The sequence below is a fragment of the Oncorhynchus nerka genome, linkage group LG24 (genome assembly GCF_034236695.1).
Source record: "Oncorhynchus nerka isolate Pitt River linkage group LG24, Oner_Uvic_2.0, whole genome shotgun sequence".
Taxonomy (NCBI): domain Eukaryota; kingdom Metazoa; phylum Chordata; class Actinopteri; order Salmoniformes; family Salmonidae; genus Oncorhynchus; species Oncorhynchus nerka.
Genome location: NC_088419.1, coordinates 29,781,882 through 30,050,603, shown reverse-complemented (window position 1 = coordinate 30,050,603; position 268,722 = coordinate 29,781,882). Strand labels below are relative to the sequence as shown.

Sequence of the window (268,722 nt, the reverse complement as noted above, 5' to 3'; positions counted from 1 at the left end):
CAACTGTAGTTATTTGTTCTGTAGTGCTGGTCTCAGGTGTTGTAGAGTCTAAATGAGAGAGAGAGAGAGAGAGAGAGAGAGAGAGAGAGAGAGAGAGAGAGGGAGGGAGGGCGGGAGGGAGGGAGGGAGGGAGGTGTGACAAACATGTGAAGACTTGCATTTAAGAACAAATTATTTTAACTAGGACTTGATTGTATTTACTGATAACTGTGGTCAGTTGTGTTGTGGGGTCAGCTGTAGGACTGTGTTCTGCTGTGGGTGCAGATGTTGTAGAGTCTACATTAGGGGAGAAACACACATTTTGTCCTCCAGAACTTGATGATACTTACTGGTAACTGTGATCAGTTGTGTTGTGTTATCAACTGTAGTTATTTGTTCTGTAGTGCTGGCCTCAGGTGTTGTAGAGTCTAAATTAGAGAGAGAGAGAGAGAGAGAGAGAGAGAGAGAGAGAGAGAGAGAGAGAGAGAGAGAGAGAGAGAGAGAAAGAGAGAGAGAGAGAGACACACACAGACAGACAGACAGACAGACAGACAGAGATATTGTCACAAACGTGTGAAGACCTGAATTTCAGAACAAATTATTTTCACTAGTACTGACTGTATTTACTGGTAACTGTGGTCAGTTGTGTTGTGTTATCAACTGTAGTAATTTGTTCTGTAGTGCTGGCCTCAGGTGTTGTAGAGTCTAAAGCAGAGAGAGAGAGTGACAGAGAGACAGACAGATTGTAACAAATGTGTGATGAGTTCAGAACAAACTCTATTCACAGGTACTTGATTGTATTTGCTGGTTATTGTGATGAGCTGTGTTGTGGGATGAACTGCTTTATCTCATTGGACAGCCCTCACTGGTTACTGTGATTAGTGCTTTTGTGGGGTCAGCTGTAAATGATAAAACTATGACTTGAATAGCATGAAATGTAGCCTACTGTAGGTTATCAATAGACATGACAACAGTACTATTCTAAGGATTGCAAAAACTATGTCATGTTTTTCACTAGGTATTTCTAAAGGTACCTGTTGTAGGAGAGGCTGTTGTTGTTGGACATGCTGTGAAGTCTTTAAGGTGAAGAAAATAGGATATTGGTTAGTTAAACATATTATAAAATGTTAACAAATGTCAAATGTGTGAGGATGTTGGTTCTTACTTTGGTGGTGAACCGACTGGCAGTACTGTCCATCTGGAGGAATGGCATTGATACATCCACACGTGTCAGATGTGATGTCATCACAATTCCCATAAGAGACACACTGGTCACATGACCAACGATACTGGTCCTCACATCTGCACTGGAATCCAGTACCATTTGGGAAGCAAACTGAGGACATGAGAGTAGATCAAGAAATCAAAATGACACTTAATCGGTGTGTAAGCAGTTGACAATATTAAATTGCACATTGAAGTCTTACCTGTAGACATGTTAACACCAGTGATTTGTGTCAGATTGTTGATTCTGACAGGGTAAATAGCATTTCTCAGAATTGCTCTCAGTTGATCTATCACTGTAACGTCTGTGGTGTTCAGTTCAATTTCAATCATGTACTCATAGAGAGTCGGTGGTACTGTTGGAACTGAAAATGAACAATGTCAGTCATTAACTTGCTAATATTAAATATATTTAGATCCATCAATATCCCAAAACAATTGTCATGTGTTTATTTTTTAGGTAATTCATCAGATAGGTTTGGTCCGACATTACCTGTTGTAGGAGAGATTGTTGTTGTTGTTGTAGGAGAGGCTGTTGTTGTTGGACATGCTGTGAAGTCTTTGAGGTGAAGAAAATAGGATATTGGTTAGTTACACATATTAGAAATGTGAACAAAAGTCGAATGTGTGAGGATGTTTGTTCTTACTTTGGTGGTGAACCGACTGGCAGTACTGTCCATCTGGAGGAATGGCATTGATACATCCACACGTTTCAGATGTGATGTCATCACAATTCCCATAAGAGACACACTGGTCACATGACCAACGGTACTGGTCCTCACATCTGCACTGGAATCCAGTACCATTTGGGAAGCAAACTGAGGACATGAGAGTAGATCAAGAAATCAAAATGACACTTAATCGGTGTGTAAGCAGTTGACAATATTAAATTGCACATTGAAGTCTTACCTGTAGACATGTTAACACCAGTGATTTGTGTCAGATTGTTGATTCTGACAGGGTAAATAGCATTTCTCAGAATTGCTCTCAGTTGATCTATCACTGTAACGTCTGTGGTGTTCAGTTCAATTTCAATCATGTACTCATAGAGAGTCGGTGGTACTGTTGGAACTGAAAATGAACAATGTCAGTCATTAACTTGCTAATATTAAATATATTTAGATCCATCAATATCCCAAAACAATTGTCATGTGTTTACTGGTAACTGTGGTCAGTTGTGTTGTGGGGTCAGCTGTAGTTATTCGTTCTGTTGTGGGTACAGATGTTGTAGAGTCTACAGCAGGGGTTTAACACACATTTTGTTCTCCAGAACATAATGATACTTACTGGTAACTGTGATCAGTTGTGTTGTGTTATCAACTGTAGTTATTTGTTCTGTAGTGCTGGCCTCAGGTGTTGTAGAGTCTAAATTAGAGAGAGAGAGAGAGAGAGAGAGAGAGAGAGAGAGAGAGAGAGAGAGAGAGAGAGAGAGAGATGTGACAAACATGTGAAGACCTGAATTTAAGAACAAATTATTTTAACTAGTACTTGATTGTATTTACTGATAACTGGTCAGTTGTGTTGTGGGGTCAGCTGTAGTACTGTATTCTGTTGTGGGTGCAGATGTTGTAGAGTCTACATTAGGGGAGAAACACACATTTTGTCTTCTAGAACTTGATGATACTTACTGGTAACTGTGGTCAGTTGTGTTGTGTTATCAACTGTAGTAATTTGTTCTGTAGTGCTGGCCTCAGGTGTTGTAGAGTCTAAAGCAGAAAGAGAGTGACAGAGAGACAGACAGATTGTGACAAATGTGTGATGAGTTCAGAACAAACTCTATTCACAGGTACTTGATTGTATTTGCTGGTTATTGTGATGAGCTGTGTTGTGGGATGAACTGCTTTATCTCATTGGACAGCCCTCACTGGGTACTGTGATTAGTGCTTTTGTGGGGTCAGCTGTAAATGATAAAACTATGACTTGAATAGCATGAAATGTAGCCTACTGTAGGTTATCAATAGACATGACAACAGTACTATTCTAAGGATTGCAAAAACTATGTCATGTTTTTCACTAGGTATTTCTAAAGGTACCTGTTGTAGGAGAGGCTGTTGTTGTTGGACATGCTGTGAAGTCTTTAAGGTGAAGAAAATAGGATATTGGTTAGTTAAACATATTATAAAATGTTAACAAATGTCAAATGTGTGAGGATGTTGGTTCTTACTTTGGTGGTGAACAGACTGGCAGTACTGTCCATCTGGAGGAATGGCATTGATACATCCACATGTGTCAGATGTGATGTCATCACATTTCCCATAAGAGACACACTGGTCACATGACCAACGATACTGGTCCTCACATCTGCACTGGAATCCAGTACCATTTGGGAAGCAAACTGAGGACATGAGAGTAGATCAAGAAATCAATATGACACTTAATCGATGTGTAAGCAATTACAAATATAAACTTGCACATTGAAGTCTTACCTGTAGACATGTTAACACCAGTGATTTGTGTCAGATTGTTGATTCTGACAGGGTAAATAGCATTTCTCAGAATGGCTCTCAGTTGATCTATCACTGTAACGTCTGTGGTGTTCAGTTCAATTTCAATCATGTACTCATAGAGAGTCGGTGGTACTGTTGGAACTGAAAATGAACAATGTCAGTCATTAACTTGCTAATATTAAATATATTTAGATCCATCAATATCCCAAAACAATTGTCATGTGTTTATTTTTTAGGTAATTCATCAGATAGGGTTTGGTCCGACATTACCTGTTGTAGGAGAGATTGTTGTTGTTGTAGGAGAGGCTGTTGTTGTTGGACATGCTGTGAAGTCTTTGAGGTGAAGAAAATAGGATATTGGTTAGTTACACATATTAGAAATGTTAACAAAAGTCGAATGTGTGAGGATGTTTGTTCTTACTTTGGTGGTGAACCGACTGGCAGTACTGTCCATCTGGAGGAATGGCATTGATACATCCACACGTTTCAGATGTGATGTCATCACAATTCCCATAAGAGACACACTGGTCACATGACCAACGGTACTGGTCCTCACATCTGCACTGGAATCCAGTACCATTTGGGAAGCAAACTGAGGACATGAGAGTAGATCAAAAAATCAAAATGTTGGCGGAAATTATAGTTGAAATGATTAATTGTGTATACATTTAAATTAGAACCATTTATTTTAATACTATTATGTTATGGTATGAAATGTATGGGTTCTTGATTAAGCTGTTACTGAAAATGTAAGTAAAACGAATCAATTGTCTGTACCTTGCGGGTTTAAGGGAGAGGGATGGCATATCTCTTTAGACAGATAAAAATGTTTGTTTTATGTTCCATTAGTAGAGGAGAGTATATCTTTTAGACAGATTGGAATGTTTGTTTTATGAGGGGAGTAGAAGACAGTCTCCAGACCTGAAGACACTGTGCTATTGTTTGGATCGGAGAGAGTGTGAGAAACTGATGACGTCATTTTATGTTCTCTCCTTAAAATGTAATGTTCTTTGTATTTGGAGTCAGTACTCTCTTGAATTAAACGCTGTAACCTGACTTTTAAGACTGGTCTCGATCTATTTCATGCATAAATGATAAACTTACAACTTATTATGAAATAGAGAGAGTGTGAATTTGGTTTTGGCTACAAAACATATAGGAATTTAGAATTCCTCTAACAATTGGTCCTTCGATCCCAGATCTAAATACCCCTCCCTGTTATCTGGAGGTAGTACGCTGAAAATCGTGCACGGACGGGAGACACCCATTTACAAAAAAAAAAGTAATGGCCTCCGAATTGAGGTTAAAATTCAGGCCTGCGTATTATCACAGAAATCAGGGAAGGTGACTAGATACAACGAACATTGCTTTTCCCAGTCGGCAGCAGGTATAGTAGCCTTTATTCTCGATTCTGGGGGGATTTGAGTTCTTTAATTGATGTTCTAAAATTTTCAGAATTCATCAATAATGGGAGCTTTGCTATTCCCACAGGGTTTTGTATGACCAACATACACTGGGTTTTGTATAACCGATATACACTGAAGCAGGTTCGAAAATAACCTGTGGCAATGTGCACTACCGTAAATAAACTAAACTTAATCATGAGAGGCACACCCGCCCGAGATTAAGACGGGATATTAAATAGGTACTGGGGGACAGGACGGTGATCTTGTACAAATACTGGGCGTGGGGAGACAGCAAGAATGCGCAAGATAACTGGATTGGTCATTTGAATTGTGGCAGTATTGATCATCGTTCCGATTCAACTAATACTACGGAAATATCCAAATAAGGAGGAGAGGGAACTTAAATCTAAAGAAATGAGATAAAAGCCAAATCTATAGACAGGATAGTTCCATACAAGAGGGGAGTCTAACAATTAGTGGCGTGAGATAACGATTATTAGCGTTCTTTAAAAGCCCTCTGACACAACCGGAAAATAAGATATTAACTAGGGATTTACAAACCCTGGGCTTATAGTTGTAAGGTAAGACCTAATATCTGATTCAAAAGTCAAAGCTATTGATAAGATTTCCATTAAAGAGACACACACATAGTCAGACAGAAAAGTAACAAAAGTGATTTAGTAACGGTAAATTGCAAATTTATAGAAGTACACGCACATAAAATTTAAAATTAAATATAGAAAGGCATAGATAAGTGATGAAATACCATAGCTAAGTAACGGTAAGGACTGTTTAGAAATTCCTCAAAAGAAGTGTCGGAAACTAGCGGGAGATTACCGTAATAGGAGAACAAAGAGAATGGAAGGGAGGCGTCCAAAATCTGACTCAGACAAAGAACCTGAATGGAAGCTGATATTACGAATATAGCCAGGAAGGGTTTTAAATTAGGACGATTTTCTAGGAATTACCGGTGTCGAAGTTTTGCTACTACGGACAATTATAATAATAATGTATTGAGAGGGGAGTCGTATTGAAAATAAATGTATCATAGGAGAAAAAGTCACCTAAAGTTAAATGTAGGGAATAATGGAGAGATACGATACAATTTCGTGCTATCCGGACGTTATAGCTATTTATGAATCGACTGACATATGATAAATTTAGCACAAAAAATGGTACGTTCAGATGTTAGGGTATAGTAAGTTGAGAAGCTGGGTTGGTTTTACTCTGATGATTAAAATTTAAAACTGAACGCAATCTGAATAGGGAATATATATTTTACAGAGGCAGGCAGATGTGTGGGGTCGTTTCACGTTGAACAACATCGTTCCTCAAATTTAAACAGAGAAAAGGGGTTGTGGCATTTAGAGGGAAAATGTGTGCATTATAGCTTAGAGTTACTTTTCAAAAGCGGCCAAAAGTTCCAAATACATTTATTTTAAAAAGGAGAAGTATCGTAAAGATACTCTGGAAAGATGCTACAGTTTGCAACGGAAGTGCTAGGCACTCAATGGGCTATATGGTGCAACGCTTTGGACTATAAAATAGGTAAGAATAGTTTCATTGTGAAAAATTGTTTGATTGATTTTTGGTTAGGTAACGCCAGGGAATTCGAACAAAAAGTAACGTATTCTAAACATGATCTGTTTTCCGTTTTCGTTGCGGGGAAAAAATAAAATGTCTTATCTTAAAGGGACAGTGCACGTCAATCACAGTGGTTTGAGTGTATGGCAGTGTATAAAATATTTTGGGACGACAATTTGAAGATAGACTGAATGAGTTACATGAAACATTGAGAGATTTAAAACAAATGATGTGAAGGGATTATCAGAATTATTAGGTTTCGTTGTAATAGTAAAAGTTTGGGTTAAGGGGATTTCCCTGTTCCCAGTGACAAGGTATTTTAAATGAGTACACTCACATATGGATTATTATGAGTTTTAATTAGATAAGTGAATAACGTATTGGGAATAGAGTAATTAAAATACTAAGTCAAAGACGAGACAGTTACTTAGATCAAAATGAATTCTAAACAATAACGAAGAGACAATTACGATCTATACCCATCGAAATGTTTTATAAAATTAGCGATGGGGTGATAAATTATAATTCAAGATTTTAACAGATGTGATAAATTAGGTTTGGTTTATCGAACAACAATTATTTACAATTCATTGAAAGTCGCTACGAATTAGGTTGAGCGCTTGATGATGACATCACTCGCGAGGCATTCGTCGCCATGGAAATGATGTCGTGACTGGGGGTAACGGAGAAAATGGTTTGTGTCTTTTAGAAGGAAAATGGGTGCATTATTGTTTTGAGTCACTTTTCAGAAGGTGATAAAAACGTCCGTATACCTACTTGTTTGGTTCCTATGAGACTGGTTATTCTAGGAGTTGATTTAACTTAATTAAGCATTTGTTCTGGTGTGTTTGAGTAGGATTCTTCATACCGGGACGGATGGAAGTTATCTAAAATATGTGAGTTGAAGGAGCCAAGGGAAAATGCGTTTACATTTTTAGTAAATATCTGGGATTAGGATTTCTTACACTGAGAAATGTACGACATTTGCGGCAGAGGGGAAAAAGTAATACAATAATGTTATCGGGTTAATTGTATCTAAGAGTAGCATGTTCATTTAAGTAAACATATACATTGACGTTGTTTAAAACTTATGATTAATGATTTGAGTTAAAGGGGAATCATCATTAGGTTTAGTTTATAGTTCACTTTTGAGTTTCTGAATCGGAAGTAGCATAGTGAATGCTAGTTAGGCGTGTTGTGTTCTTCTGGGAAAATTGATGTTTAGGTGTCTCAATTTGAGATGTTTCCTGGGATTATAATCTTGGGGAGAATGAGGCCATAAACGACCAAATTAAAACAGGTCTGCAAGTATATACACATAAAACAATTGTTAGGACTATTTGTTTTAGTGCAAAGGTATTTTAAAGAGGCACGCTCACATATGGAACTTTATGAGTTTTTAGTTTATGAGTTTTAATTATACAAGTTAATTTTTTGATTTTATGACCTATTGACCTTATCGTGACTGTCTTCTGAGGTCTGATCAGCCTCAGGGGAGAATCATTTGTATAATGAATGTGGTCATATTGAGTTACTAGTTTTAAGGTAAATTCATTATAATGGAGTTTTGGTTAGGGGTTTAGAATTATTGTTTGAATCACTGAAGAGAAAGTGGTTCAGGATTCTGTTTTACAACATTAGCTGTAAAGTTTTTGAATGGGCTATTAATGATTTGGTATTGTAACAGAGAAAAAGTCATATTTATCATTGAGGTTTGATTAGGAGATAGATTAAGCCAATAGGGCAGGGAATTACATAGAAAAATAAATTACTTTAGATAAGGTATTCCACACTTTGCAACACATATTAAATTCATGTTATTGTCAGATAGAATACTGAGGGTCCCTGAAGGAGAGGGCTTGTTAGTGTAGGAAGGATTTTGATATGGATTGCATTTATTAGACTTTGTTTGTTTATTAGAAGTTTTTAAATAGTATTAATTTAACAGGAATATAGGACATCTGTGATGATTTAGGATCATTGTTAGGATTAAGATAGATTGATTAAGGAAATGTAAGGACTTTAGAGAGAAGCCACTCATAGACATGTTTTTTCTAAAAATCAATGATTTTAGATAAAGTCAAACAGTTAGAAGCTTAGTGGTATTTGAGAGATATGAGAGAAATGGGTTACGGTTTAAATTAGTAAATATATATATATTTAAGAAAATATATAAGTAACACAGATAGTTCTTAAAGTAGATAAGAAACTTGACAGAGTATTGTTACAGGATTGACATGAATGGACGTCCAAGGGAGAATTGGACATGTGGAAAACTAAAAGGGGCTCCTACATGATGATGTCAGACATTAGTATAATTTACTAATCTTACCTAAGTCATTGTTTAAGAGTAGGCAAGGTTGTTACCTGGGCAGAGCCAGGTAACAAAGGGGGGATGGGTAAGTTGTGTTCTAGGATAGGATGTGACCTACGGGATAATTAACTAATATTTTTTTTTAAGCTAATAATCAGATAGAACAAATGAGAAACTGTTTGTTAACCAAACCTGTATGTCCAAGATTTTATGCACTACAGGTGAAGTCACTCAATCCAGTCCCAGAGGCTTGTTGGGGGGACCTACCAAGGACTCCTGGTGACAGCTAGCTGAAAGAGCTACCCGGATTCATATCGCACGGCGGGAGGGTAAGACACGTTAACGCTGTCGAACAATAAACAGTGTTCGAGAGGAGAACTGGAATTAACAGAATTCCGGGGGCCATCTCTCGAATGAAAAAACCCTCCCTGTCTTTTCATCCCTGTTGTTGTTCATAGAAGTGAAGATGTGTATGGCTCTTGCTAAGTGATGTGTTCTCGGGGAGAGGGTGGGGCTTCACATGGAAGCTGTTTGTCTGAGCTGTTTTATCGTGGGTGACATATTCCTGATACAGCATGTCCTACTTGAGTATGCGGAGAGTGGTAATTTGACCCATGGTTTAGACGATGAGGATTTTGTTCCAAAATAAGCATAAGAGATCCCTAGATCTGGGTAGACAGGAAGTTAGAGTAGAGGTTGGGAAGGATCTCTCAATGGAGTTTTATGTAGACCAAAATGGAGTCTCTAACTACATGACAGTCTAGGACTCTAAGCCATTATGGCATATATCGGTGCAGGTTCCCATATTGATCGTGGACACAGGTCATAGCTCATTTGGAGAGAGAGGGCTATATGAATCCACTCACCCAGTATGGAAGAAGGTAGAGTAGAGTGAAGATGAGAGTTTTTGATTGTAATCAGGAGAGAGGGATGTATTGCATAAAGATACGATTAACCCTTTAAACAGAAATGAAGGAGAATCTAGGGTTGTGGTATGGATATGACCAGGTCTTGGTCGACACCCTAGTACGGTTCTGGGTAGAGGACTTTGGGCCGGTATGGTAAAGCTGTTCACGAAAGCAGGAATGCCAGATAATGACAGTTGTATTGATTTGCAGTATTTAAATCCCCAGGTTCCTCCCTTTACAGTGACCGGAGGAGATTATTACCGTTTGGCCCGGTACAGTACTCTTGGGAAATGATGTCAGGGCGAGGTTTTACCAACAGATTGGACAGGATTATGCTCCATTGTAATGCTTTTGACACTCATTCAACACCAAGACATGAAGTATAGCCAAATGGGAGAAAAGAGCTATTCCATCCGGGTCTCTTATTGACTAAGTACACATTGATAACATTGGGGTTCCAAGGGGGGTGCCAGATGAGTCAAAGCAAGAAATCAGATCCTAGCAGGATTAGAGTTAAGCATTTCCGGGGGGGTCTACTCTCAATAAGAACGTGGACTGGATTAATTATATTTATAATAATCAACAGCGCTTTAACAAGTATACCAGAGATGCTATTAAAGGTTTTGCAGAACAGACTGAAGCAACCAGCTGGATGGCTTGGCAGAATAGAATTGCATTAGATATGTTAATGGCTGAAAAGGAAGAAGTATGCGTGATTATCAGGACCATGTTTGTGCTTACATCCCAAATAACACAGCTCCGGACGAATCAGTGCCTGAAGCCTCAGCTGGTTTGACCACCCTGGCTCACGGGTTGGCAGAAAACTCTGGGGTGGATACTTCTTTGACTGATTGGGTTTTGATAGTACGTTTGGAAAATGGAAAAATGTAATGATCACTGTGTTATGGGCTACATTCACCTGTGTGACTGTTTTAGTTTTAGGGGGCTGGTGTCTAATTCCCTGTGTATGAGGCCTTATTTCCAGGACTCTGGAGAAATCTATGACAATAGATGGTGCGGTATGGGCCGATTCCAGGTTCTGACCCGTGGAGGACTGAATGTATGACTACAGAACAAGTGGACGAATCTGGATCTTTTATTTGTGGGGAATTTATATTTGATGAGACCATTTTTGATGTTTAGGGAGGCTAGGTTGTATCCCATCTCAGGATTAGACCGTTTTTTAATAAAGATTGTAACGAAAATCCTGATAAGAAGAGTTATGATTCTGATGTAGGTTTAAAAACAGTTGGAGTTAAGGTTAGATTTGATTAATGATGGGTGAAGAGTGTGATAAACCTTCATAATAAGGTTAATTATAAGTCTATTCGTATGATAAGTCTGATAAGCCTCTATAATAAGGTTAGTTATAAGTTTGTTCATATTTTTGTTTTTTATGTTTGATAAAATTAGATGTAGATTTGAATGTATAATATTTAATCAAAGGGAGGATTGTTGGAGGAAATTATAGTTGAAATGATTAATTATGTATCCATTAAATTAGAACCATTTATTTTAATACTATTATGTTATGGTATGAAATGTATGGGTTCTTGGTTAAGCTGTTACTGAAAATGTAAGTAAAACGAATTAATTGTCTGTACCTTGCGGGTTTAAGGGAGAGGGATGGCATATCTCTTTAGAAAGATAAAAATGTTTGTTTTATGTTCCATTAGTAGAGGAGAGTATATATTTTAGACAGATTGGAATGTTTGTTTTATGAGGGGAGTAGAAGACAGTCTCCAGACCTGAAGACACTGCGCTATTGTGTGGATCGGAGAGAGTGTGAGAAACTGATGACGTCATTTTATGTTCTCTCCTTAAAATGTAATGTTCTTTGTATTTGGAATCAGTACTCTCTTGAATTAAACGCTGTTACCTGGCTTTTAAGACTGGTCTCGATCTATTTCATGCATAAATGATAAACTTACAACTTATTATGAAATAGAGAGAGTGTGAATTTGGTTTTGGCTACAAAACATATAGGAATTAAGAATTCCTCTAACACAAAATGACACTTAATCGGTGTGTAGGGTTAAAAATATTAACTTGCACATTGAAGTCTTACCTGTAGACATGTTAACACCAGTGATTTGTATCAGATTGTTGATTCTGACAGGGTAAATAGCATTTCTCAGAATTGCTCTCAGTTGATCTATCACTGTAACGTCTGTGGTGTTCAGTTCAATTTCAATCATGTACTCATAGAGAGTCGGTGGTACTGTTGGAACTGAAAATGAACAATGTCAGTCATTAACTTGCTAATATTAAATAGATTTAATCCATCAATATCCCAAAACAATTGTCATGCGTTTATTTTTTAGGTAATTCATCAGATATATTTTGGTCCTACATTACCTGTTGTAGGAGAGGCTGTTGTTGTTGGACATGCTGTAAAGTCTTTAAGGTGAAGAAAATAGGATATTGGTTAGTTACACATATTAGAAAATGTTAACAAAAGTCAAATGTGTGAGGATGTTTGTTCTTACTTTGGTGGTGAACCGACTGGCAGTACTGTCCATCTGGAGGAATGGCATTGATACATCCACACGTTTCAGATGTGATGTCATCACAATTCCCATAAGAGACACACTGGTCACATGACCAACGATACTGGTCCTCACATCTGCACTGGAATCCAGTACCATTTGGGAAGCAAACTGAGGACATGAGAGTAGATCAAAAAATCAATATGACACTTAATCGGTGTGTAAGCAGTTAAAAATATTAACTTGCACATTGAAGTCTTACCTGTAGACATGTTAACACCAGTGATTTCTGTCAGATTGTTGATTCTGACAGGGTAAATAGCATTTCTCAGAATTGCTCTCAGTTGATCTATCACTGTAACGTCTGTGGTGTTCAGTTCAATTTCAATCATGTACTCATAGAGAGTCGGTGGTACTGTTGGAACTGAAAATGAACAATGTCAGTCATTAACTTGCTAATATTAAATAGATTTAATCCATCAATATCCCAAAACAATTGTCATGCGTTTATTTCTTAGGTAATTCATCAGATATATTTTGGTCCCACATTACCTGTTGTAGGAGAGGCTGTTGTTGTTGGACATGCTGTAAAGTCTTTAAGGTGAAGAAAATAGGATATTGGTTAGTTACACATATTAGAAAATGTTAACAAAAGTCAAATGTGTGAGGATGTTTGTTCTTACTTTGGTGGTGAACCGACTGGCAGTACTGTCCATCTGGAGGAATGGCATTGATACATCCACACGTTTCAGATGTGATGTCATCACAATTCCCATAAGAGACACACTGGTCACATGACCAACGATACTGGTCCTCACATCTGCACTGGAATCCAGTACCATTTGGGAAGCAAACTGAGGACATGAGAGTAGATCAAAAAATCAATATGACACTTAATCGGTGTGTAAGCAGTTAAAAATATTAACTTGCACATTGAAGTCTTACCTGTAGACATGTTAACACCAGTGATTTCTGTCAGATTGTTGATTCTGACAGGGTAAATAGCATTTCTCAGAATTGCTCTCAGTTGATCTATCACTGTAACGTCTGTGGTGTTCAGTTCAATTTCAATCATGTACTCATAGAGAGTCGGTGGTACTGTTGGAACTGAAAATGAACAATGTCAGTCATTCATTTGCTAATATTAAATAGATTTAGATCCATCATAATGACAAAACATGACAAGACAATAGTAATGCCATGGCTCTTAGTACAATTCATCAGATATATCTTTCTCCATTATTACCTGTTGTAGGAGAGGCTGTTGTTGTTGGACATGCTGTAAAGTCTTTAAGGTGAAGAAAATAGGATATTGGTTAGTGACACATATTAGAAAATGTTAACAAAAGTCAAATGTGTGAGGATGTTTGTTCTTACTTTGGTGGTGAACCGACTGGCAGTACTGTCCATCTGGAGGAATGGCATTGATACATCCACACGTTTCAGATGTGATGTCATCACAATTCCCATAAGAGACACACTGGTCACATGACCAACGATACTGGTCCTCACATCTGCACTGGAATCCAGTACCATTTGGGAAGCAAACTGAGGACATGAGAGTAGATTAAGAAATCAAAATGACACTTAATCGGTGTGTACAGTTAAAAATATTAATTGCACATTGAAGTCTTACCTGTAGACATGTTAACACCAGTGATTTGTATCAGATTATTGATTCTGACAGGGTAAATAGCATTTCTCAGAATTGCTCTCAGTTGATCTATCACTGTAACGTCTGTGGTGTTCAGTTCAATTTCAATCATGTACTCATAGAGAGTCGGTGGTACTGTTGGAACTGAAAATGAACAATGTCAGTCATTCATTTGCTAATATTAAATAGATTTAGATCCATCATAATGACAAAACATGACAAGACAATAGTAATGCCATGGCTCTTAGTACAATTCATCAGATATATCTTTCTCCATTATTACCTGTTGTAGGAGAGGCTGTTGTTGTTGGACATGCTGTAAAGTCTTTAAGGTGAAGAAAATAGGATATTGGTTAGTTACACATATTAGAAAATGTTAACAAAAGTCAAATGTGTGAGGATGTTTGTTCTTACTTTGGTGGTGAACCGACTGGCAGTACTGTCCATCTGGAGGAATGGCATTGATACATCCACACGTTTCAGATGTGATGTCATCACAATTCCCATAAGAGACACACTGGTCACATGACCAACGATACTGGTCCTCACATCTGCACTGGAATCCAGTACCATTTGGGAAGCAAACTGAGGACATGAGAGTAGATTAAGAAATCAAAATGACACTTAATCGGTGTGTACAGTTAAAAATATTAATTGCACATTGAAGTCTTACCTGTAGACATGTTAACACCAGTGATTTGTATCAGATTATTGATTCTGACAGGGTAAATAGCATTTCTCAGAATTGCTCTCAGTTGATCTATCACTGTAACGTCTGTGGTGTTCAGTTCAATTTCAATCATGTACTCATAGAGAGTCGGTGGTACTGTTGGAACTGAAAATGAACAATGTCAGTCATTAACTTGCTAATATTAAATAGATTTAATCCATCAATATCCCAAAACAATTGTCATGCGTTTATTTCTTAGGTAATTCATCAGATATATTTTGGTCCTACATTACCTGTTGTAGGAGAGGCTGTTGTTGTTGGACATGCTGTAAAGTCTTTAAGGTGAAGAAAATAGGATATTGGTTAGTTACACATATTAGAAAATGTTAACAAAAGTCAAATGTGTGAGGATGTTTGTTCTTACTTTGGTGGTGAACCGACTGGCAGTACTGTCCATCTGGAGGAATGGCATTGATACATCCACACGTTTCAGATGTGATGTCATCACAATTCCCATAAGAGACACACTGGTCACATGACCAACGATACTGGTCCTCACATCTGCACTGGAATCCAGTACCATTTGGGAAGCAAACTGAGGACATGAGAGTAGATCAAAAAATCAATATGACACTTAATCGGTGTGTAAGCAGTTAAAAATATTAACTTGCACATTGAAGTCTTACCTGTAGACATGTTAACACCAGTGATTTCTGTCAGATTGTTGATTCTGACAGGGTAAATAGCATTTCTCAGAATTGCTCTCAGTTGATCTATCACTGTAACGTCTGTGGTGTTCAGTTCAATTTCAATCATGTACTCATAGAGAGTCGGTGGTACTGTTGGAACTGAAAATGAACAATGTCAGTCATTCATTTGCTAATATTAAATAGATTTAGATCCATCATAATGACAAAACATGACAAGACAATAGTAATGCCATGGCTCTTAGTACAATTCATCAGATATATCTTTCTCCATTATTACCTGTTGTAGGAGAGGCTGTTGTTGTTGGACATGCTGTAAAGTCTTTAAGGTGAAGAAAATAGGATATTGGTTAGTGACACATATTAGAAAATGTTAACAAAAGTCAAATGTGTGAGGATGTTTGTTCTTACTTTGGTGGTGAACCGACTGGCAGTACTGTCCATCTGGAGGAATGGCATTGATACATCCACACGTTTCAGATGTGATGTCATCACAATTCCCATAAGAGACACACTGGTCACATGACCAACGATACTGGTCCTCACATCTGCACTGGAATCCAGTACCATTTGGGAAGCAAACTGAGGACATGAGAGTAGATTAAGAAATCAAAATGACACTTAATCGGTGTGTACAGTTAAAAATATTAATTGCACATTGAAGTCTTACCTGTAGACATGTTAACACCAGTGATTTGTATCAGATTATTGATTCTGACAGGGTAAATAGCATTTCTCAGAATTGCTCTCAGTTGATCTATCACTGTAACGTCTGTGGTGTTCAGTTCAATTTCAATCATGTACTCATAGAGAGTCGGTGGTACTGTTGGAACTGAAAATGAACAATGTCAGTCATTAACTTGCTAATATTAAATAGATTTAATCCATCAATATCCCAAAACAATTGTCATGCGTTTATTTCTTAGGTAATTCATCAGATATATTTTGGTCCTACATTACCTGTTGTAGGAGAGGCTGTTGTTGTTGGACATGCTGTAAAGTCTTTAAGGTGAAGAAAATAGGATATTGGTTAGTTACACATATTAGAAAATGTTAACAAAAGTCAAATGTGTGAGGATGTTTGTTCTTACTTTGGTGGTGAACCGACTGGCAGTACTGTCCATCTGGAGGAATGGCATTGATACATCCACACGTTTCAGATGTGATGTCATCACAATTCCCATAAGAGACACACTGGTCACATGACCAACGATACTGGTCCTCACATCTGCACTGGAATCCAGTACCATTTGGGAAGCAAACTGAGGACATGAGAGTAGATTAAGAAATCAAAATGACACTTAATCGGTGTGTACAGTTAAAAATATTAATTGCACATTGAAGTCTTACCTGTAGACATGTTAACACCAGTGATTTGTATCAGATTATTGATTCTGACAGGGTAAATAGCATTTCTCAGAATTGCTCTCAGTTGATCTATCACTGTAACGTCTGTGGTGTTCAGTTCAATTTCAATCATGTACTCATAGAGAGTCGGTGGTACTGTTGGAACTGAAAATGAACAATGTCAGTCATTAACTTGCTAATATTAAATAGATTTAATCCATCAATATCCCAAAACAATTGTCATGCGTTTATTTCTTAGGTAATTCATCAGATATATTTTGGTCCTACATTACCTGTTGTAGGAGAGGCTGTTGTTGTTGGACATGCTGTAAAGTCTTTAAGGTGAAGAAAATAGGATATTGGTTAGTTACACATATTAGAAAATGTTAACAAAAGTCAAATGTGTGAGGATGTTTGTTCTTACTTTGGTGGTGAACCGACTGGCAGTACTGTCCATCTGGAGGAATGGCATTGATACATCCACACGTTTCAGATGTGATGTCATCACAATTCCCATAAGAGACACACTGGTCACATGACCAACGATACTGGTCCTCACATCTGCACTGGAATCCAGTACCATTTGGGAAGCAAACTGAGGACATGAGAGTAGATTAAGAAATCAAAATGACACTTAATCGGTGTGTACAGTTAAAAATATTAATTGCACATTGAAGTCTTACCTGTAGACATGTTAACACCAGTGATTTGTATCAGATTATTGATTCTGACAGGGTAAATAGCATTTCTCAGAATTGCTCTCAGTTGATCTATCACTGTAACGTCTGTGGTGTTCAGTTCAATTTCAATCATGTACTCATAGAGAGTCGGTGGTACTGTTGGAACTGAAAATGAACAATGTCAGTCATTAACTTGCTAATATTAAATAGATTTAATCCATCAATATCCCAAAACAATTGTCATGCGTTTATTTCTTAGGTAATTCATCAGATATATTTTGGTCCTACATTACCTGTTGTAGGAGAGGCTGTTGTTGTTGGACATGCTGTAAAGTCTTTAAGGTGAAGAAAATAGGATATTGGTTAGTTACACATATTAGAAAATGTTAACAAAAGTCAAATGTGTGAGGATGTTTGTTCTTACTTTGGTGGTGAACCGACTGGCAGTACTGTCCATCTGGAGGAATGGCATTGATACATCCACACGTTTCAGATGTGATGTCATCACAATTCCCATAAGAGACACACTGGTCACATGACCAACGATACTGGTCCTCACATCTGCACTGGAATCCAGTACCATTTGGGAAGCAAACTGAGGACATGAGAGTAGATTAAGAAATCAAAATGACACTTAATCGGTGTGTAACAGTTAAAAATATTAATTGCACATTGAAGTCTTACCTGTAGACATGTTAACACCAGTGATTTGTATCAGATTATTGATTCTGACAGGGTAAATAGCATTTCTCAGAATTGCTCTCAGTTGATCTATCACTGTAACGTCTGTGGTGTTCAGTTCAATTTCAATCATGTACTCATAGAGAGTCGGTGGTACTGTTGGAACTGAAAATGAACAATGTCAGTCATTAACTTGCTAATATTAAATAGATTTAATCCATCAATATCCCAAAACAATTGTCATGCCGTTTATTTCTTAGGTAATTCATCAGATATATTTTGGTCCTACATTACCTGTTGTAGGAGAGGCTGTTGTTGTTGGACATGCTGTAAAGTCTTTAAGGTGAAGAAAATAGGATATTGGTTAGTTACACATATTAGAAAATGTTAACAAAAGTCAAATGTGTGAGGATGTTTGTTCTTACTTTGGTGGTGAACCGACTGGCAGTACTGTCCATCTGGAGGAATGGCATTGATACATCCACACGTTTCAGATGTGATGTCATCACAATTCCCATAAGAGACACACTGGTCACATGACCAACGATACTGGTCCTCACATCTGCACTGGAATCCAGTACCATTTGGGAAGCAAACTGAGGACATGAGAGTAGATCAAAAAATCAATATGACACTTAATCGGTGTGTAAGCAGTTAAAAATATTAACTTGCACATTGAAGTCTTACCTGTAGACATGTTAACACCAGTGATTTCTGTCAGATTGTTGATTCTGACAGGGTAAATAGCATTTCTCAGAATTGCTCTCAGTTGATCTATCACTGTAACGTCTGTGGTGTTCAGTTCAATTTCAATCATGTACTCATAGAGAGTCGGTGGTACTGTTGGAACTGAAAATGAACAATGTCAGTCATTAACTTGCTAATATTAAATAGATTTAGATCCATCATAATGACAAAACATGACAAGACAATAGTAATGCCATGGCTCTTAGTACAATTCATCAGATATATCTTTCTCCATTATTACCTGTTGTAGGAGAGGCTGTTGTTGTTGGACATGCTGTGAAGTCTTTAAGGTGAAGAAAATAGGATATTGGTTAGTTACACATATTAGAAAATGTTAACAAATGTCAAATGTGTGAGGATGTTGGTTCTTACTTTGGTGGTGAACAGACTGGCAGTACTGTCCATCTGGAGGAATGGCATTGATACATCCACATGTGTCAGATGTGATGTCATCACAATTCCCAAAAGAGACACACTGGTCACATGACCAACGATACTGGTCCTCACATCTGCACTGGAATCCAGTACCATTTGGGAAGCAAACTGAGGACATGAGAGTAGATCAAGAAATCAATATGACACTTAATCAGTGTGTAAGCAATTCAAAATATAAACGTGTACATTGAAGTCTTACCTGTAGACATGTTAACACCAGTGATTTGTATCAGATTATTGATTCTGACAGGGTAAATAGCATTTCTCAGAATTGCTCTCAGTTGATCTATCACTGTAACGTCTGTGGTGTTCAGTTCAATTTCAATCATGTACTCATAGAGAGTCGGTGGTACTGTTGGAACTGAAAATGAACAATGTCAGTCATTAACTTGCTAATATTAAATAGATTTAATCCATCAATATCCCAAAACAATTGTCATGCGTTTATTTTTTAGGTAATTCATCAGATATATTTTGGTCCTACATTACCTGTTGTAGGAGAGGCTGTTGTTGTTGGACATGCTGTAAAGTCTGTAATGTGACGAAAATATAACATTGCTTCATTGGTTCAAGAGAAATAGGAAAAATATCATGACAATTAAATCTATAAAATACAAGACTTTGGCGTTTACTTGGGTTTTGCACCGACTGGCAGTACTCTCCATCAGAAGGAATTGCATTAATACAGCTACAGGGTTTATCTGTATTTTCTTCACATGCCCCATAGATGGCGCAATTGTTACACGACCAACGATACTGGTCCTCACATCTGCACTGGAATCCAGTACCATTTGTGTAGCACACTGAAAAACAAAATATCAGTATAAATCATCATTTTCTACGATTTAAATAAAATAATTCATCAAGAACTTAAATATTTCTTACCTGTAGTAATGTTGAGATCAGTGATGTTGATCGTGCTACTAAGTGCGAATGGTAAACTGAGGTTTTTCAGAAGGTTCTTCGGTTCGTCTATGGCTTTTAAGTCATTGACATTGACCTCAACTTCCACAAAGTACTCCAGAAGAGTTACAGGTTCTGTTGAATCAAATATATGGAACATGCATTTGCATTGTTATATCAAACCAGAGCAGTTATTTGTGTTATTAAATTGCAATTCGAATATCAAGTTTATTCAGTTTTTATATCAAGTTTATTCATTAATACAGATTCAAGTATTTTATAAACAAATAATAAGTTACTTGTGTATGGCTGGCAGTACTGTCCATCAGCTGGATTGGCATTGATACATCCACATGTGTCACCAGTGATGTCATCACAGGATCCATATGTGACACAGTTGTTATATGACCAACGATACTGGTCCTCACATCTGCACTGGAATCCAGTACCATTTGGGTAGCACACTGAAATGGAAATGGGTTTCAGGACATGTGCATGTAAAAAAAAATGTCAATCAATGATTTTTCTCCTACATAATTAGAAAAGCAATGCTTAGCACTAGCAAGCCCAACAGTATACCTACCAGTAGTGATGTGTACGTCAGAGATTTCAGTGGAGTTGTTGAGAGTGAGGGGAAGACTTGTTGAATTCACAGCTGACTTAATTTGCTCTATTGTTTTGATGTCTGACACGTTCACTTCAACATCAATGATGTAGTTCCATCGATTGGATAATACTGTAAGGGTTGAAATAGAGGAAAGGGTGACGTTCAGGAGAAGAGTTCCTATGCTCTTTTTAAATACATGGTTTGAATTGTCATTCAAGAGGACGATGTTTGGCTTTGCAAGATCATTTAAAGGTGTTCCATTGACTAAACTCACCTGCTCTTTTCCCCCGAACATGTGACAGATGTGGGTTGTACTCTGTGTTGAATGCCTTTACCAAGAGAATGAAAGTCAGTATCCATATTTACATTTGCTACAGAGAGTCCATATCATCTTAGAATATTTTCCACATTTAGAATATCCTGTTTGATAGGTTTTGGGGGGTTTCAAGGGTGGTTCAATACTGTATGATCATCTAATCACGAGACTCCACACTAACCAGTTCAACCATTAATATGTCCAAAGAAATCATGATAGTTATGGTGCAAGAACTTAACAGTAGACCACACAACTCTTACTAAGATCATCAAGACGCTAAGTTTCTCATCTTCTGTTACATTTGTTCCTAAATATTGTCGGAAGGTTTCTATTGGACAGCATGAGGTATCGTTAACATAATACCTGTGAAAAAAGGCTGGAAATCTCAATGAATTCCCGTGTTTCCAAAACAGAGCATGTCACCAGGAGAACAAGGACACTCAGCCCATTCTTTGTTATTGCCATTCCTGTTATGGGGAAACAAGGCAAAGGAGTTGAGAAAAAAAACAGGAAGAACTGTAAAAACCTACATTCACTATAATGTTTAAAGTACACAATAAAACCCCACAGGTAACTTTTCTGAAGCACCTATATCATGCACGCTTCATTTAAAAATGCCCATGGAAGTATCTATTGTTTCATTTCATGATTTGTAATTCTGAGATTAAAAAAAAAAAAAATCTGATTAAGCTGAATCAAGGGATTTGTGATATCGTCTTCATTATAACCTTATGTAATGTGCTAATTGAAATAATGAATCTCATCTGGACTTATTGTACAACAACACTGCTTCACAGTGTGAAGCCATTTATTTATAAGTAGGAAAGACACTGTTTGAAATGTGATCTGCTATTATTACAAAACATTTATGTTATGTTAAGTATAATAGCTGAAGTTCATTCCTCATTCCTAGAATGTCCCTGTCCCTGGTGAGTGGACAATTCCTCACATGTTCCAATGTCATGTCGAAATACATTATGTAAGACAATTCATTGTAAACAACATATAATAAAGGGGAAGGGAAAGGGGAGACCTAGTCAGCTGTACAACTGAATGCCTTCAACTGAAATGTGTCTTCCGCATTTAACCCAATCCCTCTGAATCAGAGAGGTGCGGGGCCTGCATTAATCAACATCCACGTCTTCGGCGCAAGGGGAACAGTGGGTTAACTGCCTTGCTCAGGGGCAGAACGACAGATTTTTACAGCTCGGGGATATTTTTTGTCAGCTCGGGGATTCGATCCAGCAACCTTTCGGTTACTGGCCCAACACTCTAACCGCTACAGAGTATTCCTCCAAAAAAGTGTCAAAATACATTTCTGAATGATGTGCGGACGGACGTACTGTAGGAAATTCATATAACATACATATTATTTCAAAGTGAAAATGTTACTGGATTTCTGAAAATATAAATAAATTCTGCTGCATATGGAAGTCGACATTCACTGAATGAAAAACAGATTCTGTATATCTCATCTAACATTATTGATACCCATATTATGACAAAAGTACAATCATAAAAATGGAAATGGGTTACAAATAGCATGGTAGGTCTATAGTCAAAGAAATGTACTTGACAACCACCAAATGTACCATGCCAAACAGATTCATCTTATATGTAATGACAACATGCTTTACTGGCATAATCTCAGTTCTTGTATGGCCATATTGGTCACATCTACGTCGTGGGCCGGGCCCCAAGCCCTGGTGTAAAAGACTAGGGCTCTGTTGTCCTTTTATAGGCCTGCTCTTCTGATTTAGATTAGTAGCCTTCTCTGCGTGAAGGTAGTTGACATTTGATTTAGACATTTCCAGTCCCTTTGTCTGTGCCAATCTGATGACTTCTTAGCCAGCTTCACTGTCAGTTCTGAATGGGGGATCCTACTGAACTGTCTAAATCAAGTGTCAACTCCATCCTTAGACACGTTGCTATGCAAATCAAACACACTTCTGAAAGTGCAGTGTGGGAAAAATGTATTTTATGTGCCATATTATTGTTCAGGTAGAATTAGATTTTCATAACTATTTAACTTTACCTTTATTGGCCACACTGCTCTTCCTATAAACATTAGCACGTTGATCACTGAAGTGCTGATGTCCAAATTGTTGCAGGTTTGTTCAAAAGCAGTTGACATCAGTCATCAATCATGTCATGTCTACCGCACAAATAACAAAAGGAACACAAGAAAAACAAGCTTGATGTTGAAAAATGTTTTATCGAATTATTTAGCTTTTCAGACAGGAAAGGATCTAATAGGCACCAACAACAGGCACCAGAAAAATATAGGCACCAGCATGCAACAGAAGAGGGAATTGAAAGACGCCAGAAAAATATAGGCACCAACAGGCTACAGAATATTTATATAAACACCAATAGGTAGCAGAGAAAACTTAATGGAGCTACTGCTACCACTACCAGAAAGTCTTACGTATAAAACTTGACAGCACAAAATATCTTTAACTAATAAACCAACTAAGGAAATCAATGTGACTACAGATAGTGTATTGTTGGGCCAGTCAGGGCAAATGAATCAGTTGAAAACATGGAAACTCAGATATTCAATCTGTGCTCCTGATATGCACTGTTATTTGATGTTGCTTATATCATGTCAGACCCTAAGTAATAATGAGTTACAGATACAACAGAAACATTTAGATTTGTATTTAAGCCTCAAGTCAGAAAGGAGGTTAGTCTCATTACCATCCAAGTGAAGATCCCATGTAGGCCAATTCCTGTCTCTCCCCCCCCTCCTTTTAACATTGACCTAAATTATTATTCAGTTCTTCACTATCATCCTCATCTATCATTTCACTGAAAAACAAACTAACAAAAATACCTTACCTTGCTTCTCCTTACTGTTCTGGTTGACAAGTGTAGTATTGTACGTTGCAGGGAGACTCAAAACCCACATCCAACACCGTTTACTGACTGTCACGCCCTTAATACCGTGAACTACGGGAACAATTCCTGAAATATGGTAAGGGACTGACTGACTGTGACAGAGCACCTGCTCAACAGGTTTCATTATTTATTCTGTTTCCTTGTGTCACTAAATGAAACTAAGTTAGTATTGAAGAGCAGCGCACAGACACACTTGAGCCATCAGTACAGCCATCGTTGTAAATTAGAAGTAAAAAGGTCATCATGTAAAAACACCAGTGCAGTGGGTCAGTGACTATACATTGTCTGAACTGTCATGAACATTGTGTCTCAACAAAACGAAAATGCACTTGATCGCTCTGGTCAAAGGACCGTCAGTTTAACAATAGAATACAAAGCAGTGAATACACACAACTTGAATTGAACAGTGACAGATGAATACACAGTGAAAAGGTAACTTATTATATTTATAACTAAATTGAAGTTGTTGGGTTATCAATATACTTCATGAAGATGATCCAACAGATGATTTTACCAGTATCCATTAGCCTTTACATGTGCTTAAATTAGTGATTCTGACTGTAAAATGTATAATTTTGTTATTTCAGGGGAGATTGACGATGAATAGACCCTTAAGCACAATTAGTGTGTTAATATTACAAATATATCATGTTAATAGTTTTGTTCATTGTCTCTCACAGGGGTATACCTGGTTTATGTGAGTTTTGGTAAATAGGGTTGTCAATGACTTCCGCCGAAGTCGGCTCCCCTCCTTGTTCGGGTGGCGTTCGGCGGTCGACGTCACCGGCCTTCTAGCCATCGGCGCTCCATTTTTCATTGTTCCATTTGTTTTGTCTTGTTCCCCGCACATATATATATATATATATATATATGCAGTGTGATTAGGGAATGTAAACCAGGTGTGCGGGGAACAAGACAAAACATATATATATATATATATATTCCTCTGTTCCCACCCATGTCTTTGTGTGGAATTGTTTTGTTTTGTGTTTGTTGCTTCGCGCCAGTCTGTACCCTATTTGGGGAATTATTGGTGAACCTTATTGTTATATTATTGACGGTATTTTGCGCTGGTCACTTTTGCCGGTTGGCTTGAGTTGTAGCTGTTTGCGCCCGTCTGTTTGTTTCTCTTGGCTAATAAAGTCGTCTGATCACCAATTCTCTGCTCTCTTGCACTTGACTCGAATGACCAGCAGGGAAAACCCTGACAAGGGTAGACCTGTTTTATTTAAAGTATTGAACATAGCAACAGGTGTAAATCTGGTTTGTATGGGTATATAAGGGCTGCAGTGCAGGTGTACATCTGTTGTTCTATGAATATTGAGGCTTGGGCACTGGGGTAGACCTGTTTTATATGAATATCGAGCTTTATGTCCATGATTTGACCTGGTTTACAATTATATATATTACATGTGTAACTCTGTGTTGTTGTATGTGTCGAATTGCTATGCTTTATCTTGGCCAGGTCACAGTTGCAAATGAGAACTTATTCTCAACTAGCCTACCTGGTTAAATAAAGGTTAAATAAAAAAAATATATATATATATACAGGTAACTTCTACAGGTAATGAGTCTGAATTTAAGTTTTACTGCCCTTTAACATCCTTTTTGGTAACACGTTTGTGTTAGACAAAAAGTGAAATAGGCTAATGTAATGTACTTTGAGTTTATACAGGAAATGGTTAGGGTATAACAGGTTAGTGGTCACAATACTAAGATATGCAAACAGGGTTGGGGTGTGGAGCGGATAGCTGCGTATACTGTAGGTACCTTTTGGTGACCTGGGGGAACACAGGCCTTGGCAAAGTGGGTAACAGGGCTATACTTTTTCAAAAAGCAATATGGATTACATGCAAGGGTTACTAATGGTATAAGACTTTCATAGTGGTATGTCGGAAAACAATTGAGAACAAATGGGTTAAGTAGGTTACTTGTGACATCACAACCAGGGCAGACTGCTTTTCATGAAACCCAATCATCAGGATGGGTAGAGAAGTCACATGGTATTTCAATAAGAATCTAAAGAATGCAGTAGGTTTCTCTTAGAGGTATAGCGATTGCTGTGCTGTGCTCTGCTAACATTGGTATTGTTATTGAAACTGAACATTTTATATGTTTTAATTGTCTTTTACCTACGGTTGCAAGGGGAGTGTATATTACTGGAATGTTGGTTTAAAAATAAATGTGGGTACAGTACTTCAGAATATCACAGGTGTCTGTAATTATCTCTGGCCCTCAGTGTGGCATTATCACATGTAAAATATATACAATCATCAAGTAAGAAGATTTTAAAATTTAAAAAAATGGACCAACAAAAGCTGTAACACATTATCCTAAATAAAACCATACATTTAGTTTAATTTAATGCCATTGAAGTTCAGCATGGAATCCATGATAATTCTTTTTTACACACTTTTATTTATTTTACTATGTCAGTATGTATTTTTTGTAAATGATTTGGCACCAAACCCATGGCAGTTGTGAAAAAAGTTAAATGTTGCATACAATCAAATCACATTTTATTTGTCATGTGCTTTGTAAACCACAGGTGTAGATTAACACTGAATGCTTACTTATGAGTCATTCTCCAGCAATACAGAGTTAAAGATAAAGATACAATACATATAGAAATAGTGACAAATGGAATAAATACACAGTGAATAACGAATAGCAATAACAAGTAAAAATAACATGGCTAGATACAGGGAGTACCAGTACTGAGTCAATGTGCAGGGGTGCAAGGTAATTGAGGTAGCTATGTACATATACAGTTCCTTCGGGAAGTATTCACACCCCTTGACTTTTCACCCATTTTGTTTTGTAACAACTGTCACACCCTGATCTTTTTCACCTGTCTTTGTGCTTGTCTCCACCCCCAACCAGGTGTCTCCCATCTCCCATCATTATCACCTATGTATGTATACGTGCGTTTTCTGTTTATCTGATGCCAGTTGTCTTGTCCCGTCAAGTCATTCCATCATGATCCTGCCTGCCTTCCTGTACCTGCCTGACTCTGATTTGGATCCTTGTACTATAAGAAACTCTGAGACTCGTACTATCAAATCCAAATAAAATAAAATAAAACGTTATTAGTGACGTGCGCCGAATACAACAGGTAGACCTTACATTGAAATGCATACTTACCCCTAACCAACAATGCAGTTAAAAAATATATATATTGTTTTAAACATACGAATAAGAAAAGGAAATAAAAGTAACAAGTAATTAAAGAGCAGCAGTAAAATAACAATAGCGAGCCTATATACAGGGGGTACCGGTAAAGAGTCAATGTGCGGGGGCACCGGTTAGTCGAGGTAATTGAGGTAATATGTACATGTAGGTAGAGTTATTAAAGTGACTATGCATAGATGATAACAACAGAGAGTAGAAGTGGTGTAAAAGGAGGGGGGGCAATGCAAATAGTCTGGGTAGCCATTTGATTAGATGTTTAGGAGTCTTATGGCTTGGGGGTAGAAGCTGTTTAGAAGAGTCTTGGACTTGGCGCTCCGGTACCGCATGCCGTTCGGTAGCAGGGAGAACAGTCTATGACTTGGGTGGCTGGAGTCTTTGACAATTTTTAGTGCCTTCCTCTGATACCGCCTGGTATAGAGATCCTGGATGGCAGGAAGCTTTGCCCCATTGATTTACTGGGCTGTACGCACTACCCTCTGTAATGCCTTGCGGTCGGAGGCCGAGCAGTTACCATACCAAGCGTTGATGCAACTAGTCAGGATGCTCTCGGTGGTGCAGCTGTAGAACCTTTTGAGGATCTGAGGACCCATGCCAAATCTTTTCAGTCTCCTGAGGGGAAACAGGTTTTGTCGTGCCCTCTTCACAACTGTCTTGGTGTGTTTGGACCATGTTAGTTTGTTGGTGATGTGGACACCAAGGAACTTGAAGCTCTCATCCTGCTCCACTACAGCCCCGTTGATGTGAATGGGGGCATGCTCTGTCCTCTTTTTCCTGTAGTCCACAATCATCTCCTTTGTCTTGATCACATTGAAGGGCTAGATTGTCTCCGGATGAATATTTATGCAGGTTGAGTACCAGAAGCTATCTGTATTGTAGGACTACAGGACATTATATTTCCACCTGTCCATTAAAAAGACCAGGCTCATCAGTAGGTATGAGTACTCTGGTGAACGGTACAGAGATTTTCCAATCTCCCATTATTCATACCCCTCTCCATGCCGCCCTGTTGTGGAGTGAACAGGCCAAATCTCCCCGGGTGCTCATTGACTCTGGGGCCGATGAGAGATTTATCGACGTTACCTTGGTTTTGGAGCTGGGAATCTTCACTTAACCCCTCTCCATTCACATGGACTTCAGAGCGCTGGATGGGTGCTCTATTGGCAGAGTCACCCGCAATACAGTTCCCATCAAACTACGAGTATCAGTTCCTGCTCATAGAATCTCCCCATGTATCCATGGTTTTGGGGTATTCATGGCTCTAGAAGCACAGCCCTTTCTGCCATGCACGGTGTCTTAAGTCAGCACAGCCTGCCCCGGGACATTTTCCTGCGGGCTTGGGAGAAGTCTCGGATCTCTCCGCCATTCCCGCGGAGTACCTAGACTTCCGGGAGATCTTCAACAAGGCCCGCGCTATGTCTCTCCCTCCTCATCGACCCTACGACTGCGCCATTGAACTTCTCCCGGGCACAACACCACCTCAGGGGCGGCTTTACTTCCTTTCGGGTCCGGAGACCAAGGCTATGGAGGAGTACATTGAGGACTCTTTCGCTGCAGGGAGTATTCGTCGTTCTGCCTCTCCCGATGGTGCAGGGTTCTTCTTTGTGGAGAAGGACAAAACCCTGCGTCCGTGTTTTGACTACCGGGGCCTTAATGACATCACAGTGGTGGATTGGCCTCAACCCATCCAGAGTGCAGCTGCAACATTTCCTGGGATTTGTTAACTTCTACATGGCTTCCCCCCTCTCAGCACTCACCTCTCCTAAGGTTCCATTCACGTAGTCTCCAGCAGCTGACCGGGCGTTCTCATACCTCAAACATCGATTCATTACAGCCCCCATCTTAATCCATCCGGACCCGTCCCATCAGTGTGTGGTGGATGTCGATGCCTCGGATCTCAGAGTGGGGCCCGTCCTGTCTCAGCATTCTGCCCAGGACCAAAAGCTGCACCCCTGCTCTTTTCTCTCCCATCGTCTTACCCCTGATGAGAGGAACTATGATGTGGGAAATCGAGAACTCCTCACCGTCAAGATGGTGTTGGAGGAGTGGAGGCACTGGTTGGAGGGGGCGAAACACCTATTCTTACTGTGGACTGACCATAAGAACCTGGAATATCTCCGCACCACCCGTGGGGGGGTCCGGCTAATCAGATGTTTGTCCCGGACTCGGCCCGTTCCCCGGTCCTGGAATGGGCACATTTCTCAAGATTGACCTGCCAACCAGGCTCCAGTCGGACACTGGCTTTCCTCTGTTAATGCTTTTTGTGGCCTTCCATGGTTCCTGATGTCTCCACATTCAACGCCGCCTGCATTGTGTGTGCACAAAATAAGACTGCGCGGCAAGCTCCGGCTGGCCTTCTTCAACCACTCCCTGTTCCTCACTGCCCCTGTTCCCATATATCCCTGGACTTTGTTACTGGTCTTCCTCCGTCAGATGGCAACACCACGATCCTGACGGTGGTGGATAGGTTTTATAAATCTGCCCATTTTATTCCCCTTCCCAAGTTACCCTCAGCCAAGTTACCCTCAGCCAAGGACTTCCGGTCGACATGATCTCTGATTGGGGTCCTCAGTTCTCGTCCCGGTTCTGGAAGGCGTTCTCCACTCTCATTTGATCGTCGGCCAGCCTGTCCTCTGGTTTTCACCCCCAATCTAATGGCCAGTTGGAGCGAGCCAATCAGGACCGCCAACCCCACCACCAGGAGTCAGCAACTCGTGTGGGTGGAATATGCCCGTTTCATCGGCCCTTTCCCCATCTCTTTTCATGTGTCTAGGATTAAACCTTGATAACAACTTGAACTTAAAATGGATTAAATTGGTATTTTGTGTCAGAGGCTGAGGTTTAATATGGGAGATCCCTCCCCTTTCCCCCTATGAGAGCCTTTCTTCACACACAGTGCCCTGAGTGCATGACACTTCACACCTCTGCACATACAGTCCCCAGGCTGTTCAATCATTTACAGTGGAAGAGCAGCCAGGAGACCCTCTCAAGATCCGTAGCCTAGCATCTACAGTATCTGAGTCAGGACTTTTTACAGTGGCTCTCCCAGCAACGCAATGTTGAACATAGTTCCATTTTGACTTAATGGTAAAGCTGGTTCATTGGGGAAACTTTCTGTCCAAAAATGATGCAGAAAAATGTATCCATGTTTTTGTTACTTCTAGGTTAGACTACTGCAATGCTCTACTTTCCGGCTACCTGGATAAAGCACTAAATAAACTTCATTTTGTGCTAAGTACGGCTGCTAGAATCCTGACTAGAACCCAAAAATGTGATCATATTTCTCCAGTGCTAGCCTCCCTACACTGGCTTCCTGTCAAGGCCAGGGCTGATTTCAAGGTTTTACTGCTAACCTACAAAGCATAACATGGGCTTGCTCCTACCTATCTCTCTGATTTGGTCCTGCCGTACATACCTACACGTACGCTATGGTCACAAGACGCAGGCCTCCTAATTGTCCCCAGAATTTCTAAGCAAACAGCTGGAGGCAGGGCTTTCTCCTATAGAGCTCCATTTTTATGGAATGGTCTGCCTACCCATGTGAGAGACGCAAACTCGGTCTCAACCTTTAAGTCTTTACTGAAGACTCATCTCTTCAGTGGGTCATATGATTGAATCTAGTCTGGCCCAGGAGTGTGAAGGTGAACGGAAAGGCTCTGGAGCAACTAACCACCCGTGATGTCTCTGCCTGGCCGGTTCCCCTCTTTCCACTGGGATTCTCTGCCTCTAACCCTATTACAGGGGCTGAGTCACTAGCTTACTGGTGCTCTTTCATGCCGTCCCTAGGAGGGGTGCGTCACTTGAGTGGGTTGAGTCACTGATGTGATCTTCCTGTCTGGGTTGGCGCCCCCCCTTGGGTTGTGCCGTGGCGGAGATCTTTGTGGGCTATACTCAGCCTTGTCTCAGGATGGTAAGTGGGTGGTTGAAGATATCCCTCTAGTGGTGTGGGGGCTGTGCTTTGGCAAAGTGGGTGGGGTTATATCCTTCCCGTTTGTCCCTGTCTGGGGGTATCATCGGATGGGGCCACAGTGTCTTCTGACCCCTCCTGTCTCAGCCTCCAGTATTTATGCTGCAGTAGTTCATGTGTCGGGGGGCTAGGGTCAGTTTGTTATATCTGGAGTACTTCTCCTGTCTTATCCAGTGTCCTGTGTGAATTTAAGTATGCTCTCTCTAATTCTCTCTTTCTTTCTCTCTCTCGGAGGACCTGAGCCCTAGGACCATGCCTCAGGACTACCTGGCATGATGACTCCTCGCTGTCCTCAGTCCACCTGGCCGTTCTGCTGCTCCAGTTTCAACTGTTCTGCCTGCGGCTATGGAATCCTGACCTGTTCACCGGATGTGCTACCTGTCCCAGACCTATTATTTGACCATGCTGGTCATTTATGAACATTTGAACATCTTGGCCATGTTCTGTTATAATCTCCACTCGGCATAGCCAGAAGAGGACTGGCCACCCCTCATAGCCTGGTTCCTCTCTAGGTTTCTTCCTAGGTTTTGGCCTTTCTAGGGAGTTTTTCCTAGCCAACGTGCTTCAACACCTGCATTGCTTGCTGTTTGGGGTTTTAGGCTGGGTTTCTGTACAGCACTTTGAGATATCAGCTGATGTACGAAGGGCTATATAAATGCATTTGATTTGATTTGTTTCCTGCACCGTGTCAAATGTCAGATAGCAGCTAGGCTATCGATGTAGGAGGGAAGGTCTCCCAGCTACAGAGTATTTGATGTTGGGAATTAAGATGTTTATCCCTGATATCAGGAAACTGTCACCCTGTAACCAACATTGGTCATTATTAGTAAGTACTAGTTTTGCTCACTTTATGACCACATTTAAAAGTAAACCACAGAAACTTCAACTGGTTTTGTTACTGGTGTACGGTAGGTTCTGCAGTATTCATGAATGCACAACCGTTGACTGCTGAATAAGTAGGAGAATTTGAGTATTGAGTTAAAGTGTACAAGTTAATTGTACCCAATTGTTTGTGTAACGGTTGTCGTCGGGAGAAAGAGAGGACCAAGGTGCAGCGTGGTAAGTTTTCATTGTAATTTAATAAAGAATGAATACTTAAACAAAAACAATACACGACAAACAAACAGTCCTGAACGGTGCAACAAAACACAGAACAGAAAATAAACACCCACGAAACCCAGGTGGAAAAAGGCTACCTAAGTATGATTCTCAATCAGAGACAACTAACGACACCTGCCTCTGATTGAGAACCATACCAGGCCAAACTCAAAAACCAACATAGAAAAACCAACATAGACTGCCCACCCCAACTCACGCCCTGACCAACTAAAACAACGACAAAACAAAGGAACTAAGGCCAGAATGTGACAGTACCCCCCCCCCCCCCCCAAAGATGCGGACTCCGGCCGCAAAACCTGAACCTATAGCGGAAGGTCTGGGTGGGCGTCTGTCCGTGGTGGCAGCTCTGGCGCGGGACGTGGACCCCACTTCACCATAGTTTTTCTCCGCCTCTTTATTCGCCTCCATGGCCTCTTAAGAGCGGCAACCCCTAGCCACGGGTCCCGAATGGACAGGAGACTCCGGCAGCTCCGGAGTGAAGGGCGATTCTGGCATCGCCGGCGTGACAGGCGATTCTGGCAGCTCCAGGCTGACTCACGGCTCTGGCAGCTCCTGGCTGACTGGCGGCTCTTTCAGCTTCTGGCTGACTGGCGACTCTGGCAGCTCCTGGCTGACTGGCGGCTCTGGCAGCTCCTGGCTGACTGGCGGCTCTGACAGGTCCTGGTTAACTGGCGGCTCTGGCAGCTCCTGACTGACCGGCGGCTCTGGCAGCTCCTGACAGACGGGCGGCTCTGGCAGCTCAGGACAGGTGGGAGATTCTGGCAGCTCAGGACAGACGGGAGACTCTGGCAGCTCAGGACAGACGGGAGACTCTGGCAGCTCAGGACAGACGGGAGACTCTGGCAGCGCTGGACAGGCGGGAGCACCTGTAGGGAGGAGACGGAGAGACAGCCTGGTGAGGGGGCTGCCACCGGGAGGGCTGGTGCGTGGAGGTGGCACCGGATAGACCGGACCGTGAAGGCGCACTGGAGCTCTCGAGCACAGAGCCTGCCCAACCTTACCTGGTTGAATGCTCCCCGTAGCCAGGCCAGTGCGGCGAGGTGGAATAGCTCGCACGGGGCTGTGCTGGCGAACCGGGGACACCATGCGTAAGGCTTGTGCCATGTACCCCGGCCCGAGGAGACGCACTGGAGACCAGATGCGCAGGGCCAGCTTCATGACACCTGGCTCGATGCCCACTCTAGCCCGGTCGATACGGGGAGCTGGGATGTAGCGCACCGGGCTAAGCATGCGTACTGGGGACACCGTGCGCTCCACCGCATAATACGGTGCCTGACCAGTACGACGCCCGCCACGGTAAGCACGGGGAGTTGGCTCAGGTCTCCTACCTGATTTAGCCATACAAATAATACAAATTTGGGGCTGCCTCGCGGGCTTCCAGCCGCGCTGCTGTGCTGCCTCTCGGGCTTCCAGCCCGCCTGCTGGGCTGCCTCCTCATACCGCCGCCTCTCAGCTTTCGTTGCCTCCAGCTCAGCCTTGGGGCGGCGATATTCTCCAGCCTGTGCCCAGGGTCCCTTGCCATCCAGAATCTCCTCCCAAGTCCAATTCTCCAAGTATCGCTGCCTCTCGTCACCACGCTGCTTGGTCCTTTGGTGGTGGGTGTTTCTGTAACGGTTGTCGTTGGGAGAAAGAGAGGACCAAGGTGCAGCGTGGTAAGTATTCATTGTAGTTTAATAAAGAATGAATACTGAAACAAAAACAATACATGACAAACGAACAGTCCTGAACGGTGCAACAAAACACAGAACAGAAAATAAACACCCACGAAACCCAGGTGGAAAAAGGCTACCCAAGTATGATTCTCAATTAGAGACAACTAACGACACCTGCCTCTGATTGAGAACCATACCAGGCCAAACTCAAAAACCAACATAGAAAAACCAACATAGACTGTCCACCCCAACTCACGCCCTGACCAACTAAAACAACGACAAAACAAAGGAACTAAGATCAGAACATGACAGTTTGTGATGGCATTAGCTGAGACAACAGTGATGTGACTTGATGAACGACATTCCTTTGGAAGACATTGACATCGCTTCAACATAAAATTTTTACTGAAATACCAGATCAGCCAGTCTGCCAAGGAGTCACCAGAAATCAGTGTTATCTTATCCTCTGCCATGTAACATCAGCATCAGGCTCTGGCAAGAACAATTCTTCTTAAATGTGCCAACTATTATTGAATAAATACAAAGACATTATTAGATATAGCAATATTGTGTGTAAGAATAAGTAAGAATAAGTGTTCTTGTTATGTAACGTGTGATGCCACAGATGCATAACCTAATCTATGGCAGTGGTGGAAAAAGTACTCAACTGTCATACTTGAGTAAAAGTGAAGATACCTTAATAGAAAATGACTCAAGTAAAAGTGAAAGTCACCCAGTAAAATACTACTTGAGTAAAAGTCTAAAAGTAGTTGGTTTTAAATATAGCTAAGTATCAAAAGTAAATGGGATTGCTAAAATGTACTTAAGTAGCAAAAGTAAAAGTTTAAATAATTTCAAATTCCTTATAAGCAAACCAGACGGAACCATTATTTTTTTTATTTGACGGATAACCAGGGGCACACTCCAACACTCAGACATAATTTACAAACAAAGCATTTGTGTTTAGTGAGTCCGCCAGATCAGGGGCAGTAGGGATGACCAGGGATGTTGTCTTGATAAGTGTGTGAATTGGACCATTTTCCTGTTAAAATGTAAGAAGTACTTTTGGGTGTCAGCAAAAATGTATGGAGTAAAAAGTACATTATTTTCTTTAGGAATGTAGCGAAGTAAAAGTTGGCAAAAATGTAAACAGTAGAGTACAGATACCCCAAAAAACTACTAAATACTTTAAAGTATTTTTTTTTACTTAAGTCATTTATATCACGATCTATGGAGATATTGTCCAAGACAGATATGTAGTGGTTATGACTGAACATTAAACTAGTATGTTGTTACTGAATCTTCTTTCCTTTTTGTGCTGTCATACTGTGCACATTTTGAAGCACGGAGACACCTACAGGATCAAATAGAGCAGGGATGTTTTGTCCTCTCTCCAATACGCTAGTGACTGGGTGGAGATGAAAGAAGCCTACCCCTCCCCAGACCCAGTTCCATCTCCCTTACCTATTATCATACACACAGACAACACCAGCCAGTCTTTTATGGAGACTAAATACATCTACTAAATACAGATTTTATGGAGACTAAATACAATAACAGCCTTTGCAGTAAAACGCCACCCCATTATATCCGTGTCACATTACAGGAAAGACTGCGCAGCTTCAATATCAACATTTAGCTCCTCACCTCCTTGAATTTGGAAAAGTACCAGCCCCACAATAGCACGAGAAGAATTTAGGAAACAGGAGTATTTTCTTATCAGGAAGAGAAAGTGTAACCAACACTACCTTCAGAAAACGGACATAATGAATATCAAAATCACACACTAGGGTTTGTGCTATATCATGAGCAACAGTATAAAACAAGTTACTGTAAAAAATTATTGCTGAAAGAGTAATGCAGTAAATATGGCATAAAAGTAAGACGCACACTCCACATTATGACAAATTCTGGAACTTTAATTGGTTTGATTTAAGAGGTTACATAATAGTAAACGTTACACGTGTTAAGTTTTAAAACAGCCACCAGAGTACATGTATTCAAACCTCAGCTTCAACGTTTCAGACTCATACTATACGCTCACAGTCGCACTCTTACATTAGACCCAACAGAGAAGTGGATAGCTCAAACAGCACTTTTCAATTCAGTCCAGCACAGTCCACAGCAGCTGCATCTTCTTTACCCTCCACAATGTCCAGAATACTTCAGTAGCCAATGTCCAGCAAGCCCCCCCCAATATCATCCTAGTATTATGCACAACCAGAGAATTTCAAGTCTAGCACCAGAGTAGCTTGATATTACTGGCCTGGCAAAAAGACAGTCTGTGTTCCTTTCATAGCATTTGTGAGTTGAATACTGACCCTTTTACAGCAACATGTTTTTTGGTGGTGCTTTTTTAAGATCTGGAAGGAACTATAGTTGTACATTATCTTCTGTTTTAATCAAGTTCCACATTCCAGGTGACAGTCAGATTCAAGTAGAATAACTATGCATGTCTTACATCCAGTAAGATGGTCTCATTACACGAAGCTGGGAAACAAACATAGTTGCTAAGAAATCTCAAATCTAAAAATGATAATACATTGTGAAATGTTAGTAAACAGCATTTCAAAGAGACATTGAAGCACATGTGGCAGAATGCATACCAATTAAATGGTTATGTTACTCAAAGAACAAGAATTAGTGCATCAATCATGTTACATACTATTAGTGTTAGACATTGCGCACCATGAGTGTGCGTCATAGTATGTTTTACATTGTTAGACATTGTGCATGAGTGTGTGTTGTTGAAGTTTGCTTGCATGAATGAGTGAATATTGGTTTATAGCACTGGCTGATACACCCACAATAAGCCCCAAAATGTCAAGAGAACACTGTTTTAACGCTACATTGACACGAGTGCAATAGCAAGGGTTTAATGAGCATAGTGGTGATGGTGGTGGTGGTATCGAGGTGTCTGTCTGTCCAGAACTCCAGGCTGGGGTACAGAGCCTGGCCCCTCTGTCCTGCCCTTCCTCCAGGCAGGCAGGCTTGCCACGTGGTGAGAGATGGGGACAGCCTGGTCCCCTTCCCTCAATATGGGGGGAGTGATGGAAGGAGACTTCCAGAGAGGGGAGGGAGGCTCCCTAATTATTGTAGGAGTGGGGGACTCAGTCAGGCTACTAGGAATGGAGGATCGCCAAGGGGAACCCATCGGAGGTCTCGAAGGCGAGTAGGTAACTGTAGCCAGAGTCAAGTAGTCTCTCACTACTTGGGGGGGGGGCAAGAGAGGAAGCCACACCCAGGTAGCCACACCCGGGAAGGAAGGGTTTGCAGTAGAAGGAAGTGGGGTGTCCCCTGACCACAGTAGAGGTCTATAGCACCACAGCAGCAGTCTATAGTAGGTCAGGCAAGTGGCTGTAGACCGAATCCAGCAGGGTCTGGCTGGCCTCCTGGCTCTTGACCCCGGCAATCTCAAAGAGGCGGTCCAGTTTGTCCTCGGCCATGGGGATCTCCTCGATGACGTGCAGCTCGTCAGGGTTTAGGATGTGCAGCATGTCGTCGAAGATGGGTTGCAGGTCGCACCGGTCCAGCCGGACCTGACGTAGCACCGTGTCTTTCTTCTCTGGATGTCACAAAGGAAGAGATGAGGGGAAAGAAAACAACGTCAGAATGAGGAGGAGGACAGACTACAACATAGTGTTGATGTTAGCTACAGCTTGTTGTTGCCCATATAATATGAAATTGGGAATGACTAACTGGGAATAAAAGCCCAGTCATCCTTATGTTGACTAAGATACATTTGATTCAGAAGGGTTTGGTTAACTGTGGAAGACACATTTCGGTTGAATACATTCAGTTGCGCAACTGACTAGGGTCATGACGTTGGCCTGGGGGTAGGTTTATGACCATCATAAATACCTCTTCCCCCCCTTTTTCCTCTCTCTACCCTACTGATGTTACATTTGCAAAACCCTTGGTTAACATAGAGATTCTAGGAACATCAGAAGGTGGGGGGAAATTAACTATATTCTGGTAATCCGACCAATTGAACATATGCGGTGGTACTTAATGAATATGATGTCAGTTCGGTTGTCATCTGAGACATTCTCATCAATGATAAGATGACAAACTCTACAGTGGAAAGTCTACACATCAGAGTTATCGGATTCACATGGAATTGTAGTTCAATTTAAATGGTTGAAAATGAAATGATTTGTGATGGGATGAAATGTGATTTTAGCTTCTAAAATGTGAGATTTGGGTTTTCATAAGATAGGGCTCTGCTCAATCAGTGGCCCGCCCCTGTGAAGGGACATAGGCTATAAAACTTTTCAAACACACCCTCCTCTCCCTTCCTATATAAAGCCTTGATGACAATATAACCTCCTGTTCCGAGGATGTGAGGACGACGGTCCGATGTCAGAATGGTTCAGATAATAACTACAGAACGAAGCCAACATCAGCGAGAGCTTTGGTTGCGAATGGTATGAATTTTGAACTCATATTCACTACAGAAGTGATACCTCCTAGCCGTTGAGTTAGCAAAAGCAGCTGCAAACACAGGTTAGGAAGGAACAGACAGAGTATCCCGTCTACCACACAACGACGTTACTACAACGTTTACCAGCAGAGACATTCTTCAAAAGACAAAGGACTCGGTTTGGCAACATGGCCTTCCATCTACCACCAACCTACTGAAGTGCAGCTCATTTATTGCATTTTCCTTTTCCAAATGGGCGGTAATTTAGAATGCATAAGATATTGTATTTACGATAGCACAGCTTCGCCCTTTGTTCCTCAGTCTTCCCGCTCTTTCACTCAAACAAAGACCATTTTCCTTTGTCTAACAAGCTGTCATATCTGTTCCGCCCGCTAGGGACGTTTTCCTTTATGACGTCATTTGTAATCAAGTTATGATTAATTATGTGTATGTGTAATTCTGTGTGATTAGTTAGGTATTTAGTAAATAAATAATTAAACCCAATTTTGTATTGCTGATTCAACTTATTAGCCAGGGTTCGTGCAGATAACCGAGAATTTACAACTTTCAGAAGAGACTGAATTAAAAATGACGATTAATATTGACTGCTATTGACGTAAAATATTACTAGGTCTTTAAGAGTTTATTCGGAAGATAACAGCTCTATAAATATTATTTCGTGGTGCTCCGACTCTCTAGTTAATTACATTTACATGATTAGCTCAATCAGGTAATATTAATTACGGAGAAATTATTTTATAGAATAGCACTTAATCCGGCCAAAGACACAACACTAGGTGTTTCCCTTTATTTCTCAAAGTTTTCATAGTTAAAAAAAAAAATGTTACTCTCCCCAATTTCGTGGTATCCAATTGTTGTAGTAGCTACTATCTTGTCTCATCGCTACAACTCCCGTACGGGCTCGGGAGAGACGAAGGTTGAAAGTCATGCGTCCTCCGATACACAACCCAGCCAGCCGTACTGCTTCTTAACACAGCGCGCATCCAACCCGGAAGCCAATGTGTCGGAGGCTACACCGTGCACATGGCAACCTTGGTTAGCGCGCACTGCGCCCGGCCCGCCACAGGATTCACTGGTGCGCAATGAGACAAGGACATCCACGCCCTCCCTAACCCGGACCTCCAGGTCGCGGCCGGTTACGACAGAGCCTGGGCACGAACCCAGGGACTCTGATGGCACAGCTGGCGCTGCAGTACAGCGCCCTTAACCACTGCGCCACCCGGGAGGCCCAAGTTTTCATAGTTGATGACTTCCTATAATGGAGTATAGAATCAGGTGCAATTGGTAACCAGAAGGGGGCAGTAAACGCAAATACATCACCTCTGTAAGAGACGTTGTCTAGCATAGTTCCTGAAACAGGACTGCGTCATATGTGCTCACCTTTGGTAATGAACGAGCCGGTCCTGCTGAGGGCGGAGTCTTTGCTGGAGGTGGAGTCACAGCGGAGAAGGGGCTCTGATTCATCGGGGAAGAAACCCTTGGTCCGGTGCACAGGAGACTGCTCCACCAGCACCCTAGGAGAATCCAAAGGCTTGTGGACAGGACTGTGGCTCGGGGTTACATTCACAGCGGTCATCAGCTGGTTCAGATCAAACTGCAGAGAGAGAGAAAGGAGGAAGAGAGATATATATAGAGAGAGGGGGGGGGGGCGAGAGAGAGACAGAGAGAAAGAGCGGGTCAGAGTCACTGTCGGGAAACAATGGCTGAGAAAGCAGTGTCCTGAGTCACTCTGGTGTCCGGACAGAGCACAGGGACAGGACAGGGAGCTCCTGTGTGCCAAGCCCCAGCCCCATGCAGCCCGGGTCGAGTGACACAGCGGGGCCAACCTCCCAGCCCCTAGACCACCCACACTCGCGCGCCTCTCTCTTCCTTGCCTCAGGGAGCGTACACAACCAGCCAGCCACGAAAGGGATTCTGTGGACTTGCACAGACCGGAATGTACTGCCCACGGACCACATGTGCCCAGTCACACACTAACAGGCATAGTACACCACTGTGTCTGCCCTGGGGCACAGGGAAGACATAAATAACAGTCTTATTTGGTATGGTAATGGTGTGAACTGGTTGTGACCAGACCGGATGAGCTCATGGTAGAATAATATTTGTCTTCGGTACTGTGGAAAGAAAGGCTTTGCTCTGTGATGTGAAGCACAAAGGACATGGTAGAGGGCGTTTCATACAGGTGATGGAAATGCAATGGAAAACCGTCAGTGTTAAAAATCCAATAAAACACAGTTCAATATGGCTTCACAGGAACGCAGTGGAAAACTTCTGATGCTAACATAAAATCTGATATAAAACAGCTCGATGTGGCATCAGACAGACTTCCCTTACTGTACATCTGTGTGTATGTATGACCCATATGCAGCCCCTGCTATCTCCCCTATTCAATAACAAGTTAGTCTGTGCACTAGGTGGTGGATGACACACATCTACTATGCTAAGAGCACTGCTCCCTCCCGCCTCCCACAGAGAACAGCCAAATTATGTTACAAACAAATGTTACAAAACCTACCAACTAACCCTCAAGAGAAACCCCTAGAGGCTACAAAGAAAAGACTCATCATGGAGAGTTAGGAGAAAACAGGGGAAATGGTGTCACTGTTCCAGAAGCTTCTCTGAGTTGTCAGTTAGTAGCCAGTGACTGAGTCATTAGATGAGAGAGTGTGATCTGGCCGAGTCACTGACATAGCATGTAACACAGAACCACTCAGCCCTGATAAAATCCCAGGTTAGGGACAGTGACATTCATCACACCAACATACAGGTGCATGCACGCACACACATACACACACTCAAACACACAATAAACACACTAGAGGGTCAGGCCCTGTGTAGGGAGGAACTACTGAGGCATCAGAGACTCAAAGAACATCTACGTTTTAATTAGATCAAAAACAACACTTTAGTGAATCTGCTTAATAATAATTCCCTGCAGAGTGGCTGTGAATAATTCAAGTGAGTAATTACTAATTGTGGAGAGATGTGTTGCATGTCTATTCATAAACCCTATTCAGCAGAAAAATACAGTAGGCTCTGAAAAAACTGCAATGTCGTAAGAGATTGTGAGTAAAGAGAGCCTTTACCATTGAAGTGAATCTTCATATGTTGCAGTTTCAAGACATAAGTGCTAATACTGAGACACCCTAGCATCACTTTGGTTATGTAGGACACTGGGTGTGTTGTTTATTTGTTGCAATCCCCATTACCAGCCTGTTCAACCTCTCTTTCGTATCGTCTGAGGTCCCCAAAGATTAGAAAGCTGCCGCGGTCATCCCCCTCTTCAAAGGGTAGACACTCTTGACCCAAACTGTTATAGACCTATATCCATCCTGCCCTGCCTTTCTAAAAATCTTCGCCAAGTTAACAAACAGATCACCGACCATTTCGAATCCCACCGTACCTTCTCCACTATGCAATCTGGTTTCCGAGCTGGTCATGGGTGCACCTCAGTCACGCTCAAGGTCCTAAGCGATATCACAGCCCCCATCGATAAAAGACAGTACTGTGCAGCCGTTCCTCATCGACCTGGCCAAGGCTTTCGACTGTCAATCACTGCATTCTTATCGGCAGACTCAATAGCCTTGGGTTCTTAAATTACTGCCTCGCCTGGTTCACAAACAACTTCTCTGACAGAGTTCAGTGTGTCAAATCAGAGGGCCTGTTGTACGGCCCTCTGGCAGTCTCTACGGCGGTGCCACAAGGTTCAATTCTAGGGCAGATCTTTTCAATGTATATATCAATGATGTCGTTCTTGCTGTTGGTGATTATCTGATCCACCTCTATGCAGACAACACCATTCTGTATACATCTGGCCCTTCTTTGGACACTGTGTTAACAAACCCCCAAACGAGCTTCAATGCCATAAAACACTCCTTCCGTGGCCTCCAACTGCTTTTAAATGCTAGTAAAACTAAATGCACGCTCCTCAACCGATTGCTGCCTGAACCCGCCCGCCTGCCTGACTAGCATCACTATTCTGGACGGTTCTGACTTAGAATATGTGGACAATTACAAATACATACAGTGGGGCAAAAAAGTATTTACTCAGACACCAATTGTGCAAGTTCTCCCACTTAAAAAGATGAGAGAGGCCTGTAATTTTCATCATAGGTACACTTCAACTATGACATACAAAATGAAAAAAAAATCCAGAAAATCACATTGTAGGATTTTTTATGAATTTATTTGCAAATTATGGTGGAAAATAAGTATTTGGTCACCTACAAACAAGCAAGATTTCTGGCTCTCACAGACCTGTAACTTCTTATTTAAGAGGCTCCTCTGTCCTCATTTACATTACATTTAAGTCATTTAGTCCTCCACTCGTTACCTGTATTAATGGCACCTGTGTGAACTAAATATAAAAGACACCTGTCCACAACCTCAAACAGTCACACTCCAAACTCCACTATGGCCAAGACCAAAGAGCTGTCAAAGGACACCAGAATCAAAATTGTAGACCTGCACCAGGCTGGGAAGACTGAATCTGCAATAGGTAAGCAGCTTGGTTTGAAGAAATCAACAGTGGGAGCAATTATTAGGAAATGGAAGACATACAAGACCACTGATAATCTCCTTCGATCTGGGGCTCCACGCAAGATCTCACCTCCTGGGGTCAAAATGATCACAAGAACGGGACCTAGTGAATGACCTGCAGAGAGCAGGGACCAAAGTAACAAAGCCTTACATCAGTAACACACTACGCCGCCAGGGACTCAAATCCTGCAGTGCCAGACGTGTCCCCCTGCTTAAACCAGTACATGTCCAGGCCCATCTGAAGTTTGCTAGAGAGCATTTGGATGATCCAGAAGAAGATTTGGAGAATATCAAATGGTCAGAGGAAACCAAAATATAACTTTTTGGTAAAAACTCAACTCGTCATGTTTGGAGGACAAAGAATGCTGAGTTGCATCCAAAGAACACCATACCTACTGTGAAGCATGGGGGTGGAAACATCATGCTTTGGGGCTGTTTTTCTGCAAAGGGACCAGGACGACTGATCCGTGTAAAGGAAAGAATGAATGGGGCCATGTATCGTGAGATTTTGAGTGAAAACCTCCTTCCATCAGCAAGGGCATTGAAGATTAAACGTGGCTGGGTCTTTCAGCATGACAAGGATTCCAAACACACCGCCCGGGCAACGAAGGAGTGACTTCGTAAGAAGCATTTCAAGGTCCTGGAGTTGCCTAGCCAGTCTCCAGATCTCAACCCCATAGAAAATCTTTGGAGGGAGTTGAAAGTCTGTGTTGCCCAGCAACAGCCCCAAAACATCACTGCTTTAGAGGAGATCTGCATGGAGGAATGGGCCAAAATACCAGCAACAGTGTGTGAAAACCTTGTGAAGACTTACAGAAAACATTTGACCTCTGTCATTGCCAACAAAGGGTATATAACAAAGTATTGAGATAAACTGTTGTTATTGACCAAATACTTATTTTCCACCATAATTTGCAAATAAATGAATAAAAAATCCTACAATGTGATTTTCTGGAATTTTTGTTCTCATTTTGTCTGTCATAGTTGAAGTGTACCTATGATGAAAATTACAGGCTTCTCATCTTTTTAAGTGGGAGAACTTGCACAATTGGTGGCTGACTAAATACTTTTTTGCCCCACTGTAGGTGTCATGTTAGACTGCAATCTCTCCTTCCAGACTCACATTAAGCATCTCCAATCCAAAATTGAATCTAGAATCGGCTTCCTATTTCGCAACAAAGCCTCCTTCACTCATGCTGCCAAACATACCCTCATAAAACTGACCATCCTGCCGATCCTTGACTTCGGCGATGTCATTTACAAAATAGCCTCCAACACTCTACTCAGCAAACTGGATGTAGTCTATCACAGTGCCATCCATTTTGTCACCAAGCCCCATATACTACCCACCGCTGCGACCTGTATGCACTCGTTGGCTGGCCCTCGCTACATATTCGTCACCAAACCCACTGGAACCAGGTCATCTATAAGTCTATGCTAGGTAAAGCCCCGTAGCACCATAGCAACACCCACGCGTAGCACGTGCTCCAGCAGGTATATTTCACTGGTCATCCCCAAAGCCAACACTTCCTTTGGCTGCCTTTCCTTCCAGTTCTCTGCTGCCAATGACTGGAATGAACTGCAAAAATCACTGAAGCTGCAGACTTATATCCCCCTCTCTAACTTCAAGCATTAGCTGTCAGAGCAGTTACCGATCACTGTACCTGTACACAGCCAATCTGTAAATAGCACACCCAACTACCTCATCCCCATATTGTTATTTATCTTCTTGCTCTTTTGCATCCCAGTATCTCTACTTGCACATCATCATCTGCACATCTATCACTATAGTGTTAATGCTTAATTGTAATTATTTTGCCTCTATGGCATATTTATTGCCTTACCTCCCTACTCTTCTACATTTGCACACACTGTACATACATTTGTCTCTATTGTGTTATTGACTGTACGTTTGTTTAGGTATAACTCTGTTGTTGGTTTTGTCGCACTGCTTTGATTTATCTTGGCCAGGTCCCAGTTGTAAATGAGAACTTGTTCTCAACTGGCTTACTTGGTTAAATAAAGGTGAAATAAAATAACAATATAAAAAAGGCATCTCTTATCTCTGCCTCTCTGTCATAGACAGGAGCCATGGGACACTGCAATCACTGATGTTACAGCTGACACTTAACATCTTCCCCAACAGAAGTGATGAAGGGGTTTCCTCCTACTTCTCCGCCTCCTCCCCCTGCTCACATAACATATTTACTGGCTGTCCTGAAACCAATTAGTTAGATAGATGCTATTGAGAGAAACCACACTGTCTTTCTGGTGTTCAAAGTAGTAGGGACCTTTGTCCCAACTGGGGATAAACCCAACAACCAATGAAGCACTAAACAATTTCTATTGCTATTCACACAGCCCTAACACTTCTGGACAAGAGGAACCCCTATGTGAGAATGCTGTTCATTGGCTAAAGTTCAGCATTCAACGTTATTGTTCCTTCCAAGCTCAACACCAAGCTCAGGGCCCTGGGATCTGGACACCACCCTCTGCAACTGGATCCTGGACTTCCTGAAGACTAGACCACAGGCTATGATGATTGGCAACAATACCTCCTTCACTCTGACTCTTAACAAAGGGGCCCCCCAGGGGTGTGTCCTGAGTCCTCTGCTGTACTCCCTGTTCACCCACGACTGTGTGGCTTTGCACGACACCAACTCCATCATCAGGTTTGCTGATGACACCACGGTTGTAGGCCTGATAACTACCAAGGACAAGTCAGCCTATAAGGGAGGAGGTATGTGAACTGGCATTGTGGTGCCAGTACAACCACCCCTCCCTCAACGTCAGCAAAACAAAGGAGTTGACTGTTGACTTCAGGAAGCAGAGGAGGGAACATGTCCCGATACACATCAACGGGACTGCAGTAGATAGAGTCAGTAGTTTTTAGTTCCTCGCCGTCACTGAGGACTTGACATGGACCAGCACCACCACTCTTGTCAAGGGGGTGCAACAGCGCCTCTACTTTCTAAGGCGGATGAAGAAATTAGGAATGCTACCCTGGGTCCTCTCCAAATACTACTACATCATTGAAAGCGTCCTAACTAGTTGCATCATGGCCTGGTACAGGAATTACTCAATCGATCTGCGACCGCAAGGCACTCCAGCAGGTGGTGAAGATGGTCCAGTACATCACTGGGACTGTGCTCCTATCCATCCAGGACATCTACTCGAAACGGTGCCTGAGGAAGTCCCGCAGCATCATCAAGGGTCCCACACACCCCAGTCACGAGCTGTTCACTCCCTTACCATCGGGCAGACGTATTGGAGCATGAGGTCTGACACCAACAGGCTCAGAGACAGTTTCAATCTACAAGCCATCAGACTGCTGAACACTTGAACTGGACTGACTCTCTGCACCTTAGCACACATACACTCATTCACGCACACTCCCACACAGACATACAATCATCCCCACAGACACACGTTGCATTGTCGAGAAGGAACCTGCAAATAAGCATTTCGTTGGACAGTATATACCATATGTATCCTGTACTTACGACTAATAAAACTCTAAACTCATTCTGTTAAAGCAGTTTATGGGAAGTTGACCTGAGGTCTTCCATGCCACAGAGAGCCAACGTTTGTTTAATCTCTGCGTCTATATGCCTCATTCAGATGCTTGAATGAACTGCAAAAATCACTGAAGCTGCAGACTTATATCCCCCTCTCTAACTTCAAGCATTAGCTGTCAGAGCAGTTACCGATCACTGTACCTGTACACAGCCAATCTGTAAATAGCACACCCAACTACCTCATCCCCATATTGTTATTTATCTTCTTGCTCTTTTGCATCCCAGTATCTCTACTTGCACATCATCATCTGCACATCTATCACTATAGTGTTAATGCTTAATTGTAATTATTTTGCCTCTATGGCATATTTATTGCCTTACCTCCCTACTCTTCTACATTTGCACACACTGTACATACATTTGTCTCTATTGTGTTATTGACTGTACGTTTGTTTAGGTATAACTCTGTTGTTGGTTTTGTCGCACTGCTTTGATTTATCTTGGCCAGGTCCCAGTTGTAAATGAGAACTTGTTCTCAACTGGCTTACTTGGTTAAATAAAGGTGAAATAAAATAACAATATAAAAAAGGCATCTCTTATCTCTGCCTCTCTGTCATAGACAGGAGCCATGGGACACTGCAATCACTGATGTTACAGCTGACACTTAACATCTTCCCCAACAGAAGTGATGAAGGGGTTTCCTCCTACTTCTCCGCCTCCTCCCCCTGCTCACATAACATATTTACTGGCTGTCCTGAAACCAATTAGTTAGATAGATGCTATTGAGAGAAACCACACTGTCTTTCTGGTGTTCAAAGTAGTAGGGACCTTTGTCCCAACTGGGGATAAACCCAACAACCAATGAAGCACTAAACAATTTCTATTGCTATTCACACAGCCCTAACACTTCTGGACAAGAGGAACCCCTATGTGAGAATGCTGTTCATTGGCTAAAGTTCAGCATTCAACGTTATTGTTCCTTCCAAGCTCAACACCAAGCTCAGGGCCCTGGGATCTGGACACCACCCTCTGCAACTGGATCCTGGACTTCCTGAAGACTAGACCACAGGCTATGATGATTGGCAACAATACCTCCTTCACTCTGACTCTTAACAAAGGGGCCCCCCAGGGGTGTGTCCTGAGTCCTCTGCTGTACTCCCTGTTCACCCACGACTGTGTGGCTTTGCACGACACCAACTCCATCATCAGGTTTGCTGATGACACCACGGTTGTAGGCCTGATAACTACCAAGGACAAGTCAGCCTATAAGGGAGGAGGTATGTGAACTGGCATTGTGGTGCCAGTACAACCACCCCTCCCTCAACGTCAGCAAAACAAAGGAGTTGACTGTTGACTTCAGGAAGCAGAGGAGGGAACATGTCCCGATACACATCAACGGGACTGCAGTAGATAGAGTCAGTAGTTTTTAGTTCCTCGCCGTCACTGAGGACTTGACATGGACCAGCACCACCACTCTTGTCAAGGGGGTGCAACAGCGCCTCTACTTTCTAAGGCGGATGAAGAAATTAGGAATGCTACCCTGGGTCCTCTCCAAATACTACTACATCATTGAAAGCGTCCTAACTAGTTGCATCATGGCCTGGTACAGGAATTACTCAATCGATCTGCGACCGCAAGGCACTCCAGCAGGTGGTGAAGATGGTCCAGTACATCACTGGGACTGTGCTCCTATCCATCCAGGACATCTACTCGAAACGGTGCCTGAGGAAGTCCCGCAGCATCATCAAGGGTCCCACACACCCCAGTCACGAGCTGTTCACTCCCTTACCATCGGGCAGACGTATTGGAGCATGAGGTCTGACACCAACAGGCTCAGAGACAGTTTCAATCTACAAGCCATCAGACTGCTGAACACTTGAACTGGACTGACTCTCTGCACCTTAGCACACATACACTCATTCACGCACACTCCCACACAGACATACAATCATCCCCACAGACACACGTTGCATTGTCGAGAAGGAACCTGCAAATAAGCATTTCGTTGGACAGTATATACCATATGTATCCTGTACTTACGACTAATAAAACTCTAAACTCATTCTGTTAAAGCAGTTTATGGGAAGTTGACCTGAGGTCTTCCATGCCACAGAGAGCCAACGTTTGTTTAATCTCTGCGTCTATATGCCTCATTCAGATGACTGAGTGCTTTTATAGCAGGTTTAAACGTGTCTATCTGGGGCACAGAGGAAAGAGGGAGACAGCCCCAGAAACACCTCCCATAGAAAACACATATCCTACTGCAACATAACATGCTGAGCAGATTGATGCTCCAACTTCAGCAGATTGGTTCTCATTTCACTTCTAGCTGCGGTGGCGAGGAGGGTGTTTTGTCTGCCGGCTCTTTTAAAATCACAACAAGTACATGTACTGTAAGTCAGGTTCCTTGCTGTCTAAATCATCGTAACACGTGCCCTAGACCTTATCAGCGGCAATGAAACAGACAGTGGAAAGAAAAAACACATTATTTGGTATTTTGAACATATGGTTGGGCAAAACTGTTTTTTCAGTGGCATTATCAGTAAAATGATCTCTGTGTCCTGGTGTGTAGTGCTACATTGTGCCAAGGCCCTTCAGCGTGAGTGGTTTATGGGTAGGACTCATTTAACACAAACAATGCAGTGACATCAGTCAGGCTGTAACCAGCTGAGACAGAGGGCTGGAGGAGAGACTCACTCAGCAGCTATGGCTCACCTCTCCCTGGGACTATGACTTGGAGGAGTGGGTCATCTGCAAACTAAAACATGAGGACATCATGCTCCACACTCATACCAACACACGCTGACACATGCAAGAGCTGCATGTTCTGAAAGAGCTGCAAAACCTGGACCTGTACAAATCAGCTGTGCTAGACAATCTGGACCCTCTCTTTCTAAAATTATCTGCCGCCATTGTTGCAAACCCTATTACCAGTCTGTTCAACCTCTCTTTTGTATTGTCTGAGATCCCTAAAGATTGGAAAGCTGCCGCGGTCATCCCCCTCTTCAAAGGGGGTGACACACTAGAAACAAACTGTTATAGACCTATATCCATCCTGCCCTGCCTTTCTAAAGTCTTTGAAAGCCAAGTTAATAAACAGATCACTGACCATTTCGAATCCCACCGTACCTTCTCCGCAATCCGGTTTCCGAGCTGGTCATGGGTGCACCTCAGTCAAGCTCAAGGTACTAAACGATATCGTAACCGCCATTGATAAAAGACAGTACTGTGCAGCAGTCTTCATTGACCTGGCCAAGGCTTTCGACTCTGTCAATCACCGTATTCTTATCGGCAGACGCAATAGCCTTGGTTTCTCAAATAACTGCCTCGCCAGGTTCACCAACTACTTCTCAGACAGAGTTCAGTGTGTCAAATCGGAGAGCCTGTTGTCAGGACCTCTGGCAGTCTCTATGGGGGTACCACAGGGTTCAATTCTCGGGCCGACTCTTTTCTCTGTATACATCAACGATGTCGCTCTTGCTGCAGGTGATTCCCTGATCCACGTCTATGCAGACGACACCATTCTGTATACATCTGGCCCTTCTTTGGACACTGTGTTAACTAACCTCCAAACGAGCTTCAATGCCATACAACACTCCTTCCGTGGCCTCCAACTGCTCTTAAAAGCTAGTAAAACCAAATGCATGCTCTTCAACCATTCGCTGCCCGCACCCGCCCGTCCGACTAGCATCACTACTCTGGACGGTTCTGACCTAGAATACGTGCACAACTACAAATACCTAGGTGTCTGGCTAGACTGTACACTCTCCTTCCAGACTCATATCAAACACCTCCAATCCAAAATGAAATCTAGAATGGGCTTTCTATTTCGCAACAAAGCCTCCTTCACTGACGCCAACAAACTTACCCTAGTAAAACTGACTATCCTACCGATCCTCGACTTCGGCGATGTCATCTACAAAATAGCTTCCAATACTCCACTCAGCAAATTCTGTTGCACTGCTTTGCTTCATCTTGGCCAGGTCGCAGTTGTAAATGAGAATTTGTTCTCAACTAGCTTACCTGGTGAAATAAAGGTGAAATACATGTTTTTTAAATTTTTTTAAATGCAGTATTACATGTACATGCTGACACACACATAACCTGGATCAGCCTCTGTCCTTTCCTCTTCAGGCTCCTTGCCTTAGAGCTATGATGAAATCACTCTATTGGAATGAGAGAGTATCAACTGGGGAGGCAGTGAGATTAGCAATGTTTGGGGCTCACCACCTGTGGTTTGTGTAAAAATAACCCAGTCACGGAGCTTAGCTCCAAACTGTGTCTTAATGAATAAACAAGACTGGGGTGGCAGCAGGAAAATGCATCCTCTCCCTCCCTACTTTCCTCCCTCTCTCCCTCCTTCCTTGGCTCCATTCCTCCCACACATAAGACAGCCAGCCCACTCTGGCGGAATCACCACACACAGACCTCCTTTATGACTCACACGGCTGGGGAAGTCTTATGTCAATGGAAGCACACAGTTGAACTTTATAGCTCTCTAAGGAGGAATACCATACGTGTAGACCTACAGTACACTCTGTCTGGTACCAATGAGGCACATGACAGATGTATGATCATTTCCTGGTGTTTTTTACTCTCACGTCACTTACGCCACATGACCCAGTGCTAATTTAATGGAATAAGGAGAAAACCTGTAGTAATGTCCAAAAGTTTACTGAGGGAACATGGGAGACGAGCGAGGGAGGAGCCTCCAGCACACTATGCTCCCTACTCCTGTGTTTCTGCTTCCCTATTCCCTCCCTCACCAAATGATGTATTACCTGCCATCTCATCCACCATGGATTGAGATAAACCACACCATATATTACCAACATTATTAAGTGGTGATGACAAGCAGAATTACAAAAGGCAGCCTGTAAGATATCGACGGGTCTCAATATATTTCCTAAGAGGACTATGACAAGTCCTTAACTGTAAGAATCTAACCTTGAGCAGACAAGGACACTGGACATGGGGATAATATGAAATGTATCTGACAGAGGGGAGAAAGAGAAGAAGAAAAGTGGACGGCGATGAACGATTAACTGTTCCCTCTGACCTCTATAGCGCTAGGAGGCCAAGCCGGGACAGTCAAAAGGGCAAGGCAGGAGGGTTGGCCACCCCGCTTGTGACTTCTTTAAAACTAACGTTGGCATCCCATATGTGATTTCTATGTTTGTGTGCATGTGAAGTGACTTGGTACACTGGAGATTTAATGAGATAATATGAGAGCCTGAAGACTCATAAATGAGGAGTGTCATTTAGTCCAAAGAGCCCACCTGTGATTCAAGATGGGTGAGTACACTGGGATACATAACATATTATTTATGACAGAGATTCAAGGTACTGTAGTAGAGCATACCTGAGGATTGTCTTCCATGACGCCCCGTATCTTCTCCACCACATCGATGCGGCGGTGGCGGTGCAGGGCGTTGATGAGCTTGGCCAGGTTAGCGTCCCCGTCGCGGATGGTCCAGTGTTGCAGGGCAGCGTATGCCCGGTCGTGGTCCGACTGGTAGCCATTGGAGAAGGCTGCCACCTCGCGCTCTGTGGCATTGGCCAGGGACTGGTACATGTCGATCCACTGGCTGCCAATCTGAGCTGCCACCAACTTCAGGATGTCCACACCTGGGTAAAGAGAGGAGACGACAGGTTATTGTTATGCAATGTGTGGAATGGACTGGAGCCATGGATGAACAATGGAAGTCCCTCTTGACTATTAAGTCACATGGATCCATTGTTGATCATGTGACATCATATGATCATTTAACCCATTTTGCCTTTGCAACCCTTTTGATTTATTTACAGTAATTATACCCATTAACTACTTAGAAGTCACATTAAAAAAGCATGCAATTAGATTACATGATTTCTACTTAATTTTAAGGTCAGAACAGTTCAACGCAACATCCAACTAAACAACCTACATTGCTAATAAGATACAACAACAAAATAATTGGGTCATCTTCAACCACACTAAGCCCTTGTTCCTTTCTTATAAAATGAAATTTAACAAATGATCTAACATTTGAGTTGTAGAGATGTAGAGAGTGAGTGTGTATGTGAGTGTGCACATGCGTGTGCGTGCTTGCACTTGTGCTCACATGCGAGTGTGTTACATAAGGGGTTACGACCTCTCCGTTACCATGAGCCTGAGGTCTCAGAAGGTAAACAGAACTGTTTTAGCTGGTTAGCGCTCATGAGGAATGAGCTAGTGGAATCCAGGAATTCACTCTCTGAAAGTGATCTGTCACAGAGCGTTACCTCAGCAGATGCATCTGAAGTTCACCACTACCCTCCACCTCTTCACAACCCAGATCAAATCAAATGGTATTGGTCACATACACATGGTTAGCAGATGTTAATGCAAGTGTGGCGAAATGCTTGTGCTTTTAGTTCCGACAGTGCAGCAATATCTAACATGTAATCTAACAATTCCACAACTACCTAATACACAAATATAAGAAAGGAATGGAATATATACATATCAATATATACGGATGAGCAATGACAGAGTGGCATGGGCAAGATGCAATAGATGGTATAAAATACAGTATATACAGTACATATGAGATGAGTAATGCAAGATATGTAGATCTGGACACCCTGTCCAAACAGACCAAGCGTGACTCCGTCCTAAGACATTGGCAGCTCATAAAGCTGAATTGGTCTCAATCAGATGGAGGAAGTGTTATTTTCAGTATGTGAAGACAACCTGCTGGGTTCAATGACCCTTGAGGAATCGCCTGCCTGTCCTCCTGTCCAGCCTTTTGTGCTTTAAATTGAAGAAGCATTTTTGGTTCCAGGTAGAACCTTTTTGGGTTCCATGTAGAACCCTTTCCACAGAGCATTCTACATGGAACCCAAAAGGGTTCTACCTGGAACCAAAAAGGCTTCTCCTATTGGGACAGCTGAAGAACCCTTTTGAACCCTTTTTTATATGAGTGTAGGCGTGTGTGAGAGTGGCTGGTGCTGACACAAAGGCCTCTCTCTTCTGTTCATGGCAGCTAGATGACATACAATGCATTTTTACTGATGATTGTGCTATGTAGGCTATGTGACAGGATTGAGAAAATGCTGACTCGCTTGGTTTTCATGTAAAAATAGTACTAAGCGACCTCAACTTGTTTAGTGTGAAATGATGCGAGCGGAAAAAGAGAACATGGGGTTCTCCTCCTCACCACAGCCTTGCTGAAGCTGATGGATCTTATCTGAAAGATATCATACACCGCGCCCTGCCTGGCTGTCTCACTTCTGAGGGACGCAGCAGAACATGTTGACTTGCATATACAATGATAGAAATATGTCTGGGGGAAAAACTGTCACTACAGGAAATTTACCAGGCGTGAATACTCTAATTTATATTCAGACTGCCAGGCAGACATATAACGTTACTAGGTGTTATAACTTCACTCAGTCAAAACAGAACATGATCGCTTCAAAACAGGTGTAGAAAAAAACCCATGCCTGTGCCATCCCTGCAGGCATAACCATATTCAATTGAAAGACAAGTCTGTGCATCATAATTCAACTTGAATTACAACCTGTCTTTGTGATTATCTCCAACCCCTCCAGGTGTCGCCCATCTTCACCATTATCCACTGTGTAGTTATACCTGTGTTCTCTGTCTGTCGCAAGTTCGTTTTGTTTGTTCAAACCTACCACCGTTTTCCCCCTTGCTCCTGTCTTTGCTATAGTTCTTGTTTCCTAGTACCCCGGTTTTGACCATTCCTGCCTGCCCTGACCCTGCTTGCCTGCCGTCCTGTACCTTTACCCTACCTATCTGGATTACTGACTTCTGTCTGACCTGACCCTGAGCCTGCCGTCCTGTACCTTTACCCCACCTTTCTGGATTACTGACCTCTGCCTGACCTGACCCTGAGCCTGCCGTCCTGTACCTTTGCCTCACCTTTCCGGATTACTGACCTCTGCCTGACCTGACCCTGCCTGCCGTCCTGTACCTTTACCCCACCTTTCTGGATTCTGACCTCTGCCTGACCTGACCCTGAGCCTGCCGTCCTGTACCTTTACCCCACCTTTCTGGATTCTGACCTCTGCCTGACCTGAACCTGAGCCTGCCGTCCTGTACCTTTACCCCACCTTTCTGGATTCTGACCTCTGCCTGACCTGACCCTGAGCCTGCCGTCCTGTACCTTTACCCCACCTTTCCGGATTACTGACCTCTGCCTGACCTGACCCTGAGCCTGCCGTCCTGTACCTTTACCCCACCTTTCTGGATTCTGACCTCTGCCTGCCCTTGACCTGTCCTTTTGCCTGCCCCTGTTTGAGTAATAAACGTTGTTACTTCGAACACTGTCTGCGCCTGGGTCTTACCTTAAACCTGCAGTTGTAGCTGGGAGATTGACTGTAAGCCAGCGGTGGTTGGCTTATGATCTGGAAGAGACCCAAGGCTCCACTACAGTTGTCCTGCCCGGAGGGTCAGTGTCATGCCACGAAATGACTTTGTGTTGAACGATGAGACCGACAGGCCCTATATACAGTTGAAGTCGGAGGTTTACATACGCTTAGGTTGGAGTCATTAAAACTAGTTTTTCAACCACTCCACAAACTTCATGTTAACAAACTATAGTTTTGGCAAGTCGGTTAGGACATCTACTTTGTGCATGACACAAGTAATTTTTCCAACAATTGTTTACAGACAGATTATTTCACTTATAATTCACTGTATCACAATTCCAGTGGGTCAGAAGTTTACATACACTAAGTTGACTGTGCCTTTAAACAGCTTGGAAAGTTCCAGGTAAGGATGTCATTTCTTTAGAAGCTTCTGATAGGCTTAATTGACATCATTTGAGTCAATTGGAGGTGTACCTGTGGATGTATTTCAAGGCCTACCTTCAAACTCAGTGCCTCTTTGCTTGACATCATGGGAAAATCAAAAGAAATCAGCCAAGACCTCAGAAAAGAAATTGTAGACCTCCACAAGCAATTTCCAAACGCCTGAAGGTACCACGTTCATCTGTACAAAGAATAGTACGCAAGTATAAACACCATGGGACCACACAGCCGTCATACCACTCAGGAAGGAGACGCGTTCTGTCTCCTAGAGATGAACGTACTTTGGTGCGAAAAGTGCAAATCAATCTCAGAACAACAGCAAAGGACCTTTGTGAAGATGCTGGAGGAAACAGGTACAAAAGTATCTATATCCACAGTAAAACGAGTCCTATATCGACATAACCTGAAAGGCTGGTCTGGTGTGAACTGTTTGGCAATCGCCGAAGAACACGGGGGTGGCAGCATCACGTTGTGGGGGTGCTTTGCTGCAGGAGGGACTGGTGCACTTCACAAAGTAGATGGCTTCATGAGGAAGGAAAATGATGTGGATATTTTGAAGCAACATCAAGACATCAGTCAGGAAGTTGAAGCTTGGTCGCAAACGGGTCTTCCAAATGGACAATGACCCCAAGCATACTTCTAAAGCATACTTCCAACGGCAAAATGGCTTAAGGACAACAAAGTAAAGTATTGGAGTGGCCATCAAAGCCCTGACCTCAATCCCATCGAAAATGTGTGGGCAGAACTGAAAAAGCGTGCGAGCAAGGAGGCCTACAAACCTGACTCAGTCACACCAGCTCTGATAGGAGGAATGGGCAGGAATTCACCCAACTTATTGTGGGAAGCTTGTGGAAGGCTACCCGAAAAGTTTGACCCAAGTTAAACAATTTAAAGGCAATGCTACCAAATACTAATTGATTGTATGTAAACTTCTGACCCACTGGGAATGTAATGAAAGTAACAAAAGCTTAAATAAATAATTCTCTACTATCATTCTAACATTTCACATTCTTAAAATAAAGTGGTGATCATAACTGACCTAAAACAGGGTATGTTTTACTAGTATTAAATGTCAGGAATTGTGAAAAACTGAGTTTAAATGTATTTGGCTAAGCTGTATGTAAACTTCCGACAGTTACTTTCAGTTCCTACCAAGCCTGCCTACTGTCATCTGCTTTAGGGGAAACATTTATTTTTTAAAGTGACAGAGCTTGGTTAGGGAGAAATTCCCTCTCTGTTTTAGTGGGATATAATAGATGACCTACATAAATCTAATCCTGATGATTCAGTATGTTAGTGGATGTGTTCAGCAGTGCTATGTCAGCTTCCTAAACCTCCAGGCATATGAACGCAGCGGTGGCAGATTGTTTATATTCAAACTACAGAATGCCTGACCTAAAATGACTGCTAGTAAGTAAATAGAGGGACAGGGTTGATTTATTTTAAACGCTTAAAAGTAAAAAATACTCCAAATGTAATCTGTTAGTTAGATGTAAAATAGTTTGAGTTCTCACAGTGACGATGGTACATAGATATGAAGCAACAATATAACGTTGCCTGCAGGGCAGAGAAAGCGAGCTACTGCATGTCAGATGTGTAAGGTAAAGGCGTCCGCATGCTTCCCAGCCGAAACGGGCGAGTTGGTGGATATATTATGATGACATTTTGCTACGTTTTTTGTTTGTTTTGGACTTCGGTAAGGTTTTTTTTCGGCTGTTCGGGCACACACATTTTTTCTTGAGGCAAGCCGAAGTTGGTAGACGAAGTCTATGACCCTTCGTTGGTGATTGGTCAACAGTTGGGATTCTTCAATAAAGCCTTGTCATTCAATGAGAGACGGCTCGTTTTCATGCGCATTTATTCACTGAGAAATAATGCACCAAACATCTTAGTTAGATGTCAAATTGAATGACAGATTTCTTGAGTTATCAAATTTTGAGGATTTTGAGGATACTGGCTATGGCGTCTCAAAATATAAAAACAGTACTATTGCTAATTTTTCAAGCAAAGGTTTTTTGAAGGGAGTATGCGACCACACTCGTTCAGCCAAACCGAAGCACGCTGACGCCTTTATTCAACGGGTTATTCAGAGAGTCACACAATACCAGTGGTGTCTATTCATGGACGCCAAGGGAAGCCAGGCTTCCCCAAAATAACAATAATAACATCAATTATTTTATCTTTCATCTCTCTGTGTTTCATAATATTCCTTCAATTCACAAGAGGCTGAATGTATCTCACAGGAGAAAGCAACTGAGCGAGTGAAACACCACCCCTCTGTCTCTCTACGTGTAAGCCATCTATCTATCTGATACTGTACGGTCCAAACGAGTATGACTTTGTTGCCGCGTGTGTCGTGGAAATACTTCTTAAAAATATCTCTTAGACACCGGAGCACGTGAATTCAATATAGACTTTATTACAAAGTAACAAGCCAAGCCTGTCCATGGAGCAAACTGCCGGTCCCAGAATCAGAGATCTCTTTACATACAGTTTCAGTATGACACCATATATAGTCACTCATCTTCATGTATATCATCCACATCTTTTGGTATTCTGACACTATTGTTCCCTATTCTTACTTCTAGTCTATCTACGTCCATCTTTCCTTGGTTTCTCCTCCCCTTCTTGGCACATATTCCAGGGAATAGATTATATTGGTGGCGTAAATGATACAAAAATGTATACAGACATACAAATATTGCAGGTGCATGTCCAAGGACATCCACAGGACTATGCAACTGCCTCCCTCAATCCCACACTGACCCTGACACACACACACACACACACACACACGCACACGCACACACACACACACACACACACACACACACACACACACACACACACACACACACAACTCCCCAAGCCCACATTGACTGTGCTCACCACTCTGAGACACACAACACATGCACCGGAAAATCCCCCATACCTGTAACATTGAATGCAAGTGAAGCCAGCGAGCATTTGGCCTCCCTTGACAAAAAAAAAATGATACAAAATTTGACAATCAGCTTTGAGCTAAACTCAGTGAACTCAACTGTGAGTGGGCCTGGCAACAACAACAACAAAAAAAAGCTTTGAGAGCATTAAGAGAAAATCGTCCCATTCCTAAATTAGCGATGGATGGAGTTAGGGATTTGGACTTGTGGTTTTACTTAATTCTCCATACTGGCCAATAATTATAACGGCAATTTTGATCCAACCACATTGTTATGCCCGAGGCCTGAGGGGATGGAAGTTCAATATTTACAGTAGCTAGATGTAGAAGGCTAATGTTAACTAGCTAACGTTGCTCATGAATGGAAGTTAGGCTAGCGAGCAAGCATTTTAGCCAGTCTAGGACAACAAAAAATAAAAGTGTGTACTGTATGACAGTGTGATAGACTGTTTCATCAACATGAGAGGAGGATGGTATTGGCGTTTCTCTACGAGTAGGGTGAGTCAGCATGTTTTTCTACACACACACACACACACACACACACACACACACACACACACACACACACACACACACACACACACACACACACACACACACACACACACACAATCAGAGATCAGAACTATGGACAGCCAAGTCATATCTAGCTGATGTTGATTGGACTAAATCGTTTTTGGTATCTTTTAGTTGTCACTGTATTAGACTAAGCAGAGGAGATTTGAGGATGTTGAAATGTTGAAGTTGAAATGGTGCTGGAAAAGTGGAGGAAGATCCTGTTTTCTTTGCGACTTGCGGTAAATCTCTGTGGTTCTAAATCAATAGTTGTTTAGTGGTCCGAAAATGTCGGAAACATTAACTTGCTTAACCATGTTGATGGTCATGTAACTGTTTGTTACATGCAACATGCGTTGTGGACAGAGGTTGCTATCCACTTTTGTGATTGAATTTATTCTGCCACTGTCTTCTTATTGTCTTGGCCTGTCACGGTCGCAAGGCATATCAATTAACAGCAAACAACGCAATTATTACAACACATACAGATTTTACCCAAGCATCGCTACTGCACAATACAAACATATTGTCACATAGTCTCCATCCATTTCAAGTAGAGGACCTGACGATTATCCAGTACCACAGACTATTATGGGAAGTGGTGGTGCTGTAATATTTCCATTAGAAAACTCCTTTGAGACAGCAAACCAGCCACAGCAGGTCTGAGCTGAGTGGGCTGGATGACCACGAGGACACAAACAGCCCACAATGGCAGCCATGCAGTTTTTCTCCTCCAGTCCCGTTTGCTCTGAGCCTCTCTGGGGATTGTCGCTGGTGACAAAGTAAGCTTGTCATTGTAATAGAAGAGACAAAGTGGTCACATAAGACCAGCTTGCTGCTTAGTCACTTTTCTTGTTTCAATCTCTTGATTGCCTAGTGCTGTGGTGTCTTGCTCAGTTTTGATCATTTTGTAGAAAATGTTGCTGCCATTCAAATAACACTAAACAACACAACATGAATGTAAGGTATCATATTCAAATCAATCTGCATTGAAAACAGTTATAATATGAAAGCCTGTTCAAATCCAGGCAGGAAATTACTTTGTCAGATCACAGAGTACACAATGATAGGGACATTTGACAGATTTCCCTATCAAATTGCCCTGATTCCAAAGGCACGTGAATGCAACAGAGCCCACACAGCAGGCCCAACCGACCCAGTCCTAGCCAAAGCCCAGGCCCATGTGGCCCACCCTGGAGCTGAGCAGCACGGCCACCTGGGTACTTCCCCACCTGTTTGGCGTTCGTAAACAGCAGGCCCACAGGGGGGATTCTTTTCACCCTGCTTGCCCTTCACGCCACTTTCTGGACTCGTATGAAATAATGAGCTATTTGTATGATCTTGCCTTTTTCTTATATATATATATGTTTCCCATTCCACTGTTTAGTGTGCCTTTTAACTACTCCAGTAAATAGACATTAAAGCCTTCAGGGTAGCCAATTACACACCTTGGAAGAATTAAGAAACTGTTTTGTTTTGTACTCGAGAGAGTAAATAGCTGTGTAATCACACACACACACGGTCTGAATGTAAAACTCTGCATCTACTTGATAAACATTCTGTAATCCTTTTTAGAACATGCCCTAAATTCTCTTGTTTTTTGAAGTTTCAAATACAATTAAATTCTCTTTTTTGGAACTGAATGTAGATAAACAACGCAGTAAAAGTGAAGATCATTTGTGTATCTGATCTGGACATGTATATAAAAATATTACTACTCTACTATTTATAACAGTAAAGAAAAGTATGGGAAACATTCCTAAATGCTGAAACTACTAACATAGCAGCCTGAATCCATGTGAATGCAAAAGCAGTTTATCATTGAGGACTTTCTTTGAGGAGTCAATTGTTAAATAAAAAAAGAACAGTCAGATTGCTAACTGAAATACTTTCAAAGGGTATTTTCATGAGTAACAAAAAAGGGAAGTTTAATGTAGTAAGACAATGTGAAGATTAGACTATTGATCATGTTTCAGTTGTACTTTTCTATCTTCGCAATGTCTACATCCCTACTATACATTCCTAGAACATTCTCACGTGGTGTGAGCAGACCGGTACAATGTACTAAGATCTTCAATTCACACGGTGGGAGCTCTGACCACCGACACTTTCAGCGACACATAACTTTGAAAGCCGCGGCCCACCCAGCGTTCCCCAGCCCTCACTCCACCCTTTCCCGGGGGCATGTGTCTGTGCAATGATAAAGTTGAGCTTCTCTCCAACCACAGAGAACTGGAATAATCTGGTTTGAACTGAACTGCACTGGGTTAGAGCTCTCCCTCTCTCTCGCTAACAAGCGGATGGATATCTGAGGCTGACATCAGGCTGCGGCTGGCGGTATCTTCCTCCTGCCCGCCTGCTGCGGTACTGGGGTTTCACTACTGTAACCTAGCAGCCCCATGTGGCCTCCTCGGCTCCCATGGCTACAGACAACCAGACACATCAGAGAGAGAGATACAGACACAGACAGAGAGATGCAGTCACAGAGCGAGAGAGATACAGACACAGACAGAGAAAGAGACAGACACAGAGCGAGAGAGATATGCAGACAGAAAGCGAGAGAGATAGAGACAGTGAGATACAGACAGAGAGCGAGCGAGCGAGCGAGACAAAGATAAAGACAGAGTGAGAATGAAAAGAGGAAGAGAAGGAGGAGGACTGAGGGGTGTGGGGGGTGTAAAGGTAGAGGGAGTAAGGCAGGAGGGGAGGGGGAGGGGGTAAAGAGAGAAGTAGAGAAAGAAAGCGAGACAACAGAGGAAGGGAGAGGTAGAGAAAGATAAAGGGAGATGCGTGTGGGGAGGTGGCAGTTACAGTCTGTTGCAGGCCATGCCCTTGCTTGTGTAACAGCTATACTGTTCTGCTATGTGTCATGTTCTCTTGGGCAGAATGGATTGGATTTAGGTTTCCCCACTGGTGCTATAACAGATGGTCGGTCTTCTCGGTTGAAAGTCTCGCCAATATATCGTTGTACCAAAAATGTATTTGTTTGTATGTTTTCTGTTATCTGTCTTTATAAAGTATGTGGCTATACTGTATGTAAAAAAGACTTGATAACAAAGTTGCATTTCTTTCTATAAACCTTTGAGAGGTAAAATAAAGCATCCACTCACCCTGTCCGTTGGAGTAGTAGATCCACTTCTCCTTGGTCTGTGTCGGGGGGCAGGTCTTCTTCTGGATAGCTTTCTCAATGATGCTGCTGGGGTCCTGAACCGGTCCCTTCTTCAGCACTCTGGAGCTCCTCTTCACGCTGCACACCACGATCACCACCAGCACCAGCAGCAGCAGCAGCACGATCATCCAGGGCAAGTGCTCGTTGATGTCAAAGTGTGTATGAGTGCTGGGCCTGGGGGAGCCCCTTCGCGTGGGCCTGTACCCTGATCTTTGCACACCCTGACCTACCCCTACCTCCGATCCATCCTCTACGCCGTCCATGGCCCGCTTGTTGGCTGCTGGGTGGGTGCGGCGGTGCTCACTGGGCACAGAGTGTTTGAGGTGTGGTGGAGTCTGTGTGGGGTCCTGGGCTCCGGCAGTAGTGGCCAGGTTCAGCACCTCTCCATCTTTGTGGCTGGCCTCGTAGGAGCCTGCTGCGGTGGAGTCCTGGCTGTTGCCGGAGCTGGGTAGAGTCGCCGTGGTACTCAGTAAGAGCTCTAAGACCTCAGAACCTGCTGTCAGGCTGAAGGCATCTAACCCACAGAGACACACGACCACAAATAGAAAGGGAAAGAGAGAAAGGGAGAGGAGAAAGAGCGAGATATAGGGGGAGGGAGATGCGGAGGAAGATAATAAAATTTAGTCAAAATTGTAAAACTTTAATCCCACAGGCAATCTGCTGGACATCCGAGGAGGGGGAGAGCCACGCCCTGGCCAGACCCCAGCAGTGCTCTCCAATCTAATGTGACACAAGAAGAGCACTAGATTGATCCTTCTACAGCCACCACATTTATACAGTACTCTACTAAAGATCGAGTGAATTCCATTACAGCTCCAGTCTCAGCAGGGGATGAATGGGAAATTGATTTTGAGTTGAAAAGAGGTCAACAAAATATGCCTGAACACATTCACGTCGCTGTTAGTCAATTGACATTGAACTAGATTGACCCTGATAAATTACTATTGCAGGTACAAACGTTGAAGCTACACTGCCTCTATAGGCTGGTGTTAAAACCAAAACAACCAATAAATAGGGGAGTTGTGTTAACTGCCACTGAACCAGAATCAATATACTGTAAAAATTCCCTTACCCTGAGCTGGAATACCCCTGTCTACGACTACAGTATTAAACAGATTAGCATTTCATTATGGCATCCTATAGGGGGATGCTTTTGGGATTGGCAACTGGATCACAGGCTATCCCTGTACACAGGTCATTCAGAAACAAGCTGTGTTACCAGCATCACTATCTCAACTACACTGATTTCAGTTCTTCACTGCATGGGGACACACTGTCCTGTCTTTGCGAATTTTGTGCAACAACCTCCTTCCCCTCCCCTCTCATTGATAGACACAGTTGAGACGGAGGCATTGCGATCTCTGTAATACGTGTGGAAGTAGAACACCACCTTCAGCTATTCTCACTGAACGAAGGTGCAACTTAGGTGAGAGGCTATTTATCTACACACAAGACAAAGAGCAGTGGCATTAATGGTCTGTTACAGTAGGTTGAAACGGTGAACAACTACTGACTAAACTGTGGACTAAAGCACCAGCAGAAGAAAACATGTAAGAGAGACTTATACAGTCCTGTGGCTGGAAATACTGTAGCTGCTTCCTTAAGTTCCAGACACCATAGGTTTATATTGACAGTCTCAAATGTCTATCAACTTGTAAACCATCAGCAACAACAACTAAATAGTTAGTTAGTCTCTGAGAACTGCACTACTATTCAAAAGTTTGGGGTCACATAGAAATGTCCTTGTTTTCAAAGAAGAGTTGCAAAATGAATAGGAAATATAGTCAAGACGTTGACAAGGTTATAAATATTGATTTTTAATTGAAATAATAATAATGTCCTTCAAACTTTGCTTTCGTCAAAGAATCATCCATTTGCAGCAATTACAGCCTTGCAGGCCTTTGGCATTCTAGTTGTCAATTTGTTGAGGTAATCTGAAGAGATTTCACCCCATGCTTCCTGAAGCATTTCCCACAAGTTGGATTGGCTTGATGGGCACTTCTTACGTACTATATGGTCAAGCTGCTCCCACAACAGCTCAATAGGGTTGAGATCCGGTGACTGTGCTGGCCACTCCATTATAGACAGGATACCAGCTGACTGCTTCTTCCATAAATAGTTATTGCATAGTTTGGAGCTGTGCTTTGGGTCATTGTCCTGTTGTAGGAGGAAATTGGCTCCAATTAAGCGCCGTCCACAGGGTATGGCATGGCGTTGCAAAATGGAGTGATAGCATTCATTCTTCAAGATGCCTTCTACCCTGTACAAATCTCCCACTTTACCACCACCAAAGCACTCCCAGACCAACACATTGCCTCCACTATGCTTGACAGATGGCGTCAAGCACTCCTCCAGCATATTTTCATTTTTTCTGCGTCTCACGATGTTCTTGTTTGTCATCTGAACACCTCCAAGGTAGATTCGTCTCTCCACAACACTTTTTTCCAATCTTCCTCTGTCCAGTGTCTATGTTATTTTGCCCATCTTAATCTTTTCTTTTTATTGGTCAGTCTGAGATATGGCTTTTTCTTTGCAACTCTGCCTAGAAGGCCAGCATCCTGGAGTCGCCTCTTCACTAATGACGTTGAGACTGGTGTTTTGCGGGTACTATTTAATCAAGCTGACAGTTGAGGACTTGTGAGGCATCGGTTTCTCAAACTAGACACTCTAATGTGCTTGTCCTCTTGCTCATTTGTGCACCGGGGCCTCCCACTCCTCTTTCTATTCTGGTTAGAGACAGTTTGCGCTGTTCTGTGAAGGGAGTGGTACACAGCGTTGTACAAGATCTTCAGTTTCTTGGCAGTTTCTCACATGGAATAGCCTTCATTTCTCAGAACAAGAATAGACTGATGAGTTTCAGAAGAAAGTCTTTGTTTCTGGCAATTTTCAACCTGTAATCAAACACACAAATGCTGATGCTCTAGATACTCAACTAGTCTAAAGAAGGCCAGTTGTATTGCTTCTTTAACCATTACAATAGTTTTCAGCTGTGCTAACATAACTGCAAAAGGCTTTTCTAATGATCAATTAGCCATTAAAAATTATAGACTTGGATTTGCTAGCACAACGTGCCATTGGAACACAGGAGTGATGGTTTCTGATAAATGGGACTCTGGCCCCCTATGTAGAATAGTCATTTACAACATTAACAATGTCTACACTGTATTTCTGATCAATTTGATGTTATTTTAATGGACAAAAAATGTGCTTTTCTTTCAAAAACAAGGACATTTCTACGTGACCCCAAACTTTTGAACGGTAGTGTATGTTGCCATAGTAACATTTTCAATGAGTAACTACTTTTGGGAATGAGTCTTCTCTGACCCCAAAAAAACTGTTTAACATTTTTCACATACAGTATGTGACTCACCACCTGGATTCGGTCTTACAATGTGTAGCAAAATCTGAAATTGTGTTTTTTACATTGGATAAAAGTAGAGACTCAGAGCTACAAAGGGACAATGGGAAAGTAATTCTGCATTGAAAGTTGATCAACTTGTAAACTCACTTTTGAGAAAATGGCCTTTGAATGTTTTGGTATCTAGTGAAGAGCTCTTTGTCTACACCCATTCAGCATCGTTCACACCTTCTTAAGCTTTAGCCCCACCCATCTCGCTTCGCTCTCGGAGCGCACACTTGACGCTCTGGCCGATGATTTGTTTACCTCTGGATAACATGAAAACAGCCTAACCAGCTTTGCTGGTAAGAATTTCCTTACACTTTTTGGCAGACTTTTCCTGACACTGGCCATATTCAACGTGTGTTGTACACACGTCACGTAAAGTTAGCTCAGGAGCCAGCCAGCTAACGTTAGCTAGTTAAACAACAATGAACAGTTCCAACAATGACACAGTGCTGGGAGCTAACCAACAAGGTTCAATGTTAGCTAGCTAACAATAGGCTCTAACTAGAAAAGCAAACGGCTCTGGAATACAAATAATAACGTCAGCTAGGGAGCCAGCTAGCTAACACTAATGTTAGCTAGCTAGCTAAGACATATACAGTGGGGCAAAAAAAATGTAGTCAGCCACCAATTGTGCAAGATCTCTCACTTAAAAAGATGAGAGGCCTGTAATTAAATAATTTGCAAATAAATAAATTAAAAATCCTACAATGTGATTTTCTGGATTTTTTTTCTTCTCATTTTGTCTGTCATAGTTGAAGTGTACCTATGATGAAAATTACAGGCCTCTCCCATATTTGTAAGTGGGAGAACTTACACAATCGGTGGCTGACTAAATACTTTTTTGCCCCACTGTAGTCTATATTATAGACAGCCTAATATTTGGTTAGTAGAAAAAAAGAGTAACGTTTCACTTCAATGCTTATATGTGTTTCCGATGAGATATTTTTCAATATGACCTGTTAGGCTACATAACACTTGGCTGTTGGGAAGAAAAAACAACAGCCACTACAAAGGAACCTATCTCTCTGTTGAATGTATAGCCTTAATGGCTTCCCCTGGTCTTCCTAAGCGTGTGATGTGTCTAAGTAAAAGGGCAGCCGTTTACCCAGTTTATTCCACTTTCCCCTCGATAAGCAATTACAGAACAAATGTACAGACATGACCTTTGTGGACAAGAGTGAGAACAAGCAAGTGAGGAGTTTGGGATTGAATGGAAACAACAACATGTTTTCCACCAAAGCAGTGTTGTCTGTGACAAGATCAAACATGTCACTTTATCACTGTACAGTACCTGTTGGCCAGGTCAATGTTTGATATGACGGACTACATAGGGAGAATAACAACCATGTGGGGACATTTTGTTGAGGAACACAAGCCTGTTCTACAGTCTGGGCTTCCCCTTGAGTTTCTACATGAAACAACCCACTTGAGGCGATGTCTAGAGTGATACTCAAATTAAACACATAGCAAAATAGCCTGGGTTGGGGGAGCAACAGATATATATTAGTTTAGGGAGTCGGGTCCACTGTCCCAGGGCACTGCCTTACCTTTGTGTACTGGGCCAGCTGAGGAATAGGAGGGCTCCTGGATGAAGGTAGACTGTGCAGGTCCCGGGAGGGTGGGGGAGTTGGGAGAAGCAGGTCCACAGATGTTGTCTGTCTCTCTGGTGCCTGCTGCCAGTAGGGGCAGACCCTGGGCCAGACAGTCTGTGTGTGTCCTGCACCTCAATACACTGGAAACCACATCCGAGAAGCTCCCTCGCGTGCACACCTTACAGCTCACATCCTCCACCTCGCTGCCCCTTTTCTTCATCCCTGAGCCCACAGGGCACAGGAAGTGGGGAGTGCAGGTGTCCCCCTTAGCGAAGGTGTCCGGGGGGCAGTTGCAGACCCGGTCCATGGTGGCCGTGCAGGGGAACTTCTCAATGAGGGGGGCGCGGCAGGGCCTCCTGCAGCGGTGGCATTGCTGAACCCCGTTCTCTCCGCGCGTGAATGTGCCCTCGCCACAGCGGCTGCACTCCCTCACATTGGTCTGGTTGCAGTGCCTGGACACGAAAGTTCCTGCGGGGCACTTGTCACAGACCAGTTGACTGCCCGTGCTTTGGTCTGTGTGGTAGTAGTGGCGGGCAGACAGGGCCACTATCTCAGTGCCAGGGCTGGGTATCAGAGGCTGGCTAGAGGCCTCACCAACCACACTGTACAGTAGCTGAGAACAGAAAGAAATGACAACAGAGACAGTGTTGAGCTTAGACAATGTACTGCCGAAAAGATGGCAACACATAGAGTCTCAGGTAGAGACCCAGGCCGCAGCTCATTTACCAAATAAATGGATGTGTGAAGTCACCCCACCTCATTGTCGATTTTTTGTTCTACAGAAATAACAAAAAATGCAGAAAAGCTGCTGGAGCAGCCAATGTTGAAAAGTAATCTTTAAACATCTTGTACTTTTCTTAAATTTAGTTTTGTAATACACTAAAACAAGTAGACAACAAGAAAATTGGGTTTGAAAAATGTCAAGTTTTTACTGTGGGTTAACCTATGTAACCACAGGTTGTTTTTCCCAGAGGCGGGCAGGTACACGATGTTCTATCTAATACCGACTTGGACTATGGATAAATATATTATGTCTACAATCAATATAATTCCATTAGTACTAATAGAATGTTAAGTTTTTCTGTTGTCATCAGTCTTTTGGTGTTGTTGCTACAACCTATAATAGTCCCAAAAAATGAATTTGAAATAACTTTGTAAAGAGACAACTTTGTAAAGAGACATCATGCTGTGGGGATGTTTTTCATTGGCAGGGACTGAGAGACTAATCAGGATCGAGGGAAAGATGAACGGAGCAAAGTACAGAGAGATCCTTGATGAAAACCTGCTGCAGAGCGCTCAGGACCTCAGACTGGGGTGAAGTTTGACCTTCCAATAGGACAACCACCCTAAGCACACAGCCAAGACAACGCAGGAGTGGCTTTGGGACAAGTCTCTGAATGTCCTTGAGTTGCCCAGCCAGAGCCCGGATTTGAACCCGATCTAACATCTATGGAGAGACCTAAAAATAGCTGTGCAGTGACGCTTCCCATCCAACCTGACAAAGCTTGAGAGGATCTGCAGAGAAGAATGGGAGAAACTCCTCAAATACAGGTGTTCCAAGCTTGTAGCGCCATACCCAAGAAGACTCAAGGTTGTAATTGCTGCCAAAGGTGCTTCAACAAAGTACTGAGTAAAGGGTCTGAATACTTATGTAAATGTGATATTTTCATTTTTGGGCAAACATTTTGAAAAAACAGTTTTTGCTTTGTCATTATGGGGTATTGTGGGTAGATTGATGAGGGGGGAAAACAATATAATCAATTTTAGAATAAGACTGTAACATAACAAAATGTGGAAAAAGTCAAGGAGTCTGAATACTTTCTGAATTCACCGTATGGTAAGGACATCCATCCAAGGGACATGAAAATATGTTAGATTCTCAATAGCAAGCACTTGAAAATCCATGCAAATTACAGGTACCACAACTTGGCTGATGTTCTAAACAGCACATTGAGGAACTTCCTTAACATGTTATCTGGTGAAAAAACAGAGTAGCCAATGTTCTGTTGATGTGTGATGACCTTCTGTTTGACTTTCGCTGAAGGGAATTCTTTCAGGACCAGTAAACGCTGCCATTCTGAAGTGATTATGGCTTGAATGTGTTCCATGGCAGTGAAATGCCATCCGCATCCACAACAGCCCTCCTACAATCCTTTCACTGCATTTACAGTACATCCAGTCTAGACCTAATGCATGTTTTATTTCCTCTTAAATGTGGAGCTGGCTGGGATGTGACTCTTTTTTTTCTAAATTCTTTGGCCAGGGTGCCAATTTGTCACAGAAATATGATGTTGGAGGCAATAACCGCTGATAGGCAGGGAGAGCAAGGGATGCTGCATCATCACTTTCCTTACGTGCAGGACCCTATTAAAAGTTGGGAGGCAAATCCAGAGTGCTTTTAATGGTTTACACACTGCAGTAGACCTCACAGAGAAATGAGAATGCCCTAATTCAGGCGTTTTCAAAGTCTGGGCCTCCCTTCAGAAACAACCATTTGTTGCGCAATTGCACCTAACCATGGGCACATTCTTTTACCCAGGCGTTGCTGACGCATGGCAGATCATACCATGCCTGGATAGGTCATTTATGTATCAGCTAACCACATCAAGGTTGCGTTTCCTTGCTCAGACGTTGCATGAATTGACCAATGGTTGCATGCCACACAATCTACTGTGCCGTTTGGCACAAGATAGCTGCTAACCACATCAAATATTATAGCAATCTGATAAGTAAAATACCTATCCAGGCGTTTTAAGATCTGGCCTGCGTCAGCAATGCCTGGGCAGAGCAACACGCCCCATGTGTTATAGCAATCTGGTGCCTGATGGCACTGTCAATGATGTGGCATGCAACCATTGGTTGCATCCTGTCGGGCTGTATCACCGCCTGGTACAGCAACTGCTCAACCCACAACCGTAAGGCTCTCCAGAGGGTAGTGAGGTCTGCACAACGCATCACTGGGGGCAGACTACCTGCCCTCCAGGACACCTAGACCACCCGATGTCACAGGAAGGCCATAAAGATCATCAAAGACAACAACCACCCGAGCCACTGCCTGTTCACCCCGCTATCATCCAGAAGGCGAGGTCAGTACAGGTGCATTAAAGCAGGGACCGAGAGACTGAAAAACAGCTTCTATCTCAATTCCATCACACTGTTAAACAGCCACCACTAACATTGAGTGGCTGCTTCCAACATACTGCCTCAACTCCAGCTCACTTTAATAATGGAAATTGATGTCAAAAATGAATCACTAGCCACATTAAACAATGCTACTTAATATAATGTTTACATACCCTACATTACACATCTCATATGTACATGTATATACTGTACTCTATATCATCTACTGCATCTTGCCATCTTTATGTAATACATGTATCACTAGCCACTTTAAACTATGCCACTTTTATGTTTACATACCCTACATTACTCATCTCATATGTACAGTGCCTTGCGAAAGTATTCGGCCCCCTTGAACTTTGCGACCTTTTACCACATTTCAGGCTTCAAACATAAAGATATAAAACTGTATTGTTTTTGTGAAGAATCAACAACAAGTGGGACACAATCATGAAGTGGAACGACATTTATTGGATATTTAAAACTTTTTTAACAAATCAAAAACTGAAAAATTGGGCGTGCAAAATTATTCAGCCCCTTTACTTTCAGTGCAGCAAACTCTCTCCAGAAGTTCAGTGAGGATCTCTGAATGATCCAATGTTGACCTAAATGACTAATGATGATAAATACAATCCACCTGTGTGTAATCAAGTCTCCGTATAAATGCACCTGCACTGTGATAGTCTCAGAGGTCCGTTAAAAGCGCAGAGAGCATCATGAAGAACAAGGAACACACCAGGCAGGTCCGAGATACTGTTGTGAAGAAGATTAAAGCCGGATTTGGATACAAAAAGATTTCCCAAGCTTTAAACATCCCAAGGAGCACTGTGCAAGCGATAATATTGAAATGGAAGGTGTATCAGACCACTGCAAATCTACCAAGACCTAGCCGTCCCTCTAAACTTTCAGCTCATACAAGGAGAAGACTGATCAGAGATGCAGCCAAGAGGCCCATGATCACTCTGGATGAACTGCAGAGATCTACAGCTGAGGTGGGAGACTCTGTCCATAGGACAACAATCAGTCGTATATTGCACAAATCTGGCCTTTATGGAAGAGTGGCAAGAAGAAAGACATTTCTTAAAGATATCCATAAAAAGTGTTGTTTAAAGTTTGCCACAAGCCACCTGGGAGACACACCGAACATGTGGAAGAAGGTGCTCTGGTCAGATGAAACCAAAATTGAACATTTTGGCAACAATGCAAAACGTTATGTTTGGCGTAAAAGCAACACAGCTCATCACCCTGAACACACCATCCCCACTGTCAAACATGGTGGTGGCAGCATCATGGTTTGGGCCTGCTTTTCTTCAGCAGGGACAGGGAAGATGGTTAAAATTGATGGGAAGATGGATGGATCCAAATACAGGACCATTCTGGAAGAAAACCTGATGGAGTCTGCAAAAGACCTGAGACTGGGACGGAGATTTGTCTTCCAACAAGACAATGATCCAAAACATAAAGCAAAATCTACAATGGAATGGTTCAAAAATAAACATATCCAGGTGTTAGAATGGCCAAGTCAAAGTCCAGACCTGAATCCAATCGAGAATCTGTGGAAAGAACTGAAAACTGCTGTTCACAAATGCTCTCCATCCAACCTCACTGAGCTCGAGCTGTTTTGCAAGGAGGAATGGGAAAAAATTTCAGTCTCTCAATGTGCAAAACTGATAGAGACATACCCCAAGCGACTTACAGCTGTAAACGCAGCAAAAGGTGGCGCTACAAAGTATTAACTTCAGGGGGCTGAATAATTTTGCACGCCCAATTTTTCAGTATTTGATTTGTTAAAAAAGTTTGAAATATCCAATAAATGTCGTTCCACTTCATGATTGTGTCCCACTTGTTGTTGATTCTTCACAAGAAAATACAGTTTTATATCTTTATGTTTGAAGCCTGAAATGTGGCAAAAGGTCGCAAAGTTCAAGGGGGCCGAATACTTTCGCAAGGTACTGTATATACAGTGGGGCAAAAAAGTATTTAGTCAGCCACCAATTGTGCAAGTTCTTCCACTTAAAAAGATGAGAGGCCTGTAATTTTCATCATAGGTACACTTCAACTATGACAGACAAAATAAGAAAAAAAAATCCAGAAAATCACATTAGGATTTTTAATGAATTTATTTGCAAATTATGGAGGAAAATAAGTATGTGGTCAGTAACAAAAGTTTATCTCAATACTTTGTTATATACCCTTTGTTGGCAATGACAGAGGTCAAACGTTTTCTGTAAGTCTTCACAAGGTTTTCACACACTGTTGCTGGTATTTTGGCCCATTCCTCCATGCAGATCTCCTCTAGAGCAGTGATGTTTTGGGGCTGTTGCTGGGCAACACGGACTTTCAACTCCCTCCAAAGATTTTCTATGGGTTGAAATCTGGAGACTGGCTAGGCCACTTCAGGACCTTGAAATGCTTCTTACGAAGCCACTCCTTCATTGCCCGGGTGGTGTGTTTGGGATCATTGTCATGCTGAAAGACCCAGCCACGTTTCATCTTCAATGCCCTTGTTGATGGAAGGAGGTACTGACCTCGCCTTCTGGATGATAGCGGGGTGAACAGGCAGTGGCTCGGGTGGATGTTGTCCTTGATGATCTTTATGGCCTTCCTGTGACATCGGGTGGTCTAGGTGTCCTGGAGGGCAGGTAGTTTGACCCCAGTGATGCGTTGTGCAGACCTCACTACCCTCTGGAGAGCCTTACGGTTGTGGGTTGAGCAGCTGCTGTACCAGGCGGTGATACAGCCTGACAGGATGCAACCAATGGTCGCATGCCACATCATTGACTGTGCCATCAGGCACCAGATTGCTATAACACATGGGGCGTGTTGCTTTGCCCAGGCATTGCTGACGCAGGCCAGATCTTAAAACGCCTGGATAGGTATTTTACTTATCAGATAGCTGCTAACCACATCAAATATTGTCTGTCATAGTTGAAGTGTACCTATGATGAAAATTACAGGCCTCTCTCATATTTTTAAGTTGGAGAACTTGCACAATTGGTGGCTGACTAAATACTCCCCCCCCCCACTGTACTGTACTCAATACCATCTACTGCATCTTGCCTATGCCATTCTGTACCATCACTCATTCATATATCTTTATGTACATATTCTTTATCCCTTTACACTTCTGTGTATAAGGTAGTAGTTGTGGAATTGTTAGGTTGGATTACTCGTTGGTTATTACTGCATTGTCGGAACTAGAAGCACAAGCATTTCGCTACACTCGCATTAAAATCTGCTAATCATGTGTATGTGACAAATCAAATTTGATTTGATTTGATGCATGCAACGTCTGTGCTGGGGTACGCAACCACCTCTACAAACCCTGGTCTTAATTGCATTTTTAAAACAATGCCATGCATATTTGAAGTCAGGCACTGGAGGAGACAGTCATCAAATTCTGCTGATGACTGGACAAATTCCCCTCTACAGACCAGGTGCCCTAAGGAGCCTGTCCACTTCCCAGGAATCATTACTAAACAGTAACAGTGGTCCCAGGACTACATTTTTTGTAGAATCTTCTGAGATTCATTCGGTTATGTAAAATCATCATGTGAAAATCGACCCCTTGAGAAGGAAAGCACATTTGAAGATGAGGGGTAATTAAGGGCAACATCATTACTCAAACCATCTAATTTTTAGCCGACACACTCTCCCTGTTGATGATGATCATGAGGAACAAAATGTTCCAGCTCCAGCCACATCACATATTTACCCAATAAAAAGCAAGTGTGCAACTGGTAATATTCAACATGTGACACAATGAAGGTACATTGGTTTGGTGGCCTGAACAGCGGTGTGTGTGTGTGTGCGAGAGAGAGAGAGGGAGAGCATGCGAGGTAAGCGAGTGAATGTCCCTCCCTTCTAGCTCAGATAAGAGAGCAGGCTCGTGTCCCTGCATCTCCTGTTTGAAAAAAACGCACTGCTGGCATCCTGTCAGGAGACTGCTGCTGTCGGAGAGAGACTGCCCATCAACACCACACCTCACCGCATGTGAGTGGCCATGAATCACTGATAACTACCTCTATCACTCTGAATCTACCTCAAGCCTCTTCAGCATTTCATACCTGCCATGCAGGATACAAAGAGAAGGGGGATACATACTGTAGTATAATCTTGTTTGTAGATATCTATTCAATCGTATCCTCTAAATCTAATACATTTGATACATGATGGATGTGTATAGGCTACACAGCTGTTGATATGACATTATTAATACTGAAGGGAAAAGCTAAAACCATAGCATCACTAGTTCTATGACTCATATGTTTCGAGCTGAACTCCAGGAGTTTAGTGATAGTGATATCAGGATGCTACCTCCCTGGCTGGAGGACAGAGGGGAGAGAGGAGAGGAAAGGATGGGCCAGCCCGTTTATGCCGTGTCACTGCAGTGCTGCTGCTGGTCGCAGGGCTGGTTCCTGGAGACAGCCAGACTCAGCTAATTCTGCACTGCCTGCCTGAACACTCTGTAATTCAACCTCCAACAACAACACGCCTGCCCCAAGATGCACACAACACCTTTGTACAGGGCCTCTTTGCACATCATGCACACAACAGTAACACAAAGAAAATGCTTAGGCGTTTGGGCAATGGTTTTCAATCAGCATGGTTCAGTGACATATTGAACCAGAACCATCTATCGGTTTCAACAATTTCTCATCCTTACTGTGAGAGGATGATGTGATCAATCTTCACATTTTCTGCATGAGACATCTGTGACAAGATGGCACACCCAGATCCCTAAGTATACTGTCAGTTATGTGCCTAAGGTCTAGGGGTCGAGTGCACATGATGACAACCCCTGTGATTGTGAGTGTGTGTGTGTGTGTGTGTATATGCCTGTCCACGTATTAGGTAACACCTCAAAATTTTGCCAACTGCATAGGCAAGCATATCTCTGAGCACACACAAAGGGAAAGTGAAAGCATTCATCAGAAATCTTTCACTGAGAAACGGGAAATGGACAGACACACTGCCATTTGGCAGGTGTATTTTTTAAATTGATTTTACATTTCCTGACATTATCTTAAAATAACCGCATATACAGTACATACATGTGCCGCAACATGCTGCATTCCAGTGTTGTTGTCAGAGCCTCTAGTATCATCCACAACATCTAGCTCACAGCCTAACTGTGCTGTTGTACATGGAAGATATGGATGTTTGCCACAACAGTGCAAAAGTAACTATGTGTGTATCTTGAACATCATTGAGATTTCCATAATCCATTACAATAACAGATAACACACAACCAACGCAGCACCTGTTGCAACATCATCATGCAACTAAACTTAGAGGAAAAGTGAGTCTGTTAGGATGCAGTCATGCCTCATTTATCACTGACAAAAGCCAGTGGAGCCTCCTCCTTCATGGGCCAGTGAAGAATATTCTTCCTAATGTCACAATGTACTGCCAACAACGCATCACAAACAACCAGTGGACTTCGCCTGAGAGAAGATGCACAGAGGGGCCCAAACACAGAACTGACTGACATGCATTGTAATATTTGAATGGAAAATATAATTTTGTTAAAATATCTGTTCCATGGTGATGCTAGGAGATAAGGACACCCCATTTACTGCTTAAATGTTAATTATTGATTGTAGTGGATGATGGACTACATTATCTGTAAAGAAGGTTAGATACCACCCTACTATCAGGATTTGGCCAGATAATACAAATAAATAAAAAATAAATAAATTGATAACTAAACATGCATAGATTTCTATTTGGTATGTTCTCTCTGGCTGATATGTTGGTATAGTGCTCATATAAACATTGCCCTGCACTGTAAGTTCTAAGTCCATTCCGAAATGTCAATAAGGCCAAAATACATGGATCTATGTATAAATGAAAACATTACTTAAATATACATGTTAAATTGGATGGAGGCAGGGTGGGTCAACATCCACTACAGTATTTCAAATGTAGTCAATGTTTTCCCTATGTTTTTCTCCAGCATGGAGAAACAAAGCTTGAAGTCTTTGTATGTGAACCTGAAGTCTTTGTATGGGATGTTTTCAGTACATATATGATCTCATAGGGGTAGAGTCCCACGATAGCTGTTTGAATACAGGGCTTCTTAAGATGATATTATATATCATAAATATTTTACAGTAAATTAGTATACAATGAATTCATGCTAGCTAATAACAAGAAATGATTCCCATTTACAGGTAACCTGCAATATGATGAATATTTGTGCCATTCTCATTGGGCAAACAATAGAGTCATATTTGTGCTATTGTTCTCCATCCTTCCATTCTGCTCTGACAATATATATGTTTATATATATATATATATATATATATATATATATATATATATATATAGTAGCCTATTATATAAGATTACCTGTACAATACATGAATTATAGAATAATCAAAGTTAACAATATATTAACTTGACTAATTGCACATACCGGCAAGTTTAAATCCGGACAAACGCAAAAATAGGCGATGTCTCTTTAAATCGAGAACCTGCCGGGGAGTAACGTTACTCCTATAATAAGAATAAAATAATAGACAAAGGTGCCTTGTACTTACCGCCACAGACATACAGAGCACTGACATTTTCCAGTTCTGAGCAAATGTTTGGCTACTTCTCATCGCACAGGGTGGTACATCATTCCTGCATGAGCAGGACACATATTCTAGAAACACTACTGGCAATGAAGCAATACCAACAATCTACTGCTGGTGTTCCTTCAACCGGCAGTTTTTTATAGTCTGTGTGGCGAGGGTGGACTAGCTTCAAATAGTATGAGATGAGAGATTGGTTTTGAAAGAATTGTATAATTCCCATAGCGATAATGGATAAGAAACTGAAATTCTGCCTCCTTTGGTCCAGGTTCCTGTGCGGTCTATGCAGCAAAGCCAGGGCGATGACTGAATAGGGCGGGTACTGGCGACAGACGTCACCAACGAAACTCGGTACTGGCGCTCCGCTCGCCCAAACCAAACGCAGTTGACTCGGTTTCCAGGAAGAAATTGCATTTACATTGGGAGACAAATGGAAATACAGTATGTCGGCTTTATATGTCTGGTGTCCTTTACTTTCAAATACACCAGCATGAAAAATAACTCTGAGGCTCAAACTGAGGTTACATTTCATGTTGATGAAGCTATGTAGATTATAGGTAATACAATAGACAAATCTTGACTGATCTAACGTTAGCACAATGACTGGATGTCAATGGTAACAGCTGTTAAAGTATAGTTAGCAAGTCATTGTGCTAACGATAGTTAGCAATTGAGCTAACACTAGTTAGCAACTTCAAACTGCAGGAAGAGACCTAAAAATGGTATCCACAAGTTAATCTGACTCTGGGGAAGTAAATAAAGGGTAGATTGCCAAAATCCCGAGGTATACCTTTAAATATGTCCAGTGGGCTTTAAAGGCCCAGTGCAGTCAAAAACGTGATATTTTCTGTGTTTTATATATATTTCCACACTGTGAGGTTGGAATAATGCTGTGAATTTGTGAAAATTATGATAATACCCTTTTAGTGTAAGAGCTGTTTGAAAAGACCGCCTGAAATTTCAGCCTGTTTTGATGGGATGGAGTTTTGGCCTGCCTGATGACATCACCAGGCAGAAAATTAGTTAATAGACCAATAAGAAAGAGTTCCAAACCTCTCTGCCAATAACAGCTAGTTTTCAGTTTCCCCCTCCCTACACAGACCACTCTGTTGCTTGAGAAATTGCTCTTTGCTAATATGTTATTTATTTTGTACCATTTTAATTGAAAACACAGTAAGGTGCTTAATTGTTACCCATAAATTATTTGAAATTGAGATAAAAAGAGCTGCATTGGACCTTTAACTCTGCCACCCCAAGCCCTATTTAAACTAGGGCAAATCACATACAATTTCCCTATGTTTTACTCCTCGCTCACAATGTCAATTAATGGACAATTAGTCCATTGTCGAGCACAGGGATGGGATGTTACCCTATTTTAGCATGCTGTTCTGTGATTTTTACAAAGCTAAAAGATCCACTACCGAATGGTAGCCTTCACCCATACTTTCTGTTTTGTGATAGGGAATTTGCATATATTTTTGCATATCACACAAACAGTGGGATTGGGTTCATATTGGCACAATCATGCGGACTCTGCACATTTTAAGAATGGGAATTCTCTGTTTAATCCCCAAACCATTATTACCATGAGACTACTACACAGCTGAATGAGCTGTTCAATTCATGTGTGTCAGTGGAAAAGCAATGGTCCAGCATCAGTGATGCAGGATATTGTGCTTTGCCTTCAGACAGTGACTCCAAATAGAGCCAGCGGATCGAGGAGCACAACACTATATCTGACGTGCACGTGGAGGGAGAGGCAAAGGGATGAAATGGGAAAAAGCCCTCACATGCCACTATGTAAGTGGGATAGTGACTCAGCAGATGGATAGAAAGCAGATATAGTGCCAGAGACTGTCTGGGGATTCGCCTGCCTGGCCAACATTCCTGTGCAATCAAGCTGTGACGTGACATTCAACATGGATTTCCTTCCCTTCGCCTTAGGGGCATCTCTGTTGCCCTCAGATTAAATGTCACTAGATTGCTTTAAATATAACCAGGTATAGGAAGGTGAGAAGTGTCTCCAAGATCTGCGCCCAAATCAAATGTTTTAATCAAGTATAAAATAATGTTATGGGGACTGCTGGGTGCTCAGTATCTGTTGAAATGTGACCAGGAAGTAGGGAAAATATCTAGTGAAAAATGCTAGTTGGCAGGTTTTAACAGAGTCCGCTTAATTCACTCATCTGGTACATGTGGGATAAAAATATGTTTGACATTCACTGGGGATTTAGGCTACACCAGAAGGGCATGGGATGTGGTTGAATCAACTGGTTGAATCAACGTTGTTTCCACATAATTTCAATGAAATTACATGGAATGTAGAATCGACTTTGAATTGACGTCTGTGCCCAGTGGGTACCTTATATTAATAATATATTGCAGTCCGAGACTTTTAAATATATTGTTTTTATATTTGTTACTAATGTTTTAGAATTAAATGAACGTGCGGCCTTGATGTTTTGGGCGAGAATGCATGCCAATTTTAGGAATTGAAATGATAGGCTGATCTTCATCAACCTTCTTGATATTGATAACATAATATATTCAAGTATTTGACCATTTGTCCACTAGCTACAAAACAATTAGACATTTTGAAATGCCTTATAGATATCTAATATAAATTGCCTACTAATCTTAGAGGCAGTTCTATTCAGCATAGGTCTACTGCACTGTTTGTGTCTATCTTTCTGAGACTGTTTCACAAGCCAACTGCTGCAATAGGAACGTTAAGTTGGACCTCTGCTGGTCATCTTGGTCTGTTACAACCTTGATGTGTGTTGACTGTCTTCTGAAGTAAAAAAAAAAACTTTATTTAGCCTATTGTAACTGCTCTATCATCTATAATCAAGCTCTGTGTATTCTATGTTTATTTAAGTAGTCTATTGTTGGCTATTGTATTGTCTTGTGTGATATGTTTCTAAAATAAATTGAGTATAGGCCTTTATGAATTTGTGATAAATAGGCCTACTAAAGGCAAGGGGGGCAAGGGGCAAGGTCTAAAATTAGTGTGACATTTGCCTCACTTGGCACCAAACTCCACACTCTAGACGCCGCATTCACGTGCTAATCGGACCTAGGAAACTCTGCAATATCTGACTTTCTAACTGGTTGTAGTTTCACAGTTCTGATTTGGCAATTTAGATTATTGTTTGTAATTTTGTAAGTATACCTCTATGTCAAGGTTTGGCAACATCCAATAGTCTATACATTTTTTAAATCTAGTTTTATTCACCTTCTCAGTTTTGCACCTGAATCCTGCTTGACTCCTGATGCTTTGCACCCCCCTGACAAGACAGTAGGGTTGAATATTTTACAATTAGCTTAAATACACTGAACAAAAATATAAACACAACATGTAACAATTTCAAAGATTTTACTAGGTTACAGTTCAAATAAAGAAATCAGTCATTTGAAATAAATGCATTAATTCCACTAGCCTCTGCAAAAAAAAAAATCTATGGATTTCACATGACTAGGAATACAGATATGCATCTGTTGGTCACAGATACCTTACAAAATAAGGTAGGGGTGTGGATCAGAAAACCCGTCAGTATCTGGTGTGACCACCATTTTTCTCATGCAGCGTAACACATCTCTTTGCATAGAGTTGATCAGGCTGTTGATTGTGGCCTGTGGAATGTTGTCCCACTCCTCTTCAATGACTGTGCGAAGTTGCTGGATATTGAAGGGAATTGGAACACGCTGTCATACACGTCGATCTAGAGCATCCCAAACATGTTCAATGGGTGACATGAGTATACAGGCCATGGAAGAACCGGGACATTTTCAGCTTCTGGGAATTGTGTACAGATCCTTGTGACATGGGGCCCTGCATTATCATGCTGAAACATGAAGTCATGACGGCGGATGAATGGCAAGTCAATGGGCCTCAGGATCTCATCATGGTATCTGAATTCAAATTGCCATCGATAAAATGCAATTTTGCTCGGTGTCCGTAGCTTATGCCTGCCTGCCCATACCATAGCCCCACTACCACCATGGGGCACTCTGTTCACAACATTGACATCAGAAAACCACTCGCTGACACAACGCCATGCACACTGTCTGCCAACTTCCCGGTACAGTTGAAACCAGGATTCATCCGTGAAGAGTACACTTCTCCAGATGTGGAGGTCCTGGGCTGGCGTGGTTACACGTGGTCTCCGGTTGTGAGGCCGGTTGGACATACTGCAAAATGATGTAAAACAACGGAGGCGACTTATGGTAGAGAAATTAACATTACATTCTCTGGCAACAACTCTGGTAGACAATTCTGCAGTCAGCATGCCAATAGCATGCACCCTCAAAACTTTAGACATCTGTGGCATTGTGTTGTGTGACGAAATTGCACATTTTATGGTGGCCTTTTATTGTCCCCAGCACAAGGTGCACCTGTGTAATGTTCATGCTATTTAATCAGCTTCTTGATATGCCACACCTGTCAGGTGGATGGATTATCTTGGCAAAGGATACATGCTCACTAACAGGGATTTAAACAAATTTGTGTACAACATTTGAGAGAAATAAGCTTTTTATTCATATGGAACCTTTCTGGAATCTTTTATTTCAGCTCATGAAACATTGGACCAACACATTACATGTTGCGTTTAAACTGTATTTTTGTTCAGTATACGTACCATAGTTTTCAAAAAGGATTTCAGATTACACTCTGTGTCAATGTTAGGATTTTCAACACAAGGTGGCAGCACATCTCACCAAGTGTCAATGTTCACTGATCAGAGACATAGGCTATAGTATAAAAGCCAGCAACCAGCAAATTAAAGTCCATTGTTTTCTGACAGTGGTTGCATTAATAATATAACATATATATTCCCAGTATACAGTTTCAATATACAGTAACTGAAAATAGTTGGTACTTTGCTTGCCATTGCAGTATTACTGTAAAAGTTTAGTGTGTGTATTTATTTGACTGAATGAACCATAAAACATACCAATAAGAGATCAAAGTGACGGTACTGAATCTTCATTCTCTACTCTACTATAAACTAAATCTCTATTCCCCAGTCTGAGCCGGCCCTGGTGTCCCTCCATGTTTAGCATTTCTGTGGTTAGATTCATTTGAATAGAATTTGTGTTTACGCTGCTTTCTATAGGATGTTGATACTCTTCTCAAATGGACCCACTCAAGCGAATTTGCACTCTGTACTTCCTTTTAAAGTAGACTGCATGTAGTACAGATAGGCCAAACATGGATTTCTCTGCTAAGAGGGGACAGGGGGAGACTCACTGGGCCAACTCTTCATCGGAATTTAGGACCAGCATGTTTTCCTGAGCATATGAACTGACAAGGAGAAACCTGGGCCCTAGTCATAGCCTATCAGCAGAGGTATACAATTTATATAGTTATTATAACAATTTGCTATAGTATAGGTCCCCAACTTTTTCCTCGTCAAGTAATGTGGTCAGGAAAAAACCCAAGCCCTAATCATAATGCAGCCAATGTAACAGTATAACTTTAGACCGTCCCCTCGCCCATACCCGGGCGCGAACCAGGGACCCTCTGCACACATCAACAACAGTAACCCCCACGAACCATCGTTACCCATCGCTCCACACTTGCTCAAGGTCTCAGAGCAAGTGACGTCAGCGCGCACCACCGCTAACTAGCTAACCGTTTCACATCCGTTACACTTATAGAGGAAAACTGTGAGCTTTAGCAGTTCAAATGATATCAACAAAATAGATGTTTGAAAAGCATAAACTCTGCATGTATCAGTATATTGATAGTAGGCTGATACATCTGCTCCCCTGCACAGTATATGATGCAAAGATATTGTGCATTTAATGTGAAAATTAAATTTTGTCAGAACAGCTGGGGAGAACCCTACTGAGTTTGATGTAGAACAAACACACACTAACAATGATTCATGGCATGTAGGATGCACATACACACAGAGAGAGTCAGTTCTGCGAATTGGCCACAAAAACAACTCTTATCATAAGCCTCGCATGCCATTATCTGGTCAATTAAACAGGGGAATTATGAAATGGGACATATTGGCTTTTTGGCCAGAGCACCAAGGTGTGTACCCCCCACAACACACACCTCTCTCTTACTCAAAACGTGGTATGGGACACTACGTGGATATGTAGGTTTATCACACAGTGCCATTCACAAGCTCAAATATTTATTTATAAGAAACAAATATTATACAATAAAATATCTTAGTTACCTATTTAATACAATGAAAGCGTGGAATGACCATTATATTCGCTGGGCTCTGGTCCGGTCAGGGCTACCCCCGAATTCCCTACAATATGATCAAGATAGGCTCCATGGTCCCATGTCGCCCCCATTGACCGATTGTCGTCTGATGATGCAAATGTCAAAACGAATGTTCACCAGGAAACTAATGGCCACCGTTGACGCTCAACACTGATTCAAGAGATGGACTTCTTTGATCCCCAAACCATTACACTGTTCATGCTCTCGGCTAATGAACGAATGGCAGTCCAACTTCCTCTCGCGGGACTCTCCTTTCTAAATATCGCGGAGTTTCCTTCTGTTTTGTATGTGTTTGGCAGGCGTAGTTTCGGGCAAGTCTAAGAAAGGTGGAGACTTTCGGGATAACTTCCTGTACAGTAATCTTGATATCATTAGCTACAAAGATAGGTTTGGTTGGCTATTCAAGCAAAGACGAATGGCTTAAGTAACGGTGTGCTAAACTTGATTATCGGTATTGAATTAAATACACATACAGTAGCTAGCATTCAAGCTGCTATATAACTCAAGCAACCGGATAGCAGATTCCAAACATCTCATATAGCGAGACGGTCCTGGCCACATTGAAGGACAGTATGGGTGAGTATTTTCGTTGTGTGGTTTTTGTTTATCGTTATGCTTATCCGATGTTCCCCGCTTCAAATTGCCTTGTTTTAACCAATAAGAGGGATACATTGACATCATCAATCGTGACTGGATTTGGAGTAAAGTTATGCTCCTTGTGAGATGGATCAATCCACAAACGTTAAGTTAGCTAGCTAGTTACAATAAGTTAGCTACCATCAAGACGTGATAATGTCAGCTAGCTAGCTAAATCCATAGCTTCCATGCTGTCATTAGCTGCATCTTGCCAGCAAGTTAACTCAATTATCTAACTACATAGCTGGCGCTAAACAGGCAATTCAATGGCCATGTTTTTGCGCCAGGAGTAATGGCTGCTGTATGCATGTACAGTGGTTAGCTAGCACAAACTAATAATTTCACTGTTTTAATAGCTCCAGTGGAAAAGCAAATGGGATGCCATCTTCTCCACCCTCGCCTTTGTACTTGTTTGTTTACTTAGCTACAAGGGTTGTGCTTTTAGACTAAAGCAACGTTGGCTAAGAAGCAACATTTCCCTCCTGCTTGTTATTTTTGTACAGCATTCCAAGCTAGGTTTGCCATTGGATCGCTTTCTTGCAAATATTGTGTCAAATAGGTTTTCCTTGACTTTCGACAGTCTGTTCCACACCCAAAGTATGGAGGAGATGATCTTGACACATTGAAAATGCGAATCTGCATTTCATGAAGCCAGTTAGCTGAAAGCATAATGTTGGATGTGTAACATTCAGAGTGAAGTTGTTCAACACTTCGCTATGTTGTGGAACTGGTTCAGGTTAAGACTTATTTTTAAACATACTGTTCACACGACAAGATGGTGTCTTCTGTTTATTACTGTGGTGTATTTTCTTCTAGAGTTCAGTAACTAACTTGCTTTGCAGTAGCTGATCTGTTTAAACATGTCAGAGACAGTTGTGAGCCCCTCACATTCTCTCTATGTGGCAATGCTCTCAAACTTTCCATCTCATACTTTGCACATCTGCAGTGTGGTTTGTCTTAAAGGGTAGTTAGCATAAACATAACATATGGATTTTCATCACAATCCGTATCAAAGTCCCAATGTAAAGTTACACCTCAATTATTTTTTCGAGTTATTACATAAAACTGATCAGAATACCAAAGAATGCTGACGTCATGCCTGAAATAACATGTGCAGGGTGTGACGCAATATGGAGGACCTTGCAAGCCAGCCTATTCCCCACAATGTCAACTCCAACAGAAATAACGTAAAATGTATAACTTTAAATTAAACCAAATCGTAGGTACTCATGACTATTGGTTTCAGTACAATGTTCTGCCAACTTACAAGCAAATACTTTATGAATTTATATTTACAAATCAGCTTGCATGGTTGCTAGCCTGCTAACGTTAGCCCTACTATCCTGTTAACGTTACATTATCACTGAGTGAGTTAACTAATTGCTATTAACACCAAGCTTACAGCTACATTAAAGTAAACCAACATTTTGGAAATGCATAACGCCATCTAACACATTTTCAAATAATGTGTCCGATAAATTTGTTCATATGGCTGAAGGTTAAAAACAGACAATATCTTGTTTCTACAGTGTGTTTTAGTTTGAAATAATTTATTTTCCGCTTTTATCAAATGTGTACATCACCCATTAACACCAACCATTCACTATAAAACCTTTATCAACCGAAAAAGCTTAGAACAATACCCCAAATTATGGGGAAAAAATAAGTATGCCTAAAACATTTATTTAAAATAACAAAAAAATAAGAACAAATAAGAGTAGGCTACATGACAATGCAGTGCCATAAAAACAAATTCAGAACAAATCGTCCAAGAATATGCTGAATGTTCTGGATGTTCTTATAAGGATTTTGGAGTTATTGAAATTGAAGAATTGTCCAAGTAGGCTAGGTGCAAAGATTTCTCAGATAAATTTAGGAGAATTCCCAACTGCAACTTGAAAGTGTAGGCAACGCTCTTCAGGTAAGACTCCAGCTGTTTAGTTGTGGTGTACTTCTGAACCAGTGACTTCAGATCCTTCTTCCGGCGCCGACAGAGATGGCTGCTTCGCTTCGCGTTCCTAGGAAACTATGCAGTATTTTGTTTCTTTTACGTGTTATTTCTTACATTGGTACCAGGTAATCTTAGGTTTCATTACATACAGTCGGGAAGAACTACTGAACATAAGAGCAACGTCAACTCACCATCAGTACGACCAGGAATATGACTTTCCCGAAGCGAATCCTATGTTCTGCCTTCCACCCAGGACAACGGAATGGATCCCAGCCTGCGACCCAAAACAACAACATCGTAAAAGAGGCAAACGAAGCGGTCTTCTGATCAGGCTCCGGAGACGGGCACATTGCGCACCACTCCCTAGCATAGTACTCGCCAATGTCCAGACTCTTGACAACAAGGTTGATGAAATCCGAGCAAGGGTAGCATTCCAGAGAGACATCAGGGACTGTAACATTCTTTGCTTCACGGAAACATGGCTCACTCGAGAGACGCTAACGGAATCGGTGCAGCCAGCTGGTTTCTTCACGCATCGTGCCGACAGAAACAAACATCTTTCTGGTAAGAAGAGGGGCGGGGGCGTATGCCTTATGATTAACGAGACCTGGTGTGATCACAACAACATACAGGAACTCAAGTCCTTCTGTTCACCTGACTTAGAATGCCTCACAATCAAATGTCGACCGCATTATCTACCAAGGGAATTCTCTTCAATTTATAATCACAGCCGTATATATTGCCCCCCCAAACAGACACATCGATGGCCCTGAACCAACTTTATTTCACTCTTTTCAAACTGGAAACCACATATCCTGAGGCTGCATTCATTGTAGCTGGGGATTTTAACAAGGCTAATCTGAAAACAAGACTCCCTAAATTGTATCAGCATATCGATTGCGCAACCAGGGCTGGTAAAACCTTGGATCATTGCTATTCTAACTTCGAGACACATATAAGGCCCTCCCCCGCCCTCCTTTTGGAAAAGCTGACAACGACTCCATTTTGTTGCTCCCTGCCTACAGACAGAAACTACAACAAGAAGCTCCCGCGCTCAGGTCTGTTCAACGCTGGTCCGACCAATCTGATTCCACGCTTCAAGACTGCTTTGGTCACGTGGACTGGGATATGTTCCGCATTGCTTCCAACAACAACATTGACGAATACGCTGATTCGGTGAGTGAGTTCATTAGAAAGTGCATTGACAATGTCGTTCCCATAGCAACGATTAAAACATTCCCAAACCAGAAACTGTGGATTGATGGCAGCATTCGCGTGAAACTGAAAGAGCGAACCACTGCTTTTAACCAGGGAAAGGTGACCGAATACAAACAGTGTAGCTATTCACTCCGCAAGGCAATCAAACATGCTAAGTGTCAGTATAGAGACAGTAGAGTCACAATTTAACGGCTCTGACACGAGGTATGTGGCAGGGTCGACAGTCAATCACGGATTTCAAAAAGAAAACCAGCCCAGTCACGGACCAGGATGTCTTGCTCCCAGGCAGACTAAATAACTTTTTTGCCAGCTTTGAGGACAATACAGTGCCACTGACACGGCCCACAACCAAAACCTGCGGACTCTCCTTCACTGCAGCTGACGCGAGTAAAACATTTAAACGTGCTAACCTTCGCAAGGCTGCAGGCCCAGACGGCATCCCCAGCTGCGTCCTCCGAGCATGCGCAGACCAGCTGGCTGGTGTGTTTACGGACATACTGTATTCAATCAATCCTTATCCCAGTCTGCTGTTCCCACATGCTTCAAGAGGCCCACCATTGTCCCTGTTCCCAAGAAAGCTAAGGTAACTGAGGTAAACGACTACCGCCCCGTAGCACTACCGCCCCGACTAGTCAAGGACCATATCACCTCCACCCTACCTGACACCCTAGACCCACTCCAATTTGCTTACCGCCCAAATAGGTACAAAGACGATGCAGTCTCAACCACACTGCACACTGCCCTAACCCATCTGTACAAGAGGAATACCTATGTGAGAATGCTGTTAAACGAGATGGCCTACAGGGAGGAGGTTGAGGGCCCTCGGAGTGTGGTGTCAGGAAAATAACCTCACTCAACGTCAACAAAACATAGGAGATGATTGTGGACTTCAGGAAACAGCAGAGGGAGCACCCCCCTATCCACATCGATGGGACAGTAGTGGAGAGGGTAGTAAGTTTTAAGTTCCTCGGCGTACACATCACGGACAAACTGAATTGGTCCACCCACACAGACAGCGTCATGAAGAAGGCGCAGCAGAGCCTCTTCAACCTCAGGAGGCTGAAGAAATTTGCCTTGTCACCAAAAGCACTCACAAACTTCTACAGATGCACAATCGAGAGCATCCTGTCAGGCTGTCACACTGACTCAACTCCAGCCACTTTAATAATGTGAATTGATGGAAATTGATGTAAAGATATATCACTAGCCACTTTAAACAATGCTACTTAATATAATTTTACATACCCTACATTACTCATCTCATATGTATATGTATATAGTGTACTCTATCATCTACTTCATCTTTATTCATCAGGGCTCTGTTCTAGGCCCTCTCCTATTCTCGCTATACACCAAGTCACTTGGCTCTGTCATAACCTCACATGGTCTCTCCTATCATTGCTATGCAGACGACACACAATTAATCTTCTCCTTTCCCCCTTCTGATGACCAGGTGGCAAATCGCATCTCTGCATGTCTGGCAGACATATCAGTGTGGATGACGGATCACCACCTCAAGCTGAACCTCGGCAAGACGGAGCTGCTCTTCCTCCCGGGGAAGGACTGCCCATTCCATGATCTCGCCATCACGGTTGACAACTCCATTGTGTCCTCCTCCCAGAGCGCTAAGAACCTTGGCGTGATCCTGGACAACACCCTGTCGTTCTCAACTAACATCAAGGCGGTGGCCCGTTCTTGTAGGTTCATGCTCTACAACATCCGCAGAGTACGACCCTGCCTCACACAGGAAGCAGCGCAGGTCCTAATCCAGGCACTTGTCATCTCCCGTCTGGATTACTGCAACTCGCTGTTGGCTGGGCTCCCTGCCTGTGCCATTAAACCCCTACAACTCATCCAGAACGCCGCAGCCCGTCTGGTGTTCAACCTTCCCAAGTTCTCTCACGTCACCCCGCTCCTCCGCTCTCTCCACTGGCTTCCAGTTGAAGCTCGCATCCGCTACAAGACCATGGTGCTTGCCTACGGAGCTGTGAGGGGAACGGCACCTCAGTACCTCCAGGCTCTGATCAGGCCCTACACCCAAACAAGGGCACTGCGTTCATCCACCTCTGGCCTGCTCGCCTCCCTACCACTGAGGAAGTACAGTTCCCGCGCAGCCCAGTCAAAACTGTTCGCTGCTCTGGCCCCCCAATGGTGGAACAAACTCCCTCACGACGCCAGGACAGCGGAGTCAATCACCACCTTCCGGAGACACCTGAAACCCCACCTCTTTCAGGAATACCTAGGATAGGATAAAGTAATCCTTCTCACCCCCCCCCTTAAAAGATTTAGATGCACTATTGTAAAGTGGCTGTTCCACTGGATGTCTTAAGGTGAACGCACCAATTTGTAAGTCGCTCTGGATAAGAGCGTCTGCTAAATGACTTAAATGTTAAATGTTATGTTTATGTAATACATGGATCACTAGCCACTTTAAACTATGCCACTTTGTTTACATACTCTACATTACTCATCACATCTGTATATACTGTACTCGATATCATCTACTGCATCTTGCTTATGCCGTTCTGTACCATCACTCATTCATATACAGTTTTTTTGCACGCCTAATTTTTCAGTTTTTGATTTGTTAAAGTTTGAAATATCCAATAAATGTCGTTCCACTTCATGATTGTGTCCCACTTGTTGTTGATTCTTCACAAAAAAATACAGTTTTATATCTTTATGTTTGAAGCCTGAAATGTGGCAAAAGGTCGCAAAGTTCAAGGGGGCCGAATACTTTCGCAAGGCACTGTATCTTTATGTACATATTCTTTATCCCTTTACACTTGTGTGTGTATAAGGTAGTAGTTTTGGAATTGTTAGGTTAGATTACTCGTTGGTTATTATTGCTTTGTCGGAACTAGAAGCACAAGCATTTTGCTACACACGCATTAACATCTGCTAACCATGTGTATGTGACAAATCAATTTGATTTGATTTATTATTATTTTTTAATTCTGTTGCTTGCGGTGGAAAGTTGCTGCTCCATTCTCATTTCACTTCTGATGCTGTCGTTGCAATGCCTCGATGAACTTTCAAATGGTGGGGTGAGATAGCGCCAAGTAAATGTTATGCCAGTCCTCCTCGCCGTTGTTGGTCTTCGCCAAGTCTTGCAGCCAGCATCATAGCAGTTCTATAATTCTGAAAATATAAAATAGAGAAGCAGATTATCAACCGTGTTATTGGCCTTGGGCATGCTGTCATTAAGAATAATAAAGCCATTGTTATGGTAAACAAGACATACCTTTTGGTAACATTGGCTTTCTTCCAAATTCGGGTTCCATTACTTGTCAGGGATGTCACTGGGACCTTGGATAAGTGAGTGCCACTGGAAATTTGGTGGACTATAATTTCCTCTTCATGTTGTAAGCCTACACTCAGTGTATCCACTCTTTGCTGGCTGAATACTGACTTGTGTCATTGGTGACCTGGTAGCTTTTCATTGGCCTATGCTATTGATTGTGTTTAAGACATAGGTCTTTAGTTTTATCTTGTAATTTGTGGTATTAAAAAATGCGAATGTAATTTTACATGAATGAAGACATTATGTAGAATTGCAGGAAATTATTTTAGAAAACGTAAACATTTTTCAGACCCGCAAATAGGATCTCTGTCAGCCCATGGTCTTCAGGGATGATTTTGTGATGTCTTATATTAAATGGACTTATTAGACTGTTAAAATGTTGGAGGATATATAAACATTGGATTTCAGTAGCTCTAATTTCATAATTTTCGTTCGTAGGCCTACCCATGTCTCTCCTCACTCCTGCTCACTGATGTCAGTACCAAAGCTGATAATTGTGACTTGATTAAATTGTAATGATGTGAATAATAATAATGAATGGTGAGAGCCCAGTAGAGCCCTTTAATCATAGGCTATTGCTATGCATTATTTTAATCAAAAGAATCAAACGTTGTTTCACGTTCTTTAATAAAAGACTCATAAACAGAAACTGCCAGTAAGCTATACAGCTGGCTTCAGTTTCTCCGCCAAATAGGCCTACAAGGAAACTTGACGACGTTGAGTGCGCAAGGGGGGTCTGTACGCTGCGTAGTACCTTCCACAAAACAATTTGCTCTACAAAGACACACGTGGAACACAACAACAAAAAATCCAGCAAATATAAAGTAGAGAGAGTGGAGACCCATTTGATGGCAGAGTTTAGCTACCAAAATGAAAGAAGAGCAGAGGAGAGGCATTCGGAGGGAGAGTCTGCTAGCTCATCCAATAGCAATATAGTGAAGTAAATCCACATTGAATTTACACTCGTGTTGTACTGGTAGATCGGTAGGAAATATAGGTTGCAGGGTTCACATTCACGCTTGGCACAGCACCTGGTTTTGAGCACCTTGTACAGTAGACGTGCTCACGGTTCCCATACTCCAATATGCCCACTTCAACCAGACAAACCATTCCAATTTCAAAGCTTGCTTATCGTTTTTGGGCCACAAATGAGTCGTCCTTGTGGGTATTACCTCACTAGCTACAAATGACAAACTACTACAACTCACTCGTTCGACTACCAAACGTAGGAACATTTTTGCAGTTTTTTGCACAAATGTAAAGGGTTTCTGCTTCGTGGATGTACAGTTGAAGTCAGAAGTTTACATACGCTTAGGTTGGAGTCATTAAAACTGTTTTTTCAACCATTCCACAAATTTATTGTTAACAAACTATAGTTTTGGCAAGTTGGTTAGGACATCTACTTTGTGCATGACACAAGTAATTTTTCCAACAATTGTTTACAGACAGATTATTTAACTTATAATTTACTGTATTACAATTCCAGTGGGTCAGAAGTTCAAGTCAAATCAAATTTGTCACATACACATGGTTAGCATGTTAATGCGAGTGTAGCGAAATGCTTGTGCTTCTAGTTCCGACAATGCAGTAATAACCAACGAGTGATCTAACCTAACAATTCCAAAATTACTACCTTATACACACAAGTGTAAAGGGATAAAGAATATGTACATAAATATATATGAATGAGTGATGGTACAGAACGGCATAGGCAAGATGCAGTAAATGGTATCGAGTACAGTACATACCCTACATTACTCATCTCATATGTGTGTAAACAAAGTGGCATAGTTTAAAGTGGCTAGTGATACATGTATTACATAAAGATGCAGTAGATGATATAGAGTACAGTATATACATATACATATGAGATGAGTAATGTAGGGTATGTAAACATTATATTACATTATGTTTTAAAGTGGCTAGTGATATATCTTTACATCAATTCACATTATTAAAGTGGCTGGAGTTGAGTCAGTGTGTTTGCAGCAGTCACTCAATGTTAGTGATGGCTGATTAACAGTCTGATGGTCTTGAGATAGAAGCTGTTTTTCAGTCTCTCGGTCCCTGCTTTGATGCACCTGTACTGACCTCGCCTTCTGGATGATAGCGGGGTGAACAGGCAGTGGCTCGGGTGGTTGTTGTCCTTGATGATCTTTATGCCCTTCCTGTGACATCGGGTGGTGTAGGTGTCCTGGAGGGCAGGTAGTTTGCCCCCGGTGATGCGTTGTGCAGACCTCACTACCCTCTGGAGAGCCTTACGGTTGTGGGCGGAGCAGTTGCCGTACCAGGCGGTGATACAGCCTGACAGGATGCTCTCGATTGTGCATCTGTAGAAGTTTGTGAGTGCTTTTGGTGACAAGTCGAATTTCTTCAGCCTCCTGAGGTTGAAGAGGCCTTGCTGCGCCTTCTTCACGACGCTGTCTGTGGGTGGACCAATTCAGTTTGTCCGTGATGTGTATGCCGAGGAACTTACTACTGTCCCGTGGATGTGGATAGGGGCGTGCTCCCTCTGCTGTTTCCTGAAGTCCACAATCATCTCTTTTGTTTTGTTGACGTTGAGTGTGAGGTTAGTTTCCTGACACCACACTCCGAGGGCCGTCACCTCCTCCCTGTAGGCCGTCTCATCACTGTTTGTAATCAAGCCTACCACTGTACTATCGTCTGCAAACTTGATGATTGAGTTGGAGGCGTGCATGGCCACGCAGTCGTGGGTGAACAGGGAGTACAGGAGAGGGCTCAGAACGCACCCTTGTGGGGCCCCAGTGTTGAGGATCAGCGGGGTGGAGATGTTGTTACCTACCCTCACCACCTGGGGGAGGCCCGTCAGGAAGTCCAGTACCCAGTTGCACAGGGCGGCGTCGAGACCCTGAATGACGAGTTTGGAGGGTACTATGGTGTTAAATGCTGAGCTGTAGTCGATGAACAGCATTCTCACATAGGTATTCCTCTTGTCCAGATGGGTTAGGGCAGTGTGCGTTTACATACACTAAGTTGACTGTGCCTTCTAAACAGCTTGGAAAATTCCAGAAAATTATGTTATGGCTTTAGAAGCTTCTGATAGGCTAATTGACATCATTTGAGACAATTGGAAGTGTACCTGTGGATATAGGTACAGGCCTACCTTCAAACTCAGTGCCTCTTTGCTTGACATCATGGTAAAATCAAAAGAAATCAGCCTCAGAAAAAAACTGTAGACCTCCACAAGTCTGGTCCATCCTTGGGAGCAATTTCCAAACGCCTGAAGGTACCACGTTCATCTGTACAAACAATAGTACGCAAGTATAAACACCGTGGGACCACGCAGCTGTCACACCACTCAGAAAGGAGACATGTTCTGTCTCCTAGAGATTAATGTACTTTGGTGCAAATCAATCCCAGAATAACAGCAAAGGACCTTGTGAAGATGCTGGAGGAAACGGGTACAAAAGTCTTTATGTCCACAGTAAAACAAGTCCTATATTGACATATCCTGAAAGGCCGCTCAGCAAGGCAGAGGCCACTGCTCCAAAACCGCCATAGAAAAGCCAGACTGCGGTTTGCAACTGCACATTGGGACAAAGATTGTACCTTTTGGAGAAATGTCCTCTGGTCTGATGAAACAAAAATAGAACTGTTTGGCCAAAACGACCATTGTTATGTTTGGAGGAAAAAGGGGGATGCTTGCAAGCCGAAGAACACCATCCCAACCGTGAATCACGGGGTTGGCAGCATCATGTTGTGGGGTGCTTTGCTGCAGGAGGGACTGGTGCACTTCACAAAATAGGTCATGAGGAAGGAAATTTGTGGATATATTGAAGCAACATCTCAAGACGTCAGTCAGGAAGTTGAAGCTTGGTTGCAAATGGGTCTTGACCTCAAGCATACTTCCTAAGTTGTGGCAAAATGGCTTAAGGACAACAAAGTCAAGGTACTGGAGTGGCCATCACAAAGCCCTGGTCTCAATCCTATAGAAAATTTGTGGGCAGAACTGAAAAAGCATGTGTGCGAGCAAGGGGGCCTACAAACCGGACTCCGTTACACCAGCTCTGTCAGGAGGAATGGGCCAAAATTCACCCAATTTATTGTGTGAAGCGTGTGGTAGGCTACCCGCAACATTTCACCCAAGTTAAACAATTTAAAGGCAATGCTACTAAATACTAATTGAGTGTATGTAAACTTCTGACCCACTGGGAATGTGATGAAAGAAATAAAAGCTGAAATAGTTTTCTCTGCTATTATTCTGACAATTCACTTTCTTAAAATAAAGTGGTGACCCTAACTGACCGAAGACGGGGAATTTTTACTAGGATTACATGTCAGGAATTGTGAGAAACTGAGTTTATATGTACTTGGCTTAGGTGTATGTAAACTTCCGACTTCAACTGTACATAGTAGAGGTCGACCGATTTATGATTTTTCAACGCCGATACCGATTTATTGGAGGACCAAAAAAAAAAGAATTATTATTATTTATTTTTTTTATATATTTTTTTTATATATATATATTTTTTTTAAATTATTTGTAATAATTACAATTACAACAATACTGAATGAACACTTATTTTAACTTAATATAATACATAAATAAAATGAATTTAGCCTCAAGTAGATAATGAAACATGTTCAATTTGGTTTAAATAATGCAAAAACAAAGTGTTGGAGAAGAAAGTAAAAGTGCAATATGTGCTATGTAAGAAAGCTAACGTTTCAGTTCCTTGCTCAGAACATGAGAACATATGAAAGCTGGGGGTTCCTTTTAACATGAGTCTTCAATATTCCCAGGTAAGAAGTTTTAGGTTGTAGTTATTATAGGAATTATAGGACTATTTCCCTCTATACCATTTGTATTTCATTAACCTTTGACTATTGGATGTTCTTATAGGCACTTTAGTATTCCCAGTGAAACCGTATAGCTTCCGTCCCTCTAGTTAGCGCGCGCTAACTAGCTAACCATTTCACTTCGGTTACACCAGCCTCCTCTCGGGAGTTGATAGGCTTGAAGTCATAAACAGCGCATTGCTTGACACACAACGAAGAGCTGCTGGCAAAACGCACGAAAGTGCTGTTTGAATGAATGTTTACGCGCCTGCTTCTGCCTACCATCGCTCAGTCAGATATTTGTATGCTTGTATGCTCAGTCAGATTATATGCAACGCAGGACACGCTAGATAATATCTAATAATATAATCAACCATGTGTAGTTAACTAGTGATTTATGATTGATTGTTTTTTATGAGATAATTTTAATGCTAGCTAGCAACTTACCTTGGCTTACTGCATTTGCGTAACAAGCAGTCTCCTTGTGGAGTGCAACGAGAGAGGGGCAGGTCGTTATTGCGTTGGACTAGTTAACTGTAAGGTTGCAAGATTGGATCCCTGAGCTGACAAGGTGAAAATCTGTCGTTCTGCCCCTGAACAAGGCAGTTAACCCACCATTCCTAGGCCGTCATTGAAAATAAGAATGTGTTCTTAACTGACTTGCCTAGTTAAATAAAGGTAAAACATTTTTGGGGCAAATCGGCACCCAAAAATACCGATTTCCGATTGTTATGAAAACTTGAAATCGGCCCTAATTAATCGGCCATTCCGATTAATCGGTCGACCTCTAGTACATAGTAGCTCAGTAGCACCAACATTTGGTTTGGACTAGCTAACGTTAGTCAGTTGGAATTCAACTGAACAAAAATATAAACGCAATATGTAAAGTCTTGGTCCCATTTTTCATGAGCTAAAATAAAAGATCCCAGAAATGTTCCATTTGCACAAATAGCTTTTTGATCTATAATTTGTGTACATTCCTGTTAATGAGGAGTTCTCCTTTGCCAAGATAATCCATCCCTGACAGGTGTAGCATATCAAGAAGCTGATTAAGCGGCATGATCATTACACAGGTGTGCCTTGTGCCGGGGACAATAAAAAGCCACTCTAAAATGTGCAGTTTTGTCACACAACCTATGTCTTCCCAGGTATGTGATATCCATAGATTAGGGCCTAATTCATTCATTTCAATTGATTGATTTCCTTATAAACTGTTGCATTTTATATTTTTGTTTGGTATCATTGGTTCTCCATATGACGTTGACAAATAGCGACATTGTACGTGTGGGTGCCCCGAGAATCGAGCCCATGACCCTGATGGTGCAAGCACCATGCTCTACCTACTGAGCCATACAGGCATTGTAGGTAGTTCCGCAGATATTTGGAAATCAATTATTCAGTATTTAAAAACACTAAAATATAACTAAGTCTTTGATCCCACTGTGTTTTTACTTTGAGTAAAAACTCATCGCTTCCTACCCTTTAAGCGTTTAGGTGTAGTTAACCTCGTACCTTGTGCTAAGTCAAAGTATCAGGCCTCCAACTTTAACTTTGCTATTTAACTACCACCACACACACACACACACACATCAGCAGCTTTTCCGATCAGTGGGAAAGTATGAAGTTATGAGTTTCCTCTCTGCTGATATGGTGGATAGCAGTTAGTCAGTCAATGTGTGTGTGCATACTGTGTGAGCGTGTACTACATTCTAGAGGAGCCTGGGTCGAGCTGCTCAGAATGCGGCTGGCATGCAGGTCGCCTTCGTGGCCTTGACTGTTTCTCCCTCTCCAATTTTATACATCACTGGGTTACGTAAGCCACACATTGAAACAGAGCCCGACCAGGAAGTACTGTAGTGAGGGAAACAATCATCTGGATCTGGAGGTCTTTTCTATCCAGCTGTCTCTGGCTCAGACTTGAGAAAATGTCCTTCTTGAGTAATTTCACTTCTACACTAGGCCAGGGTAGGCCCTGGGGCAGTTGTACATTCTGTCTCAAGCAGCATGTAAATTCTAAATTGAAACTCTAAAGGGAAAAAAAAAAACTATATATATATATATAGGAAGGATACAGTGTGTCAGACTAGCTAGACTGGACGTGGAAGTATGTGTGCGTGTGCACCTATTTGTGTAAACACAATGGTCCGACTCAAAATGGTCTGGATGTAACAGCTTCTAATAAAGTAGGTAAAGGTGCCAATGTTTAGACCTAGGTATTGGCTAGATAGTAATGAGACTAGATCATTGTCTGGCTCTCTACACTTCTCTTTTATAAGGTGTTAAAAATCAGAAATCCCAGTCACAGAAGCTTTATGATCAACTAGGTTACATGTTTAATGCCCAACTTATGACAAGTTTAGTTGAGCTTGACCTTACGACCCCCTCCCCGATGTTGACTAGTTCATCCCTAATGTGTTCTGTAACTGCACCACTGGTCATTGATTGAACAGCAGTCTCAGATGGGATAACGACAGCTTTTACATCAATATAGGACTAAGATTGTTTTCTACTACACCGGCTCTGACGCTCTTCAGATGTGGCAGGGCTTGCAAATGACCTACATGCCTTCTATGCTTGCTTCGAGATGAGCAACACCGAACCATGTGTATGAGCACCAGCTGATCCAGACGACTGTGAACACGTGCTCCGTAGCCGATGTGAGTAAGACATTTAAACAGGTTAACATTCACAGGGCCAGATGGATTACCAGGACATGTACTCAGAACAAACACTGACCAGCTGGCAAGTAGTGTTTCCCTGACCCAGTCTGTAATACCTACATGTTTCAAGCAGGCCACCATAGTCCCTGTACCCGTAGCACTCACATCTGTAGCCATGAAATGCTGTGAAAGGCTAGTCATGGCTAACATCAACAACACCATCCCAGACATCCTGAATCCACTCCATTTCGCAGAATGCACCATAGTGCCCTCAAAGCTCATCCCTAAGCTAAGGTCCCTGGGACTGAACATCTCCCTCTGCAACTGGATCCTGGACTTCCTGACGGACTGCTCACAGGTGGTGAGGGTAGGCAACAACACATCTGCCATGCTGAACCTCAACTCGGGGCCCCTCAGGTTAGTCTCCTCCTGTACTCCCTGTTCACTCACGACTGCGTGGCCGCACATGACTTCAATACCATCAAGTTTGCCGACGCCACAACATTTGAAGGCCTGATCGACAATGAAATGGCCTATAGGGAGGACAGCCTCTCCCTCAGTGTCGGTAAGAAAAAAGAGCTGATCGCGAACTATAGGAAAGGGGGGACTGGGGACGCACCTCATTCACAATGAGGGGGCTGTAGTGGAGCACGTTGAGATCTTCAAGTTCCGTGGTGTCCCCATCACTAAGGATCTATCATGGTCCAAACACACCACCACAGTCGTCAAGAGGGGACGACAATGCCTTTTGGAGACAGATTTGGCAAGGGCCCTCAGATCCTCAAAGTTCTAAAGCTACACCATTGAGAGCTTCTTGACTGGCTTCATCACCACTTGGTATGACAATTGCTTGTCATCCGACCAAGGCACTACAGAGGGTAGTGCGTACGGCCCAGTACATCACTGGGGCCGAGCTCCCTGCCATCCAGGACCTCTATACCAGGCGGTGTCAAGAGGAAAGCCCTAAACATTGTCCGACTCCAGCCACAGACTGTTCTCTCTGGTACCTTATTCTAAAATGGATGAAATAATATCCCATAACGACAAAGCAAAAAAAGGTTTGTAGACATTTTTGCCAATGTAAAACTTTTTTACTGTGAAATACCACATTTAGACCCTTTACTCAGTACTTTGTTGAAGTACTGAGTAAAGCGATTACAGCCTCGAGTCTTCTTGGGTATGACACTACAAGCTTGGCACACCTGTATTTGGGGAGTTTCTCCCATTCTTCTCTGCAGATCCTCGCAAGCTTTGTCAGGTTGGATGGGGAGCATCGCTGCACAGCTAATTTCAGGTCTCCAGAGATGTTCGATCGGGTGAAGTCCGGGCTCTGACTGGGCCACTCAAGGACATTGAGACTCCTGTGGTGTCTTGGCTGTGTGTTTAGGGTCATTGTCCTGTTGGAAGGTGAACCTTTGCTCCCAGTCTCAGGTCCTGAGAGCTTTTCATCAAGGATCTCTCTGTACTTTGCTCTGTTATTCTTTCCCTCGATCCTGACGACTAGTCTTCCAGTAAGTGCTGCTGAAAGACATCCACACAGCATGATGCTGCCACCACCATGCTTCACCATAGGGATGGTATTTGCCAGGTGATGAACGGTGCCTGGTTTCCTCCAGACGTGACACTTGGCATTCAGGCCAGAGAGTTCAATCTTGGTTTCATCAGACCTGAGAATCTTTTTTCTCATGGTCAGAGTCCTTTAGGTGCCTTTTGGGAAAACTCCAAGCGGGCTGTCATGTGCCTTTTTACTGAGGAGTGGCTTCTGTCTGGTCACTACCATAAAGACCTGATTGGTGGATCGCTACAGAGTGATTGAGAGTGCTGCAGAGATGGTTGTCCTTCTGGAAGGTTCTCCCATCTCCACAGAGGAACTCGGGAGCTCTGTCAGAGTGACCATAACGTAACAAAATGTGGAAAAGTCTAGTGGTCTGAATACTATCCGAATGCGCTGTATACAGCTATTGTATTTTCTACTCCCTATATATAGCCATGTTATTTTTACTCTTTTAATTTTTTTTGTTATTCAGTGTCACTTTCATTTCATGTTTTTCTTTTCTTTTTTTACTCTGCATTGTTGAAGGACCCGTAAGCAAGCATTTCACTGCTAGTCTACACCTGTTGTATACGAAGCATGTGACCGTTAAATATTGTATCTGATTGTACCTACTTTTTCCATTACTATGATTTCAGCCCCCTTGGTAATTCATTGCTTTGTGTTTCAAAAACGTCCCGCTCTTGAAAGCAAACGCGGTCTTTATGAACCGGGTCCCATTCTGCTCTGTCGGCCACTGGCAGACGCATCATAAAAGAAGCTTCTCAATCAGTATTACTGGACAGCAGCTAAACATTGGGATTGGTCCAGGGGGAAAAAACCCTTGTCACTAGCAATCAATTGAATCTGAAATTGCAGGTCATGGCATTTGCCTAGCCTACAACATCCACCAATGACCCAGCCTGCATGGCTGGCTGTCTTGGATGATGTTTTATCCCATTGTCTGATAAACATCTCCTTTCTCAAATAGCACTTTTTTAAAAAGCATTTTCTCAGGCTAGTTCCCAAGACATACACAGACAGACAAGCAGAGAGAACTGGAGGATATTGAGCAATGGGAGAGAGAAACTCTAAGTGCCTCCCTTATGAAACTGCTGTGGAACGAATCCCAAAGCTTTTGATCATCTCTATTGCTGACTCTCCCCTAAGTGTTGTTGTGACACAGTGTGTTTCTGTTGCCAAAGGGCCTGAGTGAGTTACTGAGCCCAGTCTCTCCCCTTAGTCTCCACTTCATTTAGCATTAGCATATAGCCTAGTCCTACCCTCCCTATTATGTTAGTTAGATCTATTCCTATGCTTGCCAATAATGGTGACTCACAAGAATGTGTACACTTGGGGTTATTAATAGTGTTGTATGTTGAGTTGTCTTGGAATGTGCTCTGAGTTTAAGGCTTTTCCCCCACCCCCTTCTACTTACGGAGAAACAAACCTGTGTTTATTTGGTGACCTTGTATGGAGCAGAATGCTTCAGGCTTGACTTTCAGAATGTGTTGTTTTGGTTTTATAGTGGGGCCCTTGGAATCAACACCCAGTTGCAAATGGTGTAGACTACATTCAGCCTAACTGAAGCAAACCAATGCTTTACATGGCACGCCTTTATTATTGTGCTAATGTATGAAAGCAACTGAAATGTTTAATCAAAAAAACGTTTCAGTCATCTTTTGTATCCAAAGATAGGCTATATGATGCTAGTAGTATTCAAGATTGTTCCTCTTTCACTTCTATTTCAACGGGTATGCTCTTAGGTCAGTTTGTTACAATGCCACCACCTGTGGGGTGCTGTGTGTGTGTCGCCTGCCTGTCTCCCCCTGAGCGGGAGAGGATGCTGATTAGAGAGTGGAAGCCATGGTCCTGTTCTAATGACACAGTAATCTAGCAGCAGAGATATGGCTCTCATAAAGTCAACCCAACATGAAAGCTTTCTCTGCTTTAAGTCTGTCCGGCCCTCTTCGTTTAGACATTTTAACTAGCCTTCTGCAGGACTGACTTTCCATCAAAAACACAAGTACCGTACACTGTAGGATAAAGAACATTTTAAGACATGTTTGTGTAGACAACCGTTGGTTAGCGAGGCAAGCCAGGCTATGTGACCTCAGTCATCTGAATCATGGCAGCTCACTATCATGACAGAACACTATTTATGTAAAGCCATGCTTTCAGACATTTGTCTCAATATAATTTATGTCTATAATGATGGCCACTTCAGCAGAAAAGCCTATTGGTAATTTGAAGCACAGTCAGTCGAAGCCTTTCCCCTGCTGATCCTCAATGACCGCGGACCAATAGCCATCCCATGGTACTGTATGTGTTCTGACTAAGGCATTGTCAGCCTGGCAGCCCCGCTGACCTAAATCCTCAATAGTATGCCATTTAATGCACATGTCAGAAAGGCAGACAGGCCAGCAACGGGAAGCATAGCACGACATTGAATGGATATCTGAATCACAAATTAATCTAAGGGTTGTCATGTGTAGCCTGTGTGTCTGTGAGGGATGCTGGCATGCTCACACGACTTGCAAGTGTTCCATGAAAAAAAATATCACTTTCCAATGTTGCAGTTGGTTTAGTACTTGGCCTGGCTGTTTGGCGGTTCATTGGTTTTGTGCTTTGGTAGATCCAGGCTTGGAGCAGTGGGAGTAGTCGACAGGACATTGGTTGCATGGCCTCAAGCTACATTGGGACTCTACTGTACTGAAGCCCCCCCCATCGTCTGTTCAACAACATGGGCTGCTCTCACTATTGTGTCTTGGCGTCATAGTATTGATTGGTGTGATCTTTCCCTGTATATATTTGTCTACAGTGTTTCTTCCTGTCTTGGACGTGCCAGTGGTGTTTTTTCATTAATCAGCGGACCCACTTTGTTCCAGTAGCACGCAGGGCACAGCTAGTCTGGGCCTCTCACTGTGAGCATGTGCTTTAAATCCAGCCGGGTGTGTGCAGTCCTAGGCCTACAGCAACTAAGATGTTTTGAGCAGGTTGAAGTATTCCATATTGTTTGTAAAGTAGACCTATGCTCCTGGACCTGTTTTATCAGCCCAGGTCTCCTTCAAATCTCATGAAAGAGACCTGGAAGGAAGTTTCACCCACTGGTCAACATGGCACCTGAATGGAAGTATTCAGAAAGCCCCCAGCCTACTGTACTGGAATAGATGGCCATGCTGTTGTACTAACAACCTATGTGCTGTGATGTTTTTAGGAAGAGATTTCATCCTGAGGAAAAACCAAGAGTGCTTTCTTTATCTCATTACTCTGGCAGAAAAAGAACGAGTCAACACAGGACGATCTAAGACAAAACGGAGATGATTTAGCCCCTTTTATAGGTCAACGAGGATGCCTTTGGTAAAGGACACTTGGAGGCAAAACATGGTGGTATGAAAGCAGCTTGTGTCCCCATTCGGTGGATCTCCATTTACCCACCACTTATCTATATTAGCAGTGGTGTAGCCTACATTGAAAAGGCTCAGCAGGCCATGAAGCTGGGTTCAGACTAGAGGTTGACCGATTATGATTTTTCAACGCCAATACCGATTATTGGAGGACCAAAAAAAGCCGATGCCGATTAATCGGCCGATTCAAAAATAAAACATTTTTTTAAAATTTGTAATAATGATAATTACAGCAATACTGAATGAACACTTATTTTAACTTAATACATCAATACAAATAAATTTTGCCTCAAATAAATAATGAAACATGTTCAATTTGGTTTAAATAATGCAAAAACAAAGTGTTGGAGAAGAAAGTAAAAGTGCAATATGTGCCATGTAAAAAAGCTAACGTTTAACTTCCTTGCTCAGAACATGAGAACATATGAAAGCTGGTGGTTCCTTTTAACTTGAGTCTTCAATATTCCCAGGTTTAGGTTGTAGTTGTTATAGAGAGAAATAGTCATATAATTCCTATTATACCATTTGTATTTCATATACCTTTGACTATTGGATGTTCTTATAGGCACTTTAGTATTGCCTGTGTAATAGTATAGCTTCCGTCCCTCTCCTCGCTCCTACCTGGGCTCGAACCAGGAAAACACGACAATAGCCACCCTCGAAGCATCGTTACCCATCGCTCCACAAAAGCCGCGGACCTTGCAGAGCAAGGGGAACAACTACCAAGTCTCAGACCGAGTGACGTCACTGATTGAAACGCTATTAGCGCGCACCCCACTAACTAGCTAGCCATTTCACATCGGTTACACCAGTCTATTCTCGGGATTTGATAGGCTTGAAGTCATAAACAGCTCAATGCTTGAAGCACAGCGAAGAGCTGCTGTCAAACGCACAAAAGTGTTTGAATGAATGCTTACGAGCCTGCTGCTGCCTACCATCGCTCAGTCAGACTGCTCTATCAAATCATAGACTGAATTATAACATAATAAGCCTTTGGTCATGGATATGGTCGAATCCGGAAACTATCATTTCAAAAACAAAACGTTTATTCTTTCATTGAAATACGGAACTGTTCCGTATTTTATCTAACGGGTGGCATCCCTAAGTCAGAAATGATAGTTTCCGGATTCGACCATATCAATGACCAAAGGCTCGTATTTCTGTGTGTTATTATTATTATTATTGCTGTTACATTGTACAACTTTCAATGTTATGTCATGATTATGTACAATTCTGGCAAATTAATTACGGTCTTTGTTAGGAATAAATGGACTTCACACAGTTCGCAACGCGCAAGGTGGCCCAAACTGCTGCATATACCCTGACAATTTCCCTAATTATAAGAAATTCATGTTAGCAGGCAGTATTAACTAAATATGCAGGTTTAAAAATATATACTTGTGTACTGATTTTAAAGAAAGCCATTGATGTTTATGGTTAGGTTTGGTGCAACGACAGTGCTAAATCATCACCCGTTTGGCGAAGTAGGCTGTGATTCGATGAGAAATTAACAGGCACCGCATCGATTTATATGCAATGCAGGACACGCTAGATAACTACACATGGTTGATGATATTACTAGTTTAACTAGTGATTATATTAAGATTGATTGTTTTTTTTATAAGATAAGTTTAATGCTAGCTAGCAACTTACCTTGGCTTCTTGCTGCCCTCGCGTAACAGGTAGTCAGCCTGCCATGCAGGCTCCTCGTGGAGTGCAATGTAAGGCAGGTGGTTAGAGCGTTGGACTAGTAACCGGAAGGTTGCAAAAACGAAAAAATCTGTTGTTCTGCCCCTGAACAAGGCAGTTAACCTGTTGCGACGAGCAATCCCGTATCCGGGAGTGTAATTATAGCCTCAAGCTCATTACCATAACGCAACGTTAACTATTCATGAAAATCGCAAATGAAATGAAATAAATATATTGGCTCACAAGCTTAGCCTTTTGTTAACAACACTGTCATCTCAGATTTTCAAAAAATGCTTTTCAACCATAGCTACACAAGCATTTGTGTAAGAGTATTGATAGCTAGCATAGCATTAAGCCTAGCATTCAGCAGGCAACATTTTCACAAAAACAAGAAAAGCGTTCAAATAAAATAATTTACCTTTGAAGAACTTCGGATGTTTTCAATGACGAGACTCAGTTAGATAGCAAATGTTCAGTTTTTCCCAAAAGATTATTTGTGTAGGAGAAATCGCTCCGTTTTGTTCATCACGTTTAGCAAAAAACAACAACAAATTCAGTCATTACAACGGTAAACTTTTTTCCAAATTAACTCCATAATATCGACAGAACCATGGCAAACGTTGTTTAGAATCAATCCTCAAGGTGTTTTTCACATATCTATTCAATGATAAATCACTCGTGGCAGTTTGGTTTCTCCTCTGAACAAAATGGAAAAATGCACGCGCCTGGAGATTACGCAATAGTTTCGACGGAGGACACCGAGCGGACACCTGGTAAATGTAGTCTCTTATGGTCAATTTTCCAATGATATGCCTACAAATACATCACAATGCTGCAGACACCTTGGGGAAACGACAGAAACTGTAGGCTCATTCCTTGCGCATTCACAGCCATATAAGGAGACATTGGAACACAGCGCATTCAAAATCTGGCTCACTTCCTGTATGAAATTTAATCTTGGTTTCGCCTGTAGCATTAGTTCTGTGGCACTCTCAGACAATATCTTTGTAGTTTTGGAAATGTCAGAGTGTTTTCTTTCCAAAGCTGTCAAATATATGCTTATTTTTTTATTTTATTTATTTTATTTTTTATTTCACCTTTATTTAACCAGGTAGGCTAGTTGAGAACAGGTTCTCATTTGCAACTGCGACCTGGCCAAGATAAAGCATAGCAGAGAGAACAGACAACACAGAGTTACACATGGAGTAAACAATTAACAAGTCAATAACACAGTAGAGAGAAAAAAAAAAAGGGGGTCTATATACAATGTGTGCAAAAGGCATGAGGTAGGCGAATAATTACAATATTGCAGATTAACACTGGAGTGATAAATTATCAGATGATCATGTACAGGTAGAGATATTTGTGTGCAAAAGAGCAGAAAAGTAAATAAATAAAAACTGTGGGGATGAGGTAGGTGAAAATGGGTGGGCTATTTACCAATAGATTATGTACAGCTGCAGCGATCGGTTAGCTGCTCAGATAGCTGATGTTTGAAGTTGGTGAGGGAGATAAGTCTCCAACTTCAGCGATTTTTGCAATTCGTTCCAGTCACAGGCAGCAGAGTACTGGAACGAAAGGCGGCCGAATGAGGTGTTGGCTTTGGGGATGCTCAATGAGATACACCTGCTGGAGCGCGTGCTACGGATGGGTGTTGCCATCGTGACCAGTGAGCTGAGATAAGGCGGAGCTTTGCCTAGCATGGCCTTGTAGATGACCTGGAGCCAGTGGGTCTGGCGACGAATATGTAGCGAGGGCCAGCCGACTAGAGCATACAAGTCGCAGTGGTGGGTAGTATAAGGTGCTTTAGTGACAAAACGGATGGCACTGTGATAAACTGCATCCAGTTTGCTGAGAAGAGTGTTGGAAGCCATTTTGTAGATGACATCGCCGAAGTCGAGGATCGGTAGGATAGTCAGTTTTACTAGGGTAAGCTTGGCAGCGTGAGTGAAGGAGGCTTTGTTGCGGAATAGAAAGCCGACTCTTGATTTGATTTTCGATTGGAGATGTTTGATATGGGTCTAGTCGGGCATCTTTTCGTGACAAAATATCTTGTTTAAAACGGGAACGTTTTTCATCCAAAAATGAAATCCAAAAATGATGTTCAAGAGGTTAACCCACCATACTAGGCCGTCATTGAAAATAAGAATGTGTTCTTAACTGATTTGCCTAGTTAAATAAAGGTGGGTGTAGGTGTAAAAAATAATAATAATAATCGGCCAAATCGGTGTCCAAAAATACAGATTTCCAATTGTTATGAAAACTTGAAATCGACCCTAATTATTCGGCCATTCCGATTAATTGGTCGACCTCTCGTTCAGACCAGCAGTCTGTCTGCAGGGCATTGTTTACCACTGGCCACAGTCAGACGGTATCTCATCCTGTTGTTACACGGACAGAAATTAGGGGCTCATCCCTCCCGTCAGGGGACCTCCATAAATGTGTTGTGGTGAAGCGAGGCGCAGTGCTTACAGAGATTAGCTTAAGGAGAAGTAAATAGCCTTATCTGTTGTGCCTGGGCAAATGATCGACGCTAGGGGAATAGATGGCATGCATCATTTAAGGAGCGAGAGTTTCTCTCTCTCTCTCTCTCTCTCTCTCTCTCTCTCTTTCTCTCTCTGTCTCTCTGTGTGTCAGTGAAGTAGCAGAGTGTCCTTGCCAGGCCTGAGTGAGGATGAGGATCTATCGGAGTGTCTGGTGGCAGCCTAAGGAAAAGAGGCTGTTGCCTGGCTCCCCAAACTCCTTGCTCTGGCCAAACGCTACGCCACGCCCACAGACATTAGTTTCTTCTCCTGTCTGGATCTGAGTACCACCCCTACGATATCTAGAATGGATTGGTTAGAAATGATCCAATCGCTGAGTACCACCCCTACGATATCTAGAATGGATTGGTTAGAGATGATCCAATCGCTGAGTACCACCCCTACGATATCTAGAATGGATTGGTTAGAAATGATCCAATCGCTGAGTACCACCCCTACGATATCTAGAATGGATTGGTTAGAGATGATCCAATCGCTGAGTACCACCCCTACGATATCTAGAATAGATTGGTTCGAGATGATCCAATCGCTGAGTAACACCCTTCCATTTTGACGTCCCCACAAACTACTTCAACAATGGCAGTCTCAGACTGAAGTATGTAGCAAACAGAGCTACGGAAGAATTCCGTTTGCGTCGTCAGGCAAAAGAGGCTGAGGGATCTTTCTGGCATCTTTCTGTCGTTCCGTTCCCACAGACTGGTCCCAGTCCAGCCTGGTGTTTTCAAGTCGTAATGGTTGAGGGTTTGGATCCGGGTAGGGAAATCTTGGATCTGCGATTAGGGTTAATTTCTCCCTGGCGCAGGCCCAGGCTGCTGGGCCAACACCGAGGATGATAGAGGAGCAGAGCCACAGAGCAAGCCTCTGCTGCAGTAAGCTTGGTTGGTGTGTGTGTGTGCTGCTGCTCAGTGTGTGTGGTTTAGTGCTAAACTACGCCTCAGCTGGCACCGAGGCTCAGCCAAAGACGTTGCCAGCTACACTGCTGTGTGTGCGCGTGCATATTCTCACAGCCTTTCGCGACTGTGTGCACCATTGACTCATTGATGTGTGTGTGTGCTGGAATGGTGTTTCTTTGTTCTTCTGGTTCTGCTTGTCTGTGTTGTCTAATGGTCCCATGTGTGTTGGCTAGGTTAGCACAACACTGCTCCTGACTAACATGGCACGCTGGATGCTCATTGGGCTACAAACTGTTGCGTAGTCCTATATTTATAGAAGCGGCCTGCCCTGACTAGCCAGCTGTTCCTCCTCCACATCATCATGGCCTCCGACACTGAGAGGGCAGGACACATCAGACAGAACAGCAGTGGCTGACTGGGCTAACACACTAGCTATCATTCTAATGCGAACAACAGTGGGCCAGATGACAGAATAGGGTCACAGGAGAGGATTTCACTCTTGAGTTAACAGCTCTTGTTTATGATGGAGAACAGATAGTTTGGTCCCATTGATCCAGACGTGGTGTCCTCTGAGAGGAAGCAATAAATAGTAGGCTGTTATGAGATTCTCATCGGTCTCTTATACAATTCCATTTGTAAGATTTTCATCTGTAGCTCTACTTCTTTATATTTTCTCAACTTCCAGTTATAGGATTTCGTCTCTGCTTATTGTAGGGTTTTAGTCAGAGTTTAAGCATATCTTTCAAATGGCTCTTTTTCTCCGATAGTTTAAGACTAAGTCTAACAATCTCTCTCTGACTGTAACCTTATTTCCTTTGTTGCCACAAGGAGACTGGCTAGTACACTGTACCGCACTGTATCGCTGTGGCTTGCTTATCTCCCACATCGCTATGTAAATAACCGTGGTCAACAGAGATTGCGTCTGTGTGTGAGCGAACAACCAATCGGATTGGTTTCAGGCGTGTGAATGACTGAGTCGCTAGATATAGTCCATTCCCAGGGCACTGTAGACAAAATGACATGGCTAGGATCTACAAGTCTGTCATCTAGCAGATGACTGTCTTCTCTTTCTCAAGGCTTGTTTTGGTGTGCTGTGGTCGGCTGACGATGATCACTGGATGGAGAAGTGGCAGACAGTCTAAAGGCCGGTTACTCGTTTTGAGAGCGTGGTCAATGTATTGACTGAGCCTCACTGAGTCACAAGGTGGTCTAGACTGGATTGGTTTAGCAGAAAGTAGCAGATACCTAAAGAGTTCATACCATAGTAGGTTATGTGGTTTGAAGCATCTGTGTTTTCCCAAACATTTGCTTTGCTTTGTTGACTCTCCTAAATGCAAAAACATTCTTCATCCGCATCATGTTCAAACATGCAGGGATGATCGGCGTCAATATTGAGTGAAGAGCTAGGATGATTGTTACGAATCCCTTTTGGCCCGACAGTCTAGGGGGGATGGTAATGAGACCCGTAACATAACTCATGCAAATTATTATTGTGACAAAGTAAAAGTGTGAACGAAATAACCACGACAACAGAAATCTACCGTCAAACTCCAGGTTTATTTATAAACACACGGTAATGGGGGGAGCAGGAAAAGGGGCTGAGCTGGACCCAAGAAAAGAAACAATAAGTATTCAAAAACACCCCTAAGCTAGACTAGCCTACTTTAACAACAGCTAACTAACTAACCAAAAATACAGTGGGTGGTCCGCCCAGTTCTAACTAGTGTATTTAACAAAGTTCACCTACGGGTAGTGTATGCCCATGGGCGACTTGTCTTGGTTTCCCCCTTTTCCCACCAGCAACAAACAAACACCATAACCAAAAACAATACTCACAGGTGATGACAAAGTGCTATGGAGGTGCTTTAACTAGTTGCTCCTACCCTCTACTTTTTTGAACATTTTGTTAAAAATCGCGCAACATTTCAGCGCCCTGCTACTCATGCCAGGAATATAGTACGTTCATATGGTTAGAATGTGTGTATAGGAAACCCTCGGACGTTTTTAAAACTGGTTAAATCACGACTGTGGCTATTACATAACGTGCGTTACATCGGAAAGCGCAGGAAAACCTGATCACAGAAAATGGAAATAAATATCCTTGCGCCACTTCCAGCAATTGTTAACAGTGAGCCGAATTAGATAAGACCGAGCATTCAACTCCCACAGCATCCCCATGTAGTCGAGTATCTTGTGAATTTAATCATCTTTGATTCTTGGTTGAACCGAAAGAGGGGCACCGCTTACCTCCGGTCTCCGCCCAGATCATTCCGGAAGAGCTCTCTCCTGAAATTTTTCCAAGACGACAGCTAATGATATATACATCGCCTACGGATGATTTTTATCGCTTATTAACGTTTACTAATACCTAAAGTAGCATTACAAACGTATTTCGAAGTGTTTTGTGAAAGTTTATCGTCTACTTTTTGAATTTTAAAAAATGACGTTACGTTGTGAAATCGCTGTTTTTTTCGTTTATCACACAGTCTACATATAACGATATCTTGGCTTTATATGGCCCGATTTAATCGAAATAAAGACCCAATAGTGTTTATGGGACATCTAGGAGTGCCAACAAAGAAGATGGTGAAAGGTAATGACTGTTTTCTATTTTATTGTGCGGTTTGTGTAACGCCGAAATGCTAATTATTTTGTTTACGTCCCCTGCTGTGCTTTTCTGTTGTAGTGTATTGGTGCATGCTATCAGATAATAGCTTCTCATGCTGTTGCCGAAAAGCATTTTAAAAATCTGACTTGTTGCCTGGATTCACAACGAGTGTAGCTTTAATTTGATACCCTGCATGTGTATTTTAATGAACTTTTGAGTTTTAACTAATACTATTAGCATTTAGCGTAGCGCATTTGCATTTTCAGAGCTCTAGTTGGGACGCAAGCGTCCCAGGTAGAGGTAAGAGGTTAAACAAAAGAGAGGTTAACCTCTTGCTTCTACCTACGCATTTCGGCGTTACACAAACCGCACAATAAAATAGAAAACAGTCATTACCTTTCACCATCTTTTTTGTTGGCACTCCTAGATGTGCCATAAACACTATTGGGTCTTTATTTCGATTAAATCGGTCCATATAAAGCCAAGATATCGTTATATGTAGACTGTGTGATAAACGAAAAAAACAGCGTTTTCAAAACGTAACGTCATTTTTTAAAATTCAAAAAGTCGACGATAAACTTTCACAAAACACTTCGAAATACGTTTGTAATGCAACTTTAGGTATTAGTAAACGTTAATAAGCGATAAAATTCATCAGGAGGCGATGTAAAGATCATTAGCTGTCCGTCTGGAAAAATGTCCGGCTAGAAACTCAACGAAAATATCCGGTCCTAGACCTGAAGAAATACGGTGCCCTGCATGTGTTTGACCAAGAAAAAACTCGAAGGGAAATGACAAGACTCTAGACACCGTGTGGAAGCTGTAGGTACTGCAACCTCAGTCAATTAATTGTGGTTCACCTTTATCAATGGGTTCAAGTAGCGCATGGATATATTTTCCCATTTTCAGTGATCAGTTTTTCCTGTGCTTTTCGATGTAAATGCCGTTCTGGTAAAGCCACAGCAGTGATTTAACCAGTTTTATAAACGTCTGAGTGTTTTCTATCCACACAGACTAAGCAAATGCATATACTATATTCCTGGCATGAGTAGCAGGGCGCTGAAATGTTGCGCGATTTTTAACAGAATGTTCAAAAAAGTAGAGGGTAGAAGCAACAGGTTAAGACACAAAGCGAGAGTGAAACACAGAGACCTACAGACATGGCATTTACAGAGAGATTGAGCTAGAGATTGCTCCAGAGCAAACAAATGATGGGGTTTTTAAACCATGGGGAAGGAACTGTGATAGGGTAGGAAATAGGAGGAGGTGTGTCTTCTGATTGTTGATTGATTGGGGAGTGATGATTTTCACCTGTGAGGGGAGAAGGAGAGAAAAGAAACACACACACAGGATATACACACACACAGGATAACTGTATCCGTAACAATGATCAATTGCAATCATGAGTTGTGTGCAGTGATGCCCCCATATAGGCTAGCTGTTGCAAGGCTTAAATCTTAAGGACCAGACTTCTATTGACATCAGCACAGTCCTGCCTCTACATGTCAAAACAATGTGTCTCGCAATCTCTATTGTTCTAATGGTAAGTCTTTCCATCACTCTCTCCATTTCTCCAGTAGAGGTTGTGGTGGAGTATGAGTACGAAGCCCTCCATGAAGATGAGCTGACCCTGAGGCTGGGAGAAGTGATCAGGAACGTCCGCAGGATCGAGGAGGAGGGATGGATGGAGGGAGACCTCAACGGGAAGAGAGGACTCTTCCCTGACAACTTCGTCAAGGTGAGCAGAGCCACTCCCTATTTAGACAATGTTATGAGAATTCCAGTTGACAGGTACAGTAACGAAAAGGCCCATATAGGAATCAAGCTGACAACTCTGGCGTTGCAACATGAACCGTGTTCCCGGTTTTAACAAACAATCATGACTGCTGGTTGCAGACTTGGGACTCATAAACCCTGGTGCACCAGGAAATCTTGCATTCCAGTTGAAGACATGCACACAATTCTATTTCTAATGTACCGTGAAATGGAGTTGTCATAGTACTCATTGCAACTTTTACATCAAGCTAGTTTTTACCATTGAGGACCACTTTGGAAACAAGTGTTTTTTTAAATGAATACCTTAACCCTTTGCTCTCGTGGGTTTTGGCCAGTATGGATAGGGCTAACTTCAAATGTTTCTTACAAAATACATATGTAAAGCCTATGCATAACCATGGTAACAATTGAGAAGAGAACAGTTAGGCGATTATGGGAACATTATTAGACCAAAGGTGAGGGCACAACAGTTCACTTGACACAACACTGAATTCAAATGTTACTGTTGATTTTATGTACATTTTACATTTACTGTATTTTTTTGCCGCATTTGTTTAACGAAATCTGAAAATAATCTCAATACATTCAGTACCATGATAATAATATTCCTGAAAAAGGTGTGTTAGAGACAAAAATAAGACCAAAAAAAATGACAAGGGTTTGAGTGAGAGGACTAATTAGTGTCTCCACGTGTGCACAGTTCCTAAGTCATTTCAATGCACTTTTATGACTGAAAGAAGAGTCTCCGACCAAAAGGTGTTTTTCGTTTTTTTGCTCCTAGCTGTGCCGTTGAGGAGCAAGCACACTTGTCGTTGTTTTGTTTGGAACACAACCCTGCATCCCGGCATCACACAATTACCGTTTACACAATCCCAAAAATGTCAATTTTGTCAAGCGCTGTCTGTGTCAGATTTGCATCATTTGAAAGCCTGTTCTATTGCCAACATGACTAGCTAAGTTCTAAAATAGAATATTACAGTGTTAGGCTTTAACAATGCAATTCAGGTAAACAGATCATCGTTTTGGTGCGTATAGAAACTAGTGCATGGTTCATTCTGTTCAGAACAACCCATGAAATGACGCCATGTCATCTTGTAACTGTACATCAAACATAGTGATTATAAACATTGACACCGTATACGACATGAGTTTCATGATATGGACATTTGAAGTGCACATTTGGTGTTTTGGCTTGCTTGTATGACATCAAAGCAGTATTTTATGTAATCCTCAATGCCTCATCTTTCAAAATAGATTGAGTCCTCTTAATTTTCAGCATTTCTCTCACTCCGACAACAAAACATTTGCCCAGTTACTGTGAGGGCTGGGGGCAACTTCTTGTCGCACACGGTGCTCAAGTTCAGAATGGCTGTCAGTCAAAACCCATACAGCGCTGTGAAGCGTAGAGCCAGAGCTCTGATGTCATTTATAGCATGTTACTGTGTTGCCCTTTTGGCGTTTATCAGTGCCTTAATCTGCCATTTTCAACCCATATACGGGTACGAGTGTAAATGGCTACGTATGTGCTCTGTGCGATCCTCTGGGAATACATTGTACATCTTTTATTTATATAAAAAATAAATATATATCAATTCTATTAAAGTTTTGTAATGAAGTCACAGAGGACGGCTGCTCTTCCCTCTTCCATCCCTCCTGACTGTAATCCAGAGTAGTGAGATAGATAATTCACTAAGGAGTCTGGAAGCTGTGAGGAAGGATATATTGCTGTACTGAACTTTGCCCCCGGAAGCTGTTAGAAAAAGTTTCGTCACAGAGGCACTTATAAAGGAATTGGTCTTTACTCAACGCCAATATGACAGGGTTCTTTGAGCTGTTGCTGAAGTGCATTATAATCAACAACTCTGCTCTGTGCAGGTGGAGGTGTTACTGTTTTGGGTGTTGGCAGTGCTGTCACACGTCTTCATCTTGTTTGCAATTTTGTCACCTCAGAGTCTTACTGAAATCAGTTTGTTTGGCCCTCCAAGGAGAAAATGGATGAAACTCCCTTCCTCAATATGTGATTGTTCTCAGTTTGTTGGAAATAGTAGCCAATTATGCAATAAAAGTTAGGTGTTTTCTGTATCTGCTACATTTGCTGTTTGTTCAGCTTCAACAGCGTGAGCTATGCAAGTCAGCAGTAAACTCCTATAAGGTGTTATTGTTCTAAGAATGGCCGTCAGTTTCCCTTGGGACAGAGCTTCGAGTCGGCCATAGGAGGATGTCTCTCTTTCCCTCTTCCCTTTCAGCAGTCTGGCTCCTCCCAAGGTCTCAACTCCTTGCCCCCCGGCTGTCTCTCTTGGCTTGCTTTCCTTTTAATTTTTTTAAATGGATTGAATGAATGCATTGAAATAGTTTAATAATTTATAATTCAGGAGTTGCTTGAGTCAGGACACTGGTTGAGTCGGGAAGCTGGTCTCCAGTTGGCACAGGAATATAGACTCGCTGACCTGCGTGAGAGAAGCAACACACAAACACACAGTGTTGCTGTCTGTCTCCTCTGCTGTGGAAATGCCCAGTCAGCATGTGTAAACCAGGAAGCGGATGGAGTGGGGTCAGTCTCCGGCTAGCCCTCTCACCCATACTGGTTTATCCCTTCACTGGCAGGACAGGGGCAGAGCCAGGGAGTGTGAGGAGTGGACAGAGCCAGCGGCCTAGCCCTGTAATACTTCACATACCCCAATCATATGTGAGTGGGACTTTGCTGACGTTGGCTGCTTCCCCCTCTAGACACACAGTTAAACTCTTGATACACAGTTAAACTCTTGATATGGATAGACTATGTAGGGCCCTCCCTGTAAAATCTGCAATGCGGAGAATGTGAATGGAATCAGAGTCCAGACATTAAAACTGATTACTTATTTGATTTATTTTAAAAATGTATCGAACTCAGTAGGGAATCAACTAAATGTATTGAACATGTTTTAATTTGCCCAAGTTTATCATAAGACATGAACAGAATGCATCAGTGATTCGTGTTTCCTACAACTTCCTGAAGAGGCAACAAGAATTCCCCCGCCTGTGTCTGTAGGTGTGGTGCGCGCTCCCACTTAGTGTAGCCGTTAGCGACGATGCTTATGAAAAATCTTCTGGTGACATTCTCAATTAACTACAAAGTAGCCTATTCATCATACCTGGCAGAATGATATGATTATTTGCATCAATCCAGTAGGTATTTGTTTAGCATACTCTACCATCACATGTGCACCACAAAAGCACCACGAAATAACAGCCTTTTGCTTGGTGCACATTGGAATTAAAGGATAACTACACCCAAAATCTATATTCTGAAAACATTTCCGAGACCTCAAGTGGTCTCCTGATGTGGTTTAAGCATTGTTGTGGATTTAGAACATCCAATTTAATTGTTTTTCCATTTAAAATATTTTATTTTTGAGAGCGAATACCTGAAAGAACTGTGGAAAATGTAAACAAAACAAAAAAAGGAGAAAAAAAAACTATCGGTCAAATAATAATAAAACCTTCTATATGGCTGTAACTTTTGCCCCTTGAACTCAGGATCTATTCAGGAAATTAATCTAATAGTCAGGGTGCGATACTGAGACCACAGTCACATTTGCGACCATTTGACCAATTGGTCACAACAGTGCCAGTGATTCATTTTTTTCCCTTCCCTTGGTCATGTTAGTTTCACGTTTTGTTATGATCTTGAATTTGCATATTCAAAAAGTAATGTGCAATTGACCAAAAATAAACCAACTTTCTGAAGAGGCAACAACGGCACGGGAATAAAGGGCGGCAGGTATCCTAGCGGTTAAGCGCATTGGGCCAGTAGCCGAAAGGTTGCTAGTTCGAATCCCTGAGCCGACTAGGTGAAAAATCGGTCGACGTGCCTTTTGAGCAAACACTTAACCCTAATTGCTCTGGATAAGAGCTTCTGATAAATGTCTAAAATGTAAATGTGATCAGGGTTAGACATACAGGGCTGTCTGCTGGCCCGGGGAGGTTTTGGAAACACTCCAGGCCAGTTGATCATCCCCAAGTAGTCCGCTTGGGCCAGTGAAAAGAATATTGGGGTAATTCTTTTGTTTAAATCCGAAGGATTCCCGAAGCTGTTCGTAAAGTTTTTTGTTATCATGCACGCTGCACACGTACAGTGTAGCCTATAGATAATCTGTCGGGCAGAAAGAGTGCGCAGCTCTCAAACAGCTGGTTGTTGCTCAGATTATTATTTGGGCCAGTAGCTTTTTTTGCACTGGCCTGGTGTGCCACTGGCAAATTTACCTGAATGTCGAGCACTGTGTGTGCAGTGCACATAGTGCTTATATGTCTACCACTTTGTGTAGGCCTTAGCGATGCCAATGATAGCCTACCTGTCTTTAGGTAGATTGTAAGGCAATTAATTAAAATTTAATTCAGGCACATTATGAGGCACGGGCCAGGTCATTATAAATTGTGACCCAATTCAGGAAACTAGGTGTACGTCACAACTTCACAGGAGAGCCGTTTGAATGTAAAAAAATATGGCAGAAATGCCTTCTCGAACATGTGAACTTATACAAACAAATTTGTATGCTATCTGTAAATATGATTAAAATTGGAAAATGATGAGCCTTGTTGGTTAAGCCACAGAAAAAGTGAGCAACCTTCCCACTAGCCATGATTGGCTGAGTTAATGAGTGGGATGGACATACCTATAGAGGAGTTCACATTGGTCTGCCATATGCAAGGCTTCTGTCTATTTGAGCTCGTCAGTCTGTGTTGGTAATCCTGTCGAACACAACTTTTTTTTAAACGTGTAGTGGAGCTCTCTTTTCTGGACAATCAAGTTTTGAAAACATTGGAATTAATGTATGATAGCTAAAGAGATGGAGAAAACACCTGTCTCCGGATTACATCTTCAAACTAAGGGCAACAGTGGTATGGCATTCCTGACAGGGAGACGCATCCATCATGCTTGATGATGTGTTCAGTTAAGATGGTCTTGTTTTCCAGAGCCGTTTGCTTTTCTAGTTATACCATAATGTTAGCTAGCTAACATTGGACCTGGTTGGTTAGCTTCCAGCACTGTGGCATTGCTGGCACGTTGTTCATTGTTGCTTACCTAGCTAGCTATATGTCTTATGCTAGTCAGTAAATATCTGCAAAAAGGTGAGCTGAGCTGGTTAGACCGTTTTCATGTTATCCAGAGGTAAACAAATCATCAGCCAAAGCGTCAAGTGTGCGCTCCGAGAGCGAAGCGAGATGGGTGGGGCTAAAGCTTAAGATAGCGTGAACAATGTAGAATGGTTGTAGACAAAGAAGAGCTCTTCACTAGATACCAAAACATTCAAAGGTTTTCTCAAAAGTGAATTTACAAGTTAATCAACTTTCAAAGCAGAATGACTTTCCCGTTCCTCATGCAGTGTATAAAATACCATTTTGTAGCTCTTTTTATACCATTTTGAATCTCTACTTTTATCCAATGTAAAAAAGACACCATTTCACATGTTGCTATATAAGACCAAATCCAGGTGGTGAGTCACAATTATGCAATATATACAATTATATAAAAAAAAAAAAAAAAAAAAATATATATATATATATACTCTGCTTCAAAAAAATAAAGGGAACACTTAAACAACACAATGTAACTCCAAGTCAATCACACTTCTGTGAAATCAAACTGTCCACTTAGGAAGCAACACTGATTGACAATACATTTCACATGCTCTTGTGCAAATGGAATAGACAACATGTAGAAATTATAGGCAATTAGCAAGACACCCTCAATAAAGGAGTGGTTCTGCAGGTGGTGACCACAGACTACTTCTCAGTTCCTATGCTTCCTGGCTGATGTTTTGGTCACTTTTGAATGCTGGCGGTGCTTTCACTCTAGTGGTAGCATAAGACTGAGTCTACAACCCACACAAGTGGCTCAGGTAGTGCAGCTCATCCAGGATGGATCATCAATGCGAGTTGTGGCAAGAAGGTTTGCTGTGTCTTTCAGCATAGTGTCCAGAGCATGGAGGCGCTACCAGGAGACAGGCCAGTGCATCAGGAGACGTGGAGGAGGCCGTAGGAGGGCATCAACCCAGCAGCAGGACCGCTACCTCCGCCTTTGTGCAAGGTGGAGCAGGAGGAGCACTGGCAGAGCCCTGCAAAATGACCTCCAGCAGGCCAAAAATGTGCATGTGTCTGCTCAAACGGTCAGAAACAGACTCCATGGGGGTGGTATGAGGGCCCGACGTTTGGCTTTTGCCAGAGAACACCAAGATTGGCAAATTCGCCACTGGCACCCTGTGCTCTTCACAGATGAAAGCAGGTTCACACTGAGCATATGTTACAGACGTGACAGAGTCTGGAGACGCCGTGGAGAACGTTCTGCTGCCTGCAACATCCTCCAGCATGACCAGTTTGGCGGTGGGTCAGTCATGGTGTGGGGTGGCATTTCTTTGGGGGGTCGCACAGCCCTCCATGTGCTCTCCAGAGGTAGCCTGACTGCCATTAGGTACCGAGATGAGATCCTCAGACCCCTTGTGAGACCATATGCTGGTGCGGTTGGCCCTGGGTTCCTCCTAATGCAAGACAATGCTAGACCTCATGTGGCTGGAGTGTGTCAGCAGTTCCTGCAAGAGGAAGGCATTGATGCTATGGACTGGTCCGCCCGTTCCCCAGACCTGAATCCAATTGAGCACATCTGGGACATCATGTCTCTCTCCATCCACCAATGCCACGTTGCACCACAAACTGTCCAGGAGTTGGCGGATGCTTTAGTCCAGGTCTGGGAGGAGATCCCTCAGGAGACCATCCGCCACCTCATCAGGAGCATGCCCAGGCGTTGTAGGGAGGTCATACAGGCATGTGGAGGCCACACACACTACTGAGCCTCATTTTGACTTGTTTTAAGGACATTACATCAAAGTTGGATCAGCCTGTAGTGTGGTTTTCCACTTTAATTTTGAGTGTGACTCCAAATCCAGACCTCCATGGGTTGCTAAATTTGATTTCCATTGATAATTTTTGAGTGATTTTGTTGTCAGCACATTCAACTATGTAAAGAAAAAAGTATTTAATAAGAATATTTCATTCATTCAGATCTAGGATGTTATTTTAGTGTTCCCTTTATTTTTTTGAGCAGTGTATTAACAAATGTGTGCTGGTGCCACGAACTGAAAAAGTTACTATCACCAGTGGAAAGAGTTGGTGTCGAACTCCTGATATTAGTTGTTTTTTACAACCTTGCAAGTGGAACAGTAGTAGTCTATATTATGATCGTTTTCTGTGGAATCAGCATGTGAAGGCTCTGCAAAGCAGGTTCAAAAGCAGGTTGCCATTAGCTCTTACTTGTTTAGCGAGGCGGACTCCACTGGAGACAGAGATTTCAGAGTGCTTTTTCGAGCATTCCTGAGAGATTCCGGCAGAGTGAGTAGAGCGGGCTGTGGCTGGCTGGCTGCTGTCCTAGCCTTTTTCTATGGTCTGAGCTGGAAAAGGGGCAGGTCTCAACATGAGCAGACACAGGCCCATAGAGTAGTAAAGTAAACGTTTACATATACACTCAGAGCGTACTGTATTCTATCAGTTGTTAGTGGTTCATTTTGTGGAAAGGTTCAAGCACACAAGGTGAGAAACCTGTGTCAGAGGAGAACTTTGAGTATAGTTGCTCAATAGTGTGTGCTTATGAGGAGTCTAAGGGCCTGTTAAAGCACTTTGAGGAGGAATGTCCCCGTGTAGTTGCTGCAGCACAGCTCAGTGAATAATGGCATTTCTGAGGAGGGTGTGGACATAGGTCTACAAAATGGTTGATTCCACTTCCACAGTTAAAGGGAAAGCCTTGTCCTACATGAGCTTAAACGTTAGCGCTAAATAAAGTGAGTGACTACACATGAAATGATAGAGGTTTGGCCTGTGAAAGTTACCTTGGAAGTTCAATATGAAGGCATCATATCTCTATGCTATCAGTTCATGATTTGTAGGTTTTGTGTTCCCATTTACCATTCAAATCAGGGATACACGATATATCGGAAAGCATATCGGAACCGGCCGACATTAGCTAAAAATGCCAACGTCGGTATCGGCTGTCTAGTTTAACGCCGATGTTAAAAACCGATGTCAAAGGTAACGTGCATACCTATAAAATGTAGGTATGACGTAATAACACCACTTAAAATTTTGCGTTACTCATGCAACACTGCATTCCTAACCTAGCCCACACAATGTCTGATGTGTGGATCGAGCAGTCATTTGAAAGAGTAAGACAATTCCAGCAAGACAACTCTAGGGTGAAATCCATTAAAGCCAAGATCATGGTTTTCATTGTCCTTGACAATCAACTGTTCTCTGTCATGGGTGATGTTGGCTTTCGCCGACTGGTCGAGCACCGGTGCACACTACCAAGTGCGCAATTTTTCAGATGTTGCCCTACCGGAGTTACACAGTAATGGCGTCACTGCTATTAGCTTCACGACATGCATACTATGGAATGCCGTTTGGGTCTTTGCGTGTCAAAAAAGATACAGTAGCACTGTCAAAGCTGTACAAAAAACTCTGCAAACACTGGCCACAAACGATGTGTTTACAGTACCGCGTTGGTAATAAAGCATAATTTCTTCGACCGCAACTTCTGGGGTAACTAGCTTTATCTTGGTACCTAGCTATTACCAATACAACCAGCCTGAAAATGATGCCCAGTAGAAACTGCAGTCATTTCATTATTCTTAGCAATGATTTAGGAATCTTTGTGAGTAAGTATTAGCTAGGTTGCCACTTGTTGTTCGCCTATTGAAATTGACCTTCAGTTCATGAAAATATATAGCTAGCCAGCTACTTAACCCTGTTGCCCAAAGCTAAAGTCATAAGCAGCCAGCTAGCCTCATCTGGCTAGTGAGGCTCTACCGTACCGGGTTATGTGTTGTGAAACTAGCTACAATAAAGATTAGGCACAATAGTGGAATTTGTGGTTTGTCTTCAAAATAAAAGTGTCATTGACAGTGATGCAAATTAATACAAATAGTACAATTTGGAGGTCCACCGATTTATCAGAATGGCCGATTTAATTAGGGCCGATTTTTCAAGTTTTCATAACAATCGGAAACCGGTATTTTTGGACACCGATTTCGCCTATTATTTTTCGTTTTTACACCTTTATTCAAGTCCGTTAAGAACACGTTCTTAGTTTCAATGACGGCCTAGGAACGGTGGCTTTAACTGCCTTGTTCAGAGGCTGAACGACGGATTTTTACCTTGTCAGCTCGGGGATTCAATCTTGCAACCTTAGTTAACTAGTCCAACGCTCTAACCACCTGCCTCTCATTGCACTCCACGAGGTGCCTACCTGTTACGCGAATGCAGTAAGAAGCCAAGGTAAGTTGCTAGCTAGCATTAAACGTATCTTATAAAAAACAATCAATCAATCATAATCACTAGTTAACTACACATGGTTGATGATATTACTAGTTTATTTAGCGTGTCCTGCGTTGCATATAATCGATGCGGTGTGCATTCGCGGAAAAAGGACTGTCGTTGCTCAGTGTACCTAACCATAAACATCAATGCCTTTCTTAAAATCAATACACAGAAGTAATATTTTTAAACCTGCATATTTAGCTAAAAAAATCCAGGTTAGCAGGCAATATTAACCAGGTGAAATTGTGTCCCTTCTTTTGCGTTCATTGCCCGCAAAGTCAGGGTATATGCGATAATAATAAACGTTTTGTTTTCGAGATGGTAGTTTCCGGATTCGACCATATTAATGACCAAAGGCTCGTATTTCTGTGTGTTATTATGTTATAATTAAGTCTATGATTTGATATTTGATAGAGCAGTCTGAGCGATGGTAGGCAGCAGCAGGCTCGTAGGCATTCATCCAAACTGTGCTTTCGTGCGTTTTGCCAGCAGCTCTTCACTGTGCTTCAAGCATTGCGCTGTTAATTACTTCAAGTCTTTCAACTCCCGAGATTAGGCTGGTGTAACCGATGTGAAATGGCTAGCTAGTTAGCGGGGTGAGCGCTAATAGCGTTTCAAACGTCACTCGCTCTGAGACTTGGAGTGGTTGTTCCCCTTGCTCTGCATTGGTAACGTTGCTTCGAGGATGGCTGTTGTCGATGTGTTCCTCGTTTGAGCCCAGGTAGGAGCGAGGAGAGGGACGGAAGCTATACTGTTACACTGGCAATAATAAAGTGCCTTTAAGAACATCCAATAGTCAATGGTATATGTAATATAAATGGTATAGTGAGAAATAGTCCTATAAATACTATATGAACTACAACCTAAAACCTCTTACCTTGGAATATTGAAGTCTCATGTTAAAAGGAACCACCAGCTTTCATATGTTCTCGTGTTCTGAGCAAGGAACTTAAACGTTCTCTTTTTACATGGCACATATTGCACTTTTACCTTCTTCTCCAACACTTTGTTTTTGCATTATTTAAACCAAATTGAACATGTTTCATTATTTATTTGAGGCTAAATTGATTTTTGTTGATGTATTATATTAAGTTAAAGTAAGCGTTCATTCAGTATTGTTGTAATTGTCATTATTACAAATACATTTTAAAAATCGTCCGATTTAATCGGCATCTGCTTTTTTTGGTCCTCCAATAATCGGTATCGGCGTTGAATAATCAAAATCAGTCGACCTCTAGAATTATTCCATACTTTTATTTTGAATGCTAACCACAGTCCACTATTGTGGGTAATCCTTCTTTTGGCTAGCTTCACATAGATATGTAAAATAAGTTAATAAATTAGGGTTATTTTAGATGACACCTAGCTATGCTACTGAAACAGATTATGTCGTGTTATTTGACACTTCAAATGGCGTTCCATAGAAATCCTGGTTCAGAATGGAACAAATTAACAACAAAACAAAACAGCACAGCAAGTAAGTGAAAGAAATAGGTTTTGATTATGTTTAGCTGGTAATGGGGACATACGTAAATGCCAACAAAATGACTTTTTGTTTGCGTGTAACCTTTTATTTAACTAGCCATGTCAATTAACAACAAATTCTTATTTACAATGACGGCCCGCACGACGCTGGGCCAATTGTGCACCGCTCTATGGGACTCCCAATTACGGCCGGATGTGATACAGCCTGGATTCGAACCAGGGACTGTAGTGATGCCTCTTGCACTGAGATGCAGTGCCTTAGACCGCTGCGTCCGTGTGTGTGTGTGTGTGTTTACTATTTAACTGTACTGGAATACTTAAAAGGCCGTAAAAAACATTAATACCGGTTATCAGTATCGTTTTGTTTTTTTTTGCAAGAAAATATTGATTATCGGTATTGGCCAAAAAATGTCATATCGGTTCATCACTAATTCAAATAGTGCCCTGCAGTTTCTATTCCCATATGAAACTATGGACGTATTGAACATCTCAAGGGAATATTGAGAATACACACTGTGTCAAATAGAATCTCCCGAACTGAACTCAATACAGTAGGCCTACCTCTCGTGCCCACCTCCTCACAATATCATTGAGTTTACGCTGAAACTGCAGCCTCGCGAACCTTACCTAAATGCAGCCCCAGGAGGAGTTGGCTAGCTAGCTCACAGCACACAGCAAATCAGCAGACATCATCATGACATGGGAATTTCATTATGTGATTGATACTACATTCACATTTTAGTCAATTAAACTACAGTGCATTTTACAAAATTTGTTTAAGAAAAACACAGATCACAATCATTGCTAGCAAAACCTTCTTCAAAACAGCCACTATCAGCAAGATCAGTGTAGGCTAAATGTAAGTGATCCTTTTTATAATTAGCCTAAATTAATCATTGTGTGTGGTGTCTCTGGTGGCAGGAGATGAAGAAGGAGCCCAAGGAGGTGAATGTGACAAAAGAGGAGGCCAAGGAGGAGGCGCAGCCCCAGCGGAGAGAGAAGAGTGCAGGGAATGTGGCCAACCTGGTCCAGCGGATGAGCACCTACGGCATCCCAGCTGGGGGCTTCCAGCCACACTCACAGCCCCGCGGTCTCAAGAAGAGTAAGTCAGTTTTGTGTGTTAACAGTTGGCTGTGCTTTTATTGTTTAGGAACACTTGTAGATGTCTCTACTCAAGCACTACCTAAAAAAACTTGGAGGAATGCCTAGGGTCCCCCCCCCCCCCATTCATTTCTGTGGACTTCAAGGGATATTTATGGTTTTGTCAAAAACACTTTATCGTCTTCCCCAGAGTCAGATTAACTCACAGAAGCTGCTAACTTGCGTTGCCGCAATTGCTAACTAGCGTTGCCGCAATTGCTAACTAGCGTTGCCGCAATTGCTAACTAGCGTTGCCGCAATTGCTAACTAGCGTTGCCGCATTAATTGGAAGTCTATGGGAACGGCTAGCATGCAGACATAAAAATGGTATCTAAGAGTTCATCTGACTCTGGGGAAGTAGATAAAGGGCTTAATTTACAAAATCCCAAAGTATCCCTTTAATCTACCATAGACTAAAGCCTACTGCACACAGATGGAACCCACACATTAAAATATGTAATGCCAATACTGAATGACTCTTGAGTTGTGGCTCTAACTATATTTCCCAGTAATGATAGCATTAAGACAAGTGGATGTATTCATTTAAATAGTTTGTTGTTCATATTTAGACATGCATGTACTGTTTTGTCTCTGAATTGGTTCCTAAGCTTATTCCTGGACTAAAAAGCACTTTCAATGAAGATTCTCTCATTGGGCCCTTGAAGCAGGACTTTAAGGTATTGAAGTATCTTAGTTGTTCATTTTTCCTTTACTACCCACAACAAACAAGGGAAGGTGTCAAGAAGACTAGAGAATGCTTATTTGTTTAATATTGTAAACCAACAGAGGTTATGTTCCTCTCTTGAGTATCGCTACTTCAATATAACACTCAGAATAAACTACTTTCATTTCATGTTTTCCATCTCACTGTGGGAGGAAATAAATCAGTTTTCTCTTCTCTGAAGTGTGTCATAGATTCTAGGTGGATACTGGATATTGGCTATATATCACCTGCTACTGTATTTGCTAGTCTTTTGTATAGCCTACACAACCATTCTCTTGTGACATTTGTCAATATAACTTGATTTAAAGTGTCAACAGCAGGGTAACGTGAATGCCAAGTAGTCCCTATTGAAATGCAGCATTAAAGTGATCGTCTGTCTCTGCAGAGGTGTGTGTGTGTGTGATGGTATTAACAGCAGCACTTGGTCTGACAGTGATGCACACTGACTGTAGTGGCGCTCTTGCCACCTGTTGTTAAACGTTTTCAGAGAACAGTATATTGGAATGAATAAAAACACTCTGGAGCCTGAAATTAGTATTCGACCACCAGTCAAATGCTGGTAAAATGTCTGAGGGGGGGGGGGTGAATTTCGTCATTGGCTGGTGGTGGGCCAAAAAGTTAGTTTCAGGCTCTATACACATGGGTCCTAGTGTTAGTGCAGTTCTAGGTAGCAGCCGTTAGGTCTCCTCTGTGAGGTGACTTCTTGCAGTCTAGTTTACCTTGGCTAAGTCCCAATTATCTCTCCTTCCTCCCAAAATGTGCACTTGTTCACTTCCATTCACTGATTTGAAAGGAACTGATTTGTGGGAAGTGGTGAATGAGAGTACACTTCAGGAGTAAGGAGATATTATTGGGACACATCCCCTCTGTGCAGCTTTGAACTGCCACAGGAACACCTTGCTGACAGTCGCATAGTGCTTCTTGCAGGAGGGGAGTATTCTCATCCACTTCTTAGATTCAGACACCCTCTAGGGCTGGGAATTGCCAAGGACCCCGGGAGACTATACTTAAATGGCAATTCTATATGTATTGCAATTCAATACTGTGATTTTATTGCGATTCCATGGTCAAAACCTATTGCTCACCATATGTCTGCTGCAGAGGGACAAGAGAGCCATGAGAACTAGTTTTGATCAGTCATGGAAGTAAAAGTGCTGAAAACTAATTGGCTCCCTATTTAAAAAGATGGAGAACAAGCTGTGAAGGAAAAATATTGGGAGTTTTTGTGCAGTTACAGCCAACTAGCTCAAAAAGAATATTGCGATATTGTCAAAACGATACGATAGCATCAAAAATAATATCCCGAACTGTATAGATGTTTTCCCCCATCACTACTGCCCTCCTCAGGACACCAGGGTACACACACGTGCGTCCAGGAAGTTGAAGCCTTGAGGCGGCCCATTGAGCAGACTGGTGTAACTGGTGTTCCCAGTCTTCTCAGACTCCTGTCTTTTGTGGTTGCAGAACCTAAGAAGCGGCAGTGCAGGGCTCTGTTTGAATACGTGCCCCAGAACGAGGATGAGCTGGAGCTGAAGATAGGGGATATCATCGACATCAATGAGGAGGTAAGGCTAGTGCTTCGTTACACTGCCCTGCATTGAGCTATTTCCGCTGCTCGTAATGACTTTCCTGCATTGGGTTTCCTTACCTGTGCTTTATTTCATGTCTCCTTGTTACACTCATTGTTCTGTTGAGAGTTGATTTGTAGTTTTTTTTTTTTTTTATTTTAGGTTAAGTTTTGCATTGGAGAATAAAAGAGAATTGCCATGATCTCTAACTCTCTGATAATTTTAATTCTGTTTACATATTACCATTACATTGGATGCAAATTGTGACAGCTAATAGTATCTTAGGCTGTTGTGATTTATGATAAGGTCTATTATATTATCATAAGGTGATTATGAAGCATTTATTCTAAGGTGATCAGGTATTCATTGGCTTCTGGTTGGTTGTTCCAGGTGGAGGAAGGCTGGTGGAGTGGAACCATGAATGGCAAATCAGGACTGTTTCCCTCCAACTTCGTCAAAGAGATGGAGACAAACGCAGACGGACAGACAAATGACTTAACAGATGAAGCCGGTAATTGTGGAGCTGGCAGAGCTTCAGTAATGAAGGCGTGACTCATGTTTAAGCAGAGCGTGTCATAACAAGTTAGTGCTGCTAAAGAATGTAGCTTCTTGGCTGAATCTCCAGGCCTTTGTGTTTAAATGATTGTGTCTACATGAGAGACGGCGACAGCCTACCTGTTGAGATGAGTGCATTCGGAAACTATTCCGACCCCTTGACTTTTAACCAAATTTTGTTACGTTACAGCCTTATTTCAAAAATGGATTAAATCATTACCCCCCCCCCCCATCAATCTACACACAATACCCCATATTCACAAAGCAAACACAGGTTTTTAGACATGTTTGAAAATGTATAAAAAATACTGAAATATCACATTTCCATAAGTATTCAGTACCTTTACTCAGTTGTTGAAGCACCTTTGGCAATGATTACAGCCTCCAGTCTTCTTGGGTATGACGCCACAAGCTTGCCACACCTGTTTTTGGGGCGTTTCTCCCATTCTCCTCTGCAGATCCTCTCAAGCGCTGTCAGGCACAGCTATTTTCAGGTCTCTCCAGAGATGTTCGAGTCAGGGCTGGACCACTCAAGGACATTCGGAGACTTGTCCCGAAGCCACTCCTGCGTTGTCTTTGCTGTGTGCTTAGGTTTTGTTGTCCTGTTAGACTGGAGCACCTTCCGAGATCCTGAGCGCTCTGGAGCAGGTTTTCATCAAGGATCTCTCTGTACTTTGCTCTGTTTTTCTTTCACTCGATCTGTCTCTCAGTCCATGCCACTGGAAAAACAACCCCACCACTTGATGCTGCCACCGTAGGGATGGTGCCAGGTTTCCTCCAGATGTGACTCTTGTCATTCAGTTCAATCTTTGTTTCACCTGACCAGAGAATCTTGTTTTTCATGGTCTGAGAGTCCTTTGACATTTGCCTTTTACTGAGGAGTGGGTTCCGTCTGGCCACTCTACCATTTAAAAGCCTGATTGGTGGAGTGCTGCAGAGATGGTTGTCCTTTTGGAAGATTCTCCCATCTCCACAGAGGAACTCTGGAGCTCTGTCAGTGACCATTGGGATCTTGGTCACATCCCTGACAAAGGCCCTTCTCCCCTGATTGTTCAGTTTGGTCGGGCTGCCAGCTCTAGAAAGAGTCTTGGTGGCCCAAACTTCTTCCATTTAAGAATGATGGAGGCCACTGTGTTCTTGGGAACATTCAATGCCACTGAAATCTATTGGTACCCTTCCCCAGATCTGTGCCTTGACACAATTCTGTCTCGGAGCTCTACGGACAATTCCTTCAACCTCATGACATGCATTGTCAACTGTGGGACCTTTATATAGACAGGTGTGTGTGCCTTTCCAAATCATGTCCAATCAATTGGGTTTACCACAGGTAAATGTTTGGAAAATATTTGGTGACGTGGTAAAAGAGGACATCAGTGCCAGCTATGTTATGTGGTGATTGTGAGGCGCAATACAAATTCGACAGTCACAAGACAGGACATCAAATAGGCTTATTGCATGTCAAGGGAACTGTAGCCCACAGTTTCGATAGGTTAAATGGAAATCTGGACACTGACTATAGGTCTATAATCTCTCATAGCCCTAATATTAACTCCTGCAGAGTTAAGCATTTCTGGCAGTAAAATGATACACAGGTGTGGAGAAATATGATGTATTTCTTTCTGCATCTTGAGAGAATGCAATGCTCAGTTAGATACCATCTGTAGAGGTGTCGCCTTCATCATAAGAGTGGATAGTATTTCGACCACATAAAATATGCATCAAAGCCAAACTGAAATCTTATCAGAAACACGTCATTTTCACAGCTTTCTTTTTTCTTAAAACCTGTCAAACTGATGACATTTTGCACAGAGAATCTTTCCTGAATTATTTTTATTTTGTATTATATATATTTTTTTTTCTTCATTTTATTTTTAAATGTTTTTGGGGGGGGGTTTATTGTATTTTCTCCCCAGTACCTAAGCTTCTTTGCTCCACGAAAGGTGACAGAACATTACCAATGTCAACTGGATTAAAGCATTCATTCTATCCATCTATTATATTATTCTGTTGAGCAAGGCTTTATTTAGTCTTCTAGGGCTACATATGATGACAAAAGACAAGCTACTTGTATCTAGTTATAGACAAGTTCACTAACACAGCCTACCAAAATGGCGGAGATTATAAGCAGAAACGTATCTAAATCAGGCCCCCCAAAAAAATCCTGGACCCTCCCCTTTCTATATTTGTAGGTTATGGTTGACTGAGGGCCTCAGATTATCACTTTATTACATATAGTCAGGCGGTTTCAGATGGGTTATTAGCAGGTGTGGGTGAACAAACAGCTGACCTGCACACCATTAGTGTGTGTGTGTGTGGTGGGGGGGGGCCTAGCTTGTGTATTTTTCTCATGCACAAGTGTGTACATACACAAATGCACGTGTTTCTGCACGTTTTGCTTTGTTCTCTTCGCCTCACGCATTGTGTCCTTCCCACAGACGCCAGTGGTAAAGAAGCTCTGCTCCCCCCCTCCCCCACCCACCCCTCTCCAGGCAATGGAGTGATCACCCAGCCCAAGAAGATCCGGGGGGTGGGCTTTGGGGACATCTTCAGGGAAGGCTCGGTCAAGCTAAGGGCCCGCCTGCCCAGCACAGAGGGAGAGGAGAAGAAAGACAAAGTAAGTGAGCTGAGCCGGTGCTCAGAGATGTCTGTCTGAGATGTTACTCACGAGGTGTCGTGCACCTCAACAGGTTCCGATAAGGCTCAAATACGCGCTTCCCCTTCAAATAGACTGAAGTCCTCTGAGAACCAATTCACAGTTGCGAGGAAGACGGGAATGTTTTTTTAAGTTTCCAAAGGTTCCCAACCGTCTGTTGCATAACAGTATAACAATAGGAAGAATGTTTATGGTTGGCGTGTTGACTTACTCAGGGTCATATGACTGAAGTCAGAAATGTATTTAAACTGGAATGCAATTGAAACCAATGCTGGTGAAAGTAATATGGTAGGTTTACATTGGATATTATTGGTTTATGAGCTTGTTTTACATTAACTAACATTCTGAGTTCAGCCTAAAGCTGGGTGACATGAACAAAAATACATTTCAAGATAAACTGACTGCACAGTTAAGATAAATTGAACGATAAGTTTATAGCAATGTGTACCAGTTATTTTTATTTTTATATATTACCCTTAAAACTACTAAGACTTTGAATTTTGTAGTTATCAATTGTCCCATTAACTATCACCCGTCTTAGCAAACTTATTTCATTTCTAACTTCACATTTCTCTAGTAGGGCCCTGTAAGTTATTTCTTGTAATGAACTATATTAGCAAAATGTCCACGATAAATGGTCGGTGTCGATCATTTCAGGTTTATCGTCCCAGCGCTAGTTCAGCCACCATTACACATGCTCCTGTATGGGGACCACCAGTCAGCATTGTTTAGTGTTGTGGTGACTGTTTAAGTCCTGGTTGGAAGTGATGCAGCGTGGGCTGGGTATCTTTATCAACCTTTCCTCCTCCCCAGCTGATAGCCTTTATTTTTTATTTTGGTTGGATGGCAGGCAGGCATTTTCCCTGCTCCCTCTGACTGACCTAGTTTCCTGGCGTTGTATCTGAGGGCGATATTTCAGCGTATCTGAGGGAGACCAACTACAGCAGCACACTCGGATAATTAGTCACATTAATTTGCATGGATAGTGATAACTTAATAGTCCCGCTAATAGCACACTCTAGGTTTAGTTGACAATTTCTAGCTTCCATTCAACCCCCTCTGAAACTTTTCTCTCACCCCCCCTCCTTCTCCCTGTTCTCTCTTTCATGGCAGCGTTGGTTCAGTCTTTGTCCCACAGCTTACAACATGGCATATTCCATTACGCTGTCGTTCACACAGTCAATCCATCAGTAGCAGCATTTCTGGCACTTTCCACTCAAGCGCTCCCCCTCTGCTCTCTCGCTCCCCCTCTGCTCTCTCGCTCCCCCTCTGCTCTCTCGCTCCCCCTCTGCTCTCTCGCTCCCCCTCTGCGCTCTCTCGCTCCCCCTCTGCTCTGCTCTCTGCTCGCTCGCTCGCTGCTCTTTCGCTCGCTCGCTGCTCTTTCGCTCGCTCGCTCTCTGCTCTTTCGCTCACTCTGACTGACCTAGTTTCCTGGCATCGTATCTGAGGGCAATATTTATTTTTCGCTCGCGCTCTCTTTTTTGCTCGCTCGTGCTCGCTCTCTTTTTTGCTCGCTCGTGCTCGCTCTCTTTTTTGCTCGCTCGTGCTCGCTCTCTTTTTTGCTCGCTCGTGCTCGCTCTCTTTTTTGCTCGCTCGTGCTCGCTCTCTTTTTTGCTCGCTCATGCTCGCTCTTTTTTGCTCGCTCGTGCTCGCTCTTTTTTGCTCGCTCTTTTTTTTGCTCGCTCGTGCTCGCTCTCTTTTTCGCTCTCTTTCGCTCGCGTTCGCTCACGCTCGCTCTCTTTTTCGCGCTCTTTTTCGCTCGCGCTCGCTCTTTTTCGCGCTCTTTTTCGTTCGAGCTCTTTTTCGCTCGCGCTCGCTCTCTTTTTCGCACTCTCTTTCGCTTGCGTTTGCTCTCTTGCTCTCTCGTGACTCAACAGCTTGTTACTCATAATCTAGAGGACATTCACCTTAGCTGAGACAAAACACCGAATAAGCGTAGGCCTGCCTGACTCTACCACTTATCTGTCTGCTCACTCAGTAACTAACAAAGGCTTCCTGATGTTGGTCTATGTTTTAGCTTAAGTCATATAACCCATATGACATACTCTGTAGCAGACTGGCATACTCTTCACAAACACTGACCTGCACGCTGACTAACACACTGTCTTTTGACCAATCGGTGAGTCCGCTGATGACCCTGTGCTCAGTGTTCATTCCGGTCAGGCATGCCTAGTCTCTCATTGGTGGGGACCATCTGAGCATTGTACTGTGCATCCAATCATGTCGGTAAATCCATCTGTGGTTTGCTTCATTTTAGCCAATCCCATTATTACCATCTGCCGCAAAGCCCGCCCATTCCAACGTGACAGACTCACAGAAAGCAGAGGGGGACAGCAAAGCAAAAGGTAAGGGGGAGGGTAAAGGTCCCAGGGTGTATGATTAGAAGTGACTTAAACACAAACTGACATCTCGTGTTATGTTCTCAGAGAGTACAATAGGTGTGTTTTGTCATGCCCGTAAGGACCATTGTCCAACACTTGATAATCATAGCACAACATTTATGGTGTTTTTTAAAATTGTGATTGTAAAATGTTGTTCTTACATTGAGGTTCAAGTGGGATATATTGTCATGTGGTGTGGGATGTTGTGCTTCCTAAGTGTTCAACTTTTAAAGCCAATGGTAGGTTTAGGGTTAGCCAATCGTAACGGTATCACTAGGAATAAACTTAACACATCCATCACTTTAAAATTTTATTTTATTTATTTAACCTTTATTTAACTAGACAAGTCTGTTAAGAACAAATTCTTATTTACAATGATGGCCTACCCCGGACGACGCTGGGCCAATTGTGCGCCGCCCTATGGGACTCCCAATCACGGCTGAATGTGATGCTGCCTGGATTTGAACCAGGGACTACAGTGACGCCTCTTGCACTGAGATTAAGTGCCTTAGACCGCTGCGCCACTCGGGAGAACTTGACTCTTATTGGATGTGTTTGTTTATTCTGTCGGTTTTGTTGGTGAATGACTGCATTTCTCAAGAACAGTATTGTTCCTCTCCACCCCCCCCACAGTAAAAGAATACTGCAAGGCCACATTTGCGTTTGAAGCCACAAACCAAGATGAGCTGACACTGAAAGAGGGCGACGTCATACAGATTTTGAGTAAGGTAAGTAAAGCCACCCGGACCAGCACCAGCTGCTGGCCTGTGGCCCAGCCAATACTCCGTTGAAAAGCTTAAAGCTACTACTACTCCAAACAGCTTTTAAAACAGTCTACGTAACTGTCCCACTTGTAAGGGAGAGGGTTTACTAGAGGATGTATAGGCTTGTTCCCAGCCACATGTTTACACTATACACCTGGAAAATGTGCCTGTTTGCGTATAGCTACAACACATCTAAACACAGGGAGTTATCTATTTGATCCTGGTCAACATGGTCCATCCCAGTGCGTTCTCCTCAGTGTGTTCATCTCACTTCCCGGACCGGACCCAAGTATAGTGGTACTGATTGTCCTCATCCATCTTACTGCACATTCTCCAGCCCTGCTTGTCTATTCTTCCCTAGTGAAGTACAGTTGAAGTTGGAAGTTTGCATACACCTTAGCCAAATACATTTAAACTCAGTTTTTCACAATTCCTGACATTTAATCATAGTAAAGAGCCTGTCTTAGGTCAGTTAGGATTACCACTTTATTTTAAGAATGTCAGAATAATAGTAGAGTGATTTATTTCAGCTTTTATTTCTTTCATCACATTCCCAATGGGTCAGAAGTTTACATACACTAAATTTGCATTTGGTAGCATTACCTTTTAAATTGTTTAACTTGGGTCAAACGTTTTGGGTAGCTTCCCACAATAAGTTCCTCCTGACAGAGCATGTGTAACTGAGTCAGGTTTGTAGGCCTCCTTGCTCGCACACGCCTTTTCAGTTCTGCCCACAAATGTTCTATAGGATTGAGGCCAGGGCTTTGTGATGCCACTCCAATACCTTGACTTTGTTGTCCTTAAGCCATTTTGCCACAACTTAGGAAGTATGCTTGGGGTCATTGTCCATTTGGAAGACCCATTTGCAACCAAGCTTTAACTTCCTGACTGATGTCTTGAGATGTTGCTTCTCCTGCCTCATGATGCCATCTATTTTGTAAAGTGCACCAGTCCCTCCTGCAGCAAAATACCCTCACAACATGATGCTGCCACCCCTGTGCTTCATGGTTGGGATGGTGTTCTTCGGCTTGCAAGCTTCCCCCCTTTTCCTCCAAACATAACGATGGTCATTATGGCCAAACAATTATATTTTTGTTTCATCAGACCAGAGGACATTTCTCCAATAAGTACGATCTTTGTCCCCATGTGCAGTTGCAAACCGTAGTCTGGCTTTTTTTATGGCTGTTTTAGAGCAGTGGCTTCTTCCTTGCGGAGTGGCCTTTCAGGTTATGTCGATATAGGACTCGTTTTACTGTGGATAGACACTTTTGTACCCGTTTCCTCCAGCATCTTCACAAGGTCCTTTTTCTGTTCTGGGATTTGCACTTTTCGCACCAAAGTACATTAATCTCTAGGAGACGGAACACGTCTCCTTCCTGAGCGGTATGACAGCTGCGTTGTCCCACGGTGTTTATACTTGCCAACTGTTGTTTGTACAGATGAACGTGGTACCTTCAGGCATTTGGAAATTTCTCCCAAGAATGAGCCAGACTTGTGGAGGTCTACAATTTTTTTTTCTGAGTTCTTGGCTGATTTTATTTGGATTTTCCCATGATGTCAAGCAAAGAGGCACTGAGTTTGAAGGTAGGCCTCGAAATACATTCACAGGTACACCTCCAATTGACTTAGGCTGATTGACATAATTTATCAGAAGCTTCTAAAGCCATGACATAATTTTCTGGAATTTTCCAAGCTGTTTAAAGGTACATACAACATAATGTATGAAAACTTCTGACCCACTGGAATTGTGATACCGTGAATTATAAATTAAGTAATCTGTCTGTAAACAATTGTTGGATGAATTACTTGTTATGCACAAAGTAGATGTCCTAACCAACTTGCCAAAACTATAGTTTGTTAACAATACATTTGTGGAGTGGTTGAAAAACAAGTTTTAATGACTCCAACCTAAGTGTATGTAAACTTCTGACTTCATCTGTAGGTGAATGCTGTGAGCAAGAAGCAGCGGGATGGTAGGAAGCTGTCACGGTAGCAAATAAGTGATCTATTGCAGTTAGCTTCCCTTGACATTGGCCAGAGACTTGGGTCCCTGTTGAATTTTACACCCTGAAGAAGAGCATGAGTGCCATGACTGGGAACGTGGCCAAGACAGTGCTAGGCCATATGGTAGAGGTTGAGTTACCGTTACGAGGTGGCTCTTGAGTCATGTTTTGTTATTTAAGGCAGACACATTATGACAGATCACGTTTCGCTGTGGATTAATCATGTTTAAGTGCCATCTAGTGTCCATTAAGCAGACTTACATGTGATGTCTAATATGAAGTGAGGTTGTAGGAATCTCCACAGATGCCTTTTATCAGTTTTGAAGCTGATTTTGAATTTGATGATATTGAATCAAATACATAATTGTTTATTCAGAGAATTTGTTTTGATTACCAAATGGCCTGATGCAGATATTTGGAAACTTTCTCAGACTCCTGTTTCTTTTATTTGTATTTTATTTAACTAAGTCCGTTAAGAACACATTCTTACTTACAATTATGGCCTACCCCAGCTAAACCCCCTAACCCGGACGACACTCAGCAGATTGTGCACCGCCCTATGGGATTCCCGATCATGGCCGGTTGTGATACAGCCCGGGATCGAACCAGGGTCTGTAGTGACACCTCTAGCACTGAGATGCAGTGCCTTAGACCGCTGCGCCACTTGGGACTCCCTTAGGAGTCTTTGCTATGTTATTTTATCCTAGCCTTTTCATGGTAATATTTGAAAAATGCTTGACCAGTAAAGTGGTTATGTTTCAGGACACAGGGGAGCCGGGGTGGTGGAGAGGGGAGATCGGAGGTAAAGAGGGAGTTTTTCCTGACAACTTTGTGGCTGTGATGTCAGACGCAGACAAAGAGGTATGATGAAAGAAATAGTGAACTCCAGATCACATACAGTATGTGTTCCCTAGTGGTCTTATCCCTAGATAGCCTATATGTAAAGTCAGTCATTTGTGTAATGATCATACATGTTTCATTATTAAAACGTAAAGTATTTCCTTTTATTTTGCAGCCGGCTCCCACATCAAGAGGATCAGTCAAACTGTCTCCCAAGCAGGAAGCAGAAGAGGTAGGCTGGGCTTTCCACATGCTTGTGTTAGAGTACATGGTGTTGGTGTATGCTCACGGAAATCATGTGGTACTCTTCCCTTGATATGGAGAGCAAGTCTAGTGAGAGTGGTAGCCTGGGAATGTTCTGTTGACTGGTCAGATTGGGGTCTCTGTCAGGAGTCTCCTATGTCATCATACACTTTAGACGGGAAATGATGCTTTCTCTAGATATTTCTACGCATTCTAGTTACTGAGCTCTCAGTGTTGATCTTGTCTCTAGCTAAGCCCCCTCACAGCTGTTCTGTTTAAAGATAAGTGCAAAATATCACTTTTGTGAGTATCCTCCAGCTAAATTATTTGAATATGTTAAGGTTGAATTTCAGGGAAGTTCTTTTAAGAGCAGACTAAAATACTCCTTTTAATTGTAAGTAAAGTTCCTGGTACTTGAACTTCAATGTCCCTGTTTATTAACTCTGTCGCCTCCCCGGCCCACACAGTGGCTGCTGTTGTTGTCACGGCCCGGTGGAGAGACCATAGTGCTCTGCCTCACCATATGGAGGTCAAGCAGCAGTGGTGGTGAACAGCCTTCTGGTCCAGAGCATTAGGAAGTTCTTGCGCCATAATGGATCTCCCTGTTGCCCTTTATGTTCTCGGTTCTGCTAGATGCTCAGTAGAGGGCAGACATGAACAATTCTCCATTAAGAGAGGCGGTCAGGCCAGTCTCTCACTTTCTCTTCTCTCTTTATTTCTAGGTTGTTATTGTGAGCATGTTATAAAGAAGCCCCAGTTTTTGGATTGTTACAGGATACATCCTAGTAAAATAGAGTGAAGATTGTTTTTATTATTTAAATATTTTCCCAGTTTCACACTCTTTTTAATGTGTAGAAAATGTAAAGTCCCACATTCCCTGTGATTCTTCATGCTGCGGCCCTCGTGACCACAGCATGTAAAACACATCACTTATAGCTCTCAGATTAGATACTGGTGGTAGCTACCACAGTTTGGCTCTCAGATATAGCCTTAATGAGGACAGTTGCCATGGAAGTTGTCATCAAACAACAAAGCAGAGCAAATAGAGGATGTGCTGCGATTATTTGATTATTCTTGGCTGGACACTCGTCTCCTTTTCAAAAAGAAAAGCAAAACAATAAATGCATGAGCCTGGGGAGACCAAGTGGCGTTGTTTCAACCTTCGCAGATCTCGACTTTAAGATCATTGTAGAACGGAAAATGAATTGCTTGTTATTTTCATTTGGAGCACGTGCTTCTCTTCTGACTGATGCTCTTGCCTCAGCAGCATTAGAGGCCCGGTGTCACTCCTCAGCCCTCCGTACTCTCACACACTGATGGGCCTGATTCTTTCTAACTCAGGATCAAAGTGTTAGTTGATTTGTAGATCAGTGATTCGGCACAGTGCGTTGCTCAGGCTGACTACATGGAACAGCTGCAGCGTTATCTGCATCTGTGGCACTCGAAGCCTTGTGTTTCGATTGATGTACTGTTTTAAATTGGAGATGTATCAGGTAAGAATAAAGTCGAAACATGTTTGTATGTATTACAGAAGCCAGGCAGAAAGGAATAACAAGAATTAGGAAGAATTTTAAGAAACTGATGAACAAGAACCAACAATGATTGAACCAACCCTGACATTCTTCTTTGTTAAACGTGATGCACCTGAGCCAAAGTAAAGAAATGTAGTTGGGTCACTGAAAAAACATGAACACATTGTCCCTTTGAACAAACCGTTAAACCCAGGGCACCTTTCTTTGTTGCCATAGCGCCTATTCAAGTAGCTAGATGCAGAGAGACTCTCCGACGTCTTAATAAAAAAATGTTATCTATGCTTAAATAAGCCTATTGGCTGTCCTTATTATTGTCCTGTCAGTACATTATGACTTGTCAGCTTGTGTAACTCCAGGTATTTTGGGTTGCTTTTCTTTAGAAAGAGGCTTGACCTGTTACCTCACTACGTACTCTCATTTTGAACATATTCCCTGAATGTTAAACCGAATACAGTGGAGCATTAAAGTGCTCTTTCACTCTCTGCTTGTTGGCCATCATGGTGCATCTGCTGGGAGTCTGATGATATTTAAACTAACGAGTGCTACTGTAGCTGATTGAGAAGTCCTCTGTCACATTGACCTACTTTCTGTTTTTCAGAGACCCAAGAAGCCACCCCCACCATCAAAAAGCATAGGTAAGGCCTGCTTATAATGAACGTGTGACTGTCGTCAACCTCCTTTTTAGATGATCATGTCAACGATTGTAAAAGTCAGGGGCGTAACTTTCACTGGGAACTGGGGGGGGGGGGACCACATGTCCGTATCACATTCTGAAATGGCATTTTTGCCCCCCCAGTTTTTATAATTGGAGTGTGACACACAACAAGGTACGGGTGTGCTTTAGAACCATGCAGGCACCTCCAAGCGGTCGGGTAAGCAGTTTGGAGTGTTTATCCGACTGGATTAAAAATAATAATGTCAACCCCCCACTTCTTAAACAAAGTTGCGCCCTTGGTAAAAGTAGATCACTATCAATTAACAGAGAGGAACAGCAGGAACCTGTGGTTTTGCATGCGACTCTTCACTACGTTTTCAAACTTCCCCACTGGTGTCGTCTCTTGCCGAGTGTTAGTACATTATCAATCAATATGGGCAGAAGAACACAAACATGTGCCTCTGCTTGTCTATCGGTGCACCCTGTCACCTAATATCATAATCTCTAGTTATGAATGCTCCAGAGGTGATCATGATTGTAATTAGTCGTTCACGTCTCCATCGGTTTGGTTGACAAGGCAGCCGGTCTTGAGGGTAATGGCCAGAAAGAATGCGATGGAGAGGTGGCGTGTTCTAATCGCTTCCTCGCAATGATTTATAGATTGGAACGATTTTCTCAGAAGTGGTGACGGCGAAAGCTGTGAAGCTCCGGGAGGGGGGGGGGCTAAATTGTCACGTTATTAATTAATAACGTTATTAATTAAGGCACTTCCTGCCTTGAACTGAGAGGGCTGTGTTGCACTTTGACCCTGAGTGGTTTGGGATTCAGGGAAAATAAACATCTATGAATTACCCAACTTTGTCTTGTACCATATTGTAAATTCAGTCCAGATCTGAATCCTTGATTGTCTACTAAGGCGAACAGAGACATGACGCATGTAGATATTTAGGAGCCTTTGACTCCTGTCTAATGGCCCACTGTAGTTTCATGTAGCAGACTTCTAGGGCCCTCATCCTGGCTGTTAATGCGATAAAACCCACTATACCCGGAGGTCTTAACTTTGCCATAGATCTACATCTCTAGAGCGGTGGTTTTCAATCAGGTGTGCCGCAAAACTTTTCCTAATCTTGATTTTTTTTTAATTTAACACTCACTTAAAAAAAAAACATGACCTGTGGAATTAACATGGCATTTTGATTTGGGAGCATGGTAACATCTGTGTCGTTGTTTCAAGTCCGGTGCGCTCATGCTGATGTAAAATTTGTATAGTTTAATACAGGATCGGTGTCCCGACCTCGGGACGGTTGAGCTAACGGCTAATGTGATTAGCATGAGCTTGTAAGAAACAAAATCCCAGGACATAGACGTATCTGATATGGGCAGAAAGCTTAAATCTAACTGTACTGTCCAATTTACAGTAGCTACTAGAGTGAAAGAATACCATGCTATTGTTTGAGGAGAGGGCACAATTATGAACTTTAAAATGTATGAATAAACCTTGATACAGTCTTGATACAACATTTTGAATAGTTATGCAATAGTTCATTGGATCTGTCTAAAACATTGCACATACACTGCTGCCATCTAGTGGCCAGAGTCTTAATTGTGCCTATGCTAGAATAATTAATTATGGCCTTTCTCTTGCATTTCAAAGATGATGGTACAAAAAAACGCATCTAATGTTTTATATACTCCTACATTAAATTCACATTTCCACAGACTTCAAAGTGTTTCCTTTCAAATTTCAATCATTAATATGCATGTCCTGAGCTACAGGCACTTAGATTTAGGTATTAGATTTGGGTCATTTTAAATTAAAATTGAAAAGGGTTGCATCTTTAATTAAAGGGGCGCGCATCACAAGCCAAGTTATTTTATCATTTTACTTAGTCTCTGAGAACCATTGGCGCAGGCAAGTCTGATTTAGGCTTAGCTCTAGCCTCTGCCATAGAAACAAACAGAGCATTGCTTTGTGTCTGTGGTTGCACTATTACAATGCTGAAAACCACTCGTCTCTAGCCCAAACCATTCCAAAGTCAAGACCCATTTCATGGGGCCTTCATTTTTTTCCTTCTACTGATCATGGGATGCTCTTAAAGGGGTACACACAAATTAATCATCATGAGTAAGGAACTATGAAAATGGTACAATTAAATCTTATTTAATTTTTTAAACCATGTCACAGAAAATTGAGGATTTACAGTTGTTGGTTGACATGATACAGTGCCTTTAAAGTATTCCTACCCCTTGACTTTTTCCACATTTTGTTAAGTTACAGCCTTATTCTTAAATTGATTAAATAGAAACAAAACAGGTTTTTAGAAATGTTTGCTAATTTTTTTAAATTAAAAAAACAAATGCCTTATTTACATAAGTATTCAGCTCCTTTGCTATTAGACTTGAAATTGAGCTCGGGTGCATCCTGTTTCCATTGATCATCCTTGGAATGTTTCTACAACTTGATTGGAGTCTGTGGTAAATTCAATTCATTGGACATAATTTGGAAAGGTGCACACCTGTCTATATAAGGTCCCACAGTTGACAGTGCATGTCAGAGCAAAAACCAAGCTGTGAGGTCGAAGGAATTGTCTGTAGAACTCCGAGACAGGATTGTGTCGAGGCACAGATCTGGGGATGGGTTATAAACAAAACCTTTCTGCAGCATTGAAGGTCCCCAAGAACACAGTGGCTTCCATCATTCTTACATGGAAGATGTTTTGAACCACCAAAACTCATCCTAGAGCAATCGGGGGAGAAGGGCCTTGGTCACGGAGGTGACCAAGAACCTGATGGTCACTCTGACAGAGTTCCTCTGTGGAGATGGGAGAACCTTCCAGAAAGACAACCATTTCTGCAGCACTCCTCCAGTCAGGCCTTTATGGTAGAGTGGCCAGACGGAAGCCATCCTCAGTAAAAGGCACATGACATCCCCCTTGGAGTTTGCCAAAAAACACCTAAAGACTTTCAGACCATGAGAATAAGATTCTCTGGTCTGATGAAACCAAGATTGATCTCTTTGACCTGAATTCCAAGCGTCACGTCTGGAGAAAACATGGCACGTGAAGCATGGTGGTGGCAGCATCATGCTGTGGGGATGTTTTTCAACTGCAGGGACTGGGAGACTAGTCAGGATCGAGACAAAGATGAACGGAGCAAAGTACAAAGACCCTTGATGAAAACCTGCTCCAAAGTGCTCAGGACCTCAGACTGGGGCAATGGTTTACCTTCCAACAGGACAACAACCCTAAGCACGCAGCCAAGACAATGCAGGAGTGGCTTCGGGACAAGTCTCTGAATTTCCTTGAGTAGCCCAGCCAGAGCCTGGACTTGAACCCAATCGAACATCTCTGGAGAGACCTCAAAATAGCTGCCCAGCCAACATGGCAGATCTTGACAGGATCTGCAGAGAAGAATGGGAGAAACTTCACAAATACAGGTGTGCCAAGCTTGTAGTGTCATACCAAAGAAAATTCAATGCTGTAATTGCTGCCTAATTTATAAATTAACTAACATTTCTCAACCTGTTTTTGCTTTGTCATTATGAAGTATTGTATGTAGATTGACTTGGCTTTTCTATTAAGCACCTTTCACCTAGATATCTGTCTTTATTTTAATTTTAAAAAATTGTTTAACCAGGTAGGCTAGTTGAGAACAAGTTCTCATTTGCAACTGCGACCTGGCCAAGATAAAGCAAAGCAGTTCGACACATACAACAACACACAGTTAAACGTGGAGTAAACAAACATACAATCAATAATACAGTAGAAAAATCTATATACAGCATGTGCAAATGAAGTAGGATAAGAGAGGTAAGGCAATAAATAGGCCATGGTGGCGAAGGAATTACAATATAGCAATTAAACACTGGAGTGATAGATGTGCAGAAGATGAGTGTGGAGAGATACTGGGGTGCAAAGGAGCAAAATAAATAACAGTATGGGGGATGAGGTTGGATGGGCTATGTACAGATGGGCTATGTACAGGTGCAGCGATCTGTGAGCTGCTCTGACAGTTGGTGCTAAAAGCTAGTGAGTGAGATTTTTGCAGTTCGTTCCAGTCATTGGTGGCAGAGAACTGGAAGGAGAGGCGGCCAAAGGAAGAATTGGCTTTGGGGGTGACCAGTGAGATATACCTACTGGAGCTTATGCTACAGGTGGGTGCTGCTATAGTGACCAGTGAGCTGGGCTTTACCTAGCAGAGACTTGTAGATGATCTGGAGCCAGTGGGTTTGGCGATGAATATGAAGCGAGGGCCAGCCAACGAGAGCATACAGGTCGCAGTGGTGGGTAGTATATGGGGCTTTGGTGACCAAACGGATGGCACTGTGATAGACTGCATCCAATTTGTTGAGTAGAGTGTTGGAGGCTATTTTGTAAATGACATCGCTGAGGTCGAGGATCGGTAGGATGGTCAGTTTTACGAGGGTACGTTTGGCAGCATGAGTGAAGGATGCTTTGTTGCGAAATAGGAAGCCGTTTCTAGATTTAATTAGTGGATTGGCGACGTTTTAATGTGACGCTGGAAGGAGAGTTTACAGTCTAACCAGACATAGGTATTTGCAGTTGTCCACGTATTCTAAGTTAGAACCGTCCAGAGTAGTGATGCTGGATGGGCGGGCAGGTGCGGGCAGCAACGGTTGAAGAGCATGCATTTAATTTTTACTTGCATTTAAGAGCAGTTGGAGGCCACGGAAGGAGAGTATGGCATAGAAGCTCGTCTGGCATAGAATGGCATAGAAGCTCGTCTGGAGGTTAGTTAACACAGTGTCCAAAGAAGGGCCAGCGGTATACAGAATGGTGTCATCTGCTTAGAGGTGGGTCAAAGAATCACCAGCAGCGAGAGCGACATCATTGATGTGTCCCTGTGTTGATTGGAAAAAATCTGAGTTTTCTCTTCTTTTAGGTTCATGTTTCCAAATGGTGTTAATACTTATTGCAAGAACGCCTCCTATCTGAAGTTTCAGGTGCTTGCAGAGCACAGCAAAGATTTCTGTACTCTCCCTTTTAGTCTGCACAGGAAACACTTGAGTGTCTCACATCCTCCTCCTGCTTGCAGAATGTCTGTTCAGTTTGCTCTGTGTACGAGTGGCTGTCCTCAGACTCGTAGAGCGATTGTTAAGAGAGGAGGACGTTACTAACCAACAGGAACATGTTTCTCTTTTCAGCTCGCAAACCCGAGGTCCCGTTGGCTGACAAGAAGCCCCTGCATCCGTATCCTGAGGACCGAGGTAAAGTTCGCCCTCTTCCCCATCCTTCCACCTACCTGCCCTTTCCCATTAAGGGATGAGAAACCTTTCCCCTCTCCTCTCTGGGTGCTGCCAACACTTCCCACCTTCCAATCAGCTCCAAGGGACGTGGCTCTCCAGAGGAGGTCAATAGGCTCACACCGGTCACATTCTCTCAGATATCACATACATTTTTATATTAGTGTTACTACACAACCTGGCCCTGTTGTGGTTGTGTGTGTAGTTACGAAAAAGCGATATTGCGACACTGCTACGTGCCAAACCTTTAGTCTCCGTATAGTATAAATTAGTCTTTTCACACCAATGACGAGTTTGCTCTGGCTTGAGCATTTGCACCTGGAAGATGTAAGCTGTCATTTTGACATTTGCCTTTGTGTTTGGGCCCCTCTTAAAATCACACGAATAACTTCATGACTAACTAACTGTATATGCTCACTAAAGCTGATCCCAAGGGTCTAGACTCAAGACAGACACCTGTCATACAGATCAAGAGAAACACAGGGATTCACATCCTTGTAGTGTTTGTGTTGACAGTTGATCCACTTGTAGGGAAATGATGATGCCAATATCCTTTTGGTCTCCTCACTTAGTCAGTGAGCAGCAGCTGCACCAGTCCTGCTATGCCTACCTGACCATAGAATATCCTACCACAGGTTATTAGAGGAGAACAGTCATCTTTTCACTTCACACGTTGTGTCGTCTTGGATAAAAACAACACTCGTGTCCTCTTCAGCCTTCTCTTTATTAAGATGTGGTTTACACAGTTATTGGACAATCAGATGTACAGTGAATTGCAATCAGAAAATTGAGGGCACTTTGGCCTCTACTTCACATATAATATGGATGGTTTTAATAATTGATCCTATAGAAATTCTATGATAGGAGACATTATGCATCTCTTTGGAGGTGTGTGGTCCTGTCTCCTTCGCTCCTTCTGTTCTGTGTGCACTGCGCACCTTCCCACTCAGACACAGACATCAAGCCCCACCCCCTGCCACTCGCAACAAAGACGAAAGATCGTCTTCCTCTCTGACAACAAGCAACTTCAACTTGCTATTTACATTTGAGGTTTTGTCCAACATAATCGGTCGTATGGACAACGAAACGCATTGAGACATGATTTGTTCTGTGAGAACTTAACCTTTTGTGATGATACCCTTTTTATGTATCAAATTATGTACCAAAATTTGAAACAGAGCAGACCCTACTAAGACAAGAGTATCAATGAATAACATTGTCGAACATTTTTGGTCACTTTCTGTCGTGCACAGCATTGTGGTACCACATACCGCTAGCAGCATTTTATCCACTGTCTTACAGTGCCTTTGGAAAGTATTCAGACCCCTTGACTTTTTACACATTTTGTTACGTTATAGCCTTATTCATTTTTTTTTATAATCCTCATCAATCTACACACAATACCCCATAATGATAAAGCAAAATGTGTTTTTGCTAATTTAACTGAAATATTCAGACCCTTTACTTAGTACTTTGTTGAAGCACCTTTGGCAGCAATTACAGCATCGAATCTTCTTGGGGATGATGCTACATGCTTGGCACCTGTATTTGGGTTTCTCCCATTCTCTGCAGATCCTGTCAACTTCTGTCAGGTTAGATAGGGAGCGTCGCTGCAGAGCTATTTTGAGGTCTCCAGAGATGTTCGATTGGGTTCAAGTCTGGGCTCTGGCTGGCCCACTCAAGGACATTCAGAGACTTGTCCCGAAGCCACTCCTACATTGTCTTGGCTGTGTGATTAGGGTCGTTGTCCTGTCGGTAGGTGAACCTTCGCCCCAGTCTGAGGTCCTGAGAACTCTGGAGCAGGTTTTCATCAAGGATCGCTCTGTACTATGCTCCGTTCATCTTTGCCTCGATCATGACTAGTCTCCCAGTCCCTGCCTTTGAAAAACATCCCCACAGCATGATGCTGCCACCGCCATGCTTCACAGTAGGGATGTTGCCAGGTTTCCTCCAGGTGTGACTTTTGGCATTCAGGCCAAAGATTTCAATCTTGCTTTCATCTGACCAGAGAATCTTGTTTCTCATGGTCTGAGAGTCTTTAGGTGTCTTTTGTCCAATCAATTGAATTTACCACAGGTGGACTCTAATAAAGTTGGAGAAACATCAAGGATGATCAATGGAAACAGGATGCATCTGAGCTGCGTTTCGCGTCTCATAGCAAAGGATCTGAATACTTATGTAAATAAGGCATTTCAATTTATTTATTTTTATTACATTTGCAGAAATTTCCTACCTGTTTTCACTTTGTCATTATGGGGTATTTTGTGTAGATTGCTGAGGATTTGTATTTATTTATTTAATCCATTTTAGAATAAGACTGTAACGTAACAAAATGTGGGAAAAGTAAAGGGGTCTGAATACTTTCCGAAGTAGTCTGTTTTATAAATGTACAATGAGCATATAAATGTGTGTGTGTGTATAAGGAATTGGCAACTTGTTCTCATTCTGAGAAATAAGCACCGTATCCAGGTAGGCCGCTGATTTCAACATCTTAACAAAGTGAACAGACTGTTGTTCAAACAGTTGGAGACTGACAGGAGGGTGTATTCATTGTTAGCAAGCAAATAGATCCTAGTGGGCAGACTTTAAATATAACAATTAGCTGGTTACTCACTACCAGGTGGGCTTGTTTTCTAAATTGCCTGCTACCAGATGTTGGTCATTTAGTGCATTGTGCATATTTCTGGTTAAATTTGTAACAAATGTTGTTTTTACCTTTTAATTGTGCAACTGAGCTTATTTAGAGAGAATGTTTAAAAAAAATCTAGATAGATTTTGTGAATTGCCCATAAGTTTGAAAAGAATCATGATGTGATTTTTAGGCCATATCGCCCAGCCATAATCCCTGTTGGTTTCAGAACATTCAGCTGCAGCCCATTGTCTGGTATTTTAATGTGAATTGTGTCACTGAGACGCTGTTGCTCGACAGCAATGTGCTACTTTTTCAGCATGTTTTATGAACAGGCAGTCAGCTTCCTGACCAACGTCTCTGGGATGTTCATGTTTACAGTTAACACACTCTAATGCCAGGGAACTAATCAAATAAGTCAACTGGATTGGGCCTCATCTATGATTTGAGAGAGGGGAAGCGAAGGGGAACACTGATTTGCGTAAGAAGGCTGGAGAGGTTGTTAACAATTGTCAGACGTAAGGTTGGACAAAGTGTTTGTTGTGAGTGTGCCGTTAACACGGTGATTAAGTTGTCTCTGTAATTAGTCACTTATTATAAGAAACAAGGAGGTGGATCTATCTGCTGAAGACATATCACAGGCCTGTCTTCTGACTTACTTTTGTGTGTGTGTGTGTGTGTGTTTTGTTTTCAGGCCCTTTTTGTATACTCAGTCTCTGCAACACTTTTACGTAATTCAATGGTGAATCAATCAATTGTGAATCAATCGTGATTCAATATTACTTCCATCATTTTTGTGGACAAGCAAACTTCCATCATATGTTAAAGAAGTCTCGAGTTTCTGCTCACCTGAGTTAGAATACTTCATGATAAGATGTAGACCACACTATTTCTGTAGTGTGATATAGAGCATCCCCAATCAATTGGATGAGTCACTATTATGTAGGTGGATGGAAATGATCCAAACATTTAGTTTGAATATAGTAATAATAAACTACACATCAATCTGACTCCATTATCCTGTGACTGCTTTAGGTCCATAATCGTATCCAGGGGGTATAGTCAAGGTTGCTAGCCTTTGCGCCGCCACTCGGAATACTATAAAATGCACGTGTCTAGGTTTACCGTTTTGCAATTATTAAGAGGCCAAGCAACAAGGAGCTAATATCTTGCAATCGATGTCTTCGCATTCAATTATTGCGTAAACCTTAGCTCAGAGATACACAGAGACCAAGCATATATGCTATGTAAATTGTGAATCAAATTTACCATTAGACATTTCACCAAATAATTCAAGGAATATTATTCAAATGTGAGGACTACAGTTCGTATCCATTTAAAAGTAATCTGATGTTTTACAGTTACACAATACCAATACGAAAAAAGTATATACCAGAAATCTTCACTGTAAAAAGAAGGAAAAACTATTTCACCTGTATGACATACAAACGATCATAGCGTCATTGGTAAACCGTTCTCCTGATGTTTAAACCCAGCTTTTATTCTTCCTAAAGCGCCAAATCCCAGTATCTCCCATCGTCTAATTAACATCACTTTGCATGACCAAAAACATTCAAACAAACGTCACATGCATTCTCTAATCTAATCACCACACCTCAACACTGTATGATACAGTAAGAACACAACCCTCTTTGAACTATCTGCCTTCCGACGAACAGAATAACACCATTTCTCTGTATCACTAAACCCGTAGCACTTGCAGTACAATGAAACATATCAACATTCATAACTCTTTCTGAACTCTTGAAACAATCCAAACATGGCAATTAAATTCACACAGTAACATTCATTTTTCCAATTAAAGTCTGGAACCAACAAGACCATGCACAGCTTCTACCCCCACGCCATAAGACCGCTAAACAGTTAGTTCTAGTAGCTATTGGTTAACTATCTGCATTGACCCTTTTTACACTTATTTTTTTACTCATTGCACACGCTGCTCTTACTCTTCATTATCTATCCTGTTGCCTAGTCACTTTATCCCAACCTAATATTGTACATGTCTACCTCCAATTACTTCATACCCCTGCACATCGACTCGGTACTGGTACCCTGTGTTTTTAGCCAAGTTATCATTACTCATTGTGTATTTATTCCTTGTATCATTATTTTTCTATTATGTCTCTATTTTCTTTCTCTCTGCTTTGTTGGGATGTGCCCTAAGTAAGCATTTCACTGTTAATCTACACCTGTTGTTTACGAAGCATGTGACAAATAAGAGTTACATAAAATGTCATTGTATTTGAGTACTTAGTGTTATAATCAGTCATGCAGTGTTTAAGTACCCATCAATAGGAACATTTCATAGCTCACGGGGTTAAGGTGATATCAATGAATTAGTTCCGGAACCAGCAGCTTGTGTGTGCAGATGTATCTCAACCTCGAGACAGGCTTGAATCATGTTGGACCGCCGTGCTAACGGCACATTATGTGAGTCCAGAAAACCAGAAGCCTAATATACACTGAACAAAAATATAAACGCAACCTATAACATTTTGGTCCCATGTTTCATGAGCTGAAATATCCCAAAAATGTTCCATATGCACAAAACGTGCACAGTCCAACACTCAAACTTTTGTGCACAAATTTGTTTTGCAACTTTGCCAAGTTGTGGCATATATCTAGAAGCTGATTTTAAACAGCATGATCATTACACACGTGCACCTTGTGCTTGGGACAATATAAAGGCCTCTCTAAAATGTGCAGTTTTGTCACACAACATAATTCCATGGATGTCTCAAGTTTTAAGGGAGTGCGCATTTGGCATGCTGACTGCAGGAATGTCCACCAGAGCTGTTACCAGATAATGAATGTTAATTTCTCTAACATAAGCCGCCTCCAACGGTGTTTTAGAGAATGAATTTTGCAGTACTTCCAACCGGCCTCACAACGCCGGAACACATGTATGATTTGCTGATGTCAACGTGAACAATGTGCCCCATGGTGGGGTTATGGTATGGGCAGGCATAAGCTACGAACACAATTGCATTTTATCGATGGCAATTTGAATGCACATAGATATCGTGATGAAATCCTGAGGCCCATTGTCGTGCCAATAATCCGCCACCATCACCTCATGTTTCAGCATTATAATGCACAGCCCAATGTCGCAAGGACCTGTACACATTTCCTGGAAGCTGAAAATGTCTCGCCTGCACACTTACCAGACATGTCACCCATTGAGCATGTTCCAGCAACTTCGCACAGCCATTGAAGAGCAGTAGGACAACATTCTACAGGCCACAATCAACAGCCTGATCAACTCTGTTAAGATGTGTCGCGCTGCATGAGGCAAATGGTCACACCAGAATCTGACGGGTTTTCTGATCCAAGCCCCTACTTTTTTTTTTAAGGTACAGTATCTGTGACCAACAGATGCATTTCTGTATTCCCAGTCATGTGAAATCCATAGATTAGGGCCTAATGAATTTATTTCAATTGATTTGATTTCCTTATTTGAACTGAAACTCTTTGAAATTGTAGCATGTTGTGTTTATTTTTGTTCAGCATATATTTATTAATTCACTTCTAATTTATATGTCCTGTACTTTATTTTTACTTAGTAACTCTGGATAAAAGTGTCAGGTAATTAACAAAAATATACATTTAGCCTAAGTGTTTAGCTTTTCATGAGTTTAATGTAAGTTTTCTTTTAGATTCAGCCTAAAATTCCCTTTGCTTTTTATATCTATCGTAGCACCAGGGTTTAAGTCTGAGTCTCATTGGGCCGCTCACTATTGGCCCAGCGTCATCCGGGTTTGGCCGGGGTAGGCCGTCATTGTAAATAAGAATGTGTTCTTAACTGACTTGCCTAGTTAAAAATGTTATTTGCATGTAGCGTTATGATGTCATCAGGGTAAATGGAGGGACAATGTGACAGTGAGCGGACGGCTACTGCATGTTTTTTCTTCCAGGCAATCTATTGTGACAGGCCTTTATTAGCAGTCCTTTAGCCTAGATTATGTGTCTGTTTTTGGCTTACATCTGGGCTTCTTGCACATTTGCCCATTTCATGCACGAAGGCGCTTTGGTATTAACGTGAAGTGCTACACTTACACACATTCACTGTACGCTACAGAAGTGATGTCACTGGCAGTCCTCAGGGTGGCTGAAAATCTTTCCTTCGCCCTGGCACTAACCCCGTTCAAAGGATGACTTCAGGGACACGGTGACACTTCCCTTCTCTCTAGGCCTCGATTAGCTAAAAGAAACACGTTGCTGTTTTACACTTGTTCGTGCTTTGCATATCTTATCGCCCTCTATGCATATGAATAATTTGTCACAGCGTTGTTTGTTTGTTTATTTCTCTGTCAGGAATGAAGCATTTCCCTAATGAGAGTAGGGGTTGTCTATTTTAATATTTCAGTGGAATATCCCTGGGAATAGTTGATGCTTACATGTCCTGGCAGCTGAGAATGAAGAATGAATGTGCCTAAAACAACCAGGACCTCGTGCAACCTCCATGATCTTGAAATGTATACAGTACTGTGCATACAATGTGAAATATTTTATCACAATGATCATTCTGTCTCTCTGTCTCTCTCTCTGTCTCTCTCTGTGTGTGAAGGTGACAAGACCGATCAAAAACTGTCAAAGCCTACTGCCCCTCTGGTCCCACCCAAGAAACCTGTCCCCCCGCCAGGCAAGAGTAAACCAGGCGTCCTCCCCCCAAAACGTCCAGACAAGCCTCTCGCACCCTCCCTAGGGGCCAAGTAAGCCTCCCATCCTTCTACCCGTCCCCCTGTTCTTCCAGCTTTCCCTTTGTTCATATTGGATATTCACTTGAGGAAGGACAACATTGTGCAGTAGTAGGTTTTATTGGCAAATTCGCAGTCATAGACTAAGTTGTACACCAATTTACAATCCTAATAGTACAATAGTAAAATCCTAAACTAGCATAAATGTTTAATATGGTACCATTTAAAATATGCAATGTATACAAAGCAACAATAGCAAGGTGACCACTTTATAAAATACAAGAGTTGTTATGTAGGCATTTCTTAGGCATCTGGGCTGTATGGTGTGTGTTGATCAGTTTAGGGAAGTATGGGATGGGAGAGTTCTGATAGCAGCTTGTCTGTCATGGGAGTGTTCAGTTTATGGCTGTTGTGGGTTACGTCCAGTGACCTGCTGTCTCGTTGGGGGGAGCCAGTGTGCAAACTGGGAGCTCTGCCGAGATTTGGCAAATGTCAGGCAGATCTGCTTCCATCAGTTCTCCCGGGACATGATTCCTAAGGTTTCATGGGCTTCCTCATAGCTGGTGTACGACTCGCCCAGAATTGTTCTGCACGCTCCCTTCTGGACCCGCTCCAGCTGAGCAGTCCAGGTTTGAGTGAGGCCAAGGTGCCAGGCAGGTACTGTATACTCTAGAAACTAGTCGAACGTATACGATGTAGATGGATCGTCTGCTGAGGTGGTATAGATGCATTTGAGGACGAACAGCTTCAAACTACAACAATATTAATAACCAGTATATTTAGTTTCAGGCATTTGTTTATGGCTTCGAAATGATTGCATTCACGCTGAAAATTATCTTTCCTGTTTTGCTATTTAAGTCTCAACGTGTAGCACAAAGGCCTTTTTGAAATCCAGTTGCATTCCTAACGTAATGTACCTATAACTCCAGCCATCAGGATTGTATTACTGCCACTACTGTTCACAGCTCTAGTAATGTTTTGCTGCTGTTATTGTTGTTATCCCCCTCCTCTACAGGCACAATGGAGAGGTGCCTTCCACACTTCCAAAGTCTGATTTTGAGCCAACGTTACCCAGCAAACCAAAAACACTGTCGGGTGACTGGGGGGACAAAGCCCTTGACATGGGTATGTAATGGCTCCACTTTTTATTTAGAAGAAATTCCTAGCAGTAAAACATTTTTAACAAGGCATGCAATGATATATATATATATATATAGAAGGCCGGTGACATCAACCGCCGAGCACCGGCGGTATATATATATATACTTCACGATTATACAGCTCCGTGACATCATTATTAGTTATGCACAGCTTGCTCCAAACACAGGGTCACATTTCATCTATAAAACCATATATGCACTTCCAGCTTCTTAGGTTGAATGTTTCTTTATGCGTATAACCTCCTGAGTGGCGCAGCAGTCTGACGAGGCAACAGACACCCTCGTTCGAATCCAGGCTGTATCACAACCGGCCATTATTGGGCGTCACGCAATGGGCCCAGCGTCGTCCGGGTTTGGCCGGTCGGTGTAGGCCGTTATTGTAAATAAGAATTTGCCTGTTGTCACGACTTCTGCCAAAGTCGTTGCCTCTCCTTGTTCGGGCGGTGCTCGGCGGTTGACGTCACCGGCCTTCTAGCCATCATTGATCCATTTGTTTTGTCTTGTCTTCCCACACACCTGTTTTCAATCCCATTCATTACCTGTTGTGTATTTAACCCTCTGTTTCCCCTCATGTCTTTGTCAGAGATTGTTTTATGTCAAGTGTTGTTTTATGTTGTATAGGTGCGCAACGGGTCCTCGTACCCATGTTTGTTTATGTATGTACGTATTTAGTGTTTGGAGCATGTTAAGTGGACTTATATTAAGAGACTCCGTTTGACTCTCCTGCGCTTGACTTCCCTGCCACCTATACACACGACTCTGACACCTGTTTAAATAAAAATGTTAATGAAATGCATAAAACCAGTTAAGTCTATATAGCTGTGGTAAAATAAAGTTCCTTTACACTTGTGGGATTTGGCCTATATTGATAGGGCTGCATTTAAATGTTTCTTACAGAAGAAATATGAAAATGCATAAGCATGGTGGCAATTAAAAGAGCACAGTTTGGAGGTTTCAATGACTCAAAGAAGAGTCACAAGGTGTTTTTTTTTAAACTCTCCTAGCTGCGCTGTTGAGGAACTAGAACAAGCTCACTTGTAGTTTTGTTTGGAACACAAGCCTGCATCCCCGCCATCCACACAATTGCTGTTGTTGTTTACGCAATCCTAGAACGGTCCATTTTAAATGGTGATCTGGGTCAGGAGGGCATAATTTGAAAGCTTGTCACAATAGACACACACAAGCTCATTGTGTTCAGAACATCCCAGGGTATGACACGATGCCATCTTTTAACTATACATCGAACACAGTGATCATAAATGTTGACACTGTATATGACATGATATGGAGAATGGGATGTGCATATTTGGACTCACGGGTGTTTGGCTTGCTTGTATGACATCAAATCGGTATTTATTTTAATCCTAAATGTCATCTTTCAACATAGATTGAGTCCTCTTAATTTACAGCATTTCCCTCACCCAGACAACACTTCTTCTTTCACAATTAATGGGAGGGAGGGGGGCAACTTTTCTTCAGTGTGTGCAGACCTTATTGTTTTTGCATCCATTAGCAGTACCTACCTACAGTTATGACCCCCACTAGTTGTTTATGGCCCTCCACTGTGTCCCATTTAAAGTGTCTGTGTGCCTGTCCATGTGGAGTACCACCAATGACTGAATATCAATGGACAAAGCCATCGACCACGTGACACCATTCATTCTTATGTGAAGACTCAATAGTGCATTGAAGCCGAATGAAGTCGGTTAAGATGGCGTCTCATGGAGGCATAACATGTGCGGTTAGAGCTACTCTGGGGAGTGATGTTGCAGGCTAGCTCAGTGCTGCTCCCTCTCATTGAGTAACTGAGGCAGATCGAGGTACCGTAGGCTGCCATTAGCAACTAAATCAGTTCAAGGACATCTGGTGTATTAGAAGCAATTATTGGTACCATGATTGTCTTCTAAACATTTTTTTATTTGCACGGAGATTGACCATAAAGATTGCCATTTTTCCAATCACTAGAATGGGGGATGCTAACTGCCTGCAGTACCAGGGTCAGCCTTTAACCTCTGTGGCTTCAATGAGAGGTGGCAGTCGTTCTCTCCTGCGTACCACCAGCACCAGTTGTGTGTGTGTGTAGCATTCTGCAATAGGTCCCTCTGTGTTTTTAATTGAGTTTTGGGATGAGTTGCTACTGGCTGATGGTGTTCTATCTAAACTGAGGATTAGTGCAGTAGATCCATATTGGAGTTGTGGATTACTCCTCCTGCCACAACAGGCTGTTGGAGTAATGTTCCCAAGAACAGGAAACACTGACCTAAAAAGAGGGGGATGAGCTGAAACCCCTTTTTAATCATTCAGATATTCATTTGTGGGCGACGACATGTTTACTGTTGCCTTTGTTCTTTTTTCTTTAAAGGTTGATTCGGGGACATTCTTTTCCATTTTTCCTTCCAACATTTAAAAAGTCCAGTACCCTTTATGTGCCCATTAAGAGCTTAGTTTTTTACTAACATTCTGCATATTCTGTGTGTTTGGTTTGCCCTTTGACACGTACCGGTAGATTCACACCTCATCACAGATGCAAAATGAGACATCCGTAAACTCTGAAACGCATTCAAAGTCGACTGGTTTAATTTCAGCATCACGATTTCCTCTCTGAAGCAATTCAAGCTTACTGTAACACATGATCAAATGCTGTAAGATATATTGACAGCTCCGTAAAATCCCAAATTACTAAAATACTTTGTTTTTATTTTTAGAGTTTGTGTCGCTAATGTGTTGATTTAATCCTCTAAACCCATGGGTGAATAGGTTTTTGGATAATAGAGGGAGAGAGGAGGAGGATGAAGGGATAAAAGAGGATGAGAAAGAGGGAGGGAGGTTGGCTATGTTTACATCACCTCTCATTTCATGCCAAGGACAATCACAAACAGGAATACACAAGAGAAAAGCTTTTAGGAAGAGATAAAGGCATGGAGATCGAGCTAAGGGAAGACCAGGGAGTTTAGGCGAGGTGAGTTCTTAGAATCATGTCATCATGGGAGGTAGAAGTTTCCTGGGGAGTCGTGTCTGTGACCCACTTCACTAAAAGCATCAAAAGAGCTGCTAAAACCATAGGTCATTAGCCCCGTGGGATTAGGGTGTGAAAACAAGCAGGGGAAAACACTCCTCATTCTCCTTTATGTCAACTTCACTCCCCTGGGAGTTCTGTAATGTTACTAAAAGTCCTGCCTATAGTCTTTATATAGAACGTTAACACGTCATTTGAAGGGTACCTAATAATCCATTTTTAAGGCAATGAAAAAAAAAAGTATGAATTATTACTCCCGCATTTGTTATTGTTACTAAGCTAGTTATTCTCACATTTGTGTATCTTTCCTTAAACGTTCTGCTTATTCCTTTACCGGGTATTGCTGGAATGTCTACCAATGGCATGCCCATTTTTTTGTGAGAAATTGCAGGTCACTCAAAACATGAAGTATTTATATAAATCGTGCTCACTTTAGGGACTGCAAAAACTACTACTTTACTAATGATTACTAAATGGTTTGTAAGTGTGGGAGTAATGCTTACTAAATGGTTTGTAAGTGTGGGAGTAATGATTAATAAATGGTGATCACACAATTTTATAAATGGTTTATTACGTGTTACCCGTAGGACTATATAGTGCTTACTTGCATGTTTTTCTCAAAGATTGTCATACATACGGTTTCAGTGTGTACAATTCTCAATGAAATGTGATTACAGCCCCATTCCTTAGTTGGTCTTCTTCCCAGAACTGTGTCTCTTCAGATGAAAAACCTGTGTGTTATTCTATTTCTCATTGAAAGCAAAACACAAGGCGATAGAATAACAACTACTGTTCAGTGGTTTTGGTTGCAGCGTCTTATTTCTGTCCAGTTCTTTGTTCCATTTCATGAAAAGCCTAGGATCTTTCTGCTGTCTGCATTTGTAAAGAAAAGTTTTGTTATTTACTTTTCTCTATACTCCTCTCCCTCTGTATCTGTCTCGGTCTGTTTCTTGAAGACCTGATGAGCTTTGATGATCTGTCATCTACCTCGGAGAAGCTGTCTCACCCCACCGCTAACAGACCAAAGATGGCTGGCAAGAGGCTTCCCGCTCAGTTTGGAGGAGGCCACTCTGTGAGTACACTGACATACCAACACGCTACTGAGGACACAACTCTGCACACAGACTTGTAAAACCACACACGTTAGTCTCGCTCCATACATTACGTTTGCACATCAAATTCCTCTCAAAAACACATTTGGCTGGCGGGCCCTATCTGAACAGCAAATGTACATCACCGCATTTCATACACAGATATCGCACCTTATCTGAACCTCATGATGGGTCAGGGGAGTTGATGTGAGATTGGGAATAGGTTGCTACATGTCCACTTGAAAAGACATCAGACATTTGAGTTACATGAAAAGAATAGCAGACATTTGAGTTACATGAAAAGAATAGCAGACATTTGAGTTACATGAAAAGAATAGCAGACATTTGAGTTACATGAAAAGAATAGCAGACATTTGAGTTACATGAAGGGCTGAGAGGAGAGCTGTCAGGTCGCTCCGATTTGTCTGAGATTGACTGAGTTCCCTGAAGAGTAATGTGAAAGCTTTCCTTTAGAAACAGCCTGTGTCTGTGAGTGTGTCTGTGAGTCTGTCTGTTTGAGGATGTCTGGCAAGGTGTGTCAACTACTGAGCAGACCTGTTTTGTATTTTTGTCTTCTCAGCCAAACAAGGACATCAGCGTGGAGAAAACCTTCATGTTTGACGAAGAGGACCGCCCCAAGCCAAAGTTGATAGACGCAAGAAAGGTAACAATGACATTGACGTGTCTGATTGCATTGGTTAGTGTCTAACCTGTATTGAACTTGTATGTGTGTTACACCAACCTCATTCCAGAACAACTGTTTTGTATGTATGGCAATAAAGTTTTCTGAGTCTGAATCAGTGGCCCAAATGCACATTAGATCTATCTCTATTCCAATACAAATCATCCCAAATGGATGCTATTGCTGCAAATTAGTCACTTCAGCCAATATTTGCACTCAGCAAGGAATTAATATAGAGGATACAACACTCCAAAAAGAACAGCAAAATATATGTCTCCGTTCAGAAACTGAGTCAGGTTTGTCTATAGATATTAACTAATACATCCTCGGAAAACTGCAACCGTCTTGTGATCTTCTGTTAAATCATTGAGACCTCTCTCAGTTCCTCTGGGCAATCCCTCACTAATAGGCGCTGTCCTCCTGCCAGGTCGTTTTCCTCCTGGCATCCCTCTCGCCGTCCCTCCCTCCCTCCCTCTGTATGTAAGCCACCCTGTTGCTGTATGAAAGTCCTCTTATCTTGAACCCTGATCCCACCGGCTCCAGTACAACACAGTCGCAAGCCTCTGGCATTAAGCTCCCTGAGGTCACACAAGATGTACGTACACATACGTCCAGTTAATCATTTACACGCATGCAGTCACACGCACTCACGCAGATATTCACATGCATTCACAAAATAATGCTCTTTTGCGATCCAACAAATCCACCTAGGCCCAATGTAAGGCCGATTTTTAGTCATACTGGGAGACGGTGCTAGTTGTCCTACAGAGGCCAAAGGGGGGCATCCTCATGTTTCTAATGAAAGCTTCATGTCCATCCTCGTGTGTGTCTTGTTAGCGTTTCCTCAGATGCCCAGTGGCGGAGTAAAGCGGACATGCACCTCACGCTGACTCTGTGTGGGCAGGCCAGTGCCACTGGAGGCCCTCTCAAAGCACCCACCAGACTCTGGGGGCACCAGCTGTTTATCTGTACCACTTAAATCGAGTGTCTAATCCCTGCGCATCAAGCCCCATAACTGTGGGCTACAAACTTCTATAGGTTGAACTAAAGATACCCTTTGGCTCCTTGGACATTTAAATCCTTTAAAATTAGATGTTGACCCTCTCGGCAGAGGAAAATAAGGAAATGAATGAAAACGATATCCTGAGGTGATGGGAGGCAGGAGAACACAATATTAAAGCACCCCTGACATAACTTCAGAGGGAGAAACAGGGGATCAGTTGTGTTCAATCCAAATGAAATGGCCTTCTGCAGCTACAGTACAAACTGAATGCTCTGCAACAGTGTTTCAAATGGCTACTGTAGCTCCCTCCTAGCAATCATGGCTGGTTGCTGAAGACAACTTACGGTATGTTATGACCAGAAGAATTGACTTGATTCATTTTGAGCAAGAAACACTGACATCATTCATTAGTCAAATGCATTCAGAATGGAGGTCTCAGCCAGGGGCAAAAATATTTTTAGAACACCTCTCTCCTCCTTCCGCAGCCATCCATGGCCAGCTCACACTCCCAGTCTCCCGTCCTCAAGCCCAGCCCATCCCCGTCAGAGGGGCTCAAGGCCAGTGCGGCTTCAGCCCCTGGCCGCAGAAGTCCCAGCCCAGGCCCCTGCGCGGAGACCAAGCCCAAGGCAGAGCCAGAGGAGCGGAAGTCTGAGCTGCAGGACCTCAGAGGCCAAATGAAAGAACTGCTGCTGTCTGTGGAGCTCCTCAAGACCCAGCAAATGTAACTAACTGCCACTTTCCTTAGATCTGGCATTGTTCAGTTCCTGCTATTTACTCTGTACTCTTCTAATGAAGCATTATGTCTTTGTTAAGATGTCCAAACAAATGTTGCCTTGTTTAGATGATAAAGCTTCATTATAAAGCTAGCTACATAAATCAGTCAAAATTGTTCTTTGTGTACCTTTTTCAGAGCAGTATTTTAGCTACTGTCCTATTTTTTTTTTTTTTGCCCTACGGCTTGTATATAGGCGAGTCACTGTTGGAACTTGCGAGTGGAGCCTGTTCAGGCAGAGTAATGGTGATGTGATCTTATTGTTGATCAGATACTAGCCTGTCATGTGTTCAAGCTCTGAGGAGCCTTGTAAACATTCAGGATTTGCTTTGCAGGAGAGAGATGGCAGAGCTGAGAAGCGAGCTGGACGAGGAGAGGTTGAAACGAGTGGCCCTGCAGGTAAGTTGATGACGGTATCTGTCTTTACATCGCAGCTTGTCAGAGTGTGTAAGCTTGACAGGTCCAGTCAGCGGGTGCGAGGTGGGCTGGAAAGACAGAGGTTCATACACATGGTGGAATGCTTCATGTCCCTACTCAGCACTAGTAGGGCTGTGGGTGTCATGACATTTTGTCAGCCGGTGATTGACAAGCAAATAACTGCCAGTCTCACAGTAATTGACCGTTAATTAACAAACACATTTAGCATCTCCACGCACAGCTTACAAGCCACTGATGCAGACCTTTTGGAACATCTACATTTCAAAAAGTCTAATAAATCCATGTAATACAGCCTACACCTTCACAATAAATCCATGTAATACAGCCTACACCTTCACAATAAATCCATGTAATACAGCCTACACCTTCACAATAAATCCATATAATACAGCCTACACCTTCACAATAAATCCATGTAATACAGCCTACACCTTCACAATAAATCCATGTAATACAGCCTACACCTTCACAATAAATCCATATAATACAGCCTACACCTTCACAATAAATCCATATAATACAGCCTACACCTTCACAATAAATCCATCACAATAAAATACAGCCTACACCTTCACAATAAATCCATATAATACAGCCTACACCTTCACAATAAATCCATGTAATACAGCCTACACCATCACAATAAATCCATGTAATACAGCCTACACCTTCACAATAAATCCATATAATACAGCCTACACCTTCACAATAAATCCATGTAATACAGCCTACACCTTCACAATAAATCCATATAATACAGCCTACACCTTCACAATAAATCCATGTAATACAGCCTACACCTTCACAATAAATCCATGTAATACAGCCTACACCTTCACAATAAATCCATGTAATACAGCCTACACCTTCACAATAAATCCATATAATACAGCCTACACCTTCACAATAAATCCATGTAATACAGCCTACACCTTCACAATAAATCCATGTAATACAGCCTACACTTTTACAATAAATTAATGTAGTACAGCCTACACCATCACAATAAATCCATGTAATACAGCCTACACCATCACAATAAATCCATGTAATACAGCCTACACCATCACAATAAATCCATGTAATACAGCCTACACTTTTACAATACATTAATGTAGTACAGCCTACACATCACAATAAATCCATGTAATACAGCCTACACCATCACAATAAATCCATGTAATACAGCCTACACCATCACAATAAATCCATGTAATACAGCCTACACCATCACAATAAATCCATGTAATACAGCCTACACCATCACAATAAATCCATGTAATACAGCCTACACCATCACAATAAATCCATGTAATACAGCCTACACCATCACAATAAATCCATGTAATACAGCCTACACCATCACAATAAATCCATATAATACAGCCTACACCATCACAATAAATCCATGTAATACAGCCTACACCATCACAATAAATCCATGTAGTACAGCCTACACCATCACAATAAATCCATGTAATACAGCCTACACCATCACAATAGATCCATGTAATACAGCCTACACCATCACAATAAATCCAGGATTCATTTTTGTCAGGTTTAAGGAAACATGATATGAAGAAAATGTAGTATATTTCAGAAGAACAGAATAGCATACTCTGAGTTGTCCTTATGTTAGGCCCTGATCTGGTAATGCCATACGGCTGTGGGCTACACTAGTTCATTTAACGGACATTTGCTTTGAATTCCGTTGCATTATTTTATAGTTTTTTTTATAGTATGAAGAATACAATTGAACATAGCTGAATAAAATCTAAATTATAATTTCTCCAAACAATTTCTGAGTGAGTGTGCACATGCGATTAACCTAGAAACAGGTCCTCCTATTTGCTTAATTTGGAGTTATTTATGCAACTTTATTTGTGATACAAAGTTGGGCTATATGTTAAGATGTATGATACATTCTAAGGCTGCATGTTGTGACTCTAATGATGATGATTTGAGATCTGTATTGTTTCTTGCACAGGCTGCACACTCTTCATCAGTCTCTCATTCACAATTTGACAAGCACATGATAATTAGCACATGATAATGAGCACATGATAATACCTAGAATTTCCACGGCAGCAATGCACACAAAAAAATCCATGCCTTTTGGGGGCAATGGCCGTTGTGCCCTTGAGCTGAATATAATAATTATAATTCCCTTCTTCCGGCAGCCAATTGCCGTGCTCTGAAGCACCTCTCACTCACAACTCTTATTAGCCAATGCCTGTCACATGATCGGGTCCTTCTCACAGGCATCTCAGCTCTGAAGCAGGCTACAAGAGAAGACAGACACATCGGGGACGCAACTGCGTGCTTCCTTACCTAATTCTGAGGCGCATATTGAAAATGTTAGAAGAAATGTCAATCTTTTTGTCAGCCAACAAGATGAGTAGGTCTAACGAACAGCAAACGCAATAGCCTGTCAATCTACTATCCCCCATAGTACAGAAGTTGACATCCTATTGTCCTTCTGTGTGAGATAAATATTCCAAACATAGTCTGGGACAGTTGTGGGATGCGATAGATCCCATATTAATACAACCACTTGCATCAAAAAAATGTTTAAAAGCAACAAAGCAGAACGTTTAGTTGAAAATGTTGGTAAACTATGAGGCTGTTTCTTCACATTATAAGCGCAGCAATGCGCACACGGCAGTAGGCTATAAGCAGGATACGCCAGTTAGGCTCTACATCGGTTGTAAATTGGATGAATCTGCTTATTTTTAAGAAGTTATTTGGCCACTTTAGTTGGGATGCAAACCTTATCAAAACATATAGGCCTCTGGGCTAGGCTTCATGAGGTGTGCGACTATATGAAAAAGTCGCAAATAAAATATATGATCTGTTTCTTGCCTTATTGCACGCAAGCTGGGCATCATTCACAAGTGATCGGCTAATGTTGTCCCCCATCAGACTATTCTTAATTTAATCTTGCCTTTACATATACTAAATAATATATTTGTGAAATTAGTTTTGATTTAGAATGGACTGTTATCACACACCTGTCTCAGAACAGGGGCAGGGGGAAAAAATACATCTCATCTATGCACTTAAATAGCAAATTGAGGAGCTTTTTCATTTGAATGCTGCCAGGAATACAATACGCCTGTTGCAAAGCAATGTGCTTAATATTAGGAAAGTTGATAAATATATATAGTAGGCCTAACCTGTTTTCTCACTCAATTGCATAGCTAGCCTATAGAAATGTTGTGCCACATGAGCTCATGGGCTCTCATTAATTGTTTTATTTAATTTTGATTAGATTTGCATTGTCATAGTGATTAGATTGACAAGAGTGCTGACTACTAGGCAGTTAGCAGGTTTGGTAGGCTACTAATGACTATCATCAGCACTTGGAGAAGCCTAGTTTCCGTGACTAAACGGTCACGTGGAATTTGACTCGTGACTGCCGGTGTTGCGGTAATACAGTCCAATCAAAAGCCCTTCGTACATCAGCTGATATCTCAAAGTGCTGTACAGAAACCCAGCCTAAAACCCCAAACAGCAAGCAATGCAGGTGTAGAAGCACGGTGGCTAGGAAAAACTCCCTAGAAAGACCAAAACCTAGGAAGAAACCTAGAGAGGAACCAGGCTATATGGGGTGGCCAGTCCTCTTCTGGCTGTGCTGGGTGGAGATAATAACAGAACATGGCCAAGATGTTCAAATGTTCATAAATGACCAGCATGGTCAAATAATAATAAGTCACCGCAACAACCCTAAGCACTACCCACGGAGTCGGACCCAGTATATCCCAACCTTGTCCATCCTCCCCAGGAGCAATGAGGGGAGGTAGGCCTGTGCATACTCTCTCCCTCTCTCTCCTTTGAATTCCATTTAGGTCAGAGCTTTTCTCTGATGAATGCAATACATTTTCATATGGTGGCTTATTTCTGCCGTTGTCAGTCAACCTGTATATTAGTATTCAAATGACACTGAGCATGAAATGGCAGTGTGTTTTGCACAAATATTGTAAATGGAATGGATGGGTTAAATTGGACCGCAAGTGGAAATAAGACTTTAATTTCATTCAAGATCTGATACCCGCGTACCTCCCTGTGAGACTGTTAGCTATGATGTTATCATCAGAATTGCATCCGGTGCTGGTTTCCCATGAGAAATTAGTTAAAATGGCGTCTGTGTGTGTGTGTGTGTGTGTGTGTGTGTGTGTGTGTGTGTGTGTGTGTGTGTGTGTGTCTGTCTGTCTTGTCTCTTTCAGATGGAGATAGAGAAATTAAAGAAGATGGTTCATTCGACGTGAACTCTGACCCAATCAGCCTGGAACATCAGTCACCTATCGGTCTGTCTCTAAGTAGAAACAGGAAGGGGATGATGGATGGCATTCCTATAATACTTTTAGTTATCATCAACCTATTCCACATTTGTAAGATTTACATTTTTGCACATATTAAGGTTTTCTAGTTCTAGAAAGGTGATAAATACAGATGTATATGTTTTTTGTTACTTTGTTTTTTTTGTTTTTTTTTGCCAACACAAACGATCGAGGCCTTACTAACTACTGCGCTGGACTGGCAGTCTCTGCATTCTCTATGGGAATGTGTGAGGGTTGCTCTCAATACTACTGATTCTGTACAAAGCGTTAGGGGATTCCTTTTTGTTTTATTTTTTTTATGACTTGCAGGTAGTTGATTTTAAAGATGATTCTGATTTTCAGTTAAAGTATCCATATTAGCCTCCTTTAGATCATAATGAATTATATTGTGATCTGTTGCTATAGCAACAGTGTTGTACTCCATTGCTATGGCATAAGGGATCATTTTCTATGGGTTTTTTCTTCTAACATTCCTATCCAGGGTAACACTGTTGTGCCTGTTAAACACATATTAAAGTGTTAATATTGGGAGATTACATTTATCAAACTGTTTAGACTTGCTGATGATATATATATTTGTAAGTTCTGACAATGTGCTTAGACATATAGAGGGTCCTTTTTTTCTTTTTCATGTTCTTCTTGTAAAGGTCACATGGAACGGTTCTCTCAGAAAGAGAGTGACAGGTGTGTTCTATCGATCATGTATTTGGTACCATCAAATACAGCCAATTATAGCGCTACTTGAAAAGAGCACCAGTGGTTTATAAGATGAACCTCCATTTTATTTCAAGCCACGGTCGAAGTTGTGGCTTTACTCATTGATTGTTGTCATCTTGCACCAACTCCTGTACGCCAAATTGCTCTCACCCCTCTTTTATGAAGCATATGCAGCTCTGTCCTAAATCTCTCTCTGTAAACAAAATCACGTGTGCTTTGAAGAGTGAGCAATCTCTTTCTAACCTCCCAGATGAGACCTGAAGTCCTGTATAACAGTGACCTTTGTGTGTTTCCATGTTGTCCTGAATGTGTCTGGTTCACATGTCTTTATACTTGGACCAAGTAGAAACGTGGAGCATGGAGGCCAACTGAGCACATAGTCCAGTACACAGTATCTCTGCCATTTCTCATTACTGTAAGTGAGAGGCTGAATGGAAATGCATTGGGGAAGAGATCTACTTGATACAGAAGGGTTAAGCTCTGCACTGTACCAATGCACAGCCAGCACCACTTTGTCAATGAAAAGTACGTGATTGAACTCAACGAAGGACAAAGTGTTTTTTGATGGGATGCGTTCAGTGTACCGGACAGACAACAAATCATGAAAGAAATTGCCTTTGATGAAAAGCATCTTTGAGGTTGTCGCTAGATTATGCAGCATTTTGTTGATTCCCAATGTGTTACTTTACCCATCATGACCAGAAGGATGTTTGCCTCGACTCCAGATCATCCTGAACACTGTGGATGGCCTTCTTTCTCTGCATCCTTCTTCATATTCTATTTTAGCAAGCTAATTATTTACATTTTTATATATATATATAATGTGTGTGTGTACCAGTCAAAAGTTTGGACACACAGAGTCATTCAAGGGTTTTTCTTTCTTTTTTAATTTTCTACATTGTAGAATAATAGTGAATACATCAAAACTATGAAATAACACATGGAATCATGTAGTAACCAAAAAAGTGTTAAACAAATCTAAATATATTTTATATTTGAGATTCTTCAAAGTAGCCACCCTTTGCCTTGATGACAGCTTTGCACACTCTTGCCATTCTCTCAACCAGCTTCACCTGGTGTTGGCTGCTTTTCCTTCACGCTGCAGTCCAACTCATCCCAATCAATCTCAATTGGGTTGAGGTTGGGGGATTGTGGAGGCCAGGTCATCTGATGCAGCACTGGGGCATTGTCCTGTTGAAAACCAAATGATAGGCCCCTAAGCTCAAACCAGATGGGATGGCGTATCACTGCAGAATGCTGTGGTAGCCATTCTGGTTAAGTGTGCCTTGAATTCTAAATAAATCAGACTGTGTCACCAAGCACCATCACACCACCACCTCCATGCTTCACGGTAGGAGCCACACATGCAGAGATCATCTGTTCACCTACTCTGCGTCTCACAAAGACACGGCGGTTGGAACCAAAAATCTCAAATTTGGACTCATCAGACCAAAGGACAGATTTCTACCGGTCTAATGTCCATTGCTCGTGTTTCTTGGCCCAAGCAAGTCTCTTCTTCTTATTGGTGTCCTTATTGGTGTCCTTTAGTAGTGGTTTCTTTGCAGCAATTCGACCATGGATGCCTGATTCACTCGGTCTCCTCTGCACAGTTGATGTTGAAATGTGTCTGTTCTTGAACTCTGTGTTGCATTTATTTGGGCTGCAATTTCTGAGGCTGGTAACTCTCACGAACCCATCCTCTGCAGCAGAGGTAACTCTGGATCTTCCTTTCCTGTGGTGGTCCTCATGAAAGCCAGTTTCATCATAGCGCTTGATGGTTTTTGAGACTGCACATTTTTCAAAGTTCTTGAAATGTTCTGTATTGACTGACCTTCATGTCTTAAAGTAATGATGGACTTCTGTTTCTCTTTCCTTATTTGAGCTGTTCTTGCCATAATATGGACTTAGCCCTATTTGGTAAAAGACCATCTTCGGTTTACCACCCATACCTTGTCACAACACAACTGATTGGCTCAAACGCATTAAGAAGGAAAGAAATTCCACAAATTAACTTTTCACAGGGCATGCCTGTTAATTGAAATGCATTCCAGGTGACTACCTCTTGAAGCTGGTTGAGAGAATGCCAAGAGTGTGCAAAGCTGTCAAGGCAAAGGTTGGCTACTTTGAAGAATCACAAATATAAAATAGATTTGGAGTTTTTTAACACTTTTTTGGGTTACTACATGATTCCATATGTTATTTTATCATTTTGATGTCTTCACTATTATTCGACAATGTTGAAAATAGTAAAAGTAACGAAAAACCATTCAATGGGTAGGTGGTGTCCAAACCTTTTGATTGGTACTATATATATATTATATATATATATATATCTCACACACACACACTGATCTCACAAAATGGGAAATTATTCCTTCTTCACATGAGTACACCAAGTCGTGTACTATCCTCAGGCTTAGAATCTTATTCCTTAAAAGAAAGCATTCCTGATCAGGGACTGTGCTTGCACGTGTTTGTGTGTATGCATGAAAGGAAACCTGAAAGCCTGTGTATGTATCTGTAATTTTGGGTTTGTCTTAAGTGTGTCTGGCCTTGTTGACTGGTCCGGGTAAAATAAAGGGCACGATTACACATTGATCCCTAAAGCAATAATATCTTTCTCTTTTCCATCTATCAATGTTTCTCATGGCTACATTCTAAGTTGAGCTTGAGCAAAGAGTTAATCATGCAAATATATATATGAAAAAGCTATCCATATAACAGTCATTCAGCTTATTACTGTACACTCAATTATTTGATGCAAAGAAAATAGGAAATATGTGCACATTTAACATCTGTTCAAGTTATCTTGTTTACATGTGCTGTAAAATTGCATGAACTGAGATTCTTCCAAAATGAATAAATATAATCTTTATTTACACTCATGAGTACCAGGTTATTTTATGTGATATTGTCCACTATTTTGGATCTAACTTGTCTTTTCTCTCCAACACTAGAGATGGGTACACTATACCCTCATGGGGAGTCATTTTCATGGCTTGGTAAGCTAGAGAAAATACACTGCTCAAAAAAATAAAGGGAACATCCTAGATCTGAATGAATGAAATATTCTAATTAAATACTTTTTTCTTTACATAGTTGAATGTGCTGACAACAATCACACACAAATTATCAATTGAAATCAAATTTAGCAACCCATGGAGGTCTGGATTTGGAGTCACACTCAAAATTAAAGTGGAAAACCACACTACAGGCTGATCTAAATTTGATGTAATGTCCTTAAAACAAGTCAAAATGAGGCTCAGTAGTGTGTGTGGCCTCCACGTGTCTGTATGACCTCCCTACAACGCCTGGGCATGCTCCTGATGAGGTGGCGGATGGTCTCCTGAGGGATCTCCTCCCAGACCTGGACTAAAGCATCCGCCAACTCCTGGACAGTCTGTGGTGCAATGTGGCGTTGGTGGATGGAGCGAGACATGATGTCCCAGTTGTGCTCAATTGGATTCAGGTCTGGGGAACGGGCGGGCCAGTCCATAGCATCAAAGCCTTCCTCTTGCAGGAACTGCTGACACACTCCAGCCACATGAGGTCTAGCATTGTCTTGCATTAGGAGGAACCCAGGGCCAACCGCACAGGGCGCCAGTGGCGAATTTGCCAATCTTGGTGTTCTCTGGCAAATGCCAAACGTCCTGCACGGTGTTGGGCTGTATAAGCACAACCCCCACCTGTGGACTTCGGGCCCTCATACCACCCTCATGGAGTCTGTTTCTGACCGTTTGAGCAGACACATGCACATTTGTGGCCTGCTGGAGGTCATTTTGCAGGGCAGAAGTTTACATACACTTAGGTTGGAGACATTAAAACAAGTTTTTCAACCACTCCACAAATGTCTTGTTACAAAACTATAGTTTTGACAAGTCGGTTAAGACATCTACTTTGTGCAAAGTAATTTTTCAACAATTGTTTACAGACATTATTTAATTTATAATTCAATGTATCACAATTCCAGTGGGTCAGAAGTTTACATACATTAAGTTGACTGTGCCTTTAAACAGCTTGGGAAATTCCAGAAAATGTCATGGCTTTAGAAGCGTCTGATAAGCTAATTGACATCATTTGAGTCAGCTGGATGTATACCTGTGGATGTATTTGAAGGCCTAGCTTCTAACTCAGTGCCTCTTTGCTTGACATCATGGGAAATTCTAAAGTAATCATCCAAGACCTGGTTTACTTGGGAGCAATTTCCAAATGCCTGAAGTTACCACGTTCATCTGTACAAACAATAGTACGCAAGTATGAACAGCATGGGACCACGCAGCTGTCATACCGCTCAGGAAGGAGATGTGTTCTGTCTCCTAGAGATGAACGTACTTTGGTGCGAAAAGTGCAAATCAATCCTAGAACAACAGCAAAGGACCTTGTGAAGATGCTGGAGGAAACAGGTACAAAAGTATCTATATCCACAGTAAAACGAGTCCTATATCGACATAACCTGAAAGGTTGCTCAGCAAGGAAGGAGCAACTGCTCCAAAACCGCCATAAATAAAAGCCAGACTACGGTTTGCAACTGCACATGGGGACAAAGATCGTACTTTTTGGAGAAATGTCCTCTGGACTGGTGAAACAAAAATAGAACCATTTGGCCATAATGACATCAGTCAGGAAGTTAGAGCTTGGTCGCAAATGAGTCTTCCAAATGGACAATGACCCCAAGCATACTTCAAAAGTTGTGGCAAAATGGCTTAAGGACAACAAAGTTAAGGTATTGGAGGGGCCATCACAAAGCCCTGACCTCAATCCCAAATTCACCCAACTTATTGTGGGAAGCTTGTGGAAGGCTACCCGAAACGTTTGACCCAAGTTAAACAATTTAAAGGCAATGATACCAAATACTAATATAGTGTATGTAAACTTCTGACCCACTGGGAATGTGATGATAGAAATAAAAGTTGAAATAAATCATTCTCTCTACTATTATTCTGATATTTCACATTCTTAAAATAAAGTGGTGATCCTAACTGACTTAAGACAGGGTCTTTACTATGATTAAATGTCAGGAACTGTGAAAAACTGAGTTTAAATGTATTTGGCTAAGGTGTATGCAAACTTCCGACTTCAACTGTATTACTCCGATATTTCGATGAAAAATACAGCCCAAAAAATTGGAAAGCAATGTCTGCCAGAACACGAACATCATAAGATATTTGCAATTGACTGTGACATTTGACAGGTTTTTCACCGAATACAATAATACCATGTTTGGTCGCTCTCACCACTCAATAGATTGACATGGTAGTTCATTGAACAGACTTGTTTAATTTTCTAAGGTGCCCATAGAAGTGTTGCCAGCCTTAACCATCTGTGTTATTGATATTTCATAACAAGCAGCCTGTTTCATAACCGGTAGCTAATGCTCTATGGAAGAGGAGGCTATTATGATAATTGTCAGCCAGGATTACGCTGGGTGCAATTTCTTTCATTCTGAACACGGTTGTGGGGATTCATTTAGAGAAAGAGGTTCTAAACGTGTGTGACAGTGTGCGAGATCTAACATGACACGTTAGGTTGAATTACTAAGAAAAACGTTGAATAAGTCATTGTAAATAATAAGAATCTTCTTATCAGGTTTTGTTTTGCGTTGTTTCTCCTTTCTAGCTTATAAACAGTTGAGTATCATTTAATTTTCTTTTTGATGTTTACAGTAGAAGCTGAGCCGAATGCTTTCCACATGTTCCATGTTGTTCCTGTGAGAATCAGCTGACATTACATTTGATAGACCCTCTGGTTCAAAGCGTGTCGCTCCACTGTTCTCAGCAGCATGGTCACTGCACACACTGACTCAGAGCACCACCCCGCTGCTTGGAGATTGCATGCTGCTACCTCTCAGGATTGAGTTATTGGATTTTGAAGCTTTTGTCCATAAACAGAATAACTCTTTACTCCGCCTGGACTGCAGTTCACTGAATCTCAGCCCGGTCATCTGGAACAGCTGTGGAGGAGTTTGTATTATGTTCATGCCAACTGTTGTTCACTTGGTTTGCCTCCGTTTGACAGTTTCCGATGAAGTGTTTGGGTGTACAGGGTTCACAAACAGAGGGCTGATTGGTCTCTAGCCAAGGGACACCGTTGCCTTTCAAGGCCAACCCATTCTGTTATAAAATGTTTGGATTGCCTGTCACTTCTCATTAGTTCAAGTTCATGCAGACAGATATAAAATATGAAATTCTACTTTTAGCTCTCACAAAGAATGTAATGTTTCTGTCTAACTGTAATGATAGAGTAGCTCGATGTTATAGTGATGTATGTAGGCCGCATTGTGTATGTGTGTAATCTGTTCACTACCATATTGTCTTGTTCTAGTTCTCCTTTGAAACATTTTATTCAAATTTGTGTTTATCTCATGTATGTCATTTGTTTTCTAACATACAGTCTCACATTATAGTTCTCCCTTTTGCTCTAATTACCCCTCTGGCCTAGTGTGAGTCTGGACATCATTGTTTCCTATCTGGACAGACTAAATATGTCATCCCCTTGGGGCCATTTCAGTCAACCCCCTTTTCTTCAGTCTTTTCAACCCAGTTCCAGCATTTCGAAAAGGATGACAAGAAGATTGAGGATATTTATACAGTATATTTATTTCCGGCATCCTTTGCTAAGTCATATATTCATAGCTGTATGGAGAGCTCGAAGGTTAGTTAGATTGAGCAGAGAGTTGACGAGAGGTGTGTTACTTGTAGCAGGCAGTTTACAAAGTGCATATGATGGATGTTGTCCACTCCATATGTTCAAGGGAATAGAACAATGTTTGACATATGTAATGTTTGACTTATGCATGTGTCTATTTCTTGATAGTTTCTTTGGATTTGTAGAAGGCAATCTCTTGGAGTAAAATGTTTGATTCCACCCTCTCGCCATCCGCTCCACCCACCTGGGCCCAAGGTCCGACTCCACAATGTCATTCATGTTTTGTATCCAGTCCTTGAAGTCACAGCAAATACTTGTCTGTGTATGTTCGTTACTTTATTTCAGCTTTAAATAAATAATCAAGCATAAATGCAACCCCCGAAAGGATCGCGTTTGAATCCATCACTTTTGCAATGTGTTCCATTATGTGACATAATTGAGAGATTCATTGATTTTGTGACAGACGTGTTGGAAGTTATTTATTGAATGATTGCTTTTATTTTTTTATTTTATTTATTTTATTTCACCTTTATTTAACCAGGTAGGCTAGTTGAGAACAAGTTCTCATTTGCAACTGCGACCTGGCCAAGATAAAGCATAGCAGTGTGAACAGACAACACAGAGTTACACATGGAATAAACAATTAACAAGTCAATAACACAGTAGAAAAAAAATGGGCAGTCTATATACAATGTGTGCAAAAGGCATGAGGAGGTAGGCGAATAATACAATTTTGCAGATTAACACTGGGGTGATAAATGATCAGATGGTCATGTACAGGTAGAGATATTGGTGTGCAAAAGAGCAGAAAGGTAAATAAATAAATAAAATAAAAAAAACAGTATAAAAACAGTATGGGGATGAGGTAGGTGAAAATGGGTGGGCTATTTACCAATAGACTATGTACAGCTGCAGCGATCGGTTAGCTGCTCGGATAGCTGATGTTTGAAGTTGGTGAGGGAGATAAAAGTCTCCAACTTCAGCGATTTTTGCAGTTCATTCCAGTCACAGGCAGCAGAGTACTGGAACGAAAGGCGGCCAAATGAGGTGTTGGCTTTGGGGATGATCAGTGAGATACACCTGCTGGAGCGTGTGCTACGGATGGGTGTTGCCATCGTGACCAGTGAACTGAGATAAGGCGGAGCTTTACCTAACATGGACTTGTAGATGACCTGGAGCCAGTGGGTCTGGCGACGAATATGTAGCGAGGGCCAGCCGACTAGAGCATACAAGTCGCAGTGGTGGGTGGTATAAGGTGCTTTGGTGACAAAACGGATGGCACTATGATAGACTGCATCCAGTTTGCTGAGTAGAGTGTTGGAAGCCATTTTGTAGATGACATCGCCGAAATCGAGGATCGGTAGGATAGTCAGTTTTACTAGGGTAAGCTTGGCGGCGTGAGTGAAGGAGGCTTTGTTGCGGAATAGAAAGCCGACTCTTGATTTGATTTTCGATTGGAGATGTTTGATGTGAGTCTGGAAGGAGAGTTTGCAGTCTAGCCAGACACCTAGGTACTTATAGATGTCCACATATTCAAGGTCGGAACCATCCAGGGTGGTGATGCTAGTCGGGCATGCGGGTGCAGGCAGCGATCGGTTGAAAAGCATGCATTTGGTTTTACTCACGTTTAAGAGCAGTTGGAGGCCACGGAAGGAGTGCTGTATGGCATTGAAGCTCGTTTGGAGGTTAGATAGCACAGTGTCCAATGACGGGCCGAAAGTATATAGAATGGTGTCGTCTGCGTAGAGGTGGATCAGGGAATCGCCCGCAGCAAGAGCAACATCATTGATATATACAGAGAAAAGAGTCGGCCCGAGAATTGAACCCTGTGGCACCCCATAGAGACTGCCAGAGGACCGGACAGCATGCCCTCCGATTTGACACACTGAACTCTGTCTGCAAAGTAATTGGTGAACCAGGCAAGGCAGTCATCCGAGAAACCGAGGCTATTGAGTCTGCCGATAAGAATATGGTGATTGACAGAGTCGAAAGCCTTGGCGAGGTCGATGAAGACGGCTGCACAGTACTGTCTTTTATCGATGGCGGTTATGATATCGTTTAGTACCTTGAGCGTGGCTGAGGTGCACCCGTGACCGGCTCGGAAACCAGATTGCACAGCGGAGAAGGTACGGTGGGATTCGAGATGGTCAGTGACCTGTTTGTTAACTTGGCTTTCGAAGACCTTAGATAGGCAGGGCAGGATGGATATAGGTCTATAGCAGTTTGGGTCCAGGGTGTCTCTCCCTTTGAAGAGGGGGATGACTGCGGCAGCTTTCCAATCCTTGGGGATCTCAGACGATATGAAAGAGAGGTTGAACAGGCTGGTAATAGGGGTTGTGACAATGGCGGCAGATAGTTTCAGAAATAGAGGGTCCAGATTGTCAAGCCCAGCTGATTTGTACGGGTCTAGGTTTTGCAGCTCTTTCAGAACATCTGCTATCTGGATTTGGGTAAAGGAGAACCTGGAGAGGCTTGGGCGAGGAGCTGCGGGGGCGGAGCTGTTGGCCGAGGTTGGAGTAGCCAGGCGGAAGGCATGGCCAGCCGTTGAGAAGTGCTTATTGAAGCTTTCGATAATCGTGGATTTATCGGTGGAGACCGTGTTACCTAGCCTCAGTGCAGTGGGCAGCTGGGAGGAGGTACTCTTGTTCTCCATGGACTTCACAGTGTCCCAGAACTTTTTGGAGTTGGAGCTACAGGATGCAAACTTCTGCCTGAAGAAGCTGGCCTTAGCTTTCCTGACTGACTGCGTGTATTGGTTCCTGACTTCCCTGAACAGTTGCATATCACGGGGCTATTCGATGCTATTGCAGTCCGCCACAGGATGTTTTTGTGCTGGTCGAGGGCAGTCAGGTCTGGAGTGAACCAAGGGCTGTATCTGTTCTTGGTTCTGCATTTTTGAACGGAGCATGCTTATCTAAAATGGTGAGGAAGTTACTTTTAAAGAATGACCAGGCATCCTCAACTGACGGGATGAGGTCAATGTCCTTCCAGGATACCCGGGCCAGGTCGATTAGAAAGGCCTGCTCACAGAAGTGTTTTAGGGAGCGTTTGACAGTGATGAGGGGTGGTCCTTTGACTGCGGCTCCGTGGCGGATACAGGCAATGAGGCAGTGATCGCTGAGATCCTGGTTGAAGACAGCGGAGGTGTATTTGGAGGGCCAGTTGGTCAGGATGACGTCTATGAGGGTGCCCTTGTTTACAGAGTTAGGGTTGTACCTGGTGGGTTCCTTGATGATTTGAGTGAGATTGAGGGCATCTAGCTTACATTGTAGGACTGCCGGGGTGTTAAGCATATCCCAGTTTAGGTCACCTAACAGAACAAACTCTGAAGCTAGATGGGGGCGATCAATTCACAAATGGTGTCCAGGGCACAGCTGGGAGCTGAGGGTGGCCGGTAGCAGGCGGCAACAGTGAGAGACTTATTTCTGGAGAGGGTAATTTTCAAAATTAGTAGTTCGAACTGTTTGGGTATGGACCTGGAAAGTATGACATTACTTTGCAGGCTATCTCTGCAGTAGACTGCAACTCCGCCCCCTTTGGTAGTTCTATCTTGACGGAAGATGTTATAGTTGGGTATGGAAATCTCTGAATTTTTGGTGACCTTCCTGAGCCAGGATTCAGACACGGCAAGGACATCAGGGTTAGCAGAGTGTGCTAAAGCAGTGAGTAAAACAAACTTAGGGAGGAGGCTTCTGATGTTGACATGCATAAAACCAAGGCTTTTTCGATCACAGAAGTCAACAAATGAGGGTACCTGGGGACATGCAGGGCCTGGGTTTACCTCCACATCACCCGCGGAACAGAGAAGGAGTAGTATGAGGGTGCGGCTAAAGGCTATCAAAACTGGTCGCCTAGAGCGTTGGGGGCAGAGGATAAGAGGAGCAGGTTTCTGGGCATGGTAGAATATATTCAGGGCATAATGCACAGACAGGGGTATGGTGGGGTGCGGGTACAGCGGAGGTAAGCCCAGGCACTGGGTGATGATGAGACAGGTTGTATCTCTGGACATGCTGGTTGTAATGGGTGAGGTCACCGCATGTGTGGGAGGTGGGACAAAGGAGGTAACAGGGGTATGCAGAGTGGGTCTAGGGGCTCCATTGTGAACTAAAACAATTATAACTAACCTGAACAACAGTATACAAGGCATATTGACATCTGAGAGAGACATACAGCGAGGCATACAGTAATCACAGGTGTTGAATTTGGAAAGCTAGCTAAAAACAGTAGGCGAGGCTAATCCGCTAGCACAACAAACAGCAGGTAAAATGGCGTTGACTAGGCAACGGGGCCGACAGGTAAGACAAACAAGCAGAAAGGAGTACCGTGATTAATGGACAGTCCAGCGTGCGTCAGCTATGTAGCCAAGAGATCAGTGTCCAGGGGGCAGCGGTGGATGGGCAGGGGGGCTGGCGAGTGTTATCCAGGTTTTTTTTTTTATTATTATTTTTTTTTTAACTAACAATGACTAACTAGCTTGTAGCTAGTTAGCTGGTTAGCGTCTGGAGGTTCTTGAGTGTGTCATAAAAATAAAAATAAGAGTAAAAGTAATAGCGATTCCGTATCACATTGGGTGAGGCAGGTTTCCGGAAGGTATAAACAAATTAAAAATCAAAAAGAGATAGAAAGTAAATGGGGTCAGAGAGTGATTGGGACGCGGTGGTACAGACGGTTAGCAGGCCTGTGCTAACAAGCTAACAGTTCGTAGGCCCGAGCTAGACAAGGTAGCAGTTAGCGGACCGGAGCTTGACAAGCTAGCCGTTAGCAGGCCGAGTTAGCAAGCAGGGAGATAGCGAGGGCTAGAGAGTTAACCTTTGGGGGACGTCGCGATGGGGTGAGTCTGTTTATTTATTCCTCTTCATGCGGTGAGCTGGAGATACAGCGATTCAGAAAGCTCGCGGGCCTTGGCCAGCAGATGGATCTTTGGCGATGTCGCAGCGGAAAAGCCTGTTGAAACCCCTCGGACGATTATGTCGGCGGACCAGTCGTGATGGATCGGCGGGGCTCCGTGTCGGCAGTAGAGGGTCAGTAGAGGGTCCAGGCCAATTGGCAAATTAGGTATTTTTGGACCTCTTCGGGTAGTCGGGAGATGGGCTTAGCTCGAGGCTAGCTCCAGGCTAACTGGTGCTTGCTCTGGGACAGAGACGTTAGCCAGGAGTAGCCACTCGGATTGCAGCTAGCTATTTACGATGATCCGGTATAAAGCTTCAGAGCTTGTAGGAATCCGGAGATGTGGTAGAGAAAAAGCAGTCTGATATGCTTTGGGTAGATGTCGCGCTGGTGTCCTAGTTAGCGTTGAAGACCGCTAGCAGTGGCTAGCTAGTAGCTAGTTAGCGGCTAGCTTCTGATGAGGGTTCCGATTCTAAAGCATAGAAAAAGCAGATCCGTACCACATTGGGTGATGCGGGTTGCAGGAGAGTATATTCAGCCTGTGGTTGGGAAGTGAGATTAAAATATGTACGAAATATATACGGAAAAAAAGAGGAAAAAAACTATATTTACACTATACAGGACGGGACAAGACAAAACACACGTCCGACTGCTACGCCATCTTGGATGACTTGTATAAAGACAGAGGAGTCCTGGGATACAGTCCACTGTAAATCTAAACGCATGATATTGGATTCAGAGCTGGTGAGATAGCAGAGAAGTTTGAATAGACTCAAGTCATTAACCCCTGAAGGACACAGAGATATGTTTACACTCTTACTCTGGTGATGATGATGATGATGATGATGATGGGGAGTTTAGGGCATCCGACCTCCATGTTGTATGGATGTACAATACCAGTCAAAAGTTTAGACACACCTCCTCATTCAAGGTTTTATTTTCTACATTGTATAATGATATGAAAACATCAAAACGATGAACTAACACATAGAATCATGTAGTAACCAACAATTGGAACAGAAAAGTGTTAAACAACTCCAAATATATTTTATATTTGAGCTTCTTCAAAGTAGACACTCTTTGCCTTAATGACAGCTTTGCATACTCTTGGCATTCTCTCAAACAGCTTCACAAGGTAGTCACCTGGAATGCATTTCAATTAACAGGTGTGCCTTATTTAAAGTTCATTTGTGGAATTTATTTCCTTCTTAATGTGTTTGAGCCAATCAGTTGTGTTGTGACAAGATACGGGTGGTATACAGAAGATAGCCCTATTTGGTAAAAGACCAAGTCCATATTATGGCAAGAACAGCTCAAATAAGCAAATAGGCACAAGCAAAGAGCAAATAAACAAAGATAAACATAAATAAGCAAAGAGAAACATGAAGGTCATTAAATCTGGAACATTTCAAAAACGTTGAAAGTTTTTTCAAGTGCAGTCTCAAAAACCATCAAGCGCTATGATGAAACTGGCTCTCATGAGGACCGCCACAGGAAGGAAGACCCAGAGTTACCTCTGCCGCAGAGGATACGTTCATTAGAGTTACCAGCCTCAGGAATTGCAGCCCAAATGAATGCTTCACAGAGTTCAAGTAACAGACACATCTCAACATCAACTATTGAGGAGACTACACTACTGAAGAACACCAATAAGAAGAAGAGACTTGCTTGGGCCAAGAAACACGAGAAATGGACATTAGACCGGTGGAATTCTGTCCTTTGGTCTGATGAGATTTTTGGTTCCAACTGCCATGTCTTTGTGAGACGCAGAGTAGGTGAACAGATGGCCCAAGATGGAACCAAGGCAAGGCATGCAGAAATATGCAAGGTGTCTTTGTCTGTTTAGGGACGGCCCCAGGCTGCTTATCAACATGAAGGATTGTAGTAAGAGGATGATATGTAGAACAACACTCAACATATTGCGTACAATATTATGCTCCACTTCCTAGTTGAGTAGCTATTTGTAGACAACAATATATAATACATAGACTACACAGGACAAGATATTGGTAAGGGAGGAAACATGTCCCATTAATTAACTAGCTGGTATGACATTTGCCCCAGCTCCTCCTCTGATTCCAATGGTCTCTTGATGCAGTCTAGTTAGTTTGGCTCTGTTCTGTACCATCATGCCATGTGTTGTTTTGAAAAGGAAATGCTCATCACAAGTCCATAAACACATTTTGAAGGACCCTTATGGTACAGTATGTAATAGGTCAGGGTTCCCCAACTGGCGGCCCACGGGTGATTATATTTGGCCCTCAAGTTTTCTGAGCATTTTCACTGTTGTACATAAAATACTGTAAAAACTCCAGGAAATGAGCTCCAAGTGATTTTAAAATAGGAAATCTGGTCCCAAATATTCCCACACATGATAGACACGTGATCGTATACCAATGTAAGCAAGGTTTGAAATGATTATGTTTTAGTCAAACGTATCTGCTTGGGCTTCTTGCAGTCAGTATGCAGTCTACAAATGATTTGTAATTATTAACTGGGTGGATCAAGCTCTGAACGCTGATTGGCTGACAGCCGTGGTATATCAGACCGTATACCACGGGTATGACAAAACATGTATTTTTACTGCTCTAATTATGTTGGTAACCAGTTTATAATAGCAATAAGTCACCTTGGGATTTGTGGTATATGGCCAATATACCACGGCTAAGATCTGTATCCCGGCACTTCGCATTGCGTCGTGCATAAGAACTGCCCTTAGCCGTGGTATACTGGCCATATACCACACCCCCTCAGGCCTTATTGACCATCCGCTCAAGAAAAACATCGGCCCGTGGCTGAATCCCTGTAATACACATATGTCAGAGTCAAGGCCCGCGGGCCACATCCGGCCCGCAAGAAGGTTTTTTACGGCCCCTGGGATGATCTTGATTTATTATTAGAACCGGCCCGCAGCAAGCCGGCAGCCCGCAGATCTTTTACACGCACCAATACTACATTTCCCACAATGCAAAGGTGACGCACCGAGCAGTAGGCTGCTTCATTTCAATATTTATTGGCACAGCAGTCGTCAGCATCACAGTAAAATTAACTTTCAGATACCCATCAAAAATGGCAAAACGGAAGGTGGATACTGAGAACCGGGGGTTTCAAACAAGGTGGGAGTCGGAGTATATGTTCACGAAGGTAGCTGGAAAACCTGTGTGTCTTCTGTGTGGAGAAAGTGTGGCGGTACTGAAAGAGTATAATCTGAGACGACATTATGAAACGAAACACGCGGACAAAAACAAGAATATGGACATGGAACAAAGGCTACAAAAGGCAGAGGAATTAAAACGAGGCCTCAAATCTCGACAGGCTCTGTTCAAAAAAGCCAAATCACAAGGCCAGGCTGCTGTCAAGGCCAGTTTTATTTTGGCAGAAGAGATCGCTAAATCAGCCCGGCCATTTACGGAGGGGGATTTCATCAAAAACTGCATGATTAAAGTTTGTGACGAAGTTTGCCCAGAAAAAGGCAACTCTTTTTAAATGTGAGTCTGAGCAGAAACACCATTGCCGAGAGAGTAGACCAGTTGTCCATCAATCTAAAAGAGCAGCTTGTGAAAAAGGGAAAAGATTTTATTGCATATTCCTTGGCTGTGGATGAGAGCACCGACATTTCTGACATTGCCCAGTTGTCAATTTTCATCCGCGGAGTGGACTCCAACCTAAGCGTGACAGAGGAGTTTTTGGCTTTACGTCCTATGCATGGCACAACTACGGGCATGATTTGTATGAAGAGGTGTCAAGATGTGTAAATGAGATGGAGCTGCCTTGGGAAAAACTCGTGGGTTTGACAACCGACGGAGCACCTGCGATGTGTGGACACAGGAGCGGACTGGTGGCGAAGATACGGGAAAAGATGCAAGAGGAAAACGCGACAGGTGAGCTGACAGCTTATCATTGTATCATACACCAGGAAGCGTTGTGCGGTAAAGCCTTGAAAATGGAGCATGTAATGAGCATCATCACGCGCACAGTTAACTTTATCAGAGCCAAAGGTTTGAATCACCGCCAGTTCAAGGCATTTCTGACGGAGTTAGAAACGGAGCATGGTGATTTGCCTTATCACACAGAGGTGCGATGGCTAAGCCAGGGAAAGGTGCTTCAAAGATGTTTCGAGCTTCGTGAGGAGATTTGTCTGTTCTTGGACAGCAAAGGGAAAGACACAACACAACTCCGAGACGAAATGTTTCTGTGTGAAATGGCTTTTCTGTGTGACATTACGAGTCATCTGAATGCAATAAACTTGCAGCTGCAGGGTCGGGATCGTGTCATCTCTGATATGTACAGTACAGTGAAGGCATTTAAAACCAAACTGACTCTGTGGGAGACGCAGATGCGGAAAGAAAATTTGAGCCACTTTCCCAGCTGCCAGACCATGAAAGAGAAGCTCTCTACCAGTGCGTTCCCGAGCACACAGTTGGCTGATAAAATAGGTATGCTTGCCGCTGACTTTCGACGCCGATTTGCTGACTTTGAAGCACAAAAAGCAGGTTGGAACTGCTCGGTAACCCATTTGCTGTTGACGTGGAAAGCTCACCACCAAACCTCCAAATGGAGTTGATTGACCTCCAATGCAATGATGCACTGAGGGCAAAATATGCGGCAGTGGGTGCTGCGGAGTTCGCCCGTTTCCTCCCGGTACAATGCCCCAGCTGCGCATCCAGGCTGCTCAAACGTTGTCTATGTTTGGCAGCACATACCTGTGTGAACAACTGTTTTCTTTGATGAACCTGAACAAAACATCACACAGAAGTCGACTTACTGCTGAACACCTCCACTCAATTCTGAGGATTTCTTCAGCTCAGAGCCTTACCCCGAACATTGATGAACTTGTGGAAAAGATGGGACACCACCAAGTATCACCTCAACCTCAAACAAGTGAACATTACTGTGCAATCACATATTTAGAGTTTTTACTCAGTTCAAGTTTAAAAGTTAAAATTTAATATTTGTTTTCACTGCATGTTACTTCTCCTTAAACAAAGTGTTGTTTTTGATTAATAGATTTTTGCACTTTATTTTTTTGTATTTCAATCCAATTATATTTTAAAAATATTTCAGTTGAGTGGATGATAGAAAATTGCTATTATTGTTTTTTCTTTGAAGTAAATTTAGCCCACTTTTGCTAAAATAGAAAATATAGTCTACTGATGGTGCCTTGAATACCGGTTTCTTTCATTTAATGTTCATGTTATGGGGATATTTATATAAAGGAAATTTGTCTTTTGTGTCTGTTGAAAATTAAAGATTACTGACAGAGCCATAAGAAAATATTGCTTTATTTATCTGATCATATTGTAATATATTTGTTAGGTTTTCAGTAGGTTCAATTAGGTTCACTAGACTATATGCGTCATTTAAAATTTTTCAATGAACATTCGAACAGTCCGGCCCTCGTCTTGTAGCTGATTTTTTTATTTGGCCCTCCGTCCATTTGACTTTGACACCCCTGCTGTAATAGGTCCACTTCTGACCTCTGGCAGTCTATTGCTTGAGCTGTTTGCCTGTGGCTGATCTTTGACCTCTATACTTATATGTAGTGAATGAGGAGGAATATCCAGGAATGGAGTCTGGAACCAGTGACACTATGTTTGGATTACAGGTCAAGCCCACCATGCACCACAAAGGTCAAGATCCCTTGGCAAAGGTGATGTTTATTATTCCCATGGTTTACTGCCATCCCCTAACCTTCGCTATGGAAACCCTTGAAAATAAGATACGGTTGGTGGGTGATTAGTCTCCCACTCTCAGAAAAAGCATTGCACCGCTTTAATCTCAAGACTCCTGTGGTCTGTTGGTAGTTGGCGGCAGGTTCCCCAGAGGTTAGAGTGTTGGGCCAGCAAGGTAGCTACCTGTAGTTTCAATCCCTAATGCAACAAGGTGAAAAATCTGTCAATCTGCCCGAAGAGCAAGGCACTTAACCTTAACTGCGTCAAAAACATACTTCAATTTCATACCTCATAAATCTACAGGTTACACACGGGTACATGCAGTAAAACAGGACAAATATAAGCACCCACAATTTGAGTTAAGGAGCAAGATGTCAGAGCAATATGTTTAGGAAATACCTTTTTGTGTAAGAAAGCCATGAATAGTTGCCAATTTACTATGTTTTTGTGTTCGTCTTACGTAAGGAAATAGCACCTTGTTTTTCTTTGTTGCATTTGTTCCTCTCTTGTTTTTTGAAGCAGGACACGTCCGACGGTACTGAGAGAGGAGAGTATATCTCTGTGGCATGAATACTATTCTGCACCACCAGGAGTTGTTTACTGAAGGAAATTGGTCCTCACAAGTCTATTCATTATTTTGGTTGTACCCTTATTTCATGGTCCACCTCTGACCTCTGACAGTGTGTTGCTTGAGCGGTTTGACTCATTATTATCTAATACACTGTTATTAGATAATACATTATTGTTGTTGTTATTATTATTATTACACTGGGTGCATTTAGTAAAATACAGATGAATCTTCAATTGTGATTTAATTGAACTCGCCATCTGCCTCTAGTGTGTGTGTGTGTGTGTGTGTGTGTGTGTGTGTACGTGTGTGTGTGTGTGTGTGTGTGTGCGTGTACGCTTTTGTGCTGATTTTGAAGGCCAACACTTTGGATATGCTGTTAACAAACAGTCATTAAAAATGCAAATGCGGCTGGCACCACATATGCTTGCTTTGTCTCTTTCCTTAGTGTAATTATCATTTCAGAATAGTTCATGTTATCTGGCCAAATGCTTTCTACTGTAGCGCTGCCAAGGCTGGACTTAAGGGGATTGTGTTTAGCTACCATGAAACATATCAGTCAGCCAGTATTCATACGCCTGAGTAAATGGCATGTAACTGAATTCCTCCATGGGTATGCACTTCATCCCCTTGAATGCTTTATAATCCTGTCCAGTGTTTTGGCATATAATGTATTTTACAAGGGCCTCCAGGCAGCTCACCTCTAGCTTTGATGTTGAGGAAATGTAGGTGATATGTAAATACCCTTCGCCAATTACAGGGTAGATATGAAAAGTTTGAAAGACATTTTTATGGAAACTATGAACAAGTGTGACAGAAATCTACTCTAGCATTCTAGCATGATGAGAGAAATGGACATTTTAATGTTTCATGTCTGTTTTCATCGTGAATCATTGGTATTCATATTGTTAATGGATATTGTTATGTTGAGACCTCTGTGTTCTTTCCTCTCTTTCTCTTTGCCCTTAAATGTTATTTTTGAATCAATCCCGACATCGCTGGTGAGAGCAACCGGAAATCCAAACTGATGAAATAATACTTTACCTGATAACTACAATAATTTATTGCTTGCACCAGAAGACGAAGACTATCATTGCCATATCGACCTTTCATATCCATACTGAGGAACCTGCTAATGTTCCTCCTGCTGGAAGAGAAACCTGCAAAGCCATATGCATGTGATGAATGCATGTCAACCACACACCATACCCTTATCTCCGACACTTTAACTTTCTCTCTCTCTCTTCCACTGCACACACACCTTCAAATATGATGTGTTTGTTTCTTTTAACCTTAAAGTGACTGTTATGTGGATGATGTTAACAATATTTGTTGGTCTGATGTGATTAATACGGAGCATCCAGATGCTGCACTTGATGAATTTATGAAATTGCTTCTTCCAATTATTGATAAACATGAACCTGTTAAGAAACGGACTGTTAGAACTGTTAAGGCTCAATGGATTGATGAGGAATTGAAAAACGGTATGGTTGAAAGAGATGGGGGAAAAGGAGTGGGTAATAAGTCTGGCTGTACATCTGACTTGCTGCAAATTGAGAAATTATGTGACTAAACTCAACAACAACGAAAAATAAGAAACTGTATTATGAAGCCAAGATCAATGATATAAAGTTTGAGGTGATTTAAATTAAATTATGGGCAGAAAGACATTCAAACTCTATCTTTTGTCGAATCAGATGGCTTATTCATCACAAAACCATTTGATTTCGGCAATTATTTGAATGATTACTTCTTTGGCAAATTGGGCAAGAAATGACAACAACGAAGAGTGAACCATCGTATTCATGCATATAAAAACAAATATTGAAAGGAAAGCATTGCAAGTTTGAATGTTGTAAAGTTATTTTGGGAGAGGTGGAAAAAGTATTGTTAAAGATCAATAATGACAAACCTCCTGGCATTGACAACTTAGATGGAAAGCTACGGAAGATGGTGGCTGACTATAGCCACTCCTATCTGTCATATCTTCAATCTGAGCCTAGAGGAAAGTATTTGTCCTCAGGCCTGGAGGAAAGTCAAAGTAATTCTGCTACCCAAGAATGGTAAAGCGGAATTTACTGGTTCTAACAGCAGACCCCTAAGCTTGCCGCCAGCTCTTAGCAAACTGTTTGAAAGAATTGTTCGACCAAATGCAATGCTATTTCTCTGTAAACAAATTAACAACAGACTTTCAACATGCTTATAGAGAAGGGCACTCAACATGTACTGCACTGACACAAATGACTGATGATTGGTTGAAAGAAATTGATAAGAAGATTGTGGGAGCTCTATTGTTAGATTTCAGTGCAGCCTTTGATATTATTGACCAAAACCAGTTGTTGAAAAAACATACACTACCGATCAAAAGTTTAGAACACCTACTTATTCAAGGGTTTTTCTTTATTTTTTACTATTTTCTACATTGTAGAATAATAGTGAAGACATAAACTATGAAATAACACATATGCAATCATGTAGTAACCAAAAACTGTTTAACATAGACACTCTAATGTACTTGTCCTCTTGCTCAGTTGTGCACCGGGGCCTCACACTCCTCTTTCTATTCTGGTTAGGGCCAGTTTGCGCTGTTCTGTGAACATGAAGTAGTTCACAGCGTTGTACGAGATCTTCAGTTTCTTAGCAATTTCTCGCATGGAATAGCCTTATTTCTCAGAACAAGAGTAGACTGACAAGTTTTAGTAGAAAGGTCTTTGTTTCTGGCCATGTTGAGCCTGTAATCGAACCCACAAATGCTGATTTACCTTTATTTTACCTTTATGTTAACCTTAACCTTTATTTAACCAGGCAAGTCAGTGGGTTAACTGCCTGTTCAGGGGCAGAACGACAGATTTGTACCTTGTCAGCTCGGGGGTTTGAACTCGCAACCTTCCGGTTACTAGTCCAACGCTCTAACCACTAGGCTACGCTGCCGCCCCTGATGCTCCAGATACTCAACTAGTCTAAAGAAGGCCACTTTTATTGCTTCTTTAATCAGGACAACAGTTTTCAGTTGTGCTAACATAATTGCAAAAGGCTTTTCTAATGATCAATTAGCCTTTTAAAATTATAAACTTGGATTGGCCAACACAATGTGCCATTGGAATACAGGAGTGATGGTTGCTGATAATGGGCCTCTGTACGCCTATGTAGATATTCCATTAAAAAATCAGCCATTTCCAGATATAATAGTCATTTACAACATTAAAAATGTCTACATATTTCTGATAAATTTGATTTATTTTAATGGACACAAAATGTGCTTTTCTTTAAAAAACAAGGACATTTCTAAGTGACCCCAAACTTTTGTATACTTGCATTGAAAAGTGAAAGTCTACATACACGTTGCACAGTCTTCACATTTTGCTGCTTTAAAATCAACTATATTTTTCTCCCTACAGATCTACACAACGTACTCCACATTTGTGAAGTGAAAGAAAATTATAGAAAATGTTCTCAGGGGGGGATCACGTGACCCTTGAACGAGATGGCCGCGTGAACTAAGAGCTCCGCACAAGTAGTTTCCAATTCCTAATCTTACCTCCATTCCAAGTTCACACTCATTTAGCTTTAGTAAGAAAAAGTCATGGCGGCTACAAAAGGCGACACTACAGGTGACATTTTTACCCGGACTCGAGTATTAGCGACGGAAAAAGCCTCCAAGAAGAAGCTAGCTTCAGAAAAAACTAGCGCCATTAGCCAGGAGTAAGAGAACCCGCTCCCCCACGAGGCACAATGAATGCCAACCTCGCACTCTGTCGAAGACATCCTCTCTGAGTTGAGATCCCAACGTACAGAACTAAACACCAAATTAGATGCCATTAACTCTCAGCTCAGTGCGATAGGGGGCAAGGTGACAATCCTGGAAAATGCATTGCCTGACATCAACAACAAGATAACCATAAACGCGGGGCGCCTGGACGAGGCAGAGGGGCGAATCCTATCCATGGAAAACTTATTGACAGATGCCATGGAAACAATAGCATATGCTAAAAAGAAAATCGAGCATCTGGAAGAGAAAACAGAGGACCTGGAAAACAGGGGGCGAAGGAATAATTGTGTTCTATTCAATCTGGGCGAAAAAGAAGAGGGAAACATGCCACTGATCCGCTACCTGCAAGACAAACTTCCCGAGTGGCTCCACCTGCCCACCGACAGGCCCATAGAACTCGAGAGAGCTCACCGAGCACTGAGGCCCCCACCAGCAGCCAGACAACCACCGCGCCCAATCACCATACGTTTCCTGAGATTCACCGACAAGGAACGAGTCCTACAGGCGGCGAAAAACAACACCATCACAGTGGGAAACGCCAAACTCGCTTTACACCAGGACCTGTCAGCTGGAATACGCCGAAAGCGCCAAGAATTTGACGAAGTGAAGAAATACTCCATTGACCGAGGCATCTTCAGGGGATTCAAATACCCAAACGAGCTCAGGATTCTTCACCAAGGAGCCTTGCGACACTTCAAAACTCCCGAAGAGGCAAAACGTTTTTTGAAAGACAATCCTGGCCAATGAGAAACAGACCAATGACTAAATGCGATTAATGCCATTACTAAAGGAGGTAAGACGACATATAGCCGATATCCAGAGACCCACCCCCTAAATGTCATTACAGCCGTCCAATTTATATTTATTTTCCTTTAACTGAGAGGGATGGGCTGTATAGCCTAACCTAGGCCTACTAATGTTTCAGCCTACTTTTATTTCCCTGTTTTTTTTTTGTTGTTGCTATTATTACCTGGGGTTCCCTATGTCCCTTGGGGGAGGTATATGTAGGCTGGGCTATTGATTTTATTTTTCTCCCCTCTTTTACTGAGGTCTGGACGAGGGCAACTGTGTTACTTACTCAATGCGGGGTGGAGAGGATGAGGCATTTCTTTGGTGGGGCGAGGGAGACGTTGTGCGTTGCTAACTGTTCCCGGTTTTTGTTTTATTCGGAAGTGTCGAGTTGTTTGGGAACTCGGCTGGGGTGTTCAGAGATTATTATTTTATGTACACCATTTATTTTCCTTTTATGTGAACGCAGCTGTAATTACTATCCACTTTTACCCAGCGATGACTTGCACTAAAGTTCGATTACTGCTCGATGACGATGACTAGTACCTTAAATCTATTGACATGGAACTGCCATGGTCTAGGGCATGCAATAAAACGGAAAAAGATACTATGTGCTCTAAAAAAGGAAAAAGCAGACATTGCGCTATTACAAGAGACACACCTCTGTGATGCTGAACATGCCAAACTCTGCAGAGCTTGGGTGGGACAGGTGTATTTCTCATCTTTCAAATCAAACAGTAGAGGCACAGCCATACTTATCCATAAAAATGTTCCATTCATAATAGACAAAAACATATCTGATCCGGAGGGGAGATTTATTTTGATAACTGGGTCACTATATGGTCAACCAATTACTATATTAAACATATACGCCCCTAACACAGATACTCCTGCCTTCATGTCAAAAATTATAACCCTGTTCAATGAGCATTGTGTCTCCTTTGGTGTGGTGGCCGGAGATTTTAATTGTACCCTTAACCCAACCCTAGACAAATCATCTCAAGTCCCCACCACAAATCCTAGATCTGCAAAGATGTTGAACTCTCTTACTAAAGAGATGGGGCTGATAGATATCTGGAGAGAGAATAATAGCTCATCTATGGACTATACATACTACTCTAATGTCCATAACACCTACTCCCGTATAGATTACATTTTTATCCCAAAGAGTTTCATAAATTCAGCCACTTGTACAATCGGACCCATAGCACTTTCAGATCACGCCTTTGTCCACCTCCGCTTTGACCTCTGCAAAAACATCCCGAGGTCAAAGAGCTGGAAATTCAACACCTCCATGCTATCAAATGACGAGTTCCATACATTAGTAACTACATGGATAGACAACTACACACAAGACAATAAAGATTCCCCTGTTTCTCCGGCCACAATGTGGGACGCTGCTAAAGCCACACTAAGAGGTCATCTAATTGCATATGCTTCCTCTAAGAAAAAAGCAATGGAAGCACACAGGCTAGATCTTGAGAGGGAGCTGGAATGCTGTGAAAAAATACATAAACAATCCCTAGACAGCACTTCCTGGAGTCATCTTAAAGCAGCCAAAGCCAAACTGAATTTGGACTACACTCGGGAGATAAAAAAAAGTTTTCTTTACTAAACAGAAATACCATGAGTATAGCAATAGGCCCAGTAGATTGCTTGCTTACCAATTAAAAAGGAGCAGTCAGAGCGTACAATCATGGCTATCCGAACAGCAGAGGACGAGGTCACATATGACCCAAAAAAGATCAATTTAACTTTTCATGATTTTTACTGCAAACTATATACCTCTGAGAGAAAACACACGGAGGCAGAACTCCACTCTTTCCTAGAGGGAATCTCGCTACCTAAACTATCAGAGACCGACCAGGAAGATCTCAACTCCCCCTTCACTCCTGAGGAGATCCTGGAGGCAATTACCTCCATGCCACCTAATAAGTCCCCAGGCCCAGATGGATTCCCCAGAGAGTTCTATAAAGCATTTTGGCCCCAGCTCAGCCCTATCTTCATGCCAATGCTGGAGGATTTTTGCAAAAACGGAGTTCTCCCAGACTCAATGCACACAGCTCGCATTACAGTGTTGCTAAAAAAGGACAAGGACCCCCTATCCTGCTCGTCCTTCCGGCCCATAAGCTTGTTGGATTTCGACTATAAAATAATTACCAAATTGCTCGCCATAAGACTAAACACTCTTCTTCCCAAAATAATAAAAGCGGACCATAAGCTTGTTGGATTTCGACTATAAAATAATTACCAAATTGCTCGCCATAAGACTAAACACTCTTCTTCCCAAAATAATAAAAGCGGACCAAACTGGATTTATTAGAGACAGATACTCTTCTGATAACATTCGCCGTCTTTTTGATATTATTGATCAAGTAAACGCACAAAAGACCCCTGTCCTGCTGGCTTCACTGGATGCTGAGAAGGCGTTTGACAGGATGGAGTGGAGCTTTCTGTTTTCAGTCTTAGAAAAGTTCAATATGGGCCCAAATTTTATTAAATGGATCAAATCACTATACTCTCATCCAAATGCCATGGTGACTACTAATGGACTGAACTCTGACAGATTCCCTCTGGAGCGGGGCACAAGACAAGGGTGCTCGCTGTCCCCGCTGCTCTACTTGTTGGGGGCGGAGCCTCTGGCAGAGCTGATAAGGAGCAATCCAAGTATTATGGGTGTTTCTGCAGGTGGCCTGCAGCACAAGATTTCGCTTTACGCGGATGATGTCTTGCTCTACATATCCAACCCTGAGAAATCCCTCCCTCTCATTTTAGACACAATTGCCCAGTATGGCAAGTTCTCAGGTTATAAGATCAATTTTAACAAATCCACTGTCTGCCCTCTCAATATTACACTCACCAGCTCTATGAAGACACTTTGTCCTTTCCAATGGAAAACACAGGGGTTTCAATACCTCGGGATCTTCATAACACCAGATCTGAATAGCCTTTTTAAGGAAAATTATCTTCCACTCCTGGATCGAATCAAGAACAATCTCCAAACCTGGATCTCCCTCCCAATTAGCTTAGTAGGAAGAATTAATGTAATCCGTATGAACGTCCTCCCTAGACTGAACTACTTATTTCAGATGCTCCCATGCTATCTCCCAGTTTCCTTCTTCAAAACAACTAACCAAAGCATCACCAAATTTATATGGGGCAATAAAAAACCTAGGATCAAGTTTTCCACTTTATCAAAACCAGAATCTAAAGGTGGCCTTGCCCTTCCCTCCCTTCAATTGTACTACTGGTCTGCCCAAATCCGCAACATGCTAACATGGATCACAAACAGACAAGAGTCAACGTGGATTCAGATAGAAGCCCAATCCTGTGGTTCATTGCCCTTAAGCTCAATTATATTCATTAATAACTTTAGTGAAGTGGGCAACATAGCCAAATCCTTTGTGATTTACAGCACCCTACTAGCGTGGAGGGACTGTAAGAAATACCTGGGCATTTCCTCCCAAATATGTTCTCACTCGCCTATAGTAGGCAACCCAGACTTGCCAAAAGCCCTGAGGGATGCCAACTTTAATCTTTGGCATACTCTAGGAATCAGGACCTTTTCAGACCTATTTCATCAGAAAACCACTACACTGAAATCCTTTCAAGAGCTCTGCAGTGAATTCGATGTGCCAAGATCCCATTTTTTTAAAAAATATCTTCAAATTAGACATGTAATTTCCTCATTTACCTCCAAGAGGAGGTTTAGAACTCAGTTGAACGAAGTTGAAACCCTTCTTGTCACAGCACAATCCATTAAAGGCAAAATATCTTGCATCTATAGACTCCTTTCTGAGAAAGGAAGCTCCTCCTTTACTCCTTTGAAAATAATCTGGGAAAAGGACCTTGGTCTGACTATTAGTGATGAGTTATGGGCGGAGGTTTGCGACAAGGTATACTGCTCCTCTACCAGTGTAAAAATGAAAGAATCTAATTACAAATTTTTGTACAAATGTTATTATACTCCTTTGAGACTCCATAGAATGAAAACAGATATGTCTCCTAACTGTAAAAGATGTACCTCTGAATGTGGAACCTATATGCATGTATTTTGGAGCTGTAGGGAGATTGCCAGATTCTGGCAATCTGTACATACCGCTGCACAGAAAATACTAGAGGTACAGTTTGATATGACCCCATGTATCTATCTTCTTAATGCCCAGCAGGACTTTGTTCTTGATCCTGACAGAGAAAATTTGCTTATGACTATTACATACTTTGCTAAGAAATGTATTCTTCTATTGTGGGCCTCTAATACCCCCCCTACATTTAAAATGTGGATTGACCAGATTGTTGACTTCCTTCCTCTTGAAAAGCTCACTTATGACCTCCACAAGAGACAGCCCAAGTTTGATAGACTCTGGTCCCCACTATTCAACTATATTTCAAACTGGACAGAGTGAACGGGGTGACTAGGGAAATGCGCAGATACATTTTGTGTAAGGTACTGTAAAACCTAAAAACGAATTATTGGCCCATAGTCTCAGCGAATGCTTGAAATAGCTGATAAGAACCTTGATAGTGCTGCTGCAAGTGGTATGTTTTTTTTTTGTTGTGTGTGTGTTTTTATTTTAATTTAGTTTTTGAGTACGTGTGCGTATGTGTGTGTGTATATGTATATGTGCGTATGTATGTATGTATGTATGTATGTATGTATGTATGTATGTATGTATGTATGTATGTATATACAGGTACCAAGGAAAATATATAGATTAAGAAAAATAAATGCTTTTATTTGACTTTATCATTCATTTTAATTGTATTTTAATTTTTTCAAATGTATTATTATTTTTTGACTTTTTATTTTTTTAAAGCCTGTCACATCTGTGAATGTGGAATGTGTTTTGTTGGTTGATTGAAAAACAAGAACTTAATAAAACTTTAAATTGAAAAAAAAAAAAAAAAAATACTGTATAATACTGTATATATATACTGTATATAAAAAGATGTCTTGATTATGCATTTCTTCACACCCCAGAGTTAATACTTGTTGGAAGCACCTTTGGCAGCCATTACAGCCGTGGATCAAGTCTTAAGGCAACATGGTTTTATCAAAATTACTCAAGCTCAGTAAATTTGGTTGTCTCTGATTTTCAAGCAAACGTAATTCAGTACTGAGACTAGACCACTCAGGAACACTCAACAACTCTTGTCTTCCCATTTGGAAAATATATAGAATAATTGAACAAATGTCTTATGTTTTAACTTGACCTTGTAATACATATGGCAGAAATACACATACAAGATTCATAGAAAATTATTGTAATATAAATGTTGCCTTTGACCTTTCTAAGGTCTCATACATGGGACATACGAATTTCAAAGCACTTGGATATGCATGTATTGTTCAAAAAACATACTGTACGAGAGACATGTAAGCTAAGCTTTCTAAGGTCTCACATACATTTGTCACATTTCTAAGCACTTGCATATCACTGTCTGATGTCATTGACGGATGCAATGTGACACTTATTGAAAAAAAGAAGAAAAGTCTGCCATGAGGAGGAGTAGGAGCAGGAGGAGCTAGGAGGAGGAGGAGCAAGAGGAGGAGAGAAGGTGGAAGACGAAGAAGAGGGGGAGGAGGAGGTAAGGAGAGAAGAGGAGGTAGAGGAGAGGAGGACCGGAGGTGGTGGAGGAGAGGGGTATGAAGAGAAGAGGAAGAAGAGAAAAGGAGGAGGACAGGAGGAGGAGGCACATTTTGAAGTATTGTGGTGGCAGCATCATGTTACGGTTATGCTTGTCATCAGCAGGGACTGGGGAGTTTGTCATGATCAAAAGATATATGAAAGGAGCAAAGCCCAGGTAAACAGTTAGAGTTAGAGGAAAACCCACCGTAGTCTTCTGAAATCCTAACCCAGGATAGAGTTGTATTTTTCAACGGGATAGTTACACAAATTGAATGCCAAAGACACACCAGAATGGCTTTCCAAGAGTTTGTTAGTGTCCCTGAATGGTCCAGTCTCAGTCCTGACTTAAATCTGTTTGAAAATATTGCTTTTCATCAATGATTCCCAACCAAATTTACTGAGGTTGAGCATAAGAGTTGTGCAAGGTTGCTAGAATCTTTTTCAAACTGATTCACAGCTGTAATGGCTGCTAAATGTGCTTCCACCAATCAAGACATCTTCATGTTTTACTTTTTATAAATTTGGAAAATGTTCTATAATTTTTCTTTCACTTTGAAAATGTGGAGAAGGTTGTGTAGATTGGTATCACCCTGCATACCTTCAAAATGATTTGGCAATCATTTATTCGAACAACACAGTTTCCATCATTATTTGTCTCAAAAAAGAAATCCACCCCTACGGCTGTCCTTTTCCATTACATATGTCACCACTTTTTTGTTGCAACGTTGCTTTTGTTGAATATACCTTGGTCAATGGAAACCTGCTTTTGTACAGTCCGTGTGTCGCTTCTTTGGCCTGGGCTATTGTTTGAATTCAAGACCAGATTTCTCTCAGTTTGTCAGTGTCAGAGTAGCCACTCATTTTGATAATTTGTGAGGTATTAAAAAATATTCAGCTAATGTCTTCTGCAATGTAAATTACATAAATTTACATGAAATTCATTTTTAAAATTATGTTTTTTTTTATTCAGACCCTGCTAAAAAAAAAATCTCCATGTGTGGAAATCCTAAAATCGCCTCTGCTGTACTATATGAGGGGCATACGGTAGGATATTATAGTGTGCTGGGAAGGAGACCTGATTTGATGACAGCCTTGAGGGATTATGTGGATGAAAAGTCCTTTGATGCATTCACCTTAGTGGAAGGCTTTTTATAAAGATGCTTGAAGAGACTATTTCCATTATTGGTAATGTCGGAGGGTTGAGCCACTTACAAAAACATCCCACATAATGCACTGTAAGTGCACATACTGTTGCTATAGCGCCTCACTGTATACTTTTCACAGATAACAGCCAAGGGATAAGTAAACTGTCTAACCGTGACTGACACTAAGTACAATACTTGGAGAAGAAAAATATATGCAACAATTTCAATGATTTTACTGTTACAGTTCATATAAGGAAATCTGTCAATTGAAATACATTCATTAGGCCCTAGTCTATGGATTTTACATGACTGGGCAGAGGCGCAGCCATGGGTGGGCCTGGGAGGGCAAAGGCCCACTCACCCATTTGTTTTTTTCCCCATAAAAGGGCTTTATTACAGAAAGAAATACTCCTCAGTTTCATCAGCTGTCCGGGTGGCTGGTCTCCGATGATCCCACAGGGGAAGAAGCCAGATGTGGAGGTCCTGGACTGGTTACACGTGGTCTGCCGTTGTGAGGCTGGTTGGACATACAGCCAAATTAACATTACATTTTCTTGAAACAGCGCTGGTGGACATTCCTGCTGTCAGCGTGCCAATTGTGTGACATTGTGTTGTGCGACAAAACTGCACATTTTAAAGTGGCCTTTTATTGTCCCCAGCACAAGGTGCACCTGTCATCAAGGCAAAGGGTGGCTACTTTGAATAATCTAAAACATCAAATATATCTTAAGCAAACAAAAGGTAGTAGGCCTGTGCTTTTTGCTATTTAATTTAACAAAAAGTAGGCCTATGGCATACGCATACCCTCTCATAACCCTTCAATTTGAGTCCTGGTTTTAACTTCACTGACACAAAGGTAGATTATTTAAAGAGTGGATGGTGGGTACAGAAATTGACCAACAAAACTATGGATAGCATCCTAGCCTAATTTCATCCGCCAAAGAGGTAGTCCTTCCTCTTATTTCTAATTTGGGAAGAAATAGGCTCTAACACAAAGCCCTCTTGTTGTTAGTAAAGTTGAATTAAAATGAAGACGGTTGAAATGAATTAGGCCTACTCGAATGTGCCTATTTTCAGCACCATGAGGTGTCCATTTATGATTGATTGCTTCCGCTTCAAGTTTCAGCCCCACAATGTAAGTTTCTCGAACCACATTTGTGTGATGCGATGACCCACTTGATTATAATAACTAGGTTAGCAGTACCGATTTCAGCATGTAAATCTTGGTGGGAAATATTTTTTTTTAGATGCATGCCAGCAAAGCCACTACACAACACAACACTAAACAATACATTAATCGGAATTTAACGGTGACAAATGGTGCCCACAAACTTTTAGGGCCTACATAAAGCTGTCCCAACAGCAGAGTACCAACAGAAGTCCCAACACCGTATCACTGTTACACCTGACGATCAGCAGAACATGGGCTTTTCTTACAGTATTCTCCCTTTACACCAAATCAGAACCGTATGATAAATAAAAGGGGCATATAAAGCAGACAACAAAACCTCTTACAATATTTGATGATGACATTTCTCTAAAACAGGCTATAAGCTACATGTGCAACACCAAGTCAGAACAGTAGGCTAAATTATGAGGGGAAAATGGACCAAATTATTAGGGTGAGGCACATTGGCTACTAACAGCTTACTACACAACATACACTTAGTATTACTTTCTTAGCTACTGTATACATACAGTAGAAGTCGGAAGTTTACACACCTTATGTTGGAGTCATTAAAACTTGTTTTTCAACCACTCTACAAATGTTTTGTTAACAAACTATAGTTTTGGCAAGTCGGTTAGGACATCTACTTTGTGCATGACACAAGTAATTTCTCCAACAATTGTTTACAGACAGATTATTTCACTTATAATTCATTGTATCACAATTCCAGTGGGTTAGAAGTTTACATACACTAAGTTGACTGTGCCTTTAAACAGCTTGGAATATTCCAGAAAATTATGTCATGGCTTAGAAGCTTCTGATTGGCATACTTTGAGTCAATTGGAGGTGCACCTGTGGATGTATTTCAAGGTCTACCTTCAAACTCAGTGCCTCTTTGCTTGACATCATTAGAAAATCAAAAGAAAGCAGACAAGACCCCAGAAGAAATGGCAGACCTCCACAAGTCTGGTTCATTCTTGGGAGCAATTTCCAAATGCCTGAAGGTACCATGTTCATCTGTACAAACAATAGTATGCAAGTATAAACACCATGGGACCACGCAGCCGACCACGCAGCCGACGGACCTAAAACAAACATCAAAGTCTGGCATTCTCTGGATTTATGGTGTTTCAAGACAACTGGGAACTCAGGAAAAAACAAGGTCAAATCATGACGTCAGTGTATTTGGTCCCATGTATTCCTGGTATGCTATGACTACATCAAGCTTGTGACTCTACACACTATGATCTTTGTCTCTCTGTAACTTTCTCATGGTGCATTCCACTTTAATGTAGATGTGTTCAGAAACATCTTCCATTCTTACTTACTTCCTTTCCTAAGTCTCTTTCTTTCTTCCTTCCTTCCTTCCCTAGCTTCCTTTCCTCATTCCCTAGCCCCTTTCCTCGCTTCCTTTCCTTATTTCCTTTCCTAGCTCACATGACTTTTTTAGACAGTCAACCTTCTTCTTAGTCAGTCTCTTTGCTCTTGTCAACCTCTAGTCCACCAGATTCCTCAAGACCATGCAAGACCTTGGCCCCACAAAAAAAGAAGGATTCATCAGACGCACAATTGTGTGATGGGGAGGATGTGTCCATCTGACACCAAGGATAGACACATCTTCCTTGTCTTTCCTCCTTCTCTGGGTGGGCAACAATACCTCACTCACTCATGTTTTAGTATCAGCTGGTGGTGAGAGAGATGGGGAGGATGTGTCCATCTGTTGCATAGGAAAGACATATTTTCCCTGTCTCACCTTCTCCTGGTGGGCAACATTATACACATACCTCACTCTAATCCACCTTTTTGTGTAATAGTGAAATGCCCCTTAAAATGTCTTTCAGCGCTAATTTGGGAAATGCTCACCAGGCAACAAAAAAATCCCGGAACAGCAAACCCTCATCCTAACCCTCATAGCAGAATGCTGAAGAGTATGTGATCGAACAAGGCCTACTGCTGTTGAAAGATCAACAAGGTCTCCAGAGCCTGGAAACCAAACTTCAGGGGTCTGACTTCAAACGGAAACTAGCTAATTTCATTCCACTTTGCATCCAAAGCTCCTTTGGAGAGATTCAATTTCACAGCATTACATTCACCCCGTTGCTACTGCACTTTCACATATTTTCTATCACTTGTGCTCTTGTTCATTAGCTGCTGTCCGGAATAATCTGAATAACATCTAAAGCGCCCGACAGCGAAGTGGAGTAGATCATGAAGAGGTGGTTGCAGCAGGCAGCAGACTGGGAAGGAGAGAGAAGGAGATGAGCCAGGGGTGTGGGAGGCACTTGTGCCATGATAGACATGGGGAGAGGGGTTTATTTTGAGGGTGGATAATGGTATGGAGTGAGTATGTCCTAGCTGGTGGAGGGAGAGATGGGGAGGATGTGTCCATCCATTGCCGAGGAACGACACATATTTCCTGTCTCCCCTTCTCTTCCCCTTCTCTTGCGGGGAATCAATATACACTTACAGTACTTCACTCATCTAGGGAGATAGAGAGGATGTGTTCACCCAACAATGAGGATAGAAACATCTTCCCTGTCTCTCCTTCTCCTGCGGGGCAACAATAACTCACTCTTTCATGCTTTATTACCAGCTGGTGAAGGGAGAGATGTGGAGAATGTGTTCATCTGATACTGAGGATAGACATCTTCCTGATCTCTACTTTCAGCAGCTCGGAAAATACACACTAACCTAACACCAGGTATAATGTTCAGATTTTGGCCTCCTGTTGCTTAAGTGTCATTTGAGTATGACTATCCCTTCTATTCCTTTCCCCCCTTCCTACTGGGATCACAAGTAGGTAATACGACACAACAGTACAAAAGTCCTAATACAGTAATATTTTTTTTATTTCACTAGGCAAGTCAGTTAAGAACAAATTCTTATTTACAATGGCAGCCTACACCCGCCAACCCGGATGACACTGGGCCAATTGTGTGCCGCCCTAGCCCAATCATGACTGGATGTGATACAGCCTGGATTTGAACCAGTGCCTTAGACAGCTGCGCCACTTGGGAGCCCAAGTTAAAGGGAAAGTTCACCCAAATGCCCATACCCTGTAAGCAGTCTATGGACAAGGTATGCCAGCATACCTTACTTTGGTTTTGTTTACCTGGCCACTGTTTCAAATATAAACATTTTAGCATTTGTGGCACCAATCCAATGCAAGTCAATAGTAGCCATATTAGTTTGTTTTGCACTTCATGTCAGAAACTCTCGGTTTTTCTATGCTTCATGTTTTTTGTTGCAACTTTTAATAAACCAGATAGATTGTTTTATTGACTTTATCTGCTACTGCTCTTCTCTTTTGTTTAAATGCAGCAATTAATAGCAAAGTATTTTAATGTAATTTGGGGAGTAGCTGGTTTAATGTAGCCCCATATAAGATCTGAGTGGCAGCCTGTATCTGGCCCACCTTTTGGATAGGGGACCTACACGGGAACTCAGCTGTAACTTTCTGCAGTATGTGGGCCAAACCTTTACAATCATTTTGCACTATAGCCCACTATATCAGAGCTGGGCCACACAGAGCTGGGCTTTTTCCTAATTTGATCGGTCTGCAGTGTGTGGGCCAGATCTGGGCCACTCCATTTGAATCTGATGGTGATGCAGTATGTCCACCAGCTTTGGGCCAGGGACATAGGGCCAGAAAAACACAAAGTATGTGGCCCACATCAGAGCCCAAGTAATTTTGCTAACTAGAATGTAAGGGAATTTAGTATTTTTTCACCCAACTTTTAACCTAAATCCAATGACATGGTGACATGTTTTATTGATTTCATGCTGAATTCACATTATTTGACAACTCAACCAAATGAAAAATCAGAACTTAACGTTTTGATCAGCAAGAGCAGAGCAGGGCCCGATTTCCCGATAGCTTTGGTACTCAGGCGAACCAGTGTTTTAAGGATGCATCTTTCCTACAAGGGCCGAAGATGTAACATGCGTTTTCCAAAACATGTGGTTTAAGCATGTGTTGATAACATAGAAAATGATAGAGGCCTCTAGTAGAGGTTGACAAGGAAGTCAATTCCTGTCCAGTCTTGTCCTGTCAATTATTTTCCTGTACTGTCCTGATTTTCTTGGCCTTTCCCAATAAAAATCACTCCCGTCCAGTTCTCATTTTTGCGCACAGAAATATATACTGTAGGTTATTGTGTTTGTTTAGGAAGTATTGAAAATTAATTCAGTAATGCAATATGTGACTGTGATATGTGGTTGCCTTATCTATGATCTTAGTTATATGTACTGACTTTAGGCCAAGTCACTCTGGATAAGAGCACATTCTAAATGAACTAAATGTGTACTGAACAAAATAATGAGGAGTATTTCTGTCTGGCCCATGCCTTCCCAGGCCCACCCATGGTTGCGTCCCTGCCCACTCATGTGAAATCCATAGATTAGGGCCTAAGGAATTTATTTAAATTGACTGATTTCCTTCTATGAACTGTAACTCCGTAAAGGTTTGAAATATTTGTTTATATTTTCGTTCCATGTAGATTGATTAAGCTGAAGGGTGAGGACCTAGACTCCGGCAGATTGGTCTGCTCAGAACAGCACTGGCATAAAACTGTAGCCTACAGCTGAGCTGTGCGCAGACATTAACATTTAACAACACATTAACATTTACAACGTTAACATAATTATTATTTATTTTTTAAACTGTGCTTCAGTACTGCATAAGTCAATCTATTTTTATTTTACTCTTCAGCTCAGGTGGCAGGGGTTTAGTTAAATTTGTTTGACAGTAAAGTTGTTTGGAGCAGAGCAGCTATGCCGCTTCCGCTTATCCAGTTCTCCGGTAGGTAGCCTATTTGATTAAACTGCAGCATGGAATAAATAGGGGTAGGATTGTAGAGAATCGATGGACCATGAATGTAATAAGAAATGTTAGGTGCTGGCTTAAGGCCGGTAGCAACCACTACAGAATGACCAGTCAGAACAAGGATGAGGTGGATGTCCAGGTTAAGGGGAGTTTAATTTGAGACTCTGTGACAGGAGCTGGTTGAAGCACAGCTGTGGGAGTGGCGAGCTAAAGCTCCATGGCAGGAGCCGGTGTAGTAGGCCCCACTACTAACTTAAGCTCCATTGTCGAAACAGACTGGATCTGCACGCCTGGGGTTGGCTGGAGCACAGTGGTAGGGTGCTCCACTAGGGTGAGCTCCAGTAGCTCCTCTGGCCCTGGAGAAAGTTGTAGCACCGCCGTGGCTCTACATCTCGAGCATCTTCTGATGTCTGGCGTCAATGAGCTGGTCACGATGGTGCAGCAGAACCTCATTCTGGCTTATCTGTTGTAGTATCTGTTGCATGACGATCTCTGAGATGATGCCATCAATTTATTGGGCAGCTTGGTTGCACAGGTCTCTGTTCTCCCCCTCTAAGACGTAATTCAGTTGCAAGAGTAGAGAACTGTTGAAGGACTGGGTGAGACGGTCAGACTACAACTGGCAGTGTCCATCGGGTAAGTACTGGCGACGGTGGTCAGGTGGACTGTAGGAACCTTCCATCTTCCGGACTGCTTCAATGAGCTCATCAATTTCGTCACACTGGCTGTGTAAACGCAGTGAGACCTCTCCGGTTATCACTGGCGGTCCACGCTCATGTCCATGCTGATCTCGGTGATCTCTGGTCGAGGTTTAACACTGATCCTGAGGATTTCTGGTCGAGGTTCGACAGTGATCTTGGCGATCTCTGGTCGAGATTAGCCTGAGGTGGGCACCCTGTGAATTAGCAACCAATGAAAAGGCTGAGGCTCTGTACTCTATTCTGCTGATCAGCCAGGGTGGTGACTTGGACCGGTGATGAGTTGTTGAAGAGGAAGAAGGCCACTTTAACTGCAGTATATCCCATCTCAAGTGTTCAAGAAAACCCTCTAACTACTCTCCCTCATAGGAGTGGTATGTGGATGTGTGTGGTAGTCTGTGCCTTGACTCGTAGCCATCGAGATAGTCGCAGTGGTGGGTGGTATAAGGTAGTATAATTGTCGAGATATTTTGGCAGTTGAGCTGGTCGGTGCGGACGGTCCACATCTTGTGGAGAATCTTTTCTGTTAACTGGCATGCTTGGGCTGTAGCAGTTACTGGATCTGGCTCGTAAAGACCATGAAAAATAGGGGTAGGTTTGTAGAGAATCGGACCATGAATGTAATAAAAAACCTTAGGTGCTGACTTAAGGCCGGTAGCAACCACTACAGAATGTCCGGGCAGAACAAGGATGAGGCGGATGTCCAGGTTAAGGGGAGTTTAATAGAAGAATATGTCCACATTCACACACACATCTGGCCACTCATGGTTCAGATAACTGAGAATCATGTCCGGTGTGACGACCCTCCCACTCTGTCTTCCGTATTCTCTCTTTGTTCTTGTTTCCTTATTAGGATAATGGTGGGCGGAGTTGGGAGGGTCGTCAGCTACATGGGAAACACCTGGGCCCGGTGTGTCCCAGGATAAATACACCACTTCCCCATTCATGGAAGAGACTCTCTCCATGCAGATAGCAGATGTTCTGAAAGAGCTCCAAAACCTGGACCCGTACAAATCAGCTGGGTTTGACAATCTGGACCCTCTATTTCTGAAACTATCCGCCGCCATTGTCGCAACCCCTATTACCAGCCTGTTCAACCTCTCTTTCATATCGTCCGAGATCCCCAAGGATTGGAAAGCTGCCGCAGTCATCCCCCTCTTCAAAGGGGGAGACACCCTGGACCCAAACTGTTACAGACCTATATCCAATCACCATATTCTTATTGGCAGACTCAGTAGCCTCGGTTTTTCGGATGACTGCCTTGCCTGGTTCACCAATTACTTTGCAGACAGAGTTCAGTGTGTCAAATCGGAGGGCATGCTGTCCGGTCCTCTGGCAGTCTCTATGGGGGTGCCACAGGGTTCAATTCTCGGGCCGACTCTTTTCTCTATATATATCAATGATGTTGCTCTTGCTGCGGGTGATTCCCTGATCCACCTCTACGCAGACGACACCATTCTATATACTTTCGGCCCGTCATTGGACACTGTGCTATCTAACCTCCAAACGAGCTTCAATGCCATACAACACTCCTTCCGTGGCCTCCAACTGCTCTTAAACGCTAATAAAACCAAATGCATGCTTTTCAACCGATCACTGCCTGCACCCGCATGCCCGACTAGCATCACCACCCTGGATGGTTCTGACCTTGAATAGGTGGACATCTATAAGTACCTAGGTGTCTGGCTAGACTGCAAACTCTCCTTCCAGACTCATATCAAACATCTCCAATCGAAAATCAAATCAAGAGTCGGCTTTCTATTCCGCAACAAAGCCTCCTTCACTCACGCCGCCAAACTTACCCTAGTAAAACTGACTATCCTACCGATCCTCGACTTTGGCGATGTCATCTACAAAATGGCTTCCAACACTCTACTCAGCAAACTGGATGCAGTCTATCACAGTGCCATCAGTTTTGTTACTAAAGCACCTTATACCACCCACCACTGCGACTTGTATGCTCTAGTCGGCTGGCCCTCGCTACATATTCGTCGCCAGACCCACTGGCTCCAGGTCATCTACAAGTCCATGCTAGGTAAAGCTCCGCCTTATCTCAGTTCACTGGTCACGATGGCAACACCCATCCGTAGCACGCGCTCCAGCAGGTGTATCTCATTGATCATCCCTAAAGCCAACACCTCATTCGGCCGCCTTTCGTTCCAGTACTCTGCTGCCTGTGACTGGAACGAATTGCAAAAATCGCTGAAGTTGGAGACTTTTATCTCCCTCACCAACTTCAAACATCAGCTATCTGAGCAGCTAACCGATCGCTGCAGCTGTACATAGTCTATTGGTAAATAGCCCACCCATTTTCACCTACCTCATCCCCATACTGTTTTTATTTATTTACTTTTCTGCTCTTTTGCACACCAATATCTCTACCTGTACATGACCATCTGATCCTTTATCACTCCAGTGTTAATCTGCAAAATTGTAATTATTCGCCTACCTCATGCCTTTTGCACACATTGTATATAGACTCCCCCCCTTTTTTTTCTACTGTGTTATTGACTTGTTAATTGTTTACTCCATGTGTAACTCTATGTTGTTGTCTGTTCACACTGCTATGCTTTATCTTGGCCAGGTCGCAGTTGTAAATGAGAACTTGTTCTCAACTAGCCTACCTGGTTAAATAAAGGTGAAATAAAAAAAATTAAAAAAATAGATTTTGTTGTGTATCTTGGTGGTTTTTGGTTGTTTGCTTTGGCACTGTTCAACACCCTGTATTATCACATTAATGCATGCAAAACACTCACTTACACTACTGATTACACACACCATTGTATATTGCACTTAGTTTACTTTATTTAATAAATATATGTTTTGTTACTCCTTATCTCCACGTTGTCTCCCTTTTGTTACGGGCTTTGACCCGGTTCGTGACACCGGTGAGAACTAACATTAATTACGTTTGTTTGGATGCACGCACAATTAAACATCAGACAAACAGGGGTTCAGTCAACAGGAGGGAATACTGTGGAAGTAATCATCAGGATAGGGAAAGCATCTTTCTGACCACACAGCGTGTTGGGGTCATAGACAAAATTAAACTGAAGTCCCGGGAATCAAGGCCACTGATGTGGTGATAAGTATTTGGTGTGACCTTGACTATTAAGACACCAACAAAAGTGTGGGTCCTCTGAAATGGGAGACTAGGCTGCCCGACTAGAACTAACCAGAAGGGATGGCTAGAATTAGCTGACAATCTGGTCATTTTAACAAGCCGTCTACTCGGTTTCTTTATTGTCAAAGACAACTACAGCTACTTTTCCTAATATATCCCTCTTTCATTGGCTCTAATATTAATGTAAGTGATGGGTCCTTGGCTGCAACAAGACATTGCAATTCCTCTATTGAAAGCTCCATTTAGCCTACTGACATAGATTGGTATCTGTTGTAACCTATAGTGACTGACTACAACTGGAGCAAGGCACAACAACAGCTTCCACTCTTCTGGGAAGGTTATCCACTAGATGTTGGAACATTGTTGCTGGGACTTGCTTCCAGTTGGCCACAAGAGCATTAGAGGGGTCCGCACTGTTGGGCGATTAGGCCTAGCTCAGTCGGCATTCGATGAGGTTTGAGGTCAGGGCTCTGTGCAGGCCAGTCAAGTTCTTCCTCACCGATCTAAACAAACCATTTCTGTATGGACCTTGCTTTGTGCACGGGAGCATTGTCATGCTGAAACAGGAAAGTACCTTCCCCAAACTGTTGCCACAAAGTTGGAATCACAAATGTCTAGAATGCTGTAGCGTTAATATTTCCCTTCACTGTAACTAAGGGGCCTAGCCTGAACCAATAAAAACAGCCCCAGACCATTATTTCTCCTCCACCAAACTGTACAGTTAGCGCTATGTATTGGGGCAGGTAGTGTTCTCCTGGCATCTGACAAACCCAGATTTGTCCGTCAGACTGACAGATGGTAAAGCGTGATTCATCAATCCAGATAACATGTTTCCACTGCTCCAGAGTCCAATGGCGGTGAGCCTTAAACCACTCCAGCCGACGCTTGGCATTGCACATGATCTTAGGCTTGTGTGCGGCTGCTCGGCCATGGAAACCCATTTCATGACACTCCCAAGGCAGTTTGGAACTTGGTAGTGAGTGTTGCAACGGAGGACAGCTGATTTTTACGTTTCCACTTCACAATAACAGCACTTACAGTTCACTGGGGATGCTCTAGAAGGGCAGAAATTTTACACGCGAAATCGAGTGCTGTTTAATGTGCCAAAGTAGTTTTCGCGATAGTCACATCCATCCACTGAGGAGGACAGGCAGCATCTCTGGTGCACTGGTGCTACAAACATAATCCTAGTGATCATTGGAGATGTATGTGAAGATTCCACACTGATATCACAGGCTTGGTTCACAAGCAGACAAATAAGGGGGAACATGGCGACATCACTCTTCATTTCCACCTTATAAGGCCTACGCTATAAGGAGGGTGGAGTCTGAGTGATACAGCATTGTGAAAATGACTCAGTCACATCACAAAAGGTGATTAAGGAAAGCTCTCTTTCATCTAAGCTTTATCTGCTAAGCATTCAAATAGATTGTTTTTTCTGCATGCATGATGTTTTTAGAGGGCAAATCCACAATAACGGAATTGCACTGACTCAGATTTTTCACTTAAAATGTATGCCAAACAAAAACCATTGATTTTAAAGTTTAATAAAACATACAACTCTATGCACAAGGACTACTTTTAACAATTTTACAATGAACATTTTGCAAAAACACATTTACTGGAAAAGCTGTGCAGATGCAAACTTTGGTAACAGAATTTTGGAAAAATCTCCCTCCGTTTTTGATGTGACCATGTTTTCCCAAAACTCTGTTTAATATCTGCTCTAAATTAAGATGTCTGGGTGTCAGCTCTGACATGACACCTCGATTTTGAAAACATTGATTTTAGTTATTGAACTTCAGTAAGTGAAGTGGTGACAGAATTGCGGTAACGGAATTGAATCATGGGTCCCTGATCTGTACTGCACAGAAATGCATAATTATGGATATAACAGGGCTCCGGGCAGCCGAGCGGAAATGGAGGAAAACTCGCCTCCCTGCGGACCTGGCATCCTTTCACTCCCTCCTCTCTACATTTTCCTCTTCTGTCGCTGCTGCTAAAGCCACTTTCTACCACTCTAAATTCCAAGCATCTGCCTCTAACCCTAGGAAGCTCTTTGCCACCTTCTCCTCCCTCCTGAATCCCCCTCCCCCTCCCCCCCTCCTCCCTCTCTGCAGATGACTTCGTCAACCATTTTGAAAAGAAGGTCGACGACATCCGATCCTCGTTTGCTATGTCAAACGACACCGCTGGTTCTGCTCACACTGCCCTACCCTGTGCTCTGACCTCTTTCTCCCCTCTCTCTCCAGATGAAATCTCGCGTCTTGTGACGGCCGGCCGCCCAACAACCTGCCCGCTTGACCCTATCCCCTCCTCTCTTCTCCAGACCATTTCCGGAGACCTTCTCCCTTACCTCACCTCGCTCATCAACTCATCCCTGACCGCTGGCTACGTCCCTTCCGTCTTCAAGAGAGCGAGAGTTGCACCCCTTCTGAAAAAACCTACACTCGATCCCTCCGATGTCAACAACTACAGACCAGTATCCCTTCTTTCTTTTCTCTCCAAAACCCTTGAACGTGCCGTCCTTGGCCAGCTCTCCCGCTATCTCTCTCAGAATGACCTTCTTGATCCAAATCAGTCAGGTTTCAAGACTAGTCATTCAACTGAGACTGCTCTTCTCTGTATCACGGAGGCGCTCCGCACTGCTAAAGCTAACTCTCTCTCCTCTGCTCTCATCCTTCTAGACCTATCAGCTGCCTTCGATACTGTGAACCATCAGATCCTCCTCTCCACCCTCTCCGAGTTGGGCATCTCCGGCGCGGCCCACGCTTGGATTGCGTCCTACCTGACAGGTCGCTCCTACCAGGTGGCGTGGCGAGAATCCGTCTCCTCACCACGTGCTCTCACCACTGGTGTCCCCAGGGCTCTGTTCTAGGCCCTCTCCTATTCTCGCTATACACCAAGTCACTTGGCTCTGTCATAACCTCACATGGTCTCTCCTATCATTGCTATGCAGACGACACACGATTAATCTTCTCCTTTCCCCCTTCTGATGACCAGGTGGCGAATCGCATCTCTGCATGTCTGGCAGACATATCAGTGTGGATGACGGATCACCACCTCAAGCTGAACCTCGGCAAGACGGAGCTGCTCTTCCTCCCGGGGAAGGACTGCCCGTTCCATGATCTCGCCATCACGGTTGACAACTCCACTGTGTCCTCCTCCCAGAGCGCTAAGAACCTTGGCGTGATCCTGGACAACACCCTGTCGTTCTCAACTAACATCAAGGCGGTGGCCCGTTCCTGTAGGTTCATGCTCTACAACATCCGCAGAGTACGACCCTGCCTCACACAGGAAGCGGCGCAGGTCCTAATCCAGGCACTTGTCATCTCCCGTCTGGATTACTGCAACTCGCTGTTGGCTGGGCTCCTGCCTGTGCCATTAAACCCTACAACTCATCCAGAACGCCGCAGCCCGTCTGGTGTTCAACCTTCCCAAGTTCTCTCACGTCACCCCGCTCCTCCGCTCTCCACTGGCTTCCAGTTGAAGCTCGCATCCGCTACAAGACCATGGTGCTTGCCTACGGAGCTGTGAGGGGAACGGCACCTCAGTACCTCCAGGCTCTGATCAGGCCCTACACCCAAACAAGGGCACTGCGTTCATCCACCTCTGGCCTGCTCGCCTCCCTACCACTGAGGAAGTACAGTTCCCGCTCAGCCCAGTCAAAACTGTTCGCTGCTCTGGCCCCCCAATGGTGGAACAAACTCCTTCACGACGCCAGGACAGCGGAGTCAATCACCACCTTCCGGAGACACCTGAAACCCCACCTCTTTAAGGAATACCTAGGATAGGATAAAGTAATCCTTCTCACCCCCCCTTAAAAGATTTAGATGCACTATTGTAAAGTGGCTGCTCCACTGGATGTCATAAGGTGAATGCACCAATTTGTAAGTCGCTCTGCTAAATGACTTAAATGTAAATGTAATGTAAATTATATGAATGTCATTCTCTTGATGGTGATGTATCTTAAATACTTACACAAAGGTAGAAATATAAAATATCCTCCTTTGCATATTTGGGAATTCTTCTGTTTTAATGAGCTCCGACACCAAACAAGACCAACTTTGGTTGGTCCGGACTGGACAAAATCTGAAAAAGAAAATCATAGACGTCTGTCTATGTTTCACATGTTTGGACAATCAAAGTAAAGCACAGTAAAGCTCAGTAGAGTACAGTAAAGTACAGCATAGTACAGTATAGTTCAGTACAGTAGAGGTCAATACAGTACAGTACAGTAGAGCATAGTACAGTATAGTTCAGTACAGTAGAGGTCAATACAGTACAGTAGAGCATAGTACAGTATAGTTCAGTACAGTAAAGGTCAATACAGTACAGTAGAACATAGTACAGTATAGTTCAGTACAGTAGAGGTCAATACAGTACAGTAGAGTACAATAAAGTTAGGTATAGTTCAGTACAGTAGAGGTCAATACAGTAGAGTACAATAAAGTTAAGTATAGTTCAGTACAGTAGAGGTCAATACAGTACAGTAGAGTACAATAAAGTTAGGTATAGTTCAGTACAGTAGAGGTCAATACAGTAGAGTACAATAAAGTTAGGTATAGTTCAGTACAGTAGAGGTCAATACAGTAGAGTACAATAAAGTTAGGTATAGTTCAGTACAGTAGAGGTCAATACAGTAGAGTACAATAAAGTTAGGTATAGTTCAGTACAGTAGAGGTCAATACAGTAGAGTACAATAAAGTTAGGTATAGTTCAGAACATTATAGTGTACTAAACTCTAGTGTGCTCCATTGTGTACTGTACTGAACTCTACTCCACTCTATTCTACTCAACTGTACAAAACAGGACTGTACTGTACTTTACTCTACTTCTCTTTGCTGTACTGTATTGTACTCTACTGTGCTCTTCTGTACTGTAATGTTCTGAACTATAGGTTACCCTACTTTTCATGACTGTGCTGTACTGGGCTGTACTGTGCAGTGTACTTATGTACTGTGCTGTACTGGGCTGTACTGTGCAGTGTACTTATGTACTGTGCTGTACTGGGCTGTACTGTACAGTGCTGTCCAAACTTGTGAAACATAGACCAGTTTGGTAACTGAATTTCAAGTTTTAATGACTTAATAATTCATAGTTGACTTCTCGGACCATGATACCTCCTCTGGGAAGTTTGAATAAATGTGTTTTTGTTTACTTGATGCAATGATGGTTATGCTTTCTGACTCTGCTTCCTTGAGTTTAGTGCAACATCTAAAGTAGAACTTGGTCGATATGATGGTTAAGAAAGTGTAAGAAATGGGTCAAGTGAGCTCCATGCAGCATTGAGAGAAATGTCATGTGCCTCTTGTTTGTTTCTATGGCCTCCTTGCAATATCCTATATCATATGTGAGCACCTGCTGTATGGTACTTCATATAGCCTGCTCTGAGTGAGATTGGTGGTGCTCAACCCGCGCTTAAATGAACAGACTTCAGTGTTCATTCAAGTATGTGGCATAGCTTGGAGCTGCTTGGATAGGCTACTCAACTCATTCAGAGATTAATTAATGAAAAAATCTTCGATTGCAACCTGATTCACTTTTTGGGATTATATAGAGAATAAACCTAATGACGCCATATTTTATCTAGTTATATATATGGATTTCAAAGGCATCCAAATAGGAGCCTGCGCGATTTCCTGTTAGTCCAATCGAGATGCGATGTGTTGAATTCCGTAATGAAGTCAGCACATGTCACTATTGTAAATTATGGAACGCAATGATTCTGCTGTGGTCGATTTACTCGCCGCGGTAGTTTGTAGGCGCATCACCAAAGCGCTCCACTGAGGATCCCCGCCACTGACTAGTGCAATTTCTGTCCATCGGCTATATTATCACAAGAACATTTACAAAGTTTTTTCAATTTTTTTATTGGCAATTTTGTGGAAGGAGGCAGTGGGACAGTATTATTTTGATGGAAAGTGAACAAAACTAAAGGGATGACTGAACACTTGTAAGGTAAGTAATTTCAAAAAGACTCACGTTGTTATTTTTATTCTATATGATACGATTATGGTTGCGTGTCTTTGTGGAGAACTTTGATTTATTTTCAAAATCAGAATTTTGACAAAATATTGACATGAATGTGAAATGTAGTCAAAGGTAGATATTACATTTCCGGTAAAAATGTTGTACTGTCACGCTGGTATAAAGGATTTGGAGACGGGCCGGAATACACAATAGGGTTTTTTAATACACCCAAAACAAACACGTATCCTGGGCTGTACCCAAACGAAAGAGCGAGGGTAACCTCGTTGAACGACACCCGAAAAGCACGTAGCATAACAGCGGCACCAACACATAGGTACTCACTCACATGTCCAACGGACATGGGAACAATAATCAACAGGACAATTGTGAACAAAGGGCACACTTATACAATTAATAATCAACTGGGAATAGGGACAATGTGTGCGTAATTGACAGTTCCGGAGGGATCCGTGACATGAACAGTAGGCCTAGGCTACGCCTAGATCAGACCGACAGTGAAACGTTTTGGGCACACCAGAAGAACATTCATTTCCAATGGACCATTGCGTTTGCCTTGCAGAATTGCGTGGCAGAGGGAGTTGCAGTGCGTTCTGTGTTCTGTGTGATGCATATGCATCAACTTGTATGCGTGGACGTGATAGAAATAGTAGCAAAAGGTGAATGTTCAACTTTTGTTGCACACATAACAATTTGGAATTACATAATGGAAAGGTTTAACTGCATAATTTATTAAGCAGCGTTGATGCAATTGTTTTGTCAGTCTGATCGAGGAATATCATTGCTCAATGCACGGTCAAGAAGCAGGGAATGTGTTGTATCGATTTAGGCTACATCATTATCACTTCTGCAACTATCTCTAGGCTAGTCTAATAAACCATATGAGAGCAAACAAGGCATTTTATAAGCTATAAACTACTATAGTATATCCATTGGGATTTATGTCATCGTGCATCAGGTCAATGTCTAGTTTTGGTTAAGTTGTTAACTAATGAGAATTTAGCATGAAATCAACAACACATGTCACCACATCATTGGATTTAAGTTAAAAGTTTGCAAAAAAATATATGAAATGACCTTACATTGATGATTGATTGTCAAACAAATCACTTCAAAAAGTAATCTACATGTGCATGTTCATCCACTCCAAAATAACTCCAGTATTCGAACAGTGCACTGTGCACCAGCCTTTTGATGAATGGAAAGTCACATCTGTTACAAAATAGCAATTGTGATTAGGGGTACACTCCTCTGGCCTGAATTAATTAATGCGTCTCGCTGACAAATTACCTTTTTTATAGAAAGAAAAATTGGAACACCTGAAAAGGGGCAAGCCATCCACCATATCACAACAAAAGAATCACGCTACACGTTAGCACCTTCGTTCTGATACTGCATGGAAAAGCAATGCAGAAGTTGGAGAAATCCAACGCATGAGACACACTGCATGCACGGCAACCTAATCCAGCAGAGGAGTCGCAGTGGTGCAGAATCCCTCCCGTTGAAATGAATGGACTTCCACCGGAACACATACAGTTTGACACAGTCGGTGTGCTTGAGACTTATACATAATGCTTTCATGCATAATACATTGCAGATGGAAGACCAAGGCCTAAAGTACATGATGTATGCAGTGCACATATGACTCTGGAGGAAAAGTTGATGCAGAGCTGCAGGCTCATATTTGGAGATAAGTAAATAAAAAGTGCTGTTTTAACTATCAGTTGTGGCCACAGACACAAATCTGATTAGATAATGCTCATATCTACATTTTCGTTTATCTTCAGAAAATATCTGAACAGAGGAAATTGCATTGTTTGTAACAATGTAGCATTAGTGAGATGTGAATATATCTTTAAATATTTTAAGTTGTATATTAAAGAGTTTAACCTCTCTGGGATTGTTCGGGACGTGAGCGTTCCACCTCGCCAACAGCCAGTGAAATTGCAGGGCGCCAAATTCAAACAACAGAAATCTCATAATTAAATTCCTCAAACATACAAGTATTAAACACCATTTTAAAGATAAACTTCTTGTTAATCCAGCCACAGCCACAAAACACACCATGCGATTATGTTAGGTCAGCGCCTAGCCACAGAAAACCATATAGCCATTTTCCAACCAAGGAGAGGTGTCACAAAAGTCAGAAATAGCATTCAAATGAATCACTTACCTTTGAGGATCTTCATCTGATGGCACTCCCAGGTCTCCATGTTAGACAATAAATGTTTGTTTTGTTCGATAAAGTTCATCTTTATGTCCAAATACCTCCTTTTTGTTCACGTTTTTAGTCCAGTAATCCAAATGCAAAAAGTGCGGGAACAAAGTCCAGACGAACAGTCAAAAAAGATCCATTAAATTTCGTAGAAACATGTCAAACAATGTTTCTAAACAATCCTTAGGTTGTTTTTATCATAAATATTCAATAATGTTTCAACCAGACAATACTGTTTTCAAAGGAAAGGGAATGAACCTCGCGCTCACGGCAATGCGAGGTTCTAAACTAAAGCCTTTCAGCCTGACCACTTGTTGAAACTGCTCTTATTCGCTCCCCTTTCACAATACAAGCCTGAAACAACTTCTAAAGACTGTTGACATCTACTGGAAGCCGTAGGAAGTGCAATCTGACCCCATAGACACAGGATATTGGATAGGCAATCACTTTTAAAAAAACTTCAAACCTCAGATTTCCCACTTCCTGGTTGGATTTTTCTCAGGTTTTTGCCTGCCATCTGAATTATGTTATACTCACAGACATTATTTTAACAGTTTTGGAAACTTTAGAGTGTTTCCTATCCAAATATTATAAGCATATCCTAGCTTCTGGGCCTGAGTAACAGTCAATTGACTCTGGGCACGCTTTTCATCCAAACTTCCCAATGCTGCCCCCTATCCCAATGAAGCAATGTAAAGGGTTTGCATTCCAAATCACATTCTCCTGCTGAGAACAGAGAAATCTGTCATAGTACACAAGTAGACAAGTATTGGGCTAAGATACATTTGATTTCTAATGCAATATCTTCAGCGAAGGGTTCAGGGAACTTGACTCAAACGACTTTCCTATTTGCCTATCACACACACATTTCTCCCATGTATTTACTTCTGCCCTTTATGTACACGTGCAGAAGCATTAAAGGGAAAGTAGAAGTGTAGTCATTGTACTCATGAAAAGCTTGGCCTTTCAGATTGCTGCATCAGCCACAATCAACATTCAGAATCTTCATGTCAATATACGAAGTCATCCCTCGCCTCCTCAGCAAAATGCAGCCCTATCATTTATGTTTTTCCTCTTATTCTTCTTGTAAAAATACCAAATTGTATGAAAATCAATGATTATCCACCTCACAGAAGATCATTAGACCTGACGTTCGATAGACCACAATACTCTCAAACAGAGTAGTCATTACCTCCGCAATGCAATCAAATAAAGCAAAATGTCAGTATAGAGACAAAGTCGCAATTCAACTACTCAGACACGAGACGTATGTGGCAGGGTCTACAGACAGAGTTTGCATCACGGACAATCACTGACTTCCAGACAAACTAAACACCTTATTTGCCTGCTTTGAGGATAATACAGTGCCACCGACGCGGCCCGCTACCAAGGACTGGGGACTCTCCTTCTCCGTGGACAACGTGAGTAAGACATTTAAACGTGTTAACCCTCGCAAGGCTGCTGGCCAAGACGGCATCCCTAGCCACATCCTCAGAGCATGCGCGGACCAGCTGGCTGGTGTGTATACGGACATATTCAATCTCTCCCTATCTCAGTCTGCTGTCCCAACATGCTTCAAGATGTCCACCATTGTTCCTGTACCAAAGAATGCAAAGGTAATGGAACTAAATGACTATCGCCCTGCTGCACTCACTTCTGTCATCATAATGTGCTTTGAGAGACTAATCAAGGATCATATCACCTCCACCTTAACTGACATCCTAGACCCACTTAAATTTGCTTACCGCCCCAATAGGTCCACTGACGATGCAATCGCCATCACAAGAGGAATACCTATGTAAGAATGCTGTTCATTGACTATAGCTCAGCATTCAACACCATAGTAACCCTCCAAGCTCATCATTAAGCTTGAGGCCCTGTGTAATTGGGTCCTGGACTGCCTGACAGGCCGCTCCCAGGTGATGAAGGTAGGAAACAACATCTCCACTTCACTGATCCTCAACACTGGGGCCCCACAAGGGTGTGTGCTCAGCCCCCTCCTGTAATCCCTGTTCACCCATGACTGCATGGCTATGCACAACTCCAACTCTATCAACAAGTTTGCAAACGACACATCTCACTCAACGTCAACAAAACAAAGGAGATGACCGTGGACTTCAGGAAACAGCAGAGGGCCCCTTTATCCACATTGATGGGACAACAGTGCCTCTTCATCCTCAGGAGGGTGAAGAAATTTGTCTTGTCACCGAAAACACTCACAAAGTTTTACAGATCCACAATTGAGAGCATCCTGTTGGGCTGCATCACCGCCTGGTACGGCAAATGTACCACCCACAACCTCAGGGCTCTCCAGAGGGTGGTGCAGTCTGCACAACGCATCACTGGGGCAAACTACCTGCCTTCCAGGACACCTACATCACACGATGTAACAGGAAGGTTTAAAAGATCATCAAGGACAACAACCACCCGAGCCACTGCCTGTTCACCCCGCTAACATCCAGAAGGCAAGGTCAGTACAGGTCCATCATAGCTGAGACCAAGAGACAGAAGCTATTTATCAATCTCAAGGCCATCAGACTGTTAAATCCCTCTGAAACATCCTGCATTAAAATAATTTATGTGCCGACTGCCCTCAGTCTGTAGTGTCTAACCCCTAGATTAAAGCTCTCGTATGCAGTAGCCTAGTTTAACAGTGAAAGGGAGGTTCATTAACGGTTTTTTCAAATATAATCACTGGGAAGAACTACGGTTTGAATACAACATAGCATTTGTATTTGCTCTAAAAATCATTTGTCTTCGCTTAGGTCACATTGGAAAATATGTCATTGGACTTGTGTCCCTTCTCTTTGTTGAATAGCTCCTTAAAGATATATTATTTTCTCACAGAGGTTGAATGATTTCTCAGGTCTGCATGACAAACTGTGGATGCGCTATAGATGTTTGGAACTACGTATAAACAAACAATGCACTAAAATTGTTCATTTCAACACACTCCATTGATCGTGGACTACAGGAAACGTAGGACCGAGCATGCCCCCATCCACATCAACGGGGCTTTAGTGAAGCAGGTCGAGAGCTTCAAGTTCCTCGGTGTCCACATCACAAAGGACCTATCATGATCCAAACACACCAATACAGTTGTGAAGAGGGCACGAACACGCCTCTTCCCTCTTGGGGATCTGAAAAGATTTGGCATGGGCCCTCAGGTCCTCAAAAAGTTCTACAGCTACACCATTGAGAGCATCTGGACTGGCTGCATCACCGCTTGGTATGGCAACTGCTCGGGATCCGACCACAAGGCGCTGCAGAGTGTAGTGCGTACGGCCCAGTATCACTGGGGTTGAGCTCCCTGCCATCCACAACCTCTATATCAGATGGTGTCATTCCCGTGAAATGTTCAAAGACTCCAGCCACCCAAGTCATAGACTGTTTTCTCTACTACCGCACGGCAAGCAGTACTGGAGCACCAAGTCTGGGAGTAAAAGGCTCCTGAACAGCTTCTACCTCTGCTGAACAGTTAATCAGATGGCTAGCAGGACTATTTACACTGACCCCCTTTTTTTCACTATCTCTATGCACACACTCAAACATTCTACACTGACACACACACACACACACACACACACACACACACACACACACACACACACACACACACACACACACACACACGCACACACACACACGGACACACGCACACACGCACACACACAAAGCCACCACACACACACACAGTAATCAGACCCCGTGATTTATTCCACATTTTGTTACGTTGCATAACATTGAGTAAATTTATTAAAAAGAAAAAACGGAATTATCATTTTCACATAAGTATTCAGACCCTTTAGTCAGTACTTTGTTGAAGCAACTTTGGCAGCGATAACAGCCTCTAGTCTTCTTGGCTATGACGCTACAAGCTTGGCACACCTGTATTTGGGGAGTTTCTCCATTCTTCTCTGCAGATCCTGATCAAGCTCTGTCAGATTGGATGGGGAGCGTTGCTGCAAAGCTGCAGGTCTCTCCAGAGATTTTCGATCGAGTTCAAGTCCAGGCTGCCACCACAATGCTTCACCGTAGGTATGGTGCCAGGTTTCCTCAAGATGTGACGTTTGGCATTCAGGCCAAAGAGTTCAATCTTGGTTTCATCAGACCAGAGAATCTCGTTTCTCATGGTCTGAGAGTAGTTTAGGTGCCTTTTGGCAAACTCCAAGCGGGCTGTCATGTGCCTTCTACTGAGGAGTGGCTTCCATCTGGCCACTCTACCATAAACGCCTGACTGGTGGAGTGCTCCAGAGATGGTTGTCCTTCTGGAAGTTTCTCCCATCTCCACTGAGGAACTCTGGAGCTCTGTCAAAGTGACCACTGGGTTCTTTGTCACCTCCCTGACCAAAGCCTTCTCCCCCGATTGCTCAGTTTGGCCGTGCGACCAGCTCTAGGAAGAGTCTTGGTGGTTCCAAACTTCTTCCATTTAAGAATGACGGTGGCCACTGTGTTTTCTCGGGGACCTTCAATGCTGCAGACATTTTTTGGTACCCTTCCCCAGATCTGTGCCTCGACACAATCCTATCTCGGAGCTCTACGGACAATTCCTTCGACCTCATTCTTTGTTTTTGCTCTGACATGCACTGTCAACTGTGGGACCTTAGATAGACAGGTGTGCCTTTACAAATCCTGTCCAATCAATTGAATTTACCACAGGTGGACTCCAATCAAGTTGTAGAAACATCTCAAGGTTGATCAATGGAATCAGGAAGCACCTGAGCTCAATTTCGAGTCTCATAGCAAAGGGTCTGAATGCTTATGTATATAAGGTATTTCTGTTTATTATTTTCATAAATTTGCAAAGAATTGTAAAAACCTGTTTTCACTTTGTCATTATGGGCTATTGTGTGTAGATTGATGAGGGGGAAAATTATTTAATCATTTTTAGAATAAGGCTGTAACGTGACAAAATGTGGAAATGCACTTTCCGAATGCACTGTACGCCGCTGCTACTCTGTTGTCTATCCGGATTGCCTAGTCACTTTTACCCCTACCTACAGTACATGTACTGGACATATTACCTTAATTACCTGAACTACCTCACATCCCTTCACATTGACTCGGTACCACTACTCCTTGTACGGTATAAAGCCTCGTTATTGTTATTTTATTGTGTTCATATTTTTATTTTTTATTTAGCACATTAAAAAAGGATTAAAACTTTAAAACGTTTTATTGTTGGGAGAGAGCTTGTAAGTAAGGATTTCACGGTAAAGTCTACACCTGTTGTATTTGGCGCATGTGACGAATAACATTTGATTTGATTTGTTTTTCTATTTTACTCCTCAGTATTTGTATTTGTAATGATGTTTGACCGAATTCTCAAAGCCCATCACAGTCAATACTAACAATACAAGGCCTTATTATTTTTGGGAAAACCAAACAATCATCTGTAACTTCAGATCAAGAAATGTATAGAGCAGGCAGGCAAGCGGAGAAAAGTCCACAAGGCACATTTTACTAACATCTTCTTAACTTGTAAGCTCTGCATTGAATATAATAGCATTATTCATTAATTAAATGTATTAAAGCAAAACAAATGTATTTCAAGTCAGCCACGGTAGCCTACAGGGGGTGAGAGCACCAAGTTGACTGTCTTAAGTTATTTCATATATTATCTCAACCTTATATCACTATCATTCCCTTGAAGGCATGTGCATTTGCTGTCATACTGAATGTCTCACTTTTTTTGATGGTGTTAGATTCTGCTACCACCTTTCTTGAGGTCATACAGTTCTTTTTCGGGATGTTCTCTCCTTTTAACATGTTCATTGGAATATATTCTATAGAAGAAGTCCTGCTGTACAGAGTCAGACCCTTCTGCCTTGGCATGGACTGCTCGTCACTGATTCCAATAAACAGACAGTTTCCCAAGAAGTATTACACATACTATATGTGCTATATGGTATCATTATACATGGTCTGAAATGTTTCTATCTACCCTGCATCTCTACCACGTATGGCCATTCATCTCCAAACAGAATTTCAAGTTACATTTTAGTTACACTCAAACAGTTCCAGTAACTATTTTTTCAATAGTAGCACACACGTCTTGTAGCCATACAAAAGGATTGTGTGAAACCCAGATATTTCATTACAGTTAATGAACTATTCATTCAACTTTTACATTTAAGTAATTTAGCAGACGCTCTTATCCAGAGTGACTTACAATAGTGATTATATACATTTTCATACTGGTCCACCGTGGGAATCAAACCAACAACCATGGTGCCCTGGTGTTTCAAGCGCCATGCTCTTCCAACTGAGCCACACAGGACCATAAAGGTTAATTACATTGTGTGGTTGTTTTGTGGTGTCCCTCGGAGTCGTCAAAAATACGGACGTTTTAGGACCTGCCAGTGTTTTACACGTGATTGACAGACGTTGGGCATACATTGGGGGGAGTCATAATAATCTGAAACTGGACGTATCCCCTAAAGTTGCTTCTGAAATCCTTTTTTTCTGAAATTATTTGTTTTAAAAGCTTCTTTTTTTTTTTAAAGAAACCAAATATTTCCAATGTGACTGTTCACAGATATCCTCATGTGTCACCGACTCACTTTATGTAGGCCTACACCATGACTTGTCAAATACTAAGAGAATAATAAAGTGAGAGATGATGTGACTGTGCAAACTTCTGTTAGAATGTTTTAGTATTCCTCAGAGAGTGCGGTACCTAGGCTGAATTGCAGGAAACTGCACTGCTGGAAACCTGGAGCATGGAAAAAATAACATTCTCCTCGCATAGAGAACATCTCAAAACGTTTATTGTGATTTTGTTTCATCTGGTAGACTTTGATGAAGTGTTTTGAAACTGACAAATACTATTTTGGGGTGTGTAATGTTGTAGCTTCGACACAATGGCGGAATGATTGGCTCACACCTGGCCTTTAGAGTTATAGAAAAAGCTAACCTTTTGTCTGACTTGTTGGGAAAGGTCAGCTGTAAATGGACGATTGCTGGCTGGCTGGCTGCTGGTTCTCATAGCTGAGACACACCTTCAGAGATTGGGGGTGTCTGCCATAGGATTCACTGCACTGATACTGGCCACAACAAACAAACTCCCCAGTCCACACGTACAGAGCCTAGTGAAAGTCTACACACCCCTTGCACAGTCTTCACATTTGCCTACTGATGTACATCAAATACTCCACATTTCTAAATTGAATGAAAAACTATAGAACATTTTCCAAATGCATGAGAAAAAAAAGTCTTGATTGTTTATGTCTTCAAACCCCAGAGTTAATACTTGGTGGAAGCACCTGTGGCAGCCATTACAGTTGTGAAACATTTCAAAAAGATTCTAACAACTTTGCACAACTGCTAAGGAAACATTGCTAAAAACATTGTCAAAATTGCTCATGCTCAGTAAATTTGTTTGGGAGTCACTGATGGACAGCAATATTCAAACCTTGTCTCTGATTGTCGAGCAGATTTAAGTCAGGACTGAGACTGGACCATTCAGGAACACTCAACACCTATTGGAAGGCCATTCGGGTGTGTGTTTGGCATTAAAATGTGTGTAATTGTCCCTCTGAAAAATACAACTAGGTGTAGGTATTTAGAAGACTATGGCAGGGTTAGGTATTTAGAAGACTATGGCAGGGTTAGGTATTTAGACTATGGCAGGGTTAGGTATTTAGAAGACTATGGCAGGGTTAGGTATTTAGACTATGGCAGGGTTAGGTATTTAGAAGACTATGGCAGGGTTAGGTATTTAGAAGACTATGGCAGGGTTAGGTATTTAGAAGACTATGGCAGGGTTAGGTATTTAGAAGACTATGGCAGGGTTAGGTATTTAGAAGACTATGGCAGGGTTAGGTATTTAGAAGACTATGGCAGGGTTAGGTATTTAGAAGACTATGGCAGGGTTAGGTATTTAGACTATGGCAGGGTTAGGTATTTAGAAGACTATGGCAGGGTTAGGTATTTAGACTATGGCAGGGTTAGGTATTTAGAAGACTATGGCAGGGTTAGGTATTTAGAAGACTATGGCAGGGTTAGGTATTTAGAAGACTATGGCAGGGTTAGGTATTTAGAAGACTATGGCAGGGTTAGGTATTTAGAAGACTATGGCAGGGTTAGGTATTTAGACTATGGCAGGGTTAGGTATTTAGAAGACTATGGCAGGGTTAGGTATTTAGAAGACTATGGCAGGGTTAGGTATTTAGAAGACTATGGCAGGGTTAGGTATTTAGACTATGGCAGGGTTAGGTATTTAGAAGACTATGGCAGGGTTAGGTATTTAGACTATGGCAGGGTTAGGTATTTAGAAGACTATGGCAGGGTTAGGTATTTAGACTATGGCAGGGTTAGGTATTTAGAAGACTATGGCAGGGTTTTTATCTGGGCTTTGCTCCTTTCGTATTTATTTTCATCGTGACAAACTCCCCAGTCCCTGCTGATGACAAGCATACCCATAAAATGATGCTGCCACCACATTATTTGACTTAGGCTATACGCTTTGGGCTACAGATGAAAAAGGGTATGATGAACTTCACAGGGTGGTGAAAGTGCATGGTATGAGTTTGATGCTTCTTTCCAATAAAATGTCAAGGGTCTTATTCTGGTGACATGATGATCGATGCTTGGCTGCCATTTGACAAATAAAAAGGAATCTACCTCTTTTGTCCATAATAATATCATCATGTAGGCTATACCTGCATATATATCTGGCTAGAGTGAACGTGCCAAGACTAGAGTGGGCACATTCGCTATATAATGTAACAGTTTTTTTGTGACAAAACCATCAGTAGAGTTGAAAATGAGAAGGAAACCCATTTAACTTCTCATTTTTATTCGGTGTATGGGAATTTACTGTAAAAGCTTGTTTTATGTGCACTACCTCATCATGCACAGCCTTTCATCCACAATATCTCCATTTGATGAAAACACATCTCTGGTGAGAAAATGTGCATGTTGTTTTTGTGCGGATTTTAGAATATTCAAATGAAAATATGTAACCAATTGGATGGGAACTTAGCTTAATGACTCCCGAGCAAATTTACTGAGCTTGAGCAATTAAAAAAACAAACAATGGATAAATGTTTCCCTAACAGTTGGGCAAAGTTGTTGGAATCATATTCAAAATGATTCACAGCTGTAATGGCTGCTGAAGGTGCTTCCACCTAGCATTGTCTCTGGGGTGTGAACACATGTAATAATACATGTCATTTTTGGGGGTGGGAAAATGTTATAGACATTGTTTTTACTTTTAAAATGTGGAGTCGATTGTGTAGATCGGTAGGTGAAAAATCCAATCAATTCCCCTTTGAGATTTAATTTGAAGGCAGATAAATGTGAAGGCTGTGCAAGGCGTGTGTAGACTTTCAATTAGCTAGGCTAACTGTTTATGTTGGATGTGGTGCAGTGGTTCTGCAGCAAGGCTCTGGATCTATAGCTAGTTTATGGGGTCTGTTAAGATGCTGGTGAGCTTGGATGTTTATGTAGGTGGCACAGATGAATGATGATTATGGTGATGACGATAGAGAAAGAGTTGTTGTTGTTGATGATGATGATGATGATGATGAAGATAATGATTGATTTGATGTAACAAATGTGAAGAAAAAACATGTTGTTGACAGGTCACGGTCATGCCATCAATCTTGTGCCAGGGGTAATTGTTTGCTAACTATTCTTCTCTTTGAACATTAGCCTGGAGTAAGAATATGTTTCATGCTCCAAAATCTGTCATTGCTGTCCAATTGTATGTCCGTGTCAAAGAAGTTTCATATAGAATGGCCATAGCAAAACATAATTGTGTATTGTTGCAACAATTAAGGTTGTGTCCAATGGTTTGCTGACATGTTTTTATGGACTGGTCCTGACAGTTCCATACTCCACTTTGCAACAACAACAACTACTGAACACCTCTACAATGGAAAGCAATTACTAAATTACTATGTAACAACATGTTGTTGATACCAGAGTAGCTACAGGTTTATTACACAGGTATAAGACTAACTTATTCTGTAGTCTGTTGGCGAGGCTAACTTGCACATCAACAGCAATATAATGATATCTGTCTCCTGTTGTGTCTCTCAGTTTAGAATGTCAGTCTGAACTCTTTGGAATCAAAGGTGATGTCAGAGCTGGAACAGAGCTGGCCCTTACAGGCCACTGCATGCTGAAGAACCTACTATTCAGCGGAAAGACATTTCGCAAAAGTATTATAGTGTTTGATTGTGTGTGTGTGTGTGTGTGTGTGTGTGTGTGTGTGTGTGTGTGTGTGTGTGTGTGTGTGTGTGTGTGTGTGTGTGTGTGTGTGTGTGTGTGTGCTTGTTTGTGTGTGTGATTAAACTTGAACTCTTGTGGACTCGTGAATCCCATGCAGCAGGACCTGTATGACCACCAGAAAATGGAGGTTCTGTTTTCACAAATTACTGTGTTTGTGTGCGTGCATGAGTGTGTGATTTGGTGTCTGGTTTGGGGGTGTTTGTGTGTCCAGTTTCTGCATTTGAACTCAAAAACACTAAAGAACATTTTTATAATCAGATGTCGATGTTAATTTAGTCTCTGGCTAAAGTTATGTGCTTCTTAGTTTAGATTGAATTTCCAAGAAAGGATCAGTCTAACCCTTGCTGCTGTTGTGTCGCTTGATTGCACTTTCTAGAAAACAGGTGACAGAAACAAACCTACCTGTCCAGTCTCTCCAGGATTCTGCAATTCTGAGTTTTTTTGTTTTTTTTGTTGCAAAATCGAAAATGTCCTGCATATCAGAGGAGACTGGTGGGATGAGCTATAGGAGGACGGGCTCAATGTAATGGCTGGAATGGAATTAATGTAATGGAGTCAAACATGTGGTTTCCATGTGTTTGATGTGTTTGATACCTTCCATTTATTCCATTCCAGCTATGACAATGAACCGGTCCTCCTTTATCTCCTCCAACCAGCTTCCACTACTGCATATTCTGCGAGGGCTCGCAAATTTGACCAATCACTTTGCTATTTCCACATAAAACAGTCAAACCCATCACTGCAGTATAAAAATAGGGCTCACAATTTCAACCTGTCCCCGCACGTTTACCGCATAATGTGGTTCAGTCAAGCCACACGGCAACTAACTTTTACCCTTGTCAGCGCATTTTTGCGACAAATTGCCATGCAAAATATCAGAATTGCTGTAGAAAAATATCACCTCAAATCTTTGCAAAATCCTGGAGATCTGAAAGTATGTGTCACCAATACAAATGTATTTCTGACTGTTTCAGTGTGGACACATTGTATTGAACATGTTCATTTTGCTTTGGCTGCCCAGGAAGCGGTTGACACCTAAGCATGGCTCTTACGGGGAATGAGACCTCAGCTCGCCCCGATTATGCCCCCCATTATCTCCTGGAGGGTGATCCATTTGCCTCCAAGCTGTCCAAGGAGGCCGACATCGTGGCTGCCTTCTACATCTGCATCATAGGTAAGTGTCAATAAAGTACAGAGAGGTACACTGCATAGGGAAGTAGATTCATCAATACACTCCCTCATATCCTGTGCTCCACCATCTCTCTTGAGGCATAGCCTAACCATTCTTCACTGTAAGGAGCAATTCTGATTAAAAGTAAAATATGGTGGTGGATCTTTGATGTTATGAGGCTATTTTGCTTCCACTGATCCTGGGAACTTTGTTGAGATCAGTTGCACAATCATGAACTTTACCAAGGACCAGGACATTTCAGCCAAAACCTGGTTGTCTCTCCCAGGAGGCTGAAAGTTGGCCGCAAATAGATCTTCCAGCAGGACAATAACCCCAAGCACACATCAAAATCCATAAAAAAATTAAAAATAATTGACCACAAAATCAACACTTTGCAATGATCATCTCAGTCTCCGGACTTGAACCCCATTGAAAACCTGTGGTTTGAATTGAGGAGGCCAGTCTATAAACGCAGATGAAGGACATCAAGGATCTGGAGGAATGGTCTAAGATCCCTTCCAATATGTTCTCCAATCTCATAAAACATTTTAGGAAAAGTCTCAGTGTAGTTATCCTCTCAAGGGGAGGGTGCTGGAGCATTTAAAACGGGGGATCCAATCATTTTACACTTATTTTTTTGTTTTTATTACTTGTTAAACAAGTTCTCTTTCTCTGAGCAATAGAATAATATATATTTTCAATCCTTTTGAGCATACAATACAGCTCACTATTTATTTTAGAGTATTTTTTGCTCATCTTTATCAAGGGTGTCAATAATGATGAATCCCACTGTACATCCTACTTTGAAAATGCAGCTCTGCATCGGCATTTTAATGTCGACATGATCTTTAACCCCAGAATAGCTTTAGGGATGAAAAATGTGAATTCAAGGAAGTTCCATCTCTTTTGCCCTCATGTTGTGGTTTTCTGCTGTACAGTGCCTTGCAAAAGTATTCATATTTTTCCTATTTTGTTGGATTTCAACCTGTAATTTAAAGGGATTTTTATTTGGACATGTAATGGACATGCATAAAATAGTCCAAATTGGTGAAGTGAAATGAAAAAAAATTACTTATTAAAAAAATTATACAAAATAAAAAAGGGAAAAGTGGTGCATGCATACGTACATATTCACCCCCTTTGCTATAAAGCCCATAAATAAGATCTAGTGCAACCAATGACCTTCATAAGTGACATAATTAGTTAAATAAAGTCCACCTGTGTGCAATCTAAGTGTCACATGATCTGTCACATGATCTCAGTGTATATATATATAGATATACACCTGTTCTGAAAGGCCCCAGTCTGCAACACCACTAAGCAAGCGGCACCATGAAGACCAAGGAGTTCTCCAAACAGGTCAGGGACAAAGTTGTGGAGAAGTAAAGATCAGGGTTGGGTTATAAAAAATATCAAACTTTGAACATCACACAGAGCTCCATTAAATTGACCTTAAGCATACTGCTAAAGCAACACTCAAGTGGTTTAAGGGTGAACATTTAAATGTCTTGGAATGGCCTAGTCAAACCCAGACCTCAATTCAATTGAGAATCTGTGGTATGACTTAAAGATTGCTGTACACCAGCGGAACCGATCCAACTTGAAGGAGCTGGAGCAGTTTTGCCTTGAAGAATGGGCAAAAATCCCAGTGGCTAGAAAGACATACCCAAAGAGACTTGCAGCTGTAATTACTTCAAAATGTGTCTCCCAAAATGGGGGTGAATAGTTATGTACGCTCAAGTTTCAGTTTTTTTGTATTTTTTCTTGTTTCACAATAAAACATATTTTGCATCTTCAAAATGGTAGGCATGTTGTGTAAATCAAATGATACAAAACCCCCCAAAATCCATTTTAATTCCAGGTTGTAAGGCAACAAAATATGAAAAAATGCCAAGGGGGTGAATACTTTTGCAAGCCACTGTACATGCCGTTGTGTATCCATGACTGAACTGTGCATTAACAGTGACTCAAATCAAGTGAGTGGATAAACACAAGAATATATTGATTTATAGAAAGATACAGGTATGCAATCTCTGTCCCTGTGCTATGCTCACCTTCGTACAGTAGTACAACATTGGGGATTTATTTTCCGGTCTGTCAGATTATCTGTTTCTCTACTTGAGGCTGTGTACCTGTCACTAATATTTTCTTGTTATTTAATCTCGCCACAACTGTGTGTGTTCAGATTGTTTTTCATAGCAACTCAGTATTTTCTATTTTACACTGTGCTGAGCCATTTGCAAGCCATGTAATGCCCTGTTTAGTCTAACTAATGTCCTGACCCAACAAACCAATGGTGGTGAAGATGTCTCACGCGGGGGTCTCATGCATTTTGATGCGGCTATTCAGTGAGATATATGGATACTGTGGTGTCTGTCTATTAATTGATTCATGTCCTTTTTGAGAGGACACACTCTATAGGTTACCAAATGAATTTAGGCATTGTTTTCAATTAACTCTGCAAATCTTCCAACTATTCACTTTTTTTCACAACTGCAACCAGTTTGTTGCCAAAACATTGACAACAAATACATATTAACATTGTAAAATAAATAAAACATGGTAAAAAATATATAGAGAGGATATTTGATGCTGAGACAAATGGTATTCACTAAGATGATGGTTTATATTTTGGCTAATGTTTTACATCTTTGTCATTCTATTTGTTTCTTCATCTTATTCAATTATTTGATATATTTGACATGTGACAAGGCCACACATAGGGCCAGAGATACTCAAAGTACTCAAAAGTGCCACTAAATGATATGTCATTTTCATGTTGTCACCGCTGGGATTTGATCCAGCAACCTTTTAGTTATGGGCCCAACACTCTAACCAGTAGGCTACCTACCATCCTAAAATATATACATACATCTATTTGAAATCGAATAAGAATAGGATTTTACTCCAAGATGTTCAGTCCAGATCCTATGCCCACCTTCATCACTGAAAAAACGAACTAACTGGAACCTCATTTGATATTTTTTTCTAATCTGTTTATCATACGATAGAAGTGAAATGAAAGAGATACTTCATTGATCTTTTCTTTGAATTTCTCTCAATAAATTGCTTTGTGTGTGAAACAGGGTCATTCAGCTGATGCAGTCCAGAGTGAATGGGAGAATGCGACACATTCACTAGAGAATGAGCACTAGAGATTCTGCCCTTCATACCGTATGCACTCATATCACATAGAATAGTGCAGAGGATACGGCCTGTCTACCACTGATTCCAGTCCAGTAAGGGGACAGGGACCATGGAGGAAGGTTAAGCTGTTATCAGCACACTGATAGGAGGACAGATGAGCAACAACGAAGAGCATCAATGGGAATACAAATAAGTTGTCATGTGTAATTGGAGTCCATTCGATGTGTTGTCACATGTAATTAGCACAACTTGTGTCACACACATAGTGAGTGTGTAGACATGAGTCAAAGCAGAGGTCATAGAGATGACAAATGATTTATTCCTTTCTTTTGTGCATGGATATCAATTACTTAAAAGCATATTGATAATTTCAGACTGAGGGTGGATGTCAAAAACCTTTGTTTTCTTGTGAAAGTAGACAGTAGTCAAAAAGTGTTTGATCAACCCAAACATGCATGTACACTGCCTTTACCCACAACCCACCTGTCTTTTTAAAAACTTAACAGTAGGGCATGCATCATTATCACGTATCAAGGCTCTAGAGATAAACACACACAGGGCAAAATCTCACGTATTAATAGGGATAGTATTACAACATTATAATTAAACCAATTAAACCTTATAATTAAACCAATTATGCCATAGGCCTAAGTATGTAAATGAACCAACTTGTATTTTTACAACTTGTCATGTATTCCTCTTGTCCTCTGTTTTCTCTGCAGGGATCCTGTCTGCCACAGGAAATGGCTATGTTATATACATGACCATCAAACGCAAGACAAAGCTAAGGCCGCCTGAGCTCATGACAGTTAACTTAGCCATCTTTGACTTTGGCATATCAGGTAAACCACTCCGCAGGCTTTTCATAAAGTATGTTCATTTACAGAGTGTCTCTGCACAGAACATTGTACGGTGGATTAGTCCTGTGTATTCTGTGTATTTAAAATCAGAACAGCATGTATATGAACAATGTTAGCGAGGCATTAACATTCTCGGCTGTACATCCTGACACATGGGAATGGTTGTCATGGTTGGAAGAAGATGAAGTGGTGGAATGTAATGACAACAAAGAAAGAGAAATAGGGAGAGAGAACCACAGAGTTAAAAAAAAAAAAAAATCATAGACATCATACAACTGACATCATTGTTTGAAGTCTCATCATCTGATCCCAGGTCTGTCCACATCTAATATCCCAGTCTCTCTCTGTCTGAATCACCATTGTTGAACTATATAACATTGATATTTCATTGTTGGGTGTGGAGTGCCTAATTACACTCCTGTCTCTCTTTCAGAACAATTGATGCATGTTCCATCAATTCCTTGAAAATTAATATTAACATAACAAGCCAATATTTATCTCAATCATTTACCTTTTTAGGCATGTTTGATAACTCAATACTAGAGAATGCTAAATTGTGGCTAAACCTGAAATTGGTCCTTTATCGCCACCCTATGGATATTAGAGGAACAGCATCACGTTAACGCCAAAGTTACTCTACATTTAAGTCACACTCTACATGGCCTGTTGATCACAATACATCGATAGACCAGGCCTTTGATGTACAAGAGATTTAGTTCCATTGCAAACAGTTGTCTTAGTTAAGAAAGAAATAACATTTATTGTGAATATTTTAGCACCTCAATAAGTCCTAGCTGTGACCCAGCCAGAAGCAGAATTCACAACAGTGTGTCGCTCTGTCTCAGAACAAGTTCTGGCCAGTTCTCTGTGCCTCATACAACCACAGGATTCTCACTTGTTTATCTGTGTCTGGGCCAACTACGTCCCTCTGTATGAGACGTTCGTATTGCTCTCTAGGATTAGAACCATTGTCCACAGAAGACAACAGGCATGATCTATTTGTGTCTGCCAGATTTGCATCTTGGGAATATCAGAGGTCCAGAATGTTCCAGAATTACCTAGAATGGCCCAGAAGGTCCAGAATGGTTGAAAGTCCATTTTGTTTGGTAGTCGTTTTAACCTGATACTGTAGAAATCATGAACTGAGACAAAGAGTCTATTGCTATGAGAGTTGGTAGAGAGTACAGCTTTACTTGCTGGACCTCTGTGGCGTCAGACTGGTGCAGTGAGGATGTCTCTTTACACAATGATGGGAACGATATAGGGCACTGGGAAACACTATTTATGATCAGCTCTTCTGTCACATGCTTTGCCTCAGGATTGTTAATATACTGCATCTGTTTCAAGCAGACCACCATAATCCCTGTGCCCAAGAACACTAAGGCAACCTGCCCAAATGACTACAGACCCATAGCACGTATGTCCGTAGCCATGAAGTGCTTTGAAAGGCTGGTAATGGCTCACATTAACACCATTATCCCAGAAACCCTAGACCCACTCCAATTTGCATACAGCCCAAACAGATCCAAAAATGATGCAATCTATATTGCACTCCACACTGCCCTTTCCCACCTGGACAAAAGGAACACCTACATGAGAATGCTATTAATTGACTACAGCTCAGGGTTCAACACCATAGTACCCTCAAAGATCATCACTAAGCTAAGGATCCTGGGACTAAACTCCTCCCTCCTGGACTTCCTAACGGGCCGCCCCCAGGTGGTGAGGGTAGGTAGCAACACATCCGCCATGCTGATCCTCAACATTGGAGCCCCTCAGGGGTGCGTGCTCAGTCCCCTCCTGTACTCTCTGTTCACCCACGACTGCGTGGCCAGGCACAACTCCAACACCATCATTAAGTTTGCTGATGACACAACTGATCACCGACAACGACGAGACAGCCTATAGGGAAGAGGTCAGAGACCTGGCCGGGTGGTGCCAAAATAACAACCTATGCTTCAACGTAATCAAGACAATGCAGATGGTTGTGGACTACAGGAAAAGGAGGACCGAACATGCCCCATTCTCATTGAGGAGGCTGTAGTGGAGCAGGTGGAGAGCTTCAAGTTCCTTGGTGTCCACATCACCAACAAACTAGAATGGTCCAAACACACCAAGACAGTCGTGAAGAGGGCACGACAAAGCCTATTACCCCTCAGGATACTAAAGATTTGTCATGGGTCCTCAGATCCTCAAAAGGTTCTACAGCTGCAACATCGAGAGAATCCTGACTGGTTGCATCATTGCCTGGTACGGCAACTGCTCGGCCTCCGACTGAAAGGCACTACAGAGGGTAGTGTGTACAGCCCAGTACATCACTGGGGCTAAGCTGTCTGCCATCCAGGACCTCAACACCAGGCGGTGTCAGAGGAAGGCCCTAAACATTTCCAAAGACCCCAGCCACCCCAGTCATAGACTGTTCTCTCTACTACTGCATGACAAGCGATACTGGAGCGCCAAGTCTAGGACCAAAAGGCTTCTCAACAGCTTTTACCCCTAAGCCATAATACTCCTGAACAGGTAATTAAATGGCTACCTGGACTATTGGCATTGTCCCACCTCCCAACCCCTCTTTGACGTTGCTGCTACTCTCTGTTTATCATATATGTATAGTCACTTTAACAATACATTCATGTACATACTACCTCAATTAGCCCGACTAATCGGTGCACCCGCACATTGGCTATTGTGTCCCGCCACCAGCTAGCCCCTCTTTTACACTACTGCCATTCTCTGTTTATCATATATGCATAGTTACTTTAACCATACCTACACTTACATACAGTTGAAGTCGGAAGTTTACGTACACTTAGGTTGGAGTCATTAAAACTAGTTTTGCAACAACTGACAAATTTCTTGTTAACAATCCTTCATTTTGGCAAGTCGGTTAGAACATCTACTTTGCGCATTACACAAGTAATTTTTCCAACAATTGTTTACAGATAGATTATTTCACTCATAATTCACTGTATCACAAATCCATTGGGTCAGAAGTTTGCATACACTAAGTTGACTGTGAATTTAAACAGCTTGGAAAATTCCAGAAAAGGATGTCATGGCTTTAGAAGCTTCTGATAGGCTAATTAACATAATTTGAGACAATTTGAGGTGTACCTGTGGATGTATTTCAAGGCCTACCTTCAAACTCAGTGCCTCTTTGCTTGACATCATGGCAAAATCAAACAAATTCAGACAAGACCTCAGGAAAAAAATGGTAGACCTCCACAAGTCTGGTTCATCCTTGGAAACAATTTCCAAACCCCCGAAGGTACCACGTTCATCTGTACAAACAATAGTATGCAAGTATTAACACCATGGGACCGCAGAGCCGCCATACCGCTCAGAAAGGAGATGCGTTCTGTCTCCTAGAGATTAATGTACTTTGGTGCGAAAAGTGAAAATCAATCCCAGAACAACAGCAAAAGGACCTTGTGAAGATGCTGGAGGAAACAGGTACAAAAGTGTCTATATCCACAGCAAAACGAGTCCTATATCAACATAACCTGAAAGGCCGCTCAGCAAGGAAGAAGCCACTGCTCCAAAACCGCCATAAAAAAAGCCAGACTATGGTTTGCAACTGAACATGGGGATAAAGATTGTACTTTTGGAGAAATGTCCTCTGGTCTGATGAAACAAAAATGGAACTGTTTGGCCATAATGACCATCGTTATGTTTGGAAGAGAAAGGGTAGGCTTGCAAACCGAAAAACACCATCCCAACCGTGAAGCACGGGGGTGGCAGCATCATGATGTGGGGGTGCTTTGCTGCAGGAAGGACTGGTGCACTTCACAAAATAGATGGCATCTTGCGGATGGAAAATTATGTGGATATATTGAAGCAACATCTCAAGACATCAGTCAGGAAGTTAAAGCTTGGTCGCAAATGGGTCTTCCAAATGGACAGTGACCCCAAGCATACTTCCAAAGTTGTGGCAAAATGGCTTAAGGACAACAAAGTCAAGGTATTGGAGTGGCCATCACAAAGCCCTGACCTCAATCCCATAGAAAATTTGGGGGCAGAACTGAAAAAGCTTGTGCGAGCAAGAAGGCCTACAAACCTGATTCAGTTACACCAGCTCTGTCAGGAGAAATGGGCCAAAATTCACCCAATTTATTGTGGGAAGCTTGTGGAAGGCTACCCGCAACGTTTGACCCAAGTTAAGCGATTTAAAGGCAATGCTATCAAATACTAATTGAGTGTATGTAAACTTCTGACCCACTGGGAATGTGATGAAAGAAATAAAAGCTGAAATAAATCATCCTCTCTACTATTATTCTGACAATTCACATTCTTAAAATAAAGTGGTAATCCTAATTTACCTAAGACAGGGTCTTTACTCTGATTAAATGTCAGGAATTGTGGAAAACTGAGTTTAAATGTAGTTGGCTAAGGTGTATGTAAACTTCTGACTTCAACCGTACTACTACAATTTGCCCGACTAACCGGTGCCTGTATATAGCCTCGCTACTGTATATAGCCTCGCTACTGTTATTTTTCACTCTTTTTACTGTTGTTTTAATTTGTTTACTTATCTATTGTTCACCTAATACCTATTTTTTACTTAAAAATTGCACTGTTGGTTAGGGCCTGTAACTAAGCATTTCACTGTTGTATTCGGCACACGTGACAAATAACCTTTGATTTGATTTGATCATTGAGGGATCTTAAAAAAACAGCACTTGTTTTCTGTGAAGTGGATGAAGACGATGGTTTTCATTGTGATTCTCATACATTCTCATGACTACTACATTACAGTACATGCATACTATACAGTACCAGTCAAAGTTTGGATGCACCTGCTCATTCAAGGGTATTTCTTTATTCTATTTTCTACATTGTAGAATAATACTGAAGACATTATAACTGAAATAACACATATGGAATCATGTAGTAACCAAAAAAGTGTTAAACAAAACTAAAATATATTTAAAATGTGATATTCTTCAAAGTAGCCACTCGTTGCCTTGATGACAGCTTTGCACACTCTTGGCATTCTCTCAACCAGCTTCATCAGGTAGTCACTTGGAATGCATTTCAATTAGCAGGTTTGCCTTCTTAAATGTTAATTTGTGGAATTTCTTTCCTTCTTCATGCATTTGAGCCAATCAGTTGTGTTGTGACATGGTAGGGGTGGTATACAGAAGATAGCTCTATTTGGTAAAAGACCAAGTCCTTATTATGGCAAGAACAGCTCAAATAAGCAAAAAGAAATGGCAGTCCATCATTACTTTGCGATATGAAAGTCAGTCAATCCCGAAAATGTCAAGAACTTTGAAAGTTTCTTCAAGTGCAGTCGCAAAAACCATCAAGTGCTATGATGAGACTGGCTCTCACGAGGACCACCACAGGAAAGAAAGACCCAGAGTTGCAGAAGATAAGTTAATTGGAGTTACCAGCCTCAGAAATTGCAGCCCAAATAAATGCTTCACAGAGTTCAAGTAACTGACACATCTCAACATCAACTGTTCAGAGGAGACTGGGTGAATCAGGCCTTCATGGTTGAATTTCTGCAAAGAAACCACTAGTAAAGGACACCAATAAGAAGAAGAGACTTGCTTGGGCCAAGAAACAAGAGCAATGGACATTAGACTGGTGGAAATCTGTCCTTTGGTCTGATGAATCCAAATGTGAGATTTTGGGTTCCAACCGCTGTGTCTTTGTGAGACGCAGAGTAGTTGAACGATAATCTCTGCATGTGTGGTTCACACCGTGAAGCATCGAGGAGGAGGTGTGATGGTGTGGGGGTTCTTTGCTGGTGACACTGTCTGTGATTTATTTAGAGTTCAAGGCACACTTAACCAGCATGGCTACCACAGCATTCTGCAGCGATACGCCATTCCATCTAGTTTGCGCTTAGTGGGAGTACAATTTGTTTTTCAATAGAACAATGACCCAAGACACACCGTGTAAGGGCTATTTGACCAAGAAGGAGATGGTGTGCTGCATCAGATGACCTGGCCTCCACAATCACCTGACCTCAACCCATTTGAGATGGTTTGGGATGAGTTGGACCGCAGATTGAATGAAAAGCAGCCAACAAGTGCTCAGCATATGTGGAAACCCCCTCAAGACTGTTGGAAAAGCATTCCAGGTGAAGCTGGTTGAGATAATGCCAAGAGTGTGCAAAGCTGCCATCAAGGCAAAGGGTGGCTACTTTGAAGAATCTTAAACATAAAATATATTTTGATTTGTTTAACACTTTTTTGGTTACTACATGATTCCATATGTGTTATTTCATCGCTTTGATGTCTCACTATTATTCTACAATGTAGAAAATAGTAAAAATAAAGAAAAACCCTTAAATTAATAGGTGTGTTCAAGCTTTTGACTGGTACTGTACATTCCCATGTCTTTACAGCACACAGTGATCATCTGAGGTGGTAATGTCTCTGTGTTTCCTCTTGAAGTCACAGGGAAACCGTTCTTTGTGGCGTCAAGTTTCTCCCACCGCTGGCTGTTTGGTTGGGAGGGCTGTCGTTTCTATGGTTGGGCTGGCTTCTTCTTCGGTGTTGGCAGCCTCATCACCATGACCGTAGTTAGCCTAGACCGATACCTCAAGATATGTCATCTCAGATACGGTACAGTGGGCTATGCTCTCAGTTTGTGTTAGATTTACAGTAACACAAGACCTTTATTAGAATGAATAATTTGCATTTTTGAGCGATCTGTGATATCCGAACAGTTTGAATTAACACTTTATTGTGATAATGAACCAATAAATGATCAATCCCTCTGCCCATAATTCTGCCCACAGGTACTTGGCTGATGAGGCACCATGCCTTCCTGTGTCTGGTGTTTGTCTGGCTCTACGCAGGCTTCTGGGCCACCATGCCCCTGGTGGGCTGGGGCAGCTACGCACCAGAGCCATTTGGCACCTCCTGTACCCTGGACTGGTGGCTGGCCCAGACCTCAGTGGCGGGCCAGAGCTTCGTCATGGCCATCCTCTTCTTCTGCCTTATCTTCCCCACCGGCATCATCGTCTTCTCCTATATTATGATAATCTTCAAGGTCAACTCCTCAGCTAAAGAGATCTCCCACTTTGACACCAGGAACAAGAACAGCCATAGCCTGGAGATGAAACTGACCAAGGTGTGTGTGTGTGTGTGTGTGTGTGTGTGTGTGTGTGTGTGTGTGTGTGTGTGTGTGTGTGTGTGTGTGTGTGTGTGTGTGTGTGTGTGTGTGTATACACGGAACCTTACCTCAGAGATGCTTTTACTATTGTGGAACAGACCTGTGATGTGGTTCTACTTGTGTCCTCCAGGTAGCGATGTTGATCTGTGCTGGTTTCTTGATAGCGTGGATCCCGTATGCAGTGGTCTCAGTGGTGTCTGCGTTTGGCGAGCCCGACTCAGTGCCTATCTCTGTCTCTGTGATCCCCACTCTGCTGGCTAAGTCCTCTGCCATGTACAACCCCATCATCTACCAAGTTATTAACCTGAAACGCTCCTGTGCAAAATCCTCCTGTTTCCAAGTCCTGAAGAAGTGTAGACACTTTAAAAAGTCAAGGTATTATTACTTTCTCTTCTGCTTTCTATTCCTCTGAACAGATTGTAGATCAACAGTTAAAACGGTGCAGTTGAACTTTTCTCTCGTTGTATCTCCCATAGGATTTACACCATTTCTGGCCCACTTAAAGACAGACCAGCCGTAAAAGAGTCTCACAGTGAAATGTGAGAAAGGGACAGTGATTCTCTTCTGTGAAATGACTCTTGGTTTTTCCCCTCACCAGTCCAATCACAACCCTGCTATCAACTGCTAAGACATGGACCACCGCTCACCACCCAGACCTACGCAACCCAGCCTTGCTGTATCTATGTTCCTGCTTCAAACAGCTCTCTGTACTCTCCTACTTCATGTCCCTCTCTGTGTTTACAGCTCAAGGCTGGCGCCAAGATGTGTTTTTTTTTACACTTTGTACAGATTATTTTGTATTGTGTCCTCGTGGACCTGTGACTTGCATAGTTTGAAGACATTTAAACCTTTATGTGCACCTGTAATATCTAAAGCGCTGTTCAGCTAGAGGTATGATATACTCTAAAGAGAGCTGGAGGGACTGTGGTGTTGGCGTTTAGCGTTGTCCCCTGCTTCAGGCAGGTCTGACTGTAGCAGCACTTTTCATCAACGATCAAAGTCATCATATGATTCTTACTGTCCCTCTATGCATGTTCACAGATGCCGTTGACATCACGAAACAAAATACAATTTTAGATCATACACAAACTGCACGGTCCACTGCTCCGTAGCAGCCAGTGGATGAAGTGGTTGGACCAAATAATGAAGGAAAACAGCACAACAAAGTCTGTTAAAGTAGTGGCTATGTCTTACAGCACTATGTTCCTGTCATTGTTAACCATTCTGTATGCACTGATGTCAGTCTTAGTTGAGATCAATGTTGGTAGTAAAGGTTTAACCCATTCAAAGTGAAGTATATTCACACACAAGTAGTCAGAAATCCTTCACTAACAACAGTTACCAAAAATGTACACACAGCACCTTAGCTGGAGTCCTTAATGGGGAAATTGCCACGTCCGTTTGCGATATTAAAACAACAAAGAAGTTACTGCAAACCATAAACACTGTTTCTTTATTCTCTCAGACATCATTGCAAATGCAATAGAACAGCAAAATATGTACTTCAATTGTTTTTACCACGTTGGCCGACGCTCCTAACTCCCACTTTGTCAACAAAACAAAAACAAATATACCTAAGAGCCGCAATGAACAGGGTTCACAGGATCAGTTGTATAGCAACCCAATGAAATGACGTTGAACCAACATGGAATAGACATTGAATTGACGTCTGTGACCAGGGTTCACAGGATCAGTTGGATAGCAACCCAATGAAATGATGTTGAACCAACATGGAATAGACATTGAATTGACGTCTGTGACCAGTAGGAAAACAAGCAGTCTAGCATGTTGTAACTATTTCACATTGTCTAATGCAGACGAACCAAGTCCACTTGATCAATAGTTATTGATCTAGTATCCTATGGTGCCACTGGTGCCAATGACATCTATAGTCCCACCAACTGGCCTGGTGCAGCCATTTAAAGTTGCAGTGACTTTATATAGAGCCCCACAGTGGAGGTGCCATAATACCCATAAAACCTACAGGGAAATGGTTTCAATCGTTTCCCCACCATTCACTACACAAAACACAGCCCTTATTTGAAGTGTTTCTAAAATCCCCTATTGGAAAAAATGAATGGTGGAAAAATGTTTGGAACCATTTCCCTGTTTGACCGCTAGGTTTTATGGGTATTATGACTTATACTGTGGTACTCTATTCACAAAGCTTCTAAGAACACATACATAATGTTTACATACAAAATTGTATGGCAAAATTGTATGGTGTAGCGTGGCTGACTTTGAATGCAGAAAGTAATCATTCTCAAATTCATTACAGGTTAATTAATTGAGTGTATATACCAAATCTGGAGTCAATCTGATTCATGAGAATAAGATTTGTAAAATATTTGAAGCATTAGCATCTGTACGAACATGCATCTATGTGTACTGTGCGTACATATCAGAATACAGCAACATTTCAAAACCATTAACATTAACGACTGATGTAATGAGCCTAAATACAAAATCTGGAGTAATTGTGAGATATAGTTCACAAGGAGAAAACAATTGCAGATCATTTTGAGCATTTAGTGTTACATACACAAAGAATTTGTTAATAGTTTATTTGTTTTTGGAGATAGCAATTCCAAATTCTGTCAAGGTATATCTTAGGGGAGATGACACATTTCAAGTTTATAGGCCACTGTGGAGTGGATTTACAATGGTTTAAATGGACACATGAAATCAGATTTTTGTACATTCCACACTTTCTGTCATTTGGTCCTATGGTTCATCAGCAGAAGATTAAAAAAATATATATTTTTAGCATATTACCGTATGTGCTAAACTGCATCTACTGGTATAGTGTGGCCATCTTTGAAAGAGTTCAAATACCAACTTTTGGAGTAAATCTGACTTTTAGTCCATGAGAAGAAGATTTTTTATGATTATTTTAAGCATTAGCTTTACGTAGTCAAAAAAGTGAATTGTTCAAAGTTTTGTTATTGTTTAAGATATCAATGCCAAATTTAACATGGTTCATCATGGTAATGTCTTTGATGAGTATAAAAGTTTCAAGTTGATAGGCCATTGTGAAGGGGATTTACAAGCGGTTTAAATGGACATTTAAAATCTGATTTCCTGATTATCAATAACTCAGCCATCTCTTAACCAATCCCTTAGCCTTCCTCAAACTACGTTAAGCGATGTACCATGGGCCTACATACCGAAGTTGGTGTTATTTGGTTCATGAGAATAGGTTTTCAAAGGTTTTCCAAAATGTCTAAGATGGTGGAAAATCTATGGATGTCATGGGTCCTTGAGGCAAATTTGTTCAGCATGAGAAAAGACACGTCATTCCAAGGTTTCTCTAGATCAAACAAGGTGGAGGAAATGAGGGTTTAAGTGGGACTGCTTATAACAGCGCCATCTATAGGCCATCAGAACCATTATTTTTGACCAAGTTACTCAAGGCATTTAGTTTCTGTGCACCAAATTAGAAAGATAATGACCAATCCATGTTTGAGTTATTTGGCCATCTAAAAAAAATATAAATATATATATATATATATATCTAAGAATAACGATAGCTTTCACAGCTTTGCTGTGAGCTCCTAATAACAGCGGCCTTGGGCGGACAGTGGCGCTGTTTCCCCTACTGTGTCTTTAACTCACATCTTTAACTCACATTGAGACAGGCTACAAGGCAACTTCTGAGAGTGTTATCTTAGTCTACTCAAGAGCTGGAACTCTGATTAAAGTGTTTACATGTTCTAATAAATCGAAAGATTGCTCAGAAGTCCAAGTGTTTTAATCAGTTTATGCTTACTTCAATTATGGCCTTACGCCAATTAAGATAAGCAGAGTAAGGTGTTTACATGATAATGCCTTACTATGTCTACTGCCGTAATCAGTTTAATATCACATTCATTAGTGTGCATATAAACATCCTAATTTAATCATTCACAATAATGTTTATCAAAAGTATTTTACATGATACTGAGGGCGCGTGTGTATGGGGTCCGGGCATATGCAAGAAAACCATTTTTTTTAAAACATCTAAATAGTCAGTGGAAATAATTATCTTATTGGTTATTATAAAATGTCATACTGTCAATTTTTGCATTTTGAACTGTTCATCTCCACTCTAACTGAGATGGTCAGTAAAAACACAAGTATGGCTGTGTTGGGATGTCCTGTCAAGGCCTGAAACATCCACAGACAGTGGGTGATAGAGGTTGATGTGTTGAGAGGACCAGGTCTCACTGACCTCTTCAGAACAATGGAAAGGCAGATGGATCAACACACCTGCACTCAGCCCAAGGGCCAAACATTGGCAAGAGGCATCAACAATGTTTATTTGACAGTATTTATTCAAACGCAATATCTCCTCTCTTAGTGTCTTAGTAGAGTTGTGTTTTTGTTGTTTGTATTCTTTTCAGTTTGTATTCTTTCAGTGTTTTGCTGATAATCTGATTTTATTTGTTTATTATTTTATTATGTTACATTTTTAATGATAGCATTAGGAAAGTTGAGTGATGTCACGTTCTATAATGTTAAGTAATTTTCTTAAATGTTTGAGATGTTAATCTGTAAAAAAAATAAATGTCAACCAATAGGTTCATATTGATGTCAAACAGGTAATACGTGTATTTGCATATTTCTCATAGAGTGAACTGTAATGCTTACCTGTTATCATGTCTTGTTAACGCACAAAAATGATGAATGAGGAAGGAGATAGCTAACATGTCGTTATTTGATCTCAGGTATAGGTCCATTTCTTTCCTTAGTGGGCTCTCTGTCCGTCTCCACTTCACAGTATTAGTCTCGTCACTTTATATGCCTCTGTTTTAATGAGGATGCCCTACTGTACTTCAACAGGGTTTGATTGTGTCTCAGGAAAGAAGGCTCTAATTCATTGTATTTTCCAAACAAAATATTTGAAACAGTTTTATTTGAATGTTTTATCATGAAGAACATGGTCTGAAGCAGCAAGGATAGTGGTCCAGGAGGAATATGTAACATTGCTTATTGTCATACTCTTTGTGTTTCCTGTGAGCGTGTGTAATATAACTACTTTCATACTACCTGTAGTTTTCATTCAAGTACCATATGTCGCACCTTATACTTCATTCCACATTCTTTATGAGGAATGACTTTTTGTTCCTTTATCTTGTAAAGGAAAGTACAGCATTCGATAGCAAATCTGTTGTGTTGAAAAAAGATAAGTGCAAATAAAGGTGCAGTTATGCACATATATTTAGTTGGTATATATATTTGATTCATTTTTGAAAAGGCAGCCTCATGAGGCAACCTACACCCTCATAAGGAGAGAGTAGAATGGTGCACAAATGATAAATAATCTGGCTCCTATGTAACTGAGTCCCATGATACTTCCACTGTAAAGCATATATATATATATATATATATATATATATATATATATATACATATATAGCAGCATTTTAACGGAACATTTATGAGGGCACAAGGCGAGACCCAAATGCAGACACAGGAGGCAGATGGTTGAGATCCGATATTTATTATAACAAAAGGGGTAGGCAGGACAGGCTAGGGAAAAAACAGAGACTGGGAAAAAGGAGCTAGGTAAAACTGGTTGACTTTGGAAAACAAGACAAACTGGCACAGAGAGACAGAAAACACAGGGGTAAATACACCAGGGATAATAAGTGACACCTGGAGGGGGGTGGAGACAAGCACAAGGACAGGTGAAACAGGGCGTGACAACATTTCTATGCTTTTGAGCGAGCATGGACCAAACATTTTATTGTCATATTTAGTGGCTGATAATAGCACTTAACAGTATTTGATTTAATTTGTCTCTTAACAGTATTTGATTTAAAGTCTCAAGATCTTGCTGTAGAAATGGATATGCAGTACAAGATTGCAGATGTTCTTCAATTTTAATTTCATGCTTTGGTCTACCGTAATCAGATAGTCAACACAATCCATAGAGTTCCTTCTTGTTCAGGAGGAGATTACATCTTTTAATTTCATCATTAGTTAGGAAACAGCTTTTTGCATCATACCCTTTAAATGCCATGCTTAAATGATCTCTGATGATCTGAGGAGATTGTGACATTAAACGATTGGGTCTCCCCAAATTAAAACTCTTCTAAAGTAATTGTGACCTACTGTTATACTTGGCCTGCAGACCGGGTCACTATGGGTGGATATGACTTTCGCGAAGCACAGAATATGTGATTTTGTGTAGACATTATATGAATATGAATACAAGGAAGTAGCCAAACTCCTAATATGGCTGTAATGTTGGTCTTTGAGATCCTATTGTTTTGTAAAGCCCATTCCCTGTGGCTCACTGGTGATTTCATCAAGAAATGTACCAATTTAAGATTTTTATTGCAGATTGAGTTTGTGAACGTTGATGTGTTAATACTAAGACAATCCCCATATTGTAAAAATGTACACACATTTAATAAAAACCTTTATATTATCATCAATTCTACTGTGTCTTAGCATTCTGACTCCTCATCATCAATCATCAAATACATTTTATTCTTATTGTCACGCCTTGGTCATAGTGTTTTGTGTTTTCGTTATATAGTTGGTCAGGCCAGGGTGTGACATGGGGTTATGTGTTGTGTTTCGTATTGGGGTTTTATAGGATTTGGGATTGCGTATGATTAGGGGTGTGTCTAGTATAGGCTTGGCTGCCTGAGGCGGTTCTCAATCAGAGTCAGGTGATTCTCGTTGTCTCGGATTGGGAACCGTATTTAGGTAGCCTGAGTTTCACTTTGTATTTCGTGGGTGATTGTTCCTGTCTTTGTGTAGTTTCACCAGATAGGCTGTAATTAGGTTTGTTCCGTTTGTTGTTTTGTATTTATCAGTTATTTCATGTGTCACTTTGTTCATTAAAGTCATGAGTAACCACCACGCTGCATTTCGGTCGACCTCTCTTTCTACAAACGCCGTTACACTTATAGCACTTAATACAAATGAATTAGTCATAAATCAGCTTAAAAGCCCAAACAAAACCCAAGATAGCAAAAACTGACAACGAAAAACTCCCTTAGTAAGGAATAATCTATCAGGCCCTATAGAGGGAGCCATCCTTCCAGGCTTTGAAGTAACTGAACACAAGCACTGCTTTTCACTCTGACTTGATGAGATGCATTGCCATTCCAATTATTCCAAACTTTTAGATTTCATCATTCAATTCTGCATGGTGGTGTGGAAAAAAACATGTGGTGTTAAATAAAGAAATATATAGTGTTTTGTAGAAACAGCCAAGTGACATTTACCTCCAAATCTCCAGTGCACTGCTACTAGGAATAGCTGGCTCCCCCTCAGCAGCAGACGCCTGCATAAGGACATCACTGGCCGTCGGTGCCATTTAAGATGAGGGAGGAAATTATTATTTTTTATGAGCATGGCCTTATTTCTATTACAGCATATTGGATGACTGTCATTGATATTCCATTCACCCAGCTCAATGTAACATTGATAGGTTTAGGCTACTACATGATACTGTCATTTTCCCTATATCCCATCATGAGGTTGCTACAACCTAGCCTTCGAATGGAAGAATACATTGTAGGTGCACAGGTCGTGTCACGCCTTGGTCATAATGTTTTGTGTTTTCGTTATATATTTTGGTCAGGCCAGGGTGTGACATGGGTTATGTGTTGTGTTCGTATTGGGGTTTTATAGCATTGGGATTGTGTATGATTTAGGGGTGTGTCTAGTTAGGCTTGGCTGCCTGAGGCAGTTCTCAATCAGAGTCAGGTGATTCTTGTTGTCTCGGATTGGGAACCGTATTTAGGTAGCCTGAGTTTCACTTTGTATCTTGTGTGTGATTGTTCCTGTCTCTGTGTAGTGTTCACCAGATAGGCTGTAATTAGGTTTCACGTTCCGTTTGTTATTTTGTATTAGTTATTTCATGTATCGTCATTTCATTCATTAAAGACATGAGTAACCACCACGCTGCATTTCGGTCCTCTCTTTATACAAACGAAGAACGCTGTTACAGAATCACCCACCACACACGGACCGAGCAGCGTGTTAACAGGCAGCGACAGCTTGAACAGCGAAGGGAGGACGTTATGGACAGTAGAGGCATGGAGTATACGACGTGGGAAGAAATCGACAGGTGGGCGGCCGACCCAGAGAGAGTGCAGGAGCCCGCCTGGGATTCGCTGGAACAATGCGAAGAGGGCTATAGGCGAATGGAGTTGGAGAAACAGACACGGCGGCGCAGAGTGAAACCCGAAAGTCACCCCAAAAAATGTATTGGGGGCGGGGTGGCTCAGAGGGAGAGTGGAGTCAGGAGATAGACCTGAGCCAACTCTCCTTATTTATCGTGAGGAGCCAAGGAGGAGACCAGAACCAGAGCCGGTGTTAGAGGTGAGCGAAGCAGAGACTGTGAAGGAGTTAATGGGGAAAGTGGAGTGGAGAGTAATGAGGGAGTTGCTAGCTTGGTGCTATAGATACGATATTCGTCCAACGGATCGTGTCGTGTCGGGGATTTGATAGCACCTGAGTTAGCGCTCCATACTCAACCGGAGGTGCGTGTTAGTCGGCTGGTGAAGTTGGTGCCAGCCTCACGCACCAGGACTCCTGTGCACATCCCTAGCCTTGCACGTCCTGTGCCAACACTGCTCTCAAGATCTCCAGTACGCCTTCACGGTCTAGCCCATCCTGTGCCACCTCCACACTCCAGTCCTCCGGTGGCAGCTCCCCGCACCAGGCTTCCTGTGCGTGTCCTCGGCCCAGTACCACCAGTGCCAGCACCACGCACCAGGCCTCCAGTGCGCCTCTCCTGTTCAGCGCAGCCAGCGCGTTCCTCCTCTACAGCGCTGCCGGAGCCTCCCGCCTGTTTAGCGCAGCCAGAGCCTTTCTCCTCTCCTGCGCTGCCGGAGTCTCCAGTCTGCCCAGCGCCGCCAGTGCCCCCAGTCTGCCCAGCGCCGCCAGTGCTGCCAGTCTGCCCAGCGCTGCCAGTCTGCCCAGCGCTGCCAGTCTGCCCAGCGCCGCCAGTCTGCCCAGCGCCGCCAGTCTGCCCAGTGCCGCCAGTCTGCCCAGCACCGCCAGTCTGCCCAGCGTCGCCAGTCTGCCCAGCGCCGCCAGTCTGCCCAGCGTCGCCAGTCTGTCAGGATCAGTTAGATCCACCAGTCAGCCAGGATCTGCCAGTCTGCAGGGTGCTGTCAGCCTGCATGGAGCAGTCAGAGCTGTCAGTCTGCATGAAGCAGCCAGAGCTGTCAGTCTGCAAAGAGCTGCCAGTCTGCAGAGAGCTGTCAGTCTGCAAAGACCTGCCAGTCTGCAGGGAGCTGTCAGTCTGCAAGGAGCTGTCAGTCTGCAAGGAGCTGCCAGTCTGCAGGGTGCTGTCAGCCTGCATGGAGCAGTCAGTGCTGTCAGTCTGCATGAAGCAGCCAGAGCTAAAAAGGGTGGGTGATTGTTCCTGTCTCTGTGTATTTCACCATATAGGCTCAGTCACTTGGTTTTTTCTTTTCACTTGTTTTGGAAGAGAAGAGAACGAGCGCCATTCTCCTTGCGGAGATGGTGCTAAATACATCAACACGGTCGGTCCCTGGAATTGGGCTGGCCAACACGATTCGGTTTGCTTGGAAGGAAAAGGAGTTTGAGCCTTTAGGAAGGGAATCCTTTGGAAGGATAATATTGATGGGGATTCTAAAACTGACGGTGAAGGACGTGTTTTGTTTCCAAGGCAACTCGTTGGAGGGAGCATACGACGTTGCACTATATACAGAGGAAAACACGATGATATCCTGAGAAGGGCAAGAGCAGTGGGAGGTGAGAGGCCGATGTGCCACTACGAAATAACAAGCCTGGCGAAGAATAACTTTAGGGTTGTAACTGTAAACATTTACAACCCTTACGTTAAGGACGAAGAGGTGAGGGCTTTTCTGGGGAGATACATGGATAACGTCTCCTCAGCAAGGCACCTCAAAGACTCCCTTGGGTTTTGGAATGGGAGGAGAGGCTTCCAGGCCCTCCTCAGAGAGGACCCAAAGGGACATGGTGGCTACCTCCATCCTCCTGCTATGTTCTCCCTAGGGGCTGACAGGGGGACGTTGTATTATGCACGTCAGCCCCCATTTTGCAGACGCTGTATGGCCTACGGTCACATATTCGCCTCATGCAGTGCAAGAAAATGCAGATTTTGTGCATCTGAGGATCACGAGGCGAGGGATTGTGACAAGCCTAAGACGTGCCATGGGTGTGGCTCGTCAGCACACCTGTGGAGGGGGTGCCCGGCCCGTCAGAGGTCATATGCGTCTGCGGCTGGTGGGGAGCAGGAGCGGGGGATGGGGGAAGAAGAGGAGGGGAAGGAAGCACGCCTCATGACCAGAGTTCAGGTCCAGAGGGGAAGGCCACAAGGAAGGGGGAGGAGCCAGAAGCGGCGGATGGAAGAGAGAAGGAAACGGAAGGCACGGGAGTAGGAGAACCAGAAAAAGCGGCTGAAGAAGGCAACCGAGTGGAGGAGCATGAGAGAGAAGAAAGCGAGGGAGGAGTGGTGGAGAAGGAGACGGTGGAAGAGAAAGTGGACTGGGGGGAAAGTGCCATGGTGGAAGAGATGAGGGGTATGGTGGAGGAGCTGGCGGGGGGGGTATCTCTTCACTGCCGCCATCACCAAAGAAGAGTATGAAGAGGAGGGGGCGATTGGCCGACAGTGAGGGGGAAGGGATGGCCAAGAGAGTGATGGGGGCGGGAGAAACCTCTGGGTTGCTGCTGGTTTCCCCAGGCCCTCAACTTCTGTTGGGTGGGGACACACATAACAAGACTCAGGACTGGGTACAAGAGGAGGTGGGGAGTTTTTTGTTTGGGGACTCAGCCTCCCCAATTTTTTTCCAAACCAGCTGCAACACTGGGGAGGGGGAGGATTGTGGGGGTAGACCCAGGGTGCAGGGCACCCCGGAGCCAAACACTATTCCTGCATCCTGGGAGGGTGTGATGGAGGAAGAGGGGGGATGTCGGGATTACGGATGGTGTTCTCACCGGTAGATATGGAGCAGGGGAGCATCGGGTGAGTCTCCTGTTTTATGTTTTTTCTGTCTGGGTTTAGAATTTGAGTGTATTATATGTATTTTTTATTTTTTTTCCATGGAGCCTAATTTTACTTTTGTTAGTTTAAATGTAAGGGGTTTAAGGGATTTTGTTAAGAGGAGGGCGGTTTTTAGTTATTTGGAGGGTGTGGGGTTTGATTTTTGTTTTTACAGGAGGTTCACCTGAGGGATGGAGGGGATGTTATTAGGTTTAAGAGGGAGTGGGACAAGGGGGAGTCGGTTTGGGGTGTTGGGGGGTGCACTCATCGGGGTAGGGATTTTGTGTGGGCACAGGGAGGTAAAAGTGGAGGATTCTTTTGTGGTAATGCAGGGGAGGGTTATAGGGGTGGATGTCACGATAAGGGATTGTAAATTTAGATTAGTGGTGGTGTATGGGCCACAGGTGGTGGCAGACAGGAGGGAGATGGTGGACTGTCTGACGCCCTGTGTGTCACAAATAGGAAATTAGTGATAGGGGGATTTTAATACAGATTTAGGAAGAGGGGAGATAGCAGTGCGGGCGCCATTGCCAGGCTAATGGCTTGCCATGGTCTGGTAGATGGTGGTCTGCACACTACTCCGAAAAATGGACGGTCCTACATGGCGTAACTCCAGGGGGTTGAGCGGAGGCTCGACTATATTTTTGTACCCAGGTCTTTGGGTAAGTTGTCTGGGCGGCTGTTGCCTGTTTTCTTTTCGGATCACGACGGGGTGCTCCTGCAGGTGGGGTCGCCAGTCTGCCTCTTTGGTAGAGGGTACTGGAAGCTAGATCGGGATGTGCTGGAGGAGCAGGCTTTTGTTGACGGGTTTTATGGTTTCTTTTGAGGCTTGAGGGCCTCCGGTCCATGTGCGAGGGGGTGATAGAGTGGTGGGAATTAGTTAAGGTGAGGATTAGGGCTTTTATAATAGGGTATTGCAAGAGGAAAAAAAGGGAGGAGAGGAGGGAGGTGGATCGTATCCAGAGGTTAATTGAACTCGAATACGAGGCAGGCAACCTCGGCGGGTCGTTTGACTGGGAGAGATCCGCAACCCTAAAGGCGCAGCTCAGGGAGTTGCAGGAGCGGAAGGCTCGAGCTTTCCTTGAGCGAGCGCATAGTGGCTTTCTAGAACATAATGAGACTTGTTCTGCTATGTTCTTTAAGTTGGTTAGGGCAAGACAGAGTAGGAAGGTAATGCATGGTGTTAGGGAAGAAAATGGTAGTATAGTTAGAGAACCAGAGGATATGGTCAGGGTGACAACTGATCATTTCCAAGGATTATTTAAGGAAAGGGAAATAGATGTAGAGCAGGGAAATGTGTTTTTAGAACACTTGTCCAGGCGGTTGCCGGAGGACATTAGAGAAGTGATTGGAGGCCCAGATCTCACTAGAAGAGGTTGAGAGCGCTCTTAGGAGGATGGGAAAAGGGAAGGTGCCTGGGATAGATGGGCTGCCGGCTGAGTTTTATCTCAAGTTTTGGGGTATACTTGGACCAGTGGTCCTCGAAGTCTTGAAGGCCATCCTTGAGACGGGGGTCCCGGGGGGATCAATGGCTGTTGGTGTGCTGTCACTTTTATATAAGAAGGGGGAAGTAACAGACCTTGGCAACTGGCGGCCGTTGACCATGCTGTGTGTAGATTACAAGCTACTTGCAAAGGTTTTAGCAGACCGGTTGCGCACAGCCCTTCCCTACGTCATTCATGAGGATCAGACGTGCGGGGTAGAGGGCCGCTCTATTAGATGGAACCTACAGTTAATCAGGGACTCCATCGCTTGGGTTGAAGATAGAGGTCTGCCTTTAATGGTAGCAGCGCTAGATCAGGCGAAAGCCTTCGATCGCGTGAATAGATCCTTTTATTCAGAGTGTTAGGTCGATTAGGATTTGGGGAGAAGTTTATAGGATGGATTCGTACATTATATGTCGGAGCGGGGTGCCGAGTTAGTGTAAATAGTCACTTGGGTGATGTTTTTGACCTCTCGTCTGGGGTCAGGCAGGGGTGCCCACTCTCGGCTCTCCTCTTCGTTCTGTACATGGAGCCTCTGGGGGCTGCCATTAGGGCAGACACAGGGGTGGAAGGTTTGCTGATCCCTGGAAGTGGTGGGCTGCGTGTTAAGATGACGCAGTACGCCGACGACACTTCCTTGCTGTTGTGCAAGGACTCGTGCCTGACAAGGTCCCTTGCCATCTTTGGGGATTTCACCCGAGCTTCGGGAGCAGTTCTGAACCATGCAAAGTCTTCTGTCAAGTTTTTCGGAAGATGGCGCGGTAGAACGGATGTGCCTGGGGGGTTATCTCTCTGTGAGGGGGCCCTGAGGATTCTCGGGGTCCATTTTGAGACCTCCGGCTCAGCGACGCTAAACTGGAACATGCGTATCGCAGTGGTACAGAGGAAGCTAGCAATGTGGAAAGCTAGGTATTTGTCTTTTATGGGCAAAGTCCTGGTCCTAAAGGTGGATGTGTTGCCGTCTCTTTTGTATTTGGCGTACATCTACCCATTGCCGGCTTGTCTGAGGAGGCCTCTAGTGAGGCTTGTGTTTCAGTTTATGTGGAGTGGCAGGTGCGAGTGGGTCGCCAGGGCACGCATGATCTGTCCCATCGGGGAGGGAGGTAGGGGGGTACCACATTTCCCCCTCAAGCTGGACAAAATGTTTGTTTCCTTCTTGTTAACGGAGCTTGCTCAGCCAGTGATACACCCGTCCGGTTACCTCCTGCGGGTGTTTTTCTCGTATCAGGCGAGAAGCATAATGGTGTGGTCTAACACGGGTCCTCGGGCGGAACAGCTGCCGTGGCACTTTGGTCATGCGGCCAAGTGGCTGCGTGCGCACCCTGAGGTTGAAGTTGCCCGAGTAGGTTTAGATCACAGGCACCTGTACGAGGAGGTCAGAAAGGCAGGGAGTCCGGCGCCTGTAGTGGGCATCTCGGAAGTGGTCTGGGAGGGAGTGCAGGCGCGGGGTCTGGATAACAGGCTCAAGGACCTGAATTGGTTGAGCCTTCATAAGTGTTTGCCGGTACGTTCCATCTTGTACCGGTATAATTTGGTGCAATCCCCCACCTGTCTAAGATCCTCTTGTGGCAGGGAGGAGACTGTGCGCCATGTCTTTTGGGACTGTGCCTTTGCCGGAGTAGTATGGGCTAGGGCACGGGTGTTGTTAGGTTTGGTAAAGGGGATTTTGTATTGACGTGGGCCAGGTTAGAGAGGGGTGTAGGGAGAGCGAGAGGGACGGATAGGGACAGGTTTCTGCTCTGGCTTCTCATGAGTCTCTTTAAACGGGGGCTGTGGGAAGCAAGGCAGAACATGGTGAAGACAGGGAAAGATTGGGGGTGGAAGGGATAGTGAGGAGGGTGGAAGGAGATTTGAGGGGGAGGATGAAGAGGGAGGAGAGGAAGTGGGGGCAGCCTGCTGCTCGGGAGAGGTGGAAGGGGGGCTTAGGGCTGGGTGTCATTTAGATTTGTAAGAGGATAGATTTGGGACGGGGAGATAGGGAGAGGTATTTTGTAGGGTAACGGGGAGGGAAGATGCTCCCCTGAGGTTTTGTTTGTGGTTTATGTTTTAGTTTAATTAGTTTATTTAAAATACCATTATTTGTGTATGTATGTAAATTATGAGTTGTAAAGAATGAATGGTATTGAAGATAATAAATTATTTTTATAAATTTAAAAAAAAAAAATAGGATGTAATTAGGTTTCACGTTCCGTTTGTTATTTTGTATTAGTTATTTCATGTATCGTCATTTCATTCATTAAAGACATGAGTAACCACCATGCTGCATTTCGGTCCTCTCTTTATACAAACGAAGAACGCCGTTACAGAATCACCCACCACACACGGACCGAGCAGCGTGTTAACAGGCAGCGACAGCTTGAACAGCGAAGGGAGGACGTTATGGACAGTAGAGGCATGGAGTATACGACGTGGGAAGAAATCGACAGGTGGGCGGCCGACCCAGAGAGAGTGCAGGAGCCCGCCTGGGATTCGCTGGAACAGTGCGAAGAGGGCTATAGGCGAATGGAGTTGGAGAAACAGACACGGCGGCGCAGAGTGAAACCCGAAAGTCACCCCAAAAAATGTATTGGGGGGGTGGCTCAGAGGGAGAGTGGCTGAGTCAGGAGATAGACCTGAGCCAACTCTCCTTATTTATCGTGAGGAGCCAAGGAGGAGACCAGAACCAGAGCCGGTGTTAGAGGTGAGCGAAGCAGAGACTGTGAAGGAGTTAATGGGGAAAGTGGAGTGGAGAGTAATGAGGGAGTTGCTAGCTTGGTGCTATAGATACGATATTCGTCCAACGGATCGTGTCGTGTCGGGGATTTGATAGCACCTGAGTTAGCGCTCCATACTCAACCGGAGGTGCGTGTTAGTCGGCTGGTGAAGTTGGTGCCAGCCTCACGCACCAGGACTCCTGTGCACATCCCTAGCCTTGCACGTCCTGTGCCAACACTGCTCTCAAGATCTCCAGTACGCCTTCACGGTCTAGCCCATCCTGTGCCACCTCCACACTCCAGTCCTCCGGTGGCAGCTCCCCGCACCAGGCTTCCTGTGCGTGTCCTCGGCCCAGTACCACCAGTGCCAGCACCACGCACCAGGCCTCCAGTGCGCCTCTCCTGTTCAGCGCAGCCAGCGCGTTCCTCCTCTACAGCGCTGCCGGAGCCTCCCGCCTGTTTAGCGCAGCCAGAGCCTTTCTCCTCTCCTGCGCTGCCGGAGTCTCCAGTCTGCCCAGCGCCGCCAGTGCCCCCAGTCTGCCCAGCGCCGCCAGTGCTGCCAGTCTGCCCAGCGCTGCCAGTCTGCCCAGCGCTGCCAGTCTGCCCAGCGCCGCCAGTCTGCCCAGCGCCGCCAGTCTGCCCAGTGCCGCCAGTCTGCCCAGCACCGCCAGTCTGCCCAGCGTCGCCAGTCTGCCCAGCGCCGCCAGTCTGCCCAGCGTCGCCAGTCTGTCAGGATCAGTTAGATCCACCAGTCAGCCAGGATCTGCCAGTCTGCAGGGTGCTGTCAGCCTGCATGGAGCAGTCAGAGCTGTCAGTCTGCATGAAGCAGCCAGAGCTGTCAGTCTGCAAAGAGCTGCCAGTCTGCAGAGAGCTGTCAGTCTGCAAAGACCTGCCAGTCTGCAGGGAGCTGTCAGTCTGCAAGGAGCTGTCAGTCTGCAAGGAGCTGCCAGTCTGCAGGGTGCTGTCAGCCTGCATGGAGCAGTCAGTGCTGTCAGTCTGCATGAAGCAGCCAGAGCTAAAAAAGGGTGGGTGATTGTTCCTGTCTCTGTGTATTTCACCATATAGGCTCAGTCACTTGGTTTTTTCTTTTCACTTGTTTTGGAAGAGAAGAGAACGAGCGCCATTCTCCTTGCGGAGATGGTGCTAAATACATCAACACGGTCGGTCCCTGGAATTGGGCTGGCCAACACGATTCGGTTTGCTTGGAAGGAAAAGGAGTTTGAGCCTTTAGGAAGGGAATCCTTTGGAAGGATAATATTGATGGGGATTCTAAAACTGACGGTGAAGGACGTGTTTTGTTTCCAAGGCAACTCGTTGGAGGGAGCATACGACGTTGCACTATATACAGAGGAAAAACACGATGATATCCTGAGAAGGGCAAGAGCAGTGGGAGGTGAGAGGCCGATGTGCCACTACGAAATAACAAGCCTGGCGAAGAATAACTTTAGGGTTGTAACTGTAAACATTTACAACCCTTACGTTAAGGACGAAGAGGTGAGGGCTTTTCTGGGGAGATACATGGATAACGTCTCCTCAGCAAGGCACCTCAAAGACTCCCTTGGGTTTTGGAATGGGAGGAGAGGCTTCCAGGCCCTCCTCAGAGAGGACCCAAAGGGACATGGTGGCTACCTCCATCCTCCTGCTATGTTCTCCCTAGGGGCTGACAGGGGGACGTTGTATTATGCACGTCAGCCCCCATTTTGCAGACGCTGTATGGCCTACGGTCACATATTCGCCTCATGCAGTGCAAGAAAATGCAGATTTTGTGCATCTGAGGATCACGAGGCGAGGATTGTGACAAGCCTAAGACGTGCCATGGGTGTGGCTCGTCAGCACACCTGTGGAGGGGTGCCCGGCCCGTCAGAGGTCATATGCGTCTGCGGCTGGTGGGGAGCAGGAGCGGGGGATGGGGGAAGAAGAGGAGGGGAAGGAAGCACGCCTCATGACCAGAGTTCAGGTCCAGAGGGGAAGGCCACAAGGAAGGGGGAGGAGCCAGAAGCGGCGGATGGAAGAGAGAAGGAAACGGAAGGCACGGGAGTAGGAGAACCAGAAAAAGCGGCTGAAGAAGGCAACCGAGTGGAGGAGCATGAGAGAGAAGAAAGCGAGGGAGGAGTGGTGGAGAAGGAGACGGTGGAAGAGAAAGTGGACTGGGGGAAAGTGCCATGGTGGAAGAGATGAGGGGTATGGTGGAGGAGCTGGCGGGGGGGGTATCTCTTCACTGCCGCCATCACCAAAGAAGAGTATGAAGAGGAGGGGGCGATTGGCCGACAGTGAGGGGAAGGGATGGCCAAGAGAGTGATGGGGGCGGGAGAAACCTCTGGGTTGCTGCTGGTTTCCCCAGGCCCTCAACTTCTGTTGGGTGGGGACACACATAACAAGACTCAGGACTGGGTACAAGAGGAGGTGGGGAGTTTTTGTTTGGGGACTCAGCCTCCCAATTTTTTTTTCCAAACCAGCTGCAACACTGGGGAGGGGAGGATTGTGGGGTAGACCCAGGGTGCAGGGCACCCCGGAGCCAAACACTATTCCTGCATCCTGGGAGGGTGTGATGGAGGAAGAGGGGGGGATGTCGGGATTACGGATGGTGTTCTCACCGGTAGATATGGAGCAGGGGAGCATCGGGTGAGTCTCCTGTTTTATGTTTTTTCTGTCTGGGTTTAGAATTTGAGTGTATTATATGTATTTTTTATTTTTTTTCCATGGAGCCTAATTTTACTTTTGTTAGTTTAAATGTAAGGGGTTTAAGGGATTTTGTTAAGAGGAGGGCGGTTTTTAGTTATTTGGAGGGTGTGGGGTTTGATTTTTGTTTTTTACAGGAGGTTCACCTGAGGGATGGAGGGGATGTTATTAGGTTTAAGAGGGAGTGGGACAAGGGGGAGTCGGTTTGGGGTGTTGGGGGTGCACTCATCGGGGTAGGGATTTTGTGTGGGCACAGGGAGGTAAAAGTGGAGGATTCTTTTGTGGTAATGCAGGGGAGGGTTATAGGGGTGGATGTCACGATAAGGGATTGTAAATTTAGATTAGTGGTGGTGTATGGGCCACAGGTGGTGGCAGACAGGAGGGAGATGGTGGACTGTCTGACGCCCCTGTGTGTCACAAATAGGAAATTAGTGATAGGGGGGGATTTTAATACAGATTTAGGAAGAGGGGGAGATAGCAGTGCGGGCGCCATTGCCAGGCTAATGGCTTGCCATGGTCTGGTAGATGGTGGTCTGCACACTACTCCGAAAATGGACGGTCCTACATGGCGTAACTCCAGGGGGGTTGAGCGGACGCTCGACTATATTTTTGTACCCAGGTCTTTGGGTAAGTTGTCTGGGCGGCTGTTGCCTGTTTTCTTTTCGGATCACGACGGGGTGCTCCTGCAGGTGGGGTCGCCAGTCTGCCTCTTTGGTAGAGGGTACTGGAAGCTAGATCGGGATGTGCTGGAGGAGCAGGCTTTTGTTGACGGGTTTTATGGTTTCTTTTGGAGGCTTGAGGGCCTCCGGTCCATGTGCGAGGGGGTGATAGAGTGGTGGGAATTAGTTAAGGTGAGGATTAGGGCTTTTATAATAGGGTATTGCAAGAGGAAAAAAAGGGAGGAGAGGAGGGAGGTGGATCGTATCCAGAGGTTAATTGAACTCGAATACGAGGCAGGCAACCTCGGCGGGTCGTTTGACTGGGAGAGATCCGCAACCCTAAAGGCGCAGCTCAGGGAGTTGCAGGAGCGGAAGGCTCGAGCTTTCCTTGAGCGAGCGCATAGTGGCTTTCTAGAACATAATGAGACTTGTTCTGCTATGTTCTTTAAGTTGGTTAGGGCAAGACAGAGTAGGAAGGTAATGCATGGTGTTAGGGAAGAAAATGGTAGTATAGTTAGAGAACCAGAGGATATGGTCAGGGTGACAACTGATCATTTCCAAGGATTATTTAAGGAAAGGGAAATAGATGTAGAGCAGGGAAATGTGTTTTAGAACACTTGTCCAGGCGGTTGCCGGAGGACATTAGAGAAGTGATTGGAGGCCCAGATCTCACTAGAAGAGGTTGAGAGCGCTCTTAGGAGGATGGGAAAAGGGAAGGTGCCTGGGATAGATGGGCTGCCGGCTGAGTTTTATCTCAAGTTTTGGGGTATACTTGGACCAGTGGTCCTCGAAGTCTTGAAGGCCATCCTTGAGACGGGGGTCCCGGGGGGATCAATGGCTGTTGGTGTGCTGTCACTTTTATATAAGAAGGGGGAAGTAACAGACCTTGGCAACTGGCGGCCGTTGACCATGCTGTGTGTAGATTACAAGCTACTTGCAAAGGTTTTAGCAGACCGGTTGCGCACAGCCCTTCCCTACGTCATTCATGAGGATCAGACGTGCGGGGTAGAGGGCCGCTCTATTAGATGGAACCTACAGTTAATCAGGGACTCCATCGCTTGGGTTGAAGATAGAGGTCTGCCTTTAATGGTAGCAGCGCTAGATCAGGCGAAAGCCTTCGATCGCGTGAATAGATCCTTTTTATTCAGAGTGTTAGGTCGATTAGGATTTGGGGAGAAGTTTATAGGATGGATTCGTACATTATATGTCGGAGCGGGGTGCCGAGTTAGTGTAAATAGTCACTTGGGTGATGTTTTTGACCTCTCGTCTGGGGTCAGGCAGGGGTGCCCACTCTCGGCTCTCCTCTTCGTTCTGTACATGGAGCCTCTGGGGGCTGCCATTAGGGCAGACACAGGGGTGGAAGGTTTGCTGATCCCTGGAAGTGGTGGGCTGCGTGTTAAGATGACGCAGTACGCCGACGACACTTCCTTGCTGTTGTGCAAGGACTCGTGCCTGACAAGGTCCCTTGCCATCTTTGGGGATTTCACCCGAGCTTCGGGAGCAGTTCTGAACCATGCAAAGTCTTCTGTCAAGTTTTTCGGAAGATGGCGCGGTAGAACGGATGTGCCTGGGGGGTTATCTCTCTGTGAGGGGGCCCTGAGGATTCTCGGGGTCCATTTTGAGACCTCCGGCTCAGCGACGCTAAACTGGAACATGCGTATCGCAGTGGTACAGAGGAAGCTAGCAATGTGGAAAGCTAGGTATTTGTCTTTTATGGGCAAAGTCCTGGTCCTAAAGGTGGATGTGTTGCCGTCTCTTTTGTATTTGGCGTACATCTACCCATTGCCGGCTTGTCTGAGGAGGCCTCTAGTGAGGCTTGTGTTTCAGTTTATGTGGAGTGGCAGGTGCGAGTGGGTCGCCAGGGCACGCATGATCTGTCCCATCGGGGAGGGAGGTAGGGGGGTACCACATTTCCCCCTCAAGCTGGACAAAATGTTTGTTTCCTTCTTGTTAACGGAGCTTGCTCAGCCAGTGATACACCCGTCCGGTTACCTCCTGCGGGTGTTTTTCTCGTATCAGGCGAGAAGCATAATGGTGTGGTCTAACACGGGTCCTCGGGCGGAACAGCTGCCGTGGCACTTTGGTCATGCGGCCAAGTGGCTGCGTGCGCACCCTGAGGTTGAAGTTGCCCGAGTAGGTTTAGATCACAGGCACCTGTACGAGGAGGTCAGAAAGGCAGGGAGTCCGGCGCCTGTAGTGGGCATCTCGGAAGTGGTCTGGGAGGGAGTGCAGGCGCGGGGTCTGGATAACAGGCTCAAGGACCTGAATTGGTTGAGCCTTCATAAGTGTTTGCCGGTACGTTCCATCTTGTACCGGTATAATTTGGTGCAATCCCCCACCTGTCTAAGATCCTCTTGTGGCAGGGAGGAGACTGTGCGCCATGTCTTTTGGGACTGTGCCTTTGCCGGAGTAGTATGGGCTAGGGCACGGGTGTTGTTAGGTTTGGTAAAGGGGGATTTTGTATTGACGTGGGCCAGGTTAGAGAGGGGTGTAGGGAGAGCGAGAGGGACGGATAGGGACAGGTTTCTGCTCTGGCTTCTCATGAGTCTCTTTAAACGGGGGCTGTGGGAAGCAAGGCAGAACATGGTGAAGACAGGGAAAGATTGGGGGTGGAAGGGATAGTGAGGAGGGTGGAAGGAGATTTGAGGGGGAGGATGAAGAGGGAGGAGAGGAAGTGGGGGCAGCCTGCTGCTCGGGAGAGGTGGAAGGGGGGCTTAGGGCTGGGTGTCATTTAGATTTGTAAGAGGATAGATTTGGGACGGGGAGATAGGGAGAGGTATTTTGTAGGGTAACGGGGAGGGAAGATGCTCCCCTGAGGTTTTGTTTGTGGTTTATGTTTTAGTTTAATTAGTTTATTTAAAATACCATTATTTGTGTATGTATGTAAATTATGAGTTGTAAAGAATGAATGGTATTGAAGATAATAAATTATTTTTATAAAAAAAAATTAAAAAAATAGGATGTAATTAGGTTTCACGTTCCGTTTGTTATTTTGTATTAGTTATTTCATGTATCGTCATTTCATTCATTAAAGACATGAGTAACCACCATGCTGCATTTCGGTCCTCTCTTTATACAAACGAAGAACGCCGTTACAGAATCACCCACCACACACGGACCGAGCAGCGTGTTAACAGGCAGCGACAGCTTGAACAGCGAAGGGAGGACGTTATGGACAGTAGAGGCATGGAGTATACGACGTGGGAAGAAATCGACAGGTGGGCGGCCGACCCAGAGAGAGTGCAGGAGCCCGCCTGGGATTCGCTGGAACAGTGCGAAGAGGGCTATAGGCGAATGGAGTTGGAGAAACAGACACGGCGGCGCAGAGTGAAACCCGAAAGTCACCCCAAAAAATGTATTGGGGGGGTGGCTCAGAGGGAGAGTGGCTGAGTCAGGAGATAGACCTGAGCCAACTCTCCTTATTTATCGTGAGGAGCCAAGGAGGAGACCAGAACCAGAGCCGGTGTTAGAGGTGAGCGAAGCAGAGACTGTGAAGGAGTTAATGGGGAAAGTGGAGTGGAGAGTAATGAGGGAGTTGCTAGCTTGGTGCTATAGATACGATATTCGTCCAACGGATCGTGTCGGGGATTTGATAGCACCTGAGTTAGCGCTCAATACTCAACCGGAGGTGCGTGTTAGTCGGCTGGTGAAGTTGGTGCCAGCCTCACGCACCAGGACTCCTGTGCACATCCCTAGCCTTGCACGTCCTGCGCCTACACTGCTCTCAAGATCTCCAGTACGCCTTCACGGTCTTGCCCATCCTGTGCCACCTCCACACTCCAGTCCTCCGGTGGCAGCTCCCCGCACCAGGCTTCCTGTGCATGTCCTCGGCCCAGTACCACCAGTGCCAGCACCACGCACCAGGCCTCCAGTGCGCCTCTCCTGTTCAGCGCAGTCAGCGCGTTCCTCCTCTACAGCGCTGCCGGAGCCTCCCGCCTGTTTAGCGCAGCCAGAGCCTTTCTCCTCTCCTGCGCTGCCGGAGTCACCAGTCTGCCCAGCGCCGCCAGTGCCCCCAGTCTGCCCAGCGCCGCCAGTGCTCCCAGTCTGCCCAGAGCTGCCAGTCTGCCCAGCGCTGCCAGTCTGCCCAGCGTCGCCAGTCTGCTCAGCGCCGCCAGTCTGCCCAGCGCCGCCAGTCTGCCCAGCACCGCCAGTCTGCCCAGCGCCGCCAGTCTGCCCAGCGCCGCCAGTCTGCCCAGCGTCGCCAGTCTGTCAGGATCAGTTAGATCCACCAGTCAGCCAGGATCTGCCAGTCTGCAGGGTGCTGTCAGCCTGCATGGAACAGTCAGAGCTGTCAGTCTGCATGAAGCAGCCAGAGCTGTCAGTCTGCAAAGAGCTGCCAGTCTGCAGGGAGCTGTCAGTCTGCAAGGAGCTGTCAGTCTGCATGAAGCAGCCAGAGCTGTCAGTCTGCAAGGAGCTGTCAGTCTGCAAGGAGCTGTCAGTCTGCAAGGAGCTGCCAGTCTGCAGGGTGCTGTCAGCCTGCATGGAGCAGTCAGTGCTGTCAGTCTGCATGAAGCAGCCAGAGCTGTCAGTCTGCAAAGAGCTGCCAGTCTGCAAGGAGCTGCCAGTCTGCAAGGAGCTGTCAGCCTGCATGGAGCAGTCAGAGCTGTCAGTCTGCATAGAGCAGCTAGATCCGCCAGTCAACCAGATTCTTCCAGATCAGACAATCAGCCATGATCTTCTAGATCTGCCAGTCAACCAGATTCTTCCAGATCTGCCAGTCAACCAGTCTCTTCCAGATCTGCCAGTCAACCAGAATCTTCCAGATCTGCCAGTCAACCAGTCTCTTCCAGATCTGCCAGTCAACCAGTCTCTTCCAGATCTGCCAGTCAACCAGAATCTTCCAGATCTGCTAGTCAACCAGAATCTTCCAGATCCGCCAGCCAGCCAGGATCTACCGGAGCCTACTACCTGCCTGAGCTTCATCTCAGTACTGGGCTTCCTCTCAGTACTGGGCTTCCTCTCAGTACTGGGCTTTCTCTCAGTACTGGGCTTTCCCTCAGTTCCGGGCTGCCCCTCAGTCCCGGGCTGCTTCTGTCCCGAGATGCCCCTCTGTCCCGAGCTGCCCCTCTGTCCCGAGCTGCCCCTCTGTCCCGAGCTTCCCCTCAGTCCCGAGCTACCCCTCTGTCCCGAGCTGCCCCTCTGTCCCGAGCTGCCCCTCAGTTCCGAGCTGCCCCTCAGTCACGAGCTGCCCCTCAGTCCAGTGGGGATCTGGGTGAGGACTATTAGGCCATGGTCGGCGGCGAGGGTGGATTATCCCAGGACGCGAAGGGGAGGAACTATTACATTAATGGAGTTGGGTCCACGTCCCGAGCCGGAGCCGCCACCATGGACAGACGCCCACCCGGACCCTCCCTATGGTTTTGAGGTGCGTCCGGGAGTCCGCACCTTAGGGGGGGGGTGGTTCTGTCACGCCTTGGTCATAATGTTTTGTGTTTTCGTTATATATTTTGGTCAGGCCAGGGTGTGACATGGGTTATGTGTTGTGTTCGTATTGGGGTTTTATAGCATTGGGATTGTGTATGATTTAGGGGTGTGTCTAGTTAGGCTTGGCTGCCTGAGGCGGTTCTCAATCAGAGTCAGGTGATTCTTGTTGTCTCGGATTGGGAACCGTATTTAGGTAGCCTGAGTTTCACTTTGTATCTTGTGGGTGATTGTTCCTGTCTCTGTGTAGTGTTCACCAGATAGGCTGTAATTAGGTTTCACGTTCCGTTTGTTATTTTGTATTAGTTATTTCATGTATCGTCATTTCATTCATTAAAGACATGAGTAACCACCACGCTGCATTTCGGTCCTCTCTTTATACAAACGAAGAACGCCGTTACAGGTCGAGAGAAAAATTGGAGTAAACAAGGTGACAGACAGTGAGTGACACATTCAATACCGACTTGCACACTCTTGCCTGTATCTACCTGATCTAAGGCGTGATCATTAGTCCAACACCTGCAAACAAGAGTTTCTATTGGACAAATTCAGGTATGTTCATCCCAGTTTTGTTCAGTTTGCTTTCGTTTAAGAAACGTTTTTCAACAGAATCGGCAGAATCAACAGCATGATCACTTCGCTCGTTGAAGAATTCCTTCTTGCATCTACGTGCTGTCCTCCTCTCACCTTTTCCATTCACTGGTGGACTTCATTGCACAACACAACAGCTGTCTGTGAACAAGCCGAACCTTCATACCATAACTGCTAACAACTACACACAGCCTACATCGTTGTCACCATATTAGCTAACGTCATAGTTAACATAGCTACTAGAACTAACACGTTAGTAAACCCACTATAAACATGCAGTACAGTGTACAGCAAGCAGTTTAGCGGTTCCACCGGCGGGACCCGGTGGCAGTAAATTAATAAAAAACAAAAGCTTACCTTGACTTGTAAGAAATCCAGTGTTGGATAGCCATAGCCAGCTAGCTAATATAGCATCCCTTTCTGTTTGAGCCGGGTGTTTGAGTATGCTAAACTAGCCAGCTGCATTCACTAGCTAAGTAAGTAAAAGCTTCTCCTTCATTTTATAAGGAATGTATTTGTTCAAAACTGTTCAACTATTGTCTTTCTCTCTCTTTGAGTCAACAACTCATCACATTTTATGCACTGCATTGCTACCTAGCTGGAGCTTATGCTTTCAGTACTAGGTTCATTTTGTTATCCTTGGGTTGATTGGGTGGACAACATGTCAGTTCATGCGACAAGAGTTCTGAAGCTCTGATAGGTTTGAGGACATCCTCCGGAAGTTGTCATAATTACTGTGTTATAGTCTATGGAAATGGGTGAGAACCATGAGCCTCCTAGGTTTTTTATTGAAGTCAATGTACCAAGATGAGGATGGAAGCTAGCTGTCCTCCAGCTACACCATGGCGCTACCCTACAGAGTCCTGTTGAGGCTACTGTAGACCTTCATTGCAAAATATTGTGTTTTACTAAATTATTTGGTGATGTGAATATATTTAGTATAATTGTATCTAAAAATTATAACTTTTTTAATGCTTCACTATTTTTATTTTTATGATATTCACTCAGGATGGTCCTCCCATTTCTCATTTGAGGAGCCTCCACTGCTGGACATGCATTCATTCATTAGCTGTCTCATTTCATTAGCTGTCTTGCATTTTTTCTGGTCGAGGGATGGAGGGAGGATAAAGGTTGCCATTGCCAGGGCCCTGTGTGAACGCAGAGGGGCACAGCTGTATCAAATCCTGGGATTCATTCAGTTCACTTGAATGTTTGCTACGTTGCGGAAGGGTTTGTACTGAACTAGGTTTTCCCAAAACGTTCTTGAACAGACTTTGCTCCGTTCAGTCGGGGTGCTGCTTGAAGCAATGAGTGACATATTTAAAGGGCAGCAGTAAATTTTGAACGCCGTTTTTCAACTGGTCGTTCAGTTCAGCACCGCTTCCGTTTTATAATTAGCACAGATGTAGCATAATACATTTTGAAATTGTCATTATTCTCTGTGTAACTGGTGTGAAATGACTAGCTAGTTAGCGGTGCGCGCTAGTAGCATTTCAATCGGTGATGTCATTTACTCTAAGACCTTGAAGTAGCTGTTTCCCTTGCTGTGGCTTTAGTGGAGCGATAGGTAACAATGCTTCAAGAGTGACTGTGGTCAATGTGTTCAGAGGGTCCCTAGTTTGAGCCCAGGTTTGGGCAAGGAGAGGGACAGAAGCAACATTGTTACATTGGTGTCAAGACCCAGATCACTCAGTTGGGCTCTGACCTGTGGAAAAGGAGAAGAAAAAGGTCAAAGGGGGTGACTAACCGATGTAAAATGGCTAGGGTAGTTAGCGATGTGTGCTAGTACGGTTTTAATTGGTGACGGCACTCGCTTTTGTGGAGCAACATGTAATGATATTTCGAGGGTGACTGTTGTCGATGAGTTCAGAGGGTGCCTGGTTCGAGCTTGGGTTGGGGCAAGGAGAGGGACACAAGCAATACTGTTACATCTGTATGGCTAGATGTGCCAGGGAGATTATTTGCTGTCAGTCTTATTGGTGTAGCAGGGATCTGGTGGCTGATCTGGTTCATTGGAATGCATAAGGGAGAACCTGGGCACTAGTGTTTGTGTGGAGTAGCTCAAATATCGGGTCCTGTCAGTTGATTAATATAATTCTTCTAGCCGTGATCCCCATGTTAATTAAATGTAGAGGGGAATAACATGCTCCAGCGTGGAAAATGATTGAAAAATGGATTGATAATAAACCATTCATTTCCTCTGCACTTCCACTGGCTTAATGGTAAGAGTGTGTGGAATGATTTTGTAAACAAAGATATTGGATAATGAATCTGGCAGGTTTGATTGAACCCCACCTTCACAATTCCATTTGAAATATTATTTAAACTATAGTGCCATTAAATATGAATTCATCCAAGCCCTCATTGTAGCTACACACACAGTGAATGGGAGGCAAACTGAACTGTAGGAGTGCTATGCATTGGGAATTGATTGAAGTTATAAATATTCCCCGCCTTAGGCAATACTAGTTCACATACATCAGAGGTGTGGGCCAACCGCAGCCTGTCATCACATCCTCAGGACGGACAGACTGACAGATGGACGTGTTGGTTTGGACCGCACATGGAACAAACAAGGACACAGAGACTCCGGGGTTTGTTTGAGTGAATGTGTGTGTGTGTGTCCTGGAGGCAATGGGTCCATTTGTGTGTACATGCAGCACACGTTTATCCCCAGTCTAAGGCCTGTAACAGTATGCGTACGTGTGTGTCTGCGTGTGTGAATTCAGTCAGTCCCCTCCCTTACTCTGCGATGCTGTTAACTTAAGGATCGGACCCGTTTAAAAAAAAAAACATTTTCACCTAAAATGACATACCCAAATCTAAAGGTCCGTAGCTCAGGACCTGAAGCAAGGATATGCATATACTTGATACCATTTGAAAGGATACACTTTGAAGTTTGTTGAAATTAAAGTATGAGAATATAACACATTAGATCTGGTAAAAGATAATACAAACATAAACACATGCGTTTTCTATATTTTTTGGGGTTCCATCATCTTTGAAATGCAAGAGAAAGGCCATAATATCATATAGGAGTTTAGGCGCAATTTAGGTTTTGGCCACCAGATGGCAGCAGTGTGTGTGCAAAGTTTCAGACTGATCTAGTGAAGCATTGCAATACTTGACAATATTTTCTATCAAGTCTGCCAAAATGTGACGAATTGGTCAGTTGATACATTTTCAAGTACATAACTATAAAGAACATACAAAAATGATATGGTAATTCAAAATGTAAGTTTACACACTCCCAGGAATGTCATGCATGATGCATAATTAGCTTCCCTTCAGAAAAAACACTAACCTTCACACATCTATATGGCCGTACAGGGTGGGTGTGGGGCCAGAGACAGCAGGGGTTCAAACTGTAGAACCCAGTTCCCACATTTGAATATAAAAATGGATTTTATCAAAACAAAACTAGGCTATCTCTGGGACCCTCAGGATGACAAATCAGAGCAAGATTACTGAATGTAAGTACATTATTTACCTTCAGAGGTGAATGTATCAAACTAGCTGCCTGTTGTACACTCTCTTCAAACAATAAAACGGTATTTTTTCACTGTAATAGCTACTGTAAATTGGACAGTGCAGTTAGATTAACAGGAATTGAAGCTTTCTGCCCATATAAGACATGTCTATGTCCTGGAAAGTTTGCTGTTACTTACAATGTCATTCTAGTCACATTAGCGCACGTTAGCAACAACCGTCCCGGTATAGGGACACCGATCCTACGGGATCCTTAAGAGGTTTTTAATACACACACATTGTTCAGAAGAGCAGAGTTACTGTCTGTTACAGCTCCAGTCTAGAACAGAGACTGATGTGGAAATGTTCTGGAAACAGGTTTGGTTGCCCTGTAACGTTATAAAAATGATATCAAGACAAAAGGATGAGTCAGGCAGTACGTGTGCAGAGAATAAGGGCTAATTACTCAGAGCAGAAACTGGTCTATCAAATGAGAGCTAAATGATTTGTGTGAGGGACCTTGTTGTCTGCTGTGTGATAGGAGGAGATTGTTGACAAATACTAAAGATTAATCATTTTCACTTGTAGTTCATGAGAAATAAAGTTAGGTTGAGAGTAAAGAATCACAGGAAGTAGAAGAAGGCCAAGGTCTTTCATAGACAGTTTTTCATAGACAAAGGTTTTAATGAAAATTGTATTTTTCTGTTGTATAAAAATGTCACATATGCATACTATTTATAGCTTCAACATAGCAGGCAGTAGAAAATAGCTTACATTGAAAATATTCATAGCATTGAAAAGCATACTTCTAATAAATTCAGACTGAAACATTCCTTTACATAATCAATTCACTATGGTTTTATTTTTGGCTGGTCAGGTTATTATACTGTTCCTCGCTACAATTGAAATGTAAAGATGTTTAGGGGTTGGATCCCTTCAGTTCAGCCAGACGCCTGCATACTGTATCTAAACGTTTATCTACACAGTACGTCAGATGAGATGAACATATGCTGTCCTAAATGTATTCTCTGCCATTTATTACGCTGATTACTGGATTTATGGAAGACTGTTGTTCATTTGGTGCTCTGACCATTTTGTAGTATTTTGCTGAAGCAGATATATCGTTGAAGAGTAATGCCATATGTTTTCAAAAACATCAAATATCACCTATACTCTTAAAGTAGTTATTCAACCACCACAGTGCAGAATGTGACCTTGAATATCAGGTGAACGAACACAAACACACACACTGCACAAGCTGAGATGTCATAGACATAAACGTTTGTTAACTCATGATTAGTTTAAATGCAACTCACTCTAACCACTGTCCTCATCCAGCCATAGTACCAACACAGCACAGTGAGACATAAATCAGAACATTGTCTGATCACAACAAGGCTCACTCATACTATTCTCTATACACTCCTAAATGGTCCATTCTCTGCCCAGAAACACAGTGTTCGGCTGTATTGACACCCAGTGGAGGACTTACCATTAGGCAGAAGAGGCAACTGCTTCAGGCCTCACATCATCAAGGGGCCTCATGATCTGGTCATAATTAAAACAAATAATACTATTAATCATTTAAAAAATATGTATAAGTTCCCCCCTTGAGGCCCCCCTATGCTCCACTCCCCTGACAAATGACCCACTGTCGTGGGCTGCTCAGTTCATCGCTCTCATTCTGTCCTGCTTCAGCATGTTGGTTCAGCAAACAGCAAAATCTGAGGGATGCTTCAAAGTTACAAAATAAATGGGGAGGGAAGGAGGTTTTGCCTGGCTACTGTGTCCAGGTTAATGAGACCACATTGTTCATTATAGATCAATTATTTATTTTCCATAAATACAGTGAGTTCCAAAAGTATTGGGACTGTGACACATTTTTTTTTGTCAAAGTGCAGACTGTCAGCTTTAATTTGAAGGCATGTTCATCCATAATCGGGTGAACCGTTTAGAAATATCATCACTTTTAGTACATAGTCCCCCCATTTTAGGGGACCAAAAGTATTGGGCCAAATTCACTTATACAGTATGTGTATTAAAGTAGTCAAAAGTTAAGTATTTGGTCCCATATTCATAGCATGCAATCATTACATCAAGCTTGTGACTAGACAAACTTGTTGGATGCATTTGCTGTTTGTTTTGGTTTCAGATTATTTTGTGGCCAATAGAAATTAATGGTAAATAATGTATTGCGTCAGTTTGGAGTCACTTTTATTGTAAATAAGAATAGAATATGTTTCTAAACAGTTCTACATTAATGTGGATGAATTGTGAATAATGATGAGTGAGAAAGTTACAAAGAAATAAATATCAGTAGAAGTGTTTAGAAACATATTATATTCTTACTTATAAACTCCAAAATGACACAATACAATATTTACCATTTATTCAACACAACCGAAACAAACAGCAAATGCATCCAACAAGTTTGTAGAGTCACAAGCTTGATGTAATCATTGTGTGCTATGAATATGGGACCAAATACTAAATAAACTTTTGACCACTTTAATACACAAGTGAATTTGTCCCAATAGATTTGGTCTCTTAAAATGGGGGGACTATGTACAAAAGTGCTAGAATTTCTAAACAGTTCACCTGATATTGATGAAGATATCCTCAAATGAAAGCTGACAGCACTTTAACCTCATAGGCATTGCATAATTTCACATCTAAAGTGCTGGGTTACAGCGCCAAAACAACACAATTGTCATGGCCCAATACTTTTGGACTTTACAGTGCCTTTGTAAAGTATTCAGACCCCTTGACTTTTTCCACATTTTGTTAGGTTACAGCCTTATTCTAAAATAGATGTTTTTTTAAATTCCCCTCATCAATCTACACACAATACATCATACTGACAAAGCAAAAAACAAGTTTAGAATGTTTTGCTAATAAAAAAAATAAAAAACTGAAATATCACATTTACTTAAGTATTCAGACCCTTTACTCTACTTTGTTGAAGCACCTTTGGCAGTGATTACAGCCTTGAGTCTTGGGTATGACGCTACATGCTTGGCACACCTGTATTTGAGTTTCTTCTCTGCAGATACTCTCAAGCTCTGTCAGGTTGGATGGGCAGAGTTGCTGCACAGCTATTTTCAGGTCTCTCCAGAGATGTTCGATTGGGTTCAACTCTGGACTCTGGCTGGGCCACTCAAGGACATTCAGAGACTTGTCCCAAAGCCACTCCTGCGTTGTCTTGGCTGTGTGCTTAGGGTCATTGTCCTGTTGGAAGGTGAACCTTCGCCCCAGCCTGAGGTCCTAAGCACTCTGGAGCAGGTTTTCATCAAGGATCTCTCTGTACTTTGCTCCGTTCATCTTTGCCTCGATCCTGACAAGTCTCCCAGTCCCTGCCGCTGAAAAACATCCCCACAGCATGATGCTGCCACAACCATAGGTATGGTACAAGGTTTCCTCAAGATGTGACACTTAGCATTCAGGCCAAAGAGTTCAATCTTGGTTTCATCAGACCAGAGAATCTTGTTTATCATGGTCTGGGAGTCTTCAGGTGCCTTTTGGCAAACTCTAAGCAGTCTGTCATGTGTCTTTTACTGAGGAGTGGCTTCCATCACGCTACCATAAAGGCCTGATTGGTGGAGAGCTGCAGAAATAGTTGTCCTTGTGGAAGGTTCTCCCATCTCCACAGAGGAACTCTAGGGCTCTGTCAGAGTGACCATCGGGTTCTAGGTCACCTCCCTGACCAAGACCCTTCTCCCCCGATTGCTCAGTTTGGCCAGGCAGCCAGCTCTAGGAAGAGTCTTGATGATTCTAAACTTCTTCCATTTAAGAATGATGGAGGCCACTGTGTTCTTGGGGACCTTCAATGCTGCAAAAAAAATGTTGGTACCCGTCCCCAAATCTGTGCCTCGACACAATCCTGTCTCGGAGCTCTATGGACAATTATTTTGACCTCATGGCTTGGGTTTAGCTTTGACACGCACTGTCAACTGTGGGACCTTATATAGACAGGTGTGTGCCTTTCCAAATCATGTCCAATCATTTGAATTTACCACAGGTGGACTCCAATCAAGTTGTAGAAACATCTCAAGGATGATCACTGGAAACAGGATGCACCTGAGCTCAATTTCGAGTCTCATAGCAAAGGGTGTGAATACATCGTTTTTATTTTTAATACATTTGCAAACATTTCTAAAAACTTGTTTTCACTGTCATTATAGGGTATTGTGTGTAGATTGCTGAGGATTATTATTTTTTTGATCCATTTTAGAATATGGCTGTAATGTAACAAAATGTGGAAAAGGTCAAGGCTCTGAAAACTGTATATATTTCTTATCAATATTATCCACATTTTTCTCATAATAGTAGAAACAAGTGTCATTAATTATAATAATGGGCTATATCACAATGACAGAGTTCCTTACTTTAATTGAAATTAGGCACTTTCGGGCCTCCCGGTGGCACAGTGGTTAAGGGTGCTGTACTGCAGCGCCAGCTGTGCCACCAGAGACTTTGGGTTTGCGCCCAGGCTCTGTCGTAACCGGCTGCGATGGGGAGGTCTGTGGGGCGACGCACAATAGCGTTGTCCGGGTTATGGAGGGTTTGGCCGGTAGGGAAATCCCGGTCTCATGGCGCACCAGCGACTTCTGTGGCGGGCCGTGCGCAGTGCACACTAACCAATGTTGCCAGGTGCATGGTGTTTCCTCCGACACATTGGTGCGGCTGGCTTCCGGGTTGGATGGCGCTGTGTTAAGAAGCAGTGTGGCTTGGTTGGGTTGTGTATCGGAGGACACATGACTTTCAACCTTTGTCTCTCCCGAGCCCGTATTGGAGTTGTAGCGATGAGACAAGATAGTAGCTACTAAACAATTGGATACCATGAAAAAGGGGTAAAAAAGAAGAAGAAATGATGCACCTTCAGAGCGGGGCAGAGAAAAGAAAAAGATAGAAAGAAGATTTAATTTTGACAAAAAAAATGTCCTAAGTAATTTCTTTAGTAAAAAGACAGGTGCTGCTGCTAATACTGCCATCGTAATTGAGGCAGAGGACATGTACTGTATGTGTACCCCATGTATCTGGTGCTGTTTGGCCAAAAAGAGTATGGCATGCCATGTATCTGATGCTGTCTGGCAGCATCAGATACATGGGCTACATATAGTAAGACAGAGGGGCGCTGTTTCGCTCGCTTTAATGCTTTCTCCGATGAGATAGTTTCATCGACTTGCGATTGAAGTGAAGTTGGCGGGTGCACAGTGTACTGTTTATTTAGGATTGAATTATTTTGGCTGTACCCTATCTTTTTGAAGTGATTTGTTTGAGAATCAGATGAAAACATAATGACTGGTTGTGTTCGTGGCACATTAAAAGGTAATACATTTTTACAATTAAATGACATCTTTACTATAAAAACCTCAGACTAGCCTCTGCCCTGGGGCCTCCAAATCACTAAATCCCCCCCTGGTGACACCCTTTTGAAGAAAGGGTGGAAGTGAGTGGGAAGAAATCACTGCAGATAGCTTATATAACCTGGTAGAAGCACTTCACCACCATCAGTGTAGAATCGGAGCAGTTCATTGAATCAGCAACCTACAAGCTGTAGTAGCCAGACCGGCCCGTGCAGACAGATAGACAGACAGGCCAGTGATGAGGGAAAGAGAGCCAAAGACAGAGCACAAATAAGTCCAAACAGAATCAAGACAGGATTATGACATGGAAGAGGGGCCAAGAATATCCCTCTCAGCACACAGTACAGTAAACAGACAAACCAAACACATAATACAAACCACCCTTCATTCTGCCAACTTCTCCCCTCAGATAAAGTCTATGGTGAAAAAAACAAGAGTGTGAGGAAACTCTGGGTGTTTGGATACAACTCTACAACATTAGGAGTAAATATGTTGCGGGTTGAGAGTCATCCTGCAGCTGCAGTAATCAGTCAGCTTGCAGTCATCTTCTGTAATGACTATCACAGTTTCTTGCCTGCTCTAGCTACTAAAATATTTTGAGATTCAAATGAGGGCTTACCTCTCCAGTTATCTGAATATTTTAAATATTATCATGCTGCCACAGGATAAGGAAAGAGGGAAAGAGAGAGAGGGGATTGCTGCCAGCCCCAACAGCTATAACCTACCACAGCACTGGAGCCTAGGAAAGCCCATTCAGTCAGAAATGATGGTTCTACACTAATGGCCTGGTCTGAAGGCTCCCTTGCCTACGCTACTGATTAGGAAGGAACATTGTGGTCATCACAGTGTCATTAGCCAGTGTTCCTACAGAATCATTCACTTCACACCCCTGTTTCTCCCTCCTCCCTGCATCCTTCCCTCTATGTTGGTCCGAGGCACAGGTTGACGTTGTTTGTCATGAATCTTGCCCTGGAGGCAGAACTAAGTGATTTCTGCTAGATGGGCCAAATGCAAAGACAATATTGGTTGTATCTTAACATTTCATGAAAACAAAAGTTTGCTTTTTGGTTTTAATTTATGGTTAGGGTTAGGCATTAAGGTTAACAGTACTGTTAAGATTAGGGTTACGGTTGGGGTTAGGTTTAAACTATGACTTTGTGGCTGTGCCAGCTAGTGACCAGTCTAAAGAGCTCCCTCCAAGGCAAGATCATTGACAGTAAATGCCAACCTGCGTCTGAGGCAGGGAGTAAAGTTTCTCTGAACCATGAGAAGACCTAATGGGTGACAGGCCATTTTTGCACTACAGTACATTGATTACATTTGGGTTGATTATACATTGAGAAATCCCCTTAGTCCCTTTATACCACGATTTAAACAAAAATAATAGGATAAGCGTATTAGCTAAAACGTGCACTTAAAAAAAAAGTTTTAAATAAATAAAGTGTAATTTTATGGATTAGGGTGTGTTAACTACACAAACAAGAGTTGTTGTCATAACCACATCCTTACACCAGCTGCTTGATTAATTCAGGACCTAAATTCTATGTATATCCAACATAACATTTAATCTTGACGGTCACAATCACAATCAAACTCCAAACAACACGTATACAGTGTTGGTATACAGTCAGCTCAACCCACCACCAGTTCTTAACTCTGTCGGACAGTTTGATGACAACAGCATCGACAGCACATTCAACACAATCCAAACAGTTTCTTTGTGTAAAAGACACATAAAGCATTGAAAAGTAAGGCAATGCAGCCAGGCCATTTTGTCAAATCAAGAGTAATTCCATTCTAGATGAATTGTGTGCATCTATCCTGGACCCCATAGGCTTAAGAATTTATAAAGCGCACATAGCCATGTAATTTAGAGATTATGACACATACAGATGTAGGATCTTAATTCGATCACTCTGTTGCACAGAAACCTCCATACAATGCAGGAAAAGTAAAACTTGTAGTGTATTTTAGGTTTAAAAAGGCTTCTGAAGTTTGTAATTTCCACATTCAAATTTCAGACTTGATTTTCCCTTAACCTTAAGAAAGAAATGATCAACCCCTACAAAAATGTCCATTAATTATAATCCACAAAATAATTGACATTTCCTGCTGTTGCAGGATTATGTTCCT

At 42.7% G+C, this 268,722-nt stretch overlaps 4 protein-coding genes and 1 long non-coding RNA gene across 6 annotated transcripts in view; 3 read left to right on the top strand and 2 right to left on the bottom strand.

The window, feature by feature from the left end:
- Positions 1–22,062, bottom strand: part of LOC115107483 (uncharacterized) — a 39,047-nt gene extending 16,985 nt beyond the window's left edge. Inside the window, exons 1-26 of the mRNA XM_065008486.1 lie at positions 22,048–22,062; positions 21,057–21,111; positions 20,759–20,911; positions 20,475–20,639; positions 20,158–20,310; positions 19,210–19,380; positions 18,872–18,939; positions 18,516–18,686; positions 17,834–18,004; positions 17,154–17,324; positions 16,474–16,644; positions 15,794–15,964; positions 15,100–15,270; positions 14,420–14,590; positions 13,729–13,899; positions 13,035–13,205; positions 12,352–12,522; positions 4,072–4,213; positions 3,921–3,983; positions 3,630–3,791; positions 3,368–3,538; positions 3,124–3,144; positions 2,113–2,265; positions 1,851–2,021; positions 1,697–1,762; positions 1,145–1,315 (exon numbers count right to left, since the gene is read on the bottom strand). Of these exons, the coding sequence (XP_064864558.1) occupies positions 1,145–1,315; positions 1,697–1,762; positions 1,851–2,021; positions 2,113–2,265; positions 3,124–3,144; positions 3,368–3,538; positions 3,630–3,791; positions 3,921–3,983; positions 4,072–4,213; positions 12,352–12,522; positions 13,035–13,205; positions 13,729–13,899; positions 14,420–14,590; positions 15,100–15,270; positions 15,794–15,964; positions 16,474–16,644; positions 17,154–17,324; positions 17,834–18,004; positions 18,516–18,686; positions 18,872–18,939; positions 19,210–19,380; positions 20,158–20,310; positions 20,475–20,639; positions 20,759–20,911; positions 21,057–21,111; positions 22,048–22,062 (3,610 nt within the window). The remainder of the gene's footprint in view (positions 1–1,144; positions 1,316–1,696; positions 1,763–1,850; positions 2,022–2,112; positions 2,266–3,123; positions 3,145–3,367; positions 3,539–3,629; positions 3,792–3,920; positions 3,984–4,071; positions 4,214–12,351; positions 12,523–13,034; positions 13,206–13,728; positions 13,900–14,419; positions 14,591–15,099; positions 15,271–15,793; positions 15,965–16,473; positions 16,645–17,153; positions 17,325–17,833; positions 18,005–18,515; positions 18,687–18,871; positions 18,940–19,209; positions 19,381–20,157; positions 20,311–20,474; positions 20,640–20,758; positions 20,912–21,056; positions 21,112–22,047) is intronic.
- LOC135564298 (uncharacterized) lies at positions 4,231–11,746 on the top strand. The gene is made up of 2 exons (XR_010460877.1): positions 4,231–5,037; positions 9,160–11,746. It is a non-coding gene; the product is annotated as an uncharacterized LOC135564298 (long non-coding RNA).
- Positions 22,063–35,824: 13,762 nt separating the features above from the next.
- Positions 35,825–76,892, bottom strand: tnfrsf21 (tumor necrosis factor receptor superfamily, member 21). The gene is made up of 6 exons (XM_029631479.1): positions 76,558–76,892; positions 66,845–67,502; positions 61,833–62,405; positions 51,790–52,055; positions 39,751–39,964; positions 35,825–37,491 (listed from the first exon to the last, which is right to left on the bottom strand). The coding sequence occupies exons 1-6, from the start codon at positions 76,618–76,620 to the stop codon at positions 37,262–37,264; spliced, it is 2,004 nt and encodes a 667-aa protein (XP_029487339.1). The 5' UTR covers positions 76,621–76,892; the 3' UTR covers positions 35,825–37,261.
- A 6,116-nt stretch (positions 76,893–83,008) lies between these two features.
- On the top strand, positions 83,009–166,454 carry cd2ap (CD2-associated protein). Of its 2 annotated transcripts, none has more exons than XM_029631475.2 (19): positions 83,009–83,419; positions 111,664–111,821; positions 123,608–123,788; positions 126,015–126,115; positions 126,509–126,629; positions 129,109–129,287; positions 131,584–131,671; positions 132,341–132,435; positions 135,237–135,335; positions 135,490–135,546; positions 137,688–137,724; positions 142,909–142,971; positions 150,225–150,369; positions 151,370–151,479; positions 155,487–155,602; positions 156,202–156,285; positions 157,792–158,027; positions 158,414–158,477; positions 162,743–166,454. In XM_029631475.2, exons 1-19 carry the CDS (start codon positions 83,416–83,418, stop codon positions 162,782–162,784), a joined length of 1,980 nt encoding a protein of 659 aa, XP_029487335.1. In that variant the 5' UTR covers positions 83,009–83,415; the 3' UTR covers positions 162,785–166,454. The 2 variants fall into 2 exon arrangements, with proteins under 2 accessions (XP_029487335.1, XP_029487333.1); XM_029631473.2 differs by having other exon boundaries at positions 83,010–83,419; positions 111,661–111,821.
- A 55,511-nt stretch (positions 166,455–221,965) lies between these two features.
- On the top strand, positions 221,966–238,542 carry opn5 (opsin 5). Its single transcript, XM_029630714.2, has 6 exons — positions 221,966–222,112; positions 225,979–226,098; positions 232,524–232,694; positions 232,871–233,205; positions 233,378–233,622; positions 233,724–238,542. The coding sequence occupies exons 1-6, from the start codon at positions 221,980–221,982 to the stop codon at positions 233,788–233,790; spliced, it is 1,071 nt and encodes a 356-aa protein (XP_029486574.2). The 5' UTR covers positions 221,966–221,979; the 3' UTR covers positions 233,791–238,542.
- The last annotated feature ends 30,180 nt before the right edge of the window (positions 238,543–268,722 follow it).

Excerpts from the sequence above, each read along its gene's own strand:
- tnfrsf21 (XM_029631479.1), bottom strand. The coding sequence starts at position 76,620 with ATGAGAAGTAGCCAAACATTTGCTCAGAACTGGAAAATGTCAGTGCTC. Across the intron at positions 62,406-66,844 it reads AGCTGGCCCAGTACACAAAG|ATGCCTTCAGCCTGACAGCA; the intron begins GTAAGGCAGTGC and ends TCTGTGGGTTAG. Across the intron at positions 52,056-61,832 it reads CTACTACTCCAACGGACAGG|GTGTGGACATCCTGAAGTTG; the intron begins GTGAGTGGATGC and ends CTCTTTACCCAG.
- cd2ap (XM_029631473.2), top strand. Across the intron at positions 142,972-150,224 it reads TCCGTATCCTGAGGACCGAG|GTGACAAGACCGATCAAAAA; the intron begins GTAAAGTTCGCC and ends CTGTGTGTGAAG. Across the intron at positions 156,286-157,791 it reads AGTTGATAGACGCAAGAAAG|CCATCCATGGCCAGCTCACA; the intron begins GTAACAATGACA and ends CTCCTTCCGCAG.
- opn5 (XM_029630714.2), top strand. The coding sequence starts at position 221,980 with ATGGCTCTTACGGGGAATGAGACCTCAGCTCGCCCCGATTATGCCCCC. Across the intron at positions 232,695-232,870 it reads GATATGTCATCTCAGATACG|GTACTTGGCTGATGAGGCAC; the intron begins GTACAGTGGGCT and ends TTCTGCCCACAG. Across the intron at positions 233,206-233,377 it reads TGGAGATGAAACTGACCAAG|GTAGCGATGTTGATCTGTGC; the intron begins GTGTGTGTGTGT and ends TGTGTCCTCCAG.